This window comes from Pelodiscus sinensis, chromosome 2 (genome assembly GCF_052426305.1).
Source record: "Pelodiscus sinensis isolate ZL-2025 chromosome 2, ASM5242630v1, whole genome shotgun sequence".
Taxonomy (NCBI): Eukaryota; Metazoa; Chordata; order Testudines; family Trionychidae; genus Pelodiscus; species Pelodiscus sinensis.
Window position 1 is genome coordinate 258,090,317 of NC_143053.1, and position 236,462 is coordinate 258,326,778.

The 236,462-nt window shown below is 58.0% G+C and overlaps 1 protein-coding gene across 4 annotated transcripts; it reads left to right on the forward strand.

Annotated features, from left to right (window-relative positions):
- The first annotated feature begins 17,309 nt into the window (after nucleotides 1-17,309).
- On the forward strand, nucleotides 17,310-201,973 carry NBEAL2 (neurobeachin like 2). 4 transcript variants are annotated; one of them, XM_089776843.1, is made up of 55 exons: nucleotides 17,310-17,680; nucleotides 79,552-79,640; nucleotides 100,058-100,222; nucleotides 110,638-110,719; nucleotides 112,255-112,379; nucleotides 112,715-112,797; nucleotides 122,431-122,516; nucleotides 124,938-125,244; nucleotides 126,933-127,039; nucleotides 132,746-132,829; nucleotides 136,839-136,922; nucleotides 141,700-141,798; nucleotides 143,881-144,461; nucleotides 145,394-145,526; nucleotides 147,518-147,637; nucleotides 149,561-149,888; nucleotides 150,248-150,330; nucleotides 152,007-152,099; nucleotides 152,881-153,052; nucleotides 153,197-153,330; nucleotides 155,047-155,206; nucleotides 155,374-155,476; nucleotides 156,290-156,443; nucleotides 157,411-157,569; nucleotides 157,677-157,836; nucleotides 157,967-158,052; nucleotides 158,984-159,673; nucleotides 162,580-162,758; nucleotides 164,029-164,188; nucleotides 165,138-165,275; nucleotides 165,421-165,726; nucleotides 166,235-166,384; nucleotides 167,196-167,353; nucleotides 167,689-167,813; nucleotides 167,993-168,113; nucleotides 168,936-169,093; nucleotides 170,924-171,057; nucleotides 171,532-171,639; nucleotides 177,339-177,434; nucleotides 178,425-178,549; nucleotides 179,177-179,317; nucleotides 180,158-180,288; nucleotides 181,923-182,032; nucleotides 182,162-182,279; nucleotides 182,378-182,475; nucleotides 182,679-182,795; nucleotides 183,046-183,135; nucleotides 183,786-183,895; nucleotides 184,280-184,452; nucleotides 184,885-184,979; nucleotides 185,740-185,856; nucleotides 188,842-189,003; nucleotides 194,942-195,090; nucleotides 196,220-196,355; nucleotides 197,239-201,972. In XM_089776843.1, the coding sequence occupies exons 1-55, from the start codon at nucleotides 17,630-17,632 to the stop codon at nucleotides 197,338-197,340; spliced, it is 8,325 nt and encodes a 2,774-aa protein (XP_089632969.1). In that variant the 5' UTR covers nucleotides 17,310-17,629; the 3' UTR covers nucleotides 197,341-201,972. The 4 variants fall into 4 exon arrangements, with proteins under 4 accessions (XP_089632969.1, XP_089632972.1, XP_089632971.1 ...); XM_089776845.1 differs by lacking the exon at nucleotides 17,310-17,680 and adding an exon at nucleotides 64,209-64,324 and having other exon boundaries at nucleotides 197,239-201,973; XM_089776844.1 differs by lacking the exon at nucleotides 17,310-17,680 and adding an exon at nucleotides 74,098-74,257 and having other exon boundaries at nucleotides 197,239-201,973.
- Nucleotides 201,974-236,462: the final 34,489 nt, after the last annotated feature.

The window sequence follows — 236,462 nt, forward strand, 5'->3', positions numbered from 1 at the left end:
TTCTATCAGTTAACAGGAAATCCTGCTGTTAAAAATAGCTGAAGACAAAATCAAAGAAGAATTAATCGGTTCAAAACATGGCCTATTACACGTTTAGAACTTCCTAGAGCCCCAGGCCACAGATATGAGGCAGGCTGTTTTGGAAGGGAAAAGATCCCACACAAACAACTGGTTCTCCTTTTGAGTATTGTTATGTTAAGGCCTCCTGAATCCACATTTTAGATGGCTTCTGGCTAAAGATAAACAAAGCTAGAGGCTCTCTAGGTAGATTCGGGTATCAGGGTGCTGGTTGTGAGCAATAAAAGGCCTTGGGGATGATACTAAGGCTTTGTCTACACTCAGAACATAATACAACAGTGTGGTCCTGGCTCCAGCATTGGGAGAGAGTTCTCTCAGTACTCCAGGTAAACCACTTCCACAAGAGTTGGGAGCCTATTTACACTGGCACTTTACAGCACTGTAGTGGGCAGGGAAGGGGGATGTTTTTTCACACCACTTATTGAGGAAGTTACAGTGCCGTAAAGTGGCAGTGTAGACAAGCCCTAAGCTAGATGATTGGCCCATTGATCTGACCGAGTGGAACAAGGAATGGGGGTGGGCATCTGACCCAGCATGAAAAGCAGTGGGGGGAGGATATGAGACTAGATGGGTCTATTGTTCTGACCCAGCAGTGCAAAGGGAACAGGTTGGCGCCAAATAGATATAAGGTATATTATTATGTCTAAAACGTGCAACGCTCCCCTGTGCAAGATCGGTGCGCACGTCTGGGGTTTGCTTAAACCAGATGTTTGCATTTTCAAGACTCGAGAAGCGGTTCTGTCAAGCAACCATCAGGGCAAGCGTATGGAAGTAGCACTGTCAGCAGCAAGAAAATGCATAATAAGACATCGGACAAAAAGATCTGCCGGGTCAGTGTCAGAATGGGTGATGGGCAGGAACGGACGCATCTCATTAGCATATTGCTTGTCTGCTCAGACATCTTTGGGAAATAGCCAGAAGGAAAGGAGACCTATTTTGAAGTTTACATTTCATCAAATGCCTTTGTAAACATGTTTGCTTGCGATGACGCGTATAGTTCTTTTCAGAATGTGTACTTGGTCCGTCGAAGTACCAGCATTGTTTTAAATGGACGTGGGATTTTGCAGGCACTATATTGCAGGCGTGTAAAGATAATAAAGCCGTATTCTCATTGTTGCAATCTACACGTCTCTGTTAATCTCTCATCCCATTTCATTTGTTGTGTAGGAATCCCCACTGCCCTGGGACGGAGAGCCCAGGATCCTGGCTTCTACTCCCAGCTCACCTCATTTTAGTCACAGCTCCTCGTCTCATTTTCTCCACCTGTAAAACAGAGCTAACACCTACCTGCAAAACAGTTAATTAATTAGTATTTGTTAAGATCCTCGGGTGAACACTCATGAATGGATACAGCCTGGGACCAAGACAGCTGCAATACCACATTCAGCTAGCACGGCAGTATTGCTGGTGGCATGCACAATTGCACCTACACCACCGCACGTTGTGCCTGGAGATTTATACAAACAGAAATCTAGGCCAGCACCAGTCTTTCCACCTGTGACAGCCGCCCTCCTGGCCAACACCCCATGGGTTGAACCAGGGACTTTAAGAGCAAAAAATATGAACAACTGGAGCATGAGCTAAAGAGGCAAGCTGTTACAGGTCACTGTTGTGACTTTTATCCTCTGCAGATTGGCACAGGTTGGCTGTAACGTGCACTCACCACTGGGTTATGCATACACAAAACTGCCCACGTGCTCATGCAACAGTACACAGCTGCAGTAGGCACACAATTGCACATGCACAAATGCATGAGAACTTTCTGGCTGACAAGCCGGCCTTCAAAATACAGTATCCAGGGTACAAGTTGCAATCTCCCTCTCCCCCCGCCACACACACACACACATACAAAGCTATAAAGCTGTTGTAGATGCCTCAGCATTTTATTCTGTTCATTTTCTTCTGGCAGTAATGCTGCGTGGAGAGTAATTGGACCAAACAGATGTTATTAAAATCATTGCTCAAAACACGCTGAATCAATGAAACCCTCCTGGTATTTAGATAAAGCCAAAGGCTACGTCTACACTGGCCCCTTTTCCGGAAGGGGCATGTAAATTTCACTAGTCGTCGTAGGGAAATCCGCGGGGGGATTAAATATCCCCCGCGGCATTTAAATAAAAATGTCCGCCGCTTTTTTCCGGCTTTTAAAAAAGCCGGAAAAGAGCGTCTAGACTGGCCCCGATCCTCCGGAAAAAGTGCCCTTTTCCGGAGGGTCTTATTCTTACTTCAAAGTAAGAATAAGACCCTCCGGAAAAGGGCACTTTTTCCGGAGGATCGGGGCCAGTCTAGACGCTCTTTTCCGGCTTTTTTAAAAGCCGGAAAAAAGCGGCGGACATTTTTATTTAAATGCCGCGGGGGATATTTAAATCCCCCGCGGATTTCCCTACGACGACTAGTGAAATTTACATGCCCCTTCCGGAAAAGGGGCCAGTGTAGACGTAGCCAAAGTGTTTGTGAGAACAGCTAACTTTCCCCCATGCCCCGCTCTAAAGTGTAGTCGATATGCGCTGTGTTGGGTCAAAGTTCCTGGGGTCTGACTCTGTTAACAAACGCACAAGACAACACAAAGGCTATGTCTACATAGCTTCCCTCGTCCGCAAAAGCCTATGCAAATGAAGCGTGAATTAGCATATTGCCAAGCTTCGTTTGCATAATGAATTAGGATCCATTATTGCGCAAAACCCCCCTCTTGTGCAAAAGCCGGTCTTCCTGAAAAAATGAGGAAGAACGGTTTTTGCGCAAAAACCTCTTGCGCAAACACCACTCCTAATGAATTATGCAAATGAAGTGTGGCACTATGCTAATCTGCACTTCATTTGCATAAGCTTTTGCGGAAGAGGGAAGCTGTGTGGACGTAGCCAACGTGTGGCCCGACTTCTAAGGCTTCGCTGCTCTTAAGGCTCCTCATTTAGACATGCTCAGCTCACCCGCTTGGTCCTCTCTGCCTCAGGATATGCCTACGCTGCAGCTGGAGATAGCACCATGGGGCCTTTGAAGCCAGGCCCAGAGTTTTCAGATTCCTGTTCGTTGTGGGGCAGCGGCCCAGAGACTCCGGCTGAGCCCAGGGCCCTGTTCTGCTAAGCACCCACCAGATGCATCAGAAGAGAGGCTCACTCCTCCAAAGAGTTTACAAATAGATGCGACAAAAGGAGATGAAGGGACTGACCCAAAGGAGAAGAACCAAGCTCTTAGAACGTCCCTTTGAACGTTCCAGCTACAAGGCCACACTTAAGATGGAGAAGGGCATGATTTTAATACTGGCTCAGAGCAAAGCTCACCAACCACTGACCAGTCCACAATGTAGCCCACAGAACCCAGCTCTTCCAAGGCAGCCTCCTCTCCAGGTGCTGACCCTGCCCAGCCCTGCTTAGCTTGTGAGAGAGAAAAGGGAAGCCAGCCACACTGGAATGTCTGTAGGGCAGGAGTAGCGTTCCCTGTAAGCTGAGTGGTGGGGCAGCTACCGAGGAGAGACTGAAATGCCACCCAACTGATTAGCAGAGCGCCCACCGCCAGCAGCATGTGTGTCTACTGGTGGTGCACATCCGCACATGCCCCAGTGCATATAAAATTTATTCTGCACGTGGATGGAAAAAAATAGAGGGAACCTGTTCTTGGAAGCTAAGCAGGGTCAGGCCTGGTTGGTACTTAGAAGAGTGACTGTCTTGGTGCTGTAGGGATGTTTCTACCCACACCTCTGGATTTTTAAGTGCCTGGTCCTGCTCCCAATGAAATTATTGGCAAAACCCCAATTGACGGGCATGGGGGGGGACGGCTCCCTGTGCCCCTCTCTGTGGGAGGAGGCTCTTTGGCAGTTGATGCTGTAAAATAAGAAGCTGCCTCTCTATCTGGGGGCTAATCACACAGCCGCCTGCTCCGCCCCCCATGGCTGGGATAAGCTCCGTGATTTCAGCGCTACTAGCAGCTCGGTTCGTGGGTTGCTTCGGGGGCTCCCAGCAGGCCCCGCCACACGTGGAGGGTGGATCAAACGGTGGTGCCAGCTGATTGCCAGCGCCTGTGCTGGGTGCCCTCCCCAGCAGCCAGGCCAGAAGGGAAGAGGTCCCAGCCCTACCAGACATGTCCCCTACTAGTGATGCTCCTGGATTCATGCAGCCCTTTGCCTCCAAGATGCCAAGGGTCTGGCATAGGGGCCTCTCCCAGCGCAGGGGGAAATCCCACGGCAAGCCAGCCCCGCACCCTGGGCACGGCATTTCAGGGTGTGCCAGGGCCGAATAGGAACGAGTGGGTAGGAGCAAGCCTAGCACACCAGCACCCTGGTAGCTCTGTGTGAGTGGGTAACACAATGGCCGATGGAATTCAATATTGCTGAATGCTAATTAATGCACATTGGCAGTGGTGTGGCGGGAGGGGGACAGTTGCCCTTGGGCGCCACGCTTGGGGGGGCATCAATTTAGTCCCCCTCCGCTCCCCCTGTCATCCTTTAGCTCGCCTGCTCCTCCTCTGCCCGCCTTTCTGCCCTTCTGCCCCCAGCCCAACCCTCCTCCATCTCTGCCGGCGAGTTAGTGCATGCGGGGCCTTTACTTCTGGGCTCATAACACCTTCGCTACGTCTCTGCATATCGGAAAACCTAGTCCCAACTACCCGTACAAAAACATGGGGCGTGAATTAGCTGCTACGAGAGAGAGATCTTGGAGTCATTGTGGACACTTGTCCGGAAACATCCACTCAATGTGCAGCGGCAGTCAAAAAAGTTTCAGAGGGGTCGCCGAGTTAGTCTGTAACTGGAAAAACTTAAAAAACAATGAATAGTCGAATAGCGCTGTGACAGCGCGTCAGGGTTCCCTCCGATCCTGCACCCCGTAGCAGCCAGAACAGACTCCGCCAGCCAGTAGAACAGAGAGGGTTTATTGCTTCTCCAGGATACAGCCCAGCACAGACATGTCGTGGTTACAGGAGTCAGGGCCAGGATGCCTCAGACCCCTTGGGTTAGGGGGTCCCTCACCCCCTCAACCCTCAGCTTAGTCTTTTCCCTTTGTGTTTCCCAGCCAGAAACTGCCTCGCTCCCAGACCCTGCCCCCAGCCAGGTGGCCACCTCTGCCTCCCTTCCTTTGTCTCTCCCTCTGGGAAGAGCTTTATCATCCGCTCAAGCTGGACCTAGGTGTCTGGGCCAATCCACATGTGGGAATGTGAGTGGGAATCACACCTCACAGCACAGGGAAGCCCTGGGGTTACAAAGCAGACTGCCCCCCCACTACGTCACAAGCACCTTAAAGACTAAGTCAAAAAAGTGAACAGATTGTTGGGAATCATTCAGAAAAGGATAGAGACTTAGGCTACGTCTACACTGGCATGATTTTCTGGAAATGCTTTTAACGGAAAAGTTTTCCGTTAAAAGCATTTTCGGAAAAGCGCGTCTAGATTGGCAGGATGCTTTTCCGCAAAAGCACTTTTTGTGGAAAAGCATCCCTGGCCAATCTAGACGCGCTTTTCCGCAAAAAAGCCCCGATCGCCATTTTTGCGATCGGGGCTTTTTTGCGGAAAACAAATCTCTGCTGTCTACACTGGCCCTTTTGCGCAAAAGTTTTTTGGAAAAAGACTTTTGCCCGAACGGGAGCAGCATAGTATTTCTGCAAAAGCACTGACAATCTTACCTGAGATCGTCAGTGCTTTTGCGGAAAATCAAGCGGCCAGTGTAGACAGCTGGCAAGTTTTTCCGCAAAAGCAGATGATTTTGCAGAAAAACTTGCCAGTCTAGACACAGGCTTAGGGAGAGAATGTCTTATTGCCTCTACACGAACCCATGATACGCCCACATCTGGAACACTGTGTGCAGATGTGGCCACCTCATCTCGAGAAAGAGGGGTTGGAATTGAAAAAAAGTACAGCAAAGGGCAACAGAAATGATTAGGGGCATGGAACAGCTTCTGTATGAGGAGAGATTAACAAGACTGGGACTTTTCAGCTTGGAAAAGAAATAACTAAGGGGGGGTAGGTAGGATAGAGAGCTATAAAATCATGACTGATGTAGAGAAAGTCAATAAGGAAATGCTGTTTACTCCTCGTAATGCAAGAACTTGGGATTCACCAAAAGAAATGAACAGGCAGCAGGTTTAAAACAAACAAAAGGAAGTTCTTCTTCACGCATCACACAGTCAACCTGCAGCACAAACAAAGCATGTTGTGAAGGCAAAGGCTGTACCAGGGTTCAAAAAGGAACTAGATGGCTACGTCTACACTGGCATGATTTTCCGGAAATGCTTTTAACAGAAAAGTTTTCCGTTAAAAGCATTTTCGGAAAAATCGCGTCTAGATTGGCAGGATGCTTTTCCGCAAAAGCATTTTTTGCGGAAAAGCGTCCGTGGCCAATCTAGACGCGGTTTTCCACAAAAAAAGCCCCGATCGCCATTTTCGCCATCGGGGTTTTTTTGCGGAAAACAATACTATGCTGTCTACACTGGCCCTTTGGCGCAAAAGTCTTTCGGAAAAAGACTTTTGCCCGAACGGGAGCAGCGTAGTATTTCCGGAAAAGCACTGACGATCTTACATGAGATCTCAGTGCTTTTCTGGAAATTCAAGTGGCCAGTGTAGACAGCTGGCAAGTTTTTCCACAAATCAGATGATTTTGCGGAAAAACTTGCCAGTCTAGACACAGCCCATGAGTTCATGGAAGAGGAGTCCATCAATGGCTATTAGCCAGGATTTGCACGGAGGGTGTCCCTAACCTGTTTTCCCACCAGGATAACGATTCCCTGTTCTGTTCATTCCCTCTGGGGCACCTGGCACCGACCACTGTCAGAAGTCAGGACACTGGGCGAGATGGAGCTTTGGTCGGATCTAGCCTAGGCATTCTTGTCTTCTGCATCCCAAAAACCTTCCTAGGGCACTGCAGCAGGAATGGCAGATCCCTGAGGGGCCAAGCTGCCTAGCCTGTACCACAGCCCCCATCATCCCCTCGAAAGGGACGATACCAAACGCCTCTCTGCGTCAGTGCAGGAATGGCAGCGGCTCCCAGGAAGCGGGGAGCAGTGAGGAATGCAGAAGTGCTCAGTGGCAGACACAGATCTATACCCCACCAGGGCTATTTCTACCCTCCTTGTGCGAGAAAATATGCAAATGAGGTGGAATATCGCCGAGCCTCATTTGCATACCTAATGAGCCACCATTTTGGCAGAAGAGGCTCTTGCGCCAGAGGGAGCTGTCTACACGGCCCCTTCTTGCGCAAGAAAAACCCTCTTGCACAACGCCGCCACGCCGATTATTTTCAGGAAGAACGGCGTTGCGCAAGAGGGGTTTTCTTGCACAAGGGGCAGTGTAGACAGCTCCTTCTAGTGCAAGAGCCTCTTCTGCCAAAATGGCGGCTCATTAGGTATGCAAATGAGGCTCGGCGATATGCCACGCATAGCCTCATTTACATATTTCTCGTGCAAAAAGCCGCGAGTGTAGACACAGCCCATGTGTGTCCTGCATGGGGTTTGCGTGTAGAATACTCTCGCCATTGTAAGGCCTCAGAGCTGCCTGCTGTAACGGTGGGCGCAGACCCTGGCAAGTCCTGATACACAGAGTCAGACAGGCAGCAGCCCCATGGCTCCTGGTTGGTCCCATATACACCGAAGGAGCTTTCCTGGAAGTAGCCAGGTGACTCTCCTGCAGTTGCCAAAGGTATTTCTGCTCCTGGCTTTGACCTCAGCTTGATTTGGATTTTCCCTCTCGAGGGAGACTCTGAACTTTGGTAGCGCCCCCGGTCTGGAACCCAAGGTGAGCCCCTGGGTCCTGACTGCCCTTGCAGGGAAGCTGGTAGCACGGTTAGCATGGAGGTTAACATGTTTCCTTGAAGCCCCAGCCGTGGGCTTTGCTGACTTTCAAAACTGGAGTCCCTGTGTTTGGAAACAAACTTGAAAACATGGCCCGAGAGGGACCCGAAGGCTCAGAAAGCAGAAGGAAAATAAACAGAACCCCAATGTTCCTTTTTTTTACAAAATTAAACCAAACCAAACCCATGTGTGATCTGTAAGCCTGTCTCGTGGTTTGTGAGCAGCCGGGATGGGCGAGGCAGGGCGAGACACTGAGCAACTGAGCTGTTAGCTGCGGAGTTTCAAACTCGGTCCAAATCTGGCCCTGATCTGCAGTCTGCGGGAGTCTTTCTGCTCACGCCATTGGGTCTTTGAGCGGGGTGGGGAGTGAAACCCACCAGGGGCCGGACAGGGTTAAAAACCCAGTTAGTCTCATTTGCTCCATCTGGGCTGTAATGAATCCCTTAGTTCAGTGGTCCCCAACACGGTGCCTGCGGGCGCCATGGCCTGGCCCCGGGCACGTGGCTCACGGTGAGCGCCGGCCCCAGGAGCACCGCGGATTGGCCGCCTGCGTTCTGGGCATGCGGGGCATGGGGGGAGCGCTGGCCCCGGGTGCGCGGCACTTGGGGGGGGCGCCAGGCCCAGGTGCGCAACACTTGGAGGGGGGGCGCGCGGCGCTTGGGGGGGCGGCGCCAGCCCCAGGCATGCGGCCCTTGGAGGGGGCACCGGCCCCGGGCACACGGCTGGGGGGGCGGGGGGCCCCGCCCTCTGGCGCCCAGCGAACGCACGGCCACGCCCCCTGGCGCCTGGCAACCTTAAATGGTTGGGGACCACTGCCTTAGTTGCTCCTCCACCAGAGGTGGGGCAGGGCTTAACACCTCAGGGGATAATTGAATAGACAGCTGGTCCTTCCTGGAAGGGAGGGTGGTCTAGTGAATCCCCCGCCAGACCTCCCCGCAGATCATTGACGCAGTGACGGAGCCATTCAAGTGGCAGTGCCAGGCTTGTACAGGCCTTTGCCAGCCCTAGGTACGTACGGTCTGGTGTGGAACTGCCTGTGTTAGTTGCCGGGTCCTTAGTTTAAAATGTGCTTTAAAAATCTTTCATTATATATTTGATTATAAAATCACATCTCTGAAAATATCCTTTCCCCCTCCCCCCCAGCTGCTGTCAGGCATAGGGTCACCAGTTGAACAGGCCCCATAAGCCCTAAGGACGGCCCTGCAGGGTCTCGGATGGGCATAGACTCGGGGTGGCTAGTCCCAGGCGCTGGGGTGGCTCCCTTCCAAGCCAGCAAGCGAAAAACGATCAGCGCTAGACCAGGTGCGTCTCCCTTGGGTCCAGCTGGCAGCACCTTTGCTCCGGGGCCCAGCTGTGCTGTCTTCCTTTGCCCTGCTTTCTCCCCATGCCACCAGCCAGGCTGTCCAAGAGCTCACCCTTGCAATGGCTGCTCCATTGCTCAGCGGCTGGCCGTGGGCCAGGCCTGCCTTCCTGGCACGTAGTGCTGGGCCTCGTGCGGAGACGGCATTTCCTGGGCTGGATGTTGTCTCCTTCATCCCTCTCCAGGGATGGATTATCCAATAAGCAGACTAAATACGTGCTTAGGGCACCAGCAAAGCAGAGGCACCAAAAAAAAAAAGAGATTTTTTTGGAAAAAATGTGATATTTCAAAAAAAGCATCGAAGTTGTCATCGTGGGAAAAGTCAGAACTCGGCAGAACGCTCTTTTTCTCAGCTGAAAAGAAAATAAAACCCTCAGAGAACACCAATGTGTCAGGACAGACTCGATTCACTTTCCCTATTGTGTACGGAAGCAGACGTGCTTCGTCAAGTCAGCTTCGATGAACGTAGCCAGAATTTTGCAATCTAGAAAGAAGCGATTTTAATTTCAGAAGACATGTCAGTTTTGTGTCATTTCGAAAAATCCAATTTTAGTTTACGGTTCGAGTATTGTTTTTATTTTGAATTACATTGGGGGGGGCACGATAATCTTTTCAGTGCTTAGGGCCTCTAAAAGTCTTAATCCGGCCCTGCCTCTGTCGCTTCCAGTCTCGCGGTGGGAGTGAGTGAGAGGACAGGGAGGGAAGCCGGGGCAGTGAAGAGCGGAGCTTGGCTGGAGGTCACCCGACCGGCCCCTTCCCATAGCATAGAGCGCTCCGCTTAGCCAGGGAAAGTGGATTCTGGATGCTTTGTCCTGGCTGAACCGCAGGGAGGGGAGAGGAGTTGCTCTGGTCACCTCTGCTCCTGTTCCACGCTTCTCAGGCAGTGTAAATGAGTTGAAGAGCGAGTGATAATACAGTCCCCTCTGTGTAAAGTAGAGAAACACCCAGCAGTGCAGCCCAAAACCAGCCTCCCTTATGATGGATGCTTTCGGGAGGTACAAAATTTCTGAAGGCCGGAAGAAAAAACCCCCCTTCTGCTGCTGAAAACCAGATCTCCTTGCTGGCATTAGCACACCCTGCCTTGCATGCCATGGCCGGCAGGACGGCCCTGGCCATCCCTCAGAAGCAGGGCTCTGGAAAACACCCGACCAAGCATTCACAGGTGCTCAAGCAGGCCTGCAGGAGGAGGGGCATGTGCCGGGGTAGGGGTCGCTGTCATTGCCTCTGTTTCTTTAGGTGGCAGTAAAACAGAATCTAGTTTCAGCTTCTAGCCATCGGAACTTGTTATAGAACCACAGAACTGGAAGGGACCTCGAGAGGTCATCAAGTCGCACCCCCTGCCCTCACGGCAGGACCAAGCACTGGCTAGATCATCCCTGACAGATGTCTATCTAACCTGTTCTTAAATATCTCCAGTGATGGAGATTCCACAACCTCCCTGGGCAATTTATTCCAGTGTTTAACCACCCTGACAGGTAGGAAGTTTTTCCTAATGTCCAACCTAAACCTCCCTTGCTGCAGTTTAAGCCCCTTGCTTCTTGTCCTATCCTCAGAGGCCAAGGAGAACAATTTCTCCTTGTAGCAATCTTCTACGTGGATATTCTTCTTATGCTTTTTTTTTCCACTTTGGCTGATGTTGCTTCCGAAGGAACTGCACTGCAGGTGCAGCTGAAATTCCAGGAGGGAGCAAATGGCAGAACGTTCACGGGAGTGTCCTTCACTTTGTAATAATCTACTGACTCCTCATTTCAGTGGCGTTACCATCTGCAGAGGGACAGGACCAATTTGCTGCTGTCCCACGCCACGTCTCCCAGGTGATGGGCATGTCGATAATACAGTGGAATGGGATATAGGGCAAACTGAGTGCCACTCGAAAGCCCTTTCTCCTGGCGATAGACAGTCAAAAATGTTTACAGATCAGCAGTTTTCCAAGTACAGGCAGTCCCCGGGTTACATGGATCCAACTTACATCGGATCCCTACTTACAAACAGGGTGAGGCAACCCCGCACTAGCTGCTTCCCCCCAGCAGACCAGGGAGACGCAAAGCTAGCGCCCCCCCCCCCCCCCAGCAGACTAGGGAGATGCAGAGCGGCTTTTCTCAGCAGACACCTCAGCTTGAGAATAAAGGACTGAGGGAAGTGAGGTGTGGGAGAATAAAACTGAGCTCTGGAGAAATGTTTGGCTAGAGTTTCCCCTACAATATGTACCAGTTCCGACTTACGTACAAATTCAACTTAAGAACAAACCTACAGTCCCTATCTTGTACGTAACCTGGGGACTGCCTGTACACGCAACCCCAGGCATGTTAAACAAACTTAACTAGGTGGCCCTCAGCTGACAGTACTGCATGACCAGCTAATGCTCCGAACATGATGCCTGCTTCCTTTTTCGAATGCTGCAGATGACTGTAAATGGAAGCAGAGCTGCAAGTTGTTCTGCCAACACTGGCAAAAAATGTAGCCGTTCAGTAGCATTGATTCCCAGGTTGGTTTAGCACGCCAAAGGAGTTCCAGGAGGTGCTGGTAAAGAAGTCAGTATCCTGGAGGAAATCACAGGAATCCCAAAGGCATGCATCTAAAAGCGTCAGAGGGGGAGCTGAATTAGTCTGTAACAGGAAAAACTTAAAAAACAACCAATAGTCAAGTAGCACTTTAAAGACTAACAAAACATATAGATGGGACCATGAGCTTTCGTGGGCACAGCCCACGTCTTCAGATGACCGGAGTATAATTTACTTAATGTACATTACACCAGTGGTTCCCGATCTTTTTTATACCGGGGACTGGCAAGGGAATATTTGCATATTCATTATGGTCAGGGCTCGACGAGCTTATTTAATCTACTCACCCGTGGGGAGTAGATTACATCCCGGAAGATGTAAGTTGTGGGGGCAAGCGCGCTGCTGTCTGGCACCATGGGGCGGGCGCTGTGGGAGCTGGGCGCGCGGCTCCTGATGACAGCTGTAAGGGACGCCATGCGCCCCTTACAGCTGCCATCAGGCACCCCCCGTGGGTTGGTGCCCTGGGCAGCTGCCCGGCTCGCCCATGCCTCCGTCCGGCCCTGATCATGTTGAATGTCCGACTGAGAGTGTACACACTGTGCTTCATCCAACGGCAAAAGCAACAGAAAATGGAGTTCACTACTGCAGCGTACCCAGCCGGAGTTCAAGAATTGCCTGCTGCAGGCTCTAAGGTGGGGGTGGGGAACCTTTTTTGGGTTGGGGGCCACTGACCCACAGAAGAATCAGATGGGGGCCGCACAGAAGTGAGAAGAAAATAAAAACCTAACCCCCCTGGGCCTTAAGTTCCCCACCCCTGCACTAATGGGCGGGAAATGGTGACGACTGACGGAGAGGCAAAGAGCGGACATGTAGGTGCACTGAATGGGATTAAAGAGGAACAAACGCGCAGCCAAAAGGCGCTGGAAACGTGTGTCAAAAATGAGCTGCTGGATAGGGGTGTTGTTATTAGCATTCCTAGCCGCAGAAATGAATCACAGCCCAGATCGTCCAAAGCTGCAAAAAACGTGGCCCTATCAAAGGAGGAAGAAAGCGCTGATGTCAACAGTGATATGGAGACTCAGGCTGCAGCTGTTAAACTTTTATGCAAAAGCATATTGTCCTGCAGGATGTGGGAGTTTCATAGCCGATGCTCCTCTCCCGGCTGCGTTCAGACTGCTGCTTGATGATGATTTATGTGAGACTTTGGGAAAGTGCAAATTCTCCAGGGTTCCCCAGCGGATGTTTGAATGTGACAGAACAAGGCATGCGTGCAGGTGGAGAGTAAATCAAATGCACATGTCGCAAGGTCTTCTGAAATCCGCACCTCCTGGCAACATGACCAGCACTCTGAGCCACCCGACGCCTTTCGGTGCCACCATCACAGATGGCATGAAGAGAGATTAAAGAGACTGGGACTTTTCAGCTTGGAAAAGAGGAGACTAAGGGGATATGACAGAGGTCTATACAATCATGAGTGGTGTGGAGAAAGTGAATAAGGAAAAGTTATTTACTTGTCCGCATAATATAAGAACTAGGGGCCACCAAATTAAACTAATGGGCAGCAAGTTTAAAACAAATAAAAGCAAGTTCTTCTTCATACCGCGCATAGTTAATCTGTGGAACTCCTTGCCTGAGGAGGTTGTGAAGGCTAGGACTATAACAGTTTAAAAGAGAACTAGATAAATTCATGGAGATTAAGTCCATAAATGGCTCTTAGCCAGTATGGGTAAGGAATGGTGTCCTTAGCCTCTGTTTGTCAGAGGGTGGAGATGGGTGGCAGGAGAGAGATCGCTTGATCATTACCTGTTCTGTTCACTCCCTCCAAGGCACCTGGCATTGGCCACTGTCGGCAGACAGGTTACTGGGCTAGACGGACGTTTGGTCTGACCCAGTCTGGCCGTTCTTATGTTCTTATGGCTAATGTACAAACTCAGGACAGATGAGAAATGATTAACGCCTGCCACCATTTGGCTGAACACTTCATTATGAGGCTAGAGAGAGATCTTGGAGTCAGTGTGGAGAGTTCTCTGAAAACATCCACTCTGTGGGCAGTGGCAGTCAAAAAAGCAAAGAGAATGTGAGGAGTCATTAAAAAGGCGATAAAGAATAAGACAGAAAATATCTTATTGCCTCTATATAAAATCATGGTATGCCCACATCTTGAATACTGCATACAGATGTGGTCATCTCATCTCAAAAAAGATATATTGTCATTGGAAAAAGTTCAGTAAAGGGCAACAAAAATGATTAGGAGTTTGGAATGGGTCCCATATGAGGAGAGATTAAAAAGACTTGGACGTCTTGGACGTCTCGAGGGAGTCTCCATCCCTAGAGGTGTTTAAGTCTTGGCTTGACAAAGCCCTGGCCGGGTTGATTTAGTTGGGATTGGTCCTGCCTAGAGCAGGGGGCTGGACTTGACGACCTTCTGAGATCTCTTCCAGTTCTATGATTCTATGACAAGGGGATGGTTTGATGAGATAATATGATCTTGGTAACTAATTGACCATTCATTATCAGAGGGAAATAGGTCAATGGAGGGATGATAGGAGTTACTATAGAGAATTTCTGGGTGTCTGGCTGGTGAGTCTTGCCCACATGCCCACATGCTCAGGGTTTAGCTGATCGCCATATTTGGGGTCGGGAAGAAATTTTCCTCCAGGGTAGATTGGCAGAGACCCTGGAGGTTTTTCGCCTTCCTCTGTAGCATGGGGTGCAGATCACAGCTGGAGGATTCTCTGCATCTTGGGACCTTCAAAGTATTTGAAGGCTTCAATATCGGAGATATAGGTGAGAGGATTATTCTAGGAGGGGTGGGTGAGATTCTGTGGCCTGCACCGTGCAGGGGGTCAGACTAGATGATCATAATGGTCCCTTCTGACCTTAGAGTCTATGAGTTTCAGCCTAAGGGGGGATATGATCGACGTCTATAAAATCATGACTGGTATGGAAAAAGTGAATAAGGAAAAGTTATTTACTTATTCCCATAATATAAGAACGAGGGGTCATCAAATGAAATGAATAGGCAGCAGGTTGAAAACAAACAAAAGGAAGTTTTTCTTCACTCAGCGCACAGTCAACCTGTGGAACTCCTTGCCGGAGGATATGGTGAAGGCTAGGACTTTAATAGGGTTCAAAAAAGAGCTAGATAGATTCATGGAGGTTAGGTCCATCAATGGCTATTTGACAGGATGGGTAGGAACGGTGTCCTTAGCCTCTGTTTCTCTGGAGGTGGGTGACAGGAGAGGGATCAGGGGAGGATTACCTGTTGTGATCCCTCCCTTTGGGTACCTGGTGCTGGCCACTGTGGGCAGACAGGATACTGGGCTAGATGGACCTTTGGTCTGACCCAGTGTAGCCGTTCTTATGTTCTTCTTTCCAGAAAGAAGAGACACCCTGGGACTGCCTTGGTCAATACAAAATCCCTGATTCTACAAACATCTCCAGTGTCACAGTGAAGAAGCGACTGTCTGGAACTCACCCAGAGGACGTGTTAGCCGCATACCTTGCAGGAAACTCCCCAGCATGCGAGGAAGTGCTGGAAGACTTTTGCCATTAGGCGGCATAATGAAACCGCTGCCTCATCCTGTTGAGTGGCCTTTCTTCGTAGACCCCAGGCGGAGGCTGGCACTACAATGGTCTCGTCTCGCCTGCCCTGCGACTAACCTCCAGATTTCTGCCCAAGTGCTTGCTGGGAGGCAGCCCGAGAAGTCTGCAAGATTCCGAGTTTGTGCCGGCTGTGGGACTGGAATTGCTGATCTGATCTCAGAGATCTGGTCCTATCACGTGGACTATTGAAAGTGCCAGGTTCCCATGCCCTGTCATCTGGCCCATGGACAATTTTTATGCAGAAGCCCTGAGCTTTGGCTCCCCACCCGCCGCTGGGCTAGAGCCGCGAACAGCACGGCTGGCTCCCCGCAAGCAGGGAAGCTCCGCACTCTGCCTGTAGGTGCCGCCCCCGCAGCTCCCACTGGCTGGATTAAATTAAGCAAGGGGCCAGAGATTCCCCACCCGTGGAGCAGACGCTCAGCAGCCTACAGATGTTTGGCCAGCAGCCTGCCTTGTTCGGAGACGCACGCGTGCAAGATGGAGCGGAATCCGTGTGATGAAAGGTCTAGCAGTGATATCCTGCACTGATAGGACACTGAAGATGACCTGACCTGGATGCATTAAACGTGTTCGTTCCTACGCCTCAAGGCTAACTCCGCTCGGATCAATGTGGGATTTTTTTTTCAAGGAGGCCATGCAGCTCTGTGGTACAGAACAACAAAGCAGTTGATTTTAAAACATTTTCTCATGAGAACATCAGAACGGCCAGACTGGGTCAGACCAAAGGTCGGTCCAGCCCAGTGTCCTGTCTGCTGACAGTGGTCTCCCAGAAAGAATAGGTAATCACTAAGTGATCCATTCCATCACCCATGCCCAGCCTTGACAGACACTAGGGAGACCAGCCCTACCCATCCTGCTAATAGCCATCGATGGACTTGTCCTCCATGAATTGACCGAGCTCTTTTTTGAACCTGGTTGAAGTCTTGGCCTTCACAACATCCTCTGGCAAGGAGTTCCACAGGTTGACTGTGGGTCGTGCGAAGAAATACAGGCCGCCCTCGCTATAAGTCCAAGATACGTTCCAAAAAACTTGGACTTATAGCAAAACAACTTAAAGTGGGGAATTTTTTTCCCACGGCTGACTTCCATTTAAGCAAATTGGGGAGAGTGTTTCGCACCACTTGTAGCAGGGAATGGGAGGACTTATAACGCATCTGTTCCCACAAACATCAATGACTTTAGTGTGGAACGGATGTATACCGGGGCGACTTATAGTAGGGATGCCTTGTACTGCTTGTTTTTCTGTTTAAACCTGCTGCCTGTTAATTTCATGTAGTGGCTCCTAATTATTGTGTTATGGGAGCAACTAAATAATTCTCCCTTCTCCAAAACATCAATTATTGTATTGACCTCTATCATATCCCCCCTTCATCCTCTCTGTCCCAAGCTGAAAACTCCCAGTTTTATTAATCTCTCCTCTTACAGAAACTGTACCATAAGCCTGATCCTTGTTAAACACGGAGCAGTCCCCTAGCACCATAGAGACTAACATTTATATCTATAGTACCATGAGCTTTCCTGGGCAAAACCCGCTTCCTTAGATCATTATTTTGCCCTTTTTCTCACCCTTTTCCAAGTCCAGGAGCTCCGTTTTGAGATGGGCTGGCCACCTTCCTGGCTGTATTCCGGAGGTGGGCGGACCGTGGCTTTATAGAGCGGCAATTGGGTATTTTCCGTCTTAGTCTCTCTTTCTTAATGAGTCCCAAATCGCTTCCCCACACCGGTTGGCCCCTGTGGACTTTCCCCACGACTGTTCGCTTCCCAGGCCATGAGTTAAACCCATGAACTCTTCTGTCCCTGTTGAAAGTCGCGCCCCGACCCCCCGTGGACCTCCCACCCGCCTGTCCCACACGCGTTTTTCCCCGCTCCGCGCGTTAATACTCCCCAGGGAGCCGCACACGCGGCCTTCCCCGGCCGATCCCCAGGGGCAGAGCGAGCAAACAACCAGCGAGGGGCGGAGGAGAGGCCCGGCGGGGCGTGTCCTCTCCTCTTGTCCCAGCCGGGCGCGCAGGCTGGCTGGCGGGCCAGGTGGCACCTGGGGGCGGCTCCGGGCCGCCGCCGGGGCGGTTCGCTAATCAGGTGCCAGCGGAGGAGGGGCCGCGCCCGGAGAGCTCAGCCCCGCCGCCAGGCGAGCCGCGCTGCCCCCAGCAGCCATGGCGGAGTGAGCCAGGCGGGCGCAGCGCACGGGGAGCCGCGGGGGCGCAGCAAGTTGCCTGAGCCGGGGCCATGCGCCCTGGGCGCACGGGCTGGGGGCCGGGCGCAGGCGGCAGCGGCTGCCCGGGGAGCTAAGGAGGCGGCGCGGGGGAGGCGGCAGCATGGCTTCCAAGGAGCGGCTCTACGAGCTGTGGATGCTCTACTTCGCCAAGGTGAGCGGGGGCAGGGTGGGACGCGCTCCCCGGGGGGCGCCTGCCACCCCCTCCCGCGGGCTGGCCAGCGACCCCCTCCCCACTTGGTTCCGGGGGGGGGCACCTGTCACCTGCTCAGGGCGCACCTGTTATAACCCTCCCCCCTCGCCCTGCCCACCCGGCATGGGGGGAGCAGCAGCAGGTGGGTGGATACCGGCTCGCTCCCCAACTGCGCGCCCTGGACTCGCCTCACCAGCCGCGCCCAGAATCTGCCCCCCTGCCCTGGAGAAAGCCCCCTCCCCCCTCTAAGCTTGGCACTAGTTTGGTACCGGGTGCTCGGCTCACCAGAGGCAACGCCCCCAGCCCGGAGCAGCCCCCGCGGGGGCAGCTCGCTCGCTTCCTGGGCTCGTGTTTGTTTGGACGGATTGGTTCGCATGGGCAGCCGCTAGCAACTGCTCCCCTGCGTGCCCGGGAGAGACGGGATCCTGGCGCGGGGAAGTCCGGGCAAAGGGCTGGGAGAGCAGGCGTGCGCCCCGGCCGCACGTGGCAGCGCTTTGCGGGGGGCGCTTAGGGGTTACGGGCCTAGGACTCTGGGGGTGCCGCGATTCCGAACTGGCCCGGCGCCCCGCTGTCTGGCGCGCCCCTACCTCGGCTTCCCCTCGCCCAGGGGTGTGGTTTGCCCAGCACGCTTTGCTGCTGCCGTGCGAAAGACACCGAGCAGCCAGCAGGGGAGCTGGGTGGCCCCGGCGCGCTGTCACTCAGGGGCCCAGGGAAACGGGGGAGGGAAAAGTCCTTCCCTCGCTTGAGCTCCAGCAAAGGGGCTTTGGACCAGAGAAACTTTTTCAAAGCAGGAGGCTTTCTTCCCCCGGATGATCCATGCCACTTTGGAGCCGCCTGCTGCATTCAGACAGGCATTTCTTCCCAAGCCCTTCCCTTCCCTATAGACAGGAGGCTTGCTTTTAGCAGGGCACCTCGGTTAGCAATGAATGGGGCTAGGCCCTGTCCTTGCTTTCCTGTCTGTTGGGCTTTCTGCTGGCCCTTCCATCGCTTCTTTTTTGGTTTTCGTCTACAATGCACCATGCATCCTGGTTGCGTTGCAGGTGCTCTAAGGGCAACGTATTGGCCACGCCGGTTCCTTTTCAGATCTCTTTTTTAAAGACGAAATGGTTTTGTGGCTTTCTTGCCTTGTAAAGATTTTTTCACCAGACTTAAATGCTGCCTGCAGTGGGGTTGGTGCTGCCCTTTGAAATGACATTGGGGATAGGAGACAACTTACTTTGTCCCTTCCAATTCATTTGGATTGCTGCTTGCAAAACACTGTTTTGTAAAGAGGAAGACAGGCATTGTATATTCATGTCAACAAGGGCACGTGGCTTGTATTCTTGTTTAATGCCTGTGTCTTCCCAGAACTCTCTTGTTTTGGGTACTAGCTGGCATTGGTGATAACATCTGACGTGTGCCTTATTTTATTCTGCTAGTGCCGCTCCAACAAGCAAACACGGCCCGTACAGTAGCGCTTTGTTTTAGTGTTGTAAATATGGCATCGGCTGGGGGAATTCCTCTTTTGTCTGGAAAAGGAAGTTTTCTTTGCTTTTCGCATCTCCGTAAAGTCAGCTCTGTGTTGTGAGGGAGTGGGACAAAAAAAGTCACTTCCTCACCTGCAGAAATCTTTTATAGTGCAAAATCACATGGCACTTGCCGTCTTCTGCCACTGGTTGCTTTTCTAAAGGCTCAGGCTTGCAGGGAACAAAAAGATACAGTTAGGGACAAAAGAGCAGCCCTCCAACTAAACGCTCTGCGTTTTGAGATCGATTTTTCTCTCCAGGACTCAGGATTCCATTTTACCACTGACTGTACAGAGGTGATTGTCGTGCATGGCTTGAGTCTTGGGGAAAAAGCACCAACTTCGAAACTGGAGCATTTTGATTAATCAGTGCTAAAATGGGTGGTTCATCTACTCATAGCTGAACAGGTGTAGCATAACCCAGCCTTTGGTTTTTCTTTAATGGAGATCATAGAACAAGCAGGGACCTTGAGAGGTCATTGAGTCCAGTCCCCTGCCCTCATGGCAGGGCCAAGTACCATCCCTGATAGATTTGCCCTAGATCTCTAAATGCCCCTTCTCAAGGATTGAACTCACAATCCTGGGTTTAGTAGGCCAGTGGTCAAACCACTGAGCTATCAGTGCTCTCTCCTCCTCCCATGTCACATACTGGTCTTCCCTATAATGGGAGGACTGACCCATCTCTTCCTGAACCTTGCTCCAGAGTTGGCGCAATCTTTCCCTCGGGGAGTGAGACGGTACTTTGAATACCGGAAAGACCATGGGCTTGGCCTGGGGCCTCGGAACCAAAAGCGGGTGTGATGTGCACATACAGCGCTATTTCGGTGTGTGTGTGTGTGTTACAGGTGACTTCAACTTGTCTTAAAAAGCAACCCCCTCACCCCTAACCAACAGCCTTTCAGAAACTGAAAAGGAGTAGCGATTGCCTGTAGCGTGGGTAGCCTTCAAGCAGAAATTCGCCCTTAACATCCTGGAAGGGTGCAGGGACTGTTCTTTGTCAGCCAAGGGGAGCGGAGGCTCACACAACAGTCAAAGTAGCTATGAATCACCGACTTGACAGGGTGCAGCGTTGCTGTTTGGAGTTACCGGAGATGGACGTGGCAGAGGGCGGTGTGAACAGAGAGAGGGAGAAGTAGACAGGAGCGTCTTGGCTTACCTCCGGTCGGTCACCAGTCCCCTGCGCTGTGTGAATAGGCACGAACAGCTGTAACTGCGGGCATCTGCGACCGCACGCTGGCTAACGGGGAGGGCTGGAAGCTGGATTTCAAATGCTAGCTCTGTTTGCAAGGGTGGTTTTTCGGATGTGCCAATGCAACTCTGGAAGGGCCTGCAGGGGGATAGGCCGTTCACTCTGTTAATACCGGATTTCTGTACACGTAGCCTTTGTATATAGCCCCTGTTCCCCTATACGAATACTTGCCATTAGAAATATCTGTACACCTGCACCTGCTGCCTTTGCTTGTTCCTAACACATGAAAAGGTCAATTGCTTGTCCCAGGAGCCTGGCTTTCCCCTCCCCCTAACCCCCCACCCTACATGAGTTCTCGGTTCATGAAGGGTTATTCATTGCCCCCCTGCCCTGTGAAAAATCCCTCTACAGAATCTTGGCTAGCACTCCGGGCTGAACCTCTCACCGCGAATGTAGGCCAGTCAATGCCATGGCCGGCCCTCTCCTCTGGCAGCGGCGCTTGAAATGCAAAGACGAGGACTCCCGCAGCGATCTCGTTATCTCTCTTTGCCATCCTAATGGAGCGCGCGGATCGCCTGCTTTGATCCTCCGATTTGGGCTGCATAGCCCGCGCCGCTCAGAATTCCGCCTCGCTTTCATTTTTCTGACTGGCAGCGGGTCAAACATAAAATCCAGGGGGCTGGGGAGGCGTCTGGGGAGACACAGTCAACGTGGCGATGGTGAAGGGTGCCCTGGGTGCGGGCCGGTAAATCGACTTTCCTGTTGGAGAATACTTGACGCAGCTGGTGACTTCTCAGCTTGGGGAAACGCCCTTGTGCGTGGGTTGGGTGGGTTCTTTAACAGATCACGGCAGAGACTTCCTGGGCAGACTGATGTGTCCTTGGTGTTACGAATTTTCTTCTCTCTGAGTTTGCTCTGGGAAGCACCGGGGAGCCGAAAATGATCACTGAAGTTGTCTCCTGCCCTTGTTGAAACACAGCCGTCCTGCGGTGGAGTGAAATGGGACTAGAAGGAAGGGGCCTTCTGGGAGGATGTGAGCTTGTTTCAGCCGCTGGCCGCCCAGCAAAACCCCAACTGCTGCTGTTCGGCAGTGAGAGGATGGCTACGTTGAAATCCGAGCCTGCGGGGTGCATGACGGTGCAGCTCCTTGGCCGCAGCCCTCTGCCCGCCGAGCCTTTTAATCTGGCCCGCCCGTTCCCTGCGGCAAGGAGCAGCACTGCTCAAAGTGACTGGCTGCTCCCTGTGGCTCTCTGTACTGCGGGGGAGGAAGCTTCGCGTGCTGCCCCCGCCCCCAGCAAAATCTCTCAGCTCCTATTGGTCGGCTTCCGGTCAATGGGAGCTGGGAGATATTGCAGGGGGCGGGGGCAGCGTGTGAAGCCTCCCTCCCTCCCCTGCAGACAGGGAGCCACATGGAACTGCCCCCGGGGGCTACCTGAGTGCTAAGGGCCAGGAAAAACTATTTCTCGAGGAGGGTGGGGAAGCACTGGGATGGGTTCCCTAGGGAGGGGGTGGAATCTCCATCCCTAGAGGTGTTTAAGTCCTGGCTTGACCAAGCCCTGGCTGGGATGATTGAGTTGGGCTTGGTCCTGCTTTGGACAGGGGGCTGGACTCAGTGACCTGCTGAGATCTCTGCCAGCCCTGGGATCCTGTGATTCTAAGAGCTGCTTAGGAAAGCGCCTCCCATCCAGAGCCTGCCTCTGGACTCCAGTGCCTCCCGCACCCTCCCAGACCCTGCCCTCCCTCCTACGTACCTTCCCCAGGCCAGAATCCTCTCCTGCACCCGTACCCCCTCCTGGACCCTGCACCCCAATCCCCTGCTCCAGCTCACAACCCCCTCCTTCACCCAAACTCCCTCTCAGACCCCACACCCCCTCCTTCACCCCAGCCCCCTACCCTGAACTCCACTCTGCACCCAACCTCCATCCCAAACCCCACAACCCCCCATAGGAAAGTGCAGCCCTTGACCACTTACCAAAACCTTGGGGTGGGCCCATCAAAAATTGCCTGTCCTTGTTCTAAACAGAGAAAGGAAGTTTTCGCCTCCTCTCTCAGTTGAGAAACTGAGGCCCGGGGAGGGAAGTGTCACCGCGTAGTGTCCCTGCTACAGCAAGGAGAGGAGCAGGTGTGTCGGGTGGCACATACCAGCTTGCTCTACACACGTTTTGGAGCTCGGCTGAGGATTGCTGGGTTTTGAGGGACGTGAGTTGAGCTCCCTTTAGAACTGGGCATGTGGCCGTCTCCATGTACCAGCTGGCCTGGAGGCTGGTGGGGAGAGGACGTCTGAGGCCGGCTGGTCCCTAGAAAGCCACACTAGCGCCCGGCTAGCCTCTGGAAGCCTGGGGGTGCCCGGAGCGCTTTAAAAGAGCGGCAGGTCTCTCGGTGGCTCATGGCAGGGCTCCGCTCTGTGTTGTCACGGCCCAGTGCAGCCATCGGTGGCTTGTATTACACAGCCGCAGGTGTGTACTTCCTGTTAACGTGTCTGATCAGCCAGGCCCCTCTCTGGGCCTTTGGCTGCAGGTAACCGGACCTGGCCTCTGTAGAGTTTTCCTGCAGCTGTTGACACTGCAGGGCTGGGCTGGGTTGTTCGTTTCCTCAACTGGCAGGAGAATGATGCAGTTTTGACAGTGAGAAAGCGGACAGGTAGGCCCAGGCGCGCGTCGGCAGGCCGGGTGTCTGGGGATGCCAGGCAGCTGGAGCCGGCTCAAGGTGCCGGCATCAGAGTTCTATAATGGCCCTGTTTTCCAGACACGCTCCCCTTCATCCCGGCCTCGTTTTCCAGACACGCTCCCCTTCATCCCGGCCTCGTTTTCCAGACACCCTCCCCTTCTTTATCTGCAAGAGTGAAACTTTCTGGGTGCCCGGGCAGCTCCCTCGGTGGGAGCAGCGAAAAGGCCGACATGGACAAAGTGCGAGTCGTGTCTTCTGCAGCTTCTGGGCCAGCTCGGAACAGTCCTATCTCCGAGCCACGCTGCACGATTGTGAGGCATCAGCCTGCCCTGCCTCGTCTTAGCCAGAAGCGCCGCTCTGCGCCCATTTGGCAACACTGCCTCCCCGGGCGTCACGGTCGATGTGGCGTCAGTGTAGACGCCGCGTTGCTTGTCGACTGTCCCTGGCTGTCAGGAGCCAGAGGCGCGGGGACATTCTTTGAGAGTGGGGACCCCGGCTGAGGCCTGGAGCGCAGCCGTGATGTGCTCCAGCCCCCTCATCATTTTGGTTGCCCTCTGCTGGACCCTCTCCAATGCGTCCACATCCTTTCTGTAGTGGGGGGGCCCAGCACTGGACAAACAGAGTGAGGGGGGATTTGGTAGCAGCCTTTAAACACCTGAAGGGGGGTTCCAAAGAGGCTGGAGAGAGGCTGTTCTCAGTGGTGGCAGATGGCGGAACGAGGAGCAATGGGCTCAAGTTGCAGTGGGGGAGGTCTAGGTTGGATATTAGGAAAAACTATTTCCCTAGGAGGGTGGGGAAGCACTGGGCTGGGTTCCCTAGGGAGGGGGTGGAGTCTCCATCCCTAGAGGTTTTGAAGTCCCAGCTTGACCAAGCCCTGGCTGGAATGATTGAGTTGGGGTTGGTCCTGCTTTGGGCAGGGGGCTGGACTCGCTGACTCCTGAGGTCTCTGCCCGCCGTGGGATTGGATGTTGCTCGGTGTTGCACGTAGAGAAGTGTGATCGGTGTGTGCACCCCGCAGTCTGTGCTGTCAGCACTTGGTCCCTGTCTCCTGAGCAGCTGCCTCTGGCTTCCTGCTTCCTTCGAGGAGAGCCCTGTGGACGCCGCCCGCCCGGCGCGGCGTCTCTCTGCGACGGAGCGTGCTCAGCCCCCTGGGTATGTCTACCCTACAAAGTTAATTCGAACTAACGGACGTTAGTTCGAATTAACTTTGATAGGTGCTACACTAGCGCTCCGCTAGTTCGAACTTAATTCCAACTAGCGGAGCGCTTAGTTCGAACTAGGTAAACCTCATTTTACGAGGATTAAGCCTAGTTCGAACTTACTAGTTTGAATTAAGGGGTGTGTAGCCCCTTCATTCGAACTAGTGGGAGGCTAGCCCTCCCCAGCTTTCCCTGGTGGCCACTCTGGCCAACACCAGGGAAACTCTATTGCCCCTCTCCCGGCCCTGGACCCCTTAAAGGGGCACGGGCTGGCTACGGTGCCCGTGCCAGGTGCAAGCCTGCCAGCACCCAGCCAGCAGACCCTGCACCTGGCATGGCTCGAGCCAGCCACCCGCTGCCACCCAGCCCTCCCCCTCTTCCCGGGACCAGGCTGGCGGCTCCCGGGAGCTTGCCCGGGACCGCAAGAGGCGGGCGCCTGCCTGGGCTAGTGCGGACATCGTGGACCTCGTCCACAACCTCCGCACTAGGCACAGGAAAGTGGCTGTGTAGGGCAGGAGAGCTGCCAGCCTGGCCACCCAGGAGCAGGTGTGCATGAAAATCAAGGGGGTCCACTGAGACCCCCGACCCTGAGCCCTGAGCTTAGAATGGCCGTCCTGGTTCAGACCAAAGGTCCATCTAGCCCAGTAGCCTGTCTGCCGACAGCGGCCAACCCTAGGGACCCTGGAGGGGATGGACCGACGACAGTGACCAAGCCATTTGTCTCGTGCCATCCCTCTCCAGCCTTCCACAACCTTTGGGCAGGGACACCACTCCTACCCCCTGGCTAATACCACTCCATGGACCCAACCTCCATGACTTGATCTCACGTCCCTTTAAACTCTGTTCTAGTTCTAGCCTTCACAGCCTCCTGCAGCAAGGAGTTCCACAGGTTGACTCTTTGCTTTGTGAAGAACAACTTTCTGTTACTAGGTTGAAGCCTGCTACCCATTCATTTCCTTTGGTGTCCTCTAGTCCTTCTTTATGGGAACTAATGAAGAACTTTTCTGTATGCACCCTCTCCACACCACTCCTGCTTTTAGAGACCTCTATCCTGTCCCCTCTCCGTCTCCTCTTTTCTAAACTGAGAAGTCCCAGTCTCTTTAGCCTCTCTTCATATGGGACCTGTTCCCAACCCCTGATCATTTTAGTTGCCCTCCCCTCTCCCAGCCTCTCTCTTCCCCTCTCCCACCTCCTTTTCCCAGTCTTCCCGAGTTTTGTTCAATAAAGAGAGATTCTATTTTTGACCACACGTGTCCTTTATTTTTTACATCAGGAAGGGGGGCTAGGGAAGGGTAAGTGGAAGGAGGTGAGGGAGGAATGGGGTACGAGCCCCCGATGGGGAGGACTGGGCTGGCTCTGCGGGCTTCTGGGGGTGGAAGCTCTCCTGCAGCCCCCCAATTGTCCCCTCTCCCCAGATGGCAGCCTGTGGCAAGTGCAGCTGGTCTGATGGCTGAGTGCTGTGATGTGCCCAGTGTGGGTACTCCGGGCAATCCAAGCCAGGACTGCTTTGCAAGCGGGGCACCCCTGAGAACTGTCTGTCCGGGGTGGGGGTCGGGTCCCTTTAAGCGCAGCCCTCGGCTAGCCTGAGACAGCAGCTCCACGCTCTTAAGTCCTCATCTGATGCCCTGCCGGCACTGCTTCCGGCCATCCTTAACCCCGGTTCAGGGTCCACTCAATGTGGACATGCTAGTTCGAATTAGCAAAACGCTAATTCGAACTAGTTTTTAGTTCTAGACGCGTTAGTTCGAATTAGCTTAGTTCAAATTAACTAAGTGCTGTAGTGTAGACATACCCCTTGAGAGCTCTCTGCTCCCTCTGTCTGACGCCCGCCTCGCTGCCGTCAGAGCGAGGGTAACTCACCACGGGCTGAGACCGGTTGCTGGAGCTTTTCTTAGAAACAGGTTTCCTCTCGACTCATGGATGGGGGTGTTGCAGGACAGGCTGGGGGAACCCCCGGGCCTAGTTAGATCTCAGGTCACGCTACATAAGAGTGGCCAGGCTGGGTCAGATCAAAGGTCTGTGGCTAATGCCAGCTGTCCCCGAGGGAGGGAACAGACAATCCCTGCTCCTGAGCCTGACTAGACAGGACAGTCAAATGGTGGGCCAGAGGGAGGATGATTGTACCCATTTTATAGACGGGGAGCCTGAGGCACAGAGCCCAAAGGCTTGATCCCGCAGAGGGCTGATCACGCTGAGCCTGACCTGGTGCTGGACGTCAGCCTGGGCATGTCGCCGGAGCATGTGGTAGAACCGAGGCTTGGCCCATGGCTACCCGGCAGCTTGCTGCAGAGCTGGGAGTGAATCCCAGCTCTCCCAATGCCCTTGCCCACAGCGGCCTGTCTCCTCCCGTCCCTGCTACCTCGAGCACATGGAGGGGTCAGCTGTCGGCTCGGGTTGCCAGATGGTTTCGGAAAAAATACAGGAAAAAAAAAAAAACATGCCAGGAAAAAGTTTGTTGAGCAAAAAAAAAAAACCCCTGTGGCCCCTTTAAAAACTGCGTGCTGAGACTTTTTGGCCCTAACTGGCTGCCGGCAGCTGCCCACCAACTTGCCTCCCTGCGCCGGACCGGACGGCTTCCCTGCGGAACCCGGTAAGCACTAGGGTTGCTAGGCTGCTTCCATATTGAGCCGGGCAGCCTGGGATTTTCGCCTCCTGTCTGGGAAAAAATCAGGAAGTACCAGACGTTTCAGGTATCTGGTATTTTCTGAATTTTTTACCGGCCAGGAGGTGAAAATACAGGACCGTCCAGTTCACTACCGGACACCTGTTGGCAGATGAGCCCCGGGAAGGTCACTCATGCTGAAATCCAGGAACTTGGATTTAGGGGCAAAGCAGCCTGAAACCCCCCCCCCCCCCCCGCCTCCCCACACACACCCTGTGGCCACACTGGTCCTTCGCTGCTCAAGTCACCGCTGCTTACGGTGGGGCTGCCTGTCCCTCCGTCTTCCCGGCTCCCTCTCTGATAACCACGCCGGGGAACTGGTCTCCTCGAGAAGTCCCTGTGTGCCCTAGCAGCCTTCAAGCCCCGGGCCGTGGGACCAAACGCGAGGGAAGCAGCCGGAGAGCAGGCGCGATCAGAAGAAAGCCAGCTGAGGGGTTTCCCCGATGTGCCGGTGGGTGCGACCAAAATTCAAGTGCCCGTAACCCCCTGCCAGTCCGTTCGTTCTCCCCCAGGCCTGTTTGAGCCCCGCTCCTCAGTGTAACTGTCGGAAATAGGCCTGTGGGTACAGCACCTGTCCGTGTCACAGCTAGGGATGGGGATGGTTAACGGGTTAAGCAGTATGGGTGATGCTTACTGGTTATGGTTAACCAGCGGGGGCGGGAGCAGCTCCCCTGTACCACGCCCCTGCTCAAACGGTTAACCGGTTAAATAGGCTCTCTTCTACGTCGGCGCAGCATGCGGCCTCCTCGCGGCGCTGACTTTCAAAGCTTGTCTGCCCTCCTCCTTGGCAAGCGATGGGCCGTCACCGATTTGTTCCTAGCACCAGTACCCGCAAGGCAAAGGATTGCTCTGCTCCTGGCCCAACGGAGGCGAAGCCAGCACAGCTTACGAGCGGCTTGGCATCGCTGCCCCTCCGCCAGGACTCTCTAGCCCGGGGGTGGGGCAAAAGAGCCTCTGCGGGCCGGATTCGGCCCGCCAAGTGGGTGGATCTGGCCCATGGAGACCCTGCTGCTGTCCCTGCCCCGGGCCGGCTGGGGAGCGCATGAAGCCTCTTCCGCCCTGCAAGGAGCACGTGGCACTTCTAAGTGCCCCATGCTCCTTGCAGAGCAGGGGAAACTTTGCGCACTCCCCACCCCCAGACCCTGATTGGCCTGGGGGTGGGGGAGCACAGGAAGTCTCATCCCACCGCCAGGGGCATGGGTGCTTAGTGGGGAGGAGGGGCAAAGGGGCTCCCCTACCCCCAAACCAATCATGGTCCGGGGGTGGGGAAGCTCAGAAGCATCCTGGCTCCGCCCACTTCCCAAACATTTTTGAGGTGGCCCCCAGCAAAAAATGATTGGCCACCGCTGCTGTAGCCCCAACCGTGACCTGGAAAGATGAACAGCCCCACGTTTCTGGTTCTGAGGGGCCGCTACAGGGACGTTCAACCGGTAGTGACTTGCATCAAGTTGCATTTGCGTGGGAACGGGAATCCAGTTACTCACGCAGCGTTTTAAAGCGCATGGAAAGCATCTTAAACGTGCTGGATACGTCAGAACGGAGTGAATCCAAACGTATTTTGCATCTGAAACGGGTTTAGTATACAGGCAGTCCCCGACTTACGCGGATCCGACTTATGTCGGATCCGCACTTACGAACGGGGCTTTCTCGCCCCGGAGGTCGAGGTGGCGGATTGCTGCCTGCGAGCTCCGGGGTGAGAGAGCCCCGCTCGTAAGCTGCTCCCGGTGCCCCTGGTCTGCTGGAGACGGTCCTCAGCAGACCAGGGGCACCGGGACAAGCCGCAGCCGCGGCGGGGTCCCTCTCCTCTGAGACTTTGCCAGAGCAAAGCCTCAGAGGCACAGCACCCCGCTGCCGCTGCGGCTCTGCTCCCCGTGTCCCTGGTCTGCTGGGGGGGGGGGGCGCAGCTAGTGTGCCCCCCCCAGCTCTGGGCACTACTGGACCAACCCGGCAGCACCCCAGCTGCTCTTCCCCAGGTCCTGATTCAGCCGCTGCTGGTCAGTTTCAGCAGTGGCTGAATCAGGACGCCTGGGGCAGAGCAGCTGGGGTGCTGCTGGGTTGGTCCAGTAGTGCCAAGGAGCGAGGAGCGGTGCTACTGGAGCAACCCAGCAGCACCCCAGCTGCTCTGCCCCAGGCGTCCCCAAGTCAGCCGCTGCTGAAACTGACCAGCGCTGACTACAGGAAGCCCGAGGCAGAGTTGCTCTGCCCCAGGCTTCCTGGAATCAGCCGCTGATCAGTTTCAGCAGCAGCTGACTTGGGGAGCTTGGGGTTCTTAAGTTGAATCTGTATGTAAGTCAGAACTGGCGGTCAGTTTCAGCAGCGGTTGAATCTGGACGCCAGTTCTGACTTACATACAGATTCAACTTAAGAACAAACCTACAGTCCCTATCTTGTACGTAACCCGGGGACTGCCTGTAATGGAAATAGCTGTAGCTAGTGAATTGAGAAGGTTGTTTCTGGTCACCCCGTCTAGTAAGGTTTGAGCTTTACTGCATCTCTTTACGCCTTGGTTTTATGCATAGGTTGGAAGAGGGAAAACAAGCTCCCCTGCCTTTGATTCCCAGCTGGGTTTTGAACTCCGCATGAACTAATCATTTAACTGAATGAGATGAGCACACGGGAAGGAAGAAAATTGCCTCCTCTGTGAGTGCAGACAGAATACTTGTCTCAAAAGCTGGTTTAGCTCTTCAGCCAACTCTGGGTCGCTAGGGACTTCCCTTCCCTTCGGTAGCAGATGTGTCCTGCTGGAATATTTTAGATGGGCCTTAATATTGTTGCTCTTCCCCCTTTTTTCTTTTTTAACCCAAGTGGTTTGCCAAAGTTTGGGTTTGCTAAAGTTTGGAGATGTTCTGGTTACGACGAGCAATTGGTGAGAATTGGGTACCTCTTTGCAATCTTCTTTGTTTACAAGGAATGTACAAATGTCTGCGTCTCTGAATACGGGGGGAATCAAATAGTCGGAAAATTGCTTCTTTTGCTCACGGCACCATGAGCTGTCTACGCCTCACTCAGAAACCTCTCTGCACGTTTCTTCCAGGATCAGACACCTGGCTTTCAGCTGCCCCTCAAAGCTGTTTCTCTCAGAGCCTCTGTGTTCCTCCGTCTCTCACTCCCATCCTTACCCAAAAGGCTCCTTGGCAAAAGTTTGTGGCCCAGTTCACACCCCCTTGTCTTAGATGGGGACTTAGCCCTGGACTCGGTCGCCATGACAACGTAACTCTGCCCGGACCAAGATTTCACCCTGCTCAGAACGGTGCGGAGCATCACGTTTCAGTGTTTCTCTGGAAATGGGTGAATCGAACAGGCAGTGATCGATGTTCCATACACTCCCTCTGGGTATCTGGCATTGGCCACTGTCGGCAGACAGGAGACTGGGCTAGATGGGCCTTTGGTCTGACCCAGTACGGCCGTTCTTATGTTCTTAGGATAAGTCGTGCACTTGGGATGGAAGAATCCCCAGCATTGTTACAGGTTGGGGACCGACTGGCTACGTAGCAGTTCAGCAGAAAAGGACCTGGGGATTCCAGTGGAGGAGAAGCTGGATAGGAGTCAACAGGGCGCCCTTGTCACCAAAAAGGCTAATGGCATATTAGGGTGCATTAGAAGGAGCATTGCCAGCAGATCTAGAGAAGTGATTATTCCTCTTTATTCGGCTCTGGTGAGGCCATATCTGGAGTATTGCATCCAGTTCTGGGGGCCCCCACTACAGAAGGGATGTGGATGCATTGGAAAGGGTCCAGCGGAGGGCAACGAAAATGATGAGAGGGCTGGAGCACATGATCTAGGAGGAGATGCTGAGGGATTTGGGCTTATTTAGTCTGCAGGAGAGAAGAGTGAGGGGGATTTGAGAGCAGCCTGCAACTCCCTGAAGGGGGGTTCCAAAGAGGATGGGGAGAGGCTGTTCTCAGTGGGGGCAGAAGGCAGAACGAGGAGCAATGGTCTCAAGTTGCAGTGCGGGAGATCTAGGTTGGATATTAGGAAAATCTATTTCCCTAGGAGGGTGGGGAAGCGCTGGGCTGGGTTCCCTAGGGAGGGGATGGAATCTCTACTAGAGGGTTTGAAGTCTCCACTTGACCAAGCCCTGGCTGGGATGATTGAGTTGGGGTTGGTCCTGCTTTGGGCAGGGGGCTGGACTCGATGATTCCTGAGGTCTCTGCCAATTCTAGGATTCTGTGATAAGGGCCAAAAAGAGGATGGGTATTTAGAAACTTGGTTACCCTTTAAAGCGTGCTCGGCTCTCCCAGCTAGTGATCCAAAGAACCTGGCTGTTAACCAGTCTCGATTATGCAGTGAACGTTGAACAGCCCGGTGGGTGACTGTTTTGTTGTAACGTTGCCTTCTTTCAAAGTTATCAAAGAAAGGGCTGTGAGAACTGGCACCCTTCGCTTTCCCTTTAAGGCTGGGGGGTAGCAGTGCTGCGTGCTGTCAAACAGTCACGATGGTCCACCCCAGAGGTGGCTGCAATGTGTGGATGAACCTGGTTTGTGGGGAGTTCGCGGGAAGCGCTTTGGGATCCCTTGAGCTGAGAGGTGGCGGGATAAATGCAAGTTCCTGTTGGCCACCACCTCTGGGTCTGGTGTTATGTGTTCCAGGAGGAGCCTTCCCCGCAAACAGCTTTCATCATCCCCTGGGAGACGTTTCCTTGCGCTGCTCTGAGCTGGGTGGTTCGTGAGGGACTCAAAAGTCTGTGGCCGCTGCCTCTGTCCGTGAGGGAAGCGAAGCTGTTAGGCCCCGTCCTGTTCTCCCTCCCACGCTGTGGCGCTTCTGCCCACGTGGCCCCTGTGCTTTGGCAGAGCTCCCTGTAACGGTCCTCAGGGCTGCCCCGTGGTCCCCGCCAGCCACTGTTGGCGTCTCCTTATTGAGCTGAATGGAGTAGGTGGCCTCTGAGGTCCTTCCCACCCTGGGATTGCATTTACCTCCCATCCAGCGTTCCCTATAAGCTGGGCACTTGAGCGGCCGCTCAGGAGAGAGATTTGTATGCCACCCAGCTGATTGCCAGAGCGCCCACAGCTAATCGTTGTTTCTATTGGTGGTGCACATTCTACGTGCATCGGCGCACAACACAAAATTTATTCTGCGCGTAGATGCAAAAAAAATCTGCACTTGGTTAGAAAAGATTTCCGGGCAGTGTCCCCACTAGGGTGGGAGTGGGGGTTGCACGGCATGGGGAGGTGTGTGTGTGGGGGGGGGGGTCTCACAGCATGAGGCATGGGGAGGGAGTCCACAACCAGCAGGCTGGGGGGGGGGAGGTTGCCCAAGTCTCCACCTTCCTCCAGGAAGGTCTTGTCACTTCCAGGAAGCAGATGGGCCCGGGGTGGTAAGAGCCAGCTGCTCCCATAGGCCCTGGTGGCCTCTCACCAACCAGCGACATAAAACCAACGGTGGCACAAGGGCGAGGCGCACGGCAGAGATGCTGGGGCAAAAGGGCCCTTTGGGGATGCCCAAGTCGCCCCCAAGCCTCTGGTGGAGGAAGCCAGGGGAAGATCTGCAGAACGTACTGGTCTCCTGGGGCGTGTCAGGCATTCGCCTGAGCCTGCAGAGTGCAGGTGGAGACATTTATGGTGCCTCCAAGCTCTTTAGGAGGGAGAACTCAAGGTCTCAAGCCCACATGAGAGTCTGTTCTTGTGCCTTCTGCTCACCGCTTAGCCCTGCCCTGTTGTGCCTATGTCTTGTTCCTGGAGCCATGTGGATCTCGCACCGACCTGTCCCTGTCGGGGCTGGAAGGGGCACCCTGCTGGCTGGGTAGGGACTTTCTAACACCCTCTTCGTTCCGTCAACGCTGGATGCTCCACGGGTTGGTGACGGGTTCCTCTGTCTTCCCCTGCCCTGTGATTAGTCAGTTTTATTTAACGAGGCCCAGGCTGACTCTGTCCTTGGTGCTGGCCGACTCGTGCGCTGCCCTCTGACCGCGGACCCTGCAGCTCTGCCTCTCAGGGAAAGCCCCTTCATCCCCGGTAGAAAAGACTTACGCAGCAAAACAGGACTCATGCCCTCGGGTGGGCTGCACAGCACGGGGATGGCTCCCACTGGTTGTATTGGTGCACGATCGGGCCTCACTGCTGCACACTGGTGACCGTGTGAATTAGTGACAACACAAGCCCATCAAAAGAAGTTGCCAACTTCATTAGCTGCCTGGCCCTTCACAGTCCCCTCTCTCTGTTAAGTGCAGCGTCCCTCTCTCTGTTAGCAACGGAGCAACCCAGAGAGAACAAATGCAGCTTTATTTACATCCCAGTATCAAGGAGCTGGCGTGTAAACGTGACGTGGTTGGCCGGAGAGTGGGATGGACACAAGATGTGTGTGCTGTCTGTAAGAGCCGTCCGCATGATCTCTAGGCTGGGAAGGGCTCCATTTTTAATTGCAAAATGTCGATAAACCGAGATATAATCCCCCACAGGCTGAAACATTTCTATGGCTGAGCAAAGCACGCAGCGAAGCAAAGTAAGACTTGGCAGGTGACTTTAGACTTTTGAATGAGGCTTGTTCCAGATTGTCTGGTGAATGCAGAGTAACAAGGACGAGTTGATTTGAAGATATTGGATTTGTATGATTTTGAATTGTAATGTTGATGGCTCGTGGCGCTGAGCGTCTTCGCCTGCCCTGAGCCGTTCTGCAAACTGCGACGGCGCGAGGACTCTGGTGGACCCGTTTCCCGATCTCTGCCCTCTCATACGGTTACGTGTGGACATGAGAATCCATTGAGCTTGTTCACTGTTGGCTTGCAAACATCTAGTCCCACTCCTCCAGATCCCTGGCCCTGCTAGGAGATGCTGCCACAGGGCATTAAGGAAGAGCCTTGGGGAGGTGGGTATCGGGAAGCAGTGTGATTTCAGTACAGCCGGGTGGAGTGTCTGCTTCTGCTCCAGCCCCATCTGGATTCTCTTGTGTCCTCTAAGGAGCCAAAACTCGGACTGACCCGATTGGCTTGCTTCTCCCTTCCCTGGAGGGTGACTCCTGACTCCCACTACATTGCCCTGGGTGCTTACCCTTTGGCTACGTCTACACTGCAGAGTGTTTGCGCAAAACCTGCTGTTTTTGCGCAAGAAAAAGTACAGTGGATTGTCAGAAGACAGGGCTTTTTGCGCAAGAGTTATATGTTTGTGTGGAGAGACAACAAGGGTTTCTTCCACAAGAAACCCCTATCGCAGTGTTTCTTAAACTGTGTTGCGCGGCACACCAGTGTGCCACAAGGCAGTTGGAGGTGTGCCACGGAGAACAACAGAATTCAAAATGGCCACCCTTAAAGGGACAGACTACTTTTTTTTTTTTGGCTTAATAATTTTCCTCTGACCCTTTTTTTTCCTCAATAGCTTTCCCTTCTGACCCTTTTTTTTTTTTTTTTTTTTCCCCTTCCTCAACAACCAGCAGACTGGTGGGGAGGTTGCCCATGTCTCCACCTTCCTCCAGGAAGGTCTTGTCACTTCCAGGAAGCAGATGGGCCCGGGGTGGTAAGAGCCAGCTGCTCCCATAGGCCCTGGTGGCCTCTCACCAACCAGCGACATAAAACCAATGGTGGCACAAGGGCGAGGCGCACGGCAGAGATGCTGGGGCAAAAGGGCCCTTTGGGGATGCCCAAGTCACCCCCAAGCCTCTGGTGGAGGAAGCCAGGGGAAGATCTGCAGAATTTAAAAAAAAATTGTTTGTTCCTCAGTCTTAAAAAGTTTAAGAAACACTGCCCTATCGGAAAAAGCACAGGCGCTCTGATGGCTGTTCTGTGAATGGTCATCAGAGCTTTTTTGCTCAAGAGCATCCATGGTGGTGTGGACGCGCTCTTGCACAAAAGCACATGGCGGTGTGGACGCGCTCTTGCACAAAAGCACATGGCGGTGTGGATGTGCTTTTGCGCAAGAAGCCTGCAGTATAGACATAGCCTTCATGCCTTGGAAAATCTCTCTCCTATTTGTATCTCCCCAACGGTCAAGAGATGCTCTAGGGAAATCCATAGACACTCTGCCTAGTCCTTTTGCATCTGGCCTGCTTCTCCAGATAAGCCTGCCTGATTCAATGCTCCCCTTTTAATCTCTTACTGGCGTATTTTTTCCTTTGCCTATCACTGCAGCTTGTACATATTTAAGATAAAGCGTGTTTGTGTGGTGCATGTGACTAGTGACTTCCGCTGACATACAACTGGTTTCTCCGGGCACAGTGCGTTTCTAATCAGCAAAGGGAAGGCAGAGCAGTGAGGAAAAGTGGTTGAGACTGGGAGGATGCAAATTCTATTCATAGCTTGGCACTAATTTCCTGTGAGATTGTGGCGAAGTCACTTCACCTCTCCGTGCTTCTGCTTCCCAGCTGTGAAGGTGGGAATAAAACCGACCCTGTCCCTATGCAGGGCACAGAGAGGATTCCTTAGCTTCTTATCTGTCCCTCTTTGCCAGAGTCCCGAATGTGTGTCTCCTCCTGGTATGGCAGTATCAGCAATGCCATCTTAGGGCTTGTCTTTACTGTAGTGATCAATCTTCCGGTATTTGATTTAGCGGGTCTAGTAAAGACCTGCTAAATCAAACGCTGATGGGAGCCTCTGTTGACCATGGTATCCCTTGCAGTCGTGACGAGTAAGGGAAGTCGACAGGAGCGTTTCTCCTGTCAACCCCCCGCTGTGGGGCTGCCCCATAAAATCAATGTAAGGTACATTGACTCAAGCTACATAGTTTTCATAGCTGGAATTGAGTATCTTGCATCAATTTTCTCCACCAGTGTAGACCTGGCCTTAAAGGCTGTGAACATGCTAAACCAAGGAGGTGAACCCATAATTTGTAAGGTTGCAGTGTAAACTGTTTCAGGGGGTAGCCGAGTTAGTCTGTACAGGATAAACTTCAACAACAACAAATAGTCTGGTAGAACTTTATAGACTAGCAAAACATGTAGATGGGATCATGAGCTTTCATGGGCACAGCCCACTTCTTCAGATGACCCAAGTGTTGAATGTCCAGAACTAAAATAAATCGGGGGGGGAAGACAAGAAGAGGCAGTGTGTATAAACAATATCAAGGGGAAATCCAAGCTGGAATGTAACAGGAGAAACAAATAGCCTAGGTGTTTATAGACTGTCTACATTGCCCAGTCTTGCGCAAGAACATAGGCAAAAGAGGCGGGGCAATGAATATCACCGTGCCTCATTTGCATACTTAATGAGCCACCATTTTTGCGCAAGGGTCTTTTGCGCAAGAAGAAGCAGTCTGCACTGCTCCTTCTTGCGCAAAACCCCCTCTTGTGCAAGAGTCGTTCTTCCTGAAAATAAGTGGCAGAACGGCTTTTGCGCAAGAGGCGGCTTTTGTGCAAAAAGGAGCAGCGGAGTTAACTGCTCTTTCTTGCGCAAAAGCCCCTTGTGCAAAAATGGCAGCTCATTAAGTATGCAAATGAGGCATGGCGATATTCATTGCCGCGCCTCATTTGCATATGTTCTTGCACAAGACTGGGCAATGTAGAGTAGCCCTTAAGACTGGTGATAGAAATGTAGCCGTGTTAGTCTGGGGTAGCTGAAACAAAAGACAGGACTATGTAGCACTTTAAAGACTAACAAGATGGTTTATTAGATGATGAGCTTTCGTGGGCCAGACCCACTTCCTCAGATCAAATAGTGGAAGAAAATAGTCACAACCACATTTACCAAAGGATACAATTAAAAAAAAATGAACACATATGAAAAGGACAAATCACATTTCAGAACAGAAGGGGGGTAGGGGGGGAAGGTAAATGTCTGAGAGCTAATGATATTAGAGGTGATAATAGGGGAAGCTATCTTTGTAATGGTGTAAGGTAATTAGACTCTTTATTCAGACCTAGGTGTAAAGTGTCGAATTTAAGCATGAATGGCAGTTCAGAGGAGTCTCTTTCAAGTGTGGTCTTAAAAGGCTTTTGAAGCAGGATGCAGGTAATCAAGTCGTTGAGACAATGTCCTTTCTGGTTGAAATGGCAAGAAACTGTTTTTTCTTTGTGATTCCTTCTAATGTCTGTTTTGTGGGCATTGATTCTTTGGCGAAGTGTCTGAGATGTTTGTCCAATGTACATAGCAGACGGACACTTTCGGCACATGATAGCATAGATTATATTTCTGGAGGCGCAGGAATATGTGTTCTTGATCTTATAACTCACTTGGTTAGGTCCAATAATGGTATCAGCAGAGTGAATATGTGGACAAAGCTGGCAACGGGGTTTATTGCAAGGGAAGATACCAGGGTTGGTATTAGTGTGGTATGTCCTGTGGTTGTTGGTAAGAACTCTGAAGACTGGATAGTCAAAAGAGGCGGATAAGAACCATTAGTAGGCAATAGAGAAGAAGGGTACTAACATCAGATACCACACAGAATCATTGGCACCTTCATTGCTTGGTAGGTTGATAATGTCCTAGCCATCCAGTATCTTTATTTAATCCATTACATGAATATCACACTTGTGAATGAATTGTAGTTCCAGTCCTTCCCTGTGTATTTGGCTTGTGGAATTGGTCTGTAACAAAACCAATTCCACAGGAAGATCTGTTAATGAATGCCCAGGTCGATTGAAGTGTTCCCCAACAGGTTTTTGTATGTTCCCTTTACGGATATCTGATTTGTGTGCATTAATTCGTTCCCGTAGGGACTGTCTAGTTTGTCCAGTATATATTGCAGAGGGGCATTGCTGGCATTTGATGGCATAGATCACATTCCTGGATGTGTAGTTAAATGAACCTCTGATTTGGTGGCTTATGTGGTTGGCTCCAGTAACGAATGCGCTTGTATAGATATGTGGGCAGAGTTGGCTTCGGGGCTGATGCAGGGCTGGGTTCCTGGATGTTTATGATGTAGCTGTGTAGCATGGTGACTGGAGAGAATTCGTTTCAGGTTGGGGGGTTGTCTGTAAGTGGGAATAGGCCTTTCCAAGGCCTTTGAGAGTGAGGGAACATTTTCCAAGATAGGTTGAAGATCAGTGGTCCCCAACACGGTGCCCGCGGGCGCCATGGCGCCCGCGGGGCCATCTGTGTGCGCCTGCCAAGTGCTTGGGGCTGGCCTGGCCCCAGGCACGTGGCGCATGGTAAGCGCCGGCCCCAGGAGCGCCGCGGATTGGCCGCCCCCGCTCTGGGCACGTGGCGCATGGGAGGGAGCGCCGGCCCCGGGCGCGCAGCGCATGGGGGAGGGGAGGCGCCAGCCCTGGGCGCGCAGCCCTTGGGGGGGACACCAGCCCTGGGCGCGCTGCTATGGGGGGGCCCCGCCCCCCCGCTCCGCTCTGCCCCCTGGCGCCTGGCGGCCGAATGGCCCCGCCCCCTGGTGCCCGGTGGACAAACGGCCCCGCCCCCTGGCGCCTGGCAATCTTAAATGGTTGGGGACCACTTTTGTAGATCGTGGATAATGCGTTGGAGGGGTTAAAGTTGTGGACTGTAGGTAATCACGAGTGGAATTCTGTTGTTTTCTTTTTTGGGTCTGTCTTGAAGTAGTTCGTGTCTGGGTACTCTTTTGGCCCTGTCAATCTGTTTTTTCACTTCTCCAGGTGGGTATTTCAGTTTCAGGAATGCTCTATGGAGATCCTGTAGGTGTTTGTCTCCTGTCTGTGGGATCGGAGCATGTCCGGTTGTATCTTAGGGCTTCGCTGTATCCAATAGATTGAGAAATGTGTCTGGGATGGAAGCTGGTGGCATGAAGGTAAGTGTAGTGGTCAGTGGGTTTCTGGTATAGGGTGGTAGAAATTTGTCCATTATTTAACTGTACTGTAGTATCCAGGGGGTGGATTTCCTGTGTGGACTGGTCCAGGCTGAGGTTGACGGTGCGGTGGAAGTTGTTGAAATCCTTGTGAAATTCTTCAGGAGTCTCTTTCCCGTGGGGCCATATGATGATGGCATCAATGTAGCGTAAATAAAGTAGGGTATGTCTACACTACAAAGTTAATTCCAACTAACGGACGTTAGTTCGAATTAACTTTGCTAGGCGCTACACTAGCGCTCCTCTAGTTCGAACTTAATTCCAACTAGCGGAGCGCTTAGTTCGAACTAGGTAAACCTCATTGCACGAGGACTAAGCCTAGTTCGAACTTACTAGTTCAAATTAAGAGCTGTGTAGCCCCTTCATTCGAACTAGTGGGAGGCTAGCCCTCCCCAGCTTTCCCTGGTGGCCACTCTGGGCACCATGAGGGAAACTCGTCTGCCCCCCCTCCCGGCCCTGGAGCCCTTAAAGGGGCACGGGCTGGCTACAGTGCCCGTGCCAGGTGCAAGCCTGCCAGCACCCCGCCAGCAGACCCTGCACCTGGCATGGCTCGAGCCAGCCACCCGATGCCCCCCAGCCCTCCCCCTCTTCCCGGGACCAGGCTGGCGGCTCTCGGGAGCCTGGCCAGGACTGCAAGAGGCGGGCACCCGCCTGGTCCAGTGCAGACACCGTGGACCTCGTCCACGAACTCCGCACTAGGCACAGGAAAGTGGCCGTCTAGGGCAGGAGAGCTGCCAGCCTGGCCACCCAGGAGCAGGTTTGCATGAAAATCAAGGTGGTCCACTGAGACCCCCGACCCTGAGCCCTGAGCTTAGAATGGCCGTACTGGGTCAGACCAAAGGTCCATCTAGTCCAGTAGCCTGTCTGCCGACAGCAGCCAACCCTAGGGACCCTGGAGGGGATGGACCAAAGACAGTGACCAAGCCATTTGTCTCGTGCCATCCCTCTCCAGCCTTCCACAAACTTTGGGCAGGGACACCATTTCTACCCCCTGGCTAATACCACTCCATGGACCCAACCTCCATGATTTGATCTAACTTCTCTTTAAACTCTGTTCTAGTTGTAGCCTTCACAGCCTCCTGCAGCAAGGAGTTCCACAGGTTGACTCTTTGCTTTGTGAAGAACAACTTTCTGTTACTAGTTTGAAGCCTGCTACCCATTCCTTTCCTTTGGTGTCCTCTAGTCCTTCTATTATGGGAACTAATGACGAACTTTTCTTTATGCACCCTCTCCACACCACTCTTGCTTTTATAGACCTCTATCATATCCCCCCTCCGTCTCCTCTTCTCTAAGCTGAAAAGTCCCAGTCTCTTTAGCCTCTCTTCATATGGGACCTGTTCCAAACCCCTCATCATTTTAGTTGCCCTCCCCTCTCCCAGCCTCTCTCTTCCCCTCTCCCACCTCCTTTTCCCAGTCTCCCCCAGTTTTGTTCAATAAAGAAAGATTCTGTTTTTGAACACACGTTTTCTTTATTTTGTACATCAGGAAGGGGGGCTAGGGAAGGGTAAGTGGAAGGAGGTGAGGGAGGAATGGGGTACACGCCCCCGATGGGGAGGATTGGGCTGGCTCTGCGGGCTTCTCGGGGTGGAAGCTCTCCTGCAGCCCCCCGATTGCCCCCTCCCCCCGGATGACAGCCTGTGGCAAGTGCGGCCGGGCTGATGGCCGAGTTCTGCAATGTGCCCAGTGTGGGCACTCAGGGCACTCCAAGCCAGGACTGGTTTGCAAGCGGGGCACCCCTGAGAACTGTCTGTCCGGGGTGGGGGTCGGGTCCCTTTAAGCACAGCCCTCGGCTAGCCTGAGACAGCATCTCCACGCTCTAAGTCCTCATCTGATGCCCTGCCGGCACTGCTTCCGGCCATCCTTAAGCCCTGTTCAGGGTCCACTCTGTGTGGACATGCTAGTTCGAATTAGCAAAACACTAATTCGAACTAGTTTTTAAGTCTAGCTGCGCTAATTCGAATTAGCTTAGTTCGAATTAGCGCTGTAGTGTAGATGTACCCGTAGGGATCTTAGGAGGCAGGAACTGGGGAAACCTTGCTCAAGGTCAGTGACCTTTCCCGCAGCTGGTCACAATGTGTCTGACTCCAGTAGGCGTTCTCGCAGCTCTGAGATGCTCCCCGCTGATGCTACCGCCGAGCGAGCGCCATGCACGCTTAGCGATGCTTTGGGAGCGAACAGGCGACTTGCAGCATATTGCTGCTATCGGTGGGTTCCCACAGGTAGGAACTAGGAGGTCTAGCGACATTGTCCCGTGCTCTCCTGGTGAGCTGATCACGTGGAATCCTGGCTCCTCCCCCTGTAGACCAGTGTTCCCCACAGGAGCTGGGTGATGCGATCATTGTGCATGGAGCGAGCGTGCTAGATGAGTTTGTGCTGTGAGTGCAGGGTTCATAGAGGCTGCCTGGTACCCGGGCCCCTCGGCATGGACTCTGACGCGGTATTCCCTGTAAGATAAGTGCTGGGGCAGCCGCCAGTGAGGTTCAAAGGCTGCCTGCTGATGAGCAGAGCGCTCACAGCCAGCAGCACGTGTTTCTACTAGTGGTGCGCGTCTGCACATGCCTAGGTGCAAGTAACAAAATTTATTCCACACCTGGATGAAAAAAAAATTGAGGGAACGTTGCTCCGGCCTTCTGAATTCTGCAGCTTTCCATATAAAGCAAGACGCTCCCACCCATGGAACACCAGTACCTGAGCACTGCCGCAGTAGGGCACTACACTGCTATAAAATTGTTGCAGAGTAGGGGGAGACCATGTGGTGGGGTGACCTGGTTTGGGGAACCGCTCTGCAGGAGATGGCTGAGGCTCAGCCGTGCTCAGCCTTCGATTTTGTAAAGGTGTCACTTGGTGTGGGTGTTGGGATGTGACTGGCTAACCAGTGAACCGGTAAACTTCACCCATAATGGGTGAGGCTTAGCAGTTCCCGGTTAACCACTAAGGGCTGGAAACCAATGACGTAGTGGGGGGTACCTTGCTGGTTGCTGTGCTGGGCAGTGGGTTGTGAGTGACCTCCACTGGCTGCTGGCTGCAGCACGGCCCAGCAGGGCAGGGGATGAGTCATTATGCAAGGGGGCTCCGAACCTGTCTGACGAGTTATCTCCCAGGGAGCGGAACAATGGGAAGAAGGGGAGTGGAGCCCTGGTTGGGGGCAGGGCTGGAAGAGAGTGGTAGTTTTTGGTCTGGGAAGCAGGGGAGAAGGAGCTAGGGAGGGGGGCTGGGATTGTAAGGCTCAGCCACCCCCCATCTCAAGGGGGGGCACTGAGGCCTCCTAGCCCCAGTTCCTGTAACCAGATTACATCTGTGCTGTATCCTGGAGAAGCAATAAACTCCCTCTATGCTACTGGTTGGAGGAGTCTGTTCGTGCCACTACGGGGGTGCAGGAGACGGGAAAACCCCAACGCGCCGTCACAGTGGTTAACCAATTAACCGGGATTTTACATCCCTCGTTGAAAACCCCCGTGGAAGCCCTTGGGACGCTGGTGGTCCGTGGCCTGGACTGAACATGTCTCTGTGCTGAGGGGAATTAACACCCTGAGGTGTTTTTCTTCGTTTCGACCCCCAGCAAAGGAACCCGAGCAGGCCCGTGAATCAGCACTGCCCTTGGAAACAGACACAGGAGAGTCAAAGGACGAGCTGCCCTCCCGCCCAGGATCTGAGTTTTAAGGTCCCCTAAATCAGGCTGACCGCCTCTTCTTAGACCCTTACCTGCCTGGTAATACCCTGGTGTGTTTCACCCCTGGATCGCCAAGCTCTTCCCATGGGCAGGGGATTCTGATCCTCTCCACCTGGGAAACTGAGGCACAGTTATGATGGAGGGTGAGTTACAAGTTATTGGCCGAGTGGGGGGCAGCGGTCTGACCCACTCCAGTGTCTTCCCCAGCCACCACTCCACTAAGGAAGGAGAAGGCAAAATCTTCCCTCCTCACGGCAGCTCTCCTCATCCGACGCAGCCTTGGAGGGGTAGAGGTGGGGAGGGCATGTTCTGTGCCTTGGGGGTAGGGCCCCTGGGTGGGGGCCTCCCTGGCTGCAGAGTGCACCAGAGTCACCTGCACCCCTCCAATTGCTCTTGTCCATCCTGTGCTACCCCAAGGAGCAGTTCTCTGTGCCCCGAGCACGCGCTAGGCCTGGCCGTGCTCTCTGGAGCAGTGACCGCCTGTCATAGAATCATAGAGCTGGAAGAGACCTCAGAAGGTCATCAAGTCCAGCCCCCTGCCCTAGGCAGGACCAATCCCAACTCAATCAACCCGGCCAGGGCTTTGTCAAGCCAGGACTAAAAAATCTCTAGGGATGGAGACTCCCCGACTTCCCTAGGGAACCCATCCCAGTGCTTCCCCACCCTCCTAGTGAGATAGTTTTTCCTAATATCCAACCTGGACCTCTCCCACCTCAACTTGAGACCATTGCTCCTTGGTCTACCATCTGTCACTACTGAGAACAGCCTCTCTCCATCCTCTTTGGAACCTCCCTTCAGGGAGTTGAAGGCTGCTCTCAAATCCCCCCTCACTCTTCTCTTCAGCGCTCCACACTGGGGAGATTGGGTTGCTGGCTTTCGGCTAAACGACACGGGCCTGGCGCATGCTTGGGGGACAGGGGCTTCCTTAGCTGCCCGCGCCCATTAACCCCAGCTCCTTGAGCGGCTGTGAGGAGATGGGTAGATGTCAGAGCAGGCTGCCAAATAGAGAGAATTCCCCTCACGGCCTTGCTCATCAGACAGCTCCTTAGACCTGCCGTAACTTTGTCAGCTCACCAACCCGGGAACCCTGCCAGAGAACCTTTTTGAGTGGCTCCTGTGGGACGGTGGCATGTTAACTCCTTATAGAATCCTAGAACCGGAAGGCACCTCGAGAGGTCAAGTCCAGCCCCCTGCCCTCACGACAGGACCTAGCGCCGTCTAGAGCGGTGTTTCTCAACCAGTGGTACATGCACACTCAGGGGTATGCGAGAGACGTCTGGGGGCGAAGGGGGGTACGTCAACACAACTGAAATTTGGAGAAAACGGAATTTTTGTTTGACGTGTTACAGCGTTTTATTATTTTTGTACTTTTGACACCCAAACATTTCATCGCCCGCCCGGCTACAATTAAGAAAAAATTGTACAATTGTAGAAAAAAATGGTGTGTCTGAAAACTGTAGGTACTGGGGGTACTTATAATTTTTTTAAAAAAAGTTGAGAAACACTGATCTAGACCATCCCTGACAGGTGTCTGTCTAACTTGCTCTTAAATATCTCCAGGGATGGAGATTCCACAACCTCCTTAGGCAATTTATTCCAGTGTTTAACCACCCTGACAGGCAGAAAGTTTTTCCTAAAGTCCAACCTAAACCTCCCTTGCTGCAATTTAAGCCCATTGCTTCTAGTCCTGTCCTCACACAGGTCATGGAAAACCATTTTTCTCCCTTCTCCTTGTAAAACCCTTTCAGGTACTTATGGCAAGAGATGAGCGGGTAAATCATCTGCAGAATCCAGCTGTTCCCGCCTTTAAAGTAACTTCTCTGCTCTCCCCCTTGCTCTGCTCAGTGACAAAATCCGGTTGTTGGGGAGAGCAGAGGAACTTGACACTTAACCCTCTCCTCTCCAAGGCAAATTACAAACCGGCGTTAATCCCAGCCACGCCCTCGTGACTGTGTGTGTGTGTGTGTGTGTGTGTGTGTGTGTGTGTGTGTGTGTGTGTGTGTGTGTGTGTGTGTGTGTGTGTGTGAGACTCGCCCTCTGAGTCAGTTTCCTTACTTGTGAAATGTGATTCACCTGAGGCCACGGAGAGTGTCAAGCGGTAGAACTGGAATTAGAACCTCTTGGTCCCAGACCCCGCTGCAGAGCGCTAGCACCCAACATTGTTCCCAATTTTCATGCCTCTGTTTCCCCTCTTCCCTAGGACCCTCCCCTAGAGCATCGGTCTCTCCGGAACCGCCTTGTGGGTCTCTAACAGGCAGTTCTGGGTCGGGGGGTCTGTTCTCAGCAGGATTCTGTGGGTGGAAGTTTCAGATGTGGGACCTGCAATGCAGAGACACACCCTGGGCCGGGGGCCAGAACGTGATCGGTTTCTTTTCACGTGTGCTCCTCCCAAAGAGAGGCAGCTGCTTGTCCCTTCGCTCAGGGGACAAAGGCCCAAAGGTGGAGGGTCCTGGGGCCCGTCCTGCTGGTTCCCCTCTTGTACAGAGTGGGGTTGGCGAAGGACTTTGGCTTGCACTAGGAAATCTCCCTGCCGTTGGCTGCGGGACGGACGTTCGTGGCCGTTTCGGGCCTCGGTTAAAACACTTCCCCTACAAGCACTTTTCTAAGCCAGACTGATCCATCGCAGCTCCCTGGCCCCCTCCTCCCTGTGCCACCCCCCAGGCAGGGACCTTGGGGCAACTTCTGGGGGAAGGAAAAAGCCCATCTGGAAAAGGCTTCACTGGCTTGATTTTCCCTGGCTCTTGCAGGACCGGTTTTAGTAGGATCTAAGACCCCACTTCCCTGCAGCCTATATCTGCAAAGTTCTGCCGGCCTGCACAGAATTCCCTGCAGGAGTCACTTCCCGCTTGCAGGGAAGGCTCCGTGAGTGCGGTTGTTTGTGGACACGGCCGGCCGGCTGGCAGGGGAAGGAGGCAGGCCGGGTGTGGACGTGCAGAGCAAATATTTGACATCTGCCTGTTGCAAAAGTACACACCACCACCTGGCTACACCCCCGTGCGGGGGCTCCGCGGTTCTGCTGCTCTCTCCCCCGTGGGAACCAAGAGGGAATCGAGGCTCTTAAATCCCAAGGGTGGGTGGGTGGGTGTGTGTGTGTGTGTGTGTGTGTGTGTGTGTGTGTGTACGTGCACACACACCCACAGCCAGCTCCTTTGGCTGCACTTTCCCGTTTGGACTGTAGCCCACTGTTCTCCTCTCAAAGCTCTTTGCAAAGACGGGCCGGGGGTGGGGTTATAGAAGGCTATGCCGATTGCACCGTGGCCCTCGTGCCCTGTTTGGTGAGCTCATGTCGGCTCGCACGCGTGCCGTGAAGAGCGCCCGAACGCAGCGTGAGGATTTTTGGCTCCCTTCACGAAAGGAGCGAGCGGCATGACGGCCGTGACTGGCTGGCGTGTGATCACCATGCAGTGGTGACCGGTTGCTGCCTGGCCGGTTACAGCACCCGCGGAAGTAGGAAAGGGGTCACAAGTCGGGGGGGGGGGTGTGAGGGCCCGGGGGATTCAGCAGTTCGGGCTAACCCAAAGCACTTCAGAATCATGGAGCTGGAAGAGACCTTGCCTGTGTCTTTCCCACTCTCTGGACGGGTCCGTCAGTGTAACTCGAGCACGCTGGTGTTCACACCCGTAGTGTCCTTGTGCACGGCCACATTCAGCTGGCTGGTGAGTGTCTGATGGCAGAGGCCACGTGACCCCAGCCCATGGCGGAGCAGACAGGGGAGCAACGGTCTAGAATGCCCGGGGCCCGTTGGGGTAGGAGGATCGTGGGTGTCAGGGACGGGGTGTGAGGGATGTTTGTGGCCGGCTGGCTAAGAACTGCCCACACAGTCGGCGTTAAAAACCCTGCGGTTACCCCTGCTCGTCCCTGTCTCCTCCCCTGGCTGCGCCTTGTCTTGGGGCACAGTTGGGTCCTTCCTGTAAGTTTGTGTAGCGCCCAGTGCGATGGGTCCCAGCCTGGCCGAGGCATCCGGGGGCTACCACAGTGTGTCCTGCTTTCCAGGCAGGGTCCTGCCACGCAATCAGCATGGGTTGCGTACATACACACAGGCTCAGGCGGTGAGAGTCGTACCCCCCGCTGGGGAGACAGGCAATTCTTTTGGGGGGGGGCCCTTTGCTGGATCCAGTGCAGGGGGCCCCCTGTGCTCTCCACCCTCTGAACCGTGCCCACGTGCAGTGTACATGTAACCCACACACCTCGTGTGGTTACCATGCAGTGATGCTTCGACCACAGCAACAGCTAATGTCAAGAGATCTCTACAGCAGGGGATGGGAGCCAGCTGGCTTTGAGCTCGGAGCAGTGGTCACCAACCAGTCGATCGGGATCTCCTGGGAGATCTTGGAACCTCTGACAAGGGCTCTTGACTGGTTTAGCCAAGAGGCTGTCAAGTGCCTACACTTTAGCTGCCCCCCCTCCCCACTGCTGCACATCTCCTGCCCCTCCCCCTGGGAGTGTCCTGCTTTCTGTGCAGGGCAGGGGAGGGAAAAGAGGGGTGCTGATGTCTGGGTGCCCCCTCTCCCATTCTGTATCCTTTCTCCACAGAGCAGAGAGGAGGCACAACAGGACCAGGGATGGAGGGAGTGTGCTGGCTGCTTTTGGGAGTGGTTCAGGGCCAGGGCATGAGTGAGACTGCCTTAGCCCCACTGCACCACCCCCAGGAGCCACCAGCAGTGCCCAGCTGGAGCCCACATGCCAAACTCCTACCCCAGTCATGAACCCCCTCCTGCACCCCAAGCCCTTATCCTAGCTCTGAGCACCCCTGCATGCAAACATCCTGCCAGAGCCTGCCCCAAGAGCAGCTCAGAGCCCCCCTCACACTCCAGATCCCTAACTCCAAGACCCCCAACCCTCTGCCCCTGCCTGGTGAAATTGAGTGAGGATGGGCAAGAGAGGGAGGATGGAGGGAGCAGGGGCGGGGCCTTGGAGAAGGCGTAGGAGGGGGGCGGGCCTTGGAGAAGGCGTAGGAGGGGGGCGGGCCTTGGAGAAGGCGTAGGAGGGGGGCGGGGCCTTGGAGAAGGGGTAGGAGGGGGGCGGGGCCTTGGAGAAGGGGTAGGAGGGAGGCGGGGTCAGGGTATTTATATATGAGGTAGATCTTGGGTAGCACTTGCAATCAGAACGTGATCTCGTGCTTAAAAGGGCTGGAGACCCTGGCTCCGAGGGTGGAGGCCCCTATACGCCGCTTCAGAGGTCCCAGGTTCAAATCTGCCTGGGGGTGGTTACAGAGGCAGGGAGCTGGGCGGCCTTGCAGGGGCCAGGATGGGGGTGACACAGCCGTCAGCGGGGACCCCTCCTGGTTAGGGTGCTGCGTGCTCTCCTGGCCCAGGGGCTGGGGGGGTTCATGCCGTTGGCTGCCTCCTGCTTTCCAGGAGAGTAGCCCTGTCTGGTTGGCACAAGGGCAATGCGGGGCTGGCGGAGGGAAGGTTGACTTCCGGAGACTTGGGCGGGAGTGGGGGGAGGGTGCTCCTGGGTGGTGCGCCCCACCCTGCCGGTAAGCCCAACCCTGATACTTTATACCTGGAAACCTGGCTTTATGCCAGCCTACCTGCTCCCTAGTGCTGTGTGGAGCTGCCAGGATGCAGGCTACAGCCCACAAAAGGCCTGGCTGGCCCTGCTGCCCCACATTAACCCCCCCCCCCCCGCACCTCAGGGCAGGGTGAAGGGGTACAGGTGGATTCACACACTGGCGGGGGGGGGCACCATGGTCCCCAGCCCCCTAGCACGGGCTCTCCACCCCGAACTCCCGCTGTGGCAGCAGCCCCGTGGGTCGGAGCGCTGTGGGGTTCCTGCAGGGAGGGGGGTGTCCCCCCACTGGTGGTTCCGAGCTTGGGCTAGGCCCGGGAAGTGGAAGCCGTTGTTTGGGGGGCTGGCGCAGCGTTCAGCTCCCCGGCTTGGCCTACTGGCTCCGGCCTGGCCCCGTCAGCAGGCTGGCTGCTCCGGGTTGGACTATCCGAAGTGTCCTGTGCTGCAAAGGGGCGGCTGGGGGTGGTTTCTGGAAGCAGGAGTCTCTTCCTTGAGCCGAAGGACCAGGCTCGGGCTCTGAGCCCCCTCAGCCCCCTTATCTGGTCCAGCCTGGGAGCTGCGGGAGGGGGCCGGTCGGAGCTGGGAAGGCTGGACCAAGGAGCCCCATGGGGCAGGAGGAAACGGGGCAGGCAGGCCCGAGTCTCCGTGGGGGGAGGTGCTTTGCCCTATTCCCAAAGCCTCTGCCTCAGGCTGCGTAATGTTTGGAAACCTCCCTCCCCGGAGCAGCCTTTCCCTGCCTCTGAATGGGCCCCGGGCCAGGTTCCTGGGCACTTAAGGGCTTTGTTCTCAAGCAAACAGCCCTTGCTCCCTGGAGTCGCTTCCTCTACAAAACCTTCCCCGCCCCATCGCTGCCCCCTCCCGGTCTCCCCTCCGGCTGCACGGCCAAGCCCTCTCGATCCCCCACCAAGAAGCCCAACTTCTCCGCCAAGTCCCTGGCCCTGCAGCCTGCTTCCCCCTCCCCTCGGAGCTGGCAGGACCGCCGGAGGGCTCATGCCGCTGGGTTTCCATGGCTGGAGGGTGGGGGAAGCACGTTCCAAAGGAAATTTTACTTTTTGACGCCCCCACCCAGCCCTGCTCGACGGAGGACTTGGAGTTTTATTTTTTGCAAAGCAATTGCTCCCATTGGTCAGTCTCTCTTGGTGCCCCAGCGGGTGAAAAGGCTGCGGGTGGGACAGCCCGGGAGGGCGAGTGTGTTGCTTGGTGCCAGTCTCCCTGAGGCGCTGCCCTGGTGTCAGGGAGGGGAGGGCGTGGACACCATGGGGGGAGGCCGGGAAGAGCTGGCTCCGTGGCCGTCACATGCTGCTTCCTTGGGTGGACGGGTGGCTTTTTGTTATCCAAGCTCTCTGCCACTTTTGCTGCCGTCGCCCAACTTCCTGCAAGTTCCAGGCTCGGCAAACATGAGTCCTGCTGCCGCTCCCGTTGAAATCAGCATCCCCCGGTGCCTCGTCCCCTCCAGGTTTGTTTGCGGTTGAGAAGGGGCCGGGTGTGGGTAGCCGCTGACGGAGGTGGAAAGCCGCCTGCAGCTCTCTGCCCCGCTGGTTCTGACAGGTGCCAAGCCGCCCGCGGCAGGGGCGAGGAGCCGTGTCTGTTGCACATGGTGTGCACATGCCTACCCCTTGCGGGGTGTGTCGGATATTTGCTCTGTGTTGCTTCAATAAACATAGGACAACAGCCACGAGAAGCCCATTCACAGAAGCCTGCCCAGTTCTTAGGGTCTGGTCTGAGCTCACGCTGGTTTCTTTGTGACAGCGAGAAGGGAAATATCCGTTTGCACCATGCCGCTTAAAAGACCATCAGAACGGCCAGACTGGGTGAGACTAAAGGTCCATCTAGCCCAGTGTCCTGTCTGTAGACGGCGGCCAATGCCAGTTGCCCCAGAGGGAGTGATTGCAACAGGGAATCATCAAGTGATCCCTTTCCTGTCATCCATTCCCAGCCTCTGACAAACAGAAGCCAGGGACACCATTCCGACCCATCCTGAGTAATAGCCAATGCTGTACCTAACCTCCATGAATTTATCTAGTTCTTTTTTGAACTCTGTTAAAGTCCTGGCCTTCACAGCCTCCTCCGGCAAGGAGTTCCACAGGTTGGCTGTGTGAGGAAGTCCTTCCTTTTGTTTGTTTTAAACCTGCTGCCTATTCATTTCATTTGGTGACCCCCTAGTTCTTGTGCTATGAGCGAAAGCAAATAGCATGTTCTTGTTTACTTGCTGCACACCGGTCATGATTTTATAGACCTCTGTCCTATCCTCTCTTCGTCATCACTTTTTCAAGCTGAAAAGTCTTCTCCTATGACAACCGTTCCATACCCTTAATCATTTTTGTTGCCCTTTGCTGAACTTCAATTCTGATACCTCTTTTTTTGAGCTGGGGTGACCACATCTGCACTCAGTAGTCAAGATGTGGGCGTACCGTGAATTTATATAGAGCCGAGATGGCATTTTCTGTCCTATTACCAATCCCTTCCTTAACGATTTCCAGCATTCGGTTTGCTTTTTTTCGGTTTGCTGCGCATTGCGTGGATGTTTTCCGAGACCTGCCCACCATGACTCCAAGGTCTCTCTTGAGTGGTACCAGCTAATTTTAGACCCATCTTTGATATATATAGCTGGGATGATGTTTTCCAATATGCATGACTTTGTATTTATAAACTTTGAATTTCATGTGCCTTTGTTCAAAAGCTTCAGGGTAGCCGAGTTAGTCTGTACAGGATAAACTTTAAACAACAAATAGTCTGGTAGCACTTTAAAGACTAACAAAACATGTTGGCATTATGAGCTTTTGTGGGCACAAGCTTTTGTGGGCACTTCTTCAGATGACTGGAGTGTTGGGTGTCCAGAACTAAAAGAAGTAGGGGGGGTGGAAGAGGGAAGAAATGGAAGGGCGTGGGAGGGGGGAATAAGAAGCAATGGGTATAAACAATATCAAGGGGAAAGCCGAGCTGGAGTGTAACAGGAAAAACAAAAAGTCTATAAGCACCTAAAGACTGGATCGTCCAAAGACTTTGTGTTGCCTAGTCACCCAGTTTGTGAGAAACGTCCTCTCTTCCCAGACTCTGAAATGACCTCTCCTGGACTGTCACGTCTTGGAATACGGTGACGCGGTTCGGGAGGCGGAGGGGGGGTGGGGACATAGAAAGAGAAGAGCAGCCAGTCGATCTGGGCACTGACCGAGATCAAAACCGGGAGAAAGGAAGAGGGGCGGATGTGTCTAACTTGGCCATTAGATAATAATTCCATAAATTCTTGGCTTGGGTAAGTGCAAGGCAGCTCAAGGTTGATCGCAGAATCTTAGGGCTGGAAGAGACCTCAGGAGTCATTGAGTCCAGCCCCCTGCCCAAAGCAGGACCAAGCCCAACTCCATCATCCCAGCCAGGGCTTGGTCAAGCCGGGACTTCAAAACCTCTAAGGATGGAGATTCCACCCCCTCCCTAGGGAACCCATCCCAGTGCTTCCCTACCCGCCTAGGGAAATCATTTTTCCTAATATTCAACCTAGACCTCCCCCACTGCAACTTGAGACCATTGCTCCTCGTTCCGCCATCTGCCACCCCTGAGAACAGCCTCTCTCCATCCTCTTTGGAACCCCCCTTCAGGAAGTTGAAGGCTGCTCTCAAATCCCCCCTCACTCTTCACTTCTCTAGATCTGCTGGCAATGCTCCTCCCAATGCACCCTAATATGCCGTTAGCCTTCTTGGCTACAAGGGCCCCCTGTTGACTCAGATCCTGCTTCTCATCCACTGTGATCTCCAGGTCCTTTTCTGCAGAACTGCTACTTAGCCAGTCGGTCCCCAGCCTGTAACAATGCTTGGGGATTCTTCCGTCCCAAGTGCAGGACTCTGCTCTTCTCCTTGTTGAACCTCATCAGATTTCTTGTGGCCCAGTCCTCCAATTTATCTAGGTCACTCTGGACCCTATCCCTGCCCTCCAGCGTATCTACCTCCCCCTCTAGCTTAGCGTCATCTGCAAACTTGCTGAGGGTGCAATCCTTCCAGGTCATTAATAAAGACGTTGAACAAAACCCGCCCCAGAACCGATGAAGCAAAGGAGGATTAAGGGGAAAGGGAGGAACTAGCAGAGAAAGATCTGAGTCTGCATAGCAGGGGAAATATCCCAACAGCAAAACCTCGTGGGATATTCTCCCCAGGGAGGTTCTGGATGCAGTGGGTCAGTTAAAACGAGACTTAGTGAATGCCCTCTGGGGAATAGCCCTGCAAATTGAATAGCTTGAGTCATGCAGGGGGCCTGGCTGCATGTACGTGCTTATCTCCATGCAAAGCTGAGCCTGTGTCACTTTTCAGGTGCTTTTATGGATCTTTTTCTGTTTGTTTCAATCAGATTTTGTTTTGGTTTAATTTCAGTTGATTAGGACCCTGCTTACGCTAAACCTACAGGGAATGAGTGACAAGAGGGATCAGGTGGGGATACCCTGTTGTGTTCCCTCCCTCTGGGACACCTGGTGCTGCCACTGTCGGCAGACAGACACTGGGCGAGATGCACCTTTGGTCTGACCCAGTCTGGCTGTTCTGATGTTCCTGTGCAGGGGCGTCCTGTGCTTAGAGAGCTTTAACAAACCCGGCTGGATTAAACCAGTGCAGGTTTGCGTGGACCAGGCCGATCCACGGAGGCCTCTCCTCGTCTCTACTTCCTGAGACCGATCCCCCTTGGCACCAAAACGATTCAAGCGTTGGCGCAGTTGCCTTTCGGTGAGAGACTTGAGCTCATCGAGAAGATGGTGAAGGTGGCGTGTTCATACCCACAGGCCCTCCCTAGAGGAAAAACTGCCGGGTCCCTCAGGTCTCCTGAATCCAACGGAGAAGGGCCTATCGAGAGCCATGGATGGAGACCGGAGCCCTGGACGCAGAAATTGGAACGGAGGCTCAGGTTTTTGTCAGGGGGGCAGATGAGCCAGTGCTGAGGGAAACCGGGGCTCTCGATGATTTCCCGAGACAGGAGGTTGATTTGGAAGATGCTGTCGTCTTGCGCCAGCCCCAGGACTTGCTACTGGAGGGACAGGCTGGGCGTCCCTGGCTTGTGTTGTGCAGCAGGTCCGACTGGGTCTAGCTGGCCCTGCTGGTGTGCGGCGCTAAGCCCTGAAGCCTCTGCAAAGTCAGGGGTCCCGGGGACTGCCACGCTAAGGACACCTGGGGTTTGCCTCTTGCAAAACTGGCAAGGAAACTGCCCTGAGAACGGTTGGTGACTCAGAGGAAGAGGGAGGGCCTGGCCCCACCAAGCCTGTCACTTTGATAAATCTGCACTTTCCCACTCCGGGTTAGACAGGCCGGGAGGTGGCGAGAAGTCAGCCTCCCCCGCCCAGCCTGGCCAACCGCCTGGGAGGTGGAAAATATAGTGGTGGCCTGGGTGGGGGGAGGCTACTTCAGCTCCATTCAAGCTAAGGCAGGGAAATGCGAATGGGTGAGGCCGTGAGCTATTCCCCGCCCTCCCAGCTCAAAGCCCTGCGGCGTGGAGTTCCGGGGTTCCAGCATCAAATCGAAGGGGCCTAGGGCTCCAGCCCCTGACGCCGTCGAAGTAGTGGGGGCAGCATCCGGGAGCTCCAGGCCCCTTGAAATCTCCAGGCTCCGGGGCAATTGCCCCCTTTCCCCACCCTGGTCATCGGGCCTGAGGGAGGGGGAGGGCTGTGCCGGGGTGAGTGGGCATGGTGCCCTCTAGGCACGGGCTTGGCAGGATTCTCTCGCGTGTCAGTACAAGCCCAAGTCCTCCTCCAGCACCGGTCCCGGCCTGTCCGCTCTGCAGCCAGAGCGTAGCTTCCGGCCTAGCCCTCTGACCGGCCATGGCTGCTGTCCCGCCGTTCCTTTGCCTCCCCAGCCCTGGGCGCAACTTGCTGGCCCAAACAGAGCATCGCTCCCTGTCCCGGGGGCTCTGCGACTTCAGCGTTGTTTGGAACAAGCACAAGTCGGCTCCTTGCCTCAGAAAAGACAGGCCTGATCTCTGTGGCGACGCCCCGGGACGTCGGCGGCCGAGGCCTGGCGCTCAGCCCGGAGGCGTGGCGATGGCCTCACACCCCACCCCCTGCAGTCACTGCACGTGCAGCTCACTGGCGAGATTTGCTTCCCCCACGAAGAGGCTTGCCAGATGCTTTCAACAAAAATCCCGAACATGGCAAACTTTGTGGGGGGGGAGGCGGGGGAAAAAAAAAGGTCGCTGTGCCTTTAAATGGCCCCACGCTCCTCACGGATTCACTAGTCAGTTAGCTCACTAGTGAACAGACTTAAAGAAACAGCGCTGCAGAGCGAGGAACAGCAGCCAGGTCTCTGCTCCTGGCTCAGCCTCCTCCAGGCCTTAGAAAAGCATCTGCCCTGCCTGCTTGCTCATGAAGTCTGACCCCAAACTACTCAACCCAACTCCAGGAGCTTCTGGGTGGAGGCTGAATCAACCCAGCAACAGTAACACTCAACTCACTCCTCCCTCCCCTAACAGAGATAGCTCCCTGTTACTGCGTGGGTTACACACGCGGGAGAAAAGACCCCCCCCCCCCCGCTGCCATCTTTCACACAGCACACTCCCGGGACTGCCTGGGCTCTCGGCGGCTTGGGGCCCCATGGAGCGGCTGCAGTTGGGAGGAAAGCGGAGCTCTGGTCAACTCGGGAATCCAGGTGCCACTGTGCGTCCCCGCTCTCCTAACCGTGATCCACCCCCTGCCGCCCATTCCCAGCTTCTAGCAGAGGCTAGGGACACGATTCCTACCCATTTTGGCTAATAAGTATTGATGGATCTAACCTCCGTGAGTTTAGCTAGTTCTTTTTTGAACCCTGTTAAAGTGCAGGCCTTCACAACATCCTCTGGCGAGGAGTTCCACAGGTTGACTGTGCGCCTCAGGAACAAAAACGTCCTTTTGTTTGTTTTAAACCTGCTACCTATTGAATTTTATTGGGTGATCCCTAGTTCTTAGGTGGATGCCTGCGACTGTAGCCGCTTCCTCCCGGGGGATCAGCAAGCACATGAAATAGCCCCCTCCCCAATATATATATATATCCAGGAGCACCCTAGCAAGGGCCACGCCATTCCCGCCGTAGCCGGGAGCAGAGCAAAGCCGGGTGATGTCTCGAAGGTTGTGGAGGAAGCTGATGCGCTCGGCATGGCTGCTTTCCCGTGGTCTGTCGCTAGGCGGAAGCTCTGAGCCAGAGATCAGCGTGTCGGCTGGGGAAACCAAAATGACTAATAACTGTGGGTACCTCGGGGCTCGCTTCCTGGCGGGGGGGCTTGTTCTCAGAGGGCAGGCCTTGCATGGTCTGAATTGGGGGGGTCCCCGTTGGTGTCCACCTTCAGCCAAGCAGGTGCTAAACCAGGTGTGGGACAGAGCCGGAGAGCTAGGAACAGCCTGTCCAACCAAGGTGGGCCTGGAAGTGTTTCACTCCACTCAGTGACCCTTTCCAACAGGGGGGCGGCTGGAGACACGGACGGGATGTCCGACCACGGGATGTCCAGCCGCACAAGATGTCCAGCCACGACTCCCTGAGTGGATTTCGCGCTGACCAAGTAGCTGGCTTAGCTGAGCAGGCGGCTGCGTGCACTTTGGCTGAACGGGGTTTGTTGCAGCCGTGGGAGAAGGCGGGGTAACCTACTTGCCGCGGCGAAGACGCTTGTGTTGGAGGAACGGCGGCTTGCGAACCTCTTGGGCTCGAGCGGAGGTCCACCCTGAGCTCGGCCCGAGCGCTGCAGCTTAGCGGAGCGTCTCGGATTCTGCCCCTTTTCCCGATGGAAGGCGCAGAGCGGCATTGGTGAACCCCTTCCCCCCAGTGGCACGGCCCCTTTCAGCTCGAGTGCAAAAAAACCCCAACCCCCCCCAAATTGGTGGCGCCGCGAGGACCCAGAATCAACTCGCCGGCACCAGGGAAGCAGCAGCACTGTCTGTTGGGGGCGGATTGCGAGCCGCGGTTATCGGTCAAAGGCTTCGATAGCGGGGATGGAGGGTGCCGGATCAAGGTGAAGGGTTGCTGCTGTTTGGGGTGGAAAATGGCACGCCCTCACGTTTTGCTCGCCCTCCCTGTGGAGCCGGTTTCGGTATGAAACGGCAGGGGGCGGGGGGCCCTCGCTCAGCACGCTCGCCTGTGGCTGTGTTGACAGGAAATGAGGTGGGACGGCGGTGCCGAAAGGTGTAAAATGCACTGGGAGATGGAGCTGATTAGCTCCAGCGCGTCCAATCCCCAGCGGCGGAGGGTGACCAGAAATGTTCAGAGGGGGGCGCAGGCAGGGCGGGGTGCTCGCACCCTGACGCGCTTTGCGGTGGCCTGGCGTGCTCAGCAGTATTTCATCAGATACAGCTGGGGGCTGGCGAGGCCTACGGTGCTACTGTGATTAATCTTTTGGCCTAGAGCGAGCCGTGGCTTGTGCCTGCGCCTTGTCGCTTCCTCCCGAGCTGTTCAATTCCAGGTTGAACCTCTCTAGTCTGGTACCCTCAGGCCCTGACGGTGCCGGACTAGAGAATTCGACGGACCACAGGAGGTCAATATTGTCCAGCAGCATTTCCAGCATTGACCGCCCCTGCTTGCTGGGCTCTGAGGAGACATCTAGGGGTAAGAACATAAGAACGGCCATTTTGAGTCAGACCAAAGGCCTATCTAGCCCAGTATCCTGTCTGCCGACAGTGGCCAATACCAGATGCCCCAGAGGGAGGGATCACAACAGGTAAACCTCACATGATCACCCACCTCCAGAGAAACAGAGACTAAGGTCACCATTCCTACCCATCCTGGCTAATAGCCATTGATGCCACCATGAATCTATCTAGCGCTTTTGTGAACCCTGTGAAAGTTCTAGCCTTCCCCACATCCTCTGGCAAGGAGTTCCACAGGTTGACTGTGCACTGAGTGAAGAAAAACTTCCTTTTGATTGTTTTAAACCTGCTACCCATTCATTTCATTTGGTGACCCCTAGTTCTTATATTGTGGGAATAAGTCAAAAACTTTTCCTTATTCACTTTTTCCACACCAGTCATGATTTTATAGATCTCTATCATGTCCCCCCCTTGGACTTTTCAGCTTGGAAAAGAAGAGACTAAGTCTTTTTAATCTCCCTTCATATGGGACCCGTTCCAAACCCCTCATCATTTTTGTTGCCCTTTTCTGAACCTTTTCCAATGCCAAAAGATCTTTTTTGACATGAGGCGACCACATCTGTATGCAGTATTCAAGATGTGGGCGTCCCATGGTTTTATATACAGATTCTCTGTCTTCTTCTCTATCCTTGTCTTAATGATTCCTAACCTATTTGCTTTTTCGACTGCTGCTGCCCACTGAGTGGATGTTGTCAGAGAACTCTCCACAATGACTCCAAGATCTTTCTCTTGAGTGGTTGTAGCCAAATTAGCCCCCATCATATTGTATATATAGCTGGGATTATGTTTTCCAATGTGCATTACTTTACATTTATCCACATTAAATTTCATTTGCTATTTTGATGCCCAGTCACGTAAATTGGAGCTAAATCACAGCGCACAGCACTGAGAGCCAGGACTGGTGACTAAACAAACTTTCTGAGACCTTAGGAAACTTGCCCACACCCACGCTAAGTGGACACCCGGCTAGCTAAAATCTGGACCACGGATGTTGCCGGTGCAGAGAGTGCCGGACTAGAGAGGTTCAACCTGTACTGAGATGGGCTGTCCCAGAGACTGCATCCTTTCCGCTCGGCTGGGCAGCTGGACTCTCAGGCTATGTCTACATTGGCACCCCTTTCGGAAAAGGGATGCTAATGTAGCACTTTGGAATAGGCAAATCCGCGGGGGATATTTAAATCCGAAAGTAGGAAAGTAGGAATAAGAAAGTAGGAATAAGAAATCCTCCAGAAAAGGCTTTATTTTCCGGAGAATAACGTCTAGACTGGCGCTTTTCTCCGGCTTTTCCCCAAGCTGGAAAAAAGCGGCAGCCATGTTAATGCAAATGCCGCGGGGGATATTTAAATCCCCCGCGGATTTGCCTATTCCAAAGTCTACATTAGCATCCCTTTTCCGGAAAGGGGTGCCAATGTAGACACAGCCTCATGGTCCTGCTCTCTGCCTGCACAGCTCCTTGTGGCTGGCTGTCAGTAGGAAAGATGGTTGAAGCCGCCGACCGATCCGAGGGTTTGTAGGCTGTAAGGAGCCGTTCCAACCAGCCAAGCTGGGGTGGGTGTGATTCGCCCCTATAGCTGCATGACCGTGTCTCCATCATCCGCAGCCAACCTCATGGTTCCACTAAGCTAGGGGGAGAGGTAGATAGGTTGGAGGGCAGGGATAGGGTCCAGAGTGACTTAGACAAATTGGAGGATTGGGCCACAAGAAATCTGATGAGGTTCAACAAGGACAAGTGCAGAGTCCTGCCCTTGGGACGGAAGAATCCCAAGCATTCTCACAGGCTGGGGACCAACCAGTTAAGTAGCAGTTCTGCAGAAAACGACCTGGGGGTTACAGTGGATGAGAAGCTGGATAGGAGTCAACAGGGCGCCCTTGTAGCCAAGAAGGCTAATGGCATATTAGGTTGCATTAGGAGGAGCATTGCCAGCAGATCCAGAGATGTCATTATTCCCCTTTATTCAGCGTTGGTGAGGCCACATCTGGAGTATTGTGTCCAGTTCTGGGCCCCCCACTACAAAAAGGATGTGGACGCATTGGAGAGGGTCCAGCGGAGGGCGACCAAAATGATGAGGGGGCTGGAGCATATGACTTATGAGGAGAGGCTGAGGGACTTGGGTCTGTTTAGTCTGCAGAAGCGAAGAGTGAGGGAGGATTTGATAGCAGCCTGCAACTTCCTGAAGGGGGGTTCCAAAGAGGATGGAGAGAGGCTGTTCTCAGTAGTGGCGGATGGCAGAACAAGAAGCAATGGTCTCAAGTTGTGGTGGGAGAGGTCCAGGTTGGATATTAGGAAAAACTATTTCACTAGGAGGGTGGTGAAGCACTGGAATGGGTTCCCTAGGGAAGTAGTGGAGTCTCCATCCCTAGAGGTGTTTAAGTCTCGGCTTGACAAAGCCCTGGCTGGGTTGATTTAGATGGGATTGGTCCTGCCTAGAACAGGGGGCTGGACTTGACGACCTTCTGAGGTCTCTTCCAGTTCTATGATTCTATGATAAGGGGATGGGTTGATGAGATAATATGATCTTGGTATCTAATTGACCATTCATTATCAGTGGGAAATATGTCAATGGAGGGATGATAGGAGTTACTATAGAGAATTTCTGGGTGTCTGGCTGGTGAGTCTTGCCCACATGCTCAGGGTTTAGCTGATTGCCATATTTGGGGTCGGGAAGGAATTTTCCTCCAGGGTAGATTGGCAGAGATCCTGGAGGTTTTTCGCCTTCCTCTGTAGCATGGGGCACAGATCACAGCTGGAGGATTCTCTGCATCTTGGGACCTTCAAAGTATTTGAAGGCTTCAGTATTGGAGATATAGGTGAGAGGATTATTCTAAGAGGGGTGGGTGAGATTCTGTGGCCTGCACTGTGCAGGGGGTCAGACTAGATGATCATAATGGTCCCTTCTGACCTTAAAGTCTATGAGTCTGAGTTCCCCATCTGATGCAGGATTTAATAATTGGCTCTTCTCCTCTGTCTCCATCACTAGACACTCCTGTTTCTTCCTATACAGCGGGTCCCCGACTTACAAACGCGTTACGTTCCGAACACCTGCTCGTAACTCGATTTGTTCATAAGTCGGAAATACGTGCTTTTACATATGGCCGCGCTGTTCGTAAGTGCGGATGGTCGTAAGTCGATGTGTTCGTAAGTCGGGGACCGGCTGTAACCGTATCTCTGCCAGGGCCCTATACTTGATTTGTTGGCTGCACCTCACTTAGTGGTTCCCACCAGTTGTAGATCGGAACGGGGAGTCTGACACCCCTCTGGCACTCCCAGGCGGGGTGTAGCCAGCAGGGACTTGACCCTGGAACATCTGTCTCGAGAGTGATTTTCCTGAGCGCGGAGTCTGATTGTTGCCCCAGCCTGGCCACTCCCCGGATTGGTCCCCTGCGCGATCTCGCTCTCAGCCGTGCACGATGCTGAGGATGCGCCGAGAAGACGTGGCCTGGCCCCTCACGTCAGCCAAGAGAACGGCCCCAGGGCGAGTCTGATTGGCATCCTGTGGGGTTCTCGGGGACGCAGGCCTAGCGCAGGGAATAGTGCCCAGACCCTAAGATGCCTGGACCCTGAGATGGCCCTGGCACAGTTAGGAAGGCAGCAGGCTAGTTCCTGGGTGTCCCAACACCAGCCTCCAGGCACCTTAATGTTCAACCATTGTTGCTACAAAAGGAAAAGCACGAAACCCGGGTCTTGGTGGTTAAGCTTGGGGACGGAGGCCTGCGCTGCCATCACTTTAAAGGAGGACGCATTGCACTGGCTTAGTGCGTGCCATGCCGCTCTGACGGTCCCTCACCCATCTCTGCAGTCCTGGCTGAGCACGGCCTGCAGGGCCACCCAGCTGCCTGCCCACCCAGCTCTGGCCTGCAACCAGACACGTCCTGCCTTCAGCAGGAAAAGCCCCTGTGCCTTCTGTGGGTGGGCGTTCGGAAGCGGGGGGGCAAAGGGAGCTTGTGGGGGATCCATTTCTGCATCCCGCATGCAGCACCCAGCGGAGCGATAGTGGGTAGCAAACTCCCAAGGCTGCCTGCCTGATCCTGCCAGGAGAGGGACAAACTGGAGAAAGGGTCTGAGGTAAACAGGATGAAGTTTAATAAAGACAAATGCAAAATGCTCCACTTGGGAAGGAACAATCCGTTTCACACATACAGAATGGGAAGCGACTGTCTAGGAAGGAGTACGGCAGAAAGGGATCTAGGGGTTATAGTGGACCATAAGCTGAATATGAGTCAGCAGTGTAATACTGTTGCAAAAAAAGCAAACACAATTCTGGGATGCATTAACAGGAGTGTTGTGAGCAAGACACGAGAAGTCATTCTTCCCCTCTACTCTGCGCTGGTTAGGCCTCACTTGGAGTATTGTGTCCAGTTCTGGGCACCGCATTTCAAGAAGGATGTGGAGAAACTGGAGAGGGTCCAGAGAAGAGCAATAAAATGATGAAAGGTCTAGAGAACCTATGAAGGAAGGCTGAAAGAATTGGGTTTGTTTAATTTAGAAAAGAAAAGATCGAGGGGGGACGTGAGAGCCGTGTTTCGGTATCTAAAAGGGTGTCATAAGGAGGAGGGAGAAAACTTGTTCATCTTGGCCTCTGAGGATAGAACAAGAAGCAATGGGCTTAAACTGCAGCAAGGGAGGTTTAGGTTGGAGATTAGGAAAAAGTTCCTAACTGTCAGGGTGGTCAAACACTGGAATAAATTGCCCAGGGAGGTTGTGGAATCCCCATCTCTGGAGATATTTAAGAGCAGGGTAGATAAATGTCTATCAGGGATGGTCTAGACAGTATTTGGTCCTGCCATGAGGGCAGGGGTCTGGACTCGATCTCTCGAGGTCCCTTCCAGTCCTAGTATTCTATGATTCTAGGGGGTGATGGGGGTTCTGCATTGGTTGCTAGGCAGGCAGGTGGGATTCTGGGTTGGAAAGGCAAAGTGGCGCGCCACGTGACGTCCCTGTTCGCCCGGCGCGTGGCACACGCTTCTGCAGGCGTGTGGGTGGAGGGTTCCCAAAGCGGCGCATCTCCCCCTCGTCGCAACCCTTCCGTGCAGGCAGAAGTTGGCCTCTGACTCCTTGAATGCTCGGCTTGCCTGGCCAGGCTCAGCTGCTTCGGAGCTGCCGCGGGGATGGCGAGGCTGTAAACGTGCCACTCACCTTGACAACACGTCAGGCTGCTATCAGGGGCAACAAACATGCCCCCTTTCTCCCCCCGGCCATGCGCCATCTGGTGCCGCCGGGGGCTGGGAAGCGCAAGGTGCCGCAGCCTTAATGTCAATATTGACAAGGCAGGCGGAAGCCACGTGACCGCGGTGACGGCCGGCGTCTGTTGACTGGGTGGTTGCTCTTCCCTTAGTGGCAGGTCTCTGCTCTCGCCTGGGGGGAGTTCTCCCTTTGCACCGGTTTGCTCCGAGGAGGGATGATGGACTCTGAGTGGTTTGATGGTTCTAGGTGCTGCCGTTTAGCTGTTAGAAAAACAAGAGGGACCACTTAAAACACAGGGAGGAATCTCAGATCTGGCAACTCCCCAATAGCTTCCTTTTCCTCCTCAACCCTCTCCGCAAATCCTCTGCCCTCTCCGCGAATCCCCTAACTGTGCTGGAGCCAAATTGTGGCCTCTTCAGCCTTGAAGCTTGAAGTTTTGAGCATCCCGCTTCAGAGCTGCGGGTGTCTCTTGCTTGAGCGAAGGTAGGAGCGGTTACCACTATAGGGCTCATGACACACAGTGGAGGAATTACACTTCCATCCAGCAGAGGGCAGTGGTGCATACACTCCCAGCTGGCAAAAGCTGGAAGCGTGGGATGCAAAGCGTGCTGAAGAGCTGATAGAAGGGGCCCAAAAGCTATTAATGCGGGGAGTGGGGAAATTCTGGCGGTGGTTGTTTTAATGGAAATAAGCTCCCGGAGCCTCAGTCTGAGCAGCCGTTTTGTTTTGGGTGTGGCTTGCTCTCACTGCTGACAGTGAAGGCTCAGCAAACTGGAACATAAGAACGGCCAGACTGGGTCAGACCAAAGATCCATCTAGCCCAGTGTCCTGTCTGCTGACAGTGGCCAGCGCCAGGTGCCCCAGAGGGAGGGATCACAACAGGTAATCCTCACGTGATCCCTCCCCTGTCACCCACCTCCAGAGAAACAGAGGCTAGGGACACTATTCCTACCCATCCTGGCCAACAGCCATTGATGGACCTAATCTCCATGAATCCATCTAGCTCTTTTTTGAACCCTGTTAAAGTTCTAGCCTTCACCTCATCCTCTGGCAAGGAGTTCCACAGGTTGATTGTACGCTGAGTGAAGAAAAACTTCCTTTTGTTTGTTTTAATCCTGCTGGAGAGGTGTTGTGGGACTACATGGGAGTGATCCCTCCTTTTCGAGAGGCCTGCTTGTATCTAGGAGCTCTGCTTTGGAATTTGAACTATCCAAGCCCTTTGTAGAGGATGATGACTTGCTGAGTTGCTGGCCAGGCTTATAGCAAGAGCCCATTAAAAGTTCATAAAGAAGTTAATAGAGAGGTTAATAAAACATTAATCCAACAGGTCAATAAGCTATTTCTAACCATCTAGACCAGTGGTTCCCAGCCCTTTTTTTTATTTTTTGAGAAACCCCCATGCCCCTCCCCTCAAAAAAGCAGGAAAACGTGTTGAGCAAAAAAAAAAAAAAAAAAAAGATTGCCCTTTTAAGAACAATTGCCCTTTTAAGGTGGCCATTCTGAAGTCTGCCCTAGCCAGCCCGAGCTGCGTGTGTTCTGGCGGATGCCCAAGTGGACAGACGGACTGGGCTCGCTCTTCAGGGGTATTGACGGGGGGGGGGGGGCAGCTGGATCATCTCGTGCCCCCCCTGGAATTTCTTCAGTTTGGGAAGCCATGATCTAGACCATGTGCTGCTGGTGCAAGAGGAGCTAGATAAATTCATGGAGGAGGGGTCCATCAACAGCTCCTAGCCTACTATTAGCATCCATGTGCCTCTGGTTCTTTGGGCTGGAGAGGGAATTGATTTACTTTTTTTTCTCCTCCTTGGGAAAGGCCTTTGACTCTCAGCTGCTTCCCCGGGAGGGCAGAACAACCCCATGGCCTTGCAATGGAGAAGACCCCAGCCTCTCCTGCAGGGCTGGAGCAGGGGAAGCAAGGCGATGTGCTGTGATTGGGCCAATACGGGGGGGGTTCCAGCTTGCTGAGCGACGGCGCCTTGTTTTGGAAAACAGCATCGTGTCAGGTCGCCACCCTCCGGGAAGGGCCAAACAGTGCAGTGAACAGTCTACTGTGGGCTACTGTGTTTGGGTACCACTTGAACAAGCCCTGATGTCTGGGTTATTTTGGTGGCGGGGGGAGGTGGAGCGGGGGCGGGGCCTTGGGGAAAAGGGCGGGGCCTCGGTTACCAGCCATTAGAAAGGTGACATTCCTGACTGGAGAGGAGATGCTTTAGGGGGTAGCCGAGTTAGTCTGTACCGGTAAACTGAAAAAACAACAAATAGTCCGATAGCGCTTTATAGATTAACAAAACGCGTCGGAGCGTCGAATACGCCGACGTTGGGTTTTGTGAGGTGCTGGAGATGGGCCAGCCGCTGGTCTAGAACTCTGCACCCCGTGCCGTAACTGCGGTTGGATATGGAAGGAAAGGGTCGGACGGGCTGCTGTTCTGGGAGGCCCTTTGGCCGGCCGAGCCTAGCTCCTCTCCGGACTCCGCGTCCGAGCCGTTCCGCCAGCGTGCAAAGGCCTGGGCGTACGAACGCGCCATCGATCTGCCAAGCTCGGAGCTGCCAAACAGGCTTTGCCAGCCGGGGAGGCCCGGGTGTGAGCCGAGGCCCAGGCCGGCTGTGTGAGCGTGCGTGTCTGGACGTGTATTTTCTGGGTGTTGCGTGCTGTGCGGGCTGAAGCACGCCCCCACCTCTCCGAGAAGGAGTCTCGGTGAGCGAGAGCTGCAGCGCGGAGAGCAGCGCGGGGCCCCGGCTGCACGATGGTATCTCAGTGCCTCAGCGGGGAGCGTGTGGTAAGACCCGGTCTCACGTGGCTTCAGCTCTGCGAGCGCTGCCGGGGCTTCCGAGCCCCTGGGGAGCTCACGGGGGAGTCTTGAGAGTGTGAGGCTCACCCCCGCGGCTCTGCTGGGATGCTGGCTTGGGGGCTGCCTCCCCTTGGCTGGGCATGGTGGCAATGAAAGGCTCCAGGGGAACCAGGCGTGGTCCTATTTCTAGTTAGACCCCGCCTTAAAAATGGTGCGTGAAAGTGGGGGGGTTAAAAAACGGATGTGAGGCAGTGGAACCTAGTGCACAGAGTGCTTGATCGACTGGGTGACCTGGCTGGGGCACGGTCCTCTCGTGCCTCAGTTTCCCCCTCTGTAAATTGGGGATGATCGCTGGCCTTGGAAAGCTTATGAGCGCTACGGGGAAGAAGATTTGTGGAGGAAAAGCTGAATTTTGCCAGCCACAGGGTACCCTAGGGATGAGCTCTTCTCCCCCCCCCCCCCACCACCTCAAAGCCTCAGAGGAGGATGTCCCCACCCAGCCCTCTTCCTTCCTCTCAGCCTACGTGCCGTCGTCTTGACATTTGGGTCACGCTCTAAAAATATTGCCTAGCATTTTTATAGCACTCAACAGTCGGTTCCTTTCGAACCTGTCGAGAGACGCCCTCCTTAACCCTCCCAGCATCCCCGGGAGGCAAAAAAGTGCTGGTGGTCCCACTTTGGGAATGGGGAAACTGAGGCACAGGAAGGCGATGTGACTTGCTCAAGGTCTATGGCGGCGGTTGGATTAGAACTCAGGGCCTCTGCTGGACTGCAGCCCTGAGCTTGTCCTGCCCAAGTGGCTTTGCCCCTTTCTTCCTGCTGCCCCGTTTGCCGGATGGGAATGAGATTTGGCGGCTCGGGTGTGGCTCGGGGGAGAAGGAAATGGCTCAAGTCATCCCCCGGTGTTGGCCGAGTGCCTGTGTGCCCGGGGAGTGTTGACTTGGCCTTTGGGGCCCGGGAGAAACTAGGGCAGAATGTCCGAGTGAGCGAATGTTTCTAGCCCCTCCGGAATCCCAGCCGCTCGGTATTTCTGGGCGCTGCCTCGTGCAAGGCCGGGCCCCGCTGGCATGGCCTTGGAGGCCACACCGCCGCAGTGTGCGCCGCAAAATGGAGTCCCCGGCAGAGATGACAACTTGCACATACAGAGTTGGGAAGCGACTGTCTAGGAAGGAGTACGGCAGAAAGGGATCTAGGGGTCAGAGAGGACCACAAGCTAAATATGAGTCACCAGTGTGACACTGTTGCAAAAAAAGCAAACATGCTTCTGGGTTGTGTCCACAGGAGTGTTGTGAGCAAGACACGAGAAGTCATTCTGCCGCTCTACTCTGCGCTGGTTAGGCCTCACTTGGAGTATTGTGTCCAGTGCTGGGCACCGCATTTCAAGAAGGATGTGGAGAAATTGGAGAAGGTCCAGAGAAGAGCAACAAGAATGATGAAAGGTCTAGAGAACATGAGACCTATGAAGGAAGGCTGAAAGAACTGGGCTTGTTTAGTTTAGAAAAGAGAGGACTGAGAGGGGACATGAGAGCGGTTTTCAGGTATCTAAAAGGGTGTCACAAGGAAGAGGGAGAAAACTTGTTCTCCTTGGCCTCTGAGGATAGAACAAGAAGCAATGGGCTTAAACTGCAGCAAGGGAGGTTTAGGTTGGACATTAGGAAAAAGTTCCTACCTGTCAGGGTGGTGAAACACTGGAATAAATAAATCTCCAGGGAGGTTGTGGAATCCCCATCTCTGGAGATATTTAAGAGTAGGTTAGATAAATGTCTATCAGGGATGGTCTAGACAGTATTTGGTCCTGCCATGAGGACAGGGGACTCGACTCGATGACCTCTCGAGGTCCCTTCCAGTCCTAGTGTTCTATGATTAGTAGCACCAGATAGGGGACAGTCTAAACCCAGCCTGCCTGGTGCCTGTCTGTCTGTCCTCCCCGAGGCTGTGCCGCCGGCAGCTGGTGCTCCAGGCTTGCCCTGGACCAGCAGGGGCAGTGGCTAGGGAAGAGCTAATTGATGTTACCACTTTCCCTACGGAAGAGGCTGCCTGGTCTACACTGGGGAAGGCCGGACTGAGCTGCCAGAGGTCTCATTCTCCTGGTTTTGTGCTCAGTAAGAGAATACTCAGCTGTGTCGTGCTGCTAGAGGCTGTTTGTGCTGAATGTTCTATTCAGGGGGTGTCCTGTGTCGGGCGGGGCTAACGTTGGGTTAGCCAGTGGGCCAGGGCCGCCAGGTGGTACGGAGAATGCAAGGTTGATACCCCGTTAGGATCTGACTGTATTGAAGAGGTGGGTGGTAAGGACGCCACGGTCATGGATTTCTAGGGCAGATTTCGCCCACCATCGCGGGAGAGTGGATAACACAGGCCAGGGCATCTCCCCCCAAGATTCCCACCTGGAGGCCAGTAGCTTGTGGCTGAAGGAGAGCGGCTCCTTTATGAATAGCTTTGTGCGTGTTGTTGCCGAGCGAGGAGCCAGGGAGGCCCTGAGGTGGGCCCAGCTGCTGAGGGCGTATGGAGGAGACGAAGGGTTTCTGTGCTTTGGAAGACTGGGGCGGGAGAGGCCGAAAGCGTTCAGGGAAAAGGGGATCTTTCTTGAAGGGCGACGCCAGGCTGAGAGAGGCTCTCCTGCGCGCCGGGGCCCCGATCCTGGCGCTAAGGCAGCGAGAGCGACTGCTTCGGTGCGCAGGATAAACGACAAGCGCCCCGAACCAGCTTGAACTTGGAACAGCCTCCAGACCTTCCGCCTGGCCTGGGGCCAGTTTCCGTAGCTCCCTCAAAGGGACAGCGGCTTGGAATTTCTGGAGCCCCTGAAACCAGCAGAGCAGGCTGAGAAACGTGGCGCCCACCCGCAGCTAGTGGCCCTGACGATGGTGCCAGCAAAGCTGTTTCACGCGGGACCCATGGCGGGATTTGAACCTGCCAAGGTGGCATCCTGGTGCCGTTCCCCTGAATGTTGTCTGGGCTAACGCGGGTCCGTTCTTGCTCCAGCAGGGCAGGAAGGATGGCATCAAGGTGAACGCTCAGCTGTTGGTCTTGCATCCGGACTAGGGATGTACAATTGTGGTTAATCACTTAACCAGTTAATGTTTAACTGGTTAACTGTTATCCCATGGGACGGGTGAAATGGGGGGGGCGCTCTGACCAGGAGGGGTAGCACCCCTTGCCCACGCTGGCCGGGTTGGAGCGGGGCTACCGCTTCCATACGGCCAGCTGGGGTCCTGCCTGCCCCCTAGTGGGCACAGCTGGGGTCCTGAGCTATGCCTTTATGGCTGGGGCTGCTGTTTGCTGCCCTGTCTAGGTTCCTTCCCCCCAGCCTGGTTAACCAGCTACCTATCCAGGAAGGCTAATGCTTACCAGGTAACTGGATAACCACTTACACCCCTAATCCAGACTAGTACTTAGCTCAAGGACTGCAAACCCTAGGCAGACCTTGCATGTAGAATAGTAATAGAGATGTAGCCGTGTTAGTCTGGTCTTGATGAAACAAAAGACAGGACGATGCAGCACTTTAAAGACTAACAAGATGGTTTATTAGGCGATGAGCTTTCGTGGGCCAGACCCACTTCCTCAGATCAAATTGTGGAAGAAAATTGGCACGACCATATATAGCAAAGAGATACCATCAAAAAAATGTGAACACACATAAAATTGACAAATCAGATTTTAGAACAGAAGGGGAGTGAAGGTGGGAGGTTAGTGTCTATGAGATAATGATATTAGGGGTGATAATTGGGGAAGCTATCTTTATAATGGGTAAGATAATTAGCATCTTTGTTAAGGCCCATTCGTAAAGTGTCAAATTTAAGCATGACACTTAACCCTCAGCATTGTCATTCATGCTTAAATTTGACACTTTATGATCTGCCCAAGGTGGCCTAAGAGGGGAAGAGGTCAAGCCAGAATAGATCTCCTCTATCCAAAAAAGATGCACTGGCATTAGAAAAGGATCAGAGAAGGGCAACTAAAATGATGAGGGGTTTGAAACGGGTCCTATATGAGGAGAGATTAAAGAGACTTGGACTTTTCAGCTTGGAAAAGAGGAGACTAAGGGGGAATATGACAGAGGTCTATAAAATCATGAGTGGTGTGGAGAAAGTGAATAAGGAAAAGTTATTTACTTGTTCCCATAATATAAGAACTAGGAGTCACCAAATGAAATTAATAGGCAGCAGGTTTAAAACAAATAAAAGAAAGTTCTTCTTCACCCAGCACACAGTCAACCTGTGGAACTCCTTGCCTGAGGAGGTTGTGAAGGCTAGGACTGTAACAGGGTTTAAAAGAGAACGAAATAAATTCATAGTCCATTAATGGCTATTAGCCAGTATGGGTAAGGAATGGTGTCCCTCGCCTCTGTTTGAGAGAGGGTGGAGATGGATGACAGAAGAGGGATCACATGATGATTCCCTGCTCTGTTCACTCCCTTTGGGGTACCTGGCGTTGGCCACTGTTGGCAGACAGGACATCAGGCTAGATGGACCTTTGGTCTGACCCAGTCTGGCTGTTCTTATGATCTTGTGCTTCTGTGCTCTAGCCACTAGGCCACTCTGCACCCCATGGATTCCCTTTTCTGTGTTGCCTCTAAATCCTATGGAAATGTTAAAACCCACCCCCCATGGCCAAGGAAGGCCGTCTCAGACAGTCGATAACTCCCCTGCTCTGTACGCCCCACGCCCGTGTCTGGCTCGGTCTCGAATGGCAGCGGTCTCGCAGAATGAGTGAGCCGGGGAGGACGGGTTAAGCACCTGAATACAAGGCAACCCAGTCAGACCCCGAGGGACCGGCCCAGGCAGCGGAAGGCTGATCTGATGGGGAGCCAAGCGCTGAAGCTCTGGGAGCAGTCTGCGGCGCAGCAGGCGAGCCAGTCTGTCACATCCTGCCTTGTGGCAGCGACTGGATTTGAATACAGGTCGCTTTCTTTTCTCACGGCCACCCCCTTCCCTTTCCAGGAAACACTCGCCCGTGTGCTGCCGCGCCCGCCGCCCCACGAGGCCGCGGTGTATCCGGGGAGCAGGCGCCACGGCCGCGAGCTGGATGCTAGTCACGCGTTAGAGCGAGACTCTGTTCCAGTCACATCTGCTTCAGCAGAGATATTCACGTTCATACTGGGGGAGCACTCACAGGCCTTCCGGTGCTGGGCCCAGTTCTGCTAGGTGCTGTGCCAATGCCCCACCCTTAAGAGCCTGCTGCTTGAATTTCAGGGAGGGAGTGCAGTCTAGTAGCTAGAGCAAGTAGGACCGGCTTTCATTTCTGATTCTCCCGCTTACTCACCGGGCAACCTTGAGCAAGCCTAACCTCTGCCTCAGTTTCTCCCTCTGTAGGATGAGGGAGACTATGGCATGCCTCATGCTTCCATTAAACAACATCCCTCCCAAAGAATCATAGATATGTGGTTTTCCAACTGTCTCAAGGCAGGAACGGAACCAGCTGCTTTTATATTTGATATGTTCACATGCCTCTATATGATACAAATAGCTCATGGGCGTGTCGTGACCCTGTAACAAGCCCTCTTGGTTTCACAGTAAAACGGCGCTGGCGTGTTCTAGTGCAAGGTGGAGTCGAACCCACCTTCCCCCCCACTTAGAGCCAGAAGCCAGGAGGGTCCAGCAGGCATAAAAACTGTGCTGCTGTTTAAAGTTATCAGATGCTCCTCTGCTGGTCCTCCTTCTGACTGTCAGCGTGTTCCATTGCAACACCACATCTTTTAACATTGGCTTCGCCGCTGGCTCTTTCGTAGGATCCAATTTCATGCTTCAGGGCGCCACGTGATTATCCCAGGGATCAGGCAGGCTCGGGGCGGAGGGGCTTACCCATACGCAGAATATGCAGTGACGTAGGACATCCGAAAACTTGGGGCACCACTGGGTCTTAATGTCCCCCCTCCTGCCTCTTCCTGTCATTAGGTTGGACATTAGGAAAAATTTCCTAACTATCAGGGTGGTTAAACACGGGAATAAATTACCTAGGAAGCTCGTGGAATCTCCATCTGTGGAGATATTTAAGGGTAGGTTAGATAAATGTCTATCAGGGATGGTCTAGACCCGTGGTCCCCAACACGGTGCCCACAGGCGCCATGGCGCCCGCGGGGGCATTTGTATGCGCCCGCCAAGTGCTCGGGGCTGGCCTGGCCCTGGGCACATGGCGCATGGTGAGGGCCGGCCCCGGGAGTGCTGCAGATTGGCTGCCCGCGCTCTGTGTGCGGGGCGCTTGCAGGGGGCGCCGGCCCCGGGCGCGCGGCGCTTGGGGGGAGGGGAGAGCGCCGGCCCTGGATGCGCGGCGGTTGGGGGGAGAGCGCTGGCCCCGGGCGCGCGGCGCTTGGGGGGAGGAGCACAGACCCCGGGCGCGCGGTGCTTGAGGGTGGGGGCGCCAGCCCCAGGCGCGCGGCGCTTGGAGGGGGCACCGGCCCCGGGCGCATGGCTATGGGGGGCCCCCGGGCATGCGGCTATGGGGAGGGGCGCCCCCGGGCGCGCAAGTGTCCCCGCCCCCTGGCGCCCAGCGGGCGAACGGCCACGCCCCCTGGCGCCCGGCAACCTCAAATGGTTGGGGACCACTGGTCTAGACCAGTGGTCCCCAACACAGTGCCTGCGGGTGCCATGGTGCCCGCTGGGGCATTTATGTGCGCCCCCCTAGCGCCACGCCCAGGAGCCCCCCCTGGGCGGCCCAGCAGCCCTGCGCGGCGCCCACCACACAAAAAGGACCACTGATCTAGACAGTACTGGGTCCTGCCGTGAGGACAGGGGACTGGACTCCATGACCTCTCGAGGTCCCTCCCAGTCCTAGTGTTCTATGATTCTATCCTGCCGTCCTATGTCCCCCTACCGCCTCTTCCTGCTGTAGCCTGGTGAGTCTTCCTCCGGAGAGGAGCTCGTGAAATAGCCTTCTAGCAGGCCCATTTGCAGAGCCCTGACCCTGTGAGGGAGTCATTCCAGTGGGAAAGAAGCCGATTGACTAGTCCGTCCTGTCAGTCATTTACTGCGAGTCGACAGGACCTTGGTTTAAAATGTGCCTTAATAATATTTCATGCGTGTGTTCCTGAAGATGATAAAATCACATCTCTTAAAACGTCGTCCCTGTCCCCCAGCCTGCAACTGGGCATAAGGGCACCAGTTTACTAGTACGGCGCAGGGTGCCGTAAAGCTTACGGATGGCCCAGGCATTGTGGGATTGATTCACAGGCATTGTGGGATTGATTCACATCAGGTGTTGGCTACTGCAGGAGGTCGCTTGACTGGGCCAAATCTGGTATGGAGAGTCTTGTGTGGAAGGAGTTAGCCCGCTAGTGACGCTGTTGTTTGAGTGCCTGTCCTATGAGGCCCAAAGAACCCTCTTCTCCTATTGACTTGAACACCCTGTCCTATTGTCTGAGGCCTGTATCCTCCTATGAACCGCCTCCCCTTTCTCATCATGGCTTTTCTGGTTGCCCTGCGGTTTTCCTTAGGGAATGGGAGGGAGAGCTGGCTTGCAGATCAGCTACCCTCCTTTGCCAGATGGCACGGTGTGAGCCATGGTGAGCTGTGACCTGGGCGGACGCACCCAGCGCAGGTTGGTTTAACCACCTCCTCTTGCCCAATATCCTGAGCAGAAAGGGGATTGCAAAACTCTTGCTTGCAATGTGGGAAGCGTTCAGGGGCCTCTGCAAATTCTTCCTCCTGTGGCTGGATGGGGGCTGCTTGTGGCTCGCTGCCTTTCCTCCGGCCCGCTGTTACGGAGAAGGGATCTGGTCTGGCGTGAGGAGAGGCGGGGCCAGGGCAGCCTCTCCCCACCGGGGCGGCTTGGGAACCTTCCCCTGGTTGAAAAGGGCCTGAGAGCCGACTAGTGCTGTGTGCCGAACTTTGGGGGCAGTCGGCCAAAGTGTGGGGCCCATCTCCAGTGCCGCGATTGGTAAATTATAAGGGCAAAAGGGACCCGGGGGATCACCTCCCCTCCTGTCTAGCACTGGCCACAGGTTGAATCAATTCCTGCTTGAACCAGAGCAGAGCATCCAGGAAACCAGCCAGTCTTGATGTAAAACCTGTAAAACGTACCACAACCGCCCCCGGTCGGCTCTTCCAGTTCACAGCCTCTGGGCTTCATGTCACTGTGGAACGCCTGGCCAGATTGCACAAGGGTGGGATTCGGTACCTCTAGAAGCCGATCAAATACAAACGGAGAGTGGACGTGGGCAGAGGAGAAACAGAAGGCCTGGGAAAGAGGATGGAGAGAGGCTGTTCTTATGGGGGCAGATGGCAGAACGAGGAGCAATGGTCTCATGTTACAGTGGGGCTGGTCTAGGTTGGATATTAGGAAAAACTATTTCCCTAGGCGGGTGGGGAAGCGCTGGGCTGGGTTCCCTAGGGAGGGGGTGGAATCTCCATCCCTAGAGGTTTTGAAGTCCCGGCTTGACCACGCCCTGGCTGGGATGATGGAGTTGGGCTGGTCCTGCTTTGGGCAGGGGTCTGGACTCTGACTCCTGAGGTCTCCAGCCCTGATTCTCAGACCAGTCCATGTTAATCGGAGCACTGCCAAACTCCGCTTCCCTCCGTGGGATCTACAGCCCCCTCCTCCAGCCCTTGGCTGAGCCGTCAGCGGGTGAACTCTTCCGGTGTGCCCCCTCGTTCCTCGCGGCGCTCCCCCGGCGTGAGTGCAGGGCGCTGCGTGAGTTCCGTCGCGCTCGCTTCGAGGCGGGGGGCCAAGCTTTGGGGCGCGGTGCGCAAGCCGCACGTGGCTCCGTGTACAGGCGCCCCCTGCTGGAAGAAGACAGAAAACGGGGAGCATCCTAGGACGTCTTTCCTAGCCCTCTGGAGAGCTGCGACGGGAATTGTGTCCCCGGTGTTGGCAGCCTATGGGACAGCTCTAACCCGCAGAAAAACCTGTCATGCGGCAGTGTAACAGCATCACCCCCTTACCTCACGTCTACAAGTCCATCTGGGACTCGCCGCTGCCTCTGGTCCACCTTCTGCACTCCCTCCCCTCCCGGGAACCTGGCCTCTCTCCCTCCTGAATTGTGGAGCACAGAACATAGCTGGATGCCCTTGCAAAGCGTCAGCTGTCTGGGGACCCTTCTCGGAGGCGTCCCTGCGTGTAGGGCCTGGTTCTCGTCTTGCTGCCTGCGCCTATCGCGCTCCTGTGAGCCTGCCCTTTGCCCTCCAGGAGGCGTTCCCATGGCTGGGAGCTGGGCGACGAGGCCCAGGGGCCTGGCCGTGGGTCGTTCGGGACAGCGCGGTGCCAGAGAGCCGAGGAAGCGAAGGCTGAGCATTGAGGTTCCTGAGTGGCAGAGGTGCTGGCATTAGGAAAGCAGAAGAGGCAGAGCAGAGGACTGGGACCAGCAAGAGATGCTGGGGCTCTGGTGTGAGGTCCCCCCGGCAGGGATGCAGGGCTGGAACAGCAGGGGGCGCTGCAGGGCAGGAGCCGGGGCCCCTGGTGTCTGGGTCGTGGGGTGCCGGCTGCTTCTGGCTTGCTTGGGCTCCCGTCTCTGGCGTTGCGCCGTGAACGTGGGCGGAGCGGGGCCGGGGCCGGAGCTGCCCCCGCGGCCTTAGCGATGGAGCCGGGGAGGAACAAGCCGGCGTTGTTCTGAGACCCAGCAGCTTCCCCTCCGGCGGGTGCTGTCGAGCGAGGGTTAGCAGCCAGCGCCGCCTGGCACCCCGGCCTGTCCCCCGGCCACCGTGGCGTTGGGAGAGGAAGTGTCGCGGCAGCTTCGAGTGACTTGGCATTTCCTCTTGACACAACGCTTTTTTTTTTCTTTCTTTTTTTTTTAAAGTTACTTTGTTTTGCTGCCTTTCACGCTCACGTTCTCCCTTTCCCCCGCCCCTTCCCGGAGCATCAAGTGGCTTTGCTCTCGGCATAGCGCCTGCATGGGTTCCCCGCTCAGGCGGCCGTCTCTGGATTTGACTTCGCCCTGGGTGGAGGATGGAGGTGCCAAGCTGCTGGAAGGGGTCTCCGGCCGTTACCTGCCAGGTAACACCTGGGCTTTGCCGTTGAGGGGACTGCAGCCCCCGCTCGAGTGGCGTACGGGCGGTGGTAGCACGCCGCGCTGCATCGGTGGTGGGTCTGTGCCGGTCAGGGGGCGTCCGCCTCTGATCTAGGGTTTGCCGGGGAGTGACAGGAAACCAGTTTTGCATCTGGGGCGTGAAAAGCAAGCGAGTCCTCGGAGCTTTCGCTTGCTCTCGCTGCGGCGGCGGGCGAATGGATCGGTCGCGTCTAGCGGGAGGGAGGCTAGAAAGTGGTGTGTGAGTGTGTCGGCTTTTCCTGGTCTGCTTGGTGCACACCTCCCTCTCCGGGAGCTCTGTGACTGGCAGGATCAGGCCCTTCGGAGGACACCCACTCCTGTTGCAATTGTCAGAGGATCAGCCTGCGGGCCGGGTATCTGCAAGGCTCCTGTGGAGCGGGAAGCCACTCCCCTTGCTGCGAGGCAGAGGTCCATGAGACTGGGCCCCAGCCATCTCTTCCTGTGGCGAGCAGCAGGGGTGGGGGGTGGGGGTAGGGAGGAGGTGCGAGACTAGGAAGCTGGCCAGACCAGACATTGGAAAAGCCCCGACACCTTCACAAGGTGCACGCTGAAAAGCCACAGTGGCAAGAGCGCGAAATCCAGGCCTGCTGAACGATGGAGCAGGGACCCGAGTCTCTTGGTTCCAGAGGCTGATCCAGACTGTCTACGACAGGGAGATGCGTCTCTACGAAAGCTGACGGCCCTTCCATAAGGGTGCGATGTCTCTGCAGCTTCCCTCCCTGTAAGCCCCTCCGTGGCGGGGCCTGGACTCGCCCTTGGCTTTCCTGGAAAAGTTTTTTTGCGGGGGTAGCTGCCCGGGGTCGTCCGGACGTGGAACCAAAGGTCCATCGCGCGCCCGCTGGGCAGGAGACCCAGGGACTCGGGACCTGGCTCCCACGACGTCCGGATCTAGACGGGCGCGGAGGACCAGCCTGTTGGTTTGCCTCCCGCAAACTCCACCCACCCAGACTTGCTCTTAAGAGCGCCCGCGGGTCTCTCGGCTCCGGACCGGGGACTGTCGTGAGAGACGCAGCCAGTCTTCCTGCAGCTGCTCTGCCTTATCGGCCTATCTCGGCTGCAGCGCTGTGGTGCACCAGTGACGAGTGTCTCCGTGAAAGCGGCTCAGAGCTATCCGAGCTGATGCAGCATCAGATGGCTGTCTAGGCAGCCTTCCACTCGATGGAGGGAGGGGAAGCCCACACTGCTGCCCGGGCGGGGGCGGGGAAGAGCCCACCACAGCAGGGAAAGGAGAAGGGAAGAAAACTTGTGCAGCTGTCGGTCACCTGGGAAGCGCTTAGATACCAGGGTGATGGGCACCAGGCGGTGCAGCAGCAAGGGGGTGCAGAAGAAAGGGAGAGGTGCTCTCCTGGTTTCATATGTCCGTCTGACCCAGGAGGGTGGTTCTTGGGGGCAGGCCTGGATTGCCACGGGGTTGGGGCTGTGGTTCGTCTCCGTGAAGGTGCGGGTCGGTCTCTGGGTTCCACCAGGCCCTGCCTCACCCACGCGTGGGAACGTGCCATTGCAGCCGGTGAATCCCAGCGGCGAGGCCTGGTTCCGTGCCGCTCAGATGGCCCGAAGGGAGCAGAACCCTGCCTGCGGATTCCCCCACGGTCAGCGTGATGTGAGAGCTCTCTGTCTGGGGCCTGGAGCCAGCTGGCAGGAGGTAGAGCAGTCTGCTGGCTGGGCTGGGGCCACCTCTCCGCCCTGAGCCGGGGGAGCAGCCTCCCGAGCCTGCAGGACGTCAGCCCGCCCACGGGTGTTCTTCGGCGACCCCGGCTTCGTCGGCTCCCGGTGCGGGTCTGTGTCTGCCGTGTCATGGGATCCACTCGGCTGCTACTGCCTCGGAGCCAGCCCATCTGGTCCTTCCGCTCACGCAGCAGTTCCGGGGTCAGGCCCGGCAGGTGACCCTCGGCCTATCTTCACGGTGCTGCTCCTTTCTGTTGCTTGTTTGCACCGCGTGGGCCGTTCCTCCCCTCCCCCAAGGACCGCAGGGGCAGCTTGTCTGATGAGTAAGGACAGAAGGTGCTTCCGGTCCCCTAGACTGGAGCTCTGAGTGCTGTCCCTGGCCACTCGGCCAGCTCGCGCTCCACTGGCGGCGGTCCATAAAGCTCCTGCTCCTGGAGTCCTGTTATTACACGGCAGTCTCAGCTTCTGGGAATAGCGGCCAGCCCTCCTGCTTGTGGCACAAGACTTGACCATGCAACCTAAAGGCTCAGAAACCAGCCGGCGAAGCAAAAGAACCCAAAGGGCCTGACAAACCTCAGGAGAGTCAAGGCGGGGGGAGGGGGGTCTCTCTTGTTGGATCAACTTGTGGTGGGTTACGTAAACTTTCATAGAACACTAGAACGGAAAGGGACCTTGAGAGGTCATCAAGTCCAGTCCCCTGCCCTCACGGCAGGACCAAGCACTGTCTAGACCATCCCTGACAGGTGTTTGTCTAACCTGCTCTTAAATATCTCCAGTGATGGAGATTCCACAACCTCCCTGGGTAATTTATTCCAGTGTTTAACCACCCTGACAGGTAGGAAGTTTTTCCTAATGTCCAACCTAAACCTCCTTTGCTGCAATTCAAGCCCATTGCTTCTTGTCCTGTTCTCAGAGGCCAAGGAGAACAATTTTTCTCCCTCCTTCTTATAACAGCCTCTGAGGTACTTGAAAACCACTATCATGTCCCCTCTGTCTTCTCTTTTCTAAACTAAAGCCCAATTCTTTCAGCCTTCCCTCATAGCTCTTGTTCTCTAGACCTTTCCGCATTTTGTTGCTCTTCTCTGGACCGTCTCCAATTTCTCCACCTCTTTCTTGAAATGCGGTGCCCAGCACTGGACACAATACTCTAGCTGAGGCCTGATCAGCGCAGAGGAGAGCGGGAGAAGAACTTCTCGCGTCTTGCTCACCACCTTACGGGCAGCTTTCGGGCTTACCGAGTGTCGCCGCTCGTTCCAAGACCAGACAGATGCTCGCTGGCTCATCCTTTGGAATGGGCGCGAACTGCTTGTGCTGAGTCATCTCTTTGGGCTTGACTTTAGCTGTGACACCAGACGTTTCCTGGACTTGGAGAGCTCAAAAGCTCGTTTCTCTCTCCTGCAGAAGTTGGTCCAATAAGAGATGGCTTGGCCCGCCATTGGCTAGGAACAGGTCACCAAGGTGAAGGCCCAAAACCTCTCTGAGTTCCCTGGAGGATGCTCTTTGCTCTCCTGTTTGGATGGCCGGCCGTTCTCCGGCATGGTTTACGATGTGGCACATGGCAGCAGGTCTGTCGTGGCTGGCTAGCAACATCCCCCTGCCCTCCAATAAGGGGCGTGAGTGGGACCATGCTCTGAGGATCTTAAGGTCCTGTCAGCTTACGGCGGAGACTGAGTTGCTTGCTCTGTTACTGCTTGTGTTTGGAATTGGAGCGAGTTTATGGAACGTGCATTGAGTACCGGGCTGCAAACCACTGATCGAATCATAAAACACTAGGACTGGAAGGGACCTCGAGAGGTCATCGAGTCCAGTCCCCTGCCCTCATGGCAGGACCAAATACTGTCTAGACCATCCCTGATAGACATTTATCTAACCTGCTCTTAAATATCTCCACAGATGGAGATTTCACAACCTCCCTGGGCAATTTATTCCAGTGTTTCACCACCCTGACAGGCAGGAAGTTTTTCCTAATGTCCAACCTCAACCTCCCTTGCTGCAGTTTAAGCCCATTGCTTCTTGTTCTATCCTCAGAGGCCAAGATGAACAAGTTTTCTCCCTCCTCCTTGTGACACCCTTTTACATACCTGAAAACGGCTCTCATGTCCCCCCTCAATCTTCTCTTTTCTAAACCAATTCTTTCAGTCTTCCCTCATAGCTCATGCTTTCTAGACCTTTCATCATTCTTGTTACTCTACTCTGGACCTTCTCCGATTTCTCCACATCTTTCTTGGAATGTGGGGCCCAGAACTGGACACAAGACTCCAAGTGAGGCCCAATCAGCGCAGAGTAGAGCGGCAGAATGATGCTTTGTAGCGCACAGACGAGATGTGCAACCTGCCCCTCAGAGCTTGCTCTCCGGCAAGGATGAACCCAGCAAGCAGGAGAAGGGGGTTAGGACTGTGCCTGCTTCCTCTCCAGGCTCTGCTGTTCAGGGCCAGGCTTCCAAAGGGCAGAGGGCTAGCGGGTCGTCTGCGGGCCAAGGCTGTTCAGAAAGGCAGGTGTGGTAACAACTGCATTGCACAACCTATGTGGTAATCTCCCCTCGCGCTCTCCGACCACAGCACTGCCGAGATGCAGCCCGCTCTGGGGGGGAGGCCTGCAGCCAGGCCGTGTGTGTGTGGAATGCCTCTGAGGAGGAGAGAGGGACCGGAGCCAAGGTTACTTGGGTGGACGGTCTCTGTTGAGCAGACGGGGGGCGCCCTGCGAGTCAGGGCACATTATAGAGCCATGCAGGGCTGAGCCAGCCTTCGGGATGGACCGTGGGTCCTTGCACAGCCTGTTGGTGATTGACGACAGTGCAGCGGGAGAGCTCCCCTTCTGGATTTGGGCCCTCCCAGGTGTATGTCACGTGGGAGCGGGCTCAGAGGCAGGGCCGGACTAAGGGGCGGGCTAGCCAGGCAGCTGCCCAGGGTGCCAACCTACGGGGAGCGCCCAGCTCCTGGCGGGTTGCAGCGGCCGCCCAGGGCGGGGGCCATGTTAACCCCCGCAGCACCGGCCAGCAGCGCCCTTCCCCCTGCGGCCACAGGGCTCTGCACGGCCAGGCGCAGCCCTGGGCTGCGCGCCATCAGCAGTGGCTGGGCTGACCGGGCAGCGCATGCACCTGGAGGCGGGGCTATGCACCCCGGGGGCGGCACCGCGCGCCTGGGGCACCAAAATGGTTCAGGCCGGCCCTGGTCAGAGGGGCAGCTGCTTATGGGACTTGTCAGCCTGTCAAGGCTCGGAGCCCATCGCGCCCCCGTCAGGTCTCAACGCGCTGCAGTTGGGGTTCCCGGTAAGCTGGGCACTAGGGCAGCCCCTCCGGGAGAGATTCAGATGCTTCCCAGCTGATTAGCACAGCGCCCACAGCCGGCAGCCTGTCTCTCTATGGGCGAGGCAGAGGGAGCGCAGCCGCCGGTCCCGCTCACTTTTCCACGGGTGGAATCCGTTTTGTGATGTGCACGGCGTCAAAGTCCTACGATGTCCAGTCCAGAGGGCTCTCAGTCGGGCCCCTCTCCTCTGCGCCCGGCTTGGGGGGGGGTGGCTACGTCGGGCTGATAGTTACTCCCCCCACGTCTCACCCCCTCCTTGCTTTGCCTTTCAGAAAGACTTGACCTACCTGCAGCAGTGGCTGGAGGCGTTTGTGATGAACTTTGAAAAGATCATCGGGGTGCAGTCTCTGGACCCGAGACGGTGAGTCTGTCTTCCCCCTCGCGGGACTGGGTGGGGGTCCTTCCACCGAGTGCAAACACGAGACGATCCTGCGGGCAGGGAAAGAACCCAACTCGAATAGAACCAGCTCTCCCGTGTGCGGAATGAGCCGGTTTCTCTGCCAAGGGGCAAGGCAGATCCCTAGCTAACCGTGAATTGAACGGTGCTGGAACAATCGCGCTTCGGGCGACTCCTCTGAACCCCCGCAGATAAGGAGAGCCCGGGGCTGAGACGCAAAGCCAGATGCGTTCAGCCGAGTGGCACGTCAGGCTGGTTTTAGCTGCGCCGGTAACTGACCATTCCCCAGGGAGGTGGAAGATTCTCCGTCGCTTGCCAGCTTTGTAAATAGCCGCCAGCTGAACCAGACGCGCAAGAGGGGCGTGGTGGAGGACGTGTCGCTGACTTTCTCCCCCCTACGATGGTGGAGGTCAAGCGGGATGATTACAACAGGCTCTTCCAGCCCTTACAATGAAACCAACAATAAACTGTGATGAGCAACGGCACACGCTGCGGTGGGACCAGAACATTCCTCTGGGCTGGTCTCTCGAACAAGCCTTCGCTTGGTCCTAATCTGACCATTTTCTGGGGGCTGAGGCTCGTAGCTGAGGGCCTGCTCGGATTTTAGTTGTTCTTTTGAGGCCACCCGGCAGGGAGCTGGTGAGTGCCACCTGGTTATAGTTGCAAAGTGATACTGTCCTTCCAGGGCCTGCTCGGAGACGCCCCGTATCCATTGCTGCCAGCGTGAAACCAAGCAGCAGCAGCACTCGAGCCATCTGTTCACGCTGAGTCCGGCACCTGGGAAGTACATAAGGCCAAAACATAAGAGTGGCCACACTGGGCCAGATCAAAGGTGCATCTTGCCAGTGTCCTGTGTTTCAACAGTGGCCTATGTCAGGTGCCCCGGAGGGAACAGAATGGGGAATCATCCTGTGACCCCTCTTCTGTCGTTCATTTCCAGCCCCTGACAAACAGAGGCTGGGGACACCATTCCCACCCAGCCTGGCCAACAGCCATTGCTTCACGAATTTACCTAGTTCTCTTTTGAACCCTGTTAAAGTGCTGGTCTTCACAACACCCTCTGGCAAGGAGTTCCACAGGTTGACTGTGTGCTGCGGGAAGAAAAACTTCCTTTTAGTTGTTTTACAGCTGCTGCCTATCAACTAGAAGGGTTACCCCGTGAAATTCTTTTGTTATGGGAACAAGTAAATAACTTTTCCTTCTTTACTTTCTCCACCCCAGTTCTGATTTTGTAACCCTCTCTCATATCCCTGCCTTAGTCCCCTCTTTTCTAAGCTGAAAAGTCCCTGTCTTTTTAATAGCCCTTTGGCAGCTATTCCAAACCCCTCATAATTTTTGTTGCCCTTTTCTGAACTTTTCCCAAGCGCAAGAGATCTTTTTTGAGATGAGGTGACCACATCTGTATGCAGTATTCATGAGGTGGGCAACCCATGGATTTATACAGAGGCAATAAGCTAGTCTCTGTCTTCTCTATCCCTTTTTTAATGACTCCTACCATTGTTTGCTTTTTTGACTGCTCGGAGTGGATGTTTTCAGAGAACTCTCCACCGTGACTCCAAGGTCTTTCCCTCGGGGGGTCATTTCATTCATTTAGTCCTTGTCATTTTGTACGGCGAGTTGGGATGATGTTTTTCAACGTATCATCTTCTTGGCGGGTATCAACATTAAAATGCCTTTGCTATTTTGTTGCCCAGTCATCTAGTTTTGTGAGACGCTCTTCCCAGCCTGCTGGCACTGTAGCTAGTCAGAGCCTCGCGTCCTCCTCCGCCCCAGGCATCCCTTCTCCTGCAGGAAGAGCTGCGTGACCTTGCCTCGTGGTCCTGGATATTAGCATGGGGGCATCGTTGTGCTCGGTGTGTTACCTGCAAGGGAGGTGTCTGCCCCAGCAATCTTCCAGTAACCATGAATCTAGCAAGGATCCACAGGAATGGACGTTCCTCTCCGGCTCCACGGCTAGCTGCTGTTGCCTGGAAGCCGAAATGGACGTGTGCTCCTGGGGTGGGCGTGTTTCCGTGCCTGTTCTGCGACCTGGAGGCGCCTTCTCTCTGGATGGGGCGTGCGGGAGCGTGGGATTGGACTGCAGACTCAGTAGAAGAGCGTTCTACAGGGCAGGCCTGAGGATGTGCCTGATTGTCTCCTGCCTCCAGGGGAGAGTTCCCCTTGCTCCAGCTTCGGGGCTCTCGAAAACCTCCTAAGAGGGCAGAGTTTCTCCAGAAGCAGCAGCCCAGGATTGAGCTGTTCTGTGCCGGGAACGGGGCAGCAGGCGGAAAGCGAGCGACGCTTGCAGCAATCCCCCGAGAGCCCGTGGAGTCCGTTGTCCGCGTTCTCCGGGAGGGGTGCAAATCGTGTGGCTCACCTGTCGCTGCGGGACCACGGCGCAGGTAGCTCTAGCTGGTGCAGCTTTCCTTTGCGCGGCTGCAAACGCTCTGCTCTGGCCCCGACCCCTCTGCTACTCCAGTCTTGGGTCCCGACAATTCTCCTGCCTAAAGATCTGACTCATCCCTCCCTAAGCCGTGCTCTGTGCTGGGAGCCCAGAAAGAAAGCCAGGCTCCAGATATCAGCTCTATTTAGCAAGTCCCTTAATTGTTGTAATTGCTCTTGGCACCGCTCTTCTCTCCCTCCCTCCCCGCCCATTAGCAATCAGCTAATCTCTGCACTAGGGTGGCATTCGCGGCTGCTCTCCGGCCGGCGTGACTCGGGCAGAGCGCGCCGGCAGTGGCGTTGTGAACCATCGCACGATGCATTCGTTCAGGCCTGCAATCGCGTTGGGCGAACGCGCTATGAGGAGAGGAGGGGTGGGATTTAGGGCATGCGAGTCTTCTGCGTCATGATGCTGCTGTTTGCCGTGCAGGCGACCAGCCCTCCCTGCTCGGGCGTGGCCTTTTGCTTGAGTTTTATGCCCTGAAGCATGGGGATTGATACGGGGCTAACTTACATGAGCTAGTGTCAGTGCAGATTCATGCAGGCAGCCACAACAGGGCTCTTAGGTTCCTGTCCTGGGTGAGGGGAACTGTTTTTGGCAGTGGATCGCTAACGTAGGAATGGCCATGTGTAGAAACCTTTGCTTGCAGGTTTTACCGCCTGCCATGGCAGCTCCTCCGTCTCCCCCTGCCTGTGGTTAGCACAGGCACAGGGTCTATTTCCACATCCCTTCGCAACGTTTTGTCCGCGCGCTGCAATGGAACAAGCTGTCCTCGTGTCTTCCAACCTGCAATGCAATTTCCTGGTGGCTTCCCTCCTCTCGTAGGGGTGGGGCGGGAAGGCAGAGGGCTCAGTGTGGTACGGGGAATGGCGGTGGCCGCGAGGCGCTTTCCCTCTGCGGGGAATTTGTCACCTTCTGCAGCGGGGGGGCTGTCAGTTGGGTTTCCTTGTGCAGACTGCAGCGGCTCATCTCCATCTCTAATAATATACTATATGGAGTCAAGTATCAGAGGGGGAGCCGTGTTAGTCTGAATCTGCAAAAGCGGCAAGGAGTCCTGTGGCACCTTATAGACTAACTGAAGTGTAGGAGCATGAGCTTTCGTGGGCAAAGACCCACTTCGTCAGATGCATGTAGTGGAAATTTCCAGAGGCAGGTATAAATATGCAGGCCAGGATCAGGCTGGAGATGACGAGGTGGATCCAATCAAGGAGGATGAGGCCCACTTCTAGTAGCTGATCTGGAGGTGTGAATTCCAAGAGAGGAGAAGCTGCTTTTGTAGTTAGCAAGCCATTCACAGTCTCTGTTTAATCCTGAGTTGATTGTGTCAAACTTGAACTGTAGCTCAGCAGTTTCTCTCTGAAGTCTGGTCCTGAAGTTTTTTTGCTGCAGGATGGCTACTTTTAGATCTGCAATTGTGTGTCCAGGGAGACTGAAGTGTTCCCCTACTGCCGTGGTCCCCAACATGGTGCCCGCGGGGGCATTTGTGTGCGCCTGCCACGTGCTCGGGGCTGGCCTGGCCCTGGGCATGTGGTGCATGCACAGTGCCAGAGCCGGCTCCAGGCGCATGATGAGCACCGGCCCCGGGCGTGCGGTGCTTGGAGGAGGGGGGGGTGCACGGAGCTTGTGGGGGGAGGGGGCGCCGGCCCTGGGCGTGGAAGGCGTGGCTATGGGGGGCGAATGGCCATGCCCCCTGGTGCCTGGCAACCTCCACAGGTTGGGGACCACTGCCCTACAGGTTTTTGTAGGTTGCCATTCCTAATAATAATACTATATGGAGATATAGGATCTCATAGAGCTGGAAGGGACCATGAGAGATCATTGACTGTAGTCCCCTGTGCTTGTGGCAAGACCAAGTACCATCCCTGACAGATTTGCCCCAGCTCCCTAGATGGCCTCCTCAGGGATTGAACTCACAACGCTGGGTTTAGTAGGTCAATGCTCAAGCCACTGAGCTATGCTCCCCCCCCACTGCTTTGGAGCAGTGATCACCACCCAATAGATCGGGATCTGCTACTAGATCTTGCAGCCTTAGACGGGTGATCATGACAGGTTTGGCTGGGAAGCTTTCAAGTGCCAGCACTTCAGCTGCCCCTCTCAGCACGGCTGTGCTGCTCCTGCGCTCTGCCTTGGAGGGGTCTCTCACTCCCGGGAGCCTCCTGCTTGCTGTGCAGGGGATGGGAAGAAGAGGAAGCGGGGGCAGTGCTGGTGTCAGGGTGCCCCTCCCTCCACCCTGTACCCCATCTCCACAGAGCAGAGGGGGGCAAGGATGAAGAGTTTGCTGGCTGCTTTTGGGAGCGGTGCAGGGCCAGGGTGGGGTGAGCCTGCCTTTAGCCCTCGGCACCACCACCCAGGAACCACCTGTGGTAAGCGGAGCCCAGCTGGAGCCTGCATTCTGAACCCCTTCCCCAGTCCTGAACCCCTTCTGCACCCCAAATCCCTGCCCCTAGCCTGATGAAAGTGAGGGAGGAGGGAGTGAGCAGAGGCGGGGCTCCGGAGAAGGGGCAGGAAGGAGGCGGGACAAGGATGTTTGGATTTGAGGAAGATCCTGGACTGCACTTAAATTAAAGTGATCTCATGCTTTAAAAGGTTGGGGACCACTGCTTTAGAGGAAGGAGACTGAAAAAAAATTCTCCCAGCATACACTGGGGGAGTCCCTTCCTGACCCCTGCCAGGGGCTGGCTGAAGCCCTGAAGCATGAGCCTGGAAACACAAGATAGAAACCAGAAGTGAGTTTCAAGACCATTGTGTGTTCTTAGGGCTGTATATGCACGTTCTTATAAAGCCCCCACTACTGCATCACCCTGTGGTGGCTCGGACTAGGCTTTGAAAGGCTCTGAAAGAATCCAAATGTGAAATTGCGGAGCTATTAACTGTGGTTCGCAACCTGTCCTTTAAATCAGCTTCTGTACCTAGTATCAGAGGGGTCGCCGTGTTAGTCTGAATCTGCAAAAGCGGCGAGGAGTCCTGTGGCACCTTAGAGACTAACTGAAGTGTAGGAGCATAAGCTTTCGTGGGCAAAGACCCACTTCGTTAGTCTATCAGTTAGTCTATCCTCGCCGCTTCTGTACCTAGTGACTGGAAGATAGCTAACGTGATACCCATTTTCAAAAAGGCCTCTAACTGTGATCCTGGCAATTACAGGCCGGTAAGTCTAAGTCAGTACTGGGCAAATAAGTTCAAACTGTAATTAAGAATAGAATTATCAGATACATGGATGAACGTAATTGTGGGGAAAAGTCAACATGGTTTCTGTAAAGGGAAATCATGCCTTACTAATCTGCTAGAATTCTTCGAGGGGGCCAACAAGGAGGATCCAGTGGATATAGTGTACTTAGATTTCCAGAAAGTTTTTGCCAAGGTCCCTCATCAAAGGCTCTTTAAGTAAAGTTCATTCTCTTGGGGACACCCGGCATTGGCCACTGTCGGCAGACAGGATACTGGGCTAGATGGACCTTTGCTCTAACCCAGTCTGGCCGTTCTTATGTTCTTAAGGCCACACCCTGACCCAGAACAGGGCAGTAGAGAGGTCCTCCAAGCTGCCTAGAGTAGCTGTGTGGGAAGCAGCCAATCAGGGCCCAGCAGGTGAGTATAAGAAGAGCGGCAGGGCCAGACTGAGAGCAGTTCCTTGCTAAAACTGGGTGGTGCTTTGGGCTGTCTGCTGGATTCCAGCAGAAAAAGGCCCCGTGGCAAGGGTGAAGAATGTGCTAGCGTGATAGGAACTGTAGCAGCAGCACAGTTTATTTAAAGGGACGTGGTTGCTGGCTGCTATCTATAGGGTCCCTGCAGTGGGCTCTGGCATAGGGGGTGGACTTGGGTGCCCCCCCGACCTGCCACTAGGGAAGTGGCCTGGATTTTGGGGCACCCTAGAAGGGAAACTGAACTCTTTCGGGGCCCAGGTGAAGAACTGGGGCCAGAGGGTCGGGGAAAGAGCGGAGGAGGATGTGACCTGGCCCAGGACTGCTTAAAGAGCAGCGATATTTTGAGGGCGCCCAGAAGGAACTGAGACTATTTGGCCAGGATAGTGCGATAGGCCCTGCTGGACGGATGGGAGCATAGGAAGACCTTGCCAACGGCTCTGAAATAGGTCCCTAGTTGGATTTACCCTCCAGAAGGGGTTTGCTTTGCTTTTATCAGGTGAACAGGCTGAGCGTCTTGGTGGACCCAAGACCCCCTTACACACCCCAAGGCCTGACCCTCGTAAGGAAGTTTCACTCTAGGAAGACTGGTGGAGCTCGGAGCCAGCTCTGTAGAGTCCCCGGCTGCCTCTCTTACCACTGGGCCGTTCCGATTCTGCTGGTGGCACACGTTACTCTGAGCGCTGGGGCTGGGGAGAACGTGTCTCGCGCTGAACTGGCTCCCTCAGATGCGGAGAAACCCCTTTGCATTCTGGGGTGTGACGGACCGGGCCGGGTCTGGCCACAGCTGAGGGCGTCCGCTCAGGGCAAATTGCTCAAACTCACGGCTCTCTCTAGTCCCCAGACTGGAGACCTCTCCAAACAGGCCACACACCAGTCCCACAGAGCGCTTCAGCTGCCTGCCTGAAGCCTCACGAGCAAAACCCCTCCGACACCCCAGCAATATCCGTGCCCCAGATGGCCGCGGGCCTCATACACAGGTGAGGGGTCTTAGAACCCAATCCCACCTACCCCGAACAAGATCTGTCCGGTTCCAAGAAACCAGCCACAGATCCCTGGTCAATTTGCACTCTGGACCTTACCTACAAATCACGCTGAGCCAGTCCTTTAGCATCTAACATCTAAAGGTTTATTGCTACAAGAAAGAAAAGCATGAGAGTAAGGTTGCTAAAGTATCATACATTACATGCATCGAATCTCCCAGTTCTCGATGCAGGCTCTAGCAGAGATGTTACAGCTGCTGGCTTAAAAGTTCTTGTTGCACATCCTAGGTCAGGATGGGTCCACAGTTCTTTCCGGCTCTTTGATCCCTGCACTGCTGCCTCTGGGATGAAGTGCTGAGCTGAGTACCAAGATGGAGTCCATCACATGGCCTATTTATCCCTCCTTCCTGGTCTCTTCTTGGCTGCAGCAGGTCACCTGGCCAGCGGCCTATCCCTGTGTTCCCTGCTGGTAGCCCCTAGGTGTCGGTCACCGTTCCCGAGGTGTGTCCTTGGCCCAGTGAGTGCTATTGTCCCACAGGGCCTCGCTAATTAGCATGTCCATAGGCCGGGCTCTGCCCAATGCTCAACCACATTCAGAGAGACGTCCAGTCTCCATACAGATTACAGATTCCTAACTACACCCACAGTTCATTATCAGAGGGAAATAGGTCAATGGAGGGATGATAGGAGTTACTATAGAGATCTTTCTGGGTGTCTGGCTGGTGAGTCTTGCCCACATGCTCAGGGTTTAGCTGATCACCATATTTGGGGACGGGAAGGAATTTTCCTCCAGGGTAGATTGGCAGAGACCCTGGAGGTTTTTCGCCTTCCTCTGTAGCATGGGGTGCAGATCACAGCTGGAGGATTCTCTGCATCTTGGGGTCTTCAAAGTATTTGAAGGCTTCAATATCTGAGATATAGGTGAGAGGATTATTCTAGGAGGGGTGGGTGAGATTCTGTGGCCTGCACTGTGCAGGGGGTCAGACTAGATGATCATAATGGTCCCTTCTGACCTTAAAATCTATGAATCTATGATATTATACAGATATATGAAGAGCAGATACAGAATCAGAAGAAAGTAAGCTTTTGTGTGACCCCTCACATGGCCCCCTTTGTACCACTTTTGGGGCGAACACCCCCCCATGGGTGCAGCAGAGACCCGGCTGCTCCCCTCACAATCCAAGAACGTGACATGGGGTTCGCCTCTTGGATCCCGCGCGGGTCTATTTTCGGAAGGCGTCTGTGCGGAGTGGGGGAGAGCGTCTCATTGAGTGCCTAGATTAAGTAGCTTTAATCCCCTGCCAAAGGAAGCTGTCTCAAGTCTGTGTCTTTCCCAGGCTGAGGGTGTTTTGCAGGGCTTTCAGCAATGTGTCCTGTCCTCGGTGCCTCTCCTCAGAGAGGAGCATGCCAGCTGGGTTTCAATTCATGCCAGGCCAGAAAAAAGGAGGCTTTTGGGCCAAGTCTTATTTGCGTGACATATGAACGCTGTCGAGTCCGAAATGCTCATTTGAAAATCCCCAGTGTGATTGTGAAGGGCGTTACTTCCTCGCTGTGGCAGCGTGCAGCTTGCAAGGCACAGCAACAGTGTAAGCTGGGGGGGTGTCTGAAGCTGCCCCCAGTTTCCCGAATGCTGTTACTCGGAGCACTCCTCTTCCTAGTCCACCACATGTTTCTTGTCTCTCTTTCCTCTTGGATCCAGGCTGCGAGCATTGTGTGTGTCTGCTCTGGCCTGCAGTGTGGTAGAAGCAAATTTTGCATCAGAGAAACTGAGTTCTGTAGCAATGTGGATTTCTTCCAGGGTGCCCTTGTCGCCAAGAGGGCTAACAGCATATTGGGGTGCATAAGGAGGAGCGTTGCCAGCAGATCTAGAGAAGTGATTGTTCCCCTTTATTCGGCACTGGCGATGCCACATCTGGAGCAGTGCGTACAGTTCTGGGCCCCCCATTACAGAAAGGATGTGGGCGCATTGGAGAGGGTCCAGCGGAGGGCAACCAAAATGATGAGGGGGCTGGAGCACTTGACTATGAGGAGAGGCTGAGGGATTTGGGTTTGTTTAGTCTGCAGAAGAGAAGAGTGAGGGGCGATTTGAGAGCAGCCTTCAACTTCCTGAAGGGGGGTTCCAAAGAGGAAGGAGAGAGGCTGTTCTAACTAGTGATGGATGGCAGAAGGAGCAATGGTCTCAAGTTACAGTGGGGGAGGTCTAGGCTGGAGATTAAGACAATTTCCCTAGGCAGGTGGGGAAGCACTGGGATGGGTTCCCTAGGGAGGGGGTGGAATCTCCATCCCTAGAGGTTTCGAAGTCCTGGCTTGACCAAGCCCTGGCTGGGATGGTTTTGTTGGGGTTGGTCCTGCTTTGGGCAGGGGGCTGGACTCGGTGACTCCTGAGGTCGCTTCTAGCCCTGGGATCCTACGATTCTATGAAGCAGCTGTGTTTTCCAGGTAGGGGTGAGCACATCCCCAGCACCCCGAAACTGGAGAACTTTGCTTAGCAGTACCTGTAGGGGTGGTGCTCATGCCCTGGGACCCTTGTTGTTTAACTATAAAGGGGTGCTGTTGTCCTGACCCCCCCCCCCAGTTCCTTCTCCCTGTGCACAGCTAGAGTTGCTACTTGGAGTAGCGTTTTCAGTCTGCTCTGAGGGTTTTCCCCCCTCTAGGTGATAGTACTTGAGGTTGAGTTGAGTGCATGCAGAGTAGTTAGCTCTCACTGTGGTTCAAGCACCGTCCTATCTTGAGGTGCGCTCTCCCCGCAAGCGGCTTGTGTTTTGGTGAAGGATGCGCGGAGGGACAGCCCTCCGCCTGTAAGTCCTTCCAAGAGAGGCCTCGGGTGGCCGGAGCTGATGCCCCTTTTGCATCAGGCCTCCCAACTTCAAGACCCTCCTCTGATCAGCGGTTACCTTCCGACCCGGCCGGCGATGTCGCTCCACATTTGGACGCTGCCGTTTTCCCCCGTGAGAACGGGCAGTTCTCCCTCCTCTAGCGTGGTGAGGAAGAGGTCCCATAAAACTCATGGGGGCCTCTCCAAAGCAGAAGGAAACGCTTCCTCATCCTTTGAGGATGCGCCTTATTCCTTCCGGCACACAGGCTAGCGCAGGTCTCTCCAGCCGCTCCCTAGCACAGCGCCCAGGTCTGCACGGAGACGTGAAGTGAGGGCTGTAAATACCCGTTGACACAGTTAACCGGTTAAACAATTGCAATGATATTGTTGAACCAGTTAACCGTTCGAGGGCTGGGGCAGAGCAGCGGTGGTTGGGGTCCCTGCAGGGCTGCAGACCTACCAGGCACAGCGGGGGCTGCTCCCGTCCAGCCTGCCCCGGCTGGGGTCCTGTTGGCCGACCCATCGCGGCCAAGGGCTGCTCCAGGCAGAGGCTGCCATGGCTGGGGTCCTGCAGGCCAGCCCACCACAGGTAGGGAGACCCGTCAGCCATGGGAAGTGGGCTGCTCCACTGCACCGCAGGTAGGGGGACTGCTTCTCCCCTCCTCCCCCGGCCAGAGTTTGGGCAGGTCCAGTTAACTGGTTACCGGGTAAGCATGCAGGCAAGACTAATGCTTACCGAGTAACCAGTTAACCTTTTGCAGCTGAACCCCAGGTTCAGTTCATACTGAACTTAAGTTCTCATCCTAAATCCAAGGGTCCTAAACATCAGAAACCTTCATCCGAAACATCAGCTGGTCATCTGAAGAAGTGGGCTGTGCCCACGAAAGCTCATGATCCCATCGACATGGGTCGTTAGTCTTTAACGTCCTGTCAGACGTTATTTGTTTTGTTGTTTGTTTTTTTAAGTTTATCCTGTACAGACTAACTTGGCTACCCCCTGAAGCTTCTTAAATAACCAGTGTGTAGCAGTAGGAATATACTATGGACCACCTGGCAAGAATGGCAAAATGCTTGGGAGATTAGGTTACAAAACCAAACTCCAATAATAACAGTTATCCCATAATGGCTGGTTACATGTCACCCGAGTGCGGCACGCAGCGAGATACTTTCCAGACACCGTTAGTGACTGTTTCTTGGATCCCACAAGGTGAGAGGCGATTCTTAAATTAGTCCTAAGTGGAGTGCAGGCTCTGGTCCAAGAGGCCGAACTGCTCGGTAATAATGTAGTTCAAATTAACATTCCTAGGATGGGGAATACCCAAGAAACCCACCACCGTAGCATTTAACTTCACAAAGGAAGTACACCAAAATGAGGGACTAGTTAAATGGAAAATGAAAAGGGGCAGTTACAAGAGTAAAATGCTTGAAAGCTGTATAGGCACTTACTTTAAAACCCTCTTAAGGGAGGCTCGTACTAGAGATACATCTCAAATAAAGAAAACGAGGACCAAAATAAAGTCCCCGTGATTAACCATCTCTTCTACTCTGTACAAAGACCAAAAGAAAATCCTTTAAAAGTGGGAATCCTAGACTCGTATGAAACCTACAGCTGGAAGGAACGTAGAGAGGTCATCCTCATTCAGTCTCCGGTATTCCTGTCAGGACTAAGTCCAATCCTCTTGGAGAAAAATAGAAAGGTAGCTTAAATTCTGGGAAGTCAAGTGTAAAGCAGAAACCGCAGAACAATGAGCAAAAGACTAAAAAAAACCAAAGCTGTTAGTTTTATGTACCTCAGAAGCATCATGCCTTCCGAATGCTCAGCAGGCTATGGGCTGATGTAAGTGCTAAATAAGCACTCAAGAAAGATGAGAACTTTGCGGGGAAGCTAAATAAATTCTTTGCATCGATCTTCACTGCAAAGGCTGTAACAGAGATTCACACCTCTGAGCCTTTCCTTTCATGTGACAGGTCTGAGGAGAGGTTTTGGAACAAATTGAAAACATGAACCGGCACATTAAAATACTAGATGGCATTCACCCAAGAGTTCTGTGGGAACGCAGATACCAAATAGCAGAACTACTAGCAAGTTTGTAACTTCTCTCTTAAATCGGCCTGTCGGGGCTGTTGCCCACTCTGGCACTCCGAGTGCAGAAGGTGGGGACCTGTGACCATAAAATACCTTGCCTCTCAAGACTTCTGTTTTTAAAAACTCCATAAGGTCACAGATTCCCTGACCTTGGGCGGTAGCTGCCACCACAAGTGGTGGGGAAAAAAACCTCTTTCTTCTTGAACCCAGGAAGATTCACTTGGGATCTTCTTCCACAGGGCACCCCAAGCTTTTTTACCACAAACAGGGGACAGGCTAGCTCAGTGGTTTGAGGATTGGCCTGCTAAATGCAGGGTTGTGAGTTCAATCCTTGAGGAGGCTGTTTGGGGCAAAAAATTTTCAGGGATGGTACTTGGTCCTGCTGTGAAGGCAGGGGACTGGACTTGACCTTTCAAGGTCCCTTCCAGTTCTAGGAAATAGGCAATCTCCATTAATTTAATTTAAAAGAGATTGAAAATAAACAAACTGTAATCTCTGATAGATGACTTCTCAGTCTTAGGCATGCATACACCTCCTATTACCTTCCAGGACCTAAGAATCAGATCATAGTTTTTAAAAAAGGTGATTTTATTTGTAACCCCCTTTTTCCTCCGGGAGCAGGTCACACTCACAGGTGTGCCTGTGCGTGTGATGGCTTTAACATAAAAGGAGATCCTGAGTACCCCAGTGGTGATATTTAGTTGGGGAAACTCTATCCACCGCCTTGCTGCTGTCCCTTGCTTATAAAGAACATATAATGGCAGTGCCTCCACCTGGCTGGCCCTGTGCACGCTTAATGGTGTGCCTTGAGAGCCTCCAGAAATAAAATTATTCCAGCAATAATCTGGATCTAGCTACAGAACAATTACAAATCATAAATAGTATACATCTGATAGATTACAGTAGAAAGAACAACCTTTACGACGTAAAGGAATAGAACTGAACAGATTAACAGTGAATAACATTAACAAAGTACACAGAAATAATAGGAGAGTATCTATCTGGCATTTGCACTGCCCCTGTTTATTACACCCCAGAGTATGCCGTCCTCAGGACTCTCAGTACCATACTCTTGCTTGCATGGGCACGCTTGAAGATTTTGCAGCTGGAGTGGATGATTCTGGTCTCCTTCTGTGTGCTGGGTGCAGAGTAGTACTTCTAGCCACAGGTACAGCCAAAGGGCAATCGGAAGCAGCCGGCTAGATTCCAGTCCCAAAGGCTCTGAATCCAAGTCTGTAGCTGCAACCTCACAGCTCCTGGACTGGCTAAAACTCCTCCACAGCAGCCTGGCTTCTCTTTTCCAAAAACAAAGGGAAGAGTCTACAGACTGCTGAGAGTCTCTCCATACATGTGGAGAGACCCAGCACCCAAAACAGAGTCCTTCCTTCCTGGTTTCCTCCAGGGCTCATGGGAATTGTAGTCTCCAGGGCTAGATTGCAGCACACAGGATCTTTCCAGAGAATAAGCAGAGGCACCTTTAGTAAGGGGGCTACATATTAATGAAACAAAAAGATATATTTGGTTGCTAGGTGTTATAGAGTAGCTGAAAGAGACAAATTAAAGCACAGAGAATTGTTTCCCTGGGATTAAGTTTGTTACAGTGCAGGGGTCGGGGGGACAAATGTATACCTGGGTTCAAAAAAGAATTAGACAAGTTCATGCAGGATGGGTCCATCAATTGTTAGCTGAGATGCTCAGGGACACAACTCTAGCTGTTCCTTAGCCTCTGGCTGTTCCTTAGTGCCAGAGGCTGGGATTATTTTGGCCTTGCAAAGGGTTCAGAAAAGGGCAATTAAAATGATTAGGGGTTTGGAACGGGTCCCATATGAGGAGAGGTTAAAGCAACGGGGACTTTTCAGTTTAGAAAAGAGGAGACTGAGGGGGGGATATGATAGAGGTCTATAAAATCATGAGTGGTGTGGAGAGGGCGGATAAAGAAAAGTTATTTATTAGTTCCCATAATAGAAGAACTAGAGGACACCAAATGAAATTAATGGGTAGCAGGTTTAAAACTAATAAAAGAAAGTTCTTCACACAGCATGTAATCAACCTGTGGAACTCCTTGCCAGAGGAGGCTGTGAAGGCTAGGACTATAACAGAGTTTAAAAGAGAAGCTAGATAATTTCATGGAGGTTAGGTCCATAACAGGCTATTAGCCAGGGGATAGAATTGGTGTCCTTGGCTTCTGTCAGAGGCTGGAGAGGGACGGCAGGAGACAAATCGCTTGGTCATTGTCTTCGGTACACCCTCTCTGGGGCACCTGGTGCTGGCCACTGTCGGCAGACAGGATACTGGGCTAGATGGACCTTTGGTCTGACCCAGTACGGCCGTTCTTATGTTCTTATGGATTGAGCAAGAGGGTCACACAATAAAGTGCCCTGTTCATCCTCTCTGAAACACCTGACACCAGTCACTGTTGGAAGACAGGACACTGGGCTAGGTGGACCATCTGGCCGTACCTATGTTCTTTATGTTAGCCCTGCTCCCAGCTCAATGAATTGAGTTCTTTGGGGCCTCGCTAGACTCTACGAGGGCAAGAGCGTTTCGGCCAACAGGCCAGTTCCAGGTGTGTTAGCCACCTATGGCTGGAGCTGCAGTCTCGCCCCTCACATGGAGCATGCGTGTGCCAGGCCCTTCCTGCGCCAGGGTGGGGGTCACACGGCAGTGTCCCCTGACTAGTTGCCACTGGCGATGCGGTTCTTGAAAGGAATCCCTCCACTCCATCTGTCCTTTTACAGGAGCTCCATTCACGTCTCGGGCAGCTTCTTTCTCCCTTCGGTGAGAACTTTTTTCCTTGTGGCAATAACATCTGCCCGGAGGCCCCCTTCCACGCCATTCTAAAAAGACAAAGTCACTTTGCAGCCACACAATCATCTTTTTATCTAGAGTTTTTTCTCTGTTTCACTTGAACCAAGTTACATCCCTCCCCGTGATTTTTCTCTGGCAAAGTTTGGCTTTTTTTCTGGGGAAGACTAAACGTTTCCGTTCTTCGTGCTGTTTCATACGCAGACTGAATGAAGAGGCAAGCAGCTAAGTTTCCTCTACGCTGCACAGCCGCGCAGCTGCTTACTAAGCCCCATGCAGAGGCTGAGGACTGGGACAGGGACACCTGCTGGAGCTGCTGCGGCCACGCAGAAGGACGTCTCACTTGACCCTGAGCTGCTAATGCCTCCGGCCCGCACACACCCCAACACCCTGCCCCATCCCAGCCTCGGAATCCCTCAGCCCCGCCCCCACCCCAGATTGCCCACACGTGGAATGGATTTTGTGACATGCCCCAAAAGTTTTTGCTTCTCGCTTGTGTGCACCCCCCCCAATTGATTTTTCTGTGGGTCACTGGCCCCCGACCCAAAAAAGGTTCCCTGCCCCTCCATTAGAGGGTGCACAGGCAAGCACACGCTGCGTAGATGATCTCCGGGTGGTTAATTTCCTGTATCATGCCTGTCAAGGATGTATCCTACTATGGCCCCTCAAAGGGTGGAAGCTCATTCCATATAGTCCCAGGCCATGCCGATGACGTTTCTAGGTGATGTTCCTATATCGCGCGTTGCTGATCGTCTCAATCTATCCTCCATTCCTATCCCCCATCTCTCAGGTCAGGACTTGCAAATAGTCAACTGCCTAAACATTGATCATCCAAGCGGAATGGGGGCTTACGGTTTCTGCAACAACATGGTCTACAATTACAGAAGTGCGCAGCATAACCATGGCTATGCAGCCAGGTCTTCCTGCCCCCCACCTTTCCATGTCCCCAGGCAGACCTGCAGCAGACAGATTCCCCCTGCCTTGAAGGGGAGGGAGCCTTCAAGGTGGCATGTGGTTTGGGGCTGCAGAATCGCAGGCGTCCACAGAGCCATGATGGAGACGAATGGGCCGGTTCACACTTCTCCAACCTATCGGTTCAGGCTCTCTGCAGATTAAGACTGGCATTACCCCGGCAGTTCGTTGGCCAGGGTAGCTCATAGCCATGAAGGCTTGAAGCAAAATTCTGCTTCGTCCTGCATCGGGCAGATGGATTTACCTCACCGAGCTGGATACAGCTGCACATCTGTTATTGAGCCTATATTGCTCCAGGTAGCTACCTTCAGAAGCTTTACCATCCTATAGTAACCTCGTGGCCATGCTGTTGTGTGGCAAAGGGTGCTCCAGGCCACGGAGGGGTAATCCAGACTGGCAGGCTGTACTGCCTACATGGGTAGTGGCGGGGATGGTAAACGGCGATGGGAGCATGAATTGGCATTAACTGACAGGCCAATCTGGCCAGAGGGGGATGCCTCCTGGTTGTTCTGTAGCTTTGATCCTGGTATGCATTGTCGCCAGAGAGGAGGGGGCTGCTGCGGCTTGCATCCAGGAAGGATCCTGGACATCTCTCCGACCTCTCTTGCCAAGCAAAGGAAGGGATGCGCTGGCATCCACAGGACAGCTGAGTCTGGCTGCCCCTTCCGGATGATAATTGGGGACTCCCCTGCGTAGATCTCCCCTGCAGGCCTGCCTGGGTGTGGACAGGGAGATGTGGCCCCGGTTATGCCGTATGTTCTGGAATGGCTCTGGGCCGTGGCTGCTGTGGGTGCGATGGAGCAAAGGGTGTGCACAGCACCACTGCGGCAAGGAGTAGCTAGAGAGATGGGGAGCTTGATGCAACATCCAGCGAAGCTTATGGAAAGCAACTGGGCATGCCACTTATAGGCTGGGCGACTTGCTGTCATAGTTGCGCGTGCTGACCAGCACCCGGTGACTAAGGGGTTAACTAATGCCTCCTGTATCTGGCCAGGTATGGGGTGGTCAGCCAATAACAATGCAGGTAGGAATTTCAAACTGGAAGAGAGGGGTTTTCCTCTCTCTGTTCTTTGTCTGAGAAGCAGAGCAGGGTCTTTCTAGTACTGAGGGAGTCGGGAGACACTTCCCTTTCCAAGAACAGACTTCTTACAAGGTGTAAGTAGGGAAAAGTTTAGCTAGTCCATCAGGATTGATTGTTTTCCTTGTTTGGGGATGTGGAAATAATGTCTGAGCTGGTTAAGTGGTTTTTTTTTTTACTTCAGCCCAGGGATTTTCCCTGAGGATCTATATCATAGAATCATAGAACCATAGAGCTGGAAGAGACCTCAGAAGGTCATCAAGTCCAGCCCCCTGCTCTAGGTAGGACCAATCCCAACTCAATCAATCCGGCCAGGGCTTTGTCAAGCCAAGACTTAAACACCTCTAGGGATGGAGACTCCACTACTTCCCTAGGGAACCCATTCCAGTGCTCCACCACCCTCCTAGTGAAATAGTTTTTCCTAATATCCAACCTGGACCTCTCCCACCACAACTTGAGACCATTGCTCCTTGTTCTGCCCTCTGTCACTACTGAGAACAGCCTCTCTCCAGCCTCTTTGGAACCCCCCTTCAGGAAGTTGAAGGCTGCTCTCAAATCCCTCGTCGCTCTTCGCTTCTGCAGACTAAACAGACCCAGCTCCCTCAGCCTCTCCTCATAAGTCATATGCTCCAGCCCCCTAATCAAATGATGGCTCTTTCCATCTAGCCACTTTACTAAGCTTGCAACTGTAGTTTTGTGTTGATAATAAAGGATTGTTTTCTTTTTTTCTAATTAACCGGGATTGGTTGATGGTTGTGTCCTGGAAGGTCTGTCTGTGTGTATCTGCATGCCTGACTGAGGGGTCGACGACCACAAACTGCAGCTTGTTTTTCTCTCTTCTTTTTCAAGCTCTTTTGGGGAAAAAGACCTTGGGGTACCCTGGGGTTGGTTTCAAGTGTCCACCCGTTTGTGGGTTAAAAAGCACTTGATGGTAGCAGCAGATTCCCCAAAATCTGAGTATTAGGATTTTTTTGGGGGGGTGGAGTTTATGTAGCCAGAGCCTGTGAAGGCAAGAGTTTGGAGTGCTCTTGCAAGCCCCCAACTTCTGTATTCATCATGCCAGAGTGGGGAACAGCCCTGACACTTGCTTACTGCCCCTGTTCTGCTAGTGCGGAATGGGTAGCAGGTTTAAAACTAATAAAAGAAAGTTCTTCTTCACACAGCGTGTAGTCAACCTGTGGAACTCCTTGCCAGAGGAGGCTGTGAAAGCTAGAACTATAACAGAGTTTAAAGAGAAGCTAGATAATTTCATGGAGGTTAGGTCCATAAAAGGCTATTAGCCAGGGGATAAAATGGTGTCCTTGGCCTCTGTTTGTCAGAGGCTGGAGAGGGATGGCAGGAGACAAATTGCTTGGTCATTGTCTTCGGTCCACCCTCTCTGGGGCACCTGGTGCTGGCCACTGTCGGTAGACAGGATACTGGGCTAGATGGACCTTTGGTCTGACCCAGTACGGCCGTTCTTATGTTCTTATATGCCTCCCATGGCACCCAATGAGACACACCTAGGACCGTAGCACTGCCCAGACCCTGGCCTCATGCACTGTGGATGTAGCCAGCCAAAAAAGAGAGAGAGTGGAACTGGAAAAGGAACAGACAAGGGCAACCGAAGTGATCAGAGGTATAGAACAGCTGCCGTATGAGGAGAGACTGGTAAGACTGTGGCTTTTCAGCTTGGAAAAGAGATGACTAAGGGAGGATATGACCGAGGTCTATAAAACCATGACCGTTGAGAAAGTAAACAAGGAAGTGCTATTAACTCCTTCTCGTAACACAAGAACTAGGAGTCGCCCCATGAAATGAATAGGCAGCAGGTCTAAAACACCAGGAAATATTTCTTCATACAACGCTCAGTTAACCTATGAAACTCTTTGGTAGAAAATGTTGTGAAGGCCAAGACTACAACAAGGTTCAAGGAAGAGCTAGATCCATTCATGGAGGGTCAGTCTATCAATGACTACTTGCCAGGATGGGTAGGGATGGTTTCCCCAGCCTCTGTTTGTCAGAAGCTGGGAATGGGCAGCACTGGATTGTTGGCTCACACGATGATTCCCTGTTCGGTTCACTCTGTCTGGGGCAGCTGGCATTGGCCACTGTCCGCAGACAGGATCACGAACCAAACAGGCCTTTGGGGTGACTCGGTAGGGCTGTTTTTACTGTCAAATAGAAACAACGTACGTAGATCAATCAATACTTTATCATATGCATATGCAGGGCTCGATAATCTCTGTAATCTACTCACCCGTGGCGAGCAGATTACAACCCGGAAGAGCCGGGTTCCAGCAATCTGTGCATGCGCAGAACGTCGAAGAGCGCGGCTGGTGAGCAGGGCTCCCCACGGCTTGGCGAGATGGTACATTACACACACACACACACACACACACACACACACACTCTCTCTCTCTCTCTCTCTCCCCCTTGCCCCCACCTCCACCCCCCCACACACTCTCTCTCTCTCTCTCTCTCTCCCCCTTGCCCCCACCTCCACCCCCCCCCACACACACACTCTCTCTCTCTCTCTCCCCCTTGCCCCCACCTCCACCCCCAGCTTGTTGTTACCAATAGTGGCTCCTCCTAACTGCACTGGCCAGGTGAGTTAGATGGGGGAGGGGTGGAGCCGGGCTTCTGCCGATCCGGATCGATGCTCCGATGTTGACAAGACGAAAACCCGGGGTCCCTCTGCAAGATGCCTCCTATTTATCCCTCTCATGCAGCCAATTAGTCATCACCTCGCCTTCTTTAATGCTGCTTCAGAGAGGGTCCCTCCAAGGGCAGGCACTTGCTGCTTGACTCCCAAGCTGTCTGTATGTCCAGTCTTCTTTTCAGTGAGCTCACTTCACAGGTGTTGTCCTTGGATCTGGCTCCCAGCCTCTCTCCATCCTTGCAACTGCTGCTGGAGGTGCTCACCTTTCAGTCTCCATTCACACCTCATTCATTTCAACAGGAGAAGACATTTTTCTTTACCTTAACTATTCCTAAGACCTATAACACACGGGATACAAGGTTTCTCTTAATACAAGGGATTCTATAAGCAGGAAAAAATATATCTAAAAGGACAAGATCTATATATGTAAAACGTCTTACAAAGTTTCTCTTAATACAAAGTTATATGAGAATGATACATGGCTATATGGAAAAGTTACAGAGATTTATCCACATGCTAAGTACTGGGAGCATCAGTGAACTGGTGGTGACCATGGCCAAGGTATTTGCTTATCCTCATATGACGGACAAAACTGGACATTTCTTACGGCCACGGCCTGGTCTGCCCCAGTTGGTGACCTGCTTTGTGTCTCATTTGTACAGACCGTCCGGGGCCGGTTTTGTGTTTAGCTGAGTTTGGTTTTGGGTAGCAGCTAAAGAATTGGTTGCTTCAGTTGAATCTTCAGTCCTCCTTGCCGTCTCGTCCCGTTGGGGCCCTGGAAACACCACTTTGACAGCCCAATGCACATGGTAGGGATGTCAAACCCCGGTTATTTAGTTAACTCATTAAACATTATGTTTAACTGGTGAACCGATTAAACAGGGGTGGGGGGCCACTCCATCTGGGGGGGGCAGCTGTTAGATTAATTGTTCTCCTCCCTGCAGGCCGGAAGATTCAGTCTCCGAGATCCCGCTGCTCCCACGCGACGTCCTGCACGTGCTGAGCCAACAGCTGGCGCACTACGTGGCCCAAATTGCCCGGGAGGAGGCGGCTGAGGCGGGCCTTGGCCAGGCGCTCCTGCACGTCAAGTTTTTTATCATCATCTGCAGGTAGGCGGACGAGACAAGTCATTGCTGCTTTGCACTCGAACGCCTTGGAGCACCGGGTCGTACTTCCCGAACCCTCCAGAGCAGCGTTTCTTAAAGTGTGTTCTGTGGCACGCCGGTGTGCTGCAAGGCAGTTGGAGGTGTGCCGCGGAGAGAATCGAATTCAAAATGACCACCCTTAAAGGGACATGCCTCCTTTTTTTTTTTCTCAACAACTTTTCCCTGGGGGCTTTTTTTTTTTTTTTTTTTGGTCAACAATTTACAACATTTCCCTGGGGAATGGCCACCCTTAAAGGGGCAAGCCTTTTTTTTTTTCCCTCAACAAAAAAATTCTTGGTGTTCCCCATTAAAAATATATATATATTGTTGGGTGTTCCTCAGTCTTAAAAAGTTTAAGAAACACTGCTCCAGAGGCAAGCGTGCGGGGCGGGCCCCAGGATTTTGTATGCACCTGCCCCGGCGACTCATTTCATAAATGATGACTCTTGTTTTCTGATTTCTGAGACACAGAGAGGGTCTGCCAGAGGGTCAGGCTGGAAGACTGGCCGGTAGAGCTGGGAGGAAATCCAAAATTCCTGTCAGCCAGGGCGTGGCTTTGGCCGCAAAAATCGGCCTCCCTTCCAGTTATTCGCAGTGGAAAAGGACATGGAGGACCCGACCCCCTAGGGACCGAGGGGGATTCCCCTTTCAGAGAGCCAGCTGGGTATACAGACCCCAGGGCCTTGCTGAGTGAGCATGGCTTACGGTATAACAGTCAGGGAACAGGGGCGCAGGGCGAGTACGTGCAGGCGTTCGGGGCCGAGGCTGGAGAGGCAGAGGGGGAGCTGCGAGGCTGAGCTGAGGGCGTGTGGGGTTTTCAGCAGGGAAGAGGGATTGGCGTGGCAGAGTGGCAGGGAGGAAGGGGTGCGGGCTAATACCTACGCCCCTCGGGGTGGAGGGGAAGCCCGCACCAGGGGAGCGGAAGGAAACAGGCTTGGTCTGAGGGTGAAATAGGGAGCAAGCGTGTTTCTCTCCCACACAAAGCCAGTGCCCCCCGCTTCCGAGCTCCCCCCGCCAGGCTTTGGGGGACCCCAGGCCGAGCAATGTGCTGGGGAGGTCCCTGTAGCCATGACAGCCGCTGGTTGTAGTGGCTAGCCCCAGAGCTGTTTCCATGGAAACCAATCCACCATCACTTGCGATGGCCGTGTTTAAGCTCGGAAAAGAGACTCGCTTCTCCCCTCCCCTCCGAGCGGCCGCGGCCCTTCGGCAGCTGCCTTCGGACAAGTTCTGGAGGCAGCCTGCGGTGTCCCAGGCCCCGGCGTGGAGATTTCAATGAAGTGCCCTGGCCCATGGCCGCGGGGGCTGCTAAACACCCCGCAGGGCATCCCGGGGCCAGCATCCCGTGATCAGCAGGACTTCCGCTGGAGACTTTAACCGGGAGACGAGAGCCTCACGAGTCCTGCTGCTTTCCTCTGCGTCCTGCCCCCCAAACACCCCACAAGCTTCCTGCGCGTTCCCATTGCTCTCCGGCCCTGAGGTGGCGGGGACCTTGCGTTGCTGCCGTGGCTAGAGGAGGGTGTAGGAGTGAGGGCACCTTGGCGTTCCCCCCCTGGCGTGTTGGATTCGGGGTACGGTTCTCGTCTCCCTCGAGCCTAGTTTCAGATCACGATGGGCCAGGCTAGTTCCTGCCTGTGGTCGGTAGCCCTCCGCCCTGGCCTCCCCTTCCCCTTTCGGAGCACAGGCTGGCGGTTTTCCTTTCTGTTGTGGTGAGACCATCGTGTTCCTTCAACGGTTGCCGGCCTTGGCAACGCCAGGCTGCGTGGAGCCGTTAGTTTATCTGCCCACTATCTCGCCGCCCTGGCCTTTTGAAGTAGGGCGAGGGGGTGGGCCTGGGGCCACGTGGGGGGCAGGTGCTAGTGCTGGGGGGTGGCTCTGTTCTGCTTGGGGTGAGGTGCATGCAAGGCTGGTGCAAAGGGAGGGGGGGCAGCTTAATTCTCAGCCGCCTCGTCTCTTGGTGAGGGGCCTAGTCCTTGCTTACGTTTCATAGGGGCCAGCGGCTCAGGAAGGGGGAGTGACAGAGGAAGCGCGGGGGGTGGAGGAGCCCGGGAAGGGTGAGAGGAGGGTGGCTGGAGGGGAACGAAGGCAGAATGCTGAGGATACAAGGGCTCACCCTCCAGACCCCATCATTCTCTGCAATTCCCCACCCTCGGTGTGGCTCTTCCTACCCAGGTCTTTCTCTGGCCAGAAGATCAAAGCTCCTTGCCGTTGTGAATGGACTCGCAGTGCCCCCAGGAGATAGGGCAGTGCTGGTATCCCCATTCTGTACCCAGGGAAACTGAGGCACGGAGGGACTGACTTGGCTGAGGTCTCTCTCCGCAGAGTGGCAGGAGTAGAACCCAATCCAGGGCTCTCGCCACCGGCTTACGCAGTGTCTGTCCCGTCCTTCCAACGCAGCATTGAAGTATTTCACTTCACAGCCCCCCAGAGGGGCAGGTGTAGTGTTTCCCCATTCTACACTAGGCGCTCGCAGCATGACTCCGGCAGAGCTAGGGTAGACCCAGGAGTCCTGTCTCCCGGCCCTGCGAGACTCCGGCCCCAGCCCCGCTACGGGAGCCTTTGCTAGGGCGATGCAGCTGCATTGTCACTTTCTCTTCCTCCCCCTGCACCCGCAGCGAGAGTGAGAGGAGCTGGCGCGTTTGGGGGTGTGGTGTGGGGGGCAGGTCTGTTGGCTTGCCAGCGAAAGGGGAAGTGGTGCAAGCAAGGTAAAGAATAGCCGGCTCAATGCTTCACTCCTCGCTGCGAAGTGATGCCGCTTGGCTCTCAGCCACCACGGAGGGATCGGCTCCCCGGTCGCAGGGAAAGGCTAGGGATGGGGTGTGACAACCCGGCTCCCTCCGGCCACCAGGGAGGGCTGGGGTTAGGGCCATAGCACAGCAGCCCCGGCCCTCTGGGTGGCCAGGAAGGATTGTGTTGGAGTGGGTGGAGTTTGGCTCCAGGGGGCGTGGCCTCTGGCAAAAGGGGCGGGGCTATGCACCGGGAGATGGGCTACAGTGCAGGGTAGCTCCTGGGGTGTAAGAAACCTGGCTAGTCTGTGCTGTTGGATGACAGAGGGAGGAGGGTCTGTGTTCATAGCACTGGAGCACTGGCCCTGAAATCACTTCATTGCTCTGGGGCTTTGTCCCCACCCCCGTTTGTACAGGGCGAATGACTTTTCTTCCTCTCACACAAGGCCTTGTTTGTTTACATGGCATGCTGTTTTAGGGAAGCATCCGCCTGTACAGCGCCTAGCACGGGGGGCCCCAATCCATCTTGGCTGGGTGTCTAGGAGCAGAGAAGCAGCCCGCTGGTGCTCAGAACAGGGCCTGGCTTATGCGGTTCCTCTCGCATGACCACATGGATTCTTTCTCGGTGGAGTGAAAGAAGCCAGCGGCCATCAGGGGAGGGAAAAGGCTCCTATGGGGTCTGCCAGGCTGCTGATGTGTGGATAACAGGAGTGAAAACCTGGCATGTCAAGTGCATTTGAGCTTCTGTCTTTGCCAGCATTCCTAGCATCCTCCCTGTTGTGAAGGGGAAACTGAGGCACTGAGCAGGCAAACCCCTTGCCCAGAGCCGCACACAATATTGGCAGCAGAACTGAGATTAGAACCTGGGTCACCGTGCTCCCAGTTCCCTATTCTAGCCTCTAGATCAGGTTTCAGATGCTAAAAATGGCACGGTGGTGGATGTTCTTACTTCTTCCTGCCCTGTGTGCTGGTGCCAGGCTGGCTTGGCAGGAGATGGGGTATTGGTGGTTTTAGGAGAGGCTGTACGGCTTTGAACATTACAGCTGGCCTTTGGGGAGAGGACTATTATGTGATGCCCCGGTCACTTCCCATCTCTGTCCCTCTCTCTTTCGGCCTTTGTGTCTTTTCCCCCAGCTGAGGGATGGCCACGCTTTAGGATGATCCCTGAATGCAAACCTTGCTACCCGCCCGCGCTCTGAGTATGTCGACACTTGGGAGCCGGAGCTTATCCTGGAGTGGCATAAGGATCTTGAAGAAAAAGGGGTTTTTTTGGCGCAAAACAGAAACGGCTACACGGCTTTTTTGTGCAAAAACCCCTTGCACAAAAAGAATCGGCAGAAAATATGCTAATGACATCGCGATTCATGCTAATGAGTCCCTCATTAGCATATTTTCTGCCGCAAAAGCTTGTAGTGTAGTCATAGCCTAAGACAGGGGGTTTCAAACTCTGGGTTGCGGCTTGTAAGGGCAAGCTGCTAGCTGGCTGTGAGACACTTTGTTTACCTGAGCATCTGCTGGTACTTGCGACTGCAGCTCCCATTGGCCGCGAATCGCCGTTCCTGGCCAATGGGAGCTGCAGGAAGCAATGTTCTGGTCTGCATCTCTTCCCGCAGCTCCCATTGGCTGCGAATCGCCGTTCCTGGCCAATGGGAGCTGCAGGAAGCAATGTTCTGGTCTGCATCTCTTCCCGCAGCGCCCATTGGCTGCGAATCGCCGTTCCTGGCCAATGGGAGCTGCAGGAAGCAATGTTCTGGTCTGCATCTCTTCCCGCAGCTCCCGTTGGCCAGGAATAGCAATGTGCAGCCAATGGGAACTGTGGTCGCCCAGACCTGCAGAGGCTCAGGTAAACAAACCATCTCGCAGCTAGCTAGAGGATTGCCCTTACAAGCCGCAACCCCAAGTTTGAAAATCCCACCCTAAAACACAGCGCTTGTTTTGTTCTCTTTTTCCCCATCATAACTTGCACATATTTCTGTTTCCTGGGTACATTTTAATGGTAGACAAATTTAAAAATATCAGCTCTTCTGTGGTCTTACAAAACTCTCTTCTACAGCCCGGTACAACCCTCCATTAGAAAACATCGTGTGCTAGTGAGTTCCTCCTTCGTTCACCCCTACCTACACCCGGTGGCCTGCCCTAAGTGAAGCATGATAGCAGCATGACTGTTCTGTATTATGGTGGCAGGTAGAAACCCCATTCGAGATCACAGTCCCGTGGTGCTTGGTGATGTATGCCTCTAGTACAGTGTTTCCCAAATGGTGTTCTGGGGAACCCCAGGGTTCCGTGAAGTGAAAATAAGGGTTCCGCGAGAAAATTCCATTACAATAACATATTATTATTTTAAAAATAATAATGAATATTAAGCATTTATGAATTTTATTGAAAACAATTTTCATTTGTGTTGATCTCATGACCTTGTTTAGCATTTGTTTATTATTATCCTTACTTATTTGTGGTCTACTTTTTCAACTCCATATATAAGACTGCTAATAGGGGTTCCACAAAATTCTTTTGAGTTTAAAAGGGTTCCGTGGCCAAATAAAATTGGGAGACACTGCTCTAGTAAGAGACAGCTCCTGCCCTGAAGCATTAATGGTATAAATGGACCAGACCAGGGTGGAAGAAAGGAAGTAGTATCCCCATTCTGTAGATGGGAAACTGAGGCACGGAGCTTTCACGACATGCCCAAGTTTGCGCAGGGAGTCTGTGGCTGGGGCATGTGCAGTGAGGACTAGTGGGTGGAGCTGGAGTCTGGGGCTTGGAGCCAGAACTGGGAGCCAGAGCCCAAGGTCAGAGCTGGTCTTAGAAGCCAGGGACTGGGAGCAAGATGAAACAGGATGTGTCAGAGCAGCCAGCTGGGGATCTGCCAAGGGGCGTGCACACTTTCCTGGTGTCCCTGGGTTTATAGAGAGCACCGGCACTAGCAGCATGTCGTGTGATGCTTGGGCCCACGAGGCTCATGGCCTGTCAGTCGCCACTCAGCCAGAGCCGTCAGATGGCAGGGAGGACGTGTCAGCTGCCCGGGCATTGGCAGTCCCAGCAGGATCTTCATGCAGTCCTAGTCCCAGTAGGCGGGGAACTGTTTTTAGGTCGGGAGCCACCAGGGGCAGCAAGTGAAGGAAGGGCTGGAGGAGGCAACCCCCCAGCCCTGCCCTCAGCTGAGGCCCTGCCCCCCATGGAACCCAAGCCACCTCCGTGCCCCCCCCCTCCCGTGGGGGGAGGGGTACGGCCCGGCCTACTGGCCTGGAGCATGAGAATGGAGGAGGGTGCACATCCCCGGTCCCGAAGCACAGGGAGGGCAGGTGGCTCGCTAATCCTGCATCCCTGGCCACTCATCCTGCATCCCTGGCCAGAAGCACTGGGAGGGGTGGGTGTTTGGGGGCAGCCACCCTCTTCCCCCCTCCCCCTCCCAGAAGGCCTACAGTAGGTGTGCTGGGGACGGAGTGCAGGTGAGGCCAGGCTGGCAGTTTGGGACACCAGTACCTTCCTCCGCCTCGCATATCCACCACCCGCGGGGTTGCTGACCCACAGAAAAATCAATCAGGGGCCACACAGGTAAGAAGCAACAAACAACAACAAAAACCCTCACTGACATGGCCCCTGATTGACAAGGAGAAAGACACGCCCCACATTTCCCTCTCGCCAGAGTCTAGGGAGGCCCAGGCTAATAGATTTTGTGTGCTCCAGCCCTGTGGGGTGGCAGAGGGGGGAACCCCAACCCACAGGAGCCAGATCCAAGCAAGCTGGGGGTCTCATCCAGATGCCGGGCTTTAGGTTCCCCACTCCTGCTGTAAAGGTTTCCTCCTTCCTTTCACATGCATGTCCAGAGAAAGCCCTCGCTATCTGCAGATTTGTTGTTTGTGGTTTTGCATATTCACGGGGTGCTGCGCCCCACCCACCCAAGTGCATGACGCAGCACGGTGGCACTTTCAGCTGGCCCTCGTGAAAAAAGATTACGTTCTCTGAATTGTCCGTATTAACCATACGTCTGTATTAGCCAGACGTCCGTATTAACACTCCCCCCCTTCCTTATGGCACCGAAAAGAAACGCGAGCGATGCAGAGAATGGGCCAAAGGCTAAAAGGAGGGGGAAAAGGTGATGATTTGGAGCCAGAAAGTGGAATTATTGGCTACGCTTAACTTGCGAGTGGAATTCATTTTTAACTCCCACCATTCCATCATCATAATCGTCATTATCGTTGGTCTTATCCCCGTCGTTGTCACCACCATTTTACAGAAGTCCAGCAAAAGGATGTTTGGTTTACTTTAGATATTGGCATGTGTTTATTGCATTGTTACTTGTACATATTAGTCGATTGCATCAGTAGCTCATTTTGCACAGAAAAAGGGCTTGTTTTGTGTCTGGAACGCCCCCTGCCCTCGGTATTCGTGGATTTCGCCGTTCACGGTGATCTCCAAAACTGATCCCCCACCCCCAAATGGCAAGGGTCTCCTGTAGCGGATGAGTGTCTCTTTCTCTCTTCCCCTTCCCCCTGCTTAATTAGTGCTTAGCTGGGTTCTTAACGGGCTCAGCCAGTCCCTGACCACCTCCCGGGGAGCTCCCGCTGATTGGCCCGCAGAGGTGTGTGTGTGTGTGTGTGTGTGTGTGTGTGTGTGTGTGTGTGTGTGTGTGTGTGTGTGTGTGTGTGTTGAGGTGTGTGTGTGTGTGTGTGTGTGTGTTGAGGGGGGATGCTTTGTTTCAGGTCTGTGAACTCACCTTCTTGGATGGGGGTGGAGGCCGTCTGCCTCCTCTTCCCCCTCCCCTCCAAATTTTCCTGCCAGTGTCCGCCCTGGCGTCGGGGAGTCCCTTCCATTGGTTGCAAAGAGTTAAATGCAACTGCTGTCCCCTTTCCACCCATCCGCACCCCCGGCCTGTTCATGTGGGATATTCCTGGAAAGGGGCTGTGGAAACCCTTGTTTTCTCTCCCTTCCTGCATTCCTGTCCGCTGGTGCCTGCAGTCTGCCAGCGAGAGATAAGGAAAGGCTGATAATTGACTTGTGTTCATGGTGGAGCTTGGTGCCAGGGGCTCTAATTCAAGCCGAGGGCTTGGGTGACTTGGCAGCCGCCTTCCTCATTAACTGAGCACTGGAGGGTCCCTTTGAAGCGCAGCCATGAGGGCCTCTCCACCAGCTACCTCCCGAGTCTCGCCAGGGCTCATCCCTGTCACACACACACCCCCGACCTCAGAACGGGGCTGTCTCGCGGTGTTGAGCTCTGGAGACGGGCCACTTCTGAATCACAGGGACTTGTGTGTGTGTGTGTGAGGCTTTGTGGCTGGTTTGTGCAAACCGGTGAGGTTCATGCCCTCTGGCTGGGCCGACCTGCTCTTGTGCTCTCTCTTAACCCTTGGAGCGGAGGAATTCCCACCCAGGGAGCTATTCCTTCAGCTCCTCTTAGTAAGACCACGTCCCATGACCGCCCTCGCCTGCCGCACCCCCCACAGCCCGCGCTGGGCTTCCTCTTTCTTCCCCCCAGCACCACCTCCCTTCTGCCATGGTGGTCATTGTTGCCCCAAATGCTATGGCTGGAGGTGCAGCCAGGATGGGGGCATTGGCATGAGCAGATGGAGTTCACAGACTGGTCCTGCCAAGCAGAGAGGACTTGATTAAAATGGGAGGGAGGGGGGAGTTTTGGCAGAAAATTTAGTTTTTTCATGGCAAAAAATTGAAATTTGAGCTAAAACCCCAAAGAATGGAAAATTTTGAAGAGCTGCCGCAATGCCTCATGGGAGTTGTAGTTTGGGTGATGTAGTCCACTCAGGGAATCCACCCCAGCCGAACTATTTTATTCCATGGAGTCAGGAAGTGGGTGGGGTGCGTGTCCCGGAGTGGCCTACATCTCCCATGAAGCAACATAGTCTCTCCCCTTTGGTCAGGGGAGGCTGTGCATCATGGGAGATGTAGTCCAACCAGAGAGCCCAGCCCGCAGTGAAGAATGACTGGGCCGGTGGGCAATATAGCCAAAAACTTCAGGTTTCCACACAAAGCAGATGCTTTTTCACACAAAATGGAGGGTTTTTTAAGAAAACAGTGTTTGTGGACCATTCGTGGCCTGCAGGTGCCTTGAGCGACTCCTCCCCCCGTGTCTGCCTGGAGCATTTGGCCTGTCGAGGTTCTCTCTGAGGGCCCCGCTGGACTAAGATGTTGGTGGGAAAGAGGAGAATCTCTGGGCCCGTGATGGCCCGTTGTAAACAGGGGTAACTGGAACCGGCTCTACGCCAACTGCAAACCCGCCCCTGCCAGACGAGGCCGGTCAGCGCCTTTTACTGACCCAGCCCTGGGAAATTCGCTTGTCTCTAGCAGTGTTCAGGTGGGATTGAGTGAATTTCCTCCAAGAAAATTGTGCGTGTGCCTCTTTGAGTCCTGATTGGAAAGTTCCTCTGGCTGAGAAGGGCTCTTGCCCGGTCTGACTGCCTCCATCCCATTGCTGGAGAGGTGTCTGGACAAATATGGCTGTCCTTTCCCCTCCTCCAGTTCACCACCTCCCTCCGTGGCAATTACCAAGGGACTTTCTTTGGCTTAGGGGAGAATCCGCCAATGCCTCTCTGTAGGCATGGCTGTAGCAGTGGGACTGGTTCTGCTTTCAATTCCCTTCCCATCAGTTGCAAGCACAGCTCTGCCTCTCCAGCACTCCATGCCTCCCCCTTGGGGATCTAGGGATGAACGCATAGTCAACCTGTGGAACTCGCACAGTCAACCTGTGGAACTCCTTGCCAGAGGATGTGGGGAATGCTAGAACTTTAACAGGGTTCAAAAAAGAGCTAGATAGATTCATGGAGGTTAGGTCCATCAATGGCTATTAGCCAGGATGGGTAGGAATGGTGTTCCTAGCCTCTGTTTCTCTGGACGTGGGAGATAGGGGAGAGATCACGTGAGGATTACCTGTTGTGATCCCTCCTTCTGGGGTATCTGGTATTGGCCACTGTCGGCAGACAGGATACTGGGCTAGATGGACCTTTGGTCTGACCCAGTGTGGCCGTTCTTCTGTTCTGTTGGGAATGAATAGAATGAGCAACCCTGCTACCATGTGCCAGCACTTAACTTCCAGTCATTGCTCCCTGTAAGCTCTGCACATGGGTGGCCGCCCATGAGAGAGAGTCCAGTGCTGCCCCAGTTGGTGAGTAGAACGCTCACAGCTGGCAGCATGTGTTTCTACTGGTGGTGCACATATCTCAGTGCACAGAACAAAATTTATTCCACACACTCGGAAAAAAAATTGGTGTGACAATTGGTGCCAACAAGCCCTCTCTGCAATGCTAGTCAGACAGCAGGGCTGGCATTACTATGAGCTCATGTTTGGTGTCTCCATCAGACTGCGCTGCCTTTAGGGTGCAGTGGAAGATCCATCTGGTCGAGTTACCTGCCCCCTGGACAATTTTCAGGGTAGTAGGATAATTGCTTCTTTTGACCCTCATTATGTGGCTATTGTATAGAAGTTGCCTCGAGCCATGGATAAATCCCTAATTAGCACGGTTATGGACTAATTCACTAAAAAACCAGGCACCGCTCAGCTGATCTCCCTCCCCCCTCTCCCTCCCTCACCAATCTATCACAAACAATGCAGTTCACAGCTTTCCCCTTTGCGCCCCTGATCTAAACCAATTGCAAGAATTTCTGATCCTCCCCCTTTTCTTCCTTTCTTTTCTCCCCTTGCAGGAATTTAGAAAATGTCCAAGCCGACAGGACGCCAGTTTTTATCCACGAGGTGCTTAGCTTGCTGGTTGCATGTACAGCCAAGGTAAGGGCCAGCTTTCTAGCATGTGTGTTTATGCCAGTCACGTGCCCAGTGAAACAAGGCTCTAGACTGGTGTTTCTCAACCCATGGTACGAGTACCCTTGGGGTACTCAAGAGACGTCTGGGGGTGCGTCAACACAACTGAAATTTGGAGAAAACGGAATTTTTGTTGTAAGTTTTACCGCGCTTTGTTATTTGTGTACTTTTTACACCCAAAAATGTCATCGCCCACCTGGCTACGATTAAGTTGTTTAAAGAAATGTGTTGCAATGGTAGAAAAAAAATGTGTGTGTCTGAAAACTGTAGGTACTGGGGGTGCTTATGTTTTTTTTTAAAGGGGTACTTTTTTAAAAAAAAAGGTTGAGTGTGTGGCCATTGAAGCTGCAGTGTAAGCATGTCAATGTGTTTGGCTGGGATTTGACCGATGGCTGAAATCAACCCAACATGCCTCTATGGCTGATGGATATGAAGAGGCCAGCAAAACGCAAGGGTTTCCTGTGGCGTGTGCTTTACAGGAGGCCATAGTAGATGATCAATGATTCCTTCTGCCTTGTAATCTATGAACGTGGACTAGACTGACGTCACACTGGGGCCAGGACACCGAATTCTGCAAATAACAGCCGCAGGGGACATGTTGCCATGCTCTGAGCTCTTCCAGCCCGGACAAGGTCTCCTATGCCACCGTGTGTGGCTCTTGAGTGGGGCCACTATGTCGGGGTGAACTGTTCCATTATGGAGCTCACATTTTCAGGATTTCTTCTGGGGGGATCGCTGCAACTTGCAAGTTCTGAGACCTGTCCGGTCCCCTACCCCTGGCAGCAGATGCACAAAGAGAAACCAAATCAGATGGTTCCTGGGTTTCTTTTGTGTTATGGTGAAGGAAGGCAGCTTGAAAACGCTGCTGCCCCGATCCAGTTTGGCATGCGAGACTTTAACTGGAGAGCTGCACCAAGACCTCATAAATATAGGGCAGGAAAGCTGAGTTCTTGCGAGGGGGAGGGATTTTTTTTTAACTATGCTTCATAGAAGTTGTTTTGGTAGCATTCATTTAATGCTGATGATGAATCCACACTGTGGAAAAAGAAGTTTTTGTTAAAGCCCCTCAACGCTTGATAAAATGCCCTGTGAGGATTTTCCTCAGGGTGGGGAGGTAGTTGTCTCTTTACTGTGTGTGTGTGTGTGTGTGTGTGTACACATACGCAGCACCTTGTACACAAAGGCCCTTGGATCCAGCCTGCACGCTCCCGATGCTACTTTTTTAGCACAAGTAGTCACAATGAAGGTGACCTTCAAGAGCAGCTGTGACAGCCTCAAACACATGCTCTTCTACTTCCTCTGAAGGAGCTTATGAGCAAACGAGTGAAATTAGCCTGAATAATAAGACCGCGTTTCAATAGCCCTTCACATCTTCAAGGCACTTTTCAGCAGCATGACTGAATGTTAATGAAGATTATTTAGTGGGGGGTGGGGAGGTGCAAAGGGTTTTTTTTTTTTTTTTTTAAATGCAGGAGATTAACCAGGTTTCTCTGTCCTTGCAGCTAAAGAGCAGCCCGGAGCAATGTGCGCCCAGCAGGTCTCAGCTAGAGACGGTCACTGTCTATGCACTGCACCTCTATGAGTGCCTCTTCGACCCCTACCAGACGTGGAGGAGGCAGCTGAGTGGGTGAGTGGTGCGGGGCGAGGGTCTCCATTTGCTGTGGTCTGGGCGGATTTCTGATCGCTCGGCCGGTCTGCGGGTCACATCCAGCAAGACGCCTCGATCCGTTGCTTATAAGGCTGGGATGTCGGGCCGTGGGGATTTGAGGGCTCACAAGCCATGTGACTCCCCTGTCACATTGAATGACTCAGCTCTCCCTCACTGAGATGCCTTGGCCAAGTATTCAATCCCCCTCTCCCCCCCCCCCGACCATCTGCCCCCAACTCTGGTTTGCTCCCTGTTAGCTGCTCCCTGCCTGGAATCCGGTCTCACTCCCCCCTCTGCTTTTCCTGTGTTTCTAGGGAAATTGTCAGCATGAAAGAGAAGAGCAAATACAAGTTTGCACCAGCTGCTTTGCCTCTCGAGTTCAGCACTTTCTTCCAAGGTAAATGCCAAACCACCAACTCCCCCTGGTTGGAGGTTCATCTTATGTCTCTGTTCAGGGGCCCTCCTCTTACCTCCCCAGGCTGCTGGAATGAAATGTCACCCTAAATTTCCAGCTGGTGGAAGGTCTTCAGTGGCCTTTGATTTCTCCCTCCCCAGCATCCTAAGGGTCTCTGTGGTTTAGAAAAGAACCAAGGGTGTGCACCCAAAACTAAACCATGCTTCTGCTTCCTAGATCGGTGCTCAACAGCCGAGACCTCCCCCCCCCCCCCCGCCCCGCCGAGACCTCCCCCCCCATAAGCAGCTGTGATCGCAGCTGTGATCTGGCAATACATATTGGGAGGGTGTATTTGCATATTACCCAGAATCCCTAAGTCCCTGTAGTGTATTTGCATATTACCCAGAATCCCTAAGTCCCTGTAGCGTGGGGACTTAGTGGACTTGTGCATTGTTTCAAATGGGGGGTGGGGCTGATGAAACGTACCAGTCTGCCAGCTTTGGAGACTGGACCCGCCTGTTCAGGCCTGCAGTGGTCCCATGGGGGTGCCCCTCTGCTGGGACTCTGAGCGCGTTCCTCCCAGCCTGCAGCGTTGGCCAGGTGGAGGTGGCTGTGGCTGGATGCTCCCCTGCGAGCGGCTGGGTTTGTTCTGATGTGGCGTCGATGCTGGGCATGACTCCTGCAGGCTTCCCTAGACTTCCCTAGCTGCCTCCTGTCCCCCTGCTTGCAAGGAGAACTCTGCTCCCTGTGCTCCCCTCTTGGCAAGGCTAGGAACACCTTGGCCCCACACCCCATGGGGCAGTGTAGAGCCTGGTGTTTCCTTCTAGGCCGGGTTCTCCCCACATGGCATTGCCTGGGAGCAGAGCACACACCGTCTTGGACTCCTTACCTTGCCTCTGGGGCTTCCTGGCCTCATTCCTAGGGGTAATGAATTTCCCATGCAGTGTGGTGCAGGGACCAGTTCTGTGGGGACCCAGCTGCTCTGCTCTGAGGAAGCCCGTGGGCTTTCACTTGTAGCCCTGGGGAAGCCTCCTCCCTCCCCAAGGGGGTAGGCTCTGAGGGGAGCAGACTGGCTGGCTGCGGTGCCGGTGCCTTCCACAGGGCTTGCCATGGAGGGAGCTGGTCTGGGACCTGGCACTCATAGAATCCTAGACTGGAAGGGACCTTGAGAGGTTGAGTCCAGTCCCTTGCCCCCACGGCAGGGCCGAGCACCATCCCTGTCAGATTTGCCCCAGATCCCTAAATGGCCTCCACAAGGAATGAACTCACAACCCTGGGTTGAGCAGGCCAATGCTCAAACCACTGAGCTCTCCCTCCCTCCAGCCTCCTGCGTGTCGCCCCGCTCTGAGGTGACCAGCGGGGACAGCGAGCCGGTACAGCCACAGACTCTGTGCCGACAAGGCCCGGTCCGGGGCGTCAGGGAGACACGGCACCGCCCCGGCACCTCTGCGGTGCTGCCTCCTCCGGCTCCCTCTGGAAGCAGCAGCCGCGCAGGAGAGCAGGGCGGGGGGAGGGAATGGGAGCAGTAGGGCAGCTGGGGGAGCTGTCAGCATTCAGATCCTTCCCCCGCCCAGTGTGAAAAGCAGCAACCCCGCACCCCCCCGCCCTGTCCCCCGGCAGAGCTGCTCCTGAACAGAGGCTGTGGCGGGGTGGGAGTCGAGGTGGGACCGGGAGAGGCAGTGGGGAAAGCTGCAGAACTACCGGCATCTCCTCCAGCGGCTGTACCGCCCCCAGCTCCCCCTCCGTCAGGCAGCATGGGATGGACGGGGAGAGTGGGGGGGTGCCGAGCTGGAGGCTGTCACATGGGAGGGTCACATGGCCCCCTTAGCTGGTGTGCCCTATGCCCCCCCTCCCAATCCTCGCACCAGGAAGAAAATCACGTCCCGTTCACCTCTAGCGGTCACACCCCGACCCTCCTGCCCTTTGTGTCTCTTGCCCTTGGAGACTGTAGGCTCTGCGGGGCAGACACTGGCTTGTATCCCGTACAACCGGGCCCGGATCAGCTTATGAATTTCAGCCGCCCTCCAGGAGGGGGCAGGGCAGCAGAGAGAGGGGGATGCTACAAATTGGGACAATGGCATGGGTGCCCCCCGATCAGGTGGGCCCCAAGCTGGGCATGGAGGGACAGCTCTGTGGCCAGCACTGGTCCCTGGCATGCAGTCTCCCCACTAGTGCGTGTTTGCCATCCGTGGCCCACAAGGGTCAGCCCTTGTCCTGGTCCATCCAAGCGGCAATTGACGCTCTGGGGAGCATGACTGGTCTTGTTAGCTGCCAGAAGAAAACAGCAGTCATGTAACCACCACTAGGCAGATTTGAACCTGGGGCCTCTGGAGCTTAGTAGCGGAGTCTCCACCCTCTGAGGTAAAAGCTGGCTCGCAGCTGGCGCTGTAGAGGTCTCTGGGTTTTATCTGTTGTTATGGACTAAGCACCTCTGCACGAGACTGTGAACCACACTAGGGCTATGTTTACGCTGGCACGATCTTGCGCCAGAAGTATGCAAATGAGGCTAAGCGTGGAATATCGCCGAGCCTCATTTGCATACCTAATGAGCCGCCATTTTGCGGAAGAGGCTCTTGCGCTAGAAGAAGCTGTCTACACTGCTGAATTATCCTGAAAATAATCAGCGTAGCAGCACTGCTCAAGAGGGTTTTTCTTGCGCCAGAAGGGGCAGTGTAGACAGCTCCTTCTAGCGCAAGAGCCTCTTCTGCAAAAATGGCGACTCATTAGGTATGCAAATGAGGCTCGGCGATATTCCACGCTTAGCCTCATTTGCATATTTCCGGTGCAAGATCGCGCCAGTGTAGACATGGCCTAGGTGTGTGGGTTACACTAGCACCGGGCCAGTCTCGTTAGCCACCATAAATAACCAGCGTGAGCACCCGGCCGGTCTCTTTCCTTTTTGAAAGCCCCCTTCCCCACTCCAGCTTGGTGACTTTTTACGTTGGAAACGCAGGTCTTGGCCAGCCCGCTGCTCTTGGAGGACTCTCTGGCTGGCCGGAGTGAAACCAGATTTAGGGAAAGGGATTCTTTTTGTTTGCTGTGGAACTTCTGGGTTTGCGTCACTCCCACACTGAGCAAGAGAGAGGCCTCTTTATGCACCATTCATCCATCTTCAGTTAAGTGTCAGTTTCCTCTCCCCCCAGGAAGTTCTGCTGGCTTGTTTTAGAAGTAGCAGATTTCATCTTCTCTGTTCCTGGGGGAAGTCTCATTGGAGGACTAGGGAGTTGGAGTAAGAGCTTTCTTAGCCGTCCATGGAAGGAGGTTCATGATTGTATTGGGTGTTTCTCCCAATTGTTTCTTGGGTATTGCTGTTAAATAGGTGATAAGCAAAACAAACACCTAATTCAGATGGTCTAAAACATGGGTTCCCAAACTGGGAGGTGTGAAGAAATTCCAGGGGGGGGCGCAAGACGACTCAGACTCCCCCCTCCTATCAAGTTTTGCTGCCCCGGTCAGTTCCTTTTTTGGCTCAACAAGTTTTGCTGCTATTCGGAAGGAGGGCGTGAGGTTTTTTCAAAAATCAAAAAGGAGGGCGTGATGCCAAAGTTTGAGAACCACTGGTCTAAAACCGTTTTCATCCCTCCATGCTTTGCAGGAGTTGCTTCCCAGATGACACAACCTCGTTCCTTGTCCTGTACTTGGAAATCTTTCAAGAACAAGACCTGAATTTCGAACGTAAAACATTGTTTTGGGAAATAACCCTTTTTCACAACACTGTTAAGAAGGAAGAAAGTCCGCAAACCCTAAGCGTCACTGTATTTCCCAAAGTAACTGCATTTCCAAGTTACATTTTTAACTAGCGTGAGGGGGGGCTAGGTTTCATGAAATATCTCCCCCTTTTTCTCAATATAGCCCCTTGTTTTCTAAGATTATCTTGAATTCACCCGGGATTGACTGACAAATGGAGGTGTGTGCTATCGGAGATAAAACAGAGCCGGGATTACAGAGAAACCCTGGATTCACGCCCCGCTATATTGCAGATGGGGTACAGATCACAGCTAGAGGGTACAGATCACAGCATGGGGTACAGATCACAGCTGGAGGACTCTCTGCATCTTGGGGTCTTCAAAGTATTTGAAGGCTTCAATATCTGAGATATAGGTGAGAGGATTATTCTAGGAGGGGTGGGTGAGATTTTGTGGCCTGCACTGTGCAGGGGGTCAGACTAGATGATCATAATGGTCCCTTCTTACCTTAAAGTCTATGAGTCTATGAGATGGGTGAAATCCAAATCCGAATCCGGATACATATTTTTGAAGAAGCCCTATGTTTTCTTGAGGGGCTGCATTGAAGTCATGTGCTTTTCTTGTGGCAAAGAAGCGGCATGGGGTAGCTCCTTGCATTGGGAGATTTTAGATCGGATCTTGCCTTAAACACATTGGACTGCATGAAGACACGCGGGTTACATATGCGCACGTTGGAAGTGACTGGATAGGTTAGATAAATGTCTATCAGGGATGGTCTAGACAGTATTTGGTCCTGCCGTGAGGGCAGGGGACTGGACTCGATGACCTCTCGAAGTCCCTTCCAGTCCTAGTATTCCTACTATTCTATGATTCCTTTAACCTCTGTTCCCCCAGACTCTTGGGTGTAAGCTGCAGAAGCACTGGGCTGGATCCACTCCAGTAGCCCCTGATGCCAGGTGGGTGTGTCTCTTAGACAGAAGGGGGCCTCGCTGGGTGACCCCTCCTTAAGACGACACACGTCCCGGTGCTTAATTTTACACCCCTGACGTAGGGCCCCAAGCCAGGAGGCTGTGAAGCTGTGAAATTTAGAAGAGCTAGGAGGAACCCTTGGTCAGTTTTGTTTTGTTTTTTAAATAAATCAAGCAGCCAGAGGTCGCACTGAGATTTTAACGCAGATCGCTCGATTCTGAGTGCTGACCGTTATACCATGCACGGCTGCCCAGGTGCAGAAAGTTAAGTATGCCTAGGTCTGATTGACAGCGCACGGCCAAAGGCCCTGAAGCTTGCAGTATTGTGGTTGGACTGGATAGCTTGAAGGACTGGCGTCTGGCTCATCAGTTGTCCCTTTCCAGTCGTGACAGCAGAAAAAGCCCCTAAAACTACACGGGAAGGTTTTTTCTCTCCATTTGACTACATGGTGTAAATCCCCTCGCCCAAGTTGAGCCATTTCAGTTATTTTTAGGGAGAGAAAAAATCCCTCTTGCACCTGGGCTGCTGGCTCACATCGCGGGTTCCGTCCCGGTGCCTGTTGGGAGCGAAGGCTATAAGCACAGCGCACCTGCGTGGTTGGTTAAACTCCCACCTCGTCCTCCAAAGAGCCAGGGTGCATCAGGGAAACCTCCCGAGCCCGTGTCCAGCACCCCGTCTCACTGATGGGCTATGACATGCACGGTGAGTTTTTGCCCAAGAGCAAGCGTCTTCAGATGCGTCTTTTCTTGGAATTAATTGGAAAAAAAATCCTTTCGGGGTGGGAACCTGCTTCTGGGCTGTCAAGCCTTGTGGGGTTTTCAGGGCCTGGCGTTTGTATGGATGCAGGTAGCTGAATCCCTGACCTGCCATAGCATTGAGTCGTTTTGTACATACAGTTGGATGATGTTTTCCAATGGGCGTTACTTTGCTTTTGTCACCCTTAAAATTCATCTGCCATAATGTTGCCCTGTTGGTGAGATCCTTTGGAAGCTCTTCACTGTCTACTTTGGTCTTAACTAGAGCAGTTTGGTATCATCTGCAAATTTTGCCACTTCACTGTTTACTCCTTTTTCCAGATCATTTATGAATATGTTGAATAGGATTCATCCCAGCATAGACCCTTGCAGGACACCACTAGTTACCTCTCTCCATTCTGAAAACTGATGGGGACTAATTTAGCTATAACCGCTCAAAAGAGAGATCTTGGAGTCATTGTGGAAAGTTCTCTGAAAACGTCCACTCCATGTGCAGAGGCAGTCAAAAAAGCCAACAGAATGTTAGGAATAATTTAAAAAGGGATAGAGAACAAAACGGAAAATAGCTTATTGCCTCTGTATAAATCCATGTGACCCCCACGTCTTCAATACTGCATATAGATGTGGGCACCTCATCCCAAAAAGGATATCTTGGCATTGGAAAAGGTTTGGAAAAGGGCAACAAAAATGATGAGGGGTTTGGAATGGGTGCCATATGAAGAGAGATTAAAAAGACTGGGACTTTTCAGCTTAGGAAGAGGAGGGTTTCTAGCCAGTGACCCACAGAGCTCAGTCAGCAAGTCACGCCAGCAGAAAGTTGTTGGGGGACAGTGTGAGACGTGATTACGGGACTTGGGGAAGGCTGCTCCAGGGACAGCCTACAGGGCGACTGACAGGAGGCGTCATTCTCACTCTCGGTACTTTGCATCTGGGTTGGCTGGAGTGCGCTTAGTCCGTCTGTTATGTTTGTAGTTGGTCTGTTGCGCTTTCTCCTTCTCCCCCGGGTTGGTGGCATTTCCCCAGGGGTGTGAGGAACACACTCTCTGCAAAGCATGCTGCACAAACACTGCTGCCCAAAGGTCTTGTGGCATGTCTTGGTCTCTGGCATTCTGTGTGTGTGCAGCATTTTGCACAATGGGCCGCTGATCCTGGGTGGGTGATATCTGGAGCACGCGGTAACTCTCACAGCAACGATACGGTGACCGATGTTAACGACGTGCGCTTCCCAAGCTCTCAGTATACCTCGTAACGGCTGTGGGGGCTCAGGGTTAAATGGCCTGCCCAAGGACACAACGGGCAGTCTGTGGCAGAGATGGGAATTAAGTGTTTCTCTCAAGTCTCCCTCCAGTGCCTGAGCCACGAGGCCTCTGATGCTACCATGAAGGGGGGGACTTTTTGGCAAAGAAATCTAGGGTAAACGCAGGTTGTGACAAACCCGGCTCTTGGTCTCGTCTGTTTGCAAAGATGCTCTCTGGGGGGAGAAGAAAGATGATTATGAGCTAGCAGCCCATCCGTTTTCTGTCTCCAAGGAGAGCTCTGAAACGTTGAGTCTTGTGAAAAGCATTTTGCATTGCCTCCCATGTGTCCAGGGAGGGACCAGTAGCCCAGGGCTCTGCAGACCCCGTGTGTCTGGTGAGGGACCAGCAGCCCAGGGCTCCTCAGGCACATGGGTGAGCGGGAGGTCTTGGCCTCTGTTCCATGCCTTGCTCCGGGCCTGCTGGGACTTGGAGCGCTTTCGCAGTCGCTGGCGACGGGCCGTGCTCCAAGGATGAGAGATCAGGAGCAAGTGCTGGTCTTGTCCCACCTCTCACAGCGGGCGCCGGGCCCCTCGGCAGGAGGGCAAAGGAAACCGACCGTCTCTGCTTGACAGGTGCATGCTGTGCTCGCCGCAGGCACAAGCCGGCCGGACAGGTTCTCCCCACGCTGCCTCCGCCGGATTGGGGGCGGGGGGTGGTATTCTCCTATCCTCAGTTCCTGGTCTCTCCACTGGCTCTGCCCCCGAGGGGGAGCTGATTGGAGGTGGCAGGAGACCCCGTGGCCAGAGATGAACGTGGTGGCTGTTTGGGGGCAGCAGACCCCCATAAAGGGTGGCCAGGTTGGGAATGGACCCCGGGTGGGTGCTGCAAGTCTCCTGGGACTTGCTCTATTGGCACGCGAGGAAGGCAATCCCAGGTCATGCTCCCCTTGGTCGTAACTCACGGGCCTCCCTTCCCCCCCATTACCCCACACCGGCTATGTGCTAGCAGGATGCTCCCCTCCCTTTCGGAGGAGCCGTGGGGCTTGGGGGGGCACCGCGGGAGCTCCTCGCTCTGGCTGTGCACTGCAGCCGGCTTGCAGGCATTCAGCGGCGGGGGGTGTTTTGTGTCGCTGGTGCCGGCTGAACCCAGGGAGCTCGGTAGCTTGTCACTCGTCTGTGTGTAGCTTCCCGGGGCCCTTCCTGTAGGAAACGGTGTGTTTGGCGCGCTGGCTGCTTCCCGGACGCGAGAGGTCGCCTCTCAGGCGGCTGCACGGCGAGGACTCAGCCAGCGCCCTTGTCACCTTCACAGCGCTTCCCGAGTGCCCGTCAGTTCCCCTTGGAGCTCACACACTGGGCTGGGTTTGATGCCGAGGGGCAGGGCCCATCAGACCCTCTGCCCTGCCGGACCCCGCCATCCCTGTCGTGGGGGGTGTCATGGCTCCTTCCCCACTCTGGCACAATAAATGCAGAAGTGGGGGCCAGCAAGTGTACCCCAAAGCCTTATCTACCAGGCTTTGGTATAAAACTTCCCCCAAAATCTAAAAAACTTAGATTTTGGGAATAAAACTTCCGCTGCCACCACCCAAATATTAATAACGAGATTAGGGGAAAGATCATTTGGGAAATCTCACCCCTATTATAAAAATCAGGACACACACGTAAGCAATGCCAGGTTAATAAAAAGAAAAGAGAAAACTTTTATTATTACAACAATATTCCTGTTGCAAGCATAAGGATGAGATGGAACGGTAACCAAATATACTCATGGAGGAATTACATCATGGGCTAGAAGTTAGTTAAAAAGAAAAGCCAAACATCTCTTAAGCAGTGCCAGATCTCAGATCCCAGACCCAACCCGTAAAACAATAAAGCCTAACGAACCTACCTAAACTTTACCCTACGTACAGAAAGTGAAGAATTGTTTCTTGGAGAGAGAGAGAGAGACATGCTTGTCCCTCCCTGTAGCTGCAGAGCACTCTCTCTCTGAGGGACAAAAGGAGAAAGGAAAAAACCCAAATTCCTTTGTCCCTGTTTGAAAGTCCCACCTACATTCCTACTGGTCACTCCACCTGGCTAGATGCAGTTAACCCCTTAATCCCCAGGCTGCTGGCTAACCCTCTTAATCATGACAGGGGGAAAGCCGTCCCACCCTCCCACAGCACCCCTTCTATCAGGGGCAATCCATAGCTGTTGCAGTCTCTCTCCTGCCCTGCCTGGGGTGGCTCCGTTCCCTGTGTGCTCTAGGGGCGATTTAACCACGAGCATGTCAGGGAGCCAAGGAGCCGGGGAGAGCGTTCCAGTAGTGAGCCAAGTCCAGGGCTGGAAGGAGGGAAGCAGGGGACAGCCTCCAATTATGGGAGGGGAAACTGAGGCCCAGAAAAATTCTAGTCCGTGACTCAGGGGCAGAACTGGCAGCACGACCCCAGCGCTTGGTCTCGCAAGGGGCACTCACACCCCACCCTCGCTAGCATGATTTTCTCCTCCTCTGGGGACGTGGTGGGGGCCTGTGCCCTTAATGACTGGATTGTGTGGAGCGTGGTCACGCGAAGGTCTCATGGTGCTCAGGGCTCTACGTGCGCCCGACGCGAGCCAGTCGCTCTCCCATGGAGCTCACAGAAGGGAAGCTGAGTCATTGTCCCCTGGGGAAACTGAGGCCCCAACCCACGAAGAAGTCGACCTGAATCCCTGGGAACTCTTTCCATTGATCTCTGTGGGCCACACACGCTGTGTGAGGCCCAGCCTGGCGCTGTCACCACGAGGCCAGCCTCTCCTCCCTAAAGAAAGCATAAACAGGAGAGCTCCTTCTTCCTCCAGTTGCCAAGCTGTTGGCATCCCCTGCCTGTCACCTGCCTGGCCACCGGTTCCAGCCTGCTCCTGCCCCTGCTTTTGCTCGGTGCTAAACGAGGCTGTCCAGGTGCCCTGCTGTGGGAGTCCAGGTGCCCCGTCTCCAGCTAACAGGCTAACGGGCTCGCTCCTCTCGCCCTTGCAGGTTGTTTCCAGGATGAGGAGCAGCTTCCCAAGGCGCTCCAGCTGCGACTCATCCACCTCTTTGGAGCCATTATCTCTGGAGCCAAGGTAACTTGTCCTTAGCTGCTGTCGTCCCCTCCTTCCCGACAGCCAAGCTCCGCCCCTCGGGAGGGGGTGTGGCAGTGGGCGGGGCCCTGTCTGGAGTGGCGGAAGGGGCGTGGAATCCCCCTCTTTGGAGGCCTTTCAGGGTTCCGCAGCCAAACGCCTGCCAGGCACGGTCTAGGATCGCGTGGTCCTGCCTCAGGGCGGGAGGCTGGACTGGAGGAGTCCTCGCGGTCGCTCCCAGCCCTGCATTGCTCGGACCTAAAAGCAAACTGAAATCCAAGCACCTGGGCAGGTGTAAACAGGCTCTGGGTGCCCCTGAGGCAGCTGAACCGAGAGCCGTGGAAAGATCCGGTTCGGATTTCATTGGGAAGCACTGGGCATGCTACAGAACGAGCTTTCCCCGGATCCCCTGGCCTGACAGTCCCAAAGGGGCCAGCGCTGCCTTTAAATGTCGCTGGAAGGGGGAAATCGTTTTATTCTAGCTGTGCCGATGGGCCCCTGCAAGATCCGGCCCACTGTGCAAGGTGCTGCACGTGCAAATAGGGAGAGAGTCCCTGCCCGAAGGAGCTCCCAGGGAGACCAGGCAGATGGCGGGAGAGGAGAGGATGCTGTCCTCGTTTTACAAGCAGGGAGCTCAGGCCTCAAGAGACTGCGACAATACTTAGCCACTGGGAGGCAGTGTGGTTCAATGGTTAAGGGCGCTAGACTGGGGAAACGAGAGACCAGGGTTCTTAATCCCACCTCTGCCCCAGTGACCTTGGGCCTGTCACGTTCCCTCCCTTTGCCTCAGTTTCCCTGCCTGCAAAACAGGGAAGAGGCTACTGATCCTGTTGGGCATGAAACATGCCATATGTCGCATCAACTGGCGAGCATTCAGAGTCCTGCCTCTGCCAAGAGGAGGGCTGAACGGAGCCCCCACATCTTTGTTCTGGTGGGGAAGGGGGTGCGGGACGAGAAGAGAGCCCTGCGTGCTTTGGGGGCCTTAGGAATCCGAGGGGGGGCAGATAGAGGGAGGTGGGGAGTGCCCCAAGGATCAGTTCTAGGGATGGTTTTTTTCAACATCTTTATTAATGACCTGGATGAGGGGATGGATTGCACCCTCAGCAAGTTTGCAGATGACACTAAGCTAGGGGGAGAGGTAGATACGCTTAAGGGCAGAGATAGGGTCCAGAGTGACTTGGACAGATTAGAGAATTGGGCCAAAAGAAATCTGATGAGGTTCAACAAGGACAAGTGCAGAGTCCTGCCCTTGGGACGGAAGAATCCCCAAGCGTTGGTACAGGCTGGGGACCGTCTGGCTAAGCAGCAGTTCTGCAGAAAAGGACCTGGGGGTTACGGTGGATGAGAAGCTGGATATGAGTCAACAGGGGGCCCTTGTAGCCAAGAAGGCTAATGGCATATTAGGGTGCATTAAGAGGAGCATTGCCAGCAGATCTAGGGAAGTGATTATTCCCCTTTATTTGGCTCTGATGAGGCCACATCTGGAGTAGTGTGTCCAGTTCTGGGATCCCCACTACAGAAAGGATGTGGACACACTGGAGAGGGTCTAGCAGAGGGCGACCAAAATGATGAGGGAGCTGGAGCATATGACTTATGAGGAGAGGCTGAGGGAGTTGGATCTATTTAGTCTGCAGAAGAGGAGAGTGAGAGGGGATTTGAGAGCAGCCTTCAACTTCCTGAAGGGGGGTTCCAAAGAGGATGGGGAGAGGCTGTTCTCAGCGGTGGCAGAACAAGGAGCAATGGTCTCAAGTTGCAGTGGGGGAGTCTAGGTTGGATATTAGGAAAAACTATTTCCCAAGGAGGTTGGGGAAGCGCTGGGCTGGGTTCCCTAGGGAGGGGGTGGAATCTCCATCCCTGGAGGTTTTAAGTCCCTGCTTGCCCAAGCCCTGGCTGGGCTGATGGAGTTGGGGTGGGTCCTGCTTTGGGCAGGGGGCCGGACTCAGTGACTCCTGAGGGCTATTCTAGCCCTGGGATTCTAGGATTGTGGGTGTCAGCCTGTCTGAGGCCGATTTCCAGCGGGGGCACTAGAGCGATTGCAGACACCTCCTGTGCTCTCCGTCCCTTCCCTCCCCTCCCATTAGCACCCGCCTCCCTGTGGGCTGCAGCCAGTAGAGGGCGGCCTGATTGCGGGGTATTATTTCCGCCTGACGATTACTGCCCTCTGCTGGACAGGGTTTGCAGAACAGACCCAAGCCGCCGAGCCCGTGATCAGCCACCCTTGCGGGAGTCTAGATGAGGCTAGCCCAGGGCACCGCCACCTGCTTTGGCCCAGATTCCCTGGGGCGTGCCCCGTGCCGCACAGAAGCGTGCTCAACACAGGGCGGGTGCGAAGTCCCCCTTTGGGGCTGCGTCTCTGGGCTCCGGGCCCTGAGCGCGGCCGCGTGGCGCTTGGTTTCCTCTCAACGGGCTGCTTTGTGTCCCCAGCAAAACGCCCTGCAGGTGATCACGCCGGCCTCCGTGGAAGTCCTCATGCTGGTGCTCAGGCGCTGGTGCTCCCCGGGGGACAGGGACACCAGGGACCCCCGGCTACTGCAGCTGACCTTGAAGAGCCTGGTGGGAATGATTCACACCTTGCACACCAGCAGCCCGGGCCAGCGCCAGATGGAGATCAGGACCATTTTGGACAGCTACTTCAAGGTCCTCAACTCTGACCAGCCCATGGCCTGCCTGGAAGGCCCGCCGGCCGCTCACTGGGAAGAGGGCCTGATTACTCTCAGGGTAAACATGCTGGGTAGGTAGCCCTGGGCCTGGAATTCGGGGTTGGAGGCATGTTTCCGGTGGGGGGCATGCGTCTGGGTGGTGAGGTTTTTCTGCAGGAGGTGGGTACGGTTCCCTGGCCTTCCACCAGGCTGATGGGAGCTGCCGGCCAGGTTGCTCTGTACCCCTTAGTAGGATGATGCAGGTTGCTCCGCATCCTAGGCCAGCAGGGCTCAAACGCCTCGACTGCCAGGACGGCTGCCACTAATGCTAGCGAAAACAGGGCACCGCAGTCCACTGCATTGTAACCGCCTGCCAAGCACTGCCCATGCGTTGGCTCGCCTTCTCCGACGATGCCGGGCTCTTCCCTGGCTCCCATGCCCCTGGTGCAGACCGAGGCCACGCAGCCTGATGTGACACTGTTCCGAAAAAAGCCAACGTGCTTCGGGGCTGCATTGACAGGAGTGTGGTGAGCAAGACAGGAGAAGTCATTCTTCCGCTTTATTCCGCACTGATGAGGCCTGGCCACCGGTCTACTGGAGGATTGGCCAGCTGGAGGATTGGGTCCAGTTCTGGGCCCCACATTTCAAGAAAGATGCGGAGACATTGGAGAAGGTCCAGAGAAGAGCCACAAGAATAAAGATCTAGAAAACATGAGCTGTGAAAGAATTGGGCTTGGTTAGTTTAGAAAAGAGAAGACTGAGAGGGGACATGAGAGCAGCTTTCAAGTATCTAGAAGGGTGTTACAAGGAAGAGGGAGAAAAATTATTCTCCTTCACCTCTGAGGACAGGACAAGAAGCAATGGGCTGAAATTTGAGTGAGGGAAGTTTAGGTTGGACATTAGGAAAAACTTCCTACCTGTCAGGGGGGTTAAACACTGGAATAAGTTGCCCAGGGAGGTTGTAGCATCTCCATCACTGGAGATATTTAAGAGCAGGTTGGACAGACACCTGTCAGGGATGGTCTAGATCAGGGGTTCCCAGCCTATGGGTCGGGACTCAAATATGGTGGCGATTACCAGGGCTCGCCAGCCGCGCTGTCCGACGTTCTGCGCATGCGCAAATCGCCTGAACCCGGCTCTTCCAGGATGTAATCTACTCGCCACGGGCAAGTAGATTACATAGATTGTCGAGCCCTGGCCATTACATTTCAAAAGGGTCACCCAGTGTCTCCCATGTGGCTCTGTCCCCTCTCCTCCCCCCGTTTTTGAATTGCCTTGGGTCACCAAGTCTTCCTGCATTGTCAAAATGGGTCCCCATCTGGAAAAGGTTGGGGACCGCGGGTCTAGATGGTGCGTGGTCCTGCCGTGAGGGCGGGGGCAGAACTCCATGACCTCTTGAGGTCCCCCCAGTTCTGGGTTTCTGTGATTCGATGTAGGGGAGGCCTCGCTGTTCCTCTGGCATGAAATCAACATGCTCTGAGAGAGGCTTCCGCCTCACGCCCCCCCCCCCCCCTTTGCGCATCTCTCCGGGAGGGGAGGATCACCCTGTAAAGGAGACACCCTGCTGGAAACCAAGCACCTGCTGCGTCCCAAGTCTCCTTTCGGCCCCCCAGGAGCTCTGGGAGTGGGTCGCGTGGGGCCCGTGAACTCTGCTATCGGGGGTGCTCCATAGCCGGAGGCTCCTGCGGGGGGTTTCCTTCTGCTCCTCTGGCTGGCGCGAGTCTCCAGCGGCGCTCCCCGGGCGGCTCGCGTTGACGGGCGGCTCTTCTCTCACCGCCAGACGCGATTCCGGAAATGCTGAATTGTGGCGACCGGCCTGTCCTGCAAGCCATATTTCTCAGCAACAACTGCTTCGAGCACATCATCCGGCTGATCCAGAACAGCAAGGTATGCTCCCCGGCGCGCTCCGCGGCACAGGTGGGGGGGGAGGGACGCTTCCACCTGCCTGGAAGAGCCTGACGCTGCAGGGCTGGTGTGAGCGGGGGGCTTGTTCTAATCCAACCTAACCAGGCCGGGCTCTGCAAGAACGTGAGTAATTGACTTGGGGTTGCTCCTTTTCTTCAGGCCCATTAACTGTCTCTTGAGTCAGATCCCCTGAAGATCTGGAGCAGGCCCAGTGTGGGAGACTAGCTCAGCCAGCTCATGGAGCCTTGTACAGGCTCTCCAAGAGGAGTCACTAATTCATGTAAAAACGAGGAGTCCAGTGTCCCTTTAAAGACTAACGCATCCGTTAGGGTGTGTGGCAGCCCATGCTAGCAATGCCTCTCTGCCACGACCATCGCAGCAACAGGGCTGCCTCGAGGCAAGCGAATAAATGGGCACACATCAGACATGAAGAATGGTCACGCCCAAAAACCTGCGCGGGAGCTTGTTGACCTCCCTGGACTCGCCGATTTGGGCTGGCAAGTTGCCATTCTCAGGCAGAAAAACTTCAAAACCAGACTGCAGAGAGGAACTTAAAACAAATAAAACAATACATCTGAAAACAATTTAAAACAAATAAAAGGAAGTTCTTCTTCACACAGCGCATAGTCAATCTGTGGAACTCCTTGCCTCAGGAGGTTGTGAAGGCTAGGACTATAACAGGGATTAAAAGAGAACTAGATAAATTCATGGAGGTTAAGTCCATTAATGGCTATTAGCCAGCATGGGTAAGGAATGGTGTCCCCAGCCTCTGTTTGTCAGAGGGTGGAGATGGACGGCAGGAGAGAGATCGCTTGATCATTACCTGTTCGATTCACTCCCTCTGGGGCACCTGGCATTGGGCACTGTGGGCAGACAGGACACGGAGCTGGATGGACCTTTGGTCTGACCCAGTCTGGCCGTTCTTATGTTTAAATGCGGAGTCGGAATTCATGTGGAAATTTGATACCCTCAACCAAGGATTCAGTCGAGTGGGGAACCTAAGGCCGGGGGGCTGGATGCGGCCCCTGGCTTGCCTGGATCCAGCCCCCCACGTTCAGGGCTGCCCCCCAGCATTGGGGAGCCCACACTAGCACTCCAGGCTCCCCACCGTCCCATGGGGCTGGAGCACACAAACTCTACTCGCCTGGGCCCCCCCAGGCAAGAGAATGTGGGAGTGTCTCCCTCTTCCATTAGGGGCCGTAGGGGCCGCATAGGGAGGGCTTGTTTCTTTGGGTTTTTTGCTTTGCACTTGTGTGCGGCCCCTGATGGATTTTTCGGTGGGTCAGCGACCCCTGGCCCAAAAAAGGCCCCTCAGCCCTGGTTTACATTAACACTTGGAGTGGTTCTTGCATTAGAATAGGTCAGTGTTTCCCTGACTTGGCACTGCCCCTCCCTCTCCCGCTCTTAAAGAGACAGAGCCTCTTTTTTTTTTTTTTTTTTTTTTTGCCAGACAAATTTTAACCCGGCAACCCTAGGGGTTCCTTGAAATTCAGGTTCTCTCAACTTCTCACGGCTGCTAGAGATGAGCCCCTTCCTTTCAGTTTTCATTAGCACCGTTGTCACACTTCCCCCTCTGAATCCCTCCATCCGTCCGCAGCTGAGGACGTGAGTTGTAGCTCATGAAAGCTTCTGCCCTAATGCTCTAATCCATTTGTGAGCCTTGGAAGGGCCCCTGGACTCCCTATTGGTTTTGCTGAAACAGACAAACATGGCTCCCTCTCTGAAACTAATTCTTGTGGTGCTCATCCGCCCGGACCCACTCTGGGTACACGGTAGCCTCCGCTTCACCCTCTTGTCTGCCGGTTGCCATTCGGATGGCAAGCTTGGGGAGGCAGACTGATTTCCTAGGTGTGTAGGGGAGGCTACTGCACACAAACGGATCATTGTCATTAGCATGGAGCAAGCATTGTGTCTCTGACGCTAACCCCCCACCACCAGTGCACATTAGAAATGCTAATCCACTTTTCTCAGGACTCGGATGTCCACCCAGCTGTCCTGGCCAAATTCTAGCAGGGCCCTATATTCCCTGAATGTTTTCACTTGCGCATAGCATCCTTCACCTCTGTTCACTCCTTGCCTAGTATTCCTGTCTGCTGTGAGCCAGCACCCCCCGGAAGTGGCTGCCTCTCTGGGCACGTGCATGCAGATCCTGTCATTGATTAGTTGGGGAAAAGGCGGAAAGAGCCCAGCACGGGGTTTTGGGTCTGCAGGCTGCCTTTGGGAAAGAGCTGTTAACTTACAGAGCAGGTTTGCCCTGGACACGGGATGGATGCAGGTGCCACACTCCCGTTTCTAATCATAACGCAGAGATCCATCCCCGATTCAGCTGGCTGCAGTCGGAGACCACTTTTTAGTCAGCTCACTGTTAATTAAAAAAACCCCAACATCCTTTTTGCTCCTCGATTCACGCTGCCTGTCCTGCAATGGGTCTTTGGGGCTTGTCTCCCGCCAGGAGCGCTGTGTCGGGTGTCCCTCTTGCTGCAGTTTCCAGGACTGGCGAGAACACGCCAGCCTGTGTTTGGCCCCGTGCCTGTTCGTTCTGCCTGGAAAACCCCTTCAGTCCTTCTGGTATCCAAAGGACGATTTACATCCACTAGTAGCCAGCGGAAAGCGGGACCCTGCTGGAATCTTGCTCTCCCTCTCTTCGCCCGCGTGTTATTTTTAACTTGGGTTTAAACAAACCAGGTGCAGGCTGGCTGGAATTTTCCCGTGTATGGCGTTGCCGGGAGCGGTGGCTCAGAACACGCCCCGTGCGTGCGCCCCTTCCAGGTGCCCCCTGCCCATGTTTGGCATTGAGGGAACATCTTGGCTCCCTCTTCAAAACCCAGGCTAGCTGGGGGCGTTCGTCACTCAGCAGCATCCACCAATAAGGTGCCACTCGGGCAAAGCCTGAATACCAGTGGGCACTGTTGCCAACACATGCAAGGAAGAGAGGGCCTGGGAGAGGCTGAAATTGCCCATGGTCCTGAGTAGCTGGCTAGAGCAATGATTACCAATCTTTTTCCCATGGAGGAACCCCTAAAACAATTTTTCATATCCCAAGGAACCTTAGATATGAACTGACCAAAATAAAGAGGCAGTCGGTAGCATATGAACATTACTCCAGTATTGCCAATTGCTGGACAAAAATTCCCACGATATTTCTCCGCTCTACTCTGCACTAGTTAGGCCTCAGCTGGAGTACTGTGTCCAGTTCTGGGCGCCACATTTCAAGAAAGATGTGGAGAAATTGGAAAGGGTACAGAGAAGAGCGACAAGAATGATTAAAGCTTTAGAGAACATGACCTATGAAGCCAGGCTTCATGAACTGGGCTTGTTTAGTTTGGAAAAAAGAAGATTAAGGGTGGACATGATAGCGGTTTTCAAATATCTAAAAGGGTGTCACAAGGAGGAAGGAGAAAATTTGTTCCTCTTGGTTTCTGAGGACAGGACAAGGAGTAATGGGCTTAAAGTGCAGCAGGGGAGGTTTAGATTGGACATTAGGAAAAAATTCCTAACTGTCAGGGTGGTCAAATATTGGAATAAATTGCCAAGGGAGGTGGTGGAATCTCCCTCTCTGGAGATATTTAAGAACAGGTTAGATAGACATCTGTCAGGGATGGTGTAGACGGAGCTTGGTCCTGCCTTGAGGGCGGGGGGCTGGACTCGATGACCTCTCGAGGTCCCTTCCAGTCCTATGATTCTATGATTCGAGGGGTATTTGGAATTGTTCACGGTATTTCAAAATTTGTATTTATTTATTCCACAATTTCTCGCGGTACCCCCGATGACGGTCTGTGGAACCCCAGGGTTTCGTGGAACCCTGGTTGGGAACCACTGAGCTAAAGCTACAAGAAGATTTGTTTTTCTTCTGGCAAAGCCGAGGGTCCCTGCAGCAGGTGGTGATGAGCCGGTGAAGGTGGCTTGGGGTTGGAGAGGGGAGACAAGCAGGTAGTCGAATAGGTTGAGACCTAGCGGCAGCTACTCCCTTCACCAGGTCTCCTTTTGGCTCTTCAGACCTGGGCCGCTGTGGGGTGGTTTTTACCCCTTCGCAGCCCTGCCGGGGCTCTCGGCTCTTCTCAGTGTTTCTGACCTTGGGAATCACCCGGCAGAAGTTGCCTGGCACTGGATGCTTGCACCATGCTTTGTGCACACTAATCAGCCCTTGGCAGGGGCGGGAAATGACGGCATAACTCAGCTCTAGGGATCTTCGCAGGAGGAGAAGGGGGGTGACTTCCCGGATGCAAACTCAGGACCTCTTGTCTCCCCAAGTGCCGTGAGGGGGTCACGCCACTGACATGTGCCCTCCGGGTGCCCGTGTCCCACCCTGGCAGGTGGCACGAACCCTTTGGCACAGACTCCCGCGGCCTTGGCTGGGGCGTGCTTGGAGTCTCTGCCGCAGGCGGAGGTCTTGCGAACAGCCCTGCCTGCAGGCGGATTCTCAGAAAATCAAGAGCAGCTGGGTGGCGCTTTGCTCCCTGCTCCCCTGGCCTGCAAGACCAACCCTTGGGGAAGCTAAGAAATGATTTTCCCTCTCTCTCCATCTCTGACGTCCTGGCCAGGGGGCGTGCAGCCTCTGGGCCGCCTGTGGCAAATCTGCTGTTGGCTGCTTGGTCGGAAGCAGCTGCTGCCGGGAGAACAGAGTGCCGGGGAGGTAACTTACAATGGCCAGCTCTCAACACGGCCTTCCCAACGCCAGGGGCAGGCTGTTCCCCAGTGCTCCAGGGGGCTCCGTGCTGCTAGCAGCCACTCCGGTGCTCCAGGGAGGAAACCAGTGACAGCGGCACCAGGCGTTGGTCTCTGCCGGTCTCATCTGCCCCCCTCTGGAAGCAGCTGCGCAGACTGGCTGCGCCACTTGGCTTTCGGACAGTCGGGTGGGTGCCCTAGCAGGTGACCCACATCCTCCTGTGACTGTCCTCCCAGGCTCCCTCGGAGCATCCTGGTTTCCGGGGCGTCCAGCTCTTTCCAGTCCCCTCTGGGTGCCCTGCTGACATGTGACTGGCAGGAAAAGCTTTTTTGCCGATTCCCGAAGGCCTCGCGGTTCCCGGTGGCCACCGCTACGCTGTCTGTCACTGGCCTGTTAAGGCAGACCCCGCAATGTCGATGCCAGGCGTTTCCTCTCCTTCCTCCCCTCCCCCTTCCATGCTGCACCCTGCTCTCTAAAGTGAACGCGCAGGAGAAATACCAGCTGAAAATATTGAGAAAAATGAATCATTCTTCCATTGAAACCACTGGGCTGCCTGCCATTTTAATATATCGAACCACCAAGGTCATCTGTTCTTAATCGGGACAGTCTGGGGTTGCATCAGTAATCATTGAAAAGTACTTCACATCTGATGCTGCGGAGCTGAGACGTCATAAACCCTACGTCAGAGGCAGGCGGCCGTCCGGAGTTCAGACCCTGACCCAGGACCCGTGGGGAGGAGGGGGGAGGGGGCTGTGCTTTGGATCAGGCCCAGAGCAGGAGTTGTGACAAGCTGGGCTTGAACACAAGACCTGAGGGGAAACCCCATGGGAGTTCGGAGGGTCTCTCTCGCCCCGGCCCCTCTGGCTCGGGGGGCACCCACGTTGGAGCTGCGTCCCAGCGGTGGCGGAATGCGGCTCTGTCGACAGCCTGGCTGGTTACTCCTGCGCCTGTCCGCCGCGTGCTTCACCCTCTGTGTCTCCCCCCTGTGGCTGACGGAGCTTCTCTGACCCCCTTTCCGACAGCTCTACGTGGGCGGGGCGCGCCGGGCGGACGCGTCGGGGAGCGAGCTCGCCGCACACTTGCTGATGGAGAGCGATGTCCAGCAGGTACTGCCTGTCACTTGGGGGTGGCCCGGGCACCGCACAGACCGGGGGCTGCTTTCGCGAATGTCTGTTGTGCCACAACAAACCGGGTCATGTCAGCAGCCCCGTCCAGTCAGGGCAGGGGGAACGCTTTTGTCTGTGGCTCTGGGCCCTTTTCTCAGGCCGGGTCGGCCGGCACCGTCCAGCGAGAGCGAGGAAGGAAATAGCGAGACCAGACCTGAGCCAGCCCAGTACCCTTTGGCTTGGCTGGGGGGGGGAGATTTTCGCCCTTGCTTGGTGATTTCCGTTCCCAAGAGCTTTGCACAGAGGGGGAAACTGAGGCAAGGCCCCAGAGCTGGCAGTAATGGAGCAAAGGGGATGCCTGGCTCGCCACTCACCCTCCCCGCTAAAGCTAATGTTGCCTGCATCCAGACCAGGACTAGCGCTCTGAGCAGAGCCAACAATAATGCTGCTCCCCCATGGTACCTGAGGGCCTCCCAGCAGCCCTGAGATAGACACAGGCCAGTATTCTCATCCCCCTTTGGCAGGTGGGGAAACCGAGGCAGACTGAGTATTAGTCCTAGAGCAATGTTTCTTAAACTGTGGACGCCCTTAAAGGGGCAGGTGACCTTTTTTTTTTCCCCTCAATAACTTTCCCCTGACCCTTTTTTTTTTTTTTCCTCACAACAAAAAAATCCTTAAAAAAAAAATATTGTTTGGTGTTCCTCAGTCTTAAAAAGTTTAAGATACACTGTCCTAGAGTCAGGCCGTTCGAAGCTGGAAGGGCCCCCCCCAGAACATCTGGCCTCCTGCCTGATACGGGCCCCCCACATCAGCTCCCCCCAACCCAAATGGAAGGAGACCCAAGTGTCGCCACCCGCAGGACACTGCAGCGGGATGGGGCCCGAGCGTAGGATATTAGCGACTGAGGCGCTCCAGTGCCTGAAGCCGTGCAGTGGTAGAGGATTAAGTGAGACCCCCCTACCCTCGGTGAGAGCCCTGTGCTCCAGAAGAAGGCAACCCGCCCTTCCCCCAAGCCACGGCCAGTCTCAGCTGGGTTGAACCCAGATCTCCTGGGCCCCAGTCTAGCCCCTACTCTGCCCCTACCCTGTCCCGCCTGCCTTGGGAGCTGGGGCAGATTTCGAGCGGTAGCCATACCGCATGACTGGGCCCTGCCACGGTCTCGTGCCCACGGCAGGCCTGTCCCCGCTGTGGCTAGGTGGGAAATAACCCAGCCCCGTCACTGCTGGCTGCACGAGGCTCTTTGAACCGGCTCTAAGCGGCTCCCTGGGCGCGATGGCCTGGCGTGCCCCAGAGCCTGGGGGAAGAGAGCAGCCGGCGCTTTCCCGGGGTGCACCCTGTTGGCTGTAGGAAGAGGGTGGAGTCAGAGGTTAAATGGTGGTGTGGGGGGAGAGCTTCCTTTGCCCCTGTAACGGGACCACGTGGACGCCCCTGATGCTGACATCCCCGGTTTGGGCACGGTGATGGCACGGTGGGGGTGAGTCTGCACCAGTTGCATGCGTGCATGCGTGTGTGTGTGCACGCCATGGGAATTTCCCGTCCCTCGCTCCGAATACGCCGGCTTGCTTGTGTGGAGGCTGAGGGGGAGCCGTCTGGCGCGGGTCGTGGTGACGTGCTCCTCAGCCTTCCACGGGCACGGGGGGGGTGGGTGGGGAGGTGCGGAAAGGCTTCAGCTACTTCCTGTCAGGCCGCCGAGCCGAGCGCCGGGAGAGCAGCCGCCGGCTGGTGCTGACCGAGGCCCTTAGCCAGGAACCCTGCTGTCCCGGGGGTAGATTTCCCAGTGGTGTTGGCAGGCCGGCAGGGCCCTGTCCTGTCAGGTGCCAGGCCCCGTCCAACGCCAGCTGTTTCCGTGAGAGTTTGCCGGTGGGCAGGATTGGGCCCACAAAAGCCACTTCCACGTGGGACACTCCTGTTCCAAATCTGATGCCAGCTGGCTCCCGGGGGGGCTACTGAGGGATGGGGGGGGTGTCTTTATCCCCTCCTAGCTGCAAGGGCCTCCTGTGGCGTGGGCTCCCCCATCGGGAGCGACCTGCCCAACCCCCCGCTCTCCTTGGGCCTGAATTCCCAGCCCGGGAAGAATGGGGAATGGCTGTTTGAGTAGTCGCAGGAGCCTGCCTGCCCAGCTGGAAGGTGCTGACCCGTGTTCCTGGCTTGCCCTTCCTTGTCGGCTCGGTAGCTAGGGAACCGAGAGAGGGTGGCTGGGCAGACTGGCCCTTCTGGCTGGCTGCCTTTGAAACGGAGCAGCAGCTTAGCCGAGGAGGGAGCCAAGACCGTCTCCTAGCAAAGGGAGGCGGGTAGCCGCTGGAACAGCTGAGAGGTGTTAGCAGCTGGTGGCACGATGCAGTTTCATTCCAGAAAACCCAGGCAGGCCAGACGGTTCCCTCCCTTTCCGGCACCTGGCTGGCTCCGCGGGAAAGCTTGCCGCGCAGTGTGTGATTCTCCCGCGCTTGCCCCGCGCATGTGCCTCTTGGGAGTGGGTCTCGCGGCATGCCCCGGGGGTGCAGCACTCCCAGAAGGGGGGCGGGGGAGCCCTTGCTGAGTCTGCAGAGCGGGGCGGAAGAGGAGGTGGCTGAGGTGAACTCCTCTCTTTCCTCTGCCTCCTTCGCATGCCTCCAGGCCAGGGGGAGAGCCTCAAGCAGCTGTTTACACCAGTGGGGCTTCAAGCCCCTCACGGGCTGCAGGGTGAGTGGGGTGAAAGTCTTTGAGGCCCAAAAGAGGGTCCGGGGGGGAATGACCTGGGTTGGGGGAGCAGGCCTGGGGAACCCCTCACCGACTCGCCTGTTTTGGGGTAGGAACTTGTCTTTGCTTCCGACCCTTCCTTCCCTCCAGGCCTGCTCTCCTTTCAAGCTAGGGTTGCCAGATACTGTCACCAAAAATCCCCCACATGGCAGGATTGAGCAAAAAAATCTGGAGGGTCCACTTTTGTCGACAAAACCCTATAGACTGCAAGGCTCTTTCGAAAGAGGCGTTTGGAAACGCGCGTCTAGGCGACAAGCAGTACTTTCGGAAAAGCGAGCTGCTTTTTCGAAAGAGCGCACCCCGGGAGTCTGGCTACTCTCTTTCGAAAAAGCACCGTTGCATTACAGAGCGCCGTTTTACGAAAGAGCGCTTTCGAAAAAAGCCGTGCTTCTCGTAAAATGAGGTTTTCCGCCGTCGAAAAAACAGCCGCCTTCTTTTGATTTCCTTTCGAAAGAACGTGGCAGCAGTCTAGATGCAGGGGAAGTTTTTTTGAAAAGAGGCCACTTTTTTTCGGAAAAACCCTGCCGGTTACATACACCCCTAAAGGCCTTAAAACAGCCCGCAGATGCAAGGCCCGGGTGCGCTGAATTTCTCTGCAGATGCAGACGGGGCCGGGTGGCATGGGACGACCACGCCACCCTGCGGTCACCTCCTGTCCCTGCTGGGTCTCCCCCGAGGAAGACGCTGCCACGTGGCCCTGGACATGACCTGCGGAGTTTAGCATTAAACCTAGCTGCATCTGAGCCTGCACCCCCCAGAGCTGGGGGCATTCTCTCAAACAGCTGCCCAGGGGAATCTACTCCCGGGGGTAGAGGGGACAATGGAGCCCTTCTTTCCTGCGGACCAGTCAGGCCCGGCTGTGGCGCTCGTCTGCCTCGTCCCAGGCATCCTACCGCTTTGGTGGCTCTGGGGAGCTCAGGGCGCAAGCTCTGGGATCCGCAGAACTAGGATCCTCCCAGCCGCTGACACCAGGCAGAGACCCAGCAGCTCCCCGGTGGCTTCACGATCCAGTTTCTCCATGAGGCTGAGAGACCTGCGGCCCCCCCCGGGCAGTCTCAGCTGACAGGGTCTGAGCTTGGCGCCCGTGTGCTCGCCAGCCTGGCAGCGGCCGACCTCCCCGGGCTCGGAGGCCTGGCAGTTCTGGGCTCGGCTGGTGCTGCGGTGAGGCGGCGGGAGGAGCTGTGGGCGCGGGGCAGGAGTAGGTTACCGGCCCAGCAGATCTGAACCGGAAAGGGTCAGCGCCCAGTGATCCCTCGCTCTCCCCCGCCTGCAGGTGTTCGACCGCAGTTCTGACGCCATCACGGTCCATGCCATCAGCGTGCTCACCTCCATCATGAGCAATTCGCCCTCCGCCAAGGTAAGAGGGGGAGGCCTGACCGCCTCTGGGGTGCCGGGCGGGGGGGGGGGGGGAGCGGGATGCAACACGTCGGTGGAAGGGGGAGGGAGAGAGGCCAAGGGGAGAGCGCACTCCGGTTCTCCGGAAGCCTGTGTTCAACTCTCTTTCCCCACCCCGTGCCTCAGTTTCCCCATCTGCGAACTGGGAATCGTCACACGAACCTCCTCTACCCAGTGCTTTGAGATGGCTGAGTGACAGCCAGGAGGGAGAACACACTGGAATCCAAGCCTAGTCGATTGCCTGCTTGAGGAGGGTCTGGAGATCGGGTCCTAAGGGGAGGTTCTGCCACCCTGCGTCGGAGCGGTGTCCCCATCTCTGCCTCATCACCTTGTTGGCCCCGGGACTCAGCGCAGCGTCAGAGCCCCCTCCCGGGGAAGCCTGGCTGCCCTCGGGCCCCTTCGCGGTCTCCAACGGGAGCTTCCAGCCCTAGAATTGTCAGTCAGGTGGAGACAGAAACCAGCCAAACTGCCGCTTGCGTGAGAGTTCAGTCTGGCCGCGCAAACACCCGCTGGCAGCGTGAACGGCCGCTCCCGGCTGCTGGCCTTTCTGGCGGAGGAGCGCCGGACCAGCTGAGGGACGGCGGTGTCAGGGGTAGTCCCGCCAGGCGGAGACGTGGGCTGGGGATGAGACGGTTTCTAACCAGCGGAGGAGTGAGGCCCGGGAGCGGCCTCCCCGTAGACGTGGGGGCAAAGAACCGAAGTAGATGGAAGAGGGTGCAGGGTACGTGGCTGGTGGGGATGCCTGTGAAAGAGGGGAATGAAAGACCATGCTGGGCCCGGCTGGGAGAGCAGGAATCCGGACTCCATGACCCCTTGAGGTCTAATAGTTTATGACTATGAATTTGAGCTGACGTGGTCCCTATTCCCCAGCTGCCTGGCTCTGGCCAGATCTTTTTTTTTTGGACGGTTTTCTCCACATAGATGGCTGCGGGGAGGAATGCGACTGGGCTGCGGGTGGGTTTCTGCTCACCCCGTCAGACTCCCTTTGCTGCTCCCCGCGCGCTGCACCGCGGTTTCCCGGTGGGCTGCCGTGTCTGTGGCCTGCTCGCGGGGAGCTCGGTGCCGGCCGCACTGCCGGGCGCTCGGTCCGCCGGGGGCTGCGCTGGGAGCGCCTCTGTTCGGTGCCGGCGGGACGAGGCCCCTGGGGCTGGAGAGCATGCGGGAGAGTTGCAGTGCTCTCCCAGGCAGCCGTGTGTCGGGTCCGTGCAGGGCGGGGGCTGGCTGCAGAGGGCAGTGAAAGGGACAGGCTGAGGGAAGGCAGCAGGATACTGAGCGTAGATGGGAGGCGCACCGGGCGGGTGTGTACGGGGCTATGCGGGGTGTATACTCTGCTGCTCTCTCTCGGGGGTGTACTATCTACACTGCTCTCTATACTGCACCCCCCCCCCCCCCCGGCACAGCTGTCTACATCCAGGGCGGGGCCTCAACTGGAAGGGGTGGGGCCTAAACTGGCAGGGCGGGGCCTAATCCAGAAGAGGTGGGGCCAGGATGCTTCTGGGCTTCTCCATCCCCAGACCATGCTTGGTCTTGGGGTGAGGGGACCCCTTTGCTCCCCCCTTCCCACGAGGCACCCATGCCCCTGGAAGGGCGGGAAGAGGCTTCGCACACTCCCCCACCCCCAAGCCAATCAGGGCTTGGGGGCGGGGCAGCCGGCGACGTCTCTTCCCACCCCGCGAGCAGCACAGGGCACTTCAACGCATCGGTGCTCCTGGCAGGGCAGGCGGAAGCTTCCCGCGTCCCCCGCCCACAGGCCGTAATTGGCCCGGGGGCAGGGGAGCGGCAGGGCCTCCGCGGGACGGATCAACCCGTTTGGTGGGCCGGATTCGGCCCACGGAGGCCCCTTTGCCCACCCCTGGTCTACGTGCTACGTAGTGTCGTGATTTTGAATGAATCCTCCGAGGCGGCTACTTTCACCGCGCTGGTGTTGAATGCCTGGGACGAGGCGGCTGGTTTTTCACGCCCAGGAGGATTCTGCTCCCAGGGCGTCCAGCCAGCGTGTGGCTCCATCCGGTTCAGGTTCGACCGTATTCCCGGCGTGCCGGTTCCGTGGCGGTTCCAGCCACCGCAGACCTGTCACGGGTGGGTGACCCGTTCAGACTCCGCTCTGGGGGAAGGGAATTGAAATCGAGCCTCTTTGGGTTGGCTGGTTGGCGGGAGTTCATTTTTTAGCTTGGCGCGGATGTTCCGGGGGGCCTCTCGCGTTGTCCAGGAAGCAGGAGTTCGGTTTCAAAGAGCGGCGTGGCTGAGCCAAGGCTCCAGCTGCTCATATCTGCTCGTTTGTCTCGAACCTCTGCCGCGATGGGACACGATGGCGCTTGGAGCCTCCGGTGGGGGACGGGAGGAAGGAGCTGCCCTGGGATTGGGGCTGGTAGGAGGATGCAGAAAGCTAGGGAGCTATTTCCTTTTGCCTCGGGCTTGAGGGAGCAGCTGACCGCTTCTCTCCCCCGGGGGCGTCTCCAGGGGCGTGTCTGCACTGCGCTGAAAGACCCGTGGTGCTGAGGCACGGACCCTGAGTCAGCTACCCCAGGCCCTGGGAGTCACTGCTGGGTAGGATTTGATTACTGTGGAGACATTGCTGGAGATGGTTCATCTATCTCTGGGAGCCACCAGCTGCCTCATGGGTCATTCCAGTAGCTCCCCGAGCTTCCTCTCCTTCCCTACTCTCGTGGGCTGGCCTCCTCCCTTTCTGTTTTCTCTTCTACTCCTCCTCTTTTACTTGTTCCCATACCACAAGAACTAGGGGTCACCGAATGAAATGTATAGGTAGCAGCTTTAAAACAAACAAAAGGACGTTTTTGTTCATGCAGCGCACAGCCAACTGGTGGAACTCCTTGCCAGAGGATGTTGGGCAGGCCAGGACTTTACCGGGGTTCAAAACAGACCTAGATAGATTCATGGAGGTTAGGTCCATCAATGGCGATTAGACAGGCTGGGTAGGAATGGTGTCCCTGGCCTCTGTTTGTCAGAGGCAGAGAATGGATGACAGGAGATGGATCACTTGATGATTCCCTGTTTTGTGCACTCGCTCTGGGCATCTGGTGCTGGCCACTGTGGGCAGACAGGACACTGGGCGAGATGGACCTTTGGTCTGACCCAGTCTGGCCGTTCTTATGGGCAAGGCCTTTCTGAGAGCTTGCACAGGCCCATGGGACATTTGGGGCTTTAACAACGGCAGTCGGGTCAGAGTCAGGTTTGGTTTCAGTATTGATCTTACAAAGGGCAGAGCCTTTGTTTCACCTGGCAACCTGCATTCTTTTCCCAGCTCAGTGCAGGTTCTAGGTAGACAAACGTGGGGATTCCAGCTGGTTCCGGTGCCATTCCCTGTCCCCCCCCCCCCTCTCTCTCTCTCTCTCTCTCCCTGTCCCTCTCTCTCTCTCTCACTCACACACACACACACACACACACACACACACACACTCCCTGTCCCTCTCTCTCACACACACACACACACACACACACACACACACTCCGAATGCCCATGGCGCACACCTGTTAACTACATGAGTCATAGAATACGGTTCCTTATCATCGACTGCTAAAATCGGACCGTGACTTCTCACACAAACACACCCTCTTCCTGCATATACAGCAGCTGACTTCTATTCGGTGGTTATCTCAAGAATACACCTTTGGGTTCCTTTGTCTTTTACATAGAAACATTCATCCCTTTCTCGTAGATTCTTATCCTCACACACACATCCCAGATGTTCCTGGGTCACACTCGGAAGCATGTCCGTGGTTTCCCGTTGTTGCTTTTCTTTATGATGGTCGGTGGGAAACGTAATCCAATGTTTTGTGAGCTGGATTCCCATAGGACAGATAGTTAGGCTGGGGTGTGCGGTTACTACCTATTCTTGTAGAACTGTGGAATGATTAAAGATTGAATGAAGAAAGGTCTAGAGAACATGACCTATGAAGGAAGACTAAAAGAACTGGGCTTGTTTAGTTTGGAAAGGAGACCGAGAGGGGACATGAGAGTGGTTTTCCGGTATCTAAAAGGGTGTCACAAGGAGGAGGGAGAAAAATTGTTCTCCTTGGCCTCTGAGGATAGAACGAGAAGCAATGGGCTTAAACTGCAGCAAAGGAGGTTGAGGTTGGACATTAGGAAAAACTTCCTACCTGTCCGGGTGGTTAAGCACTGGAATAAGTTGCATAGGGGGGTTGTGGACTCTCCGTCACTGGCGATATTTAAGAGCAGGTTAGACAGACATCTCTCAGGGATAGTCTAGATCAGCGTTTCTTACGCTGTATTCCGCAGAGAACAACAGAATTCAAAATGGCCGCTTTTTTTTTTTCTTTTTCGCTCAACAAAAAATCCTTGGTCTTCCTCGTTACAAAAAATGATTGTTTGGTGTTCCTCAGTCTTAAAAAGTTTAAGAAACGCTGGTCTAGATGGTGCTGGGTCCTGCCGTGAGGGCGGGGGACTGGACTCGATGCCCTCTCGAGGTGCCTTCCCGTCCTAGTGTCCTAGGGTTCTAACTATTGAATCTTTGTTTAGGGTAAAATCTTTGTTTACCAATTTCCACCAGGTCTCTTCCCTTCTGTAACATTTTCCCACGGCAGTTTTCTTATTTCCAAAGGCAAATTTCCTTGCAGACTTGCCCGGGTGATGGGAATGACCAATTGCCGGCTTTCGGGAGACATTTTCTTGCATTGATCCCCTAGTTCCTGCTGCTGTGCTGCTCACCCCTTATGGGATGTTTGTACACACGACACCCATCTGCACACCTTGCTTGCAGGAGGTGTTCAAGGAGAGGATCGGCTACTCCCACCTGTACGACGTTCTCAAGAGCCAGAGCCAGCCCACCACCCGCCTGCTGGAGGCGCTCCTCGACATGGTAAGGACAGCACGCCGCTGCAGCGTGCCTCGGGGCTTCCCAGTGCCTGCCCCACACAGCCCAGCCCCCCTTCGAGATTGGGGGGGATGATGCTCCACTACCATGTGACTCTGTCCCCTTCTGCGTGGGCGGCCGTGCGGCCTGGAAGCTGAGCGCTTGGGCAGCCACGCGAGAGAGATTCAAATGCTGCCCAGCTACTTAGCAGAGCACTTGTGTTTCTACTGGTGGTGCACATTTGCATATGTCTCGGTGCACAGAACAAAATGTATTCTGTGTGTGGATGGAAACAATTAGAGCAGTGTTTCTTAAAGATGGGTGGCAAACAGAGTTCAAAATGGCTGCCCTTAAGGGGGCAGAGTGACTTTTTTTTTTTTTTTTTGCTCAACAAAAAAATTGTTGGGTGTTCCACATAAGAAAAAAAATTAAGAAACCCTGAATTAGAGGGAACCATGGGTGGGACAGAGCTAGAGGCTTGTACTGCCTCAGCCTGGTCCTTTGCCTCACCAGTAGAAGTTGATGGTTTCACAGCCAGAGGTCCTGGGTTGCTGGTGGCCCACCCAAGGCTCTTGCCGAAGCTGTACTGCCAGACACAGCGTGTCCCCATGTGCTACAGCACATCCACTTTCTCGCGGGCCGAACGGTGAAGTGATGAGATGCAGCTGGTCCCTTTTCACTCCTCAGTACAGTGGTGGTGTTTCCACGGGCCTGACCTTTGGCATTTGGTGGGAATTTGGCCCATGCGAAGGTGGCTCCCTGTGTGTGGCCACATGGTTGGTCTGGACTCATGCCAACCCCACCTCACGCCCCACCCTGTCCCTGCCTCGTGGGCCAGCCCAGCTGGGGAACCGCAGGTCTGCCGCCATGTCCTCGCACGGGAGGCCAAGGGCACGTGAGGGAATGAAACTCGCGACAAGCTCACGGTTAGGTAGCACGTCCGGCATCCTCAGTCCAGACGACCGTGAGAGACAGCACTTTCCCGCGAACGCCCCGGGTCCAGTGTGATACCCACACGCGCAGGGGGCCCTGCCCGCCGGTGCCACTGAGTCAGGCAGCTCCCTCGTGCCGGCACGCCCAGGCATCGGAACACATGTTGCGGGGCCTGGTCTCCAAGTGCGTTCGCACGCATCCCAGGCTCTGGGGCAGACTCTACCAGTCGTCCAGGTCCAGCGTGCGTACGGGCCCGCGCTCGCGTTCAGCGCACTAGTGCGCTACGTGCAGGAGCGTCCTGGCGGGATGGGCCCCGCGATGATCCGTATCCTGCTCCCCGCCCTCCCGCCAGAGCTGCTCTTGTATTCGCCCGCCAGCTCAGTCAAAGCAGGGGGCGGGCGAAACCTTTGACAAAGGAAGAGTTCTCTCCACTTTCTATGGAATGGGACCCAGGGCTGCCCCAGACGCCAGGGCACGTCCGTTCCACCTGCTTGTTCGGGTGCCGCCTGCCAGGCCGAGGCCTCGGCTTTCCCTAGAGATTGGGATCGAGGTTTCTCTTCCTCCCCCGCAAGCGGCCCGATGACTCTGGCCCCAGAGGTGGGGGGCTGCAGAGCGAGCCCTTTCCCTGACGTTGCAGGCGATGCCGAGGGAAGGAAGGGAGGCTCGCTGGGGAAGATGCCTTGAGAAAGGGGAGGCGGCCGAGTCCGGGGGTTCGAACGGCGAGCGGGTATTTCCCCAGCCATGAGAGCAGGGGCCGAGATCTCGGCCGCGGTTTTGACGTCCGTTCCAGCGATACCGTCGTCTGCCGCGCCTGGCCCCTTCCTCGCAGGGCTGGGGGCGGGTGAGGGAGGATCCTGCCTGATCCGCGAACCGGTTAAATGCTACGTTTCGCCGGCTAACTGGTGAAACGGGGTTTTACATCCCTGGGGAGTGGGGAGGGGGCCTCCTTGCACATCTCCCTGGCAGCCGGGCGGAGCTGCTTCTGCCTCCCAGCCGGGTGCGCTCAGGGCAGAAGGGGCCGGGGCGAGCGGCCGAAGGCGCCGGGATGAAAGGAAGGCCCAGGAGGAAGACAGAGCCCCGTTCCCCCGCAGATCACCCGGGGCAGGGAGAGCGCTATGGCCCCGGGACGTGACCCCGCGGTTTGTGTCTCGCCAGGCCGTCGAAGGCGACCACGCCGCCTTCCCCGTGCGGCTCATCCGCAACGAGCAGCCGCTGCTGCTGCTCACCGCCTGGCTGCCCGAGCTGGCGTCGCGGGACCTGCAGGTCTTCCTGTCGGACTGGCTGAAGAGGATCTGCGACGCCTCCCCGCCCAGCCGCGTGACCTGCGTCAAGGCGGGCCTGGTCGGCTGCCTGCTGGACGCCCTGGGCGCGGAGCGGGCGCTGGACCGCCAGTGCGCCGAGAACCTCATCTACCTGCTGCAGGTGCTGGGTGGCCTCTCCATCCGGCCGGGGGAGCTCCGCCAGCTCCTGCGGCTGCTGTGGACCCCGCCCGGGCAGGAGCCGCATCCCTACACCGCGCAGGTCGTGCGGGCGCTCTCGGGCATGGCCAGGAGGGAGCGGTCCGAGAGGGCCCTGCAGTACTTCGACCTGACGCCCAGCATGGCGGGGATCATGGTGCCGGCCATCCAGAAGTGGCCTGGGAGCGGCTTTGCCTTCCACGCCTGGCTCTGTCTGAACGAAGAGCCCCAGGAAGAGCTGGATCGGCCCACCCAGCTGAAGCGGAAACAGCTGTATAGGTAGGGAGGGGGCAGGGGGCCGGGGGGGGGGGTTCCTCTTGTCTCCTTCCCTTCCTGGGAAACCCGCTGTAGCTCCCTGGAGTTGGGAACCCAGCAAGCCCAGGGTTAAACCCGCCGGCCGCTGCCTCGCGAGCTGGTATTTGCCCGCTCCTGATTTAAAACAGTGGGTACCAAAGAGACTGCCCAAGGTTGCAATTTTTATCCCATCTCCCTCCGTAAAGAAGTTGCATCCCAGGCCAGCCCACAACAGGGCGCGCGCTTCCTACGGGAGATTTCTCAAAGGTGTTTCAGGGAATTGCTCCTCCAAGATTGCCTCTTGTGCGGTCGTCGCTCACCTTAGCAATGGCGTTGAATTCCTGCAGTGCTCACCCATCTCTGGAGAGGGAACTGGCGTCTGCCCTGACTCGGACAGTAGCACAACGTTGCATGAGGGGGAGTACGGCCCAGTGGTTAGGGTGCTACGCTAGGACTGGAGAGACCTGGTCCCTGCTCTGCCACAGACTTCCTGTCTGACCTTGGGCATGTCACTTAGCCTCTCTGAGCCTTGGTTCTCCCGTGGTTGTGAGGATAGATCTGGTTCTGTGAGGGGCGTGAGGGAGGCCACATACTTAGAGCCGAGTTGATAGCCAAGCTCCTGCCAGGCCGAACTCGGCTCTCCCACCCCTAGCAGCCCCAGTGTGACTGGGGGGGGGGGGTACATGAGGTTGCTTGGGGCAGAATCTGAAGACCACAGGGTCGCGGCTCCACTGTGAAGGGCTGATCCTTTATTACTGGGTGAGAAGAGCCCAGCTTGCTCTCGGGATCCTGGGGGCAGGAAAACCACCCTGGGGCATGGAGACCCGCTTCCCAGCCATTCCCTTCCACATGCGCCCTCCCGGCTCCTAACACCCGCGTCGCCACTCTCCCTCCCTCCTGATGACGTCCCCCTGCAGCTTTTTCACGGCCGGCGGCACGGGCTTTGAGGCGTTCTTCACGGCCGAGGGGATGCTGGTGGTGGCGGTGTGCACCAAGAAGGAGTATATGACGGTGGCGCTCCCGGAGTTCCCCTTCAACGACTCGGCCTGGGTGAGTACGGCCCCCTTCCGCTGGCATGGGGCACCCCCTTGCAGTGCAGCTGAAGGTCCCGCGCGGGAAGAGTCCTAACTAGGTTCACAGCAGAGCTGGAGAAACCCACGGCGGACAGGTCCCTCCGTGGGCATGAGGGCCCTGCTATCTTCACAGCTATAAAGAACGCATCCCAGACCGGGAAATCTGCTGTGCCCCGGTGCCCCATGAAAGGGGGCTTCCTCCCGCCGACTGGGCCGGGAGAGGGCAGAACCTGCCCTGCTCTGGCGGGGGGAGGGAGACCAGACCAGACCCGCCTCTCCCCCTTGCAACCTCCTGCAGTTGCTGCCTTTGGAGTCCAGTCCTGAAGGCAGCACAGAAGGGAGGGTGACAATCCCATGCCCCCCTCCAACAGGTTTGTGACCCCCCCCCCCATAATCTCCTTTTGGGTCAGGACCCCGTGGTTACAACACTGGGAAATTTCACATTTACACAGTCGGAAACGTGCCATTTACCAGTGTTCACATCCTGTGGCTGTGAAATTGGCCGCAATGGACTGTGAATTTGGTAGGGCTCTCGCCAGTAGGCAAGCTGGCCAGGGATACAGCCCCGTGCTCGGGGTGCCAGAGGCTGGGAAGGGAGAGCCAAGCAGGGCCGGATGGGTGCTGTACGTGGCCCCTGAGGCTCCGGTATTGGCCACTGTGGATATGGGATAGTGGATGGTGGTCTGTCGGTCTGTCCACGCTGATGCGCTTCAGCTCCCCTGACCTCTCCCGGGCCTGCACTGAGAGCTCTGAGACCGACAGCTACCCCGGCCACCGTCTGTGTGGCACACGCTGTGGCAGTGGCAGGCCTGCCCTGCAGCCGAGCCGCTGGCTGTCCCGGGCAGCACCTGCTCCCCTGCCGCGGGGCCCGCTTGGGCTGCGCGCGGGTCTCTCGCAAGCTGCTCCGGGCTGAGCCAACCGGCGCTGGCCCTGGAGACCTTTGGCGAATGCTTGAGCAAAGCGTGGGGCATTCGGGAGGCGGCGTCCGTCCCCGCGAGGCGCCTCCGAGGCAGCGGCCCGGCACGGAGCCCTCCCGGATCCTGTGCGTCTTTCCTGAGGGCAGAGGTGCCTAACCTCCCTCGCTGGCCCTGGTCCCTTCTCACTGCGCTCCCCTGGGTTCCGTGGGGCGCGGTGTCCCCCCCCCCCCAGCCCTGTGGTTGCTTCTGCAGCCGGGCGCTCCGGAGAACGCTGCTTGTCCCTCCCCCGCAGCCTCAAGGACCTGAACCTCCGTTGATCTGGTAGCCGGGTTCGCCTTCCGATCCTGGGGCTGGAGGAGACCTCAGGAGGCCTCGAGTCCAGCCCCCTGCCCAAAGCAGGACCAACCCAACTCAATCATCCCAGCCAGGGCTTGGCCAAGCTGAGAATGCAAAACCTCTAGGGATGGAGATTCCACCCCTCCTTAGGGAACCCAGCCCGGCGCTTCCCCACCCACCTCGGGAAATAGTTTTTCCTAATCTCCAGGCTAGTCCTCCCCCACTGCAACTTGAGACCATTGCTCCTCGTTCTGTCATCTGCCCCCACTTAGAACAGCCTCTCGCCAGCCTCTTGGGAACCTCCCTTCAGGGAGTTGAAGGCTTCTCTCAAATCCCCCCTCACTCTTCACTTCTGCAGACTAAACAAGCCCAAATCCCTCAGCCTCTCCTCATAGGTCAGAGCCCCCTGAATCGTTTTGCTCGCCCTCCGCTGGAGCCTCCCCAGTGTATCCACATCCGTGCGGTCGTGGGGACCCAGCATTGGACTAGGGTCCCGCGTGGCCCCGGTTCCAGGACGAGATGGCTTGGCTGGGCTGCGCCAGGCTCCTTGGCGAGTCCGGGAGGAGGGGGCTGGACCCCTGGGGCTCTGGCGTTCGGGGGGGGAATGGGCTTGCAGGCTGGGGGGCGCGTGCGATAGTCAGGGAAGGGGCAGGGCGGAAGCTGCCGTCCAGCCCTCTGGCAGGCCCTGACTCTCCCCGCCCGGTCTCCCCTGCAGCACTGCATCGACATCGTCCACATCACCGGCCGCCGGCCCTTCGGCCAGAACCTGGTCCACGTCTACGCGGACGGGCAGCTGCGGCAGGTGGCTCAGCTGCGCTTTCCTTCCCTCAATGAGGTAACGCGGGGGGGCGGTGGCAGCCCCGTGCTGATCCCTCCCTCCCCGCGCACCGGGCCAGACCCCTTTGCCCTGCCGCCCCCGGCGGACTGGGGGCGCACCAGGCCACCCGCGCCTGGGCCGACCAGGCTCCGGACTCCTCCCCGCCCGGAGAAGTGGAGCCCAAGGTTGTTCCGTGGCCCCGATGGCAGCGCCGCGTCTCCGGCGGGGTTCCCACCGCGCCACCCGCCTGCCTCTTGGGGCGCGGGGCTCTCCGCTGCCTCGGCCTGCCTGGCGCCGGGCGCCCCTCCCTGTGGCGGGCTCTGGAGACTAGGCCGAGAGGCCGCACGCCTTCCCAGACCGGCTCCCCCGTTGCCGGAGCGGCGTCTGTGACCAGCTCCTTCCAGGGGAGCAGCCAGGCCCGGGGCTGCCTCTGCGGGCGAAGGGCTGTGGAGAGCGCTGCTTCCGAGCAGGGACTGAGCTAACCCGCAGAGCTAGGCGTCCCTGGCCATGGCCAGATCTGGCCTCTCCTTTCTCCCGCGGGTGCGCTTGGGGTGAAAACCATCCCCCGCGCGGCGCTGAGGGCACAGCTCCCTTGACTGCACCAGGCCAGGGTTTTCCCCAGGCCTTCTGTGGCCCTCGGCCCGGCAGTGGGGAGAGGGCACTGCTGAGGTGGCCGGCGGGGGCCCGGTTCAGCACAGCCCCCTGGCTCAGCCCCCCCGGGGGAAGCGCCAGGCTGGAGTGAGACCGTGCTGAGCGGTTTTCAGGGGGTGAGCGATCGAGGGGGGTTCGGGGGAAGGGTGTCGGGCCGAGGTCACTTCTGAAGGGCCTAACGGGACTCTGGGGGGGTGCCGGGAATGAAGAGGCCGGGCCTGGGGCGGTGGGGAGGGGGTGCGTCAGGAGAGCAGTCCCCACAGTGCGCTGAGAGGGACGGGGCTGCTCCCGACTCGGAGCGTGAAGCCGCTCCCTCCTGGGCATCCTCCCGTCTGCTCCCGCAGCTGGTGGGGAGGGGGAAGCGTCCGGCTCCCACAGCTACGGGCAGCTGGCTCTCCCCAAGGGCCTGCGCTCCTCCCTGGTGGCCAGCTCGGAGCTGGGCTAGGGGGGCACGTCGGGGAGCCTGCTGGCTCAGGGTCAGAGGCCGCAGTGGTTACGTGCTGGCCATGCATGGGCAGAGACTTGGGGTATCCATCGGCACAGGGAGCTGGCTCCGGGCCGTCCCTGGCGCTCCGGGCCGGGGGACTGGCCGAGCGGGGTCAGAGTAGCCAGGCGGCCAAACAGGGTTCGGGAGGCGCTGGTCAGAGCCAGCCTCTGTCCTTCTGCGCGGCACCTCTGAGCCGGGATGGGAACACATGGGAAAGGGCATCTCCCAGCCCCGTGCTGTAGGTCCCTGCGATCCAGCGCTAGCTGAAAACGGGACAGCAGGGCCTCCTTCTTTGCCCCGAGGGCGAGGGATTGGGTAGGTCCTACAGGAATAGGTCTCTCTCATCGCGGCTGCCTCAGATTCTGGGGTCTGAGCCGTAACGTTGGAGGTGCCTTTCTGGTACAGACCAGCTCACAGGGACGCCCTCCCCAGTCGGCGCCGGGGCCGTGCAGGCTGAGGGGAGACACGTGTGTCTCCTTTCCCGCCACGGTCACTCCAGGGGCAAGGGGTGCAGCGTTTTGGGGGCAGGAGGAGGGCTCCGTAAAGGGGGCTACAGGCAGGGGGAAGGAGAGCAGCCATCCGCCAGTCCGGTCTGTGGGAAGGTGACGCTTCCTGTTGGCACGGCGAGATCCTAGCTGAGGGCCCGGCCCTGTGGCGCCGGGTGCTGTACAAACTCACGAGACAGTCCTTGCTCCGAAGAGCTTTCAGCTCAAATGCCAGGCCAAGGGCGGAGGAGGTGGAGGAGACGCCTCCCCCTCCTCCCCCGGGCTCCGGCCGATCCTCCTCTCTCTCTCTCTTTCCAGTCGTTCACCTCGTGCTGCATCGGCTCCGCCGGCCACCGGACGACGACCACCTCCACGGCCTACCCCCCGCCTTGCCACTCGCCGGAGCAGGCCTTCCCCTCCCACCCCGCCCTCAGCCGCTCCCAGTCCTTCCCTGCCTCCTTGGCCACGCACTCCTGGACTCCCGGGGCCGCCCAGCCCCCCCGGGAAGGCCAGGTGTCTACGACGGTGGCGGGGAGCCAGGACACGGAGTGGGGGACCCCCACCTCCCTCGAAGGGCATCTGGGGTCGGTGTCCATATTCTGCGAAGCCCTCCAGCCGGCTCAGGTCAAAGCTCTTTTCTCCTCAGGTAGGGTGAGGATCTCCATGGGAGACTGTTGTCCCGGTGCGGGGGGCTATTCCGGGGGGGGCAGGAGGGATCGCTGAGCCCCCACCCCATGGAGGTCAGAGCTGTCTGACCCGGGCGGCTGCCGGCTGCTTTCCAGCGGGGAGGGATTTCGTTCTTGGAAATGGCACCAGCCAAACCACCAGTGGGGTCCAGAGCGCGCTGAGGAATTCGGAGGAGCTGCCTCCCCCGCCCAGCCGCTGGGGGTCAAGGGGTGTTCTCTCCCCCCCCCCCCCCCCCCCGGCAGGGAGGGAGAAGGTTGTTCTCCTCATGGGGAGCAGACCAGGGATGGCCCGTCGGTCACTAACCCTGCCTCCCCGCAGGACCAAACGTTACCTCACCCCTCAAGCCGGAAGGCGACTTCCTGGAGCTCAGCAGCAAACTGCTGCTCCACTACACGCCTCAGGTAAGCAGAGACCTTCCCAGGCACCCCTGCCGTCCCGTTTCCCATCCCCGCCCCCGAGCAGCACCTCCCCCATCCCGTCACCACCTCCCCCGTCCCGGCACCACCTCCCCTGGCCTGGCATCACCACCCCCGGCCCTCCCGGGCACCACCCCCCCGTCCCGTCCCGTCCCGTCACCACCTCCCCTGGGCTGGCACCACCACCCCCAGCCCCCGCGGGCACCACCTCCCCCATCCCGTCCCGTCCCCATCTCCCCTGGCCTGGCATCACCACCCCCGGCCCTCCCGGGCACCACCTCCCCCATCCCGTCCCGTCACCATCTCCCCTGGGCTGGCACCACCACCCCCGGCCCCCCAGGGCACCACCTCTCCCATCCCGTCCCGTCACCATCTCCCCTGGCCTGGCACCACCACCCCCGGCCCTCCCGGGCACCACCTCCCCCATCCCGTCCCGTCATCACCTCCCCTGGGCTGGCACCATCACCCCTGGCCCCCCTGGGCACCACCTCCCCCATCCCGTCACCACCTCTCCTGGCCTGGCACCACCATCCCCGGCCCGGCCCCCCCGGGCACCACCTTCCCCATCCCGTCCTGTCACCACCTCCCCTTTAACTCGATCTCCGCAGCAGCCACTCAGGACCCCAGGAACGAGGAATACGCTGGCAGACGGGCGCCCCCGCGGGTGCTCGCGGGTGTGCCTGTGCTCCATGGCCCGGGTTCCAATCGAAACAGGCCAGGGGAAGTGGTCACTCTCATGTTCCATGGGCTCGGAGCAGTCAAGTAAATTGACCCAGGCCGTGCAGAAAGTGTGTAGCAGAGCTGAGGAGGGATTCCCAGGGATTCTGGAGTCCCAGCCCAAACCTGAAGGCCACTTATTTCGCTGTGTGTCTGGCTGTCTAGGACAGTGGCATGTGTGTGTGTGTGTGTGTGTGTGTGTGTGTGTGTCTAGCTGTCTAGGACAGTGGCGTGTGTGTGTGTGTGTGTGTGTAGCTGTCTAGGACAGTGGCATGCATGTGTGTGTGTGTCTGGCTATCTAGGACAGTGGGGTGGGTGTGTGTGAGTGTGTTTGTGTGTCAGGCTGTCTAGGACAGTTGGCATGCATGCGTGTGTGTGTCTGGCTATCTAGGACAGTGGCGTGTGTGTGTGTGTGTGTGTGAGTGTGTTTGTGTGTCTAGCTGTCTAGGACAGTGGCGTGCATGCCTGTGTGTGTCTGGCTATCTAGGACAGTGGCGTGTGTGTGTGTGTGTGTGTGTAGCTGTCTAGGACAGTGGCATGCATGTGTGTGTGTGTCTGGCTATCTAGGACAGTGGCGTGTGTGTGTGTGTGTGTGTGAGTGTGTTTGTGTGTCTAGCTGTCTAGGACAGTGGCGTTCATGCCTGTGTGTGTCTGGCTATCTAGGACAGTGGCGTGTGTGTGTGTGTGTGTGTGTGTGTGTGTGTGTGTGTGTGAGGCTGTCTAGGACAGTTGGCGTACGTGTGTGTGTGTCTGGCTATCTAGGACAGTGGCGTGTGTGTGTGTTTGTGTGTGTGTGTAGCTGTCTAGGACAGTGGCTCATGCTGTGTGTGTGTGTGTGTGTGTGTGTGTGTGTGTGTGTGTGTGTGTGTGTGTGTGTGTGTGGAACCTGTGGGCATAGCCCATCGTGTGTTCCAAACCCCTGTCCTTTGCTTGCGCCCTTGTAGGCCTGTAAAAATAACATCTGCCTGGACCTGTCTCCCAACCATTGTTTCGACGGGAGGCTGACGGGACACCAAGTGGTGAACTGGGACGTAAAGGTGCGGTTCCGCCTCGCGCTTCCCCGGCTCTCGGACGCGGCAGGCGCCCAGCCGACGAGATTGGGGCTCAGTGGGAAACGGCTTCTCGGTCACCCGAGGCCGCCGAGGCGCCGCTCTGTTCACGCCTGCTTTACCCTCGGGTGCCCCTTAGAGGCCCCCGCCCCCGCTTGGTTATCGCTCGGCGTCTCTGCACCCCCAACCCCTCCAGCTCCCAGACCGGTCGCCTGGCTCCTCGCCAAGCCCTCTCCCGCCCCCCGAGCCCTGCGTCCCAGGCTCCCGTCTCGGGAGTGCCAAGCGCTGGCAGGCGTGTGCTGGGCGGCAGGCCCGTGAGACCGTCTCGCCGCCCAGGGCCCGGCCGCGGTCTTGCGGAGCGACTCGCCCGGTGCGGAGCCAGGGCTGCCGTCCGCCGGCTGGTTTCGACTCACCTGCCCGGAGGAGGCGGAGACCCGTTGCTTCCGTTGGCCCCGGGTGCGAGTGCCGCCATGGCTGGTAGCATTAAGTGGGGGTCGGTGAGGAGGAAGCAGGCACAGCCGCTGAGCCAGGCACACAGGCGGGTTTTTGCACCGCTAAGCCCTGGTACCCAGGGCGGCTGTTTCCCCAGCTGCCTGTTGGGCTGCACCGCCGGCGGCTGGCTGTGGGCCTGGGCTGAGCAGCCTTGTTCTGTAGGGTCGCTTTGAGTGTCGCTTGCGCTGCGACTTATCCGAGCGCCGCCTTCTCGGCGGTGGCCCCGTCCTGCTGCCCAGTGGATCAGCCAGGGCCCTGTCTCTTTCTCCTCCCATAGGACGTGGTGAACTGTGTGGGTGGCATGGGGGTGCTCCTCCCGTTGCTGGACCAAGTGGCGGGCGAGAAGAAGGAATCGGAGGACAGCCAAGAAACCCACGACCTGGTGGGGCCCGAACTGACGTCCTCGCGGAACCGCCAAGGCATGCTCATCCCGCTGGGCAAGTCCTCGGGTGAGCACCGCGGGGGCCGTGGCGGGAGGGGGGCCCCTCCATGTCCCTGAACTGGCTGTGGGCCTGTGCCTGGGCAGCCAGCCCCCCGCCGCCCTCGGCCGTACGCCCTGGTCCCGGGCTGACCCGTCTCGTCCCCTCCCGCAGAGAGCAGGCTGGAGAGGAACGCCGTGGCTGCCTTTCTGCTGCTGGTCAAGAACTTTATCCGGCATCACCCCGTGAACCAGGAGAGCCTGGTGCAGTGCCACGGGCCGGCCATTATCGGAGCTCTGCTGCAAAAGGTGAGTCTCCAAAGCCACCGGGCGCGCGGGGCAGCTGAACCGGGCGGGGCCGAGCCCGGGGCGTGGCGCTGGGAGGCTTCTCAGCAGCACCCGGGATGTTTTTGAGGGGAAAAGGCAACAGGACAAGCAGCATATGCAGCTCCACACACGCTATGGGTACGTCTACACTAGCTCGTTAGTTCGAGCTAGCTCGTTAGTTCGAGCTAGCTCGTTAGTTCGAGCTAGCTCGTTAGTTCGAGCTAGCTCGTTAGTTCGAGCTAGCTCGTTAGTTCGAGCTAGGTAGGCAAATGAGGGCAACCGGAGTTGCAAATGAAGCCCAGGATTTAAATATCCCGGGCTTCATTTGCATCTTCCCGGGCACCGCCATTTTTAAATCCCCCTTAGTCCGAACTCCGTGCCCGCTACACGTGGCACGGAGTAGGTAGTTCGAATTAGGATCTCTAATTCGAACTACCGGTACACCTCGTTCCACCTCAGAGACGCGCGCACACACGCACAGAGAGACACACACACAGAGACGCTCACATACAGAGGTGCACATGTGCACACACAGACACACATGCGCGCGTGCACAGACGCGCGCACACACAAACACACACAAACACAGACGCACACACAGAAGTGCACGCATACACGCACACACAGAGACGCAGTGACACACACACAGATGTACACACAGAGACTCACGCACGCACACCGACGGGCATACACACGCATGGACACACAGAGACGTGCGCGCGCACACACACACACACACTGAGAGACGCACACACACAGAGAGGCGCACGCGCGCACACACACACACAGACGCGCACACACACATTGGTCCCGCAGATGGTGCGTGGTTACCAGTCTCTCGTGGCTCACGTCCGTCTTACTGGCTTTGAGGCTTCTCCGAGGCCTGGCTTGCAGGACCGGACCCAGAGTCTAATGGCAAAAACCCCCCGTTTGACGCATGCAAGGTCCCGTTGGAGCGGATGGGTACGGCTGTGTCATGCTGCCGCCCTTCGTTCTACAAAGATGCTAATCTCCAGGTGTCCCACGGTTATCTCTGATGGTTGCTGTCAGGCGTCCCATTGGCGTCTCTTGCTTGTCTCCCACGCTCGGGGGTCCGCCGGGCTCGTCGGGTCTGCACATTTAATTCAGCCGCGGGCACAGTGGGTGTTCCTGCTTATCTTCCTGCTCACCCACCGCCCCCGCTGCCCCCCCCCCCCAATTCTGCGGAAAGTCTCAGGCCAGGCCGGCGTGGAGCCGGGACTGCGCAGGCACGAAGGGACTCACAAGAAGCCAGCCTGGTTTGCGATGTGGCCGCGAGAAGCCGCTTCGTTGGTCGTGCTGACGGGACGGGGGGGCCGTTAGCTGAGGTTGCCTGATCAGGACAGACGGGGTGAAAGAGCAGCCCGCAGGATTTAGAAGCAGGTCGCTCTTGTCCCAGGGCTAAAATGCACATCTCGGCCACAGCCCGTGGGGTGTTGAAGCCAGCGGGCCACGTCCCAGCCAGGATGCGTGGGACGCCAGGCGGTGCTGGAGGGAGGAGCAGACGCGGGAGCATACGGCTGGCTTGGTCTCCGAGCGGCAGGCCTGCTGCGACCTGCCACGCACCCCTTGGGTGTCTGCGGGAGGGCTGGGTTCCTTTGCCGTGGGTCACGTGACCCGTAGGGCCCAGGATGCCTTGCGGCGGCCGCCCGCCCAGCTCCGGTTGCTTTGCGCACGCAGGTCTCCAGCCTCCTGATGGACATGAACGTGCTGATGGCCTCGCAGATCCTCATGGAGCAAGTGGCGGCCGAGGGCCAGATCTTCCTGCTGCACCTCCTCTACCAGCACCTGCTCTTCGACTTCCGCATCTGGAGCAAGAGCGACTTTGCCGTCCGGCTGGGTGAGCACCACGCGCCCTGGGAGCTGGCTTCCTGGGGAGGGAGGGGGTGCCGGGGCGTGGGCCGGGACCGGCTGCCTCCCGGCGAGGCTTCGTTCGGCCGAGAGCCCCGGCCGCCTGGGCTCACCGAATACGGGCACTTCGTTAACCGGCTCCCTCCCCGCCGGCAGGTCACATCCAGTATCTGTCCAGCACCATCAAGGACCACAAGCAGAGGATCCACAAGAAATACGGGGTGCAGTACGTCCTGGACTCCATTCGCACCTATTACGGGTGAGCTAATGGGGCAGCGACCGGCTCCTTGGCACCCGGCAGTCAGAGGAGCTGTTCTCTGGGCCCCGCACGCTTCCATTGCTTTCTCCTCTGCCGGGGGCTTCCGCAAGCTGGGGGAGGCTGCTAGGATGCAAGCCGCTTGGGCATTGGGGAAATCCCCACTTTAGGGGGGCTAGTCCGTGGTCCTGACCTCCCCTGCACCAGAACCCTGAGGGCCCCTCCCCCATGGCTGGAAGAGCCCGGCCTACCCCCCCAAAAACCTATCACTCTCCTGGGAGGGGCTACGGCATGGGTTAGGAGAGGTTTACCCCCCCGCCCCCAAGTCTTCGGCCACCCACCGCCAGTGTTCCTGGTAAGCCGGGGATTTAAATGCCCAACTGATTAGCTGAGCACGCACTGTGCCCACGGCCGGCAGCGTGCATTTCTGCTGCTGGTGCGCATTCCCACGTGCCTTGGTGCACGTCACAAAAATTATTCTGCACACGGCTGGAAACCGTTAGAGGAGACATTGCCCACCGCCCACGGCAGATGTTCTGTGGCTGCTCCTTGGGGCTGGAGGAGAACGAACTCTCTGGCAAGAACGCTTTGCCCCGTTCCTGCCGCTTCTGCTCCTGCTTTCGGGTCCCCCGTCCCCAGCGTGCGCCGTTAGATTCGCACTCCATCCCCTTCCGTGGGTCACCCCTGGCTGTGGATTCCTGCCGCCCCAGAGTGCCTGTCACACACGCCCCGCTAGGCAAGGCGGCTCCAGCCTGGGACTGGAGGGGGCGGGGGCAGGCGTGTGTGTGGTGTCAAGTCCCTGCCTGTCCCACGCAGCGCACAGAAGGAGACGCCGCTTCCCACGGACAACGTGAAGACCGTGCAGATGTCCCTGTTCAGCCTGGTGAAGGATTTCCTCTGCCGCAGCTTCTCCGCCGAAGAGATGCAAAGTGCCTTCAACTACCTGGCTGGGGTGCAGGAGGAAAACCAGGTGTGTGGGGCGGGAGAGCCACAGGGGGCAGCGCCGCTTGGTTACAGTGCAGGATTGGAGCTCGGGAGCACCGTTCGTTGCCTGCCTCGGCTGCAGAGCCTCTCTGGGCCTCAGTTTCCCATCTTGGAAAGGGAAGCGATCCTGCCGTCACCCTGCCTGTTCCGGCAGCAAGCGCTCTTGGTGGGGCTCTTGCCATGGGGCTGTGCAGCCCCACGGGGCCCGGCTCTGGGCACGACCGTGGAACAAAGAAGGCGCCGTCAGCGAGACTGCAGGGAGGCGGCGAGCTCTCCCGGAGGCGTGAAGAACAGAGGCCAGGGCCTTGCCTCGAGGAGTGGCTCTTCCAGGGTCGAGCTGGAATCCGGCTGAAGTCAGTGGGGAGGGCTCTGTATATGTCTTTGGGGGGACGCGGTCCAGCCCTGCACCCCGGAGCCTGGAAGCCAGCCTGTGCCCTTTGTGATGGGGCAAAGGGCGGCTTCTCGCCAGCTCGCGCACCTGCAGCTGGGCTGGGCCAGGGTAAAACGCTGTGCACCCGGCAACAATCTGCCAGGCACGGGGTGCCCTGGAAGCTGACTGGCTGTTCTAGCCGGCCCGCGAGTGTGCGGCAAACAGGGCAGGAATCTCCAGCGCGCTCGCCCGCCGCGCGCTACCGATTGTGCGCACGGATCTGCTGCGCTTTGCAAAGAGGCCTGGGCACGCGACAGCAAGTCCCTGAGCTCAGTTAGATGCGGCAAGGGGGTGCACTGTAGAGTCACCCCCCCGCTTATGTTAACACCCCCCCCCCCCCGGCGGGCTGGTGCCGGAGCTGCTTTTCCAAGCACGTGGCTCCTCCAGCAGCGCCGTGACACAGACTGTCCCATGGAATCCCTGCCCGTCGCGAGAGCCCTAGCCGTGCCGAAGCTGGGGGGTGGGTGGTTGTGGTCTGGGGGGCTCGGGGCCCCGGTGTGACGGCCTGCCCGTGCAATTGCAGGTGTGCGGGATGCTGGAGGTGGTGCACAGCCTGCTGAAGGGGTCCCCCTCGCAGGAGCAGCTCTACACCTTCCTGTTTGAGTCGGGGAGCGTGGAGGTGCTCTTCTCGCTGCTCGTCCAGAGGAAGTTCTCGGACGACGTGCGGGAGAGAGTCTTCAAGGTGAGACCCGCGTCTTCCCGCCCTCCCCGGAGCCTGGGGCTGGCGGAGGCCTCTGGCCCCGCCCCCGGCGCCCGCCCAGCCTAGCGCCGCCGCTCTCCCGCCCGCAGGTGCTGTACAAGATGCTGAAGTACGAGAAGGCGCCCGAGCGCAGCAAGCACCGCCTGAAGCTGAAGGACGTGGGCTACCAAGGGCTCATCGCGTACCTGGGCGACATCCCCGTCTCCATGCTGCTCTTCCGCTGCCTCCTGGAGCAGGTCCTCGGCTCGGGTACGGCGAGGGCGGCGAGGGGCGGGCGAGAGGCTGGGGCGTGGCGAGCTGGGCTCAGCCCGGGAGCTGGGCGGGGGCCCGGGGAGGTCGTCGCGCCGCGTCCCACATCTTCTCCCTTCTCGCCCCGCAGACTCTCCGAGCTACAAGGACCTGATGGCCGTGGTGTACCTGTCCCACCGGGCGGAGCTGGCCGTCCGCCTGGACACCTGCCGCAAGGTAGGAGCCCTCGGGCGCTCGCGGAGCCGTGGCGCCTGCCGAGTAACGCCCCGCCTGCCCAGCCCCACGCGGGCTCAGGCCCGGGCCTGGGGCATCGTCCTGCAGGGCCCCAGAGCTTCTCCCTCGGCTGGTTCTGTCAGCACCCAGGCCCCTGGCACCGGAAGCTGTTGTCCTCAGAAGGCGGCTGGAGATTTTCAGGAGCTGGCGCTCACCCGCTGCCCCGTGGGACGCCGACTGGCCCTGCGGCCCGTCCCCCTCGGTCAGGGCTGGGCCGTATCAGCGGGGCCATGGGCTGAGCCTCACTCCCTAGACAGGTGCCGGCAGGCTCCAGGGCCGAGTGCAGACCGAGTGCAGTCACAGCCAGGCCGACGGGGTCCCTCGCTCCCTCCGTGGCTGGGTCCTGGCCCGCGGGGCTTAGACCCCAGCGCCCTCCCGGGAGTGGAGCAGGGAGCGACGCTGATTAGCGGGGGCTGCAGCCGCACGGGAGGGCAGCTGGCCCGGGGAGCCGGGATCGGGAGCGCCCGGAGGAGCTGGCCGAGATCCGGCTCAGCCCGAGCAAAGCTCCTCGACCCCCGGAGCGTCAGCTGCCCGCAGACCTGGGCGTGGGAAGGGGGCGGGCCCATGGGTGTTGTGGGGAGGGGCCATAGCAGGCCCTAGGAAGTGAATGGGAGACCCTTGCTGCTGGTAGTGGGGCTGCCCTGGCCTTTGGGTGACCCCCCCCATAGCACACGTGGGACCCCCGAGGAAGCCCCCTCCACCCCACGGTGCTGCTGCATTGAGGGCCACGGGAAGCACCTGCAGACCGGGGGCCTTTGTGGGCCCCGCCTTGCCCGGGCCTCTGGGACAGCTGGGGAACGGGGCAGGGGGGCGTCTGCTCGGCCGTGCCGGGCGCTGGTCCTGACGGGCCCCGTTCCCTCCTCGCCCCTCCCAGCTCTTCCACCTGATCTACTCCCAGCACGACGTGGTGAGGCAGCTGGCCAGGCTGGCCGGCTGGCAGGACACGCTCACCAAGCTCTACGTCAAGGAGTCCTACGAGTCCCGGCAGCACAGCCTCAGCCTGGTGCTCTCGGAGCGGGCGGGCCGGGCGCCGGGCCCGGAGGCCGGAAGGGAGCCGCCGGACTGCGCCAGCCCTGCCCCGGCCGACCTCCAGGACCTGGACGTCTTCCTGCCGACGGGCTTCGAGGCCTCGGACCACGAGTTTTCCGAGGGCTTCTCGGACCACTCCATCTCCCCGCCCGGCGGCGCCCGGCCCTTCTGCGCCTACCACTTCCAGTCCTTCGACTCCTTGGACCACGCCAGCCACTCCTCGTCCTCCAACGCCACCGAGGGCCCCTCCGGCGAGGGCCTCCCGTTCGACAGCGTCTACCACCCGCTCTCGCCCTTCTGCCTCTCGCCCTTCGACCTCGGCCTCGACCTGGCCAGCACCGGCTCCGCCGCCACGGCCGAGAGCGGCAACCAGACGCCGGGCAGCGTGCCGGGCACCCCGTCCCCCCTGGAGTACTTCAAACCCTTCCCGGGCCCACGGGCCCGCAAGAGCTCCAGCCTCTCCAACGTCCTGGACGAGAGCAGCTACCAGGACACGCTGCCCAGCGACGACGTCTCCAATACCAGTAACCCCCAGGTAGGCTGCCGCCGCCCCCCGAGGGCTGGCCACGGAGCCGCCGCCCCCCGAGGGCTGGCCACGGAGCCTCCGCCCCCCGAGGGCTGGCCACGGAGCCGCCGCCCCCCCGAGGGCTGGCCACGGAGCCGCCGCCCCCCCAAGGGATGGCCACAGAGCCGCCGCCCCCCCCGAGGGCTGGCCACGGAGCCTCCGCCCCCCGAGGGCTGGCCACGGAGCCGCCGCCCCCCCGAGGGCTGGCCACGGAGCCGCCGCCCCCCGAGGGCTGGCCACGGAGCCGCCGCCCCCCCGAGGGCGGGCCACGGAGCCGCCGCCCCCCCCCGAGGGCTGGCCACGGAGCCGCCGCCCCCCCCGAGGGCTGGCCACGGTGCTGCCGCCCCCCCCGAGGGCTGGCCACGGTGCTGCCGCCCCCCCCGAGGGCTGGCCACGGAGCCGCCGCCCCCCCGAGGGCTGGCCATGGAGCCGCCGCCCCCCCCGAGGGCTGGCCATGGAGCCGCCGCCCCCCCCGAGGGCTGGCCACGGAGCCGCCGCCCCCCCCGAGGGCTGGCCACGGAGCCGCCTTCCTGCTGGGGCCCCGGGGGAGTCCGGCAGGCGGGGCTGAGTCATGGGGCCGCCCTCTGCAAGAGGAGGGGTTTGTGTCCATCCCGGTCTTGGGGGCGCCCTCTTCCCGCCAACACTGGCACGTGCCAACCCCACGTGTCCCCCTGCCGTGTCCTGCCCCTGTGCAGGCTCAGCTTTATGGGGCCCCATGCGACCCACAGAATCGCTATTCGTGGTTCTGCATCTTGGTGGGTCTCCTGTCGCAGGGTGGGAGTAGCAGGGGCAGGGAAACACCAGCGCAGGGGCCGAGAGCCACGGGGGAAACACCAGCGCGGGGACCGGGAGCCACGGGGGAAACACCAGCGCGGGGGCCGGGAGCCACGGGGGAAACACCAGCGCGGGGGCCGGGAGCCACGGGGAGAAACACCAGCGCGGGGGCCGGGAGCCACGGGGGGAAACACCAGCGCGGGGGCCGGGAGCCACGGGGGAAACACCAGCGCGGGGGCCGGGAGCCACGGGGGAAACACCAGCGCGGGGGCCGGGAGCCACGGGGGAAACACCAGCGCGGGAGCCGGGAGCCACGGGGGAAACACCAGCGCGGGGGCCGAGAGCCACGGGGGAAACACCAGCGCGGGGGCCGAGAGCCACGGGGGAAACACCAGCGCGGGGGCCGAGAGCCACGGGGGAAACACCAGCGCGGGGGCCGGGAGCCACGGGGGAAACACCAGCGCGGGAGCCGGGAGCCACGGGGGAAACACCAGCGCGGGGGCCGGGAGCCACGGGGGAAACACCAGCGCGGGGGCCGAGAGCCACGGGGGAAACACCAGCGCGGGGGCCGAGAGCCACGGGGGAAACACCAGCGCGGGGGCCGAGAGCCACGGGGGAAACACCAGCGCGGGGGCCGAGAGCCACGGGGGAAACACCAGCGCGGGGGCCGAGAGCCACGGGGGAAACACCAGCACGGGAGCCGCGAGCCACGGGGGAAACACCAGCGCGGGGGCCGAGAGCCACGGGGGAAACACCAGCACGGGAGCCGGGAGCCACGGGGGAAACACCAGCGCGGGGGCTGAGAGCCACGGGGGGAAACACCAGCCGGGGGCCCTGGGGGAAACACCAGCGCGGGGGCTGAGAGCCACGGGGGAAACACCAGCACAGGAGCCGGGAGCCACGGGGGAAACACCAGCGCGGGGGCTGAGAGCCACGGGGGAAACACCAGCACGGGAGCCGGGAGCCACGGGGGAAACACCAGCGCGGGGGCTGAGAGCCACGGGGGAAACACCAGCACGGGAGCCGGGAGCCACGGGGGAAACACCAGCGCGGGGGCTGAGAGCCACGGGGGGAAACACCAGCCGGGGGCCCTGGGGGAAACACCAGCGCGGGGGCTGAGAGCCACGGGGGAAACACCAGCACAGGAGCCGGGAGCCACGGGGGAAACACCAGCACGGGGGCCGAGAGCCACGGGGGAAACACCAGCGCGGGGGCTGAGAGCCACGGGGGAAACACCAGCGCTGGGGCTGAGAGCCACGGGGGAAACACCAGCACAGGAGCCGGGAGCCACGGGGGAAACACCAGCGCAGGGACCGGGAGCCACGGGGGGAAACACCAGCGCGGGGGCCGGGAGCCACGGGGGGAAACACCAGCGCGGGGGCCGGGAGCCACGGGGGGAAACACCAGCGCGGGGGCCGAGAGCCACGGGGGAAACACCAGCGCGGGGGCCGAGAGCCACGGGGGAAACACCAGCACGGGAGCCATGGAGGAAATGCCAGCACGGGGGCCCTGGGGGAAACACCAGCCTGGGGGCTGGGAGCCCTGGCTCCCAGTATTTACTAATTTCTCCATTTGTGGTGGATGCGTCCCCCCTCCCCCACTCAGCCCTTGCTGTGAATCGTATCCCAGCCCCGCGTGCAAACAGGGCGCGGCGGCGAGGCAGGGAGACGGGGCTCTTGGCTCTGTGCGGGGAGACCTGCCCAAAGCTGTGTCTGGTGCCCGGCCGTTAACTGCGGGTCTTAGGCGCCCGGCGCCCAGCTCACACACGTCTCCTCGCGGGCTCCCCGCCCATGCCTTTCCCTGCGTGACGCAGGCCGGACACGGTGCTCTTCGGTCTCTACAGAGCTCACGGGACCCACAGGATCCCTGAGACCCATTTGTCCCCTGCTGCCCTCTGCCACTTGGCAGCCAGACGTCCCTGGTCATGGCTCTCGGTGCCGGCACTCCATCCCCGGATGCCCCATTCTGACCGGGTCCCAGCAGGGCAGGGGTGTCCCCCAGGGGGCGCCATGCCCACCCTCAGCTCTGGGAGGAGCAGGCGGGGAGCTGAGCCGGCGGGGGGAACAGCTGATAGCCTGTGCTTTGCTGCCCGCCTCCCCCAGCAAACCCCGGAGGAGGAGCTGTGCAACCTGCTCACCAACATCATCTTCTCGGTGACCTGGCGCGGGGTGGAGGGCTGGGACGACGCGGCCTGGAAGGAGCGCGGGCAGGTCTTCTCCGTCCTCACCAAGCTGGGCACGGCCTGTGAGCTGGTGCGCCCGCCCGACGAGATCAAGCGCAGGTGAGTGCCACCGGGCTCCCGACGGGGACCCCCCGGGGCAGGGGGCTGGAGGTGGAGAAATAGGGTCAGAATCAGCCCCAGTTAGGCCAGGGGGCCCGCGCCCCTGAGCTGTGGGTTCCTGGCGTGTTGCCGTGGGGCTAAGATGGCCTCTCGCTTGGGGGCTCACTGGTTCATTTCACCTCTTCTGGGCCAGGCTCCTGCCCTGAACCCTTTCTCTTCCCCTGTCGCATCTTGGTGGGCCGGGGCTCGGGAACGTGGCCCTTTGGGAACGGTGGTCAGAGAGCCAGCGCCCCCCAGAGAGCCCCCTGCTAGTCCAGCCCTGCGCCCCACACCCAGCTCGGCCCGTGCCCCTCGCTCCCGGCCCTGCGCCCCACACGCAGCCCGGCCCGTGCCCCTCGCTCCCGGCCCTGCGCCCCACACCCAGCCCGGCCCGTGCCCCTCGCTCCCGGCCCTTGCTGTCTCAGCCCTGCGCCCCCACACTAAGCTGGCCCCAGGCCTCTTGCTCCAGACTCAGCCTCCTGCTCATACCAACCCAGACCTCCTGCTTCCCCTCCTGGCCCGGCCGATATCCCTCGCCCCATCCTGGCCCGGAGCTCCCCCTCTCTCCTGGCCGGCCCTTTCTGTGCCCGGCTCGGGCTCCTCGTGTGTCCCATGAGTGGGGCCCGTTTCATGATGTCCCCACACACCGCGTGGCCACCCGGCCATGGACTTGACCTTGGGCCTCCGTGGAGGGGAAAAGCCGCCAGCAGCAAGGAGCGAACCCGTCTGTTCACGAGCGTCTCGTGGCAAATATCAGAGCCCCGGCCGGGGGGCTGCAGAACATGGGGCCCCGAGACGCTCCCTGGGGGGCTGGTGCTTGGCAGAGAAACTGCCTCTCAGGCACCTGCTGGCCTGGGACTCAACATGTGGGGAGCTTCACTTCCCACCTCTGCCACCGCTTGCCTGTGGGGTCCTGGGCACATCCCTTAGCCTCCCCATGCCTCAGTTTCCCCTCTGTAACATGGGGATGACAACACCGTCCTGCCTTGCAGCAGGGTGGAGGATTTTGAGGCTCTCGGTTGCTGTATTCATGGGGGTCACGTGGGCCCCGGGAAGAGAGGTGGCATGACGGACACGCAGGTCAACGGACAGCTGTGTGCTCAGCGCCTGGGGGTGTCGGGAGCCCCCCTGCTCAGTGCGGCATCGGGGGGACGAGCGGGTTGTTCCTTGGAGCCGGCCGCCCCATCGGGCGCCTGCGCTTCCCCCCCAACTCCCCGTCCCTCTCCCGCAGCCTCCTGGAGATGATGCTGGAGTCGGCCTTCACCGACATCAAGGAGGCGGCTCCGGCCGCCCTGCCCAGCCTGGCGCAGAACGTGCTCAAGCTGCTGCGGCTCCTCCAGGATTTCCTCTTCTCCGAGGGACACAACAACCAGGCCCTGTGGAGCGAGAAGGTGCGGCCAGCCGGGCCCGAGGGTGCAGGGGCCTGTCGGTAGCGGGTGGCTCTCTCCCCTTGCTGCCGTTCACGGGGAGCCGGGGCATCGGCTGTGGGGTCCGTGCTTCCTGGGGGGGGGCTCTCCCACGAGCACCCCCGCCCGGTTCCCTCCCTGAGGCGGGGGAAGCATGGGGCGGGGGCAGGGCGGGCCCAAGGGTGCAGGGGCCTGTCGGTAGCGGGTGGCTCTCTCCCCTTGCTGCCGTTCACGGGGAGCCGGGGCATCGGCTGTGGGGTCCCTACTTCCCGGGGGGGGGGCTCTCCCACGAGCACCCCCGCCCGGTTCCCTCCCTGAGGCGGGGGAAGCATGGGGCGGGGGCAGGGCGGGCCCAAGGGTGCAGGGTGCAGGGTGCAGGGGCCCCGTTGGTAGCGGGTGGCTCTCTCCCCTTGCTGCCGTTCACGGGGAGCCGGGGCATCGGCTGTGGGGTCCCTGCTTCCTGGGGGGGGGGGCTCTCCCATGAGCGCCCCCGCCCGGTTCCCTCCCTGAGGTGGGGGAAGCATGGGGCGGGGGCAGGGAGGGCCCAAGGGTGCTGGGTGCAGGGGCCCCGTTGGTAGCGGGTGGCTCTCTCCCCTTGCTGCCGTTCACGGGGAGCCGGGGCATCGGCTGTGGGGTCCTTACTTCCTGGGGGGGGCTCTCCCACGAGCGCCCCCGCCCGGTTCCCTCCCTGAGGTGGGGGAAGCACAGGGCAGGCCCAAGGGTGCAGGGTGCTGGGTGCAGGGGCCCCGTTGGTAGTGGGTGGCTCTCTCCCCTTGCTGCCATTCACAGGGAGCCGGGGCATCGGCTGTGGGGTCCCTGCTTTGCAGGGGGGTGCTCTCCCACGAGCGCCCCCGCCCGGTTCCCTCCCTGAGGCAGGGGAGGGCCAAGGCCGCCCGTGCGGGGAGGGGTCACTCTGCCCTTGCTGTGGCTGCAGCTCTACGAGGGGGTGAACAGCCTGCTGGACAAGCTGGGCGTGTGGTACCACCTGGCCAACGGCACCTCCGACCTGAAGGAGATGGCGCAGATCGGCCTGCGCATCCTCATCGGGTACAGCGCGCTCGAGGAGGCGCAGGTGAGCCAGGCGACGGGGGCGCCCTGAGGGGAGGGGACGGGCTCTGAAGGGACGGGGGGAGGCTCTGGGGGCCCCAGAACCACAGTAGCTCCCCCCCATATTGGGACACCCCCCGGGGGGGTAACAGCCTCTCCCCTGCCCCCAGCTGCACTCGCTGGCCTACGTCAAGCTGCACAGCCTGCTGCAGACGGCCTCGGCCCCCACGGCGGAGGAGGCCTGCTACCTGCTGGGCAAGCTGGAGAGCCCCCTGAGCCGCGCCCTGCACCCCAAGTCGGAGGCCTTCTCCTGGCTGCTGCCCATCCTCCGCACGCTGCTGGACCAGTGCTACGCCAGCCTGCAGCTGCAGCGCCTCCTGCCCTCCCTGCCCCCCACCAACGGCAGCCCCACCTTCTACGAGGACTTCCAGCAATTCTGCACCAGCCCCGAGTGGCGGGCCTTCATCGAGAAGCACGTGGGTGCCCCGGGGCGGGGTGGGGAGCATGGGGCACCACTGCAGGGGGAGGGAGGGCTGATGAGTGGTTAGAGCTGGGGGGGAGGGTCAGGCGTGGGCTCAGTCCCCATCTCTGCGGGGGGCGGGGGCCGGCTCAGCTGTGTCCATGGAGTTGCTTTGTTTGACCACCCAGCCACGGATGCCAACAGCCAGGCCCCAAACCGGGATGTGGGGGGTAAATCCAGCTGAAACTCCATGCCACCGTGAGGGGCGGGGCGGAGAGAGAAAAGGGGTGGGGCTTAGCGTAGGGGGCGGGGCCTTGGACAATCAATCAATCACTGCCACCCAAGTAGCGGCAGCTGGGAGCTGCAGCCACTTGGAAACCCTGGGCCCCTCCACAATTGGAATTGACGGGCGCTCGCTGCTCGCCTTGTGCTAAGGCAGCGCCCAGGAAGTGCACGTCGCCCGCCCGGCCGCCTCCGCCCCAGCCCCGGCCGCTCACGGGCTCGTCTCCGCGTGGCCTTGGCAGGTGCAGCCCGTGATGGCGCAGTTTGAAATCGACACCTTCGCCAAGAGCCACGACCTCATGTCCAATTTCTGGAACTCCTGCTACGACGCCCTGATGAGCAGCTCCCTGCGCAGAGAGCGGGAGAAAGAGGAGAGCAAGAGGAAGTTCCAGGTCTGTGCCACTGCTCTGCGGCCCCCTGTGGCCCGGGCCCGGCCCACAACGCCGCCGCTCGCACCCAGACGGCCCGGCCCACCGTCTCCCACAGCAACCCCCTGCGGCCCGGGCCCGGCCCACAACGCCGCCGCTCGCACCCGGACGGCCCGGCCCGCCGTCTCCCTCAGCAACCCCCTGCGGCCCGGGCCCGGCCCACAACGCCGCCGCTCGCACCCAGACGGCCCGGCCCACTGTCTCCCTCGGCAACCCCCTGCGGCCTGGGCCCGGCCCACAACGCCACCGCTCACACCCAGACGGCCCGGCCCACCGTCTCCCTCAGCAACCCCCTGCGGCCCGGGCCCGGCCCACAACGCCGCCGCTCACACCCAGACGGCCCGGCCCACCGTCTCCCTCAGCAACCCCCTGCGGCCTGGGCCCGGCCCACAACGCCGCCGCTAGCACCTGGACGGCCCGGCCCGTCGTCTCCCTCGGCAACCCCCTGCTGCCTGGGCCCGGCCCACAACGCCGCCGCTAGCACCTGGACGGCCCGGCCCGTCGTCTCCCTCGGCAACCCCTTGCGGCCCAGGCCCGGCCCACAACGCTGCCGCTCGCACCCGGACGGCCCGGCCCACCGTCTCCCTCGGCAACCCCCTGCGGCCCGGGCCCGGCCCACAACGCCGCCGCTCGCACCCGGACGGCCCAGCCCACCGTCTCCCTCGACAACCCCCAGCAGCCTCCTGCTGTAGCGTCTCCTCTTGGGGAGCCTGCTCGCCCTTCCCGACCCCCTTCCTGCCCCCCCAGCCCTGCCTCACTCTCTGCCCCCCGCCAGGAGCTGATCCTGGAGCCGGTGCTGAAGCGCTCCAAGCACGAGACCGTCCGGCACGCCACCGTCCTCAAGCAGCTCAACAACCACCATGGCGTGGTGCTCAAGCAGTGGAAGGCTCTGCGCCGCCTGCTGACCTCGCCGCGCTCCGCCTGGGCCGACCGGTCAGCACAGCGCCGCCTTCGGGCTGGGGGGCGGGTTCTGCCCAGAGCCCCCTGGGGCAGCCGGGGTGCGGCGGCCAGGCCCGTGAGGAATCCCACGCTGCGAGCTGAGCCTCGGTTCCCCCGGCTCCCGGGCTCAAAGCACGCTGGGGGCGAATGGGCCCCGATCCGGCGGGTCACGTGCTTTCGTATCCCGGCGGCAAGGGGGGCTCGCACGCCCAGGCATCCTGCGTGGGGGGCTGTTCTGTGGGTCGGGCTGCGTTCCCCCGGGCTGACTCCTGCTGCCCCCAGCTTTGGGGGTGCTTGGCGCTCGCTCACTCGTTCCCCCCACTCCCCAGGAACCCCCCAGAGATCCACTGGAAGCTGTCGAGTGCCGAGACCTACTCCAGAATGAGGCTGAAGCTGGTTCCCAACTACAGCTTCGACCGGCACTCGGAGGCTAGCGCCTTGCGGGACAACCTAGGTGAGCGGGGTGCGAGGCCGGGAGGGATACCCCTCGTGCCGGAGCCCCTGGCTGCCACGAGGCTGGAGCCTCCTCCGTCGGTATCCGGACAGGGTGCCGTGCGGGGGGACGGCGCCACTCCCAGCAGGCACGCCGCGGCCGGGCGGTGGGCCGGGGGGTTCAGACTCTGTCCGTTCCAGGCGCGGATCACTCGCACGGCCCCGCCGAGCCGCTGCCGCTGGCCGTGGCCAAGGAGGCGAAGGTGAGCGAGCTGGAGGACGACCAGCTGCCGGAGGAAGACCTGGAGTTCTTGGACAATCCGTGAGTCTCCTCGCCGGCCCGGGGCGGGGGTGAGCTCTGGTTGGCCGTGCCGGGGCAGGAATGGAGCACGCCCTGCAGCGGCCAGTCTCCGTGCTGGCCCGTCTCGGGGAGGGCTGCCTGGCCCGTTCGCTCCCTGGCTTTTCTGCTGGTGGCGTCACGGCCTCCAAACCGCCGTCGCCCCATGGCAGGCCCGGACCCGGAGCTGGGGAACCTGCAGCCGTTACGTTGTGAGCGGGAGGGGGGGCAGAGACCACGTTAGGCGCGCGGGGCCCGATCCTGTGTGGGGTCTCCGGGCCCTGGCACAGCGTCGCTCCAAGACAGGGGCGGGCACGTCACCAGGGTCGCAGGCTGGTCCCAGAAGGGGCAGGGCGTCGGCCGGAAGGGGCGGGTCCCTCTAGGCACCGCTTGTGGGGAGGGGAGACTCCATGCGCTCCCCTGTGGGGTGGAGGAGCACAGGAGGTCGCTCCCCTCTTCCCCCTGCCTGCCCCCGCCACGTGGCCCTCACTGGGGGAGGAGATTTCTCATGCTCCCCTCCCCCCGATTGGCCTGGGGGCAGGGAAGCACACGAGGTCTCTCCACCACCCCCCCAAGTTGTGCTGGGGGCGCTGCCCCCCCCGGACAGGCTGGCGCTCCTGGCGGGGGAGGCGCCGCGCTGCCGGGGCCGGTGTGGGCCGAGTGGCGGTGAGCGGCCCGCGGGTGCTAACGGATCCGCTGCCATGCGGCGTACGGCCCCGCGGCTCCTGCGCTCCGGCCAGCCTCCCGGGCAGGGGATGGAGGCGGTGGGCACCTGCTAACGCTCGGCCCCCTCCCCACCGCCGGCAGGGCGGAGCCCAAGGAGCAGAGCCAGCGGGAGAAGCTGGTGATCTCTGAGGACTGCGAGCTCATCACCATCGTGGCCGTGATCCAGGGCCGGCTGGAGGTCACCACGCAGCACGTCTACTTCTACGACGGCAGCAGCGAGAAGGAGGAGACCGAGGAAGGTTCGTGAGCTCTCGCGCACACGCACCGCCCCCTCCTCGGCCGCACCTCTCCCGCGGAAACCACCGCCCCCTCCTCGGCCGCACCTCTCCCGCCCCACAGAGTGCCCGCTGATCCCCCCGCCCGCACCTCTCCCGCTGCGCAGAGCACCGCCCCCTCCTCGGCCGCACCTCTCCCGCCCCGCAGAGCACCGCCCCCTCCTCGGCCGCACCTCTCCCGCGGAGAGCACCGCCCCCTCCTCAGCCGCACCTCTCCCGCGGAGAGCACCGCCCCCTCCTCGGCCGCACCTCTCCCGCGGAGAGCACCGCCCCCTCCTCGGCCGCACCTCTCCCGCGGAGAGCACTGCCCCCTCCTCGGCCGCACCTCTCCCGCCCCGCAGAGCTCCCGCTGATCCCCCCACCCGCACCTCTCCCGCCCCGCAGAGCTCCCGCTGAGACCACCGCCCCCTCCTCGGCCGCACCTCTCCCGCGGAGAGCACCGCCCCCTCCTCGGCCGCACCTCTCCCGCGGAGAGCACCGCCCCCCCCCCGCACCTCTCCCGCGGAGACCACCACCTCGGCCGCACCTCTCCCGCGGAGAGCACCACCCCCTCCTCGGCCGCACCTCTCCCGCCCCGCAGAGCTCCCCCTGAGACCACCGCCCCCTCCTCGGCCGCACCTCTCCCGCGGAGACCACCGCCTGCACCTCTCCCGCCCGCAGAGCTCCCACTGAGACCACCGTCCCCTCCCCCCCCCCTCAGCTGCACCTCTCCCGCCCCGCAGAGCTCCCGCTGATCCCCCCACCCGCACCTCTCCCGCCCCGCAGAGCTCCCGCTGATCCTCCCACCCCGCAGAGCTCCCGCTGATCCCCCCGCCCGCACCTCTCCCGCCTTGCAGAGACCACCGCCTGGACCTCTCCCACCCCGCAGAGCTCCCGCTGATCCCCCCGCCCGCACCTCTCCCGCCTCGCAGAGACCATCGCCTGCACCTCTCCCGCCCCGCAGAGCTCCCGCTAATCCCCCCGCCCGCACCTCTCCCATCGCACAGAGCTTCCACTGATCCCCACACCTCTCCCACCCCGTCTCACCCCCTCTGATTCCCCCCCCCCCCCCCCCCCCCCCCCCCCCCCCCGACCGCACCTCTCCAGCCCTCACCTCTCCCATGGCATCTCGCCCCCTCTGATCCCCACCGCCAACACCTCTCCCGCCCCACATAGCATCCACTGATCCCTCCACCCGCACCTCTCCCTCCCCATCTCACCCCTTCCGATGCCCCCTGCCCGCATCTCTCTTGATCCCTCTGATCCCCCCACCTGCATCTCTCCCGCCCTGTCTCGCACCCTCCGATCTGCCTGCCCGCACCTCTCCTGCCCCATCTTGCAGCCTCTGATCCCCCTGCTCTTCGGAGTACGCTAATCTCCTTGCTAGCCCTGCAGGAGAGTAGCAGCTATTGGCCGTGGTGCTGGGCACACAAGTAAGAAGAGACAATCCCAGCCCTGAAGAGCTCACGGCCTCGGGGGCGGAAGGTGACTCAGGCGGGAGACGAGGAAGTGAGATGCGGAGGTTAAGTGACTTGCCCCAGGTCATGCGGAGAATCTGTGGCACAGCTGGGAATCGAGCCCAGATCTCCGGACTCCCAGTCCAGTGCCTGAACCTCGAGGCAGGCTTGGGCTCAGACCTAGGTGTGACGCGGGGGAGCCGGCGAGGCCCGGACGCTCCCCGGAGTCCTGCTCTGGGTCTGCCCACTGTGACGGTGGCTGGCTGAGGCGGGTGGGTGTCTAGGATCAGGCCCTGCGGGGCTGGGGGCTGTCCTGGAGGGGGAGTACCAGCAGGCCTGCCTTCTCGCCTTCCCCCAGGCATCGGCTACGACTTCAAGCGGCCCCTGTCCCAGCTGCGGGAAGTGCACCTCCGCCGTTACAACCTCCGCCGCTCGGCACTGGAGTTCTTCTTCATCGACCAGGCCAACTACTTCGTCAACTTCAAGAAGCAGGTTCGCCCCGCGCCCTGCTGCTTTCCCAGACCTGGGCCCGCGACCCTGCGCGGCCTCGTGAAGTCGGGAATGGCTCACGCCTCTGATCCGGGGCCGGCTCCTCTGGGCCCCGTGATTTCATTCCTGATTTACACCGGGGGAACGGGAGTCGGGCCCCTGGGTCGCTGTCTCCTTCACGTGGTCTGTCCGTGTCGGTCAGCGAGGGCCCCCCGGCCCTGACTGCCCCCAGCCGGAGGGGTGGGCCCGACCTCGCCGAGGGGCATGGATCCCTCTGCTAGGGAAGGCTGTCGGGAGAGCTGGACGCTGTCGGCTTCCTGTGTCCGACCGGGGCATGCCCCGCCGTGCCTCAGTTTCCCAGTCTGTAAAATGGAAATTGAGCCTGATTCCTCTTGGCCAAGAGCTGGAGGGTTGCCCGGTTGGGGGCCGGACGTGTCCTCCTCCAGGTGCTTCAGGTGCCTTGTTTTGTCCCTGCAGGCTAGAAATAAGGTGTATTCCTGTATCCTGGGCCTGCGCCCCCCCAACCAGATCTACTTCGGCAGCCGGTCGCCCCAGGAGCTGCTGAAGGCCTCAGGACTGACTCAGGTGCCATTAGCGTCTTCCTCCCCCTCCGCGTCGCTCCCCTGCAGAGCGAGTGCGCCCGTCGGGGCTGCCTGTCGCCAGGCGGGGAGCCGAGAGAGCCGGGCAAACCTCCCCCCGCCTCTCGCCCTGCGGGTCCGGCCCTGCCGTGCCCAGCCGGGGCATGGTTGTGAGATCCGCCGGGCGGCCCGGCACCCGCCTCGCGCATCCAGGGACCGAGCGCTGGCTTGGCTCCCTCGGGGTCGCAGGGGATCTTGCGCAGGGTCGGCCGCTCGCCTGGCCTCCCGCGGGCGCCGGGTGTGCTGGCGGGGGGGGGGGAGAAGCCACGAGGCTCCCGGCGAAGGACTGAGGCCCAACGGGCCCCTCTGTGCTGGTTAGACGAGCAGCCTACGGCGGCTGTGTCCCGAGAGGGTCCTGCCCCATCCCCAGCGTAGCCACTCCCAGCCCCCCAGAAAGTCTGCTCCCCAGCCGCATCCTCCCGCTGTCCCCCTCCGCCACGATTCCCCTTCACCCCCCAGCACCCTCCCGATTCCCCTTCGCCCCCCAGCACCCCCCACGATTCCCCTTCGCCCCCCCAGCACTCTCCCGATTCCCCTACGCCCCCCCAGCACCCCCCACGATTCCCCTTCGCCCCCCAGCACCCCCCCACGATTCCCCTTTGCCCCCCAGCATTCCCTCGCGATTCCCCTCGCCCCCCCAGCACCTCCCCACGATTCCCCTTCGCCCCCCAGCATTCCCCCGCGATTCCCCTTCGCCCCCCCAGCACCCCCCCACGATTCCCCTTCGCCCCCCCAGCATTCCCCCGCGATTCCCCTTTGCCCCCCAGTACCCCCCTACGATTCCCCTTCACCACCCAGCAGCCCCCCATGATTCCCCTTTGCCCCCCCAGCACCCTCCCGATTCCCCTTCGCCCCCCAGCACCCCCCCGATTCCCCTTCGCCCCCCCAGCACCCCCCCACGATTCCCCTTCGCCCCCCAGCACCCCCCACGATTCCCCTTCGCCCCCCCCAGCACCCCCCCATGATTCCCCTTTGCCCCCCAGCACCCTCCCGATTCCCCTTTGCCCCCCAGCACCCCCCCCCCCCACGATTCCCCTTCGCCCACCAGCACCCCCCCACGATTCCCCTTCGCCCCCCAGCACCCCCCCACGATTCCCCTTCACCCCCCCCAGCATTCCCCCGCGATTCCCCTTCACCTCCCCCAGCACCCTCCCGATTCTCCTTCGCCCCCCCAGCACCCCCCCGATTCCCCTTCGCCCCCCAGCATTCCCCCGCGATTCCCCTTCACCTCCCCCACCACCCTCCCGATTCCCCTTTGCCCCCCAGCACCCCCTTATGATTCCCCTTCACCCCCCCCACCCCCCGCGATTCCCCTTCGCCCCCCAGCACCCTCCCGATTCCCCTTTGCCCCCCAGCACCCCCCACGATTCCCCTTTGCCCCCCAGCACCCCCCACGATTCCCCTTCGCCCCCCAGCACCCTCCCGATTCCCCTTCGCCCCCCAGCACCCCCCCGCGATTCCCCTTTGCCCCCCCAGCACCTCCCCACGATTCCCCTTTGCCCCCCAGCACCCCCCACGATTCCCCTTCGCCTCCCCCAGCATTCCCTCGCGATTCCCCTTCGCCCCCCAGCACCCCCCCACGATTCCCCTTCGCCTCCCCCAGCATTCCCTCGCGATTCCCCTTTGCCCCCCAGCACCCCCCCACGATTCCCCTTCGCCCCCCAGCACCCCCCCGCGATTCCCCTTCGCCTCCCCCAGCATTCCCTCGCGATTCTCCTTTGCCCCCCAGCACCCCCCCACGATTCCCCTTCACCCCCCAGCACCCTCCCGATTCCCCTTTGCCCCCCAGCACCCCCTCACGATTCCCCTTCACCCCCCAGCACCCTCCCGATTCCCCTTCGCCTCCCCCAGCATTCCCTCGCGATTCCCCTTCACCCCCCAGCATCCCCCCGCGATTCCCCTTTGCCCCCCAGCACCCCCCACGATTCCCCTTCGCCCCCCAGCACCCCCTCACGATTCCCCTTCACCCCCCAGCATTCCCTCGCGATTCCCCTTCACCCCCCCAGCACCCCCCTATGATTCCCCTTTCCCCCCAGCACCCTCCCGATTCCCCTTCGCCTCCCCCAGCATTCCCTCGCGATTCCCCTTCGCCCCCCCAGCACCCCCCTATGATTCCCCTTTGTCCCCCCAGCACCCTCCTATGATTCCCCTTCACCCCCCAGCACCCTCCCGATTCCCCTTCACCCCCCAGCACCCCCCCGCGATTCCCCTTCGCCCCCCAGCACCCTCCCGATTCCCCTTTGCCCCCCAGCAGCCCCCCACGATTCCCCTTCGCCCCCCAGCACCCCCCCACGATTCCCCTTCGCCCCTCCAGCACCCCCATGATTCCCCTTTGCCCCCCAGCACCCCCCCACGATTCCCCTTCGCCCCCCAGCACCCCCCCGCGATTCCCCTTCGCCTCCCCCAGCATTCCCTCGCGATTCTCCTTTGCCCCCCAGCACCCCCCACGATTCCCCTTCACCCCCCAGCACCCTCCCACGATTCCCCTTCGCCTCCCCCAGCATTCCCAGCATTCCCCTTTGCCCCCAGCACCCTCCCGATTCCCCTTCACCCCCCAGCACCCTCCCACGATTCCCCTTCGCCTCCCCCAGCATTCCCCCGCGATTCCCCTTTGCCCCCCAGCACCCTCCCGATTCCCCTTCGCCCCCCAGCACCCTCCCGATTCCCCTTCGCCTCCCCCAGCATTCCCTCGCGATTCCCCTTCGCTCCCCCAGCATTCCCCTGCGATTCCCCTTTGCCCCCCAGCACCCCCCCACGATTCCCCTTCGCCCCCCCAGCACCCCCCCGCGATTCCCCTTCGCCCCCCCAGCACCCCCCCACGATTCCCCTTCACCCCCCAGCATTCCCTCGCGATTCCCCTTCACCCCCCCACCACCCTCCTATGATTCCCCTTTGCCCCCCAGCACCCTCCCGATTCCCCTTCGCCTCCCCCAGCATTCCCTCGCGATTCCCCTTCGCCTCCCCCAGCACCCCCCCTATGATTCCCCTTTGCCCCCCCAGCACCCTCCTATGATTCCCCTTCACCCCCCAGCACCCTCCCGATTCCCCTTTGCCCCCCAGCACCCTCCCGATTCCCCTTTGCCCCCCCAGCACCCTCCTATGATTCCCCTTCACCCCCCAGCACCCTTCCGATTCCCCTTCGCCCCCCCAGCACCCTCCCGATTCCCCTTTGCCCCCCCAGCACCCCCCTATGATTTCCCTTCACCCCCCAGCATCCTCCCGATTCCCCTTTGCCCCCCCAGCACCCCTCTATGATTCCCCTTCACCCCCCAGCACCCTCCCACGATTCCCCTTCGCCCCCCAGCACCCTCCCACGATTCCCCTTTGCCCCCCCAGCAGCCCCCCACGATTCCCCTTTGCCCCCCCAGCACCCTCCCGATTCCCCTTCGCCTCCCCCAGCATTCCCCCACGATTCCCCTTCGCCCCCCCAGCATTCCCCCGCGATTCCCCTTTGCCCCCCAGCACGCCCCTATGATTCCCCTTCACCCCCCAGCACCCTCCCGATTCCCCTTCACCCCCCAGCACGCCCCTATGATTCCCCTTCACCCCCCAGCACCCTCCCGATTCCCCTTCACCCCCCAGCACCCCCCTATGATTCCCCTTCACCCCCCAGCACCCTCCCGATTCCCCTTTGCCCTCCCAGCACCCCCCTATGATTCCCCTTTGCCCCCCAGCACCCTCCCGATTCCCCTTCGCCCCCCCAGCACCCCCCTATGATTCCCCTTTGCCCCCCCAGCACCCCCCTATGATTCCCCTTTGCCCCCCAGCACCCCCCTATGATTCCCCTTCGGCCCCCCAGCACCCCCCTATGATTCCCCTTCGCCCCCCAGCACCCTCCCGATTCCCCTTTGCCCCCCCAGCACCCGCCTATGATTCCCCTTTGCCCCCCAGCACCCTCCCGATTCCCCTTCGCCCCCCCAGCACCCCCCTATGATTCCCCTTTGCCCCCCAGCACCCCCCTATGATTCCCCTTTGCCCCCCAGCACCCCCCTATGATTGCCCTTCGGCCCCCCAGCACCCCCTATGATTCCCCTTCGCCCCCCAGCACCCTCCCGATTCCCCTTTGCCCCCCCAGCACCCGCCTATGATTCCCCTTTGCCCCCCAGCACCCTCCCGATTCCCCTTCGCCTCCCCAGCATTCCCCCGCGATTCCCCTTCGCCTCCCCCAGCACCCTCCCGATTCCCCTTCGCCTCCCCCAGCACCCTCCCGATTCCCCTTCGCCTCCCCAGCATTCCCCCGCGATTCCCCTTCGCCTCCCCCAGCACCCCCCCACGATTCCCCTTCGCCCCCCAAGATTCCCTCGCGATTCCCCTTCGCCTCCCCCAGCACCCCCCACGATTCCCCTTCGCCTCCCCCAGCATTCCCCTGCGATTCCCCTTCGCCCCCCAGCATTCCCCGCGATTCCCCTTCGCCTCCCCCAGCACCCCCCACGATTCCCCTTCGCCTCCCCCAGCATTCCCCTGCGATTCCCCTTCGCCTCCCCCAGCACCCCCCACGATTCCCCTTCGCCTACCCCAGCATTCCCCTGCGATTCCCCTTCGCCCCCCCAGCATTCCCCCGTGATTCCCTTTTGCCCCCCCAGCACCCCCCTATGATTCCCCTTTGCCCCCCAGCACCCTCCCGATTCCCCTTCGCCTCCCCCAGCATTCCCTCGCGATTCCCCTTCGCCCCCCCAGCATTCCCCCGCGATTCCCCTTTGCCCCCCAGCACCCTCCTATGATTCCCCTTCACCCCCCAGCACCCTCCCGATTCCCCTTCACCCCCCAGCACCCTCCCGATTCCCCTTCACCCCCCAGCATCCCCCCACGATTCCCCTTCGCCCACCAGCATTCCCTTGCGATTCCCCTTCACCCCCCCAGCACCCCCCCGCGATTCCCCTTCACCCCCCCAGCATCCCCCCACGATTCCCCTTCGCCCACCAGCATTCCCTTGCGATTCCCCTTCACCCCCCCAGCACCCCCCCGCGATTCCCCTTCACCCCCCAGCATCCCCCCACGATTCCCCTTCGCCCCCCCAGCATTCCCTTGCGATTCCCCTTCACCCCCCCAGCACCCCCCCGCGATTCCCCTTCACCCCCCAGCACCCCCCCACGATTCCCCTTCGCCCCCCAGCATTCCCCCGCGATTCCCCTTTGCCCCCCAGCACCCCCCCGCGATTCCCCTTCGCCCCCCAGCACCCCCCCACTATTCCCCTTTGCCCCCCAGCACCCCCCACGATTCCCCTTCGCCCCCCCAGCATTCCCCCGCGATTCCCCTTTGCCCCCCAGTACCCCCCTACGATTCCACTTCACCACCCAGCAGCCCCCCATGATTCCCCTTTGCCCCCCAGCACCCCCCCACGATTCCCCTTCGCCCCCCCCAGCATTCCCTCGCGATTCCCCTTGGCCCCCCCAGCATTCCCTCGCGATTCCCCTTTGCCCCCCAGCACCCCCCACGATTCCCCTTCGCCCCCCAGCACCCCTCCACAATTCCCCTTTGTCTCCCCCATGATTCCCCTTGGGGGCCCCCCCCAGACATCTCTCCCGCGATTCCCCTTGGCCCCCCCCTGCCGTCTCCGCCGCGATTCCCCTTGGCCCCCCGCCACGATTCTCCCTCCCCCCGCCGCCATCTGCACGGCCTGTTTCAGCGCCGCCGTCTCTCGCCCAGAAATGGGTCTACAGGGAGATCTCCAACTTCGAGTACCTGATGCAGCTGAACACGATCGCCGGACGCACCTACAACGACCTGTCTCAGTACCCTGTGGTGAGCGCGCCCGCCGGGCCCTTCCCCTCAGCCCTGCCCTGCTGGCTCCGCCACCCAGAGACCCAGGACCCGGCTTTACTCCTCCCGCCACGAGCCGAGGGGCAGGTCTCCTTCCCCCCGTCCCTACCGCTTGCATGGCCTCGCACCTGCCACTGACAGCATGTCCCCCCGCTCTAGCTGGCTCTGGCGCCCGTGTTGGAGCGCTGCCTCTGCCCTCCGCCTGCCCGCTTCTTGAGCCGCTCCAGAGCTGATGCCTGGGTCTGTGCCGGAGCCGCAGGCGAACGGAGACGGCTTGTCTGCCACGGCCCGGGGCACATGTGTGCTCAGAGCGGCCCCTCCGCTGACTTTCCGTGGCTTTGCCTGTTCCCCGCGCTCCCCCCCGGGGCTGGCGGCGCGGCGTGGGCCCTCGGCCGAGCCCGGCTCCCCCAACCCGGTGTGGCTATTACCAGGCCGCCCTTCCCAGGGTCGCTCCTGCGTGGTCTCGGCAGCGCTCTGGCAGAGGTCTGAATGACTGGCTCTCCAAATGCGAGAGAGCCCAGCGGGCGCAAGGTTGCTCACAGCCGGCTCTAGCACCCGGCGCTGCTGCTGCCGACCGGCGCCCAGCCTGCCATTGGGCCTGCCGGAAGCCGTTGGATCGGCTGTCGGGACGCAGGCCTTGACTAAACCGCGAGCCTGTTGCGCGGCTGCGGTGGGGTGGCGCCGGCAGGCCAGCCGGGTGGGGCATCTCTGCGCCAGGTGCTGTACAAACCTACAGCGATCACCAGGCTCCTCCTCACCGGCCCAGAGACCAGCCACGGCAGCTGGACGCCTGCTCTGGCTCTCTCGGGGGGTGGAGAATGGCTGGCAGTCCCTCTGAGCCGCCTGGCCCGCCCCAGTCCCGTGCTCCGGGGAGGACGGTCCATTGCCCGCTCCCCTGGGTGTGGAGGCCCCGCAGCAGGCCGGGCCCCGTCGGGAGCGTGCTAGCCTCTGACTGGCCTCTCTCCCGCGTAGTTCCCTTGGGTCCTGCAGGACTACGTCTCCGAGACGCTGGACCTGAGCGACCCGGCCGTGTTCCGGGACCTCTCCAAGCCCATCGGGGTGGCCAACGAGAGACACGCCAAGGACGTGAAGGAGAAGTGAGTGGCTGCCCCTGGGGGGCTGCGCTTGGACTCGCACAGAGCAGCAGGCCGGGGGGCTGGGCTCGGAGGGTCCCAGCGGCTAGAGAATGTGGCCTGGACATAGGGGCCTGACCCCAGCACATGGGACGGCCGAGGCTTAGTCAGGCATGGCTGGCGGATCGTGGCTGCCTCCCGTCTCTGAGTGACGGAGCTGGGATCCCAGAGGGGCCTTGGTAGGGGCTCCCCATGAGCTGTGTGGGGCGCAGAGGGCTCTGGTGGTGGGGTTAGCCCCTGGGGGGAGCAGACGTGGCTCTGAGGAGCTCCCGAGGGCAGCCCGTGCCGAGAGGCCGTGCGTCAGGTTGTCTCGTGCTTTGGGACGGCCGAGAGGCGCTTGGGGAAGGGAGTTTGCTCTGCGCTCTTGCTCGGGGCTCAGGAGAGGCCCCGGGCCTCCAGAACTGTTGCTCCTGCCCTTCCCGGGTGCAGCCAGGCCGGGGAGGGGTGTGCTGGTGAGGCCAGGCCGGCTCCGCCCTCCCCGATGCAATCTGTCAGCCCCTCAGCCCGGCCGGGGCGAGTGCCGCACTGCCTCCCCGCTGGGATTCCCTCCCTCCCACCCGCGGCTCATCCTCCGCTCCGGTCCGTGCCTAGGTACGAGAGCTTTGAGGACCCCACGGGCATGATCGACAAGTTCCACTACGGCACCCACTACTCCAACGCGGCGGGGGTGATGCACTACATGATCCGGACCGAGCCCTTCACCACCCTGCACATCCAGCTGCAGAGCGGCCGGTAAGACCCCTCCGGACTCACCCCCGAGAGCTCCGTTCCCGTGCCTCGCTCTTAAACCGTCCCGGTGCCCAGGGAGCTCCCCTCCTTCCTGTCTCGGCAAGGCCCTGGGGCTGGAGCTCAGGAGGGAAGGGGCTTTATTCCTCGCTCTGCTCTTGGGCAAACCCGTCCCCGCCCTGTGCCTCGGTTTCCCCAACTGTACAGTGGGTGCAGTACCGCCGTGACGTGCTGGTGAAAGCATTAGACCAGTGGTCCCCAACCTTCAGTGGCTGCCGGGCGCCATGGGGCAGGGCCGCTCACATGCCGGGCATCTGGGGGCAGGGTCGCTCACGCGCTGCGCTTCCGGGGTTGGGGCCACGCATGTGCCACGCGCTGGGGGTAGAGGCCGCCCTCACGCCCTGAGCCCAGGGCTGGCACTACACATTGGGGACCACTGCATTAGACGATATTTATCCCTCATTGCAAAATGTATCCCAGGGCCAGTTCTAGGCCTGGCCTCAGACGAAGCCGGGCGAGGGTGCGGCCGGCCTGTGGCCCACTGGGGCTGGGTGATCGTGGGCGAGGGGGGTTATCCGGCACGAAGAAAGCAAGAGGCCTAGAGATGCAGCCGTGTGGCAAAAGGGAACCCAGGAGCCGCTGGACCGGAGGAAACGCGGCGTGTTCTTGGCCGTCTGGGCGCCCGGGGCGGGACCGTGGGGCCCATTGCCATCTCAGGGCTACGGAGCTGCAGGAAGGGACTCGCTGGAGTCTCCCGGTGCTCCGTGGCGGCGCTGAAGCTCCAGTTCTCCGGCGTGCCAGTCCAGTGCCGTCGTCACGTGGCTGAACCTCGCTCTCTTGCCGCAGGTTTGACTGCTCGGACCGCCAGTTTCACTCGGTGCCCGCGGCGTGGCAGGCGCGCATGGAGAACCCGGTGGACGTGAAGGAGCTGATCCCCGAGTTCTTCTACTTCACGGACTTCTTGGAGAACCAGAACGGTAAAGGGAGTTCCCGGAGCGGCCTGGGTCTTGAGCCAGGGGAGAGGCCCCCCCTTCTGTGACTCCACTTCAGCTGATCTCTCTGGGGCGGAGAGGTGACTCACAGGCAGATTGTCCCCACCCCGGCCTGGTCTCTAGGCCCCTGGCATGCCGCTGTGGCCTCTCACAGTCTCGCGCAGTGTTGTGCCTGAGCCGGCGGGGGCTCCATGCCCCAGAGCTCTGTGCTCTTCCCTACTGGGCTCTACGCAGAGCAGGGATGTAGGATGCACTCCCAGGAGGCCTGCCTGGAGCTGGAGGCTGGTGTGTGATCTATGGGGGCCCACCCCTCTGGCAGGCAGCCAGGTGAGCCACCCTGCCCTGAAGCATCCAGTGCTGTTGGCCCCAGGGTTGGGAGGCTGTTGATCTATTCTAACCAGACCCAGGTCATGGGATGTGGTGGAGCGGGTCATGAGCCACCCAGGCCGTGGGAGGTGGCAGAGCGGGTCTTGAGCCGCCCGGGTTGTGAGCCGCCCGTGCCGTGGGAGGTGGCGGAGCGGGTCGTGAGCCGCCCGGGCCGTGGGACGTGGCAGAGCGGGTCGTGAGCCGCCAAGGCGGTGGGAGGTGGCGGAGCGGGTCGTGAGCCGCCAAGGCGGTGGGAGGTGGCGGAGCGGGTCGTGAGCCGCCCGGGCCGTGGGAGGTGGCGGAGCGGGTCGAGAGCCGCCAAGGCGGTGGGAGGTGGCGGAGCGGGTCGTGAGCCGCCAAGGCGGTGGGAGGTGGCGGAGCGGGTCGTGAGCCGCCCGGGCCGTGGGAGGTGGCGGAGCGGGTCGTGAGCCGCCAAGGCGGTGGGAGGTGGCGGAGCGGGTCGTGAGCTGCCAAGGCGGTGGGAGGTGGCGGAGCGGGTCGAGAGCCGCCCGGGCCGTGGGAGGTGGCGGAGCGGGTCGAGAGCCGCCCGGGCCGTGGGAGGTGGCGGAGCGGGTCGAGAGCCGCCCGGGCCGTGGGAGGTGGCGGAGCGGGTCGTGAGCCGCCCGGGCCGTGGGAGGTGGCGGAGCGGGTCGTGAGCCGCCCGGGCCGTGGGAGGTGGCGGAGCGGGTCGAGAGCCGCCCGGGCCGTGGGAGGTGGCGGAGCGGGTCGAGAGCCGCCCGGGCCGTGGGAGGTGGCGGAGCGGGTCGTGAGCCGCCCGGGCCGTGGGAGGTGGCGGAGCGGGTCGAGAGCCGCCCGGGCCGTGGGAGGTGGCGGAGCGGGTCGAGAGCCGCCCGGGCCGTGGGAGGTGGCGGAGCGGGTCGTGAGCCGCCCGGGCCGTGGGAGGTGGCGGAGCGGGTCGTGAGCCGCCCGGGCCGTGGGAGGTGGCGGAGCGGGTCGTGAGCCGCCCGGGCCGTGGGAGGTGGCGGAGCGGGTCGTGAGCCGCCCGGGCCGTGGGAGGTGGCGGAGCGGGTCGAGAGCCGCCCGGGCCGTGGGAGGTGGCGGAGCGGGTCGTGAGCCGCCCGGGCCGTGGGAGGTGGCGGAGCGGGTCGTGAGCCGCCCGGGCCGTGGGAGGTGGCGGAGCGGGTCGTGAGCCGCCCGGGCCGTGGGAGGTGGCGGAGCGGGTCGTGAGCCGCCCGGGCCGTGGGAGGTGACGGAGCGGGTCGTGAGCCCCTCTGCTATGTCGTGTTCCTTAGGCTTCGACCTGGGCTGCCTGCAGATGTCCAACGACAAGGTGAGCGACGTGGTGCTCCCCAAGTGGGCGACGTCCCCGGAGGATTTCATCCACAAGCACCGGAAAGCGCTGGTAAGGGCCTGCCTGGCACCCTGCTCCATTGCCCCCCACTTGTGGGGCAGAGATCCTGGGCTTGCTCTGATGGGCGGCCCAGGCCCGTGGCTCCCTGTGGCTCCCAATGCCCCGCCCTCTCCCCCACAGGAGTCGGAACACGTGTCTGCCCACCTGCACGAGTGGATCGACCTGATCTTCGGCTACAAGCAGCGGGGCCCGGCCGCCGTCGAGGCGCTCAACGTCTTCTACTACTGCACCTACGAGGGTGAGGTGCCGGGCCGGGCCTGGGCTGGGGGCAGGTTCCCTGCATGCGCCTGCCGCTCACGGCTCCCTGCCGCCCTGCTTCCCCCTCTCGCTCCCCAGGGGCCGTCGACCTGGACGCCATCGCCGACGAGACGCAGCGGAAGGCTCTGGAAGGCATCATCAGCAACTTCGGGCAGACCCCCTGCCAGCTCCTCAAGGTACCAGGAGCCGGGGGTGCCCTGACAGGCCCTACGGACAGAGCGTCCCCTCCCCCGGCCAGGGCAGGGCCACCCCCCCCCCCCGTACCCTTTGGCCGGTTGCCCTTTGCTTCCTCTCTCTTCCCGGGGGGCTGGGCCCTGCGATCCCATTCGGGGCGAGGATTCAGCCTCTCCCTGCTCACTGGCGTCTCCCCTCCTGACAGGAACCTCACCCAGTGCGCCTCTCAGCCGAAAACGCCGCCCGCAGGGTGGCCCGGCTCGACACCTACTCCCCCGACGTCTTCGAGAACCTCCACCAGCTCAAGTCCTTCTTCGTCGAGGTGAGCACTCTCCTCCCCCGGCCACGGGGCCCCCCAGGAGAGAGCACGAGGGAATCCTCCCCCATGGGGGGGGGCGAACGAGAGGGGGAGAGATGGGGGGCAGTAGCCGGAGAGGAGCCACGGAGGGAGGGCAGACGAGGGTTCCAGGGAGAACGTGCCGTTACCTGGCTCTGTGGGGCGGGGACTCCGTTGTGGGTTTGTACAGCGCCTAGCGCGACCTGGTCCTGATCCGCTCTGTTCTCTCCCGCAGGGGATCAGCGACGGCGTCCCGCTGGTGCAGGCCGTGGTCCCCAAGAACCAGGCCCATTCCTTCATCACGCAGGGCTCCCCGGACGTGCTGGTGAGCGCCGTAGGAGGGCGGGGGGCTCGTCGGCAGTGCATTCAGGGGCTCAGCTCGGTGGGTCTGTAGCCCCCCCAGCCAGCACCGATGGGGGCACCTCTGTTAGGTGTCCGCTTTCCCCCGTCAGCCCGATGCACTCAGCACAGCGGCTGGCCGACTGGCGGGGCCGCAGCTGAGGCACGGCGCCATCGAAGGGACTTGCCTGGGGCCACACGGAGGATCAGTGGCAGAATTGGCCGCTGGGTCACCTGGCTCCCAGCCCAGGGCCATAACCCCGAGCCCGGCCTTCCACTCTCCCCTTTCCAGCACTCGTGTGGGGGACGCTCCTTCCTGCAGCCAGCCCCTGAGCCCGTAGGGGGGCCGGCGTCGCCCGGGGCTCCGGCTGCTCCGAGCTGCCATGCCGGCTTATGAAGCGGTGATTTGCCCTGCCGATGCGATTTGCCTCGGGTCACTAGGGAGGCCCGGACCCAGCTGGTAGTTGGCGCCGACGCCCTGAAATCCCGCAGTGTGGCGGGGCGGTCGCCTTGCTGCCCGGCCAGAGCTTTGCCTGCCGAGCGAGGCGCGACGGTGAGGTTCTGGCCCGCCCCGGGGCGCTCTCCCGGGCGTGGGGCTGGGACCCTGCCCGTCTGGACCTTCCTCTCCTTCCCTAGGTGACGGTGAGCGCCAATGGCCTGCTGGGGACCCACGGCTGGCTGCCCTACGACAAGAACATCTCCAACTACTTCAGCTTCACCAAAGACCCCACCGTCACCAACGCCAAGTGAGTCCGGGCCTGGCTGCTCCTGGCCGGGAGGCTTGGTCCCCGGGGAGTCTGCCCCAAACCCGCTCCCCTGTGCCGTAGGCATCCCCACGGAGCCCCCCTCCCTTCTTCCAGCAGCTCCAAACCCTCCCTGACCAGCCTGCTCTTTCCTGGCCTAGCCCCACGGCCCAGTCCTTGGAGCCCCTGGCCGGGTCTCCTCTTCGTCCAGTCCCTTGATCTCCGGCCATAGGCAGCCCTGGCTGAATGCCTTGGGGGGGGCGCTCCCTGCTTCGGACCCTCTGCCGCGCTGGCTGCCGCTGAGTGCCAACGGGCAGGCGGCGCTCCAGGGCGCTGCTCCGTCACCATGGTCCTGACGGCGCTCACCTCTCCTGTCTCCTCCGCCAGGGCCCAGCGCGTCCTCTCCGGCCCCTTCGCCCCGGGGGCGGAGCTGTCGGCCAGGACGCTGACCGTCTCGCCCGACGGGAAGCTGCTCTTCAGCGGGGGGCACTGGGACAACAGCCTGCGGGTCACGGCGCTGAGCAAGGGGAAGGTCGTCGGGCACATCGCCAGGCACATAGGTACGGGACTCGCGCCGCGGCTCCTGCACCGTCCTTCCAGGGGCCCGGCGCTCCGGGCACCTCCGCCCTCTGCCCCGCTGAGGAGCCGTGCAGGGGCCAGCGGGCGGCACCAGGACCCTGGCAGAGTCTCAATGCTTCGGCCAGCAGACGCCCAGTCCCCCCTTGTCCTTGGCAGCGCGTCTCTTGGGGGACCCCGCTGTGTTGGGGCGAGGAGTCCCCAACCGGAGGACCGTGGGGGGTTGAGAGACGCGGTGCCAGCTCTCCCAGCAGTCTCTAGCATCCACCCCTCCAGGGCCTGCGGGCTCTGCTCGGGACTCCAGCGAAGGGGACCAGGCCGGGGGCCCTCACAGGCCTGGGAAAGGGGCTCGGTGGAGGTGGGGGCCGCGGGGGTCGGCGTCTCAGAAGCCTCGTCTCCCCTCCCCCTCCTTGCAGATGTGGTCACCTGCCTGGCGCTCGACCTGTGCGGAATCTACCTCATTTCGGGCTCCCGGGACACCACCTGCATGGTCTGGCGGGTCCTGCAGCAGGTGAGGGGGGCCCGGCTCCACGTCGTAGCCCGGGGCCGTGTCCGAGGGGCCCCTGGGCGGCTGGGGACTTCACTCGCAGGGAGGGGGGAGGGCTGGTCCCTGGGGCTCACTCCGGGGCGAGGAGAAGCTACTGTGTGCTCTGAGGGCGCTGACAGCCGGCCTGCCCCGGAGGGTCTTCCCAGCCTTCGAGAGCAGCCTGGGTGCGCTTGGGTGACCTGGCTGGGGGTGTGGAACTGCTCCCCCGCAGCTTTGCCAGGGCCCCTCAATCCTGACCTACAGAACAGCCAGCCCTGGGCCCGGGCCCCGTCCTGCCCTGCCCCTGCCATGCCAGCCCAGGGCCTCCACACCCAGCTCTGACCAGGGCCAGCCCCCTCATGCCTGGCCCAGCCCCGGCCTCTCCTGAGCACAGGTGGCACCTCCCTCCTAGCTTTGTGGCCGTTCTGTGCCGGGCCTGGCTGCCTCCTGGCGGCGAGGATAAGAACGTGCCGGGCTCGGCTGAATCGGCTCTGAGCTCCGCTCCCCACCTGCATGGAGCCCCTGCAGTATCTCGCCCCTCGGCCCGGCAAATGAGGCCATGTGTACTGCTCCAGCCTCACTTGGCCTGCGCTTTGCCAGCCGCACCAGGGGCTTCCCGGCCCCAGCCTTGAGCTAGGTCTGTCCCCTCGCCTGCTGCCTCTGTGCCTTTGCCGGCCAGATCCTCAGCTGCCCCGCGGAGACCAGTGGCTCAGGATCTGACCCGTGTCCCCTGGTGTCTCTCCAGGGAGGGTTCTCCAGCAACCTGGCTCCCAAACCCGTCCAGGTCCTGTACGGCCACGACGCCGAGGTCACGTGCGTGGCCATCAACACCGAGCTGGACATGGCTGTGTCGGGGTCCCAGGTGAGGCTGGGACCTGCTGCGTGGTGGGGAGGGGAGGGCGGAAGTGCAACAAGAGTTTGCTGCGGTGCCAGGCAGCTGGGCCCCATTAGATATGCCCCTTGGCTCCGGCACGTCTCCATTCTCCATTCTGTACTGAGCTAACCCTGGGCTCTTTCCAGATCAGTTCGTAACGTGAACGGTGTCTCTGCGGTCAGGATGCTTGGTTACTCCTCACCCCTTAACCGCGTTCCCGTACGCTGCAGCAGTTACCTCCGGCTGGGACGGCACCCCTAGGCGCCCCAGGGGACAATACAAGTCACCAGACTCTTTTACTCAATTTGAATCCTCGTGTCTCTAGCGCCCAACATAGCCATGGGCCAGCGAGGCGAGTGACGGGGCTGCCCGAGCTCCCCTCCTGCATCTCCTCGGGCTGCAGGATTGTCGTAACCATGACGCTCTCCCCGGATAGGAGAGTGTGGCTACCTGGGCTGGGGTACCTAGGGTTTGCAGGAGAACCGGAGCGGCACTTTGGTTGGCTGCAGAGGGCGCACACGGTTCTCGCCATCAGCGAGGGGCGTGGGAGTGTAAATGACTAACCAGTTCACCCCCCCGCGGATGCTTATTGGTTAATGGTGCCGGTTACACACAGTGAAGGCTCCTTCCCGGGAGCCGGGCGGGTGGGGGTGGGCGGCCCCCTTCTCGGGGAGGTTTGGCTGCAGGCGCTGCAGTGTAAAGCTTACTTGAGTTTTAGACTGTCGCACAGTGCTTTTTTGTGACCGGCACCTCCGGTCAGAGCGTACCTGGAAAGAACAGAGCGTCCCAGCACCTCTGTACGCAAATGTCCGACAACTGGCTGGGCTGCGTGTCTTAAAGGAGCTGCATCTCTTAAAAGGGCAATGCCGGCCCCACACGTTTTTTTTTTTATTTTTTTTTGCTCAACAACTTTTCCCCTAGAGTACCAGCACCTCCCTCCCCGCTCCTCCCCAGCATGGGTAACGGTGTAATGGTGGAGATTTAGCTGTGTGTATGTGTCCCTTTAGTAATCCCGGGAGGGAAGAATCTACATGGCTGGAATCTACATGGCTGGTAACCATGGCTGGATACTAGAACTGGGAGGGACCTCGAGAGGTCATTGAGTCCAGTCCCCTGCCCTCACGGCAGGGCCCAGTACTGTCTAGACCATCCCTGATAGACAGTTATCTAACCTATGTCTCCTGGGATGCCCGTAGAGTCCCTATCGGCCACTGCTTGCCCACCACTGGCCTACCACAGTCCCCCTTCCGGGGCTGCTCCCAGGAGGCCAGACGTGTGCTGGTCCATCGGGCCGGGATTACGTAGGAGAGGATTCCGCTAGCATGAGTCCAAGGCCCCAGTTGGCTCTGCTACGGCTGATCCGCTGGGCCTGGCCGGCCATACTGCCAGTTCCTCTAGTCTGAGCTACGGGAGAGCCAGGCACCCGACAGCTGCACGTATTACAGAGCCAAAGGGAAATCCAGTCTGACATGAAATCTGCCCCGGCTTCAGCCCTGGAAGCAGGCGTCCCTCGGCCAGGGGTTCCAGCAGCTTTCACAGGGCTCGGATCAGTTTGGGGGTTCCCCGGGGCGCTTTATATATTCTGCTTTCGGGGCTTCGTAGCGGGGCCGTGCGCTGATTTGGAACAGAGCCGCTGTTTTCTCTGACTCGCTGCCACCGGCAGCCAGCGGGTGGCGCTGTGGCACAACAAATGGCTTCCCCCCTGCCCCTCTCCCAGGTGTTGAGGTTTCTTTCGGGATCCCCGCTTAATAGGAGCCCCCGTTATGAGCAGGGATCTCGCCCTTTCCCAGCCAACTCGGGGATGAGTCCAGAGTCAGTCCCGTGCTTGTACATTTCAACGTTCCTTCTGGGTGTGCAGTGTGGGGAGGGCCCATGGTTAGCCGAGAGCCTGTCCCCTCGCCCACCTCCTGGTTTGGGGAGAGCCCCGTTTACACAGAGCCCGGCAGACGTCAGTCCAGTAAAAGATCACCGCCCCGGCTTGGTCTCTGTGCTTCTAGTGCAACAGTGAACCCCCCGAATCCTTCTCTTACTGCCCAGGGGACCCCGATTTACCAGGCAAACAAACGGGTGGGTGAAAACGCGGCTGTGAGTTTGGGGGCCAACAGGCAGTGTGCCCGGTTTTGCCTTCCGTCTCTCACAGCGAATTATTGACACCCAACCTCCCCGCCTCCCTCCTGGCCAGTTGTGGGTGACTTGGTGTAAGAAAGCGGGTGTCACTTTGCCTTTGGAGCGAAGCCAAGAGGGGAGACCGGTGTTACCCACCTAGGCAAAAATCCCTCCATTTCTCCCTGGGCCATTTTATCGTCTCGTCCAGAGGTGCTGGAATGGGGGGGGCTGCCGCACCCCCTGGCTTGAAGTGGTTTCGGTCACATCCGAGCTTTACAGTTTGGGGCAGTCTCAGCACCCCGCCTGTACACACAGCTCCAGGGTCTCCCACCCTTACCCGCTCTGTCAGTCCTATTTACGCGTGGACTTTCCTCCCTAGGCAGACACTATGAGCGCAGGGGAGTGACTGCTTTGTGACTAGCTGTGGGTCTCTGCCTGCTGCCCCTCTGCAGGGGTCCGAGGCCACCTACAGCTCCCTGTATTTGGGCTGGTGATAGGTGCCAGCGTCCTGGGGCGTGACTGGGGCATTGGAGCTTCCTGCAGGACTTGGCGGCACCCTGGCCTGTCCTGGCTCCACCTCGCCAGTGTCCGGGAGTTTGTCCAGCTTTGGGGGTGTTTGTCTTGCTCCCAGGACCCCTCTTTGTGGGAGGCCGGGGGGAGAACAACCGGAAACCTGCCCGGCGGCGATGAGATGGAGCCTTGACCCAGCTGGAAGGGCAGTGGTCCAGCATCCTCGGGACAGGTGGAGAATAAGGCTGGGGTTTTCAGAGGCCCAGGGGGATTAGGCACGCAGTGCCCATGGTGGCAAATGGGAGCACAGCGCCCCGTTGCCACGGTGACAGTCGAAAGGCCTTGTCGTTCTGGCAGGACGGCACCATCATCGTCCACACCATCCGCCGGGGCCAGTTCATGACGTCCATCAGACCGCCCTGCGAGAGCTCGCTGCCCGCCACCGTGGCAAACCTCGCCGTGGGCCCGGAGGGGCAGATCGTCGTCCAGACCACCGTGGCGGGGCGAGCCGCCCTGAAGGTGAGTGGGCCAGGCCGGGCGTGGCCTTTCCCCGTCGGACGCCCCCTGCGGGCAAGACCGGGCGTCGCAGACACGCTCCCCAACCCGTCAGGGTGCAGCGGTGGCGCCGCGCCTCGGAGCAGGTCAGCAGCAGCTGCATTATGATCCCTAATAGACATCACGGAGACCTTATCCCTTTGGTAGGAACAGCCCACCCAGCACCCAGCAGGGAGCGCTGTTCCACCGCACACCCACCACACACACACACCTTTCCCATTTGCTATAGAATCACAGAGCTGGGACGGACCTCCAGAGGTCAAGTCCTGTCCCCTTCTCCCCCACCCCTCCGGGCAGGGCCAAGCACCGTCTAGATCATCCCTACTCGATGTCTGTCCAGCCTGCTCTTAAATATCCCCAGAGATGGGGATTCCACAACCTCCCTGGGCAATTTATTCCAGTGTTTGACCACCCTGACAGGCAGAAAGTTTTTCCTAAAGTCCAACCTAAACCTCCCTTCTTGCAATTTAAGCCCATTGCTTCTAGTCCTGTCCTCAGGGGTTGAGGTGAATAATTTTTCTTTCCTCTCCTGGCCTCCTCCTCCTAAAAGTGCCCTTTTAGGTACTTGAAAGCTGAGATGCCTCCGGAGACGCTCAGATCCCGTTTAGGGCTCAGTTGGATGCCTGTGGCTGGCCTGTGCCACTCGGCTTGGGCTAAGGGCTGTTTAATTGTGGTGTAGACATTCAGGGACCCTCCCACCTCATCAGGTCCAGCCCAAACATCTACCCCTTCTCAAACAGGCTCTTAGTCCAGCCCCCGCAAGCCAGCGGCAGCTTATTAACTGCAATCTAGGCAGGCCCTGGTTTCACACCTAACCTGGGAGGGTCCCTCGAGGCGGCCGTGTGGCTGTAGATGTGCCGAGGGAAACGGAGAACTTGCGTCTGCCCTGGAGAAAATGAGCACAAAGGGTCCTGGAGGACAGGGGCGGCTGGTTCGCCCGGGCACGGCCACTGCTCCGGTTCTAATGGCTTTGTCGATCCACGTGATGGCAGCACCGCGAGCCAGCGCCTCGATGCAGCGCCCTCGCTCCCTCGGAGCTAAGTGCAGCGTGCGCTGGGGCCTGTGGCTTTTCTGCCCGTCTGGTCGCGTTCGGGATTTGGCTGGTCCGTGAAAAGCGCAGCACTAGTCTTAAAAATGGCGTCTCCGCTAGGGATGTTAAATCTCGGTGAATTGAATTGTCGATAACTTCAGGAATTCTTATCGGTTACTCGACGATTCGATAGTCCCCAGGGGCGGGGCCAGCAGCCACTGCGCTCCTGCCCCACTCCTGAGGAGCCCCCAGCCACTCCACAGATCAGAGGCAGCAGTGTGAGGTGCCAGGTTGGGAGCTGGTCCATGAGGGGAGCCAGTTTAAAAACCAGTTTCCCTCATGGACTGGCTGCCTGTCACCCTGTGTTGCTGCCTCTAATAAAGAGGCAGCAGCCCCTGTCTAGGGGTGGGGGGGTCTGTGCTCCCAGACCCGGTGCGAGCTGGAACTGAGCCAGGCTGCCTGCCGCCTCCCAATACACTTGAAATGCAGAGCCGCAGCGGGGGTAGGTCCCAGACCCAGCGTGAGCCAAGACTGAGCTGGGCTGCTGACCAGCCTGCTAAAAAATGTACTGCGGGGGGATGGGGAATGCCTGTGGTCTATAGCATTAACCTCTGTGAGCTTTTGCTTATCGGTTAATCCACTACACGAGTACATCCTGAGTCTCCGCCCTGTGGGGCTGCGGAGGCAGGAGTTTGCTCGCGCCTCAGAAAGGGGAGATTGTTCACTTCCAGCCCTGCTACGAAGGAGGAAACTGGTTTTTACCCCCTCACATGTATCCCCAGGGGGCTTGGGTGGGACATGCCCGCCCCACGGCCGATGCAGGCAGTGCAGAGGCCTTGCTGATGGCTGGCGTTGCCCTACAAGGTAAAACCTAGGCCTGTCTGAATGGGGAGTCATGGAGAGGCCGTGCTGTGCCCACCCCCACTGCCGTTCACCCAGCCACTTCCTAGAGCAGGAGTGGACAGGGGAAATGATGTCGATTACTGATGTTAGTGGCTCCCTGTGGCAGGGTGGACCAGGCCCTGAGGCCCCCTGCCAGAGGCCCTGTGGTCCTGCCACAGCCTGCCCCAGAAAAAAAAAAAAGGCCATAGACAAGTCCTCCAGGAGGCTAGAGTGGCTGTGGTGGAACCGGCCAATCAGGGGCAAGAAAGGCCCTATAAAAGGAGCTGCAGGAGCCGTGTCAGCTCAGTGTCTCTGAAGCCCTGAAGAGGGGAAGACTGAGTGGCTGGCTGGCTGGCTGGCTAAGGGAGCGGAAACACCACGGAGAGCTCTGTGTGGGGTGCTAGTGTGAAAGTAGCTATTAATCACAGACGTGCTGGAAGGGCATAACAAGTGGGGTGCCTCAGGGCTCCATTTTGGGGCCGGTTCTGTTCAATATTTTCGTCAACGATTTAGATGAGGGCATAGAGAGGACGCTTCTTAAATTTGCAGACGGTACCAAGCTGGAAGGGGTTGCAAGTGCTTTGGAGGAGGGGGTCATAATTCAAAATGATCTGGACAGGCTGGAGAAAGGGTCTGAGGTAAACAGGATGAAGTTTAATAAGGAAAAATGCAAAGTGCTCCACTTGGGAAGGAACAATCAGTTTTACACACTGGCTACGTCTAGACTGGCATGATGATCCTCAAATTTTTTTAACGGAAACATTTTTCGTTAAAAGCATTTGAGGAAAAAAGTGTCTAGATTGGCACAGACGCTTTTCCGCAAAAGCACTTTTTGTGGAAAAGCATCCATGCTAATCTAGACGCACTTTTCCGCAAAAAAGCCCCGATCGCCATTTTCGCCATTGGGGCTTTTTTACACAAAACAAATCTGAGCTGTCTACATTGGCCCTTTTGCACAAAAGCTTTGTGCAAAAGGGACTTTTGCCTGAACGGAAGCAGCATAGTATTTCCACAAGAAGCACTGATTTCTTACAGTAGGAAGTCCGGGTATGTCTACACTAGAAAGTTAGTTCGAACTAACGGACGTTAGTTCGAACTAACTTTCCTATGCGCTACACTAGCGCTCCGCTAGTTCGAATTTGAATCGAACTAGCGGAGCGCTTAGTTCGAACTAGGTAAACCTCATTTTACGAGGACTAACGCCTAGTTCGAACTAGCTAGTTCGAACTAAGGGCTGTGTAGCCCTTTAGTTCGAACTAGTGGGAGGCTAGCCCTCCCCAGGTTTCCCTGGTGGCCACTCTGGCCAACACCAGGGAAACTCTATGCCCCCCTCCCGGCCCCGGACCCCTTAAAGGGGCACGGGCTGGCTACGGTGCCCGTGCCAGGTGCAAGCCTGCCAGCACCCAGCTAGCAGACCCTGCACCTGGCACGGCACAGAGCCACCCACCCGATGCCCCCCAGCCCACCCCCTCTTGCCGGGACCAGGCTGGCGGCTCCCGGGAGCTTGCCCTGGACCGCAAGAGGCGGGCACCTTCCTGGGCTAGTGCGGACATCGTGGACCTCGTCCACGATCTCCGCACTAGGCACAGGAAAGTGGCCGTCTAGGGCAGGAGAGCTGCCAGCCTGGCCACCCAGGACCAGGTGTGCATGAAAATCAAGGGGGTCCACTGAGACCCCCGACACTGAGCCCTGAGCTTACAATGGCCGTCCTGGGTCAGACCAAAGGTCCATCTAGCCCAGTAGCCTGTCTGCCCACAGCGGCCAACCCTAGGGACCCTGGAGGGGATGGACCGAAGACAATGACCAAGCCATTTGTCTCGTGCCATCCCTCTCCAGCCTTCCACAAACTTTGGGCAGGGACACCACTCCTACCCTCTGGCTAATAGGACTCCATGGACCCAACCTCCATGACTTGATCTCACTTCCCTTTAAACTCTGTTCTAGTTCTAGCCTTCACAGCCTCCTGCAGCAAGGAGTTCCACAGGTTAACTATTTGCTTTGTCAAGAAGAACAACTTTCTCTTACTAGTTTCAAGCCTGATACCCATTCCTTTCCTTTGGTGTCCTCTAGTCCTTCTTTATGGGAACTCATGAAGAACTTTTCTGAATGCACCCTCTCCACCCAACCCCTGCTTTTAGAGACCTCTATCCTGTCCCCCCTCCGTCTCCTCTTTTCTAAGCTGAACAGTCCCAGTCTCTGTAGCCTCTCTTCATCTGGGACCTGTTCCCAACCCCTGATCATGTTAGTTGCCCTCCCCTCTCCCAGCCTTTCTCTTCCCCTCTCCCACCTCCTTTTCCCAGTCTCCCCCAGTTTTTTTCAATAAAGACAGAGTCAATGTTGGAAGAAACGTTATCTTTATTTTGTACATCAATAAGAAGGGGGGCTAGGGAAGGGTAAGTGGAAGGAGGTGAGGGAGGAATGGGGTACGAGCCCCCGATGGGGAGGACTGGGCTGGCTCTGCGGGCTTCTGGGGGTGGAAGCTCTCCTGCAGCCCCCCAATTACTCCCTCTCCCCAGATGGCAGCCTGCGGCAAGTGCAGCCGGGCTGATGGCCGAGTGGTGTGATGTGCCCAGTGTGGGCACTCAGGGCACTCCAAGCCAGAACTTCTTTGCAAGCGGGGCACCCCTTAGAACTGTGTGTCCGGGGTGGGGGTCGGGACCCTTTAAGCGCAGCCCTCGGCTAGCCTGAGACAGTATCTCCATGCTCTAAGTCCTCCTTTTATGCCCTGCCGGCACTGCTTCCGGCCATCATTAAGCCCTGTTCAGAGTCCACTCAATGTGGACTTACTAGTTCGAACTAGCAAAACGCTAGTTCGAACTAGTTTTTAGTTCTAGATGCGTTAGTTCGAACTAGCTTAGTTCGAATTAACTAATTCGAACTAAGTTAGTTCGAACTAGCGCTGTAGTGTAGACGTACCCTCTGTGTTCTTGTGGAAATTCAAGCAGCCAGTGTAGACAGCTGGCAAGTTTTTCCACAAAAGCAGCTGCTTTTGCGGAAAAACTTGCCAGTCTAGACACAGCCATACAGAATGGGAAGCGACTGCCTAGGAAGGAGTACAGCAGAAAGGGATCTAGGGGTCAGAGTGGATCACAAGCTAAATAGGAATCAACCGCGTGACACTGTTGCAAAAAAAAGCCAACATGATTCTGCGATGCATTCACAGGAGTGTTGTGAGCAAGACACGAGAAGTCGTTCTTCCGCTCTACTCTGTGCTGGTTAGGCCTCAGTTGGAGTATTGTGTCCAGTTCTGGGCCCCACATTTCAAGAAGGATGTGGAGAAATTGGAGAGGGTCCAGAGAAGAGCAGTCAAAATGATGAAAGGTCTAGAGAACATGAGCTATGAGGGAAGGCTTAAGGAACTGGGCTTGTTTAGTTTGGAAGAGAGAGGACTGGGAGGGGACATGAGAGCAGTTTTCAGGTATCTAAAAGGATATTACAAGGAGGAGAAAGAACAACTGTTCTCCTTGGCCTCTGAGGATAGAACAAGAAGCAATGGGCTTAAACTGCAGCAAGGGAAGTTCAGGTTGGACATTAGGAAAAACTTCCTCCCCGTCAGGGTGGTTAAACACTGGAATAAATTGCCTAGGGGGGTTGTGGAGTCTCTATCACTGGAGATATTGAAGAGCAGGTTGGACAGACACCCGTCAGGGATGGTCTAGATGGTGCTGGGTCCTGCCGCGAGGGCAGGGGACTGGACTCAGTGATTCTCGAGGTGCCCTGTGATTCTATGACTGTGATGAACTCGGGGTAACACCGTAGTCGGGGGCAAGAACCTGTCTCCGGGAGGAGAGGCCCTGGAGGCACCATGCTCAGACTGAGACAGAGCGTGGGGATGGGCCCTGCTGGGGGTTGTGATTTCACACTAGGCGGTGGGACTTGGCCGGAGGCAGTGCAGGACCCCGCAGCCGGCCAGACGGGTGGGTTCGTGAAAGGCGAGTGCCCCACCCCCATGACACGCCACCGAGGCCCTGCTCCTCTGTCTCCTTGAAGGATAAATTTGCCCTGCACCTGTACTCTGTGAACGGGAAGCATCTCTCCTCCGTGCCGCTGGACGAGCAGGTCACGGCCCTGTGCCTCACCGAGGAGTTCGTGGTGCTGGGGACTATGCAGTGCTCTCTCCAGATCTTGGACCTTCTGAGGTAACTAGCCCCCCGCCAGCTCCCTGGCCCCACCGCCGCGAGGTTCTGAGCGTCATGCTCCCGTGGTCCTCCGCTTCCAGCGAAGACTCCTCCTCGGGTGCGGAGTGTGTCCCACGCCAGCCCGGGGGTAGGCCGGTAGCGTTGCGCGTGGGTTTTGCACCTGCCCCAGGATACCCCGCCGTCTTCGGGAGGAGGAGCTATGCCGGGCAGCCATTCGTGGCCTGGTTCCAGTCGGGGGGAGGTTAGGACGTGGCTGGTGCCTTGTGGCACAGAGAGCAAAGGGGCCACGTGAGTTAAGGCGCTGGCCTTCTCGACTGTGGGCCGAGGGTTCGGTTCCCAGCTACGCTTCTTCTCCAGCCTGGTCCCAGGGGATTCTTAGCAGAAATGTGACCCTTGAAATCCTCGGCTGGCTCCCCCGGCCCAGAGACTCCGTCTCGGGGGCTCCTTCGGGGATTAGGCAGCCGATGCTTGCAGGAGGGAGCAAACCTGCCCGTGTCCGTGTTCGGTGGGATCTGGTCCCGCTGGCTCGTGGGTGGAGAGATGCGCCCGTTGTCACTGGCAGGGCAGGGAGTGTGGGCTTGCCGTGTGCGGCGCTTGAAAGCGGGTTGAGCACCCCCTGGGCACGTGGGTCTCCCTGGGAAAGGGTCTGCAGCACTGGCCACGTGGGACCCCACGTGTCCGGGAGGCCCGATCCCAGGGCCGTCTCTTGTGCCATGAAAGGTTTGTTCTGCCGGCCGGCCGGGGCCTGGAGAGCCAAACTTGGCTTCCTCCGTTTCGCGTGTCCCCGTCCCAAGGGGCCGCTGGGATAAAACTCTGTTCTCAGACACCGGCGCAAGCCAGGTGCCACGGAGCCGCATTTGTCCCTGACGCTGGGACTCAGCCACCCCCTCGACGGGTGTGGGAGCAGGAGTGGGAGCCGAGCGGCGTCGGGTCGGGGGGAACAGGCATGAAATGCAGTAAAACCCCCGGATCCGGCTCTGAGCTGGGAGTGAGGGTTAGAGACCCTGCTTTGAAACTCCTTGAGAGGAGGGTGGGTTGGGGCTCTCTGGCCCATCTGCCTCCTTTGCATGGACCCTGCTGTGTCCCCGGCCCTGCCCCACTCATTAAGCGCCCCCGCCGTGCGTTGCAGCCTCCAACCCGCGGTGCTGCCGATGCCCATGAAGGTCCCGGTCCACAGCGTGTCCGTGACCAAGGAGAAGAGCCACATACTGGTGGGGCTGGAGGACGGGAAGCTGATCGTGGTGGGAGCGGGCCAGCCTTCGGAGGTAAAGGGACAGCCCCCACCGCGGGGCTCAGGGCGCGCCGTGCCCTTCCCACAGCTGCCCCGGGGCGGGGGCGCTTTGGCCAGGACACACGGGCGTGCTGTGGTGGCTGGCGGGATGGGGGGGGGGGGGGTCGGGAAGGTGCTGCAGGCCCAGCCAGCCCCGGGATCCCCCACAGCCGAACACACAGTCTGGCCCCACCCCAGGGCGTGAAAAGTCTCCGCTCAGCTGAGACGCCCTTAAGACAGAGGTTCCGTCTGCTCCACCCTGCCCTCTGTGGTGAGCGGCTCCAGCCCACGAGGGCCGCGCCGCGCTGTGAGACTCCAGCTCAGGGCTCTGTGACGTGGGCCGCCCCCTCTACAGACGTACGTCGGGTCCCCCCGATCCTGCACCCCGTCTGCAGCAAGAGGAGACTCCGCCCGCCAGTAGAACAGGGAGGGGTGATTGCTCCTTCTGGGTACAGCCCAGCACAGACGTGACGTGGCTACGGGAGTCAGGGCCGGGATGCTCAGCCCCCTTGGGTTAGGGGGTCCGTTGTCACCCCTAGACCCTCAGCTAAGGCTGCTTCCTTCATGTTTCCCAGCCAGCAACTCCCCTTCCCCTGAAACCTGGTGTTGGTCTTCACCTCTCTCCCTTTGTCTCTCCCCTTGGGAATCCCGTTATCTCCCCAGGCTGAGCCTAGGTGTCTGGGTTAATCCACATGTGGGTGAGTCAGTGGGAATGCCCCATCCCAGCGCAGGGGGACCCCAGGTTACAGAGCAGACACACTCTACGCCACAGCGGGGTTTATAATTTATTCCAAGGTGGGCTAGGGGCCCACGTCAGCTGGGCGACCCCCCCCCCCCCCAGCTCCTCAGCCCGGTCCTGCCTTCTTCTCTCCCCACAGGTGCGCACAGGCCAGTTCCACAGGCGGCTGTGGCGTTCCACCCGCCGCATCTCCCAGGTCTCCTCCGGAGAGACGGAGTACAACCCGCCCGAGTCCAAGTGAGCGGACTGTCCCCCAGCAATACCGGGCAGAGGTGCCCTGCCGCAGGGGGTGTCTGAGGGGGGGCGGGCCCAGCCTCGCCACTCGGGCGTACCTGCACTTCTCCCGGGAGCACGGCGCTCGCTGGGACCTGGGTCCGTGGGCAGAGCGTGCCGAGCCGGGAAGCGCGTTCCTTTCCGCGCCAAAGGCCTGCCCACCTCCGCACCGGCGGCTCTGGCTGGCCGAGCCAGGATGCGGCGGACAATCCAGCAGCCCCCACTCCCCAGCCTGGCCTGTTTCCTGCAGAGCTTGAAGTGGAAAACGTGTGTGTTATTCTTCTGGACTTTCTCGCTGGACACGGAGGACAGGAAGCCCGCAGCCCGGGCTCCCCGCGGCCCAGCAGGGCAACGTTGCAATAGACGCGGGACGGTGACCATCGCTGCATTCTCAGTCCTTCTCGGGTGGCCTTAACCAGACCTTGTTGCACTACGTAGAAAACTCGTACCAAAACCCCAGCCTGCTGTCGGCAGGAGGCCAGGCTGCCACAGCGAAGCTTTAATGTGATGAAACTGGCAAGTGCCTGTCCTGTGGGCCCAGAAAGACACCTGCTAACTCTCGCCAATCAGCCCCGAGTCCTAGCTGTGTCTACACCCCGTGGGCAAAGAAGGGTGTTTGCTTTCACTGCGTTTGCGGTCTGTCTGCCTCTTCGACAGGGGCACCCGGATTCAGCAACGCTCCAGGCCCTAGGCATTTGTCTCGGGGCCTCTCCTAACATTCCTGTTGATTTATACCTTTTTTTTAAAAAAAAAAAAAGCAAAAATAAATGTGCACAATCTTATTGTCTCCCGAGACTCGTATCTTTCAGGGAGCGTGAGCCGGCGTAGCTCGTCGGACGACTGCACCAGCAATAAAACCCTGCCCTTTGCTACCGTGGCCTTCGGCCGCCTCGCAACGCCCTGCCGGCTGTCTCAGCCTCGCGTCGGACATCGCTGCTGGTAGGGAAGAGGACGCGCTGGGCCGGGAGAGGATCCGGCTGGCCTGCAGTCAGGGCAGGTGCAAGAGGAGTCGGGGTTCGCCTCGCAACAACCACGGAGCTTCATAAGAGGGCTTGCCCCAACCCTTCCCCCGAAAGACCAGCGCAGCCCTCAACGCGTGGCGTTTCTCACGGGGCTCCCTGCCGCCGCTTCGCCAGGCTGGGTGAAAGCCGGTGGAGGAGACCGTTTTGCGATCGTAACGGGCGTGAGAGAGCTGCGGCCGTCAAGAGGATCCCCTCGTATCGATCCCCTTCACCACTGCTCCGGGAGACCCCTCCGTCCCTCCGTCAGTCTGTCTGGGTTTGATCCTGAAGTGGCAGGAAATAGAGACGTTTGGGTTTGCAGCCAATGGCCAATGACACTTTCCTGCTTTTAATCGACCTTGGAGGGGATCGGGGGGGAGATGGCCTAGCCCTACAGACTTGAAACCTAGAAGGACCCGAGTCCTGATCTCTCCCTTCGCCCAGATGTGTCGAGCCAGAGAGGGGAGGGGGCTTGGATTGGGCTAGAAGGAGCTGTCTGCGGCTATTGCGTGCACCTGCCCGCTCAGACGTAAATCGCGGTGGTGGGGCAGCCCAGCCATCCCTGCCAAAACGGGACGTTCTGTGTTCACAATGCAGCCATGAGCCCATCACCAGAGCGTCTGGCCCCCGAGCAAGGGAGCAATGGATCAGTCCCTGTAGGACCCAGTCACTGTAACTTAGCGGGAAGGAGGAGGGAGCCGCCACATTGTTCCTCACCTTTCCTCTCCGCCGGGGAGTCCGGGTCGGGACGCGGGTATCACTCTGCCCACGCTCCGGATGCGTCCGCATCCGAACAGCTGTGGAAGCCCCGGCTTTCCTGCCGCGTGCTGACACTTGCATCCTGGAGCCAGCCTGCTCTCCCTGCCCCCGGCCTGTCACTCTGGGTGAGGCGTGAGGGCGGGCAGGGACTTCCGCGCCTGACACCAACCCCTGTCGAACGGCGGCGAGGTTGGGATCTTGGCCTGAGCTTCACAGTCGGGCCCTTCTCCGTAACCGGCCGGAGAGGAGGGAGGGGAGATTCGGGTCGGGCCCCAAAGCTCCTGGCTCTGGCCCAGCTCTCTCCAGAACCAAATGAAACCTCACGGCTCCAGAGGGGCGGTGTCTGTCCCCCTGCCCTGGCTCTAGGAAACGGCTCCCCCCTCCCTCCCTATTTTCTCAGGATGTTCCATGTGTTACTAGCATCACCGAGTAGAGACAGGGCCCCGCCACCACGTCTAGAGATTTCTCCTCCAAGCTGCAGGTCCCGGGGGAAGGTCTGTGGAGGGAGGCGGGTTGGTGCGAACCTCGGAGACGCTTGAGGAACGTTAGGCTCCGAGTGAGAGTCCCGACGGGCGCACGGACCCTGTTTGCGAGCCCCTCGAGCAAAGGCGCCTTTGCTTTCGTTAGCCGGGACGTTGGAAGCCACGGCACCGTCCGTCCTCGCCCTGGCCAGTGAGGCCTTGTTGTAGGGCCCTGGACTTCCCACCCCGGGCTGGGAGGAGAGGATGTGGGCTCGCGCAGGAGGACATCTCTGCTGTAAGCCAGGGGATCAACTGCAAACGCCGCTCCTCAGGGAAGGGAGGCTCTCGAAACGTGCTGCTGCTCGACACCGAGCCCTGTTGCGTGCCGAGTTTGCTCCCAGCCTCCTTTCTCCAGCTCCGGGCTGGAGGTGACTTTGTGATGGGGGACTGGCTAGACCAGGCTCTTCCCCTGCGCCGTGCCTCGGTTCTTGCTCCCCCGCCCCCCAACTTGTGTAAGGAGAAAAACCAATGCTGGGGGAGAGACTGGAGCAAAGCCCTCACCTTCAGTCCCTGCCCGGAGACCCAGGGCGAGCCCCCGACAGAGCAATATTCGCAGCCTGCGGAAAAGATGGGTTGGAGCCTGTGGGCTGCGTTGTGGTCGGCGTGCACGTAATACGAGAGAGAGAGACTTGTGTAACTTTTTTTTGGAATGATGTCAATCTACAGATTTCGACCCTATTTCCCCCAAAACGGAGCTGTCGAAGTTTGGAGCTTCCCAGAATGCCCCTGGCTTTTTATAGAGCACTGAGACACCCTGTGGATGTGCCTGATCTCTTTAGAACTGGGCGGGCCAGTGGAAATCGTAGGGGGCTTTGCTGGCCCTGTCCTGAAAAGACTTGAATTCCAGGGGCACCTGCTCTCCGGCCGGTCTCTGCCGTGGCCTCCGTGAGAAGGGTTTTCTTCCTCGCCCTGCGCTTGGCTTGCACCTTCTCTGCTTTGGAGGGTGGTACCTGCCGAGCAATTGTCCTGCTCTTCCCAAGCGGGACTGCTCCCAGCTCCGCCCACCCCTGCACGTGAAAACCCCCTCCCGGCGCGTGAAACCCCCTCCCGGCGCGAGTGTCTACGTCACATGGTCCGCTCTGGGGCACGGCTATAGGTGCCCAAGTTTGGGGGAGGTAGAACTGGCCCCACGCCTGATCCCTGAGTGCAGTGGTATGGCTCTGGGGGGATTACATAAGGGGTCCCTACTTCCCCCCCCTTTAGAGGGAGTGAGGGTTCCTGGTGCATCAGCCTTTTGGGGAAGTGACTTCAAACAACGGGCTTGACCAAAGTAGCACCGCTGGGTACCAAACTCTCTCCAGCTTGCAGTCATGCTACAAACTGGTCTCCAAGCACCCTGAACCGGGGGGAGGAGGGTGGCTTTGTGCCATATGGCATTAACGGATCCCCCGGTCTTGTCGGATCGTGTCCCAGTCTGACCCGAGCCCAGCTCTCGTTCCTGGGGAGAGGAGAGCAGCGTTCACTTGGGGAGACCGGCAGAGAATTTGAATAGTCCTGGGGTTGTGAACTCCCCATCTCTGGCCGTGTGGTCCTTCAGGCACTATTTTTGGAGCTGTTGCTTACGCGTTTCCTTGAAACCCAACCTTGAGGCGAAATGGCCCACCCAAGTCTTTCACTCACGCTCCCATCCCAGCGGCCCGGGGAGATGCTGTCCCGCAGGGAGAAGGGTAAATGAGAGACCCACAAAAGTGGTGCGTGCGGTACTCGGAACAAGGGATTTATAGTGTCGCGCTGGCTGCTGATTCTCTCCGAAAGCAAACTAAAGCACAATCCCAGAAAAATGTTTATGCCTTAAACTTGAAGAGGAGCGTGGCCCCGTTCTGTATGGGGATCGTTTGTCGGGTTTGCTAGCAACGAACGGTGTGTGTCATATTTAATAAACTTGATCAAGGAAGAAATGTTTCTTGATGATTCCTAGACCCTCCTACTGCACCCACCTAATGTGTGATAAAACTGTGCGCGTCTCTTGCATCCTTCACGGGAAGACCCCCAAAATGATGACAGTTCAGACTTAATTTACCCATCCGAGCTTTGGGAGTTTTACCCATGTGCCCAACGGTTTGGAAATTTGAACAATTTGCCCCAAGCCACGTTCCCTGTGATCTTTTGCATCCACACGCACATTTTCTCCGTCCATGTGTGGAATAATTTTATGTGGACCGAGGACGTGCGATTGTGCACCCACCACAGCAGAAACGAAACCGAGCTGCGGGTGCTCTGCTGATCCGCTGGGTGGCATTGGGATCTCTCCTGCACAGCCACCCGAACGCGCAGAAGTTTCCTGCAGCAGGGCAATTTCATCCACATCCACACATTGGGCCTCGTTTGTGTTACCCATTTGGGGGCCAAATTGGCTAGTGCCTGCCTTCTCCCCGCAGCGCACGTGCAGGTGGAGGGGGTGCTGAGGGACTAGCGAGGGACCAGCATGGACAGCGGGTGTTTCTGGGCTATCAGAGGCCTTCAAGGAAGCAGTGCAACGTGCCCATTGGAACGGTGGCCCCAGCCCAGTGACCGATGCTGTTATGCTTATAAGAAGCACACCGGATCGGTGTCAGGGGAAAAGGCAGCATGCTGCATTTATTGCAAATACAATGGGAAAAGCAGGGCGTCCAGGCATGCATCCTGCAGATGATCTTACAGTTAACAAGTCCCAGAGCGGTAGCTGTGTTAGCCTGTAACTTTAAAAACAATGGAAGTCCTGTGCCATATGCCATCAAGTGCCAGTGTAATATTTTGTACCAGCACCGCCCCTCTGCCATGTATAGTGGCCAAACCGGACAGCCTCCATGCCAAAGGCTAAATGGACACAAGTCAGACATCAGGAATGGTACCACGTGCAAATCTGTAGGGCCGTGTTTCTTAAACTTTTTAAGACCCAGGAATCCTAAACAATAATTTTTTTTTAATGGGGAACACCAAGGATTTTTTGTTGAGCAAAAAAAAAAAGGTCGGGGGGAAGGGTCGGGAGGAAAGTTATTGAGAAAAAAAAAGAAAAGGTCGCCTGTCCCTTTAAAGGTGGCCATTTTGAATTCTGTTGTTCTCCGTGGCACACCTCCAACTGCCTCGCGGCACGCCAGTGTACCGTGGAACACAATTTACAGAAACACTGCTGTAGGGGAATATTTTTACCTCCCTCGTCACTCAATCATGGATTTGACTGTAGCCATCCATCTACAAAAGAATTAGAGAGAGGCTACGTCTGCACCGCAGCGCTATTATCCCGAAATAGCTATTCCACGTCTTTTGAGTGCGCCCGTTATTTCGAAATGTAACAGGCTCGCTAGTCTGACATCCCTGTAAACCTCATCCCACGAGGCGTAAGGGTCGTTTCAGAAGAGCGCTTTGTTTCAGAGTAAGTGCTGTGACGTCAGCACCACATTTCGAAACGATATGTAATTTGCATCGCACCAATTGCGTCTCTTATTCCAACCTGCAGTTCAGGGGAGAGGCCGGACTCCCCATGACCCTCCTGCCGTGATACTCGCAGCAGAGTTGGGTCTGGCAACAGGCGCCACACGGCCCCTGCCCACGCTGTTGTTGGGGAAATGCGAGCCCTGCAGTCCCCACGGGTTAGACATCCACCGTGGCCCAGCCGGCTGCTACAGCTACTTCAAAGGGGCTGTCGGGGGCTCCTCTCCACAGTCCTGCCCCCAGCCTGCTCCCCGTCCTTGGCACAAGGCACTCTGGGGCAGCTGCAAGCCCTGTCCCCTACCCGCCCACCCTTCCTCCATCCGCCAGCGGCCTTTGGCTGCAAGAAGCTGGATTGACTGGCCTGGAAAAGGGGGTCCTGGCCCTCCCCTTCCATTGTGCTCTCTTCACAGGCTCTGCCCTGGCCAGAGCCAGCAGGGAGCTGGAGGGGTTTGGGCCCCTCTGGTCTCCACAGACCATTCCCCCTGCCTCCTGGAGAGAGGGGCTGGCCCACAGGCGAGGGGGCTGGCCTCGGCCTCCTGAAACATAGCTTCAAGTCCCTGCTCTGGTGCAGACGTGCTGGGTGACCTGGCAGCAGACTCCGTGCCTCAGTTTCCCCTCTCTGACAAATGAGGGTGATCGTGCTGTCCTCCCTCCCGAGGAGGTAGCGAGTCCCAACGCTCCCCAGACTGTAGTGTGTTCGGGAGCAGTCTCTCTTCTAAGGCCGCTAAGGTGACTCTGAGGCCAACAATTCATTTCTCACAGCCCCCAGGCCCCAGATAACCCTTTAGGGAGTGCAGCTTTCAGCCCCTCCCACCTGCCCCCAGGAGTTCTTCCACTGTCCCTTTGCCCTGGTGCTCTCTCCGTGAGGCTGCAGGGGGCGCCCCGGGGCCAGCCTCCCAGGGGGGTGCCCTACGCTCCTGCCCCCCTCATACCAGAAGATTTCCCTCAGATGTTTCTGAGGATGCTAAATTAGTTGCAGACAGGAAGTGGCACGGGGAGAGGGGGGGAGAAGGGGGAGCCAGCACATTCCAGGCCTTTACAGCCTTTAATCACCCAAATGGGAAGCAGAGGAGAAGGCAGGAGAGAAAATGTGGCAAAAAATAGCCGCAGCCGGTATCGGAGCCGCTGGTGGCAGGGTTCAGCCGGGCCGGGAAGGCCACGCTGGCAAGGGAAAGAGGCCATTTTGTCTTTGGGCTCCACACACTTCCTGTGCCGCCTTGGGCATGTCCCTTAGCCTGTCTGTGCCTCAGTTTCCCCACTTGCACAATGAGGATATGGTACAGGGACACAGTGGGGATAATAAATCCAGCCATTAATGAGTCCCGATTCGGCAGGGAAGAGAGCCCTAAATGTGGCTAGGTAGGTACATTGTCCTTGGTCCTGCTGGCTGTGAACAGACGTGGTTTTCGCCTAAGGGTGTGTCTAGACTACATGCCTCCGTCGACGGAGGCATGTAGATTAGACAGATCGGCAGAGGGAAATGAAGCCGCGATTAAAATAATCGCGGCTTCATTTAAATTTAAATGGCTGCCCCGCTCTGCCGATCAGCTGTTTGTCGGCAGATCGGGGCAGTCTGGACGCGCCGCGTCGACAAAAAAGCCTTTCTTGATCGGCACAGGTATGCCTCGTGAAACCAGGTTTACCTGTGCTGATCAAGAAAGGCTTCTTTGTCGGCGCGTCGCGTCCAGACTGCCCCGATCTGCCGACAAACAGCTGATCGGCAGAGCGGGGCAGCCATTTAAATTTAAATGAAGCCGCGATTATTTTAATCGCGGCTTCATTTCCCTCTGCCGATCTGGCTAATCTACATGCCTCCGTCGACGGAGGCATGTAGTCTAGACGTACCCTAAATTGCGGCTCCGCCTTTGCCCTTCTGCAGACATAGGGGCTCACAGGAGAAATCGCTGCTCCCTCTACAAAAACATGAGTGGTATGGAGCAAGTGGATAAAGGCCTGTTTACTCCTCCCCATAACATAAGAACTAGGGGGCCACCCAATGAAATCAATAGGTAGCAGGATGAAGACAAACAAAAGGAAGTATTTCTTCGTGCAACGTGCAGTCAACCTGTGGAACTCCTTGCCAGAGGATGTTGTGAAGGCCAAGACTAGAACAGGGTTCGAAAAACAAAACACAAGGCCCTGGTTCCAGCAGGGAGCATTCTCACTTATATCGTCCAGTCTCCCAGGACTTGTTCGCTTCTTGCTGCCCCACACTCCTCGTGCCATGTGCAGGCAGGCGGGGCAGCGGATCCTTCTTTCCCATTCCTCTGCGTTGCCGCATCGTGGGACGTCCTGCCCAGCCACCGTGGCTCTGGCAAGCTCCCCCTGGCAGCTGCAGCCACGTGGGGCACGAGAGGTAGGAGGGGGATGGGGGGCAGCACTGGGGGGGAGCCCAGCAGCGGGACAGCACAAGGACAGAGCTGGGGGGAGACTCCACCTCTCTAGGCCTCCCCCCGAATAGAACTCAGGTGCCTGAGGAGTGGGGCCCGTTGGAGACCCACCGCCGGGTGATCGGCTGATCAGGGAAGGGGGTTGAATAGTCGCTCTCCCGTTTCCTGTGGGACCTCGACTATCCCCCCCCCCACCCCGTGGCTGGGCTGCTGCAGGCAGTGCCCACAGGGGGTGGGAAGCAGGATGAGTCCCCCAGGCCTTGCCTTGCTCTAGGCAGTGGGGGGGGGGGGGGTGTTAGCAGCTCTTGGCTGGGCATGGCAGAGGGGCCCCGCTGTTGACACGGCCCCAGAGGCATCTGCCCCGGAGGGAGTCCCTGAGCCCATGTGTCCTGGATTAGCCGTGCCCTGACTCAGTGGCCCCAGGAGTCCGGCCCGAGCGAGGACTGTGCAGCCCTGGCGGAGTGCTTAAAGCCCCGGGGCTCAGAAGCCAGGTTGGGGGGAGGGGCTGAGCAGTGTAGGGGGGGGCAGGGGCTAGTGCTCCGGCCTCATGCTGCTGGGGCCAGAGGGTTGGATCCTGAGGCAGCTTCTGCCATTGAGAGCATTTCGGGGCAGGGGCGAGGCGAGGCGCGTCGGCAGGGCTGGGGGACCCAGGGCTGGAATGGGGGGTGCTGTGGGGCGGGGGCGAGGCGCGTCGGCAGGGCTGGGGGACCCAGGGCTGGAATGGGGGGTGCTGTGGGTCGGGGGCGAGGCGCGTCGGCAGGGCTGGGGGATCCAGGGCTGGAATGGGGGGGTGCTGTGGGGCGGGGGCGAAGCGCATCGGCAGGGCTGGGGGACCCTGGGCTGGAATAGGGGGTGCTGTGGGTCGGGGTTAAGGCGCGTCGGCAGGGCTGGGGGACCCAGGGCTGGAATGGGGGGTGCTGTGGGTCGGGGGCGAGGTGCGTCGGCAGGGCTGGGGGACCCAGGGCTGGAATGGGGGGTGCTGTGGGGCGGGGGCGAGGCGCATCGGCAGGGCTGGGGGACCCAGGGCTGGAATAGGGGGTGCTGTGGGGCGGGGGCGAGGCGCGTCGGCAGGGCTGGGGAACCCAGGGCTGGAATGGGGGGTGCTGTGGGGCGGGGGCGAGGCGCGTCGGCAGGGCAGGGGGACCCAGGGCTGGAATGGGGGGTGCTGTGGGGCGGGGGCGAGGCGCGTCGGCAGGGCTGGGGGACCCAGGGCTGGAATGGGGGGTGCTGTGGGTCGGGGGCGAGGCGCGTCGGCAGGGCTGGGGGACCCAGGGCTGGAATGGGGGGTGCTGTGGGTCGGGGGCGAGGCGCGTCGGCAGGGCTGGGGGACCCAGGGCTGGAATGGGGGGTGCTGTGGGGCGGGGGCGAGGCGCGTCGGCAGGGCTGGGGGACCCAGGGCTGGAATGGGGGGTGCTGTGGGTCGGGGGCGAGGCGCGTCGGCAGGGCTGGGGGACCCAGGGCTGGAATGGGGGGTGCTGTGGGTCGGGGGCGAGGCGCGTCGGCAGGGCTGGGGGACCCAGGGCTGGAATGGGGGGTGCTGTGGGGCGGGGCGAGGCACGTCGGCAGGGCTGGGGGACCCAGGGCTGGAATGGGGGGTGCTGTGGGGCGGGGGCGAGGCGTGTCGGCAGGGCTGGGGGACCCAGGGCTGGAATGGGGGGTGCTGTGGGGCGGGGGCGAGGCGTGTCGGCAGGGCTGGGGGACCCAGGGCTGGAATGGGGGGTGCTGTGGGTCAGGGGCGAGGCGCGTCGGCAGGGCTGGGGGACCCAGGGCTGGAATGGGGGATGGTGTGGGGCAGAGGTGAGGCGCGTTGGGTTTCCACCAGCGTTCCCCATACGCTGAGCGATTTGAGGGAGATTCAGATGCCGCCCAGCTGATTAGCAGAGCACCCAGAACATGCCTGTGTGAGTTTTGGGGGGGGGAGTTATGCATATGGGCTCTGTACTTGTATTTTGATGCTGTGTCTGGGGGACAGCAGCAGGCCTCGCCCCCCTATCGGGAGGGGTGACTCCTCAGCCGGTTGCTATGCCACCTGGACGATGGCCCCGACGTGGCAAGTTGGGGCCGGGACTGAATTCGGTGCTGACTTGCCACCCCCAAATCCAGGCCTCTGCTCCCCAGAATAGCTCCTGCCTTCCCCCCTCTGCCCTGTTGATGGGCCTGAGCCATGCTTGGAAGGGGCTTCCTTGAAGAACGAGAGGGGAGCGCAGGGTCTGTGTCCCTTCCAGTCCTTGGACTCTGTGCCAAGCCAACCCCCTGCGGGAGGTAGGACAAGAGGGCCCTGCTCAGCCAGAGTTGTCAGCATCCCTGTTTATAGTTGTCCTGAGTTTGGTGCCGGTGTGGTCGCTGCTGGAATTCCATGTCCCCGTCTGGGGGGACATGGCTCAAGAAGGGGGGTTGATAAATGAACGAGGTTCGGGGACAGGCCAGGATTATTAAAGGACTGCCTTAATGGGGGGGGACCCCCAGAGCTCCATCAATTTAGCTTAACCAAGAGAAAAGGAAGGGCCAACGAGAAGTACCCACACGGGGAACGGCCATTTAATAAGAGGCTCTTCAGTTTGTCCATTGACTAGAAATAGAAGCTTGTCAAATTCAGGCTGGAAATAGATGCAGGTTTTTGGTTCGCTGGGAGGAGAATTAGCCATTGGCGCGACTTTCCTAGGGTCCTGGGGGATTCTCCATCACGGGACAGTTTTAGACTCTGGCTTGGGTGGTTTCCCACAGGCGCTGGTTCAAACAGGGCGGTTCCATGGCTTGTGTTAGACAGGAGGTCACCCAGGTGCTTTCTGGCCTCTCCATCTTGGACTCTGTGGCTGGTCCTCAGAAACGTGAGCATCTCCATCGTCTTGCAGAAGTGGTGGAGTCCGAGTGTGTCTTTGCCCCGAAGGGTGTCACATGGGAGTTATTGATTCCCAATGCCTGGCAGGACCAGCGACAACCTAGCTCCTGCTGTCACGTCCAGTGTGGGTTCCCCATAGAGCGGGGAGATGTGGCCGGGCCATGTTGGGGCCGGAGTAGCAACCCAGAAATTCCCCCGAGGGCTCTGTGTGGCACAGATGTTCGAGCTCTTGCTGTTGATTCTCCCTGATGGCTCAGCTTCCGAGAGCTGCCCAAGCAGGATCGCAGCTCATCCACGTGGTGTATTACAGGAAAGGTGTGTCCTTCTAGCTCCCACGCTGCGTGTCTGTATGTGACACCCTCCCCGCCCACCGGCGCAGTGGGAGCCTCTTGCAGGCCGGCTGTTGGACGGTTTTGATGGCTGGAAATCAGACGGTCCAACCTAGTTCTGATGGAAGCCAAATCCCATGAACTATATTGTAGAGGCAGGGGTCTCATCCAGTGCTTCTGACTTGCAGCCACCTCTGGGGTGAAACTGCCCAGCAAACTGGCTTTGGGGTTTGGAACAAAGTGAAGAAGGGAGCTGGAAGGGAGGGAGGCAGAGCGGTGTAGCCCAAGCTGCAAGGAGAGCAGCCGACGGTGTATAAAACTGCCCCTCCCGTGGCTTTATAAAACGTGGCCTGGGAGAACAACCAGCTTGATTTTGCAGAAAGCCTACAGCAGCAGGGCGCCCCCTAGGGTCCGTGGCTCAGCACGGACCCAGAGGAGGACACAAGACTACCCAGAGCTCTCCCGTGGACAGGGCCCTGCTGTGCTCAGCATGACAGCAGGGCGGTGGTCTCCGTGTTAGCTGCAAAGTAACGTAGATGCAGAGCTCCGAGGGGCTGCAGTTGGCGAGGGCCGTTGGAGGGAAACGGGCAATGAGATGGAGAGAAGCGTTTAGCCAGGAATGCGCCCCCCCCCATAGAGGGCAGAGCAACGTCCCTCATAAGTACCGAGAGCCCTTGGCCACTCGGAGCACAAAAGAGCCGAAGAGCCCCTGAAGCACAGGGAGCAATGGTGTTTAGCAAGGGATGCCACAGCCTCCCTGGCCTGGGAGAGAGGCGCTGCGTCTCCTTCTCCTTCCTCTCACGCAGGCAGGAAGGGGCGGGGAGGGGCTGCCTTGTGTCAGCTCCACCCTGCTGGGTTTAGCGAGAGTCGAAGGCCAAACCTATGCTAGGCCACAGCTGAACCCTCCCTGGTAAACCACGTCCCCCGCAGCCACGTTCCAGTCACCGCAGTGAAATTGGAGCGCGTGTCCTGCCGGGCTAGCAAACAAACTGGCACCAGTCGGCAGCAGGGCTGGCCTGAAGCCCAGGGAAATGCCATTGACTTCGGCGCAGGAGCATTCCCGCCCCGACCGCCCCCAGGTCAGGGTGGGAGCCCCGCGTTGGAAACAAGGCTGGAAGGCGGCGTCCCTGGAGTCACGCCCTTTCTAACACAGCTCTTCTGTGGTGGTTTGTTCTTCGCCTGTTAAGCCGAGGCCGTTGGCAAAGGCCCCAGCCAGGCAGGGACTAAGGTTGCTTTATCTCCACTGGGAGTTTCGCCAGCGCTATGTCGTCTCTTAGGGAGCCCCCCAGCCGTCTGGTGTCCCCCCCTTCCCCCGGGCAGGTGCTGGAAGTAGGGGTTCAGGGAGTGCTGGCGTGACATGCTTTGCATATGCATATAGGGATATAAAATCCCTTTTAACGGGTTATCCGGTTAAAGGAGGGGGCGGGCGGCCCTCCGGCGAGGAAGCTGCTCCATCCCCTACCAGGTAACCAAAACTGATAAGTCTCCCCTGCTCATCAACCCCACAATTATCCGAGCCCCGCTGCCAGGCTGTGCCCAAAGTCTGGGGGGAGGGCTGGGTTTTGCTTCTTTATCTCCTCACACATTCAGCACCCTCAGACAAGGGTCTTCTGCAGAGCAGGGGGGGGAGGTTCCCCACAGATTTCCCCACAGATTTCCCCTCTCCTGGCCATGCCACTGGGCCCAGGCTTAGAAGTGCTTCTGCAAAGATGCCCTGGGCGCCTCCCCCCCCCTTTTCCACAGCTCCCTGTGGACTCCCATAAAAGCCAAAAAATGCCCTTGAAGTGCAACGGTGAACAGGCTGTAAATGCCACTCTCCCTGCAGCAGGGGCAATAAAACTCCAGAGGGTGGGGTCATTTCCTGAGCTGCCTCTCTCCGCTCCCCAGGGGGGGCTGGCAGCTCGTCTCTCACCTCCGCCCCCTGCTAGAAACGAGCCCCCAGGTGAACCCAAGGCTGCCTTTGAAGGGGGCTGTTTAGAAAGCGCCCAGCTGGGCCCTTTTGTCCCAGGACAAAGCCGGGCGGGAGGGTGGGTTTGGCATCCAGGGGCGAATTGCAGTTGCCTGTTGTTCGTTGGGGTGGGAAAATGAGGCAGATTGGGGTGGCCCTGGCTGGGAAGGTGAGGGACCCTATAAGCGCTGACAGGGGTTGTTCCCACAAGGCCTTGCTTGCAGCTGCAGGCCTGCCAGGCCGTGGGGTGGCCGTGGAAAAGCCCCATGTGCCCCGACTAGAGCAGGAGAAAAGAAACCTGCCCTGCCCCATGGAGTAGCCCTCAGACCACTCACAGAGAGAGAGAATGCCTGTGCGCTACAGCCCGGGCTGCGAGCCAGCTGGCTTTTAGCTCTCGCTGTACAGCAGGGGTGGGGAACCTTTTTGGGGTTCGGGGGCCGCTGACCCACAGAAAAATCAGCCGGGGGCCGCACACGAGTGAGAAGCCAACAAGAAAAGCAGCCCCCCGCTGCCGTGGGCCCCGACGGAGGAGAAAGACCCTCCCCGCACCCCCCTCGCACACCAGAGCCGAGGGGGGCCCAGACGCGTAGATTTGGTGTGCTCCAGGGTGCTGGAGACCCAGTGCCAGCCCCCCGCCACCGCCACGCTGAGCTGCACTGGACCGGGCGCACCGCTCTCCAGCTGCCTCGCAGCTGGCTGCGGCCACGGTCAGCCGTCCTGCGGAAGCCGTAGGAGTCCCCCGCACCTACGGGGACCGCTAGGAACCTGCCTTCCCCTGGCCTTGTGGCCCCGCTGTCCGAGATGAAACCTCGGGAGGGAATGGGCTTTTCCTTTAGCGCCGAGATGGGAGCCTGCAGCCCCCGGCGGATGCCCCCTCTGCCCGGACGTGCCCTGCAGCCCCTCGTGTTCTGCGCCTCCCCCCCCCCGGGCGTTGAAGCGCAGGGCATTAGCTAGGCTGGCAGGGAGACAATTCCACCACCCCGCCGGGCCGGCACTCGCTACCGCAAGGGCCGGGGGGTTTCCACGGCAAAGCCGCGGCTTGGAGAGGTGGCCCTGAGCGGAGTGGGCCGGAACCAGGGCTTGGAGCAGCTTAGTGTGTCTCGGGGGTTGCGGGGGGGGGGGGGAGAGGACTGATTTTTTTCACAGCCCTGAGCAATGTGAGGAGGTCGCCCTGAGATGTTGGTGTTGAATAGGCCTTAGTGTGTGTGTCTGTGCGTCGGGGAAGAATGTGTGTGTGCGTGTGTGTGTGTGTGTGTCTCAGAGAAGAATGCGTGTGTGTGTCTGTCTCAGGGAAGAATATGTGTGTGTGTGTGTGTGTGTCTCAGAGAAGAATGCGTGTGTGTGTGTGTGTGTGTGTGTGTCTCAGAGAAGAATATGTGTGTGTGCGTGTGTGTTTCTGTGACTTGGGAAAGAATGTGTGTGTGTGCGTGTATGTGTCGGGGAAGAGTGTGTGTGTGTGTGTGTGAGGGAAGAATGTGTATGTGTGTGTGTTTCTGTGTCTCAGGGAAGAATGGGTGTGTGGGTGTGTGTGGGTGTCGGGGAAGAGTGTGTGTGTGTGTGTGTGTGTGTGTGTGTTTCTGTGTCTTGGGGAAGAATGTATATGTGTGTGTGAGTGTGTTTCTGTGTCTCAGGGAAGAATGTGTGGGGGGGGTCATGTCTCAGGGAAGAATGTGTGTGTGTGTGTGTGTGTGTGTGTGTGTGTGTGTGTGTGTGTGTGTGTGTGTGTTTCTGTGTCTTGGGGCAGAATGTGTTTCTGTGTCTCAGGGAAGAATGCGCATGTGTGTGTGTGTGTGTGTGTATGTGTGTGTGTGTGTGAGAGAGAGAGAGAGAGAGAGAGAGAAGGGGAAGGGGAAGAATGTGACAGAGCCGGGGGTATGGGGTCCGGAGGCAGAGCAGGCCAGCTGAGACAGGGAGTGGGCAGAGGGGCCAGGCCGTGGGAAGGCCAGGCAGAGAAGAAAGAGCGGGGAGGCTCAGACGGGAGGGTTTCTGAGGAGGAAGACGAGGATGGGGGGGGTTTCCAGGGTCCCCCACCATCCCTGCCCGCCTGGGGCTGTGGGTGGGTGAGGCGGGGGGGGGGGGGCGGAGATGCACAGCGTCTGGCTGGCGGTGCACGGAGCCGTCCCGACTAAACAACACCAAGGCAGGGGCCCTAATGAAAGCCACGTGGGCTGTGGGGAGGCGGCCGCGCAGCCCTGGGGGGTGCTGTGGGAGGCTGGCGAGGCGCCAGGGAGACCACAAGGCCCAGGAGGAGGAATGAAAACCTTATGAGGGGGAGAGAGTTCTTGGGGTAGGGGAGGTCCCAGACACCCTGCCCCCCGCTGTGGGGAGAGACAGGCAGCATGGGAAAAGGAGGCACAGAGCAGCTGGATCCACTCCGTGGTACCTCGGGCCTCCCCCCGAGATGGGGCAGCCCCGTATGGTCTCTGAGGTGCGATCGCTGGGGCCTCGCCGGCCCGCTCCCATGGCGACCATAACGGGTACCAAGCCCTACACTGACATGCAGCCACCTCTGGGGAGGAGGCGATATTTTAGGCAGCAGCCCCACCCCCACTGCCTCCTTCCTCCTCTGGCGAGGGGGCTCCCCCGCTGTCCTACACCCATCTCTGACAGCCCTGCCTCTGGACAGTGCTAGCGCAGATGTTCCCTGAGCCGGCGGGGGGGTACAGACGGCCTTGCCTGGCCCATCCTCCACCCTCCCAGATGGGGACAGGGAAACAGGTGTCTCATCGGCATGTGACCCCAGAGCCTCTCGCCTGCCCTGGGACTAGCCCGGCTGATCCAGGGAGAAGCTGGATTCGCTGCTCAGGCAACCACTGACTGATACCCAGCTAGCCCACGTGGACAGAGACGACTTATCCAGTAGGCACAGTGCCTAGGGCCCACGATACTTTTAGGGGCCCACGAAAATGTTTTAATTTCTTTTCAAATCAGAAAGGAAAAAAATGAACTTTTAGGGTTGAAGACAATGTTTTAATTTTTTTTCTCACATCAGAAAAAAAATGAAACTTTTAGGGCCCACGAAAAGCTATTAAATTTGGCCTAAAACAGAAAAAAAAATGTTGAAAAGTATTTAAAGTTATATCAGACATAATTTTTAATATTTTTTTGTAATGGAGGAAGGGGCTCACGAAGGCAAAAGTGCCTGGGGCCCACGAAAGTCATAACGTGGCCCTGTTCGTGGATGGTGGCGGCCGGGGTCCCTGGCTGGCAGGTTGGGTGGGAGCTCTGTGCTGCCATAGGAGGGAGAGACGGGGGTGAGGTAGTGGATCCAGGGAGGGCCCTGTGTCCTGCTTGGCTCTCCAGAGAGAGAAGTGCTCTGAAAAGTTCAGCTCAGCTGCGGACGTGGCCCCCTCAGCCCAGTTCCTTCCAGGGACCGTCACGGTCCGGGAAAGCCTAGGTCATTGAGCAACAGGGTCAGAACTGAATGTGTCTCAGCTGAGCCTAGACACGGCTCCTTCTCCCTTCCCAGGGCTTTCCTAGCAGGATCGGAACGTGCCACGAGGGGACGTTGTCCTTGGAGAGGGCGAGGCAGTCCCTTCCTCCTGCTCGGGAGTGTCGTGTGGGGAAGAGGGTTCCAAGTCACCCCTTTGAGACACCGGTGGGCTTTTCCCCAATCGGAACTGTTCTGGGCACGGACCCCAAAGGCAACCCCCTTTGGTTCTGGCCAGCAACTTCAGAACTTTACAAACTGTTTCCCAGCCTGTGAATGTAGCATTTTCCTTTTGTCACTAGGGAGCGCATGTTCGCATGGGGATACTCCCTGGGGCAGAGTCAACCTAGCCCCTGGTGTAGAATTCATCCCTCAAACCGCCCACGGGTTGTGGATTAACTATGGCTATGTCTACACTGCCATTTTTTTGCAGAAGTGGATATGCAAATCGTGCTCTCATTTGCATATCTTCTTCCGATTCTTTTTGGGGAAGAGATTTTGCCAATAAAAAGGGGTTTTTTTTTTCGACAAATGGGCCTGTCAACACAGGGCTTTTTAGCAGCAAAACCTTGTCTGCTAAAAGAATCGGGAGAAGATATGTAAATGAGTGCTCCATTTGCATATCCTCTTCTGCAAAAAAAATGCAGTGTAGACATAGCCTGTGTGTCCAAGAGCCCCCCCCCCCTTCCTATGGCTGCACGGGTATCTACTCTGAAGAGCTGCAGTATGTGTTTCTTAAACGGTATTCCGTGGCACAACAGAATTCAAAATGGCCGCCTTTAAAGGGACAGGTGACTTTTTTTTTCTTTTGCTCAATAACTTGCCCCCCGACCCTTTTTTTCTCAATAAGGCCCACCCCCAACCCTTTTTGCCCTGACCTTCTTTTTTCTCAACAAAAAAATCTTTGGTGTACCCCATAAAAATATATTATTGTTTGGTGTACTTCAGTCTTAAAAAGTTTAAGAAACACTGCGCTATAGTGTTGCAAGTGTAGACAAGGTCTTAGTCCCTCGGGCTGGTAGTGATGTGGGCATCAGGGTAGCAGCTTTTCATCAAGGTACAATGTTTCCAGCCAGAAAGGCCTGTTGGCTCAGCTGGTCTGCCCCCCTGCATAACCTTGCATTGAGCCCAAAACCTCATGATGGACGAAAGCATCTTCCAAAGCAGGATCTAGTCCAGATTTCAAAACGCCAAGGTGGAGACTCCACCAATTTACTTTGTGTCATCACCTTTCCTGATTAAAAAAAAAGGGCATGCCCAGTTTCTAACTTGACTATGGTCGCCTTCAACTTTCCGCCTGCTGGCTCTACCCCTCCTGCCCAGCAAAGGCTATAATTCTAGCCTATGGCTCTTCAAGGAGCTGGAGTTGAGAAAGACCTTTGTGGGGACCTGGGCTATGTCTAGACTGCAGGCTTCTTTCGGAAGAAGCTTTTCCAGAAGAGAGCTTCCAAAAAAACTTCTTCCGAAAGAGAGCGTCTACACAGCCAAAGCACATCGAAAATGCGATCTGCTTTTTCGAAAGAGAGCATCCACACTGAATGGACGCTGTCTCGCATTTAAACTGTGATCACTACGGATGGAGTGGCCACCAGGGCACCTGTGCTTTTTCCTCTTTCCTCTTCTTCCGAAAGAACTCCCTCCTCCCCGTCCATACGCACCTTTTTTTGTAAAAGAGGGTACGTCTACACTACGTTAATTCGAACTAACTCTGTAGTGTAGACATACCCAGAGCTCTTTCGAAAAAAGGCTTCTTCCTCATAGAAAGAGGTTTACCAATGTCGGAAAAACCCCTCTGTTCTTTCCGTTTATTTTCAGAGGAACCCCGCTGCAGTGTGGATGTCACTCGGGTTTTGTCGGAAAAACGGCCGCTTTTCCGACAAAACTCTGTAGTGTAGACAGACCCGCAGAACGCTGTTCTGAGCCGCCATGAAGATCCTGCTCTCGAGCCAATGCTGAGATGCTTTGAGGCCCTTCTTTTGGAGTGTGGGTGTTTCTGCTTTGAGAAAGGGACGGAACGGAGCAGAACTAGGGACAGGGCTGTGCTCGGAGGACAGCAAATGGATAAGAAGGAGTACGGGTCCCACCACTCCACCAGGGCCTTCCATGGGGGTGAGCAGAAGATAGACCCTGATGATTCTTTTCCCTGTAGGTGCTCCAACCCGGGTCTGCCTAAAAGCCCCGCCCCCTCTGCCCAGAGGCCCCGCCCCTCTGCTCTGAGGCCCTGCCCCCTGTCTGAGGCCCCACCCATACTCCAGCCCTGCTCCAACCCCTTCCCTGAGGCCCTGCTCACCTACCACTCGGTGCCTTTCACCCTTCCCCAAGGCGGGGCAGTGGGGGGTGGTTGCAAAGTGAGCACCCACTTGTTTTTGCCCCATGGGTGCCCCAGCCTTGGAACAGCCACAGAGAGGGCACCTGTGGATGAGAATTTTTCAAATGTAGACATTTTAAGAGGAAAAAAAAAGTAGGAAAATGTTGAAAGAACTTCTTTCTTATCCTTCTTTGTTTTAACCGGCTCTGGAGCAGGCTGAAGTGTATGTGCCCTTTGAAAGTTAAAATGCTGAAGTTTCAAAACTTTGGTACACACACACACACACACACACACACACACACACACACACACAAACAAATGTGGGACACAATTAAAACACGTCTCTTTTCTTAAAATTTTGAACATGTTTCCCCTGCAAATTACTTTAAAAGATTCTTTCTGTGAGGGACTTGGCTTCTCTCTGCCACGTTGCAACCAAAAGCTGAGAAGTAGCATTTCCAGTGACAGGAAGGGAAACTGAGGAGCGGAGCAGTGAAGGGACATGCCTGAGGTCACACAACATGACAGTGGCGGAGCCCTGCGCTTGTGCTAGTGGATATTAGCAGTTGTGTCTAGCCAGGCTCTGCAGCTCCCATTGACTACAATGGGATTCGCGAGTTCTATGTTTGAACATCAACCGCACAGTCTTCTACACACTACATATGCCATCCCTGAAATGCAGCCTGCTCTGGGGTAGAGCACTGCAATAAACTGCCACACCCCATGCTGCGCGGGCCATGAATCTCTCCCTCCCTGGCGGAGTTCTCCCTGCAGGAAGGCTTGGCTGCCAGATGTTCCCCTTCTGACATCATTGCCTGGGGGGCAGGAAAGGCTCTGGGGATTGGGCCGACTTGGAAAAAATGAAACAAAAGCCGGGCAGGTTATTACCGGGGGAGGGGGGAAGGGCAGGGCTGGGGTGGGAAATGAGGCGCTAGCCGCCCGTGCACTCCATATTAGAGCCCTCCACCTCTTCCCCCAGCCCCTGAGCTGCCAGGCCTTGGTCCTGATGGAGAGGGGCTGGAGGAATTGAGTTAGGAGCAGTCCCATGGGGTGAGGAACGTGGCGGGGAAGGTGAAGGGAAATGGGGTCATTCCCAGGGCAGAGGAGAATTAGCCCTCCGGGCTGTTCTTCCAACGCCAGGCGCGCGTTCACCTCTTCCCAGCTTGTTAGGACGTGACCCTGCCCAGGGTGAAACCCGCTTGTGCAGCAACGTGGTTCGGTAGTAAAAATGCACCGGCGGCTGGGTGACAGGGCCGGCCTCACCATGAGGTGCACGGAGGCGGCCGTCCCAGGTGCCAGACTGGGGGGCGCCAGTAAGCCCCAGAGTGTAGAAAATTGTATCTGCTGCCGGTGATATGTAGGTAGCCGAGCAGTCCCATGAGAGGCAAAGAACAGGAAGAAGGCAGAATTGAGACCTTTCAAAGTTTGGGCCCAAGCGAGGGGGCAAGGGGGCGCCATTTGAGCTCCCCGCCTCAGGTGCCGAAATGTTGTGGGTCGGCCCTGCTGGGTAGGTGTGATGGACCGGGCCGGGTCTGGGCACCACTGAGGGCGTCCGCTCAGGGCGAATTGCTCAAATTTGGGGCTCTCTATAACCCCCAGACTGGAGACCTTCCCAAACAGGCCACAAACCAGTCCCACAGAGCGCTTCAGCTGCCTGCCTGAAGCCTCACGAGCAAAACCCCTCCGGCACCCCAGCAATATCAGTGCCCCAGATGGCCCCGGGCCTCACACACTGGTGGAGGGGTCTTAGACCCCAACCTCACCTTCCCCAAACAAGTCCTGTCCGGTTCCAAGAAACCAACCACAGATCCCAGGTCAATTTTTAATGATTCCTAACATCCTGTTTGCTTTTTTGACTGCTGCTGCACACTGCTACATGGACGTCTTCAGAGAACTATCCACGATGACTCCAAGATCTCTTTCCTGATTAGTTGTAGCTAAATTAGCTCCCATCATATTGTACGTATAGTTGGGGTTATTTTTCCCAATGTGCATTACTTTACATTTATCCACATTCAATTTCATTTGCCATTTTGTTGCCCAGTCACTTAGTTTGGTGAGATCTTTCTGAAGTTCTTCACGGTCTGCTTTGGTCTTAACTACCTTGAGCAGTTTACTAGTCTGTAAACTTTGCCTCCTCAATGTTTACCCCTTTCTCCAGATCATTTATAAATAAGTTGAATAGGATGGGTCCTAGGACTGACCCTTGGGGTACACCACTAGTTACCCCTCTCCCATTCTGAAAATTTACCATTTATTCCTACCCTTTGTTTCCTGTCTTTTAGCCAGTTCTCAGTCCATGAAAGGATCTTCCCTCTTATCCCATGACAACTTAATTTACATAAAGGCCTTTGGTGAGAGACCTTGTCAAAGGCTTTCGGGAAATCTACGAACACTAAGATCTGCTCTGGTTCAGATCTTAATACACTCAGTACTCTAAGATCTGCTCTGGGGCTGGCTCCTGGGATGAGTGTGGGAGATTGTGGCTGCCTCTGAGGGATGGGGGCTGAAGGAGAGCTGGCGTCCAGCGGCGTTACAAGCAGCCACTTGGGGAGCATGGGCAGTTGCTGTTGCAGGTTATGACCCCCTCCCTCCCCCCCCGTGACTGCCTAGTCCTTCCCCACCTGCCGGCTGGTGGTCCCAGGCCTGTGGGAGCCAGGAAACGGGGCTGGTACGGCCCTTGAGGGGGAAGGCAGGGCTGGCTTGGGGCCAGGAATACTTCAGCATTCCCCAGGCCTGGGCTGCATTGTTATTTACGAGAGATGTCTCACCCAAATTAGATTTTGCCGGGCTGATGTTCTCCAGGCTTCGTGTCGAGATGGCTTCAGAGCCGGCAAATGTATTTCCTCCCTCCCCCCGGGAGCCTCCAGCCTGTCAGCATCTGAAAGTGGGAAGAATCACCGGCTTTTAAGTCACGCAGCTTTCTAGCCATGTGTGAGATACCTGGGGAAATGCCTCCTAAACTTTCCAGAGAGGGAAGGTAATAGCCCAGACCTCAGGAGAGGCTGGGAATTCCCAGCTCTTAGACAGCACTTTTCAGCGCAAAGTCCCATTTTACAGGGGGAAACTGAGGCATGGGAGACTAGGGGTTGAGGCAGGACTAGAATCCAGGTTTGCATCAGGCCTGCTCCCCCATGCTGTCTTCTAGGCCGCACTGCCAGTCACATCCTTGGTCAAGTCACTTCATCTGCCAGGACTCTTGAGCCTGGAAAGGCAGATTGGCCCGAAGGCTGGAGCGCTAACCTAGATTTTGAGAGACCTGGATTCGAGTCCCTGCCCCTCTACAGCTTCCTCGTGTGAATCGGACACACTCCCAGCCTCGCCGTGCCTCAGTTTCCTGCCCGTACAATGGCGTTCACTGCACCTCCCTGCCTCGCAGAGGGGTTGGGAGGATAAATCCCTTGAAGGCTGTGAGGTGCTCAGCACTTAAAAGCTGTTATCCCTTTGGGCCAGGTAGGAAACTGAGGCACGGCGCGGCTAAGGAAGCCTGTGGCTGACCCCGGCTCTCCCATGGGCCCAGCTGATGCACTAACCACTGAACCCGCCTTCCTCTCGGCTGTGGGAGCCTGCAACGCAGAACGTCATTCCCACGGCTGCATTGCAGGGGGCACACGGCTCGGCGTGGACACAGCTGGGCTCCCCGCGCCGCTGCCCTATGGTTCGCAGGGAGCTCTGAGGGGCCCCGCTCTCCCTCCCCCTGCCTGGAGAGGGGAAAGGAAGCCGCCCCTAGCCGGGCCCTGGCTCTGGGGAGTGCGGTGGCCGCATGCCAAGTGCTGCCGACACAGCCCAGGTCTCCCCACCAGGCCGAACAACCCCTGGACCCCTTCCCGGCCTTCAACCCCCCGGCGCAGCCCTGGCCACCCGAGCAAGGAAGGGGCTCGGTTGCCAGGGACAGAGCAGGGTTCTTCGGGGAGGCGCAGAGCAGACACTGGCAGAGGGACGCAGGGAGGGCAGTAGACACCCTGCCTGCAGGAGGGGCACGGCCTTCTCCCAGGGGAGTTCGGCTGGGCTGGGGGAATTTGGGAAGGCTCCTTTGCCTCATTTCCTCTGGGGGGGGGTCTCTCTCCTGGTTCTTTCTCCTGCCTCTCTCTCCCAGCAGTGACACGTGGCAGGTGGAGAACGTGGCAGGAGGGGTGGGCGCTGCCCACATCCCAACCAGTGACCGGTGGACTGCGGTGGGACCAGCCGGGGCAGCTGCCCACGGGATGTGCGTGAGCCGGTGGGTGGGATGCATGGAGTCCAGCCCCGGTGGGAGGGGGCTGGCCTAATGTGGGGGGCTTACTGGAGAACGCCGAGTAACCCACGCCAAAGAAGGGACACAACCATGGGTGGTGGGTGGATGTAGGGGTGGGGAAGGCAAGCCACCAGCCCCGCCCCTTCTGCCCAAAGACCCGCCCCAATAAGAGCCAAGCCCCTCCCATTGCAGAGCCAAGCCACCAGCCCCGCCCCTTCTGCCCAAAGACCCGCCCCAATGAGAGCCAAGCCCCTCCCATTGCAGAGCCAAGCCACCAGCCCCGCCCCTTCTGCCCAAAGACCCGCCCCAATGAGAGCCAAGCCCCACCCATTGCAGAGCCAAGCCACCAGCCCCGCCCCTTCTGCCCAAAGCCCCACCCCGATGGGAGCCAAGCCCCTCTCATTGCAGGGGCAAGCAACCAGCCCCGCCCCTTCTGACCAAAGCCCCGCCCCGATGGGAGCCAAGCCCCTCTCATTGCAGGGGCAAGCAACCAGCCCCGCCCCTTCTGACCAAAGCCCCGCCCCGATGGGAGCCAAGCCCCTCTCATTGCAGAGCCAAACCACCAGCCCCGCCCCTTCTGACCAAAGCCCCACCCCGATGGGAGCCAAGCCCCTCCCATTGCAGAGCCAAACCACCAGCCCCGCCCCTTCTGACCAAGGCCCCGCCCCGATGGGAGCCAAGCCCCGCCCATTTCAGGGGCAAGCCACCAGCCCCCCATGGAAGTCTCCCCAGCCCTGGAGCACTGGAGTGGGGGAGGGACACGGCTCCAGCCTCCCCGGCCCTGGAGCAGGGGGAGCCAGCCCCCGCAGGGCTGACGCCGGGGAGGGAATGTGAGTGGGCCAGGCTGGCGGTTTGGGGAGGCCGCGCCTTCCCCTGCCTCTTACACCCGCCGCCCACGGACCCAGCCTCCCCAGCCCCTGCCCAGCCACCTGCATCCAGATCCCAGGTCTGGGCACCTCCAGGCAGCCAACTCCCCCCCGCCCAAAGTGACAGGGGAGCCAGAGCTGCTGGGTCTCTGCTCCCTCGAGGTGCCACGTTGGCCGCCCATCTCTGCTTCCGTTTCACAAGGGGGGCCCGGGGCTCCCCACGCTGCCGGCAGCAGGCTGCTCTCCCGCACGGTCGCCCGGGGCAACGCGGGGTCCCGAAATCGGCCTAGAGGGGACCTGCGACGGGGCAACGCGTCCCGAGCATCTCGCCTCGCTCCCCGCCCCGCCCAGGGGTTTGTAAGCGACACCCGCGCCGGGGTGGGGGCTGGGGAGCTGCCGCGGGCCAGAGCACCGCCCCTCGCGCGCCGATTCGGGCCCGGAGACCTCGCCAAGTGGCGCCCTTCGGGATGTTCCGTGGCCGTCACAGCTGGGTTGTGGGGCGGGGGGAGGAGGAATAGTCTCCGTGGCCAGGGGTAAAGGAAGCTGCCACCGACCCTGCCCTCCGCTGCCCCCAAAGCACTTTAGAAAGTGGGACGGACCATGCCCCCGGCGGCGTCCCGGAGTCGCGGAGTGCTTGCGGCCGGCCGGCGTTTGCACAGCGCCGAGCACAGCGGGGCCGGGGGCTGTGGCTGGGCTCCCTCAGTGCCAGCGTAATGGGACAGTGAAGAACAATGCGGTGAGGTCAAGAAGCCCTGGTACCCAGTTGCACAAAGCACACTTCCTCCAGCCCCCTCGGCTCCCTAGCCCGGGGGCAAGCAAGCTGGGGCTGTATCGTTGGGGGGGATCCTGGGGTTGGGATGGCCTGACCTGCCCGTGCGGTGGTACCTGAGCCATCCCACACACCCTGACTGGTAACTGGGAGCAAAACTACCCACCACACACACACACACACACACACACACACACAGAACACACACACACAGAACACACTCCTACACACCAGCCTTGGCCCAACCTGCACACACACATTAACTCAGAACACAGCAGTCTACACACACACACACACACACACACACACACACACACACACACACACAGAGAACACACTCCTACACACCAGCCTTGGCCCAACCTGCACACACACATTAACTCAGAACACAGCAGTCTACACACACACACACACACACACACACACACACACACACACACACACACACACACAGAACACACTCCTACACACCAGCCTTGGCCCAACCTGCACACACACATTAACTCAGAACACAGCAGTCTACACACACACACACACACACACACACACACAAACCCAGAAAACAGAACAGCTTTGGCCCAGCCTGCACACACACACACACACACACACACACACACACACAGAACACAAATCCAGAACTCAGCAGCCCTCCCCCCCCCCTCACACTCCTACACAACAGCCTTGGCCCAACCTGCACACACACATTAACTCAGAACACAGCAGTCTACACACACACACACACACACACAAAGCAGAGCAGTTTTGGCTCAGCCTACACACACAGACACACAAACTCAGTACACAGCCACCTACAAGGGTTGCCAGATGGTTTTAACAACAATACCGGACACACTTGACATTACATCACAATCTGCATTCCATCCTATTTAGAAAATACCCGACATTTCTATTTTCTCATTTATATTTTCTCAATTTGTTTCCTGAACAGAAAGCTCAAATACTGGACTGTCCGGTTCAAAACCGGACACCTGGCAACCCTACCACCCACCCACCCACCCACACACACACACAAATTCAGAACAAAGCTGGCTACGTACACACACACACACGCACGCACAAACTCAGAACAGTCGCCTACACACACACACAAACTCAGACCATAGTCACCTACACACACACACACACACACATTTAGAACAAAGCTGCCTACACACACACACACAAACTCAGAACACAGCTACCTACACACACACACACATACACACACGGAGAACACAGCAGCCTTGGCCCTGTCCTACACACACACATACACACTGTCCTACACACACACACACACACACACACTCGGTATACTTCCCAAAGTCCTTTACAATCAAAGCTTCCACCACTTTGGGACTAGGAGACTGCTCGGCAGCCTGTTAACTCTGCCTGTCAAGCCAGCGGCAAGGTGAGGGTGAGCTGCCCTGGCACCTTATTATATGATACCTGCTCCTCCTCCACCTCCCCATGTCTGATTAACGTCACAGACCCTACTGCAAGCTCCTTGGGGCAGGAATTGTTTTTTCCTTCCCATCTATTCAGGGCCCAGTACAACGGGGCACTGGTGCTGCTGTCACTCAAATAAACAGCGTGGTGGCCAGTGTGGCCAGGTGGCGCTGTTGCGCACAGTCGTCCGGGTCCTCAGAGTGGGAGCAAGTGCTCAGTCTTGGATGAAACGCTGGGAGCGGTGTTCGCTAGAGGGAACTGTGTGAATGGCAGCGGTCAGGCGTTCGCTGCCTTCCTCGGCCTCGGATGAGCGTTAATTCCTGAGGCAATTGCGCCGTAGGTGCTGGGCTGAGATTCCTGAGCTCCCTCTTCCTGGGTGTAAATAAAGCAAGTTACAGCTGGGATACAGCCACACGCTGCCTGGGATTTCTTCCTCACTCAGCTCCATCCCAGTGACACCGCTGGGCCCCCCTCAAACAGCCCCTCTCTTTCTTTGGGGAACCCCCCGCCACGCACGCCTTCACACCCTTCCCGGCAGGTGACGAGGTCCAATTCTGTGTGGGGTTGCACCGGTATCAAGCGGGTGTCCTGGCACCCAAATCACAGCCCAGTTCTCTGGGCCACCATCACAAAACCACCCCAGTCCGGCTGGAAATGGATTGAACGGGCCACCACCCCTGCAGTGCAGGTTGGAGTAACCCAGTGGTCCCCAATGCGGTGTCTGTGGAGCCCGCCGGGGCATTTACGTGCACCCGCCTAGCGCCACCTCCGGGAGCGCGGCACATGTGCGGCCCCCGCCTCGGGCATGCAGCACATGCGCGGTGCTGGCCCCGGGCGTGCGGCGCGTGCGCAGCCCCCACCCCCGGGCGCACGGTGCATGAGCAGCCCCGCCCCTAGGCGGCCCGGCAGCCCCACGCGGCGCCCGACACCCAAAAAGGTTGGGGACCACTGGAGTAACCTCTCTAGCCATAGGCTACCTGGTCTGAACGTCTGAGAGTCTCAGCATTTGAGGCACAGACTCGCTGGCCGTTTTGCACAGCCCCTAGCCCCTGTGCCTAGGGCTGCCGGGTGCTCCGATAGCACAAATAATATACAACAATCTGGGGGACATGGATTCCAGCCTGTTGTGCCGTTCGGTTCCTTCCCCCTGCCGCCCTGTCTCTGCGCAGGGGTGTCTGAACGAGATGCCGGCCTAGCCTAACTGCGTTCTAATCATGCCTAGTGGTTAGGTGCTCTGTGGGCACCGAGGGAGCCATGGCCTGCAGCACTGGGGAGGGGAAACGCAGGCACGGGGGAAGGAAGGCCCAGGCCCCTCAAGCTACCTAGAGGAGTTAGGCACCTAAAAGCATTAGCCACCCACTGCTGTTATCCACCCAACTCCCCTTAGAGCAGCCTGCCAGCTCCGGACAGCCCAGCCCCACCAATGCGCGTCCGGAAGCCCCTGCCTTTGAAACCCTGGCGGGTCTCCTCACATCCTGACCTGGGGGGGCGGCAGGGGGGGCTTGGCTATAAAACCCCTTGCTCCTTCCTGATAACAAAGAGCCTGGGAGATTAGCAGGCGGCCCGGGGGGACTCCAATTAGGCAGATAGGCAGGGGATGGGAACCGTAAAAAGATCCCGGCTCTTGAAAGGGAGCCAGGGAACGGGTCATAAAATGCGATTGCCCTCTCGGGCCCAGTGGGGGGACATTTGGTTACAGTTTGCCACTCTCTGATCTTCCCCCTCAATAGCCCCTTTGAAGTCCCTCCGCCCGCCCTTCTCCGCAGCCTCAGGATCTACCATTTGTTGGCGTAGGAGCCAAACAGCGCTCTGGCTAGTGGGGAGGGGAGGCCGAGCTGGGAGAGGGGGGGTGCATGAAATGAACAGGGAGCAGCCCCCCAAAGACCACGGGGAGCTGATTTCACTGGGTGTGGGGGTGCCGGCGGGCGAGGGGCCTTGCACAGCCGGGTGGGATTAGACAGGCCTGGGGGGCTGGAACCGTTTGCACAGAGGGGGTGCTGCTGAGAGCCACTGAGCCAAGCTGGAAAGCTGGGGTCTGATGGAAAGTGGGGGAGGCGGCCGCCCTGCCAGCAGCCGTAGTCCCACCGCCTGCGCTGCCGGCGCTCCGGGGACAGCTGCCAAGCACCTGTCCTGCCCCGTCTGTCCACAAATGGAGGAGCCACGTCAAGACGCACGGTGGGGAGAAGGCTCCTTAGAGACCAGCCGTCCCCTGCCCACCTGTCTCCTCTCCACGGTAGGGTCTGGGCACCCCTGCTTAGCCTGGCCCAGATCTGAGCAGCCTCACTGCAAAGCCCTGCCTGAGTTACCTAGGTGCTGTGTGATTGCTGGAGCCATGCTGAACTGACACTAGCATCAGCGTCTTGGCCCCAGCACTGACACCCTGGAACCAGGGGCCACACGGTGGCTGTGCAAGCTGTGGGATCGCACGGGGTGAGCCGAGTGGGCAGGGGAAACTGAGGCAAGGAACCCTTTTCTGCATTGCTAGACAGGCGCCCACACTGCACTGGCGTGAGGCCGGAAATACTGTAGCGAAAGGACTCCTGCTGAACCATAAGGGGGAAAGTTCTCCAGGCGTAGGGAGACAAAGTGGGGAGAAGGGATCTGGGGCAGCCTGAGCGAGGGACCAGCTGGCACTGCCAAAGGGCCCCACCAGTCCAGGCACAGCACCCGAGCCAGCCGTCCTCAGCCGTCGATTTCAGTGTGCAGAGGGATAGGCTGAACAGAGGCAGTATGGGCTAGTGGGTAAAGCGCCAGCTTGGGGCTTTGGAAACCTGTTGTCTGTTGTAGACTCCAATCCTTCTGTAGCCGGGCTACTCTCTCTCCCTGTGTGTGTCCAACGCCCCAGTCTCAGCTGGGTCCTTTAAATGCTGCCGGGACACAAAGCATAAGATGTGTGCACCTGGAGGAGGTGGCTGGTGTCTCTCTGGCTGGTGGTGGTCAGTCTAGCAATGCAGAAAAGGATTCCTTGCCTCAGAAAAGGGGGGGAGACCAAAGTAGTTGAGCAAAAAAAAAAAGGACTCCAAGACTTATTAAGTGAAAAAAATAAAATAAAATAAAACAGCATTAAAACAGCATGTCCCCTTTAAGAGTGAGTGCAGGGATAGGAACAGGGGAGAAGTTGAGCTCTAAGACCCAGGGGAGTCATTGCTTCCCCTTGGTCTTTTTGCTGGCAGCCATTTTGTGCCGGCAGCCTTGCAGAACCAGGTAAGCCTTGCGGAACCGGGGAGCTGGGAGTGTTGGGAGGCCGGGCGCTGCGTGTTTGTAGGGTTGCCAGGTGCCCGGCATTTTCGCTTCCTGGCTGGGGAAAAAAATCAGAAAATACCGGACATCTTAGGTGTCTTAGCAGGGGCGAGGAGACCCGAGCTGAGATGGAGGATACAGGTCACAGCCGAACTCAGAAGAGTGTGGCATTTAAGAATCTCAGAACAGCCTGTACAGAGTCAGACCAGTGGTCCAGCTAGCCCTGTGTCCTTAGCCCTCACCTGATGGCCCTGACCACCAGGAATTATCTAGTGCTCACTTTGGAAGCAAGAAAGGTTCGTACAGCACTGCAGTATACCCCATGGGACAGGGTGGGAGCTAATAGGTGTTCTCCATCTCTTGATCTTCCCTGTCTCCCCTGCCGTGGCCCGGAAAGGCCTTGTCTGCCTGACCATCTTCTCCTGGGGGTGATTGCAACAGGGAGCCAAAGGGCCACGGGCAGAGGGCGGGGGGCAGAACCTGCAATCCACATCTTTACAGCCCGCCCCGGAACGTCAGGGTGCGGGTGGCAGCCGAGGGCCCTTGGGGGAAGCCGTGAGAGTTTCCTCTAGTGCCAGGAAATCAAAGAAGGCTGCGCTCATGTGGGCGTCTGCATTGGGGATACATGCAGCTGGGCTGGCCCACCATTGCAGGTGCTCTTCTCCCGTTGCCTGGACCCTTTCCCACTTGGAGTCCTCGCTAATGCAGCACTGGGTGTCTCTGCAGAGAGCCATTGTCCCCAGTGGGCTATCCACAGGACTGCCAGCCCCAGAGGGGTCAAAAACCGCCGAGTCTGGCTCACCAACAAGCATGAGATTGTGTGAAATGAACAGCTCTGGGATTCTTTGTATTTGCCTTAAGGGTGCATCGAGATCACATGTCGACGCTTGCTCCCCAGCCGTGGGGGCTAGAGATTAGCAAGACTGAGACTTTTCAGCTTAGGAAAGAGGAGACTCGGGGTCTAGAACATCATGACTGGAGTGGAGAAAGTGACTAAGGAAAAGTTATTGACTTGTTCCCATCACACAAGAACTAGGGGTCACCCAATGAAATCAATAGGCAGCAGGTTTAAAACAAACAAAAGGAAGTTTTTCTTCATACAGCACACAGTCAACCAGTGGAACTCCTTGCCAGAGGATGTTGTGAAGACCAGGACTTTAACAGGGTTCAAAAAAGAACTAGATAAATTCATGGAGGTTAGGTCCATCAATGGCTGTTCGCCAGGATGGGTAGGGACGGGGTCCCTAGCCTCTGTTTGTCAGAAGCTGGGAATGGACGACAGGGGAGGGGTCACGTGATGATTCCCTGTTCGGTTCACTCCCTCTGGGGCACCTGGTATTGGTGTCTGTGGGCAGACAGGACACTGGGCTAGATGGACCTTTGGTCTGACCCAGTCTGGCTGCACTTCCATCCTTTGATCTAGGCCTTGTGTGTGCCAAGAGAGAGTTCCTGGTTCCAGCAGGGAGCATTCTCCCTTGTATCATCCGCTCTCCCAGGACTTGTTCGCTTCTTGCTACCCCAAAACTCCTCGTGCCGCCTGCAGTGGGCGCATCGTGGGACGTCCTGCCCAGCCGCCGTGGCTCTGGCAAGCTCCCCCTGACAGCTGCAGCCACGAGGGGTAGGCGGGAGATGGGGGGCAGCACTGGAGGGGAGCCCAGCAGCGGGACAGCACAAGGACAGAGCTGGGGGGAGACTCCACCTCCCTAGGCCTCCCCCCGAATAGAACTCAGGTGCCTGAGGAGTGACGTTCCGGGGGTCTGTAAAGATGTGGACGGCAGATTCTGACCCCCAGCACCCACCCAGCCACTGGAGAGGCTGTTACCGGCCGGGGCTAGAGCCGAGGGGTGGGATCGACTCCATGGGGGCCTCGGCTGGTTCTGGAGGGGACCTGGCAGGGAGCTCCGGGTGTTACTGGCAGGGGTTCCACAGGGCCAGCTGAGCAAGCTCAGGAAATATTTCCCAATTGCAACATTTCCCACAGAACCATGGCTCAGGGGAGGCGGTCCTCCTCCCCCCCCCTTCCCCACCCATTGCCCCAGGGTGCCTTCAGCAAGGCAAGGGCCTGACCCAGGAAAACAGCCGTGCCCCAACTCCCTGACACTGGCTCAGGCTGTGCCTCTTGGTCCCATCACTGCATCGCCGCCCCTGAGCGCACAGCCTCCCTGCTGGTCCGCACACCCCCTCTGGTGACCCAGTGACCAGGCTGGCCCTGGCCAGGCTTGGCCTACAGCACTGCTGCACAGGCAGGCGGGTGTAGGAGCCCTGTGCCCGCGTGTCAGAGCAGCCAGGATGCTGGGCGGTGCCCCCAGGCCGGGTGTGGGTCCGGGGGACCCTCTGCAGCCAGCCAGCCGGCAAACTCAGCGACAGTCCCCTTGCCGCAGGCTGCGTCTACACTCCTCTGGCATAACCCGGTGTGTTGGCCTCCCTGGCCGCTGCAGACTCTCACACCAGTGCCCGCAGGAAGGGCTGCAGAGGGAGGAGTTTCTGAGCCCAGGGACTGCCCCAGACAAACACCCCCTGACCACTGCACCTGCAGAAAGGGGAGACCTCGCAGCTCCCCACGGGAAAGCCCTGCTCCCTGTCCATCTCTGCAGGGGGGTGCTGCCCGTCCCTGGCCATGTGGTCGAGCTCCGGGCTGGCTTGCACTCCCCCGCTCTCTGGCAGTCCAGGCCAGCCAGCTTACAGCACTAGGACACACCCGCCAGGCTGGTCACCCTCCCCTAACACTGGCCTTACAGCTCTCCCCATCCTCTTTGCTCTCCTTTCTGGGCTTCAGCTCACCTGGGTTCAGTTTCCCACCGATTGGCTCTGCGTGGAACAATGAGAAGCCACTGCTCCTGCAGCGTGCCTCAGTTTCCCTTTGCCAGGCAGCCTCCTAGCTACCTTGTGGGTTTGTGGAGGAGAGCAACAAGCCTGAACATGAGAGAAACCTGCGCACGGCCCCATCCCCAGGACGTTCTAGATCGTCTCCTCTGGCTTTGCCTTCCGCCCTTCGCCGGCACTTTCTGCTCCAGTGTCTAAACCAGAATGGACGAAAGCTTAGTGGTTCCTGAAAGCCCCTCTTGAAACTGGGACCCCGCTGTGCTAGGGACTGTCTATACACACAGGAAGAAGCAGAGAATCATTGACTATTAGAACTGGAAGGGACCTCGAGAGGTCATCAAGTTCAGTCCCCCCCTCCCGGCAGGACCAAGCGCCACCTAGATCGGGGTGGGCAATAATTTTTGAAAATTTTGGAAGTGGTCCTGGGCTGCTCCCGGAAGGGGCGGGGCCTCAGCAAAAGGGGCAGGGCCAGGAGACTTCTTATGCTCCCCACTTACTCACCTTGACTGTCCTGGGGGTGGGGGAGCGCGTGAAGTCTTTGCCCCTCGCCCCCACCCTGGCAGGGGTGCACAGTGCCTAGAGAGAACCGCCAGCTGTTTTGCACTGAAAACTGTTTTGAACAGCCGGTGGTTCCCTCTGGTGCCACGTGTCTCCGGCGGGGGAGGAGACTTTGTGCACGCCCCCATCCCCGGGTCTCGATGGGCCTGGGGGCGGGGGAGTGGCAGGGTGGCTGTGGGCCGGATCAACAGACTTGACCGTCTGGATCTGGCTCACAGATGCCGTCTTGCCCTCCCTTGTTCTAGATTATCCCTCATAGATGTTTATCCAGCCTGCTCTTAAGTATCTCCAAAGATGGAGATTTCACAACCTCCACATCTTAGGATCCCAACCGGAAGAGAGCGACAGTTACTCTGGGCGACCAAGCAAGAGGCTGCCCTGGAGGGCCTGGGATCTCCCTGCGATCCACCACCACGTCGGGGATGGTCACGGATGCTGCAGATCCCATCTCACGCTCACCCCGAGGCGATCACTCACGCCAACGGGGAGGTCTCGCGCTCCAGTCAGGTCCTCTCGCGAGACTAGCGCCATGCTCAGGTGATGACCGGGCAGTCCGGTGGGCAGGGCGCTGGCGAGGGAATTCCCGTCCTAAGTGTCTATGTGACGCACACGCCTACTGGCTGAGGCATTGCCCCATGGAGTGGCCTACAGGGAGAATAATGAGTTTGCTTTACAGCAGGCATGTCCAAAGTCCGGCCCGCGGGCCAATTGCGGCCCGTGTTCCGATTTAATACGGCCCCCGCTTCCTTCCCCTCTCCTGGCTCCCCGGCGCTCTTTTGAACTGGCGCGCCCAGCTCGCCACCGCCGCGCCCATGGCCTCCGCGGTCCTAGAGCCTGCCCTGTAGGGCACGTCCGCAGCCCCGCTCTCCTGCTCGGCTGCGGGTTCGCCCTGCCCCCGGGCCGCTGTGAGGCCGGCGTGCCCTGCGCTCTCCGCCCGCCTCCGACCCTGCGGGCCCTCCGCCTTGGGGCTGAGAGTGCGGGGACGGCCCTCACGCATATTCACTTCTTCACATCTGGCCCTCTTTGAAAAAAGTTTGGACACCCCTGCTTTACAGCAATGCTTCCTAAACTGTGTTCCGTGGCACACGGCAGAGTCAGAGGGGTGCCGTGGAGAACAACAGAATTAAAGGGGCAGGTGACCTCTTTTTTTTTTTTTTTTGGTCAATAACTTCCCCCTGACCTTTTTTTTTTTTTTTTTTTCTCAACAAAAATCTTTGGTGTTCCTCATAAAAAAAATTATTTGGTGTTTCTCAGTCTTCAGAAGTTTAAGAAACATGCTCTACAGCCTCAGCTGAGAGCCAGCTGGCTTGTAGAGCAAGTGGCAGAGGCTCTTGCACTAAGCTCCACACGTTTGTACGGGAGAAGTAAAATCCTGTTTAATCAGGTAACCAGTTAAACCGTATGTTTAACAGGTTAACCACTTAAAGAGGGCAGGTAGCGGGCTGCTCCGGCCAGGCTGGGGGCCCGCTGCGGACAGGGCTGGCCCAGCCAGGCTGGGGCAGCCCCTCACCAGCATCTAGTGTGTGGCTGCTTCAGCCCAGCAGGGCCACTGGTTAACTGGTAACCCATAAGTATCACCTGTTAAGGAGGATGCTTACTGGCTAACCGGGTCACCACTGACACCCAGCACAACTGGCTCAGATGGAACATCAAGGCGCTAACGTAGGATCACAAACAATAGCGGCGTCTCGGCTGGCCAGGTGGTGGGGGCGTGACGTGGGCCGATGCAAGGTAGCCTCAGGCTCGGGCGACACACTGCAGTCAGCACACTGGGTCTAGTTGCGCAGCCCAGCACGGGTGGCCGGTTGCTACACGCTGAGGGGCCAGCGCTCTCTTTCTCCTGCAGGGTGGCCGTGGGGGCCAGGTGGGCGGCGCTCCTGGGACCAAGGACGGATGCCCAGAGCCCATGGTGCTGGAGCAGCAGGCGGGTTTTCACGCAATGCCTTCGACCTGCGTTTCTCAGCCTTTTGGATACTGGGACGGGCTTGTGGCCTTCCCAGACTGTGCTGGAGAGATCTCAGGAACCAGGACCCATCTAAGGGCTTCCATCTCCTTACCAAGTCAGCAGTGGGATCAATGGAGAAGCCGCCTGTGCTTTGAGAACTGTAGATGGCAGGTGTATGTGAGAGGGCTTAGTGTGTGTGCGGGGGGGGGGGGGGAGGAGGGAGGCAGGCATGTTTTCCTGAGGGGGGTGTCTGTACCTGTATGGTAGAGAGACAGGAAGACAGACACACAGACAGTGTTTAAGTGCAGTTGTGTGTCCCTGTAGGGGGTGTGTGTGTGTGAGAGAGAGGCAGGCAGGCAGAGTTTAAGTGCCTTTGTGTGTCCCTGGAGGTGTGTGTGAGACAGACAGCAGAGTTTGGGTATAGTTGTGTGTCCCTGGAAGAGAGAGAGAGAGAGAGAGAGAGAGAGAGAGAGTGTGTGTGTGTGTGTGTGTGTGTGTGTGTGAGGCAGACAGAGTTTAGGTGCAGTTGCTGTCCCTGGAGGTGTGTGAGAGAAAGAGAGAAACAGGCAGGCAGACAGGCAGAGTTTAGGTGCCCTTGTGTGTCCCTGGAGGTGTGTGTGTGAGACAGGCAGGCAGGGTTTGGGTGTAGTTGTGTGTCTCTGGAGGTGTGTGAGACAGGCAGACAGGGTTTGGGTGTAGTTGTGTGTCCCTGGAGGGGGGGTGTGAGACAGGCAGACAGGGTTTGGGTGTAGTTGTGTGTCCCTGGAGGGGGGGGTGTGAGACAGGCAGACAGGGTTTGGGTGTAGTTGTGTGTCCCTGGAGGGGGGGGAGACAGGCAGACAGGGTTTGGGTGTAGTTGTGTGTCCCTGGAGGGGGGTGTGTGTGAGAAAGGCAGACAGGGTTTGGGTGTAGTTGTGTGTCCCTGGAGGGGTGTGTGTGAGAGAGAGAGACAGGCAGACAGGGTTTGGGTGTAGTTGTGTGTCCCTGGAGGGGTGTGTGTGAGAGAGAGACAGGCAGACAGGGTTTGGGTGTAGTTGTGTCCCTGGAGGGGTGTGTGTGAGACAGGCAGACAGGGTTTGGGTGTAGTTGTGTGTCCCTGGAGGGATGTGTGTGAGACAGGCAGACAGGGTTTGGGTGTAGTTGTGTCCCTGGAGGGGTGTGTGAGAGAGAGACAGGCAGACAGGGTTTGGGTGTAGCTGTGTCCCTGGAGGGGGGTGTGTGTGAGACAGGCAGACAGGGTTTGGGTGTAGTTGTGTCCCTGGAGGGGTGTGTGAGAGAGAGACAGGCAGACAGGGTTTGGGTGTAGTTGTGTGTCCCTGGAGGGGGGGTGTGAGAGAGAGACAGACAGACAGGGTTTGGGTGTAGTTGTGTGTCCCTGGAGGGGGGGTGAGAGAGACACAGGCAGACAGGGTTTCGGTGTAGTTGTGTCCCTGGAGGGGTGTGTGAGAGAGAGACAGGCAGACAGGGTTTGGGTGTAGTTGTGTCCCTGGAGGGGTGTGTGAGAGAGAGACAGGCAGACAGGGTTTGGGTGTAGCTGTGTCCCTGGAGGGGGGGGTGTGTGAGACAGGCAGACAGGGTTTGGGTGTAGTTGTGTCCCTGGAGGGGTGTGTGAGAGAGAGACAGGGTTTGGGTGTAGTTGTGTGTCCCTGGAGGGGGGGGTGTGAGAGAGAGACAGACAGACAGGGTTTGGGTGTAGTTGTGTGTCCCTGGAGGGGGGGTGAGAGAGAGACAGGCAGACAGGGTTTGGGTGCAGTTGTGTGTCCCTGGAGGGGGGGTGTGAGAGAGAGACAGGCAGACAGGGTTTGGGTGTAGTTGTGTGTCCCTGGAGGGGGGGGTGTGAGAGAGAGACAGGCAGACAGGGTTTGGGTGTAGTTGTGTGTCCCTGGAGGGGGGGTGTGAGAGAGAGACAGGCAGACAGGGTTTGGGTGTAGTTGTGTGTCCCTGGAGGGGTGTGTGAGAGAGAGAGAGACAGGCAGACAGGGTTTGGGTGTAGTTGTGTCCCTGGAGGGGTGTGTGAGAGAGAGAGACAGGCAGACAGGGTTTGGGTGTAGTTGTGTGTCCCTGGAGGGGGGGTGTGAGAGAGAGACAGGCAGACAGGGTTTGGGTGTAGTTGTGTGTCCCTGGAGGGGTGTGTGAGAGAGACAGGCAGACAGGGTTTGGGTGTAGTTGTGTGTCCCTGGAGGGGGGGTGTGAGAGACAGGCAGACAGGGTTTGGGTGTAGTTGTGTGTCCCTGGAGGGGTGTGTGTGAGAGAGAGACAGGCAGACAGGGTTTGGGTGTAGTTGTGTGTCCCTGGAGGGGGTGTGTGAGAGAGAGACAGGCAGACAGGGTTTGGGTGTAGTTGTGTGTCCCTGGAGGGGTGTGTGAGAGAGAGAGACAGGCAGACAGGGTTTGGGTGTAGTTGTGTGTCCCTGGAGGGGTGTGTGAGAGAGAGAGACAGGCAGACAGGGTTTGGGTGTAGTTGTGTGTCCCTGGAGGGGTGTGTGAGAGAGAGAGACAGGCAGACAGGGTTTGGGTGTAGTTGTGTGTCCCTGGAGGGGGGTGTGTGTGAGAGAGAGACAGGCAGACAGGGTTTGGGTGTAGTTGTGTGTCCCTGGAGGGGGGTGTGTGTGAGAGAGAGACAGGCAGACAGGGTTTGGGTGTAGTTGTGTGTCCCTGGAGGGGGGTGTGTGTGAGAGAGAGACAGGCAGACAGGGTTTGGGTGTAGTTGTGTGTCCCTGGAGGGGGGTGTGTGTGTGAGAGAGAGACAGGCAGACAGGGTTTGGGTGTAGTTGTGTGTCCCTGGAGGGGGGTGTGTGTGTGAGAGAGAGACAGGCAGACAGGGTTTGGGTGTAGTTGTGTGTCCCTGGAGGGGGGTGTGTGTGTGAGAGAGAGACAGGCAGACAGGGTTTGGGTGTAGTTGTGTGTCCCTGGAGGGGGGGTGTGAGAGACAGGCAGACAGGGTTTGGGTGTAGTTGTGTGTCCCTGGAGGGGGTGTGTGTGAGAGAGAGACAGGCAGACAGGGTTTGGGTGTAGTTGTGTGTCCCTGGAGGGGGTGTGTGTGAGAGAGACACAGGCAGACAGGGTTTGGGTGTAGTTGTGTGTCCCTGGAGGGGGGGTGTGTGAGAGAGACACAGGCAGACAGGGTTTGGGTGTAGTTGTGTGTCCCTGGAGGGGGGGTGTGAGAGACAGGCAGACAGGGTTTGGGTGTAGTTGTGTGTCCCTGGAGGGGTGTGTGTGAGAGAGAGACAGGCAGACAGGGTTTGGGTGTAGTTGTGTGTCCCTGGAGGGGGTGTGTGAGAGAGAGACAGGCAGACAGGGTTTGGGTGTAGTTGTGTGTCCCTGGAGGGGTGTGTGAGAGAGAGAGACAGGCAGACAGGGTTTGGGTGTAGTTGTGTGTCCCTGGAGGGGTGTGTGAGAGAGAGAGACAGGCAGACAGGGTTTGGGTGTAGTTGTGTGTCCCTGGAGGGGTGTGTGAGAGAGAGAGACAGGCAGACAGGGTTTGGGTGTAGTTGTGTGTCCCTGGAGGGGGGTGTGTGTGAGAGAGAGACAGGCAGACAGGGTTTGGGTGTAGTTGTGTGTCCCTGGAGGGGGGTGTGTGTGAGAGAGAGACAGGCAGACAGGGTTTGGGTGTAGTTGTGTGTCCCTGGAGGGGGGTGTGTGTGAGAGAGAGACAGGCAGACAGGGTTTGGGTGTAGTTGTGTGTCCCTGGAGGGGGGTGTGTGTGTGAGAGAGAGACAGGCAGACAGGGTTTGGGTGTAGTTGTGTGTCCCTGGAGGGGGGTGTGTGTGTGAGAGAGAGACAGGCAGACAGGGTTTGGGTGTAGTTGTGTGTCCCTGGAGGGGGGTGTGTGTGTGAGAGAGAGACAGGCAGACAGGGTTTGGGTGTAGTTGTGTGTCCCTGGAGGGGGGGTGTGAGAGACAGGCAGACAGGGTTTGGGTGTAGTTGTGTGTCCCTGGAGGGGGTGTGTGTGAGAGAGAGACAGGCAGACAGGGTTTGGGTGTAGTTGTGTGTCCCTGGAGGGGGTGTGTGTGAGAGAGACACAGGCAGACAGGGTTTGGGTGTAGTTGTGTGTCCCTGGAGGGGGGGTGTGTGAGAGAGACACAGGCAGACAGGGTTTGGGTGTAGTTGTGTGTCCCTGGAGGGGGGGTGTGTGTGAGACAGGCAGACAGGGTTTGGGTGTAGTTGTGTGTCCCTGGAGGGGTGTGTGAGAGAGAGACACAGGCAGACAGTTTAGGGACCCGCGTGTCACACTCCTCTCAGCCCCGGGGAGCCGGCCGTGGGGCAGAGCAGCC

What these genes read in the sequence shown, in the direction of transcription:
- NBEAL2 (XM_089776843.1), top strand. Translation starts at nt 17,630, where the DNA reads ATGGCTTCCAAGGAGCGGCTCTACGAGCTGTGGATGCTCTACTTCGCC. An exon ending in GCTTTCCTTCCCTCAATGAG is followed by an intron (nt 147,638 to 149,560) that starts GTAACGCGGGGG and finishes CTCTCTTTCCAG; the next exon opens with TCGTTCACCTCGTGCTGCAT. An exon ending in AGGCCTCAGGACTGACTCAG is followed by an intron (nt 171,640 to 177,338) that starts GTGCCATTAGCG and finishes TCTCTCGCCCAG; the next exon opens with AAATGGGTCTACAGGGAGAT.